The following is a 288,358-nucleotide window of genomic DNA, read 5'->3' as shown; positions in this document are numbered from 1 at the left end:
TAAGTCCTGCTGCATATAGCAAGATCACAGCAACCAATCGCCAGCAACATCTTCAGCTATCTAATGTGCCTCATTGGCACATTAGATAGCAGCTATTCATACAAAAGATTTGCTAACTTGCTTCTGCTTTCTCATACTGTATTGATATCATATTGTACAAGCAGCCAAGTGGGGGGGGGGAATAAAACATTCAAACATCCAATTAATTTAGCTATTCAGAAAGGAGGCTAAACTACTCCAAAATAGCTCCAAATATGTAACATCATTTCAAAAAATGGCTAATTTAGGGTTAAAAGACAGTCATTATTAAATTATTAAATATTAAAATAATGCATTAACAATCCCAAGTGCAAGTGACTTGTCATTTCCTCATTGAAACCCATCTGAAAGAGGTGGCATAAATGCAGCACCGCAGCTCCAATCGACAAAATTTGTGGGAACCTCCTCGTCCAGACTCAACGAAAGCCTAAACCTAAAAAGGTTAACTAAGGTCACTGTATACTTATTGTTACTTTACTTACACATTTAATTTTTTGTTTATATGATTTATTAAAACATATTCCCCAAACAGCTGAGACACTTATAAGAAATCACTTGTAACAGTTTTGTGTCCCATGACCAGAGATGAGGACAAGATCTGTGAAGAATCACTGTGCACACAGGCATGCTGGACCAAGCTGCTTCTCATTAGCGAACACAAAGACACCCGCCACTTGAACTCATCCAGTACATGCATGAATCTTGATGAAAAGCATTCCACCAAAGGAACCCAGTCTGAGAAATATTTCACAGATGAACATACTAGATCACAAAGTTGTCAACAGTCTGTCTATCAGGTGTGTGTGCATGTATGTGAGGATGGACGATATGCTGTGCAGGATTCTTCACTCCAAACGTTCTCCTCAGGCCATAGGCTGGTCCTACAGTACAGTGCTGTACCTTATAACAATGCGCTATAAAGATGGCTGCCATGTAATTAGCATGCACTGGATGTAAGACAGTCAGAATAAATGAATAATTTAACTCCATGGGGACAGGGGCTGTCACATGCGTGCCAACACTGACATGTTGATAATATTTGTCACCACAAAGACGGTGGAATTTAATGGTGTTGTTTATTTACTCACTGTGAATGTTTGAATACTAAGGAAATCTAATCCAGGTGAAAATCTGCCAATTTGGCTCAGGCGGATGTCATATCAAGATACTTTATTGCTAATCAGATGGAGTCAATATAGATGAACAACAAGATGGAGGAATAACTTAATTTTGCTTTACATCTTGGCTTCTTTTATTGAGAAATACTGGGATGTTTTATATTTAAAAACTATGCAAATGACTCTCTGAATGAAACATCAGTTTTTGGTTAAACTGTCACTGACAAGTAGGTATTGCTTCACCACAGTGGGTCACAAGGGATGAAGGCTACAAACCAGTGACTTAGAGAATAAGTTCCATAATCAGCACCTCATTTACATTTTCCTTTCTTATAATTTATACAGTGGAAATATTTTCCAGACAGAGTTTGTTGCAAGATGATAAAATTCCATGTGACAAAGACTAAATCACAAAAGAAGAAAGAAAGCTCACCATCATTGGACAGAACTGCCACAATGTCATGCCCTTGAGAGACGTAAATGATTACTGCATGTGGCCCCCGCATCATCGGCTGGCATTTGCTGACAATAGCAGGAACAATGACCTCGCGGACAGCAGGAGCGGGCTTTGACTCTACTATTCCATTACCGCATGGCAGCGGTCCAATCCCCCAACGCAGTACAGGGCCGTCCACATAGGCAGGAGTCTGTTTACAATGCAGGGATATGTAGCAAACAAGGATGTGTGCAGTAGCTGTGGGAAGCAATTATGACCAAAAGCTTGTGTGTGATTACATCTTGGTGTTTGGTCAAAGTGCAGAAAAGAGTAGGAGTGTATCATCTTTCTCCGCTTGGCACAATCACACGAGGAGCCGGACACAACAAAGGGATGCCTTTCAACAGAGGAAAGAGCAAGGACCCACATGGAGACTCACACTGAGACACAAAACTGGATTATGGATAACACGCTGCATTAGATGTGGTATGTTTCTAAGCAGTCACTACGACTGCGCAGTATGAGTGTGACCCATTATATTCTAAATATTGACATAAGACAAAAACAGTAAAATAATCCTCCCCACAGGGTGGCCTTGTTAGAGAAACTACAGTCTGCCTCCAAAGTTTTAAAGATACTGCATTCCCATTTGGCTCAAACTCTGTTAATGTGGTGAAAAAAATGTTAAAAAGATACTTCATTACCAGTTTTCAGGTCCTTAAATTGGGACAGTCTGCCTCACTCTCTTCTCCGACTGCGTGACACCCTTCATCCTGACCACACAGGTCCGGTTCAGAAAATATTCACTGTGTTACAAAGTGATATAAAACATTCATAAACAATCCCCAGCTGTCTGCGCCAAAGAAGGCTGCAGAGCAGTAGTTCATACTGATGAATTGGGGTTCTTTTGTCTTTGAACTCTTCTAGCAAAACTTACTGAGCATACTAATACACCTCATCAACATATTTGGTTACAGGGAGCAGAACATAGCGAGTTAGCCGTTAGTGCTCTTAAAGTCGAGAAGATTTAGTGCTGTTATAACCATGTAAGAGAGGGCATCGCCTTCTGGTTATCAAATGGAAAGCCGTCAGTTTTTGACACCTCAAGACTGCAGGCTAAACCAGATCAACTGATCGTTAGGAGATCATTAACTTCTCTGACCATCATTTAAAACCCTGGACGTTTTTTCTGCAAGGTCTGAACCCTTCAGCAGGTGTTCAGTGCTGTGACTTGCCACTGTGTATGTATAATGAGTTCAAACAAGAGAGAGTAAAAGAAATTCAACTAAACTGCTGTAAAGTAGATTATAAAAGGTGAAGCTCAGAAACTTTGATTTTTGTCATGGAGCTCAGTATTATCTTTAAATCATTAAAATTATTACCCACATCTGCCATTTCTGTTAACAATTTAAATATCCAGTATGAGATAGTCCTGATGACATGGTTCTTTCTCCAGGTCTACAGAAGTTACCCAATCACTAGAATAAGTGTTGGCACGGTAAGTTTCTGCAAACCAAAGATACATTGAAACTCAAACTTCACACTTCAGCTTTCAGATTTATGTTGTGACAATGCTGTACTTGAGGTCTGGTTAGGTTTAAACACACACATACACACACACCAAACAACAACAAGGAAAAGATCATTTTTTTGACCTAAAATACCTGGTTGTGTCACCACAAACATGGGAAATGTCTCTGGGAAATGTCTCTATGTTTGGCAGCCACCTCACTGAGGCCTCATGCCACCACTGTCCCATCTACCATACAACTGTTTTCACAGGCCGAGTTGTACTTAATGGATAAACTGATCTGTAGGTTTAAAACTGGTTCCCCTTTAAATTGCACAAAACCCTTAAGATTCAGTTTGTAGTTCTTAAGTTCCTATTGGTTCAGAATTGTTACTTTGGTTGACAGAACAATATGGTCTTATTATCACATCAAGATCCCACTTAAAGTCAGTACATGATAGTATTGGATTGCTGTCCAGCTTTAGCATGATTTAGACTCATGTTTATTTGAATAATTTTGTCACTGATAATGAATATTTGGACCAGTGTAGTACGTACTGAGATGGTGTAGAGACAACAGGAACTCGTAAACAGTGTGTAATAAGGCAGTGTGAAACAGCAGCGTAGTACACTGTATTTCACTCCTCATACAGTACACTCAGCAGTCTGAAGCTGTGGGTGATTTAGCGGCACATTGCAAGACAGAGCTGCAGGAGAAAGTGCAGTCAGTCACCAACAGAGAAGTAAGTGACCGAGCATATAATACAAAAGGTATACATTTAGCTTTTTGGACCAGTAGTTACATATACTGTGACTGAAGTGCTGCACTGCTTTAGTATATCACCAGTCAGTGCTCCACTAAGGGATATGAATGACACTGTGCTTTAGTCCTGCAACAAAAACTGGCTACCTCACTGCATAGGTCACTGTAAGTGCTAGTTCCAGGGCAGCCTGCAGGTGTCTATTATATTCATGAAACCTCAGTCAACAGAAACCACAGTTTCTAAATCAGTGCGAAAGCAATATTAAACGGCAGTTACCTTTAGAAACAGTACTTGCTACAAAGTGTTTCATTTTCAACCAAGATACATTTTCTGGGATTGAGAACTAAAGCCAAATGTGGACAAACCTTGAATGGCCACTTGAGGTTGGTGTGTGAGTCATTCCCCGCAAGACATCATGCGAAAATATTCAACTTTACTGCAGAAATGAAGTGCTTAGAGTCTGTCACAAAAAGAGGCTTTGCTCTCTTTAGCTAATTTCCCTTTTCATGGGGGTACATTTTTATATAACTCACTTGTTTAAATTGTAATAAGGATGAAAGTTATGCACAGTTAAGGGTGAGGCTGCTTTGAGTAGCAGGTAGCTAGACATTAGGTGTTTGCAAGACTCAAGACCTCAGCTGAACAAGTCGCTGAACTTGAACTTCTCAGCCATGTGTGTCGCGTTGGTGTCTTTTGGAGACTTTTTATACAAACACTGGACAAACAACATGGCTTGCAACAGAAAGAAACTTTAAGTACTGTACATCTTAAAGTCTATTCCCAGCTGTAGAGAAGGATGATTTAAAAAAGTTGGGGTAATTTCTGGGTTGATTTTACAAGAGCGTCTCCTTTTACTCCCATGACTGAGACTAGACAACAATAATGGAGAAGTACAGTAGAGCCTAGATTCCTGTGGTTGAAAGGTGTCAGATATTGCTCCAGTAAGCTGGGCTGTGCAGACATTGCAGCAGAGCTTGATCAGATCTTATAAAGCGCACAGAGCAGAGGGTACAGCACTCTGTTCAACACAGACCGCAGCACCTTGTGCAGCCCCAGAGACGCGGAGGACAAGCACTCAGCTGGTCTCCAAAGACCCAGCTAACTCGTGCCGACACCGACACTACAGCAGCCAGAGGGCCTTAACTTCAGTGGCTGACACAGGCTGCAGATCAGCCATTCTGCCTCAGGGGAACCTCCCCACCACCTACCAGCCTCAGTGTGGATAGTGGGGACATTAGTAAGTGTCAAGATGGGAAGCTGATCCGAGCACAGCAGCAAATGGAGTGAGAGGAAAATGATTCATGCTGACATGTGATGATGTGCCTGGCAAAGTGTCCTTTTCTGTGCAAGTGATATAAAGACTGGTGTCAAAGTCATTCATGTCACTTTCGTCGGCCAAGGATTAAGCCAGCAGTATGCGGTTGGAATGAATGGACTCACTCACTGTCATGAAATGTGAGTCTTTCCAAAATGTGTTCTAAACCTTTAAAACTGAACTGAAAATACACATGCGAGTACGCTGGTCTGATATATTGCTGAGCTCCAGTCCAGTCATTACCACCGAATAAATCTATATTTACAACATTCTTCTTCTGCTCAGAAATACACTGCACCATCAAGGCTCTGTTGTCCGCCTGCATGTGCATTAGGGTAATTAAAAAAACTCAAGGACTGAGCTCACCAGACAGATTATTTCCTGAGTCAGGGAGCTGCCTTCAATTTTTACAATGAGATTCTTCAGGATATTGAAAAAAAAAAACTGTTTCTTGTAGTTAATAATCTTAAATAACAGAATGTTTTATGGGCAATAGCTGTAATTCAGCAGTTAGAAGAGGAAATGTCTACAGTTAGATTTCTGAGCATTTTGATTTCAACAGCAATGTTAAGAGAGAGCAGCAGACAAATTAGTTTTGATTATTTGGTGTTTAGAAATATTAGGAACTTGTAATGATGCACTTACAGCTACAGCTAAATCAGTGCAGCAAAGCCTCATTCAATGTTAGCGGCACACCAACACAATTTTGACCTCTGTGACTGGATGTTGCTTAACAAGATCCTCACTGGGAGTCATAGTTCAAGTTTTTTCCTTAAGTTTTTTAATGTGCAGATTTGTACATAAGCCTTGTGATTAAAGAACCAAATATACTGTATAATTTGGCATTGATGATTTAACTGGGAGACTCTAATATACATTAAAGAAGCAATCTGTAGGATATTGCCAGATTTTTTTTGTTAAATGATGTGACGTTGCAGAGATACTTAGTGAAGTTAGCATGCTAACTACAATGAACAGTGTGAGCAAGGTGGTGGTTACTCTGGTGATACTGCCCAGCATATTTTTGGAACTACTTTCTATTTCTGGCCATATTTACTCCTGGATCCAACTAAGCCACAAATAACATCTTCCACTTTGCTACCTTATTATCTTTGCAGGTAGGAAAAAGCACTTGTCTTACTTCAGAACCTTTCATTAGAAGAGGCAGGCTAGAAATCTTCATAGTGCTGAGTTGTGATCAGCTCACATCAAACACTCATACAGCAGCGGGTTTTATTCACTATTCCACTGCCCTTGAAAATTCTATTATAGAAATCCATTTGGTGGACTGAAATGACTTATTCCCTGAAGCCTTTGAACCTCTGCAGTGCCGGTCAGACCAGCAGACGTGCAGCAGTTTCCCACTCAGACATAATGACAGACGCGTGGCGTAAAGTGACAGGTCTACACCTCGCATCCCCACAGAGAGGTCACGGAGAAGGTGGTGACGCTTCTCGTCTCTTCAGGCGTCGTCAGATGCTGGTTGCAGAGAGACACGCAATCAATACGGCTTGACAAACGATGGAGGTGTCAGGGCCACCTGAAAGACGTGCTGGCTTGAGGATAAAGTAATTTCTTAAGAAAGCGTGATTGCTTGTTTCATTTGGCTTCGACACTATCCTTTAAGTATAAAAATAAAGCTTCTAATTACACATATTGGATCTATTACAGTGATTTCCTTTATGGTTTGGCTTTAGTGAAAGGAACTGTGGATTTAAAGGTCCAGGAGCTCCGTGGCAAAAATTACTGCTGTTAAATTTACAGGGTCAAAGTCTGATCTGTGCTGCTTTTATTTGGTAAAACCACTTAAAGGTAATTACTAAACATCTTGTGGCCATCACTCAGGGTACCCATAATACATTCCAACAGCCCAGTAAGTTCCATTTGCTGAAAAGGAACAGAAGAAACCAGAAGAACAGAAGAACTTTGCTGAAAGATCACAGAGATCTGGTTTGATATGTTTAAAATGTAACAAGGCATCTTTTTACCTTGTTCCTTTAATCTGAGAAAACCAACTTGTATCCATCACTGATGTCACTGAACTGGCACACTCTTTTCCACACGTTCACTGATGGATAAGCATCACCGTCTGGCATTGAACAAATTATCTGCAGTAAGCAAAACTTGAGACAACCATACTCTTTGTTTGGCCCTTATTTTCATTGCAAGTACTTATATTATGCATGATTTCGAGCCAACATGAGCCAACTCATCTTCTCATTGATTGTCACGTAGATTTGACTGACGGTTCAGGGACCCAAGAGCTGTCATTCACGGTGTGTTAACCTGAGTCTGTAACTCTGTAGTATGAGATTTCATTCAAATTAGCACATACAGTATGGTTCCTCAGTAATCAGACTAGGGGTGGGGGGGTGGCGGGGGGTGCACTCTGATGGCAGCTACGTGGCTCCAGGAAGCAATCTTGTTACCTCGAATGTCATGCAGATAATAGTCGGAGAGAAAATGGCACAGGAAGTCACAGGTGATATTTCACCTGGTGGACATGGTTACTGAAGCTCGACATCCCCCTCACATACACAACCATATTAGTCCTGTATGTTTAACTTGTACTGTTATGTGACATGACAGCGTGTCAGTAATGACAGCATAGCCTAGTAGTGATGATTTTTTTGTGTGATGGAGAGTGGGACGAGTCACTGCAGTGACCATAAATCTGACATGGGTTTCTCTTCACGTGCAGCTGTGCAGATACTGGCCTGTAAAGAGCCACGAACTCTGAAGAGTAATGTATGGTGTGACACGCTGAGATTAATCAAGGGCAGCAGTGCTGTGATCTGGGTATCTGTTTCTAATCATGCAGTGTGTGCTTGCCACGAGTGTTTTCTGGATGGAAAGTATTTGGTGGCCTCACCCTGACAGACAGGGAAAGAATGCAATATTGATCTTTGTTTTTATCATTCCTGGCCTAATTACTTATTACATTTCACCTGTTTTATGATATTGGTTTACGTAAGTTTTATTTTTAATGCACTTTGGACTGCAATCTCTGTAAAAAAAAAAAAAAAGTTCAACAGACAGGCCGATATAATGTACAGTAGGTAGGTTAGTTGCTCATGTGGTCTTAATGTGTCTTCCCCTTTGATGCTGGTCTTTTTCTCTGGTTGTCAAGTGCTAAATTGGCTCTGAGCACCAGTTCCTCCACCACTTGTTGGCTACTGACTTTTTAAAGCAGTATGTGGCCTGCTCAGTGAAACGCTGTTCATGTGTGATGGTTGATGACGATGTGTTGTAATGGAACGATTCCAGTGAGCAATTTCGGGCTTGAATTGTTAGAGAAGGAAGACATGGTAATTGTAGGAAAAAGAATAGACTGAATGATTTCAGAGAAGAACAATTCTGTAATTAATTCTTACATGTAACTCAACACATTTATGGAAAGACTACAGTATAACTTAACATCTTATACAATATTTTATACCAAACAAAATTATAGAGAAGCTCAAAATGCAGACTAGCAAGGAAAATGATACAAACAGAAAAGCCAAAGCAAATGTTCACAGTGGTATTGACTATCCCCTCAGCGTTAGTGGACATTCCCTTCTTATTTTGCCTTTTTGCTGCTTCTCCTGAACCTGCACAGTTGGACAGGCAAAATTTATTTGTTCATATTGCTGACTGAAGGTTTCTCTTCATTTCTCAGTCTTTCCGCTGCACATACACCCCGTTGTCATTCTCCTCAGCGAGTGCAGCAGCTCATTTTACAGCCCTGACACCAGATTACATCGACCGAGCCCTGTCTTGAGGTGATAAAAAGCCAGGTCACTCAATTCACTGGAGACAAAAAAAAAAATTAAGTGAACTAAGGATGAACAAGCTGATTAACAAAACTCAGTGGTGCGAGCTTTTTCAGAAGCCAATATGATTACTACCAACAGGTTTTCCCTACAAAGAAACCATGACCTTGTGTTAATGAATTTCAGCCTGCCTGCTACTACCATCCTAAAGAGGCCATATTCAAAATGCACTGCTGATTGTAATGAGGCACTAAGTAAAGATTTAGTGGAGTCCTATCTCATTCAGTCTTGGGGAACACTTAATTATTTGACTGGGAGAGCAGCAGCACTGTGAGTCAGCCTTATTTTCCTCCTCTGCCTGTGTAATGGAATCAAACTGGGGTGAGATAATGCCTGAGTTGGCAGTCAGGCACTGCGCCCACATCCCTCAGTACAGGAAATTGACTGCACTCAGAGCAGTGCACTCCTGCCATCTGCTGGTTTGATGTGAACATGCAGCTCAGTGGCGTAGACAAATGGCAGACTGACAACTCTAGACCACTTAGCTGTAAGGAAATGTTACAGAAGGTCAAAACTTCTGGTTGGCTCAGCAGACTGACCTGCAGAGCAACACACACACACACACACACACTTGCAAAACCACCTGCTGTGCGCAAGCACAACCTTGTACTGCCAAAGGTCAAGTGCCTTACTCAAGAGGATATTGGCAGAATTTCTAGTTAAGTGATTCTGCAGCAGTCTGGGGGATTTAAACAGTAAATTCACCATTCTACCTCCTTATATCATCCTGGCATTTGAGCTCATGTATTACACCACCATGCAACAGTCTGCAGTATTACTGAGCAATTCTATAACACCTCCACACCGAAAACTGCTGTTTCTCTGTAATTTTATTCAACCTTGAAGTCGAGGCTACAGTCGTACTGAGTGACCTACAGAGGAAAAATACTCTGTATAGATTTCCAGTTCATCACAACTGGCACATAATCCATCTGACTTGTACTGTTTGGACTGTGGCTAAAGCACAAATTCCTTCATTCTAAAACTCCAAACTGCAAATACTGAAACATTTTAGATTCTGGCCATTAGAAAATGCCCTAACCTCTTACAGTGTCTTTTCTGTGGAAGATGAATCACGGTAACTACTGAGGAAAAGCTACTGCCCAACACTGCCCTCTGGCTCCTTCTTATGAAATCTTTTTGTCCTTTTTTATGTTCATGGCCTTTTTACTTTTGTTGCCAGCATACTGCAAATGTGCTCTCAAATATATATTTAAGACCCGGGAGGAAAAAGTCAAAATAGATTCTAATTTAAAATTCAGGCCTACTTAACTCCTTGGAAACAAACAGAAAACATCATTACATCACATTTATTGTTATTACATTTATTGTTTGTCAGTCGATTTAGCAGTGATAAGACTCCAGTCAGGTGTTGTATGGGGTGAAGGGTTGAACTACAATTTGTTGGCCTTTTGACATCAACTCAGGAGCTCAGAAACAACAAACACTCCCTATAATCCCATGTTTCTGTTTATGGCCTCCTGAATCACATAACATTTAATTGTGGCTAACAATACAGTTTGAGACAGTACTTAAATGTTTTGCATTACATTTTTTAGTCATAAAGTTTTTGTACAACTACTACCTACATAAAAAATTAAAATGTAGTCTAATGAAATAAAGTACCAAGCATTCAGGATGTTCACTTGATATGCAGTTGCTTTTCAGTGCAGCATTGCTACATTTCTTAAGTGAAGGATATGAAATGATGTGTGTTTCACTACTTTGAAAGGTCAGTACAGCCTTTCACTTTAAGAAAAATTTCATACCGCAACATAAAGACATCAACAGTGCTTCCCTGCAACAGAATAAAGGATCATCAGTAAGCTGGACAACATTCTGCTGTGGCACTTATTAGAATAAAATCTTAAAAAGTCAGTGGTGCAAGCAGAACTCCAAACTTTTACTTAAGTAAAAGAACAACAGAATTAACAACAAAATATACTTAAAGCACCAAAAGTACAAGTACTCATAATACCCATTTTAGAATAATATAATTTTTACTGGATTGTAATGAGCAATACATTTATCTGTAAGCATCACTCATTTAAAAAAGTACCTCAAAATTTGACTTAAGTATAGTATTTGAGTACTTAAGTTTAATGTAGTCACTTTCCAGTCCTTTACAGCTCTGGAGGGAGCCAGGGGATGACAGAAAAACACTGAGCTGCAAATACTGACATCTGTCAGTGAGTCCACCATGTTGGGATCAACATGGAAGGAGAAGGATGTCTGAGGAATGTGAAGAAGACACTGATCAAAGCTGAGGCGAAACCTGTCAACAGGAGACTAGTTTGTGTCTCTGGTCCAGCTTGATGCTCTCACAGATGAAGTCAGTATCGCATCTCCTTTTCCTTTTTTTTCAGTAGAGGTTCAAACAACTGACCTGGAAGCAAAATAAACATGTTGTTACTATAAAACTCTGTAGAAATTATACATCTGTACACTGTAAGACCTGTTAACAGGAGCAGTTTATTATTTCATATCTTAATGCTATGAAAAGTGGGATATAAAATGAAAAGAGATCTATAAAGACATTAGATCAGAAGAGGGCGCTGTTTCTGCTGAGCAGAGCTTAAAGTTGTGAAAAACTGATTTCCAGCTTGTGAATGAATGTGATAAATGTGGTTTTGTTGTTTAGAAACATAAGCATTAGGCGTCTGACTTCCTTCATTAGGCCTCAGGACTGTGAAGCTGTCTGAAAAGGTCAAATCAGTCCTCGGTTGAACTGCCTTCAGTCTGTCACAAAGAGTTGCTTTACTTTGAAGGGGCACAAGCCAAGAAGGTTGGACCAAGTCTTACAGGTTACATTAGCAAATAACTGGAAGCATACCAAGTAAACACTGTCAGTGTGTTAAAATTAGCACCAGTCGTTCTTTCCAGGAACCTTTGCAAGACATTACATTTTACTTCCTGTCTAGGAAATTATTGTGAAAATTTAGGAGCTGTTATATTGGGTATCACACGGCAAATTGCTGTGTTTGACACCTATCATTCACATATGGTTAAGCCTAAAAATCTGTGTTTGTGGCAACAAAACCAGGTAAGGCAAAATCAAATCTCTTCTTAACGCTAACTAACTGATTTCCATGCCTAAACCCAACCAGATTTTAGGCAATGTCACAGTACTAAATTGAACATAAAGAAATATAAAGCCACAACAATTATTTTACCCTATAGGAAGATTTTTTTTGCCATTTTGCACAGTATATCACTGATTGCAAAGAAGAAGAGGAGAAGCCTCCGTCCAACTCCCCGTCTTAGTCTCTGACTCTCTCAGATCACACACAGCAGACAGGTCACACATGGGAGTCTGGTCGCATTCTGCAGTTGAGACAGTTATTTCCTCCTGTCATTCTCCAGGGAGCAGCGGCCTCTGGGGCCCTGTGGGAGTGCTCTGTGGTGCTGGGGGCATGTCAGCGGGGTTTGAGGCTGGCTCCAGCTACCCCCCAGGGGAACTGCTTGATTAATTGAGCTGGCAGATTTATGATGGGGCTGGCAGCCACTCGGTGTGTGCGTATACTTTACTGTGTCTGTCTGCCTTCGTCAAAGTCTACGTGTGTGTCCCTGTGTGTTTGTCTTCGAGGTGCAGGTATGTCTGTGCAAAAGGAAATAATATAAAGAGTTGTGTGTTTGTGTGCATGTGTCTTTGTCCATGTCCGTGTGTTTGCTATCATATATGTGATTGTGTGTGTTTGTGCTTCTAAACACCAAAACTATTCAAGAGTGTGTATCTCTCTGCTCATTTATGTCAGGGTCTTTGTATGTGTGTGAATGTGAATGTGTGTGTCTGTATGTGTGTGTGTGTGTGTTTGTGTGGAAAGAGGCTCCCTTTCTCTTTCTGCCTCTCCATAATTACAGCTTCCAGACCTCGGAGCGGCATGGGGTAACCTGGATGTCAGGGCCGGCCAGACCCTCAGCATTCCCACCGGGGTGAGTCTGGGGTCTGCTGTCCAGTCAAAACTCTGCAGAGCCGCCTGCAGGATTGATGTGCAGTAACTTGGATAGTCTGCAGCCAAAACATCATCAGAACCTCTCTTTGACTTCACATTCTTCACCCAGCAGACAGTAGGCGGGTTCTTTTCAAATGAACTTGGATTAAAAAGCTTGAAGCTGTATTCACATGGCAAAATCAGAAACCATGCCTAATGTACTCACTAGAAACAGCTCCTGATATGCCGAGGACATTCATATCTGTGTCTCAGGATGCTGAGGTCCGAGGAGACTTGAAATTAGAGTTGTTCTTATACCGATAGCAGTACCAGAAATGCCTCCGATGCAGCCTAAAATGCTACATCGAGCACTAGTGAGTACACAAGTCTATGCACCAATCAGACACCATGTAACTTACCCCCAAAAAGGGCCACTGCAACCTCCCAGTAGCAGCCATTACACCTCTATGCTACAGATTTTTTATAGCACAAGTAGCCGGTATCCATAAACAGCCAGTCTCTGATGTAGCTTAAAGCACATGTCTGCTTGTTGATATTTGTGCAGCTTTTCAGTTACTGCTGACTGTCAAACTAGCTAATGAAAAAAAGTTCAATGGCTGTCATTCCCTGCGTGTAATGCTTTATAAAGCAAATGACTGATCAAACCAATCAGAGGCCGGCTTTCCCAATACTGATCGTACCCAAAAACCTTTGTTTTACAATTACAACAGCCCTGAGCTGGAGCTTTATGCATAGGAAAGAAGAGGTTGCGACTCTGCGAGGTGAGGGGTTGAGCGAGCACACCCACTTACACACACACACACACACACACACACACACACACACACACACACACATACTGAGCCCCTAGAGAAATTCCTCAGATTTTTGTTGGGATTTTTGAGAGTTATAACTACTACTAGAAAGCATAGTTGAACAGCGCGGTGCATAGAAGAATGCTAACCTCCACAGCTCAAGTGCTAATAGAATTACAGTACCTGAGATTTGAGGCTTTTTTTCTTTGGCAGGGTCTTATTGTTCATATAAAACATGAGTTGTCTCAGTTATGTCTGCTATGCTGCTGAGGAAAAACTACACATTCAGAGCGGGAACTGGAAGGCGTCATTCCAAGGCACAACATGGCCATTTTGGGAAAACCTTCTCCATGAAATTCATCAGTCACTGTTCCAAACCCAAATACGAGAAACAGCTATTTTGGAAGCATCTTAAGATGGCTCATAGCTTTAATAGTCTTCTGCAGCATGCTTGACTTGAATGTCAGATATCATCTTGTAAGAATACACAAGTGATTCAGTTTGAAAATCAAATCCTTAAATGGAAATTTACGCCATCTCACCAGTAAAATAATACAAGCGTCCGGAACAAGCCTGTAACACTCCACTCTTTACACAAATTCCACATAATAAATTTTAACGGCAGTACGTAAAACATTTAATTTCCTGTCCTTCATATCTGGACTTGGAGCTCTGAGGCAAACGCACTCCAAATTTCTTTTAATCTGTCTGGACAAACTGTATTTTCTTTTCACTTGAGGTTTGTTTCAAACCGTGTACCAATCACTGCAGCGGTCATTCAGTTCCACTTTGTTGACTAATTGATTTTTGATTACTCAGGCCTGTAAATGTCTTTGCATGGCCAAATTAATCTGTAATAGTATAAAAATTTGCTATCGGGGTCCTTATTGAGTCCTACTCCAAGTACCGTGTTGCCTTCAGGTTCCCATTAATTACAGAGAACAGCAGATTTCACAGCATTTCAGCAGCTTCATTATTTCCTCACGGATCGACCAGCATGCTGAAAAACTACAACCTGTCCAGTGCTCGCTTTGTCACCGTAAACTATGATGAAAAATATTAATATTAATAATATTGATAGCAACTTATAAAAAATAACTAATTACACTTTTCTCTGTCGCCCCAAAACATGTCTTTTTCAGAAGCTTTCAGATGCTTAGATTAGATTAGATTAGATTAGATTGATCTTTATTATCATGACATATACATATAGAGTTTGGCTTCCAGTGAAAAGTGCAGAAGCAGTACGTGATTGGATATGATGCACTATAACACTGAGGTGTTTTACACTATCCAGCCTGATGATTTAGATCTATACGGTATAGATCTAGTGGTTATAATAGGCTATGGCTCACATAAAAATTCCTTTCCATATTCCTTTCTATCTCTATCCATTGATTTTTTTTGTTCTGTTTTTTTGTGATTTTTTTTGTGAAGTAGCCTCTATAGATGTTAACATTTAAATGTGAACAGGAATTGTTTTATTATTCTGGGATTATATACAGTTATACTGTTATATCATGGTCTAAATAAGCTGTATATTTTGGTCATATTTAAAGAGCCTTTAGTATCTCATGTTAGTCATGAGTCTCAAAGGAAGAATAGTAACTTAGTTTGCTGAACTTGACTGCACATGTAAACTCAGTGAGCACCAGCAGAGGCCAGTATGCTGACAGTAAACGCAAACACGGACTTCCTTTACATGTGCTGGTTCATACACATGATCAGCGTTTGTCTCACACATTGTTTAGAGCAGTGAGAGTCAGCGGTTCCCCAGCCGAGCAGTGCCGTAAACAAAGGTGCTCCAAAGGTGGAGCAACGGCAGCCCAATCAGACAGCTACCCTGATCAGTGAGTTGTTTGATCAGTTCTAATTTGTTCAGTGGATTGCTGGATTGGAGGTTCGGTACATACGTTTTCAGTTTTAGAGCCGGTTTTATAATGTAAACACCCCTGAAAAACTTTTACAGAAATTGGTAAAACAAAGGTTTACATCACATCTCATTGCCCATAATAATAAATGTGTATCATCAGCTTCAGAATAAAATCTTTACCGACCTCCTCTTGGCAGAGTTCTGCTGTTCTTCCAGACACATGAGAGAAATCTGCGGGTGTAATGCAGAAAAGGCCCGTGTACCTTGGAGCATTGTTCTTTTCAACCTTGACATCAAAGCGCAGAGGTTCGGCAGGAGATGCGTTTTCCTTCCTTCAGCTGTGTTATCGTTTATGATCGATATCAAACAGACACACCACATAAATCAAACACAAGCAGTCCCAAATCTCTTTCAAGTACCAACAATCTGCACTGTTCTAAAACAATACACAAACTGTGGCTGTCTGTCTGTTTGCCAAGAGCAAGGAAGTCAGGAAGCACTGGCCAAACATACCCCTTCTCTAAATAGATAAGGCTTAATGCCCGCCACACAGACACATAATACAGACACAAAACACAGCCAGCTGCACCCACACGCAGACGGTGTCGCTTGTGTCCACACGCACAGGCAAGTAGCACACTTTCCCCCAGAAAGGATTCACACAGACACAAATGAGCTTGTCCCTGCATGCAAATGTGGGGCTATTCACTCATATTCACATAAAAACTGGAAAAAAAACCCCAACAAAACAACAAAAACGTTTGAGGCAAACAAACAAGCTGACACTGTACCAGTGATTAACAACATTAGGCCCAGTCACTTCACACAGGAGGAATGTCTGGGGTGCCCCCTAATGATGCTTTTAGCAAACTACAAGCAGGAGGGATGAAGCTCACACGGGAAAGTTACCTTTATAGACAAAGTAAGAGTACATTCACTCACTTCTTACACCACTGCTCTTCTGTAAATTATGTATTTGAACTGGTTCACTAAACTGCATCAGTCATTTCTGATCAATCCCACTATGTTTCATTTTTGAACACAGTTTTTCTGTGTTTTTTTTTTTAAAGCTTGAGCTTTTTATTTTATTTAAGAAGGGAAGTGCAGAGCAACAACAAAGCATGACTTGTTAAATGAAAATCAGAACTATCTGAAAAATTGTGTTGTTATAATTGTGTTTTTATAAGTACATTTAGTACGATGGAAGATATTTTAGTAGTTTGAGTCTGTCCAGAGCTTTTTGTTAGATGTCATCACCCACCTCTTCCACCCCCCCACCCCCAGCTTTCATTTTTCTGGTCTCTTAATGAGTGTTCATATTTTGACATTGCTATCACTGATGCATTCATGCAGCCACAGTAATATTGTAGCTTGTTTGAACCATGTTATTGTAGAGTATAATACAAGCGTTTATTATTGACCTTGGAAACAGTAACTTAACTTTCTTTTTTTTTTTTGGTCAGGAAAAATAATCAAGATTTAAAATAAGGGCATTAACTCATGTACATATTATACGTTACACAGCTTACATCTCATGTTGGTTCAAAAGTTCAAAAAATGTGAAGTCTGTGTTTGATCCATTAAACCCATTTGTAGGCTTTAAAGTGAAATCTGTGACCCGTCTCTATCCGTTTTGGGATTTGAGACCACCTCTGTATTTCCAGCATTGTACGTTCATTCCTCATGCTGTAAACTCCCATACATGTGGCCTGCTGATGAAACACTCCTGCGCTGTTCCCAGCAAAAAGGAAATGACATTTCCTCGGGACAACTCTCCGGATCCTTTCAAGGACATGGCAGCAAAGATGATTGCTTTGTTTCATGGAATTCTCTCAGATAGCCAAAAATTGTCTGCTTTGTTTATCTCCACTTCCCTGCACTGTTTGGTCACAACGCAGCTCCACACACGGCCTGGAGCTACCACCGTCCCCTACTGCCAGGACTGTTTGTTTTTTGAACCGCTATCTTTTGTTGGTTGTAGATTTTGTTTTTCAGACAGCTCTCAGAAAGGAAATTTGTTCACTTTGTATCTACAAAAGTGTGTTTGAGAGAGTCAGCTCTAATCTCTCGCTCTCCTGAGGGCAGGAAGTGTCTGGCTGGGAGGAAAAGCTACTGCTAATGTAATCTAATAGACATCCAAAAAAAGTGCAGGTGGCTGTGAATTCTTCACAAAGGATGGAATCAGGAAGCACAGGCTGACCCGTGGAAGTGCTGGGATGGACAACATTAGCAACAGGTCAAAGCCTGGATCTTACAGAAAATTGAAAGAACATTTTCTCTTTTTAAAATTTAAAAAAAAATTTTTTTTCAACTTGGATCTTATTTTCTTTATTTTCTGATGATGATTTACTATTCACTTGGCACCCCTCCACCTTTACTTACTGCTTTCAGACAAGGATTTTTTTTCTTACCTGTAGGACACAAAAAAGGTCCTATGTTAGCCTCAGATTTGAGGTGTAACATAACTCACAGCGTTCACGGCTTCCGCATGTTGAGAACTCTGAAGACCTTCTGTGCCCGGTAATGGTTGCTAAGCTATGAATGGGCAATTGTTCAGGTTAGAGGTCTAGTGAGCAGTCAGTTGCTGAAATCTGGGACATGGCAACATCGCCATGACTACAGATTCCAACAGCGCAAAGAACACAAGCAGGCTGTGAACACACCTCCAATTTAGTCATTATTTATACCACTTATTTGACAGTGAAACAGAACACACCTCTGATGTCCGCTATAATCCTCCATTACACAGAAAGAGTGATTATGGTAAATTAAAGTTGAAACAGGATTATGATGTTCACAAAGAACAGGTTGCACAACAGCTAACTTTTCATTTCCTTCATTTCCTCTAAATAAAGCACTCTTACAGGATTAGCTTGCTTGTTTGCTTTCTTGGTGATCAGTATCACTCAAGTTTGTACATTGAATGTACAACTGGAGCTGGCAGCCAGTTAGCTTAGCTTAGCATAAAGGATACAAAAGCTAAAACCTGAGCCTGAGTCAGCATGTTATATCTTTGTTGTTGACTCAAAACACCAAAAATCCACGCAAAAACTGAAGCATAAAAATGATGGTTCACCTTTTCATGGTGGGTTATGAGCCGGACTATGTTTTGACCAGGCCAAGTCAGTTTCTGGAGAAAAAGTTGTCTGACAAAACATTGTTGTTAGAATTTGGTTTTTGTCCTGTTTAAACTAAAAAGATGTTTATAGGTGTGTTTTTGAACATTGGCCAGAGCCAGGCAAGCCATTTTCTCCCCTGTCTCTAGTCTTTATGCTAAGCTAGGCTAACTGGCTGCTGACACCAGCCATATATCTACTTAGTGGATATGAGAGTGGTTTCAGTCCTCTCATCAAACTCTCAGCAAGACAGAGAATAAGTATATTTCCAAAAATGTCAAACTGTTTCTTGATTTAAATCTGAAAACATGCACAGCCCACTTTTACCTTTTCCCAAAGTCTTAATTTTTCTGCACTATATTGCTGAAAAAAGCTGTCACCTGCACTATAACCCTCAGACTAAAGCTGGCTCGTTCTGCTAAAAGGAGGTGCGTCTGTGCCACCTGAAAGGCTGCCCCTTTGGCTGCCGTTGATTGATAGTGACAGCTTTAATCCAGTGTCGATTCCTACAAGTCCACCATCAGCACCTCAGCTGCAGCATCCTGCTCTGAGTGTGCCACTGCCTCTTGATTAGTTCTCCACCACTCAGTTTTTTTCGGTTTCAGTTTAACTGGGTGCATGTTTGTATTCATAACAAGCAGGAAACATTTCCCTCTGAAGATGGAAGTGATTTGTTGAGGGATCTTTTTCACATCCAGAGGGCTGCAGGAGCAAATTCCTCTGTTGCTATGCTGTTTTTCAAACAACAAAATCCTTTGAAATTAACTGAAAGGAAATCAAAGTGTCTTTGACATTTCAGTATGAGTTTGGTGTTTTTGCTCATGCATTAAATACTCTGTGAAATACAACATCATACATATTGCATCCTCGGTTCAACACAAAAAATTTCTTAAGGGTTAACATGAGGGTTTGCACAATGTGACAATTAGTATTTATTTATTTTTTTCGGAAAAGCAATTCACCGCAGAGACAAGAGTTTGTTTGAAAAGGAGTATGAGAACATGGCAAAAAAAAGTTGTTTGCGTAACCACAATTTCAATTCAACCACGATGGCAATTATGCCAATTTGTTACATGACTAGAAGCAGCAATGTGGGGGATTTCCTATGTCTCTGCTCACAAATAATTACACTATGAGTGACTATAGTACAATACGTTTAAACAACACAGATCTGACTGAGTCAAGTAGTTAGAACTACTGGTGTGCAGTTGAATGCCCAATACCCAGTGCACCAATGCATCTTTCAATGGTTTCTAATTAAATCAGGACCAAATTTTAAAGCTGCAAAATCAATAGTTTTTATATCAGCACAACATCTAAACATTTATGTGAATGGAGTCATACCCATACCCAAGTTGGCAACTAGCTCCTGAACATAGTGGATCACACAAAAGAGTTAAAAAGCAAGTGAATACTGGACTTACAAAGCAACTACAGATGAATCTAATGTTGCTCTGCTGTTTGCTGGATGTGTAAAAAGGCCTCATGTGTGCTATATCAATGTTATCAATGTTGTGTTCATAGCTAGTTCTGATATGTTTATCATTACTAAAACATCAAACTTATTGTTTTACACTAGTCTCATGTCCTCTGGGCAAGATAGAGGTGTCGGCGAGGGCGGCACGGTGGTGCAGTGGTTAGCACTGTTGCCTCATAGCAAGAGGGTTCCAGGTTTGAATCCCGGTCTGGGCCCTTCTATGTGGAGTTTGCATGTTCTCCCTGTGTCTGCGTGGGTTTTCTCCGGGTACTCCGGCTTCCTCCCACAATACCAAAAACATGCACATTAGGTTAACTGGCTTCTCTACATTGTCCTGAGTGTGTGGTTGTCTGTCTTTGTGTGATTGACTGGCGACCAGTCCAGGGTGTACCCCGCCTCTCGCCCGTAGTCAGCTGGGATAGGCTGCAGCTCCCCCATTACCCTGATGAATAAGCGGTATAGAAGATGGATGGGTGTAGGCTAAACTTTTGTAAGTACAAAGGTGTAATTATAAAATGCACACCTGCAGTGAAAGAAAATGTCCTTGAAATACTAACCATAGCGTTGTTAGCATATGCGCTCAAACCAAATCTTCTCTACCTCCAAACGGCTTTCCGAGATTTTTATCCAGCAACTGGGAGAGTTGCAGTCAAAGATAAGCAGCTAATCTGAATCATCAAACAAAGAGGAGGACTTACGACTAAAGTGTGCATTTCTGTGCTGTTACCAACAAAATGTCCACTCTGGCTTTGAGAAACTGTTTTCAACTCTTTTCTCATCAGAGATTTCCTCACTTGTGACAAGCGAATACGTTAAAGCTGTTATGTTTTGAAAAATTATTTTGGCTTTCCGCTAATGCATTTGGCCATCAGAAAGGAGCATCTGGGAAATTACGAACCCATATGAGATCACCGTGCTCTCCCTACATATCTTTGTCAGACATCCAGCATTCAACATATGGCTTTTGTAAGCACATAGAATACTTTACCAAAGAAAAAATTAATTGTGCAGACATTCCCATGTGTAGAAAATGGCGCTTCCTGAGTTTGTTTTATTTAACCTTTATTTGGCCAGGAATGTTGACCACTAACACTTTCTTATAGACTGGGAGCTGTTACAGGGAATAGGAAGGATGCGTTCATACAGAAAAATCACACACTGCCTTGTATAGAAGCTGTTTGACTTATGGCCACAGAGCAACATACGAGTAGTTTATAATTAAGTTTATTTGACGTTAGCTGCTGAAAGAGAGCGACATATTTCTCAGTATCATCCTTCACTCAGATTCCCAAAAATTCAAAGTGGAGATCATCTTATTTTATTAGCCTTCATGCCTCCCTGCATTGCTTCTATTTTGAAGACTGAATAAGAATTAAAGTTTGTCAACATATTTTTATTCAAAGAAGCAGAAAGAAATTAATTAAATTCTAATTATAACAACCTGTCATGTTTGTCCTTTGTAATGTATGATGTTTATTGCATGTATGTTTCTCTCTCTCTTTCATCCTCTCTGTTCTGTCTACCTCTTCTTCCCCTCCTTCACCCAGCTGACTATCAGCAGGATGGTTCTCCCTTGTGAGTCGGGTCCTGCTCAAGGTTTCTTCCTGTTAAAAGGGAGTTTTTCCTTTCCACTGTCTGCTTGCTGGGGGGTCAGGCTCTGGGTCTCTGTAAAGCATCTAGAGACAATTTTGATTGTATGAGGTGCTATATAAATAAATTGAAATTGAAATTCACCTTAATTCCAACACCCACCAACTCATGCACCTCCTGTGTTCACCGTCTAATACGTTGTCGTTTTAACGTCTAGATTCTAAGTGTCTTTCTTGTTGGCTAAAATTGAAAGCAGCACAGTGACTTCAGTCTCCATCTCCACCTTCAGTTACAGCTCAGACGGTGGTTCAACGCCATTTGAATTGCTAGATTAATGTTGACTCAGTGAACAACTTAATTAATTAACATTAATTAATTAATTAATGGCACCCTGAATTAACACCACCAGCTGCTTATCTCTTTGTGCTCAACTTCTAATATTGACACATGCATGACATTACATTTTGTAGTGTAGATGTTTTGTTTGGGGCTTAAGTATAAAGTACTGTATATGCCATGGACACTACTTTTTTCATCTCATCATTATAATAAAATAATAAAAAAGTAAAAAAAAAAAAACAATACAAAAAAGTGTTCTATCTTGCTCTAATTTCATGAAAAAGAACTTTGGGGGCTGACCATGAAGGCAGGTGTGAGGTCTCTGTGTGTCTTTGAATGTAGCGGCTGGTTAATCAAGTTGAGAGGGAGCGGTCTTTATTGTCTGCTGGTCAGGAGGACGAGACTTTGTGTAGCCAAAAGCCTCTTGGCCCTGCGTATTGCAGCCCAAAGGATGAAGAATCCCGGGAGTTCCGCTGCGATTGGAAAACATTGTCGTGGTTCAAAGCAGGTGCCGAAGCCAAACCTTAAACAAGGACTTAAAAGGACAGCGGGGGGTGAGTCTGCTGGGCGGCTGTCATGGTCATTATCCTGGTGGTTCTGACTCCCCCCCCACCCTACAACACACACACACACACACACACACACACACCAAAACACACACATGGACGAACCCTTCAAATGCATACACACATCTGCAGCTAGCCCACCCAGTCCTCCCCATGCACCCCGGCTTTTTGAAGTTGAATTAGAAAATCTCCCTAATACACACAAATGTGTGCATCATGCCAACTTTGTTGCATAAGGGGATCTATTTGTGGAGGGAGAAATGAAAAAAGTGGCAAGGGATGGCAAGAGCGAGCTGGTGGATTAAAAGGTGAGAGAGAAAAGCATAGAGGCTCTTTAATTCAAGAAATCCTTGATCCCCTCCCTCCCCCCCTCTGCAGAGAGTGATACTTCATGAAACACACAGACAATAGCTCAGTGGAAGAAGTCACCCTTAATTCTCCTTTTGATCACCCAGAAGCTTTTGTGTCCCTGGGCTCTTTACACATTCTTTCCTTTTTGTGCCAATGCACTAAGTTGGGAATGATTAGTGTCTGTGGATAAATCCCCTTATTTCATTCTCCCTCTTTGGGGATGCTGCTTCTCAGGCGGTCAGCTTACCATAATGCCCAGTCGCCTCACTATAAATCCAAGTTACTTTTGATGGTGCATGGCCACAGCTTTCTTCTTTTATCAATCACTGATCATTTGTCAGCATGCTTAATCTAATTACTTAAACTTTAGGAGGTTTTTTTTGGCAAATAAAAAAGACAATTTTCTGACACATTTCTGTCTTGGAGGAGTTTGTGCAGTTGATTATTGCTCATTGATAAATAGATTTTCACCACATTAGTTCTGACCTCCAGTACACTAGCTAAAGGGGAGGAAACACACTGTTGAATGAGAAAAACTGGATGACAAGGTATTTTCCTTGCAACATCAGGGTACATAAATTGTCAGTGATCATTTCCTTCAGGTCTCTTCTTTAACTTTTGTATATTTACTGAATAAGAATTGTGCCCCACATTACTTTCTAAATTTGTATTGTTACTTTGCTTGTTAACAATGCTACAACAAGAGATCCTTACAAGATCTCCCACAATGTGTCTGTGGCTTCAGGGAAAAGACAAAGCCAATTTTAGAAGTGACGTGATTGCACATGCACAAATGAAACAAACCAGGGAAAAAATTGTTTCACCAAACTGCTCACAATGTAGACTTTCCCTTCAGGTGCTCGTGGCTTTCAAAATCTTGCAGGTATTGTTATTGTCTGAGATGCCATGGAAGGTGATACACATCCAGCACACCCACCTCTTCTCAGCAAATCATAAGGGCGGAAGCAGGTGGCCGTTGTGGGCAAAAGGGAAATCAGGTTTCAGATCTTTGCACGCACAAGAAACTGAGCAGCAAATCAGCATATTGTTCACTATCACTATGCTGAACCCCATGTTCTAAAGATAGACCATCAGAAAGAGCAGACCAAGTGTGTGTGATTTGCTCACTTTTACACGCGCATACCAACAACTGTGTGTGGTGGATTTCAAGGAGGAACGCAGTTGCCTTAGACCACTTTAACCACTTCCTGCTTTATCTATGACAGCTCCTCGGCGAGGTCGAGATAACAGCCTAGCTTGGCTTTGATGCTTTTCCCCTTCTAACAACACCAAACAAGGGGGAAGCCCACATGTTGTGCCCCCGAGCCTTCCGTCTCCAAACTTATCGTCAGCCGTGTGATGTGGGACCATCACTGAGATCAAATCATTAATTAACATCCTTTTGTTCATGCTGGAGAATTTACACACTGGTCGCTCTGGTGGAGAGAGACGCCTCCATAGTGTTCATAGTGCCTCCATTTAGCAAGTAAGCACCAGGGACTCACAAACACACAAATACCATCAAGAGATATCACAGCACACATTTGGGTTTTATCAGAAGCTGTAAGTGAAGTGAATATCTTTCACTTTGCTTGGATCTCATCACTTGGCTCTTGCATAATGCACATAGAAAGTTCATGGGACACATATACATGCCAAAGCATGTCCAGGCCTGCAGGGTGTAATCGAGTTCATGTCCAAAATGCCACCTACAGGAAAAAACTCAGAAAGGTGTTCACTCTAAGGCCCCCAGTTTAAAAGATGAAGTAATCCTTTCCTATAATTAAAGGATGAGAAAACATCAAAGAAAATGTGTTGCAGTCAAAAAAAGGATATCCATTAACTTCAGGACTTAACATCCCTCTCCCAGAAAGGTTCTAAAAGCAATAATCAGTGGCAGTGAAATCAAAAGAGATTAAATGTGATGAGATGGTCATTATTTTTAATTAACAGCAGTGTCTTTCTCAGAACTGGTATGTGATGATATTTTGGAAATTGATTATTAAAAACTGTGTGTAGTGTAGATCCCTAAGGCTGCTGTTCTTTCTGTTTCCTCTGTTTCTTTTAGCTGGGAAGAAATTTAGTTGTCCTTATAATAAACTATGCCTATAAACATTAACAAAACAATGTTTACAGGACTACAGAGTTTCATGATATCAACAATAAGTTTGATTGCTTTTATCTAGCTGCCCCAAAAGGCTTTTGTTTATGGAAGAATTACAATATTGCAATTGTATTGCAAGTTTAAGTAAGGGTAAAAGCTCACTGTTGAGCAGACAGATGGCCTGGGGGAAGAAGCTTTTCCTCATCCTCTCAGTGTTGGTTCTCAGGCAGCGGAACCGACGGCCTGATGGCAACAGGGAGAAGAGTGAGTGTCCGGGGTGATGGGGCTGCCTGAGGATCTTCTCAGCTCTCGACCTGCATCGTTTGGTGTAAATGTCCTGCAGGTCGGGTAGAGTTGTTCTGATCGTCCGCTCAGCTGAGCGGACTACCCTCCTAAAGGCCGAGAGGTCCTGCTTTGTGCAGCTGCCATTCATGTGGTGATGCTCCCACTCAAGATACTCTCAGTGGTGCAGGTGTAAAAGTTCCTGAGCACCTTGAGGGGGAGCTTGAAGTCTCTGAGGCGTCTGAAGTGGAACAGATGCTGCCTGGCCTTCTTAACAGTCCTGTGAATGTGCAGTGACCAGGACAGGTCCCGTGTGATGGTCACACCAAGGTATTTAAAACTGTTCACCCTCTCCACCTCAAACCCACCAATGCAGAGTGGACGGATGTCCTTCTGCTGCTTCTTCCTGTAGTCCACAATCAGCTCCTTAGTTTTGCTGACGTTCAGCAGGAGGTTATTCTCCTGGCACCAGCTCTCCAGGTGGGTGACCTCCTTCCTGTAGACCTCCTCCTTGTTGTGGGAGATTAACCCCACAATGGCTGTGTCGTCAGCAAACTTTATAATGGTGTTACTGTCTGATGTGGACACACAGTCATGTGTGTACAGGGAGTACAGCAGGGGACTCAGCACGCAGCCTTGATGGGATCCAGTGTTGAGGGTGTGGGGGGATGAGTTATAGGGGCCCACGCATACCACCTGTTGTCTGCCAGTAAGGAAGCTGTGGATCCACCTGCATTAATTTATTTAATCATAAATAAAACAAGCCTAAACCTTCTCATTTTGCAGAATGACTCATTTCAGTTGTTAACACATTTGTGAAAAGCCTTCAGTGCTGTCTCAAGATTTGTGCAGCTTCACAAAAGATGCAGTGCTAAAAACTTGGTGATATACACCCAATTTGTTCCCCGGACGCCTGACAATGGCAGCCCACTGCTCCTGTGTGTTTCACTGCATGTTGCATGTTGTATGTGTGTGTGTTTCAATCAGTGATGGATTAAATGCAGAGAAGTAATTTCCCAGTTTGGGATTAATAAAAGTTAATAAAATTAAAATTAAAAAAAAAAATACATGAGAAGGACAGCTCACGGGCTAGTTGGCGAGCTAAGGGCTAACAAGCTAACCAGCAGAGGACATGCTCATGCTAGTCACTCACAATAGCCATCTGAGCTGGCTAGAATGTAAACTATCAACATGTCATTGATACTCCTCCAATATTTTAAAATAGATTAAAACTGTTTTCACTGTCTGCAGTTTACATTAGCGTAGGTTCCAAAATATAATTTTAAGTGCTTATTTTTTTTATCATGAGTGAGGCCAGGCTAGCTGTTTCATGCTCCTTTGGCTTTTAAGGCTAGGCTAAGCTATGACTGTCTCCTGTTGAATCTGAAATCATTTCCTAAAATGTCAAACTATTAATTTTCAGGTATTATTTCTTATTTCCTTATTTTGATGACCTTATTAAATGTCCCCCTCAATACCTTTCCTTCTTTTAAAACTTAAGACAATTGTTGCGGTACTGAGATGGGCCCTCATAAACTCCTGTCAATCACGCACTAAGTAGCTACAGTAGGTTGGGGTATATCGACAGAAAGACAGACAGTAGCAGTGTGATGTAAAATAAACATTTGAAGCCAGAGAAAGAGAGAGATAGACAGGCAGTCAAAAGACAGAGTGAGAGCAGCTGGGAGGCTGGGTGGGACAGCTGTGTTCTTCTGGAATGTTCTGTTATTTCCAGATCAGGAGTTCTCTTTTGACCTAAACCAAACTCTGTACTTTCACGGAGAGCTGCCTGCACGCCCTTCTACCTCCACAGCAGTCTTTTGTGTGTGCCTGCCGTCCCCTGACCCTTTTATAGTCTTGCAATATTGGTTTAGGAACAAAAGCGGCTGGTTAATTCAATAGAGCACCTTTCCCAATAAACTGGCTGGGTGCTCTTGCTGTGTGTGGCAGGCTGCGCTGCATGTAGCTGTTTTCATTGTGTCACCACCGCTGAAGATAAATGAGAAGTTCCCACATAGGGAAACTGAACGTGAATATAGGAAATATTACACTCAGAGCAAAGCAATGAGGACTTCACCAACTGGAAGTGACTGAGGGTTTACCTTGGAATTATATGTCAATGGAATATGGTTAAATGTGAAGAATGTGGAAATGATAAGTGATGTGTCAAACACTGAAACAGCAAAATTTGACAAGACACACAACACAGTTCAAACTGGCATTTTAGGTAATTTTTGTTCCAATCTTCAGTTCTTTTGCCTCATTTTCTCCCTTATTACTTTTGTATGGATAAAAACACAAATGAGGCACCACATTCATAAATTTTTCAAAATAAGGGAAGGAAAATACCATACCATAGCAGTCAAGGTGACAAAATAAGCAATTCAAACACATCTAACAGTTTCTTTCGAGCATTTGGGCCTAATTACAACAATGAACAATCACCACCAATAACTAACTCATACTTTTGTCAGAGTTATCCGTGTATGTATACAGTATGCAGAATCCATGTGTGTTTACATATAGGGTGTGTGTGTACCGCTTGGTGTCATTGAGGTCATCAGCAGTGTGACAGTTCTGGGACACTGACGACTGAACTGTCAACAGCAGTTAGTTACCTGAGCTGCTGAGCTGCTCTTTTCACCCTTCATCATCAACCAAATTTACAAATGCTGCACTTCAATCACATCATTTGTTCTGCTGGTTAAAATGCACATAAACACTGATTTCAGTTTTGCAAAGTAGATGTGAGGAACTTTTAGTTGCAACTCTAATCGTCATCTTTAACAAGTCATGCAAACGGTTTGAACCACTGTTGATGGTTATCCTTCAACAATAATCCCAAAGCACCTTGGACATCTGACATCCAGATAAGCGGCTTGTTTTAAAATGCAAAGATTATTTGCACAGCTAATTCAAGTTAAGGATGTCACCCTGTTAGATGGGTGTATGTTTACCTTCGATCAACCTAAAGCCATAAAGGATAGAAGCTGATTGGGAAATATCAATTCAGTTTATTTCAATTCAGTTTATTTATATAGCGCCAGTTCACAACAAAAGTTATCTCATGACACTTTCCAATTAGAGCAGGTCCAGACTAAACTCTTTAATTAAATTGTAATACAGAGAACCCAACATTCCCCCTTGAGCAAGCACTTGGCGACAGTGGCGAGGAAGAACTGCCTTTTAGAAGGCAGAAACCTTGGAGCAGACCCCGGCTCAAGATGGGCGGCCATCTGCCTTGACTGGTTGGGTTGAGAGAGAGAGGGAGAGAGAGCAGGAGAGAGAGAGAGAGAGAGAGAGAGAGGGAGAGAGAGAGGGAGAGAGAGCAGGAGAGCAAGAGAGAGAGAGAGCAGGAGAGAGAGAGAGAGAGGGAGAGAGAGCAGGAGAGAGAGAGAGAGAGCCTAGGCCAGCCCTAACTATAAGCTTTATCAAAAAGGAAAGTTCTAAGACTACTCTTAAACGTAGAGAAGGTGTCCACCTCCTGGACCGAAATCGGAAGCTGAATCCACAGTAGAGGAGCTTGATAACTAAAGGCTCTGGTTCCCGATCTACTTTTCAGGACATCACATCCCAAAGGTTTCAGTTTTAGGATCAGTTCCCATATTGAAAAATATCTGAAGTCAGTAATTTGTGTTAAATGTGTTTTTTATCATTAACTTACTTTTTATAGGGATGGAGTGGACAAGTAACTACACTGTCACCAGAATCTAGTTTTAAAAAAAAAAAAAAAAAAAAACCCTGGCTGATAGGAACCTCTCCTCACTCTTGTCATATACAAACTAAAGCTATGAGGAAGAGGAGAAGAAAAGCGGCGCTGTGGCAAAAAAAAAGACTAATTCAGTTTTTTGTTTTCGCTTTGTTTTTGGTTTGTTTGTTTTTTTTGACCAGCTCTGAAAATGATGTACCTGAGGATACTGATACTGAATTAGTTTTTCTGCTATTTTATGACTCGGATGATTTAAAAGCAGAGCATGAGAATGGCACTGCTAGCTGAGATGATGTCAGCTCTGAATGGGACAATGGTCAAGACACCATCCAAGTACCAGTCCCAAGAGAAGTTACAAATGATGAGGGAACCTCATATAGTTGCCAAATTTCTAAACTGGGAATCCAGATCTTGGAAGCGTAGCAATTTCCTGGAAAATGTTGACCTTCAGCTGTTGTGGCCATTGCTGGAGAGAGACTATAACAACTTCTAAAATCTAATGCTCTAAAGATCTTTGGCTTAACCAAAAACAAAACCACTTCATCTGAGCAAAAAAATGCTGCTGATGCCACAACTGTTCATACACACTCACACACTAACTGATTCGTTAATGCTGTGCGGACAAATTTGGGTTTGGTAGTTGAGAGTCTGTGAGAAGTTACAGTAGCTTATGGGTGAGACAGTACACTGAATACATGAAATACAGCGGGCAACTATGAAATATAATAATGAATTCAAAAAAATTGTGACTTCTGTAAATTAATGTAATTACATCCATGCAAAATTTGGGCATAACTCAAGTAATCGCTGCTTAAATTTATGTTATATGTTAAATCAACAAACCACCTACCTGAACAAACTTAGTGTTTGTGTACATGTATGTTATATAAGTATCAGTGTGTTCTGGGGACACAAGTATCTCTGCAGGTATCTCTCCTCAGGTCTCCACTTCCCTTCTGCTGCTAAACTTGTTCCATCGCTCCAAGGTAACACATGTCATTGGCGGGAGCCAGTTTGACGAGCCCTGACACTCACAGTGCTTTGAGGATCAACATGACAGTTTCCCAACGAGAACTTTTGACTGGCGTGGGGAGTGAGAACATGAAAAAGAAGAAAGAAAAAAATGTGCTGCCGGCTGTCAGAGGCTGTAAATGGTGATTTTGTTTCACTTCCCCATGTTTTTTTTTTCCTTCAAAATCAAAGCCTTATTGAACCCCATCCAAAACCAGCATGTTTGGCCCTGCCATGAGGAAAGACAGCCATGTTATTTATTTCTTAGCTAAAGGTTGTACTTAGGGAGGTGTTGATAGTGCTTCACAAGCCACACTGCGGCTTTTCTGCAGTGACTGGCTCCTCTGTCGTGTACTGTGATCGGCCTCTGTTGCGGGCAGGGTTAATTAATGCAGCTGGAATGTAACGAGTGTTGCTTGTCAGCCAAGTTCATGCCCACTGGCGTTTTATCAGCTTGTCACATTAATGAAATACGGTGCATGTTGAGATTGCTCAATTTCCATTTCAACTTTTAAACTTTGTCTGGCTCCAGCTAATGATGTAAGAGTTAAATTGAGCATTAAAGTCATTGAGAGGCTGCAACAAAAACCACAAACACACTCCAACACTATTTTGAAGTTTCTTTGAATGCATGAACATATAAGGTTACGAACAGCTATTGCTTGCAAGGCAAGGATTAACACTACATTTGTCTTCTAAAATCTTGTGTTCTGTTGTGGAGAAAGCACTTCACATTCTGTCTTTTGCCATCAGGCTTTGGAAACTGCGATGAAGTCATACTTTCTGAGTGATTAAATGACAGCTTTTTCAAACTAATACAAAGCTTGAAATGTTTCATTTTATAAATTATGGTCCCATCGAGGGCAAAATAGACAATAAAGCAGATGATGTTTAAGGGTGAGCCCGCCTTGTGACAGACCAAACGCTATCTTAACATGTCCTCGAGTTGTCAGTGAGATCCAATCAGGATAAAGCCGTGGCAATGTTTATCCTCCCCAGCTCCACCATCTCACCCAAATATGGTCACTTCAGACAAAAAAAAACAACCCCCCACCCCCCCAAGAAAAAACAGATGGTGACATCCATAATGCCGGACATATTACATATATACATGCAAGTGTATTTATTTGCTCCTATGATGAAGTGTAGGCAGTAAAGCCACTGCTAACTATCATAATAACTATTATACCAGTGTAGCACTATTTATAACAGAATTGCAAAGCGCAACAGAGCACAATCTGCTTCTTTCTTCTCTGACCTGTGATGTTTGATCCAAACTAAAGCCTGTAGTTATCTGCCTACCTCCTCTTTCTCTGCCCTGAACATGTACAAGTCACGTCATGCCACTCATCCCATTATTACTCCTAAATAAAGAAGCCTATCGTGGATTGCCTCTGTGGGGCTGCTTGGTGTTCTGTTTCTCGCTCCGGGCTCTGCAGTTGTCAGAAGCATTTCCTGCTGTGCTGAGACAAACTCTTTCTACAGAGAAAACGCACGAGGAGTGCACTCCTCTCCATAAAAACAACAACAAAGAAGATTCTCTCCGACATGTCTCATCAGATGCTCTTATCAGCTCTCATCGCCCAAAGTTGAATACACCCTAAGGAACGCACCCATACAGACGGGTTAACAAATGTGTAGTGTGTGCTTACACTTTCTCCTGATGATTATACACAGCACACACAGACCCATTTACACTGTATTGTGACTTATTGCCTGGTAGTTTAAACAAAACACAAACACCACACGTACATATATATTAATACTGTCAGGACACAGAGGGTATACACACCTTCCATACCTTCAACATCTATTCAACATCTGCAACAATCAAAAAGAAAACACACTAAAACTATAAACAAACAATTTCTGTCTAAAAGGATTTTAGAGCAAACAAGGTGTTGCAGTGATGAATGCAGAATGCGCATAAGCTCAAAAACAAGGGACACAACAGCTTGTTTCTGATTCGGCAGGGGGACCAGAATAATTCATCACAGTGAATTGTTTGGATGCCAGTGAGGAACACCTGAAAGACACACATGGAAAAACATTTTTGTGTAAACTGCTATACAGCACCAGTGATGGTTACTATGTAAACCATGTACAGCAGGTTTCCAAAACGTGAGGCTGCCATCGATTAACATTCAAATAGCACAAAAAAAGAGAAATATTTATTCACATGGACATACTATTAGCACTTCAAATTCTATTTTACACCATATACGCTCTGTACTTGCTATTCCTTTTTAAAAGTAAAATATTTGCAATTTAATTTTTTTTTCCTGCTGTCAGATGCATGAAGTTGTCCAGTGACTTGATGGATGAGAGACTCTAAGTAGGAGCAGGCATTTAAACTGACAGTGTTATATGACATAGCAGAAATGACTGTACCAGTGGAGAATGAATGTACATGCCAAGAGCAATTGCAGAAAAACATGTGACACCAGTCTGCATCCTCATTGTCATGTTCACACATTCATTTTCAGGTATGTTGTTTGTCAAGGTCTCATGATCTTCTAAAATTTTTGTAAATAGGGTTGTTGACACAGAATTGCATCCAGATGTTTATTCAACATTAACCTTCAACAGACCAGCTCTTCGCTCAAGGGCATCTAGGCAGAGTGTAAAGAGATGTGGGATTTGAACCCTGTGATGTCAGTATGAGCTGTCTTTTAAATGAACTAAAGCCAAAACATACTTTTTTAACAAAACAAAAAAACAAAAAAACAAATTCTTACTGTTCAGATAAATTTAGATGCATATAAACCATCCAGAAATCTAATCAATAATTGGTAAAGATTACTCCTTTGTCAAGTTGTTCCAACCCTCAGAATATTCAAAAGAAAATATTATTTTATATTTCATCTTGTCTCATCTTCTACCTCTTTCCTGAGGCATTCTCAGGCCAGACAAGAGACATACTTTCTATACCGTGTCCTGGTCCTGCCCCTGCCCTGGGGCCTCCTCCCAGATGTACATGCCTGACACAACTCCCCAGGAAGATGTCTAGGAGGCATCCTAATCAGATGCCCGTACCACCTCAAAAAAAGAAATTCTGTTCATAAAGATTATGAACAGAACCGGTGACAAAGGGCAACCCTGGTGGAGTCCAACCCTAACTGGCAACAAGTTTGACTTATTGCCAGCAACACAAACCAGGCTTTCATTCCAGTAATACAGAGATGGGATGACCTGTAGCAACAGCCATGTGGACACATGTGGACTCGTTGGGCAAACTCCCATGACCCCTCCCGCACCCTTGAGAGGCTGTAGAGCTGGTCCAGTGTTCCACGGCCAGGGTGAAAACCGCATTGTTCCTCTTGAATCCGAGGTTCAACTAACAGACAGACTCTCCTTTCGAGCACCCTGGCATGGATTTTCTCAAGGAGGGAACACACTCTCTGGTTCCTCATTTTAAGAAAGGGGACCACCACCCCAGTCTGCCACTCTAAAGGCACTGTCCCCAGTGACCATGCAATGTTGCAGAGACATGTCAGCCATGACAGCCCCACAACATCCAGACCAAAGGTTGCTCTCCATGGTCTCACTGAACTCGTCCCACATTCGCGTTTTTGCATCTGCGACTGCCCAAGCCACATGTCGTTTAGCCTGCAGGTAGTTGTCAGCTGCCTCAGAAGTCACACAAACCAACCATGCCTTGCAGTACTCCTTCTTCAGCTTGACGGCACCCTTCACCCCCGATGTCCATCAGAGGCTTCCGAGCTAATTTTTAGACAACTTTTAATTTTTCAAGGCTGATTTATTCTGTTTCCCAGACTTTTTGTCCATAGCAACAAGTGCCACCATAGAGTCAATGGTTGGGTGAAGGCAGGAGGTTGAACGTTGTGGACACAATGGGGCTCTAACAGGCTCCTTTTTTCTGATGGCATCATGTACCTTGTCGGTTGTGATGTTGCCTGAATAAAGGAAAACAGAGGCACAGTTGAGCATGCTAATAGAGTAATTATGGCAGGATTTCAGACGAGAGTCGGAAACCTGCCAGCTCTTTTGGAAAAAAAAATCTTTCCACCCTCACCCCCTCTCACCATCCAACCTTCTCCTCCACAGACCAGCCTTTGCCAATAACTTTGCCATGGACTTGCAGAGTTATTTTAACCAGTTAATTTCTCAACAAAACAACCAACACAGCTCCACACCAATATGGGGGGCTTTGTATTAACAAGTCCAAAAGTGCAGACAAAACATGTCTATGAAGACAGCATAGCTTTCACACATTAAGAAATCTGTCCTCGGTCTGGAGGCATTTGATAGTTTCATTTCGGCATGGATCCCAGAGGAGCCTGAGTGCAGCTGCTTCTATTCTGCTCATCTATTTTCGAGAAAGAAAGGCAAGCAGGCAAGCATGCCTGTCACGGCAGCCATACGAAGTCTGTCACTTAATGACAAGCAGGAGTCTGAAGGGTACGTCTCCAGATCAGTGACCATGACCATTTTCTTTTGACCTCTGTATTTCACCCTGAATCTATCTTGGAGACAACACAGTTTAATCTTACAGTTTATCCACAGTGTGTCATACAGCTACCATGCACATCTTGACAGAATGTTTTTTGTTAGAAATCTGTATAATATGTACAGTACAATGTTGACAATTCAATATGTAGTTAGTGCAATGTTTAAAATTCAACATGAGGCTGATTACAGCTTTAAAAAGTTTCAATGTTCACTTTAAGATTTTCTTAAAGGTGACAGATGACTGGATTGTAAGGAAAATCTGTGTAAGAATATTTTCTTTCTTAGTAACAGGCTGGAATACCAACAGAGCAAAATAACATGAGCAATAAAACAATAAAAAATGAGCTTTGATACCTTCATTATTTGAGTTTATAACATGCTCACATGGTGCATATGTTTAATACATTAATCTATTTGTTTACTTCAGAATGATAGGATATGTACACAATGCACAGAGAAGAGTGATGGAAGGGGTCCACAGGTGTCCACAACAACACAAATCTGATTTAGCGTCAGCCATCCTCAGTGTGATACATGTAGAAAGACAAGACCAAACTTTTCTCTATGCCTTTTCTACTCCTTTTCAAATTGTTGTTGTGGACCTGTATGAAGAGTGTTGAATTTGCTGTTTTTCCATGTTGCTTGCTGAAAGAGTAACATTTCTTTATGTGAGCAAACAAACATCTCTAAATGTAGATGGTTCGGGGGGGGCTGGAGAGTCACGTGTGCAGCCCCTGTCCCAAATTGTTGACACAATCTGCTCTGTGCCACCTAATTCCCGGATGCTGGATCATCCTGTCCTCCAAATCTCTCCAAATCCCTTGGACAGTGGTTCCTGAGAGGCCCTGTTTACCCTGGGCCTGCCGGCCACAGCAGCCTCAGACCCCCTCCCCGTTTACTCCCGCACGAAACAGTCACGCACTCATCAGTTAATACTGAACATCTGGAGGGATTAGCAATGTCAGGCCAATCAGAGTTGAGCTGACAGATCCCAATGAAATGCCATTCTGCAGCTGCGCTCGGCATTCAAGTGCTTTCAGATTCCCATTTCTCCTCCTCCTTGCTTTCCTCTTTCCTCCTCTCCTTGTCTCGTCTTCTACTTTACTCCATTCCTCTTTCCCAACTTCTTTTTCCTCTTCTCATTCTGCTCTTTCACCCTTTCTTCTGTTCTTCTGTTGAAAAAAAAATCTTACATAAAGCAAATAATTCAACTTAAATCTCAACAGACAATATACATATATATGTATAAACAAGATGTTGACCCATTCCTATGCCATATTCTATGTTTACACATAATCTGCAGCTTCTGCAGTTTTCCTGATTGTGGATGAACAAGTTGGAAGTTACAAAGTCCTTATTATTAGATGGGAGGACAAGTGAAAATGTGAGATGCAGAAAAACACAGAAGAGGGGAGGTGAAAAGGGGTCCAGGCTGCACCAAATGTTTGCAGCTATAAATCTCTGTTGTGTACTAGTTGCATCATGCTGCTACAAAGATGGATAATCACTGAGTCAAAAGTGCAAAAGGAACTTACCTACACCACCTAAAAGCAAATGTGCATAGTTTTCATTGACCTTTGACAATTTTACAACAGTTAACTGCTGATTTGACTTGAAAGTGCAGAAATATAAAACTATATATATATATGTATGTAATATATATAATAATTGCACCTGTCAAGCTCACAAATGCCACTACCAATTCTTGGCAGAGCTTGAGAGGTCAAAAAGGTAAATTTAAAAGGTAAAAGATAAATTTGTGAATGCTCAGATTATTAATCAGAAAATCTTATTCTAAAGTTTGGAAGCAGTAGACTCAAAAATAAACTCACAGTTTTATTGATCCATATTATATCCAGAAAAGCCTTGACCAAACAAGTTTAGCTTTTTCTTTCTTTCTTTCTTTTTGAGTTAGTGAAAAGAGTTCTATGCTTAATAATATTAGCTGATGTTTAACTCACTGAGTTTATGTCTATTTCTACTTCACACTGACATTATTTAACTAATAAAAACTTCTATTCTATTCTATCTTTTGGTCTGCTCATTTAGTCTTAGCTTCCACCTTCACAAAATATCACCTGAAATTTCAGTCCGAGCTCAAACATGTTTAGCTCTTTTGCTTTAGTCTCATTTCATTTCCAAAGTGCCTAGTTCTAAACATCTGTCCATAAAACATCAGTTTATTAAACAAGGACTCAAGTTACCTGCTCTCATAGAAGTTATCTTATTTATTTTAAATTAATGCCAAAAGAGTTAGTTTACTTTGTGTATGTGTACAGTTATTACATTACCTAATGCATTATAGTGAGTCCTTTTAGGGCCCATTCAAGTTTGGCCATTAACATCTTGCAGTTGGGAAAGTCACTTTCAGCAGCACATTATATAAGCTCAAATGTTAAATGCTAAGACGGATAAACAATTGTATTTTTCCAGATGAGAACCTTCTGACGTACGTCTACCCCCGCTGGTGATGAAATCACATGAGATCAAATTGCTGGAATGCACCAGCAGTCTCGGTTCTACTGGGACTAATCGGTAGGGTTTGCAGAGCCTTGCATGGACACACAGGGCTCGCATCTGATCCCGAACAGCTGCTTAGTAGACAGGGCTTGCAACTGAGAATGCCCAGTCCAAGCCCTTGCTCCAGTCCAGGCAGGCACATTTGAAAAACATTGCTGTGACCCTCAGAGGGTCATGACCCCGCAGTAAATGTATTTTGGCATATATGGTTGGGAATAGCACCTGTCATCTCGCTGAGTGCTTTTGGAGTGAGTTATTTTCAGCAAACAGGCAGTTGTTTGTATTTTCAGTAAACCTCTTCTGTATCTTCTGATACGTGGTAAAGGACAATGAAATCTTTGCAGACTTTAGCGCAACTTAAAGACCTTGAAAAAGATACAGGTGTGTCAAGTTTATTTGTTTAATTCATTTGTGTCTTGTATTTCAAACACAAGAATTTACAGACCTGAGTAATAGTAGCAATACTGGGTGCATCATATGTAGGCACATTTAATGCAATTAGTAGTCAGCTGTCCTGCTGGATCCTCTTGGAATTATTATCCCTACAAAGAAATTCGCCTTCCCATGCACAAAAATTAAACAAATTTTGCACAAAAGGTCCAGTGCCATTCCAAACTTCCACAACTAGCAATATTGGGCTAATAATCATGATGGTGGCACTACAGCAACTGTCAATGCAAAGCAGCTTTACGTGCAACAACTGTGAAATTTTTACTCAAATGTAGGGTATGTAGAGTCTTTCAGATGCTTTGAGCTGACGGGAATTATGGAATCCATCACTCTGTTTTTCATCACACTGTTAACTAATTATAGCACCTTATACAATCAAAATTGTCTCTAGATGCTTTACAGAGCCTGAACCCCCAAGCAAGCAGATTACCTTTTAACAGGAAGAAACCTTGAGCAGGACCCGGACATAAAATACATAAAATATGACATAAAATAATGAATCATATGTTGATCTGATGAGGGGAGAGGAAGAAGAGGAGAGGAGGTGGGGGAGTAGAGATGGTGGTGGTATTGGAGAGGTGGGGGAACTGCTCGGTGGATCATGTTCGTGTCCCCCGGCAGCATAGGCCTATAGCAGCATAGCTATGAGATTGAAGGTTAACAGTTAGTCAGACCTATTCTACCTGTGGCTGTAAATCCTCCATAAACAATCCAGACAGACTTTTTGAATAGGCAAAACTGAGCACACAGTGTATCAAAAATACTGGACTGTAAACACATACAGCAAATTCGCGTTTAATCTCTGATGTTCCTAAAAACAAGGCTAAAAAACCACTTTCATGATAGATGAAGTGTTCTTATGGTTCTACCTTAAAAATGCGTTTTTGATATTTTGATCTTGTAAACTATTACAGCCAGTGGAAAATAGAGCCTGTTTAAACATGAATCACACACATAAAGTGATCAGTTTTTGTGCTAGGAGACCGTACATGTTTTAGACATTGGTCTCTTTCAACACACCTGATTCAATGTCAGGTGTGTTGTAACAATGTGTGATGTCACCTCATAACTCCTGCCAGCTCAAAGCACTTCACTGTGTAGCGCAACGTGATCATGATGTGCCATTGGTCGCAAAGGTGGTTAGGTCGAGACTCAGATGATGCATTATGAACATCTTATTGTATCTATATTCACACAGCAGAATGCCTGATGTTCTCAATTGTCTTTCATCTTTGGAACATCTTCCATCTTCTTCCCCAAATGCCCAGTCCAGATTCACTGCTGTGTTTTAGATATAATGTTTAAGCTAGGTCAGTTACTACGGAGATAGTTAAACTGTATACTTGGAAATGATAATACTGTCATGAAAGTGTTGATTTCCTGTCACCTGGCAGCCATTTCTCATGAAGATAATTAGAGAAATTAGCCACCATGTGGAATGTTTTCTCCTAACAAAGTCAGACGGAAACCTTCCAGGAGTGCTTTCACTTTCTGATTCAAAGTTCCTGACTGGCCCCTTAACACACACACATATTGTACACATACTCCTTATCCCCCAGTTTTAAAACCTCTATCCTTCCCTCTTTGCTTGCCTTTTTTTCTCTTCTAGATCACATACTATGTGCATGTACACTAATGGACACACAAAACCCAGACCTGCCTCCAATCTGAGCCAGATGTTTTGCATTAAGAAGCTGCAAAGCTCTCTTCTGAAAGCCTCCAACGAAGAGTACAGTTAGTCTCATTACTCTTCTGTATGTCTATCTAGCTCTTCTTTGTTCATAACTGCTCCCCTCTGTGTTGAACTGGAATTCACTTACATCACTCCCCAATACAGGAGCAACCATCACTTGATCAACTTTTGATATCTTTTGAGAATTTTAACTAAAGCAGCAAAGTGCACTGTTAGTCCTGCCCTCATAGTTTTCTGCCTTGACATCTGTCACTCATGACTTTAAAACACCAAGTGCCAGAAAAAATGTTGGCACAGTACATTTCTGTAAACCATGGATATGATAAACCTTTACATTTCTTTACATTTCAATTTTATGTTGTGACATTGCTGTGCACACACTCTGGTTATGTTTTGGGACAAATAATATTTTGCTAGGATTAGGAAAAGATCATGCCTTAAAATACTTGATTTTTCTCTCCTAGATTTGTTGTTCAAAATATCCACAACAACAACCGTTAAAAAAAACGTCCCAGTGGCTGCTCAGTTGTTACACCTGTGAAAGAAATGTTGATGTGATACATATGAAAAGTACAAAACTAATACATCAGTGGGTTGTAGAAACGTACACTGCTAACACATTTCAGGTTTGACTGGCCCTTATTTAATAGCATCTTGTTACATCCTCCTCTTCCTCTTCATCCTTGTCAGATTGAAAAATTTCCACTACCAACTGACTATCTTGATGAACCTAGTTCTTAATCACATTAGGATAGTGAATGGAAATATGTCTCATTTCATTTCGTCTTCCTCCGCTTATCCGAACCTGGGTCGCAGGGGCAGCAGTTTCAGCAGGGAAGCCCAGACTGTCCCCGGCCACTTCCGCCAACTGTTCCTGGGGAATACCAAGGCCAGATGAGACATAATCCCTCCATCGTGTCCTTGTCTCCTCCTGGATGGACATGCCTGAAACAATTCCCCAGGGAATTGTTTAGGAGACATCCTAACCAGGTGCCCGAACCACCTTAACTGGCTCCTCTCGATGTGAAGGAGCAGCGGCTCTACTCTGCCCCTTCCGGTTTTCCGAGAGCTCCTCACCCTATCTCTAAGGCTGAGTCCAGCCACCCTGTGAAGGTAACTCATTTCAGCAGCTTGTATACACTATCTTGTTCTTTCAGTCACTACCCACAGCCTGTGACCATAGGTGACGGTTGGAATGTACATTGACTGAATTGACTAAATCGAGAGCTTCTCCTTCTGGCTGAACTCTCTCTTCAGCATGACAGACCGGTACAGTGTCCGCATCACAGCAGTGAACAAGACCCCAAGATACTTAAACTCTTCCATTTGGGGCAACAACTCTCCTCTGACCCAGAGTGGGCAATCTACCCTTTTCCGGTTGAGAACCATGGCCTTGGATTTACAGGTGCTGATCTTCATCCCGGCTGCTTCACACTCAGCTGCAAACCGCCCCAGTGCGAATTAAAGGTCACTGTTCCGACGACCCCTCCAGCACCCTTGCGAGGCTGTAGAGCTGGTCCAGTGTTTCACGACCGGGACAAAAAACACATTGTTCCTCTTGGATCTGGGTTTCGACTAACAGATGGACTCTCCTTTCCAGCACCCTGGCTTAGGGTTTCCCAGTGAGGCAGAGGAGTGTGATCCTTCTGTAGTTGTAACACACCCTCTGGTCCCCCTTTTAAACAGGACCACCTCCCCAGTTTGCCACTCCAAGGGCACTGTCCTTGATGACCACACAATGTTGCAGAGGCGTGTCAGCCATGACAGCCCCACGACATTCAGAGCCTTGAGGTATTCTGGATGGATCTCATCCAACCCCGGGGCACTACTGCTGTGGAGTTGTTTAACTACCTCAGCAACTTCTGCCCCAGTGATGGGAGAGCATGTTGGTGGAGATCCTCGAAGTACTCCCTCCACCACCCAACTATATCCTCAGTCGAGGTCAGAAGTTCTCCACTCCCACTGTAAACAGTGTGAACAAAGTTTCCCTTCCTGAGTCGCCAGACGGTTTGCCAGAATCAGGGCCGACCGAAAGTCTTTCTCCATGGTCTCACCGAAATCCCCCCCACAGGGTTTTTGCTTCCGTGACTGCCCAAGCTGCGCATCGTCTGGCCTGCCAGTAGCTGTTAGCTGACTCAGGAGTCCCACAAACCAGCCATGCCCTGTAGGACTCAGTTGACTGACCGGGTCCTTAGCCAGACATTCCCTGCAGTGCCTCACTCTTTGTTTAGGTTTGCCAGGCCTACCCAGCTTCCTCTCCCGCCACCTGATCCAACTCACCACCAGGTGCTGATCAGTTGACAGCTCTATTCCTTTCTTCATTCACTCGAGTGTCCAGAACATGTGGCTGCAGATCTGCTGATATGACTACAAAGTCAATCATCAACCTGCGACCTGGGGTGTCTTGGTGCCAGGTGCAGTTGTGGACACCCTTATGTTCAAACATGATGTTAGTTATGGACAAACTATGACTAGCACAGATGTCCAATAACTGAAAACCAATCGGGTTCAGATGAGGCAGGTCACACTGCCATTGCCCACGTGAGCATTGAAGTCCCTTAGTAGAACAATAGAATCCCCGGAAGGGGCATCTTCCAGCACCTGTCCGAGGGACTCCAAAAAGGGTGGGTACTCTGAACTGTCATTTGATGCATAAGTACAAACAACAGTCATGACCCGTTTCCCAACCCAAAGGCATAGGGAAGCAACTCTTTCGTTCACTCGGATAAACCCCAACATACAGGCAGAGAGACGTGGGGCTTTAAGTAAGCCCACTACTGCCCTCCGCCTCTCAACCAAGGCAACTCCAGAGAAGAGTCCAACCCTTCTCAAAGAGAATGGTTCGAGAGCCCAAGCTGTGCATAGAGGTGGGCCCAACTATATCTAGCCCGTATCTCTCAATCTCTCGCGCAAGCTCTGACTCCTTCCCCGCCAGTGAGGTGACATTCCATGTCCCAATAGCTAGCTACACCAACCGGGGCTCAGACCACCAAGGTCTCCGCTTTTGTCTGCTGTACAAACCACACTGCACTGAACCTCTCTGACTCCTTCTGCAGGTGTCCTTGCTTCCTGGGGCCAGGCCCCATGGGCGAATGCCCGACCACCAGGCACCCACCCACGGGCCCCTGCCCTAGGCCTGGCTCCAGGGTGGGGCTCCGGTAACCTTCCGGGCAAACTTGTCCTTGATTTTGCCTTTCATCGAGGTCTCTTATGTATTAATTTGCATTTCCTTTTGCAAATTGCCTAAAAATATGGTTACAATTTGCATTACATTTGGGTGGAAACCTTGCAATTGTTATGATAAACTGGAAACAGGCAGCGGGACAGGTGGTGCCTTAATTGCAAGACTAGTAAAGTAAATTTCAAGGGAGAAAAAAAATGACATAAAGCTGAACTGGCTAAAATGCAGTTATTGCAGTTTGGATGAACCTTCCTACTGCTATTTTTGTCAGAGGTAAACCACACTATTATGCCCCAAAAGATGGAAATTTTAGTTGTGTGAAGAGAAAAACATATTCTGATTTGAATTGGTGTGTCAGTTCTTGAGAGACCTGTAAGATTTGAGCTCCCCTCAGAGTTGGTACCGTCAACATACTAACCACTGGGTGATAAAACTGAAACAGAAGAGTTCCTAATGTACTGCCATCTCTGCCCCTCCTCCCCTCCTGACTCCTACAGCTCTCCCCCCAGCACTTTACTCCCACTTCCTGACGATGACAGCCAGGTTCCTCTCCTGACATTCCAACTCTGCCTTACACTCACCACCACCATCTCCCATATCCCATCTCATCTCATTGGACTCCTCCCAGCATACCTTTTTTTCTGCTTCTTGACAGAGCTCTATTTTAAATGCAACTTGGATTCCTCCTCGTAGGAATCCTGCCATTTAATGCTCACTGGCTGGGATGAAGGGGTATGTACCATGGGGTTCCAAAGTGAAGTGTATATCCTCATTATCTTTTTTACTCCAGGCTAAGCCTTAAATTGAAAGGATAATAGTTCATGGTTTGGCTTCAGTTGAAGGTAAAAGTTTAAAATAGGACATGTTAAAAAAGAATGTTCCAACATGATCTCCTGTGGAATAAAACATAAGATCAGACTAACTTTATTGATCCCACAGTGGTGAAATTCACTTGCCGTGGCAGCTCACAAGTACAGAAAAGAGTGCAAAAAGAGTGCGAAACAGTTTCAAAAAAATATAAACAGTTAATAAATTTTCACAGTTTTCACACAAACAGTAACAGGTTAAGTAAACACACCGTAAAAAAGTGAGCAAACCAAAAAAGTTCATGTAATATGTTATGAGTATTTAAGTAAGTTAAATTTCATAGTTGATGCAAGGAATTAACAGAAGGCTGGATGTAGATAACTATGGTATCAGGTTTAATTCAGGTTTCACCCACTGATATCACCACCACGACACTAGATGCGTGTTTGTTCAGGATCACGTATCCTGCTTTAAAGTGAGATTACAGCGTCCAGTCTCCTTCCCAGGGAATCAAACACTACTGTTCTGACACATCCCTCTAAGTCTCATCCAGATGTAGCCTTGTGTGTCTGGATGAGACACACCTCAAATTCAAACACATCCATGTCAGTTTGAGACAATTACTGCAACTGCACTACATGACATATATTACAAAGCAAAAAAATCTCAAAAAGGGGTGAGACAGACATCGTTCACCCAGGACACCCAGTTAATAGAGCTTTAAAGGTGGTCACTAAGAGTTCTGGGAGGTTAATATAGATATATAGATATATAGATATACTTTATTGATCCCAGGCTGGGAAATTGAAGTGCAGCAGCAGCAATACACACAACAAGCTAAACAAAATGTTAAAAATAGCAAAATAAAAAGTGGCATATATAAAATGTATATACAAGGCAATATAAAAAAAAGTATATATACAACAGTAAACAGTGTAATGTAGTGCAAAAATAAAGTAGAGGTATTTATTATTAGTACTTATTTGTTGATTCCAACAGTCTTTCTGGTGTCCTCTAATACACAAAAATTCATGCTGCTGTTTTTGTTTCTGTTACAGAATAGCATAATCTTTGCAGCATCTCTGGTGTCACTTTGTGTTTGCTAGGATTGAGACCTGGGTCCCTGGCAGAGTAATGTCATTAAGTGGCTTCACAACAGCAAATAAATATAGTACATTCAGCACTGCTGTTGTTATGGAATGAAAGCTGTCACTTACTTCTGTGTAATGTTTGTTTTCTTGCTTGCTTTTATTCCTGTATAAAGTTTTTCTCTTGTAGCTACAGGATCATTCGAGGGACCCAGAGTGTTATATTGTTACCACTACCGAAATAATATAATACTACTCCTTGCTTGTTATGATAGTGGTGAGGGAATTAATCATTCTCCTATTGCTGCACACACTGTAAGTGTGGCTAAAAGTGTTATCTAAACAGGCAAAATGTAAAATTATGATAATAAAAGTATAAAATAATAAATAAAATAAAAGGATCTTTGGTAATTGGACTCAGAGGTGGAGGTTAATGGGAATGGTTAGAAATAGAAGGAGAATGCTTTATGGGGCTTTCAGTCTCTGAATGTTATAGCAATGTCACATTTGCTCTGAAGACAAATTGCACTGGAAATATATGGCCCATAAAGTCTGTCAAACCTTGGTGCATGTGTGGCAAAGCATGAAAAAGTACCATAAAAGGAAACCAAAGAAAATAATAATGATAATAATAAAAGAACTGAAAATTTGGTTGATGTCTGGTTGTGTGTGCCACGTGTCAGTGAGAAGGAGACAGAGTGGGGGGGGGCTGTACCATATGTGCATTTATAATGTATATATTACGTGGTTTAACAGGTATCATAAGTGGCAGCAGCTCACCACCAAGCTCATAGCTCCTTAAATAGCTTGCTGCTGTTGTAAAAAAAAAAAAAAAAAACCTTAAAAGTGACTTTTTCTTAAATTTATTTAGCCTTTGCTTCATCGTTTTATGTTTTATGACCCATGACCCACTGGAACTTCTAACAAAGCTAATTCTTTCAAGCGTAATGTGTCTGCCACCAAGCAAATAGGCCTTACTTTCCTCATCATGAAAAAGGTAATTTTGTGGATACACTGTAACAGAGACATGCTCCGTAGCCTTTTAATAACACTGATGCCTTGGTCATAAGAGGGCCATTCCCATGCTGTACTGCAGGTGTTCTCTTTCCCTTAGTCACTGCAAGGTACAAAAGTGAAGCCAACCATGAAATGGTGCCCTGTGACCTCTTTATTATGTCCCATTAAGACACCGTTGTCCTGCAGCTATAACTGTGGCTCCATGTTAAATTCTCATGATTCATGTAATCTAAGGTGGATTTCTGATTTTCTGTCTGTAAAGTCTGTAAAGTCTGACTAATTAACTTTCTCATCACCTCATCTGATGACCAAAAATGTCTATCCTAATACCATTTATTCAATAAGGTAACCAGCACCTATCTGAGTTCACATGCATCACATCATAGGTAGTGTTCTTATGATCAACAACCCTGTACTTTTTCTTTTGTTTCTTGAGGACGCAGAAATATTGACATTACTTTGGCCTTACTTTCTCTTTGTTTATGTAGCTTCTTTAGGAATTGACCTGGAACAATTGGCTTAAAATCAACAAGACTTAACACAGATACTTGGAAGTGCTTTACAAAGACACCTGGGAAGAAAATGCTTTAAGGCATTATTTCAGCCGGAAAACTGAGATCCTTTTAGACAAAAACACATCACCTGAATTTGTCAAACAGAAAGGTTAGGAAAATTACATATACTATAACATTTTGTTCCTATAAAAGATTAAATGATAGAAAGCGGTCATAAAGCTATAAAATATTGTGATGCTACTGTGAATGTCTTAAATATATTTCTTGTCATAAGAAAAATATATGGAGATTACATTGACTTCCATCTGACTCTGAATGTCTTAACAATATAGGTATTTTGTGGTGGGTCAGTGGATTAGTTAGCACTAAGGGAGGGGGAGAAGGTTACAGAGCAGACATGAATGCGAAGCTTGAAAATTGTATTGAAGGATGCCGGTGTTGGGTTTCCCATCAGCCCTGGCCTGCTGGCGTAAGCCTCTCCCTTTCCAGTTTGTGGGTCAGAGTTCATGCAACAGGGCCTGGGGCCTCCAAAACGAGCTGGCTTGAGGGAGGTGAGGACGACGGTCTCAGCATAAAGTGCATGAAAAGGTCACAGAGGAAATAGATTGTAATAATTTATCCTTTCAAAACTGCTTGTTTTCTAGCGGTTAAATTGGATGGTTACTCGACCCATTAAATCTTTGGATGTTGTGACATTAGCATGGGAAAAGTTCCAAATGATACACATTTACTGTTAGAAAAAGGACCAGAAATGCCCAAGAATCAGCCTGTATGTAAAAATGTCAATTAAAGGCCTAAATTTTGTAGCGTCAAACTTATCCTTTGAGAACTTATGCATCATTGAGAGTAGCTTTAACCTCTGAAGCAGTTGTGTGTTCTTAGACATTACAAAACTGGATAAAAACCTTTGCCTTTCTGGTATCCGACCATTTGGATGACTTAAGGATGTCATGGGGGTATGTAACCTCTGGTGAAGGGGTTAACAGGCATTATGGTCATTACTGGTGGAGAAGTAGCAGCAGTCCCCCTCCTTGAAAACTACCTTTAAATTATAGAGCTGATGCATATCAATTTTCAGGGCTCAGCTAAGTACCACCTAAAGGCAAGCCAATCTGTGGTGTATGGGAGACTGAATATGGGCTTAAGGTTCTGGGTGTGTTCGCTCTGAGATAAGGAGAGACACTTTCTGTTCATGACCATGTGACAAAAACAGGGGTCAAAAGTTTCCACTACATACAACAGTGGTGACTGCATGTCATTTTGTCAGCACCAAGTTTGGTGAAACTACAGACACATGTGCAGTTGTTTCAATGTAAAGCTTTGTGCATGTTTTTCCTACTTTCATTCTCTTATCTTCTTTCTTCTGTCAATTGTAGCTTCTGCTTTGGATTGTGCAAAATATTTGGCTGCCATTTTGGCCAGGACAGTCTCAAAATAAGGGATGCAAACAGTCAAAATAAATCTACTGTAAGAAGAGGTTGTGCATAAGGAAAATGAAATAAACCAAAAGGTTACTCATGCTTCCAACTATTGCTTCACATGACAGCAAGGAGAATGAAATTATTTGAAATTTAATCCCCAGATTGTTAATCATGACATGGTTGGTGATGCTTTGTGCTTTGAGGCAATATTATGTTAGTGAGGCCTACTCTCTTTATTAATGTTTATTATCTGGCCTTTTGAACACTAAAATGAGAATTAAACTTAAACAGAATATACACAAGACTTTTCCAGCCACTTTTAGCCTTACATGAGATTTACATGTTTTTTTGAGGTTGGTTGTCCTACTACTTGTGCTTCATACACACAATGTTGGTGGCCTGTTTAACTGCAAGCTTTATGACCATCCCAACAAATGTATAATTTGTACCAGGCATTTGATGTTTCCTGACCATCACAAATTTCCACACCAGTTGACAGGAAGTCAGGAAGCTACTCTTTCCGTCCACATACACTGTAAAAATTTACATTGTCACAAGACCTTTCATCTTATATTCACTCTTAAAATCTTTTTTTGTCTTATTAAAGTCTCATAAAAAATCTGCATTTAGGAAGAATTGCTGTCATCTGTTTTAAATGAGACAGATCTCTCCACTTATCTCAGGATAATGACTCCTGATGTCATCACTTTGAGTATGATGTAGTCATGTAGTCATGTAACAGACAAATACAAATACACCGCATAGTATGATTCAAATAGTAATAGTACAGGATATGTCAGTATATTGTATATCCAATACATAATAGTGGACAATTTAAGGTAGGGAGGCAGAGATGGATATGAGAGAACCTTTACTTAAGTATCAGTGGTAATACCAGTATTGCTACAAGTAAAATTCTGGCGTGAAAAATTCTACTTAAGCACTACAAGTATTATTAGTGAACTGTAATGTATTGAAAGTAAAAGTACATGACAGCAAATGTCTTTAATCTTTTGAACATAAGACCTGTCTACATGGACTGTGTGTAGCTACACCCAAACCCCCTGCTGCCACACTGGTCGCCCTCAATGTGTGACTGACTGTTTTTCCCATGACACACAGTAAGAGGCGAACAGTAACGGCAAGCAATTAAAAAGGGTTCAGTCAAAGTTGTAGTCGAAGAGGCAGCACCTCCATCTCTGCTGGAGCAGACCTGAAAAATTACAAAGTTGGGAGATGCAGTGACAAAAATATGCAATGCTGACTAAATAAATGGGTATACACCCTATTGCTGCATATACCCTGCACAACACCACTCAGTGACACGTTCACACCAACTCTCCCAGAGTTTCCAGAATGTCTCCCAAATTTCCTCGCTAACACCTCTCATCTGCAGAGTAAGATCCCTGCTCTTCTTCGTTCCATCCATCCCCTTTCATTCACGACACCCCCGGCTCCTATCAACAAACCCCCTGAGCAATGTGGAATGGGTCATATAAAGGAAACTGGGAGTCTTTTTATATCTGTTTACTGTTAGTGTTAGCAGCAATTTATGACTCCACTGGCTCCAGTGACGTGGGATACAGGGCAAAGGGAGAGCAGGCCGTCTCCTCCAAAGCTATTCAGCGTCTCGTAACCTTGAAGCCTTTTCCTTTTTACTGCCATTAAACTGCGTCTGGGAGTAACCCCCCCACCCCGCCCCCCTGGCCCTGGCAGTAATGAGGCTCCTTCTCTACGACTTCAAATGATCCAGGGTGTCAGAGTTTGGAAAAAGCTCTAACACACATCCTGGCGGGTTCATTTAACTGATGGTGAAGCTCTGTGTTGACTGTATCAGTAATTAAGCCACTTGAGAGTGAACTGTTTCTACATTTGGATGTAGACGGCAAGGTTTTTGAAGTGGGCGATAAGGATAAAATATTCTATGGCATGTTAGATTATGCATGTTAGATTAACATGTTAGAAATGTAATTTCTTCTTCTTCTTCTTACAAAAACATACCAGAAGGTGATTAGCACTCGCTGAACTATGGTAATATACTATATTACTATAAAACAAATATTTTAGTGTCAGAATATGATAAGATCATGTGGAGATCCGTGCTGGCCCTCTTGAAATAACTGGTAATGTAAATGATTCACTGTTGATTTAATTGAGCTAAAAAACTGAAGTAAACTCAGAATTTCCAATCACATAACTTTGATCCTAAAATCTTGCAGAAGATAATGTTTTATATAAAACCCTAAAATACAGTAAAACCATATTCCGGACAATGTTAGATATAGGTAAGTATAGGTATAGTATAGGACCAGCCCTAGAGTGTCCTTAAATGCTACATGTTGCAAACTTGTGAATCATTCCCTGGATGATAATAATAATAATAATAAGAAGAAGAAGCAGAAGAAGAAGAAGAATTTCTTCTTCTTTTAAAAACCAGTGTACCAGGGAATGTGTGGAATAGTTGTTAGAATGTAAGTCGTATACTGTGTATGTCACAGCATCCCTGGTTTGATTTGACCTCTGTTACATGTCATACTCTCTCTCACTTTCTTTCACCATTTCTTGTCTGAATCTCTACTGTAAACTAGATAATTTTCTGGTGTGTCACATTGGAGTGACAAAACAGTCGAAACAGTAAAAAGCAGCAGGGAGGCCAGCAGTGACAATGTTACAGTGGTTAGTTTTTTATATCTTTCACCTAAGTCTCTCTTAAACTCAGCAGAGGATGAAATGATGTCTGAGTGCTACTTGAACAGAGACAGATGGAAAACTATTTATGCACAAACATCCGGGACATCAACACACATTTAACCCTGGAATGAATGCTGACTGCACCCTTTTCCCACTGAAGACCAAAGCCAAATGTCAGTGACTATTAGTGGGTTTTTTTGTCCAGTTTCAAAGGAACTCAAGACATATTTGTGTCTAAACCAAACCAAACCTTAACTACAACATTCCCACATCATAAAAATGATTTCTCTTTCAACAGTAATTACTAAGTCACAAACTCCAATAAAGGTGTTGCATCAAAAAAAATGCTTCTGAGTATTAAGGGATGGACAAGCAACGACAAACGTTCACTGTGAGACTGAAATGCTGCTCTATTAAATTTGTTGCTACAGTGTGCAGATTTATTGTGTGATTTTTAGTCCAGCAAATGTGAAAGTTTACGCTCTCGATTCCGGTATCCTGAGAAAGAATTCCTGAAATGTTTTCTGCCATCGTACTTTATGTCAGTTCTGCAGGGAAACATCTGGTCATGGTAACAACATCTGCTGTGTGTGTGGTCAGTAAAATGAGAAAACAAGGAAATATCATATAAACATGTATAGATCAGCGGCAGACAATCCAGTGTTTCCACAAGAACAACAACTGACAGTGCCACTGCGATCATTGACAGGAATTGCAATTTTCCACGTTTATTACTCAACCTTAAGTATCAAGAAATATCTAAAAAGCAGCAGTCTCGGCAAAACACCCATACAAAACCCAAAACTAATATTCTGCTTCCACCACTGTGAAACAGAAGAAATGCTTCAATCTAAAACTGTGTACTTTGGAGAACTTGTAAATTCAAAAGCTGTCTCAGAAAGTGAGGTTAAATTCAGTGATTGGACAGCTTGAGTGCACTCTTAATGCAAAAGCAAGCAATAAAGTACAACATGCAGTTCTAGGCTTGTCAGACTCTTGATCACCCTCGCAACTTTTCCGTGATGCATCTTTTGAATGTTCTCTAATTTGGTTCTCTGACTGGAGAGTTTAAAATCGGTTAAGCAAACACTCTCCTCAACAAAAACATCCCTGACTATTACCACATGAATCAATGAACTTTTATTTATTTATTTCGAAGATTCTCAACCATGAACAGAAATACTGTTTCAGTCATTAGATTTACTGAACTCATTATTACATTTGCTTTTTTGCTTCATCCTGGCTGAACTCGCGGCCTTCAAACTGAAGTCACAACCAACACAAGCAGCCCATATTGAGTTCCTGTGTGCTGATTCGCACGGCTGCTCACGACTACCTTAAAACTGTACTATCACAGGAGTAATGTTTAACCAGCATGTAGCAATTTTGCACGGACAAAGAGGCTAGATAGGGAGGTTGTTCATTAAAAGCACTAAATTGATTATTTCCTTCCTGTTGTTTGCCTGTCATACAGGGCTTTCAGGTTTACTTCCGAACCTGAGCTCACACAATGACCATATCTAGTAAGGGAGCTGATTGTGTAACCATTGCCCTCCAGTTATCGCTGTAGCATGGCCAAAGTTAATAGTCGCTTCCCTTCGTTTTTTTTTTTGTTTTTTTTTTCCTGGAATCAGCACTTGCTGTGGGGCATTTTTGTCACAGAGTACTGGAACCAGCGGCCTGTTTGTGAAATGAGATATTGATTCAAAGGAGTAGGTATTCCTCTGAGAAAGCTACAGCAGAAGTAACTCTGAACGACTTGTTTGGACACGATTGTAAGCTGAGCGTGCTAGATGCTGAAGCTAAGCTAGGGAATTCTGTGGTGAAGACAATTTAAATAACTGCCAAACTGAACTACTGCAGTAGAATTTACTTAAGCTGACTTATTTATTTCACCTGTCTGTCATATTTCCTCTGAAGGAGGCTTTTGTCATAGTGGAGACAAGTGTATTGTATAGCTCACCATACATTACTGCTGAGAGTATCAAAGCTAACAACCACACCTTTTGTGCAGGTCATTTAGCCGCGTTAATCATACGTGGATACCACTCACAAGTAACTGTTCACCTGTCTTGCTGCTCTCATGGTGTGTGTGTGTGTGTGTGGTGTGTGTGTCTGTGTGTGTGAGTATGTGCTGTCCTGATCCTTCCTCTGCCTGCATAATGCAGATTAAGAGCTAGTGTGTCATATCTGGCAGAGAGTGCTGTGAAGTGCTGAAGCATTCAGGAGAGGTGAAATCACCCGTGGTAGGTATTCTGTAGTGTTTTATAGGCCAAAGGGTGATTAATATCTGTCACAGTCTTAGGTTTCACAGGTAGTCTGTGTGATCGCGCACATGTGTTTGTGTTGGAGAGGAATTCAATGCTACGAAAGCAAACAGTATCTAAATTTGTAAAGATAAGACAGGAAAAAAAGGATTATCTGAAAAAGTAAATGGTGGAAGGTGTAGGATTTGTATTATGAGTAGTTTAATAAGATACATTTTAAGCTGTTTCAAAGGCAGTGTTGATTGAAAAGATATTTAATGTTTCAACTGAAAACATCCTGCAGTCTGTGACCATATTTAATTAATTTACAGAGATAAGCAGCAAGTTTCACAATGAGTCTAAAGGTGAACAGTAGCCTACAGTCTGGTGTATGTTGTAAACTGTCTAGAACAAACATGTATGGTGATGGTTTTTAAGTGTTTGTAATAGTGAAAATACAATACCTGAAAAACAGTGCAGTGATCACATTTTCACAAATAAAACAAGGCAGAGGATTACTTTAAATTCAGGTCGAGCACCGCATTGGTGTCTGTCACATTGTCATTCTTATTATTACAACCAGATGGCGCCTGAATAAGAAATACTTAAACCCTACACAGAACAGTTTAACGACAGTTAAGCATCAAAAATTCTTTTTATTTTGTGAAAAATGGTGAATCACATCTTTCTCTCCTCTACTGTTCGCAATTACTTAAAAAAAAAAAGTTCAAACAAATTTGAAAGAACACATAATTCATTTGAATTAATTTGAGAACAACCCATGTGGCCCATCTTAAAGTATGTTGTAGTACTGGCTGTTCATTCCTGCAGGGCTCACTTGGGTGACAAGCTAACATTAATGTAAGACATTTGGAAACACATCTGAAAGCACATTCAGCATATCAAAGTGCAGTTTTACTGTGACTCCATAGCCAACAAACAGTCAATACTTAAACAACCTCTGCCATATAAATTCTCATGTACAAATCTCATTACAGATACATGCACTGCTTGTGCTACTCAAGAGCTGAAAACTTCCAATATGGCTGCATGATATCAATGCCTGAAAAGCATCTTTGGATTGATGTAGACTTTTAATGTTCATGGGTTAAAAACACAACATCTGGAAGTATAATTTTAAAGAAAAATTCTGTGATGAATGGTGTGATTTATTTGAAGAGGTTTTGAAAAGTCATGATTTGCTCTCCTCTCTTAAAGATGGTCCAACTTGATCTGGACATTTCTTACTTTAGTTGAACTGAAATCATAGGAATGATTTCTCTCTACATGTAGTGTTTTAAAACATTTTTCTCTATTGACTGCAGTGTGAATAACAAAGTTGATGCTTTTCCAGTGTGTGTCATTTCAACAAGTTATGACTTTGTGAGGCAGAAACACAAACCATATTCACATTTTATTTTACTTGGCAAACTTTTATTTTAGATCTTCCCCATTTATGCACAAGGTGCTGTCAGGGGAGAGTGTTTTTGTTAGTCACACATCCAAAGTGTTCTGCAGTGGTTAGTTCATGACTCATATGAATTCATTTGTCCATGGGATGAGAAAAATGATCAATTTAAAGGCTCTCCAAAAACAAAGAGTTACACAGACTTTCAACACTTATTTCCATGAGTTCTGGTGAGTAACGCTGGTGCCAAGCAACGCTGAGTCAACTTCCTTGGCAACATATGCAACTCCTAAAATGAGCATGTGTAAAAGCACTTGGTTGTTTACATGACTCTGTTCTTTTACTCATGAGAAATCCTGACCTCAAGTTATATTAAATGCAAATGATTTGCATGTGTGACTCAGGCAGGAAATATGCTGAGCTGTTTCTGTTGTTATAGGTTATACTGATTTTTGTTTTTTAGCTGTGTGATGGGGACATATAATGTCTGTTTGGCTGGTTTCTGTTTTTTCCAACTCTTTCCAGCTTTCCTGTTCAGTCCCTCCCACTTCAGGTGACTGTGGTGGATGATGGTTCCCACCTGTTGTGAGCTTATAGAAGCTCCCAAAGCAAGATGGCTCTCGCTCTCATCCTCCTGGAAGCCTGGTGCCTTCCAAGCACCACAGCTTGGTTTAGCTTGTGTTTCTTTGTGTTTGATTCAACCTTGGTTTGTTTCCCAAATAGTTGATTTGGCAGCACATGTTCCATGCACCCAACACCCACACTACACCACTGACTACTGAAAAACTACACTATTGTTTGATTATGTTGTGTTAACTGTGATAAATTTAATGCTTATTTTTCCATGCTTGCTGTGAGGACCTCCCCTCTTTGTTATGCTCTTGAACAAGCTGGACATAACAGCTGTTTTCTACAAGTTTGTTCTGCCATTCATGATCATGTTAAAGTTACAGGAACATGTGAGCGTGGAGGCACTTTGACCCTTAACATTGCTCGTATTGCAGTTAATCTGTAGTTTATCTATTGTGATCATGCTGATTAACTTTGGATTAAAAAAAGTACTAAAGTAAGAATTAATGAGTATGTACAACATCTGCAATAAGTACAAAGTAATCATGGTCATGTTCATGGAGATTTCGTTCATGTGCCAAATGATGACTAATTTTAAGCATCATGCATTTGCGGCAAATAAGCGCCTTGTTAATATTTGTCACATGTGTCTCAAAGAAATTATGTCAGCACATCTTGAGTGCAAATGCATGGGAGCTTGTAAATCTCGTGCTTTTCGAGACTAATAATAACAAATTTATCTCTGGGGATTGCGTTTCATGGGTCCGTGTGATGTAAACCACACCAAAAGCTGTCATTAATGCTGTTTTTTTCATGCCAGATACAAAGTGGAGAAGTTGAAAGCGGCTCATTATTCAATATTTACACATGGTGCTTTGTAGTGCACTCCACAGAAGCTTTCCATTTAAACTTGAAATTCATCAGAAAGTTCCCCCAAGCCTCTCATCTTATGGGAACTGCTGTAATAATGAATCTTGCACTATTGGTAATGGCTTTTGTTGCGATTGGTAGTTTCTTTCGAAACTCTGGGCGGGATGGAAGTGCTCTTGGTCATTAACACATTTTAAGGTCTGCATACCAAGTCTACAAACATGTTTTCACTCTAGCTGATGTTTCAAAGGAAAATATGCACAATTCATTCAATTTGTTGCAGATTTGGACCTCCAGTGACAATGTGGACTTATTCAATTAAATTAACTCAATATGTGACTATTTTGACCACTAGTTTTGGGGCTCTTGGGATGGCAATGTCAGTCTATTGTTTGGTCCAGACTAAAATCAGAATAATTTGGTGCTCCACTAACTTTTCCTCTAGCACCACCCTGAGGTTGGCATTTGTTATGAAATTAGGTGATCTTTCATTTTAACCTCAAGATGAATTATAACTTTGGTGATCTGTTAAATCTGATGTGACAATTAGGTCAAAATAATCATAAAATAATAATTCGTTCAGGTCAATAAACAAATAACTGCAAAGCTGAAGAGATACCTGTTGCCTCGTGTTTACGTCTAATTAGCAAATGTTAGCATGCTAACATGCTAAAGCAAGATGGTGAACACGGCATACAATATTCTGTGCCTGCTAAACACCATCATGTTAGCATTGTCAATGCAAGAATGTTAGCACGCTAACGTTTGCCTTCATCTCAAAGCACCAGTGTGACTAACAGCATAGAGCTGCTAGCGTAGCTGCAGGCTCATTAGGGTTTTGTTAGGAATTTTGCCTTGGTGTAAACACACGTCTTTATGTTTGAATGGAAGAAGGGAAGTCAAAGGCCATGCCCAAGCTAACGTGTACAGAAGATTAAATTCATTTACCAAACACCCCAACACTGACAACACCTAATAGTTGTTTTCCTGTCTATAAAACTGTTTTTCAGCCCGGTCTGTCATACACGTTAAAAATAATGAGTGCTTTCAATCCTATAAATGCACTCAAGATATTTTGCATGCTGAGTGCACATCCTGTGAAAAAGAATATTATGTCTGGTGCTAAATTTTCATTAGCACAATAGTAACTGGCAGCACAGCACCAATATAATAACACAGTAAGGGGGCAACATAAACCTGTCACACCAGCTAAAATGGATGGGTCCTGGCCAGAGGGGGCTAAACGGGTCCTAAATCAATTTGAGTGAGGATGCTAGGGGAGTGGAGGAGGGCTCGCAGGGGGTTGTACTTGTGTATTCCCTCGGACATGAGGAAGGAGGGGGAAAGGAGTGTTTGTGTCTGTCTGCGAGGGTGTCAGTGAGGGTGTCAGTGAGGCCCAGGGAAGGCTCCAGGCTCTGCCTCCCTCTCCCTCCCTTCCACAGATCCTCTCCTGGCTCCAGTCGGGCTCTGGCTCTGATTAATAGCCACCGGAGGTGTCCAACGATGGCTGATAAGGGACCCCAATCCCCCCCTCCTCCTTCCTCTGGAACAGAGGGGCTCGTAACAAGCTAGCTCTCTCGCTTTCCCCTCCTCAGGCACTCAGGGAAGCCAATTAAGCACATCTTAAAACTCGGGAGCGGTGACAACTGGTCTGGGCCTCTGGCTGAGGGCCGCAATGTGACAGTGGTGTTCACTCAGAGGACACTGCAGCACATTTAACCTTGAATCTAAAGCCTTGTATCAAAGGTTAGAACTTTTTATGTGTCTTGAGGACACACTGCTGCATTTCTAAGCTAATTAGTTAATCAATGTGTTTACCATGAAGACTCCTCATTAATGCAGCCAAAGCATAATCATTTCCCAAACAATTCAACAACCGCAGCTGCCCCCCCGCGTTGCTGAGATTTTGTTCCCAGGCTCATCGAGAAAGCAGAGACAAGAAAGGAAGGAACTGCTGAAAAGGAGAGGAGGGGGGAATCCTCAGTTCCAGACAAGAACACAAGCTTATCCCAGCAGCCAGTTTCTCTATTTTTTAACTTGATGGCCAACGTTACAGGTGATCAAAGGACTGAACCCTAGGAGGGGGCTTAGGGCACAGCAGTGCGGCCAAGGGGATTGCTTCCCGGTGATTTGTAAGCAGGAAAAGACTTTTGACATGAAAGACAGCTTAAACAGCAGAGAAATAACAATAAACCAGCTGTAAAATGCTTCTTGTTGCAGTTGAATTGATGCAGAGGGTGGCTCCCACAACTATTTTTCTCTTGCTGTTTTTTTTTTTTTTTTTTCTTTTTTTTGTGGGTGTCTGGCATTTCCTACCGAGCCATTTCTACAGTCACATGCACACAACAAAAGGCTACATCTGAGGGGGTGGGGTGCCTGGGGTCTTAGGGGTAAAGAGATGCTTTGTGCTTGGGATATTGTGAAATCCGACGACTCCCATCTCTTTTCACTTGAACTATGTTCGAAATTTGGTCTTATTCTTTACTGTGACAAAAATTAGGTTTTCCTATTGAAGGATTAGTCCTGAAATGTAGTTTTAATACATCAGTTCATTATAAGTCAAAAAAAAGAGATGCCTTAAATGTAACAGATGTTCTCCAGGTGGACTTAGTTTATCAGTTATTTTTTGTAACAGAAGAAACATATGAAAACACAATAAAACACAGAAAATCACTTATTTTCCTTTTGATGCTTTTGGGATTATCACACCCAAAGATACATGTATAGTGGAGGATTGAAACACCGACTTTCTGATTAGTGAATGACCAGCTCTACCTCCTGAGCCACAACAACAAAACACATATTTTGTAGAAAGTCTTCCCTTTGTTTCTTGTCGTTGCTGTTGCTGTTACCTTAAACATAAAATGCATCTCTCCCTGTACACCGGACGATTACTGCCAGAAAGCCTTACGTTACACTTTGATTTTATTATTGTATTATTAAAGAAGATAAAGTAATCAAATGGATCTGATATGTATGTGGAAACAGAGCTGGAAAGATTTCACCCTGTTAGTTCTGGAAAGCCTCACGTTCTGGCTGCAGTGACACATGTGACATGTTAGTGTATTTCAAGATGGAGATTTAGGCTGATGCGTAAGCCACTGGCCATGTTCAAAAGCACTGTCAGGACAGGGAGGAGGTTAAAAAAAAAGAAACTGAGTAAGGATAAACTTCCTGTGGGAGGAATGTGGCTGCTACCCATCACAGCTGGAATCTGTGGGGTCACATACCAGGGGAATGGTAAATATTTAACATTTAATTTCCTTGCTGTAAGGTAGAGCAGACACAGAGCACAGCCAGCAACTCCATATTATGGAAGGCCTGAAAGGCCTGTAGGTGCGGACTTGTGGAGGGAAATAGGTATAAATTGAAGAGAGGCTGTTAAAATATTTAGGCAAAATTCCCAGCCTCTCTGGACTTTAAGCTTACAGTGTCAATATTGATGGTATTTTTAATAATGCATGGTGGGAAAAGGCTAACTGCTGTGGAAAAGCATACTTTTTTCTATCTCGTGTATTAATACTGAAAAACTGTGGTCATTATCAGTGCTGACATAAAACTGCTCGTCTGACTTACTCTGCAGGGATTTTATTGCTTATGTCTATTTATTCTTTCTGTAAAAGGGCTTTTTAAAAATGACAGAGCAAAGAGCAAAACAAACTGAGCCCTTATCCAGAATTTCCTCAGACTTTAATTCCAAGATGGCCGCTGTGCATATGTTCTCTCCTACTTTACTACCTGGACTTATGAAGAGCCTATTGTGCTCTAACCTAGTTTCTTAAAACATGATTCATAGTCTGTCAGACCCAGATCTGAAGTGTACACAGCAGAGGGAGACGGTCAAATGACAGACTTGTCCGTATCGTCGCTCAGACAAAAGGAAAGCTAAGAACTCAGCCCTGAAGGCACAGTAGAGTGAGAGCAACTTGACAAGTATTTTTTTTTCTTTTTTTCAGTCATCTGGCAGGGATCCTTTTAATATCAGGTACTGCAGTGTTGGGATATTGATATCAGCCAGGCTGGCTTCAAAGCTTGTATTTGGCTTTGTGCATATTTACATTAACCTGTTCCAATGAGGAATGTCTATGTTTAGTCTGTGTGGAGGAATACACAGGTAGAGAGGGACATCTTTTCCTTCTGTCAAAGTTTTAACGTTAAGATGAAAATTACAGTTACCACTATGATACAAATGGGACTTTCCCCAACAACATAAAAAAAACCCATTCATCTTTTTTTTTTTTTTTTTTTATTCATCAGTGCTTTGCAGATTCTCTCAGATTGCCCACTGTCATCAGTTATTTCATCTATCCCTAAAGCATTTTTCAGACATGAATTAAGTAACATTTCTGGAATGATTTATGTGTAAAAGTATGAAGTCATGCATTCAAACAAGGGTCTTCTTTATATAAATGTTCAGTGTGGTATTATCCAGACAAGACAGAACAGTTAGAGAAATGACCATATGTCTTTCGCATTGTTTTCACACCTGGTGTACAAGAGACACACCGGTGGCACTACTGGAGAACAGCAGCAGCAGCTCTATGGACAACCTGTCCACTCCCTATTAATCCCATTGTATTGAAAGGTGGCTGCAATTCACCTAGGGGGCACTCACGAGGTAGTCCTCTCTCTCTCTCTCTCTCTCTCTCTCTCTCTCTCTCAGCCCAACCGGTCAAGGCAGATGGCCGCCCATCTTGAGCCGGGGTCTGCTCCGAGGTTTCTGCCTTCTAAAAGGCAGTTTTTCCTCACCACTGTCACCAAGTGCTTGCTCAAGGGGGAATGTTGGGTTCTCTGTATTACAATTTAATTAAAGAGTTTGGTCTGACCTGCTCTAATTGGAAAGTGTCATGAGATAACTTTTGTTGTGAATTGGCGCTATATAAATAAACTGAATTGAATTGAACGGGAGTCAGTGGAGCTAAGTGGCTAAAATAACTATTTACACCTACTTCTGGACAAAAAGGTCAAAGTTTTGTTTAAGTTTTTGCAAATATTGTATGGATTATATATCAGAATTTAATAAAAAAAAAAAAATACATTAAAGCCCGTTTGTTTTTCTTAGAGGGTAGACAGTCTAGCCACACACCCACTGTCTGTCTGTCACAGGCAGTGATGTGTTTTTATGTTGCAGCTGCAACAGAAACACACAATTATAACCAAATTATTAAAGAACAAAGTGAATCTACTGCCATTGTAGGAGCTTTGTCTCTGGTAGTTACAGTGATACTTTAAGCTAAATGTTATTATCAGTAAGCTAACATGCTCACAACGACAATGTTAACATACTAATGTTTAGCAGGTAGCCTACATTGTTTACCATGTTCACCTTCCTAGTTTCCATTGTTAGCATGCTAACATTTGCTAATTAGTGTCAAACACAATGTACAGCTAAAGATAATGGAACTATTATTAGTTTTCTAGGTATTTTGTCACCAAAGTAGAGCTATAACAATAGAACAAAACAGTGGATAAGCCAAATAAAATTTCTTGAAGATTATGATGCCACAATAAAATAACACGAAGAGATTGCCAGAATTGTTACAATTAATCCTGAGCAGGGCTGAGTATCAGTACTCAATCCTCTTAAAAGGTACAGATTGAAATATTCTAGTACCAAGTAAGGCTTGGACTCCATTAACTCGTTACTATTGCGTATGCGATAGAAAAAACAATTAATTATCGCGTTGACCTGCCCGGCCCTAATGCGTTAATGTGTTAACATAGTTCCAGCCCTAGTACCAAGTCATATGAGAACTCCACCAGGTAAAATGTGCATGCATTCAATCCTTTTCATGCCCATATCTAGAAAACAGTTGACCATTTGTGTGGTTTTGCTTACAGTCAGTCACCGCAAATGTTATTCAGTACACCCACACAGGAAGGTGAACTTGAGTGAGTTGGCATTTCAGTGTGTTTGGATATCACATTAAGTACTGGTTCTGGTATCACTGGTAAGGGAACTGGTATTAGTGCTGGTTTCATAATTTGTGAGTGAGGCATGAATCTTTACCAAATTTGAAGGCAATCCATCTAATAGTTAATGATAATGTTTACCCAAAATCCTAAATGTGAACTTGATGCTGGTGCCAGAGGGAAAGTCAGGTCATAAGTCATCACAAAATCATTAAGCTTCATGTTGTGGAAAACGCATATGTCTGCACGAGATTTCACAGAAATCCATCCAATAGCTCTCGAGATTGTTAAGCGAGGGCCAAATTGCTGGACTAAATGAATCCTTGTGGCCTTGTAGCTCAGGTTTTTTTTTGGTAAAAGAGGAATTTAATCAGAGAGACTGACCTGGATAATGCTACTCCAAATCCTAGGACTTACCCTACATTAAAATACTGTACTATAACAAACCAGAAAGGATAATGTTCTGTTCGTGTGACAAATCCAGTAACAACAGAATGTGCTGTTCCACTGAGAAATACAGTAACAAGAGGATGTTCTGTTCATCTGACAAGTCCAGTAACATGCTGAAAACGAACTTGAGTAGTACAAATTCTTTTGGACCTAGTGTACTGCCAGTGAGTAAACTAAACAGTAATGAAAGTGAGAGGAAGGAGGAATGACTGAGTCTGGACTCTGTCACAGATATCCCTACAGACTGTTTAGTTGACTCACTGGGTGACGCAGGCTCCGACATAGTTTTGTTTTACTTCCTGGAAGTTGAGCGTTGGGGTTGCCTTGAAATTACTAAGACGACGATCATCGTACTCCCAGTCATGGAAACAGTGAAAACACATGCTGACTCCTCACAGCCATATGCATCGTGCACCAAAAACGTGTAACATCTGGACCTTATTTTCAAATAGGGCTTATTTAGAAAATGTGGTGGGTTACTTTGGCACCGTGACTATACTATAAATATTTAGCTGTTATGAGCATTCAGAAAAAGATATTTTAAGAGAGAAGGGTTTTTGAATGTGCCAGTGTTGCAGGTGCTTTGAAATAGTCTCCAAATTTTAAAAACACACCGATGACAGACTGAATATAGTTAGAACTAGTCAAATAGCTGTATAAAGTTACAGAAATACATTGTCAAAATCATACCAAGATAAATATCTTAATTGACATTGTTTTGCTAAAGAAAATAAAACATCCTGGAGGTATTTGGTAATGGCATTAGATTGATTTTCTGGTCATCACTTTGGAAGCAATAATAGCTTTAGCATGTGAGCTCTTCCTCCTAGAATGTCTGTTAAATTGCTTGAGTGAGTTCTGTTAAAGTGTTTCCCCCCCACTTAGCACATAATGAGACACAGCTTGCTTTGCATCTTGCCTGTCTGACTCCTCATGTGAAAATGTGTCAAAGAGACAAGCAGAGAAAAGTCAGATGAACACTGCACGAGGACTGAGGGCCTGAGGAACGAGGTTGTGGTGTGGGTTCAGGACGGCTGAGTGAGGCAGGTGCACCTCTCACTCCGTTTTGGCATTTCGGGGGGATCTGTGCAGGAATATGGTACGCCTGAAGTTGTTTTGTATGAGAGCAGTGTGTTAAGTTGTTGCTTTTTCAATATATTCATTGTCTGTATGTATTTCAGTCCTGTTTTCCTGTGGTGGTAGTCGGTAAGAAGCTAGATCGACGTACCAGGTATTTTAAAGTTCAGTCTTGTAACTTTTAAAGTACAGTGGGATGTATTTTTATATTTTGTAATAAAGTGTGTTTTTAAGATTGTTAATATTTGTTTCCCTGAAGAGCATCAGTGGTCCACTCGCTGTTTTTGCCATGGGACAATTTTGTTTTGTTATTTTGGGGTTTTCATTTGGCTAATCTGCCCTGGCAAGTGAGCCAGTAGTGGGCAAAAATACATGGGTGATGCCTTTGTATACACTCTCTTAATGCTCAGGACCTATTGATCACTGTGTGCCCTGAAGTTAGTAAAATTTTGTCACTACTGGAAACTTACCAGTGAGGGAAGTGGTTGAAGATGAATTTTAAAGTTAAACTTCTGTAATAAAGATTATTTTTCACTAGACTTTTCACTAGTCATGCTAATCTCCTTCTGATGATGTAACACCCCCCTTGAATTGTAACAGAATGAATTGTAACAACTTTGGTGAGCTTCTGACTAGCACCGTCATCCGGTCAGTTTAATGTGTCCATCCATCCATCCATTTTCTATACCGCTTAGCCGTCAGGGTCGCGGGGGAGCTGGAGCCTATCCCAGCTGACTACGGGCAAGAGGCGGAGTTCACCCTGGACTGGTCGCCAGTCAATCGCAACACAAAGACAAACAACCACACACTCTCACACTCACACCTAGGGACAATGTAGAGTAGCCAATTAACCTAATGTGCATGTTTTGGGGATTGTGGGAGGAAGCCGGAGTACCCGGAGAAAACCCACGCAGGCACAGGCACAGACGCAGGCACTTGTGCTAATTAGCAAATGCTAACATACCAAACTAAGATGCTAATTGTAAACACATTATATAATACACACCATTCACACAAATACAAATGAAATTTGACATTTTTATGTTAGCATTCTAACATTACCTTAAATTGTCTCACAGAACTGCCAACATGCCTATAGACCAGAGTCTTAGCTATTGGGAGCCTATATGTGGCTTTTTTACAAGTTAAGATTGAAAAACCTTCAAAGCAAAAAATATTTTCATAATCTAGTACCCTTTGAGCCTACATTTGAGCCCACAAACAAAAGCAAAGAAAAAATGAAACTACAACTGTGGAAAGATGTGTATGATGGATATGAAACCTTACTTATAAGAAAATAATAAGCATTGGACTAGAATTTGTCTCCCACACTTGTGCAATTGTAAATGGAGGCATCCTGTTTATGTGGTCATGGTTGCTCTGGGGGGGATTGGCTCAGGCCACATCACGGTGCTGCAGCCCAACAGCTGGAATGGCCTCTCAGTCTGACAAGACATGCCGTTCCTCTGACAAATACCCGTAGAGCAACAGTAACATGTGTCTCCCACCCCTGCGAGTGGACCCCCCCCACCACCACCATCTCATCCCATTCCCCCCCCCCCCCAGCACACACACACACACACACACACACACACAAAGCTGCACAGTGTACTTAATGAATAGCACACTTGGGGCTGCAGGGGTTTTTGCCGGAACCGTGAGGGGAAAAAAATGGCCCCTGGTGACCTCAGAGGGCCATCTGAGATAATAAATCCATGACCCTAAGTTCCGGAGTGCTTTGGGCAAGGTCGGGGTGGCAAATTTCCCACTTCCACAATATCAGATGTTAACGGTAATTCCTTTTAGCCAATGTGTAATGGCGCAGGAATGTCTTCTCCCCAGCCTCGTCTAGGGCTGGTGGAATCTGTTGAAAATGTGTGACAGCTGTGAAAGTTGGCCAGTCCCAGCCTGTGAATGTATATGTTTTGGATGCAATTCAGCACCAAGGGGTGAGTTGTGGGGAGGGGGTGGACAGGCAGTGGACTTGTGTTGTTGTGGTGAAGTTTGGTCACTTACTCCTTGTCTCAGTAGTCTGCTCCTTCTGTCTTCCACTGCCCTCTGCTCCGGTGTGACCCCACTCTCAACTTTTTATCCCCCTTTTTTTCCCTCAAGTAGGAGGAGGAGTGGCCAACTTTCCAATTCTGTAAGGAGGAGGAGTAAATGAATGAGGTCAATGAGAATTTGGGGGGAATTAGTGGAACTAGTAGATGTACATACAACAGATATTGTTTTCATGACTTATTTGCCTATATACTTTATTAGTTCTGTAACGTGTTTTTGTATGTTTGTTTTTGAAATTGGCTTGCTGAATATTAAAAATTCACCCTTTCACCATTCGCAGGCTCCAGAGGCTTATGTGTGGTCACTGTCAGACTAATTCTACACATGCTAATCTGCCAAAGCCCAGGAACAGCTTTAGGCTGGGAGGCCATTTTGGCACAGTGGCTACACTCAGTAGTGCAATATCATGTAACGCAGAAGGCATTTTTCCCCATACACAGTTATTGGAAAAGGAGCAGCTGGAAAAGGGAGAATGATTTTTTCTGAGCAAGAAAAATAACCCAAAAGGACTCATTGTATTATCAGAATTTGATCCATTAAGTCCAATAATATTTTTCAAAGTCTAGAAGAGCTGTATCAGTAAATTATTTCACCTTATTCATGTGGAACAGGAAGTCAGCTTGCTTTACCATAGAAAGTCTCTAGGCCACATGCCATCAACCAGCAGAATCTTTGTCCAGCCATGGACAAAGATTCTAGCTGACAAGTAAGCAACTTTTATAAAATTGACTGCATTTAGAAGCTTTGGAGAACATGTCAGACGTCACCTTACATAGCAGAGATTAAAATGCTTTTCCAGTTGCTGTAATTTCTCAGGCTCCTCAACAGACAGCTGTTGCCATCTGCACATGTGGAATAAGGAATAGCTTGTGGATGAAGTGTGGGGGTGGGGTGGGGGGTGTTTGCTGGATATTTACAGATTCCACAGCGATTAGGAGCGCCTTCTCTTCTCGTCTCGTCTCTTCACGTAATGACTTTGAAAGTGAAGTTGAGGATTACTAATTGGATTAAACAGAACCAGTGACGTATACTGCACTTCTCACCAGTCAGTACAGAGCATGTATCCTAACCGTTTACTGAGGTTTTTTCCTCAATGATGTCCCAAAAAATATGATCACCTATTGCTTAAACAATGTGGGCGCCAAAGTGATGTCCTTTTCTACATTTTTTTTTCTTGGTGAAGTTTAAGGGGGTGTGGAATTGATCACTGCCATGGCTTCCTCTGATGGCCGTGGTAATCATGATGTGAGTAAAGGTGATGTATTATAAACGGCGACAAAGTCCACGTAGGGAGAGACTTCTCATCAACCAAGTTTCTTCTTTTCTGCATCACAAAATGATGCAGCTTCATGTTCATGCACAAACGCCATAAAGATTTTTGTCACAGCTACTTTTGTTTCTTCACGTCCTCTTCATGTAAATGGAAGAAGCCAACTGCAACAATTGTCAATGGAGCTGTGGGACGTGGCAGTGGTGCGGCACTCTGCCCACCCTGCCCCACTGTCGTAATCAGCCCAAGAGGCAGGATGGGGGCTGTGGCAGCAGATAGTATTTCTCCTTGGCCAAAAGGCGCTGCCCAGACAGAGAGCTCTTTGTTGCCCCCCTCTAAGAACAGCTTTCACTTTGCAATTGTGGAGGTAATTCCAGAGCTGTGCCCCAAGAGTTTTTTTGCCTGCCCCGACTGCCAAAATCGTGACCTGCAATCGGAAAGACCTTTCAGCCATGGTGGCCTGATCGCCAGTTCTCAGTGACTGCACAGCGTAATGATAACGTTACTAAACAAAGGCATTGAATTTACAATGCAGTGAACTTGTTAAATTCAGGTGTAGTTGCCAGAATAAACACCAGACACCTGATTGGTTATTTAAGTGGAGATTAAATAAAAAATAAAAAAAAATCACAAATCCAACATGTAATCTGAGAAAATCATCACAAGCAAGTCTAGGCCCTGCTGCAGGATGGATGTGAAAATGTCAGCATTAGCATTAACACATTGCTATTTCCTGTGATATGGGTACAACATGCCCTCGGGTGATAGTTCCACCTAATGTTGCACAAATCAAAGTACCGGTAGCTTCAGTAAAGAGGACTGTGTCATCCTACATGAAGATCTGTGTGTTCTGTTTACAAAAGTGAAATGTTGATTTCTGGTATACACTGTCAATCTTCTTGAAGAATTATCCCAGTAACTGGGATTTATGTGCATCACCAGATCAACACAAACCAACATGGCATTGTTTATGTCTAAAGATCAAGCAGTATGCTGATGTCAAGTTACATTATCTCAGGATTTTCAAGTCCCCTTGCTATCATTTGGGCTGTGTAGTATTATGTGTAACACTACCTGGTTCATTTTCAGTTTGGCAAGCTGACTTTAACAGTTGACTTTGTATAGTCAGAAGCATACTGAAGCATACTTTCATGACCAGGCCAAAAATATCAAAGTCCTCAGATATGGAGCACATTTTTAAACTCTTAAGTATGTATAATTTGTGTCACATACTGTAGATTTGTAGTAGAAATTTGATTACTTAAATCAAATGAAATGAAATTCTTATTGTTTTATCTCTCTTCTCTGTTTAGTATTTTATTGATTTTAATGTTGTGTGTTTACGTTACTACTGTATAGAGTGTTAGGGGAGATGAGACAAGATAGTGGACTGGCAAGAAACATAACCCACCAAATTTCCCACCACCATTATCGCCCCATATGCCGCTCCCTTACACCTCGCCTCGGTATATTCCCCTCTTTCCTATTGAAGATGAATTCCTGGCACACCACACCCAAGATCGTTGTAATGAAAATTCCTGTGCCTGTGCCAAAAGGATCCAGTTGCCACTAATCCTTCTGCAGAGCATCACCTGATCCCGAGGCCAGCAGAGGTTAGGACTGCAGTCTTGCCAATGGCTGGAGGTGCTTAAAACATGGACAGAGTGGGTGGGGTCAGTGACAATCAGTAGTGGCTTAGAACCACCTGTTCACCAAATTTTTCATGACACCCTCATCCCCTTGATTCGTATCCTCTTCATGTTCCCAATGTCTCCCCTGGAATTGCTCCTATTCAATCCCATGGATATACGAGTCCACTGGATTCATAAAATATGAAAACTCAAAATATCAGCAACTCTTCAGATACGCACTTCACGCTTAAGTAATACATCTCACTGTCTTCCAGAAGGACTAATGATTCAAATGGCTAAACATACCAGAAAACACAGTTTAATCATTTAATCCTGAAATGTCTCGATGCATTATGATCAAACCACAAAGGAAAGATGTGTTCTAACCCACTAAGAAAGCAGAATAACTTGTGTATTTTTTGTATCTGCTAAGCTAAGCTGCTCCTATTACAAGTCTTTTTGAGCCATAACTTGGCGAGGGAACCTGATCTGGCTATGCAGGCCCATCATTGAACAGTCTACTGATACAGGGATCGGTGTGGAGGAGAAAAGAAGCAATGAAGAAATGATATTTGCTCTTTTTCAGCTTCTATTTCATCTCTGGGAACTCCCCACAGCCATGATAGGACTTCTGGCCTTTAGAACACGGGTGGGGGTGTTAATGCCTTGCTCAAGGGAATCTGAGCTTTAAGAGATGGAAAGTCTTACTCGTCCACTGTACATGCTTCAGTTTTCATTACTGGGGCCTAAGAAATGTGTGGCTGACATTTTAGTCTAACATAACAGTTTCATCTCAGCAAGTGGTGTATAAATAACACAGCAGTGTCTTAAGTCATTTTGCGTGTTATCAAAACATATTTTTTGCTTTTCATGTGGTATTAAATGGCATATGAAAAGCAAAAAATATGTTTCGCATTCAGCATGTTTTTGTGTCACTTAGGCACAAATTTCATACAGAAAAAAATGTCAGGGGATATAGTATAAGAGCGAGTCCACACATGGAGGACGTTTTAACCTCTGCAGTCCTTTCCAGCATCAGTTTAAATGACACAGTTTCACAACATTTTTGTTGCCTGACAAAATGAGATAAAAAAAAAATGTCTTCTCATGCCTTTCGTGTTCTTGAACAGAAAAGATGAATATGCTGAAGGATCCTTTTGTCTCCTTGTTATTTCATGCAGTGCTGTTGATGTCCAAACACTTCCAACCAAAGGAACATAAAAGACGTTGTCGCTGAAAAGATTAATGTATATGTTTAAAAGTTTATAATTTATATCAGAGGGTTAAATGTCAAAATAGATCCATTTATTCTCTTTTCTGTGCAAAACCAGGGATATCTCATCTTAACTAGACAAACTTGATGGCCTAACCAGTCATTGCAAAGGTTTGATAGCAGAAAAATCAATGATAAATACTGTAGATATGGTACCATTATTTTTCCTTCCCATAGTAGCAGGGTCCCATGTCTGATTAATACATTAGATTGTATTGGTACTCATGCACTTGCCAATCTTTTATTTTCAGCAGTATTGGAGTCATTTCTGATATTGGTATGGGTATACCAGCTCAGCGTTGACAGCAATATAAAATCAAGGAGGAGAGGCTCCTGACTGTAAATACAAGGCATAAACATCAGTTCCTTCATAAAACAATAGCCTCAACAGTCCTGAATGCAATGCAGCCACAAGGCAGGTTGCAGTTAAACTGTGAGTAACTTATAACTCACAGCTGGATACAACAGGTTCAGACCTGTCCTAGACAAAACCATTCTGGAGAAAGCAGGAGTAAGTTATATTAGTATACTGTATGTATAGAAAGGTAAAAGTATGGGGTGGTGGTGGGGTACTTTAAGTGCCACGAATCTTGGTTAGACAAACATAAAATTTTTAAGGTTCTTCTGTCTTGCTGGGTATATACCAACACACATTTTTTTCATCTTCTGTCTTCCTCTTGTCTGAGAGGGTTAAGTAAATGACACTTTCATCACAGTATGGTGGTGAATGTACTTGCTCGGAAATATAGCATATCTGATTTCTGCTTACAGATCCCGATGAGCCAAAGCGCATGTTCCAAACCTTGCTTTTAAACAAGTGCACTGCTAAAAGCTTGGAGGAAATCACTAATGAAAACTTGGCAGAAGCTAACCACCTATATATCACTCTCGGATGAATGTTACATGAGCTTTTAATTTACAGCATTAAAACATGCTACGGCTGCATTACTATTTACCTTTCCATATCCAATAGCCCCGACCGGTTGCCATGGGGTTTCAGTCATATCCAATCCCAGCCCCTTTGGCACACACTCTTATCTCTGTTTAAATATCCTGTTACTTCCTCCTCTGGTCCATGCACACAGAGACATGTCATTAAGAGCAGTATCTCTCTCCAGCCCAGGCTTCCTTCCTGTGCGCTTGGTGACGGATTGATTTTCTCCGGTAGGGATCCACTGCAAGAAATATTAATCTAAACAGGTTATTTAATCTAGTGTTGAGTTTTAAAATGGCTAACAACTAACAGAAAAGAGAGATGATTTCACTTTTCTACAATTGCTTCCAGAAAATTTTTCAGCCAAGTGACATCACCTTAAAATAAGTGGCATGATCAACCTTGTTATCACTTTTTCCAATAGTTTTGTGTTTCTTTTACTAAGTGAACTGGTGCTGGAAAAAAATTATGTCACGCTACCAAACGTTTTCATTTTACAACAATTAAATTCAACAATTAAAAAGTGGAATTAAGTTGTCTATAACTTTTATCGACCACAAATGGCAATCTAACTAATTTAAAGTTGGGGTCAGCATTCTACTGTTCTGTTGTTTTTGCTTAATATGTTATCATAACCATCTGGAGTCTAGTGAAACACTAAAAAAGGGCATTGCTCTCTGTATGCTGCTACTTAGAGCTTTTGAGATTAATGACACCACCATTTAATGTTCATCTTGACTCATTTGAACACGCAATGTTATTATTTATGATTAAAAGCTCCAAAGGAGCTACCACATGGAAAACAGAAACAGTTTTGTCAAGCAGTATTTCCAAGGTCAGGAATTAACTTTCACTATCAGTTTTTAAAGTATGAAGTTGTAAAGTTGATGTTAATGGTGCTGAAGAAACACTTTGGTGTTCCAACCTGTTTGGCTGACACAAAACTGAAACTAAACTGAACTTAGAGCATAACCCCACCTGAGGTTGGGCCATTAGTCTAAATTGTGCTCATACAGGCCTAGTCTTGCATGAAACTGACCAAAACAATTAGAGCCAGCAACAGACGTGTTGTTGTAAACACTACAGCTGAAAATAACAAATCCATGTTTAAGTTGAATCCGAAAATGACTACAACAATCAGCTGCAGTGAAACTCTCAGTCCTGTGGCACTTACAAGCAAACTGAAGAGACTTGTTAAAATGAACACTTTTTACAGTGGAGTCTGGGGTCTGTGGCTTGGCGTCTGCTCTCCGGAGGAGCCCTTGGTACCCACAGGGGTCAAATCTCCCTCCTCTGTTTCTGGAAGAACAGAGGCTGTTAAGAGAGGCCTACGCTCCAGTATCTTTGCAAATCAATGGAAGCACTTCCTCTCTCCTTGTCCCCCACATGCACTGAAGGACATATCGATTACAGCAATATACGTAATACATTCCCATGTTTTTTGACTGCTTGTAAATATGCTGCTTGACGAGAGATCTCTGGTTTGGTGTTAAGAGGAGAGGTCTTGTCTGCGAGGGTCAAAACCACATTTTAAGAGTTCATTTTTCATGCTCTACCAAAACCCCCAGTCATGGCTATAGAGCAGTCTTAGCTGCGTAGGGATAAATGCACAAGGGTTACTCTTAAAGCCATCCACTGTACAGCTGTGGGGAGTAAACACCCCAAAACGACATATTTATCTTGAGGTATAAAATTTTCTTTCAGCACTCCTGCTCTCCCACAGGTTTCGTCATGATCACGTTACACGTCCCGGCCATAAAAGCTCAGGGGGGTCAACTTTTGCACGTCTTTATCGTTAAAATGTTTGTCCATTGTACAGATGCCCTGGAGTTGAACTCTTAGGCAGAGTAAACGGGGGGCACTATGCAGGCCTTTCTTTCTCTTTCAGCTGCACTAATGATGTTGTGCCGGACCACAGCTGTTTTTTTGTGGCAGGTGTGCAAGTGGGAGCCACAGCAGACTGCACTCGGCCTGGATCGGAGGAATGCCAAAAACAAGACGGAAGGAGAGGAGACGGGGCGCATAGCAAGGCAGAGAAACGAATATCCACACAAGATACAGCTCCCAGAGCTCCTAGAAAGCTGGATACAATATTCAATTGAGAATTTCCCCTCAACACCTGGCCACCGGCATAAGTAGGATATTGATGTGGGTCCTGTGCCAGAGCCCCACAGCTTGACTCATTTCAAATCCTCAGGCGATTTCATGCGGTATTTAGCTGAAATGCTTGGACAAGAACTCGTCTGGAGTTCTTTCCTGAGACGGGGGACATAGCCAGTATTGAATATGCACTCTGCTGGTCTGGGCCATGAGGATACAAACGGCCCCAAGATCATTTCCTGTTTGGAACTCGGATCAGGAACAGAGAAGGGAAAATATGCACAGAATATTTGCTGTGTGGATTGGAGGAGATCACTGTGGAATTAATGACAAGGCTATTGTTGGACTGTATGTACTGTACAAAAGAAATGTGTTTTTTCATCATTTGAGTGCTGCATTTAAACTGCCATGAAAAGCTTAGCTCTGCCATCACGTGCTAAAACTAAGATATTATGTAACTATGGAAATTTAATCTGGTTGAGATCCCTGTGATTTTCCTGTAATGGGGATACTATAATTGGCACCTTGGGTCATTTGGTCATTGAACAGATATCTAAATATCAATGTAGAGTCTGTTGGCAAGGGATTTTGGTATCTAAAGGGTTTTGGTTTTTGTTTGCAGTCCGTTTGTAGTCCAAGTAGTGCTGACTAATCACGTTTGAGCTAGCTTTGGTTGCATGCCGTTAAACAGTCTGTGTGGAGAGTGAAAGAAGTGGTACACATTTGCTACATCCCATCGGCTATCATCTGATAGCAACTGAGCTTTTTATCAGCTTTACCTGCATTCATATGCAAATTGAAAAGATTATGCCGTCTCTCATCCATTCTCATGTCTCAAGTAATCAGACTGTAAACAATAACTGGAGCACAGAACAGGATGTCATGGAGAAATCCATTATCTCCCAGAAGAGCTGTCGGCCAAAATAATAAAGTTAGATGATAAAGCTGTTTACCACACTGATTCAGTTGAGTTCCTCAGTTTATGTGCATCCATGACCACAAGCAGGTACTATTTTGTGTATAGTGAAGTAGTCTTCCTATTATTGTTGAAAGTTGTTAGTCCCATTTCTGAGGTTCTGGACTTCTTGGTTGGCAGAACTGCACATGCTGGGAGACATTTGTCCCTCCAACCCCCACCCCATCCTTTCTTTTCCAATCTGTTACTTTCTACTCTATCTTGTCTAATAAAACAGTAAAGTTGTGTTTTGTTTGTTTGTTTTTTTGGTTTTTTTTGGATATTGCATTTGGGTAGGAAGTGAGACCAGAGTGGGACCTCTGTTCTCCCTCCACTATCGCCTCTAGCTAATATTAAAGCTGAAGCCATACGTGGTAAATATTAGCTTTTCTCTCCCGTGTTGACAGTGTGTGCTTTTCCACACACACATGGAACAAAGGTCTGCCATATTGTTCACCCACCTGGGAACTCCTGGGACAGAGTCGAGGTAGATGTTCATTGCTTAACAGTGGTGGCTTTTCATTGTGTGACTTATGATTATGCAGTTGAAAAGCCTCTTCAGACCGGATGTGTTATGTTGATAATGCGAACAGGAGGAACATTTTGCTGCTGCTGTGGATAAAACAGCCCGATAAATCAATGCAAGTCAGCAAGATTTGCATTATTTATATGTTCAGCGTTCCTTGGTGTGGCATCTTTGCTCTGCCCTTCCCAGAAATAATTTGTCAAAAACTGTTTGTTGGTTGATAATTTAAATTTCTCTAGGTTGTGCTGTGTTTTATTTGTTTGAGTGATCACATTTATTCAGTTCTTCTTAATTAAACCATTAAATGTCAGGTATAATCATGCTAGGCTTTGGAAAACTGAACACACAACCATGGTAGTGTATGAAAGTCTGTCCATGAGTGTTACCTCCTCACCTCGGCACAGCTAATCAGATGCTGCGTGGCGTGGACATGCTTGGTCACATTAGTCAGTGTCAGAAAGTTCCAAAAAGTGCTGGACTCCCCTCCCCCAAGTTCCTGTATTATTATAGATCTCGCTGTGATGGTGACATTAAATTCAACTGGGTATATCAGGGTAAGCCGGTCACAGGCACAGGACATGGTATCAGTGAATCAGAGGCAGAGAAGGGAAGGTCTTTTCAAGAAAAGCAATGGGATCCATAATAGCTGAAAGGTGTCAGAGGAGGGTTTCAGGAGCTGTTCAGTGATTCCACAAGCATTTCAGATGGGGCATTTTGATGGCTGTGGTGTATCACACATTTTCACAACAGTTGGGAGTGACAAAAATCCTTCCTTGAATGTAAAAATGCAACGTTTAACTATACCTGTACGGTAAAATTAGAAGTGCTTGGCTGACATTAGCTCCAGCCCAGTTAGTTTCATCCCTTAATCCAACTCTTGCCACATATACACAAAAACAGCATTCCCTGTCTATTAAGGTGTTTTACTTACCTACCTGAAACACTTTGGCTTGGAAAACAGGGGCGGCTCAGTGAGAGCCCCCCTCCCCACCATCAAATCTAAAAGAGAGACACTTTCCTTAACCAAAGACTCTTTACATTAAGCAAACGCACCCAGAATATGCAGGGTGAGCATTCATTGCTCAGGTGTTAGCAAACAAGCTGTCCCAGCATGCTCCTTGGCTCAGAACACACGCAAGGTCACAAGTCGGCTCCTAAAAAGAGCCAAATACCAGCAGAGGAGGCCCTATATCACTGGCAGTGCCTCCCCCTACTCCTCCTCCTTCCCCAACCACCTTCTTTTAACCCAGCCCCCCCGCCCCACTTCCTCCCCATCTCCTTCTCTTCCCTCTTTGGCCTGCCAGTGTGGTTTGCCTTGGCTGACTGATAATAAGAGACACAAAAATCCTCTTATCCCCCCCACCTTTTCTCTCCACTGAAATGAGTCACTTCCTTGCCAGGGCCTCGGTCTCTGGACTGCCGCCAGGAGATACCCTGCTATTTATTGCCCGTTTCCACCCCACAAGAGGGTAGTCTGGGAAGGCATTTTCAGTGCATACACACTGAAACCCTCAGCGTGCACACAAATAGAAATGTACCAACAAGTCCACACAAAGACACACACACACACAAAAAGAGAAAGGCCAAGCATGCTCAGGCACACGCACGCACACACACACTTCCTGGCCTGGTGTTAAGCATCCTACAGGACCCAGGACACGTTCTCCTTGGATTGATGTTTGCGTTCCTCCCCCGAGCTGCTGGTCTGCCTGCCTTTAAGGTCTCTGTTTTCCGTGACGTCCCACCGGGAGCTGGGGAGATTTATGTCCCTTTCCCAACATTTTTCAAACAGAAACGGCCTTGCTTTTTCTGACCATACATACGATACACAAACACAAGTTTGTGAGGAAGTAAACAAACAGTCTCTCATGATAAAAGCAGATTTAGAACAGATATAGAGTTATACAACGGCTGTAGCTGGCTGAAAGTACTTTTACACAGAGGACATCTTCAGTGACCATATCAAACATGCGTAAAGTTGATGATACTGCAGTGGAAGCAATCTGCAGCTGTGCATAAAGTCAAATTGAACTTTCTAACGTGAGAATTCTGCAAAGTGTTAAATTCCTGCGCGTATGTGAAACATGCTAACCTGGGGTCAATTCATCTATTCACGCTGAGCTTTGCAGCACACTCATGCACTCAGACACTCATGCACTTCACCCTCATAGTTACATAGAAGCACGCATGCACACACACATACTCACAAACACACACACACATAGACACACACAAAGTCTCACACACAGGATCCTTGTGAATCCAAAACATTCCTTTCAGCTCAAGTTCAGGCACATCCCCCTAATAGAGGGGTTTGCACTTTTATTCATGGGCCCTTCTTTGGAATATGGCTGCTTTATAACTATCAGCCTAGTACTTGTTGGGCCTTTTTTTTCCACTACACAACATTGTCCTTCCAGCATTGCTTTGGAACTCAGAGGATTGTGATTTAAATGGCTTTTGAGTACTCCTAATCCACCGGAGGCACATAAGTCACACAAAGGTAGCTCCGAAAGACCGGGTGAATTCCACCAAGGAGAGAGGAAGTCTTAAATCCCAAGCTTCACTTAAATACCTCGGAGGTGACTTATTAATGGAATGATTTTGACTTATGTGTCCAGATGGGACTTGATCGAGTGTGATGGGCTCAGGTGGCTGGAAATAATACAGCGTGACAAAGGATGTGGACAAACAGACATTCTTAGGTCCTGTTTGCTATTGTGCAGGGTGAAAGAAGAGGAAAGGTGTTTCCAGCCTACTGGCAGAAAAGGCCACTTCGGAAGGACAAAGAAACACAGACGTGTGCACACATCCAGACTTCCAGACTAAATATTAATCAAATTAATCTGACGTGTGTATCCATTTTAAACAGATGGCTGACTGAAACGTAGTAGAAAGTTGAAGAGACTTTTAAAATCATGTATATCTTTATCTATTTCTTAATCTTTGAAATCATTTCTGTCAAATTCAGCCAAGCTCGTTATGCTTTTTGCAGTCAAACACCTTCATAGACATGAAATGCACACACTGATAAAGCATGTGTGCACGGAAACACAAAGAGACAACTATTTCACACTGAGTGAGGTTTATCTATAATTACAGTGACTTTCAAAACAGTTGCCTGCAGCTTTCTAAAACTCCAAAGCCAAAAATGATTGTCAAAAATATTCCAATATGAAAAAATTACAAAAACATCCATTTTAGAAGTTTCAAAATTTTGCAACACAAATTAGGAGGAAGCAAAGCGTGACCCCTAATGGCAGTAAAGAGATTTTCTTCAGAGAAATGCAGTAAGTGAACGTCAGGTTGTGCTTTGAAAACACTGAGCAGAATGTGATGTTGCTTCCAACCACTTGTCAGTAAGCTCTTTTGTGCTGCACTGCACAGACCTGTTTCAGAAAGCTTTCGTAAAAAACTTTTCTATCCGGCTTGCTTTAACTTCATCCCAGTTGGGTGGAGACAATGCACCAACTGTCAGGAAGTTTTTACAATCAAACGAAAGCATTTGAAACCGAATGAGTAATTTTAGTGATTGACAGATTAGCCAACAATACATCAGCCATCTTCTATCTACTATAAATCCCACTAAAAGAAAGGATCAAACCTCCTTTCCTCTCTGTCCTCCTAGATGCAAAATATCTCTAACTAAGAAAAGCTTTGAGTAGTATCTGTGAAGGAAACAAGCTTTTGCAGCTTCCCGATGCATTGTCAGAAGGGTGGTACTGCTAAACTATCCTGTGGGGTCTCATTTTTTATCCATGTTGACCCTTTCTGGGGGCTGCAGGCTGGCACACTACACAGAAATTTATAAGAATTTTTATTGATTGAATGCAAATCAACCACAATAATGACAGAGACAGAGAAAACAAGGCCTCTTGTACAGGACCGATTCAGGGTTTATCAATGTGGGATCACTGTCATACATTTTTTAATGGATGAACAAAGTGCACTGAGAACAGCTCTTGATCTTTTAATTGTTGAAATACCAGTCCTGCCTGCACACAACAAATGACATGGACTGCACTTGGGGTAACCAGGCAAAGGTTTTTTGTCCCTCCATGTGAGGGAGTTAAGTATTTTTAGGTATCATTTCTAAATTAGTTAGTTATTAGTTAATTAGTTATTACATAAAAAACAAACAAACAAACAAAAAAAACAACTTACACCCCCCTTGGTTCCACTGTATTTGACTTAAGTGTGATGAATGATTTCTTCTAGAAGAATAACTGCCAGACAGGTTTTGCGTTCATTCATTTTCATATGCACGTCTAATATTTTATTTTGTTCTTATTGTTTAAGTAATCTACATTTTGGAATTATTACTAGACTCCCAAGTAGGACTTGTGTGCTGCATGTGAATGTGTTGCACTGGGGAATTTCATCAGCAACACGCTCTATCAGGCAGCCACGCCACTCCTGTGAAGCAGCATCGGGACCACTCGTGGTCATTTAGTAGCTCAAAGGACATTTAACGTCACGTAAGCTAAGAAGTTTATTCCAAGTTTTGCCTACTCCCTTTGTTTGTGCGGCCAATCAGGTAGGTGTAAGAAATGTCATTTAAGTTCCTACCAAGATTATGTGTGTCTCTGTATAGTATGCAAATTTGTTTGTTTTATGTCTTTTAGTTCTCATGGCAAACTGCAATTGGGACATTATGGATACTTCTGTAAAGTGTTAGTTAAAAGAGTTTTCAAGTCGTCATTGAACCGGGGGGAGTAACAATAACAAAACATGTCCATAAAATACTTTGTACTCCATCTGCCTAGTTCAAAAATCAGACTTGTTTGTAATGTCATCATGCATTAATTTGCTCTTTGCAATATAATGATACCTAAGAGCAGAAGTATATGGATAATGAGGAAGATAAAGGAAAGAAAAAATGAGGAGAAAGAGGAAGAAGAAGGGAGGATTGGGAAGGTGGGGGTGACAGCAGGGATGGTGGAGATAGAGACTGGAGGTTAAAAGGACAGAAGATGAAATTTATTCTGCTCTTTCTTTCACTTAGGGAGTCATCAAAGTCAACTTCCTTCTGAATGAATGAATGAATGAATGGAGACCAATGAATATACAGAATTTAAAAACACATATAACAGTGTAGCCTGTGTTTGGAAGTGATAAGTACAGATAGATTTTTGAGTTTCTGTTCCCTCTTTCCTGGGGTGTTTGCGATGTTGAGCGTGACACACCGCAAAACAAACATTGTTGACCATAGCGACGGAGGCAATCAGCTAATGCAGGGATCGGGAAGCTTTTTGGCTGCGAGAGCCATGAACGCCACATATTTTAAAATGTATTTCCGTCAGAGCCATACAATATGTTTAAAACTAAATACAAGTAAATGTTCTGTAAGACCAACACTTTGAAAGTACAATAAGTCTCTGAATTCTTTTTAATAATGTTGTTATGCTGTTGCTAACCAGTGATAAAGTGAATAAAGTACTTCTTATCATTAATGCGACTTCTGGAGCTGCATGGTTTTGCTGATGAAAAGAAAAGAAAGTGACATATTTTTGTCATTGGAGGGAACTCACTCCAATGAAATTTGTGCTCTGCATTTAACCCACCCAAGTGACGTGCACACACACACAGCAAACCCGGGGCAGTGGGCGACCGCGTGCAGCGCCCGGGGAGCAGTGGGGGTTAGGTACCTTGCTCAAGGGTACCTCAGCCATGGACACCGGTACGGGGAATCGAACCAGCGATCCACCGGTTACGGGTCCGACACCCTAACCACTGATAGTCTGCTTGATACGTGCTGAGGTTAAGCTTCATGCAGGCGTTGAGACTTCCATCCGTTAAACGTGATCATAGGTTGGCCTTAATGTTCTTTAGATGTGATAAAGACTGCTCACATGCATACATAGCAATTAGCTAGCTGATTACTTGATTAAAAAAAGGGAATTTTACTGCCTGACCTCACGACGACCACCACCTTGGACAGCAAAATAGAAAGATAGATAGATAGACTTGGACCGGACTGTAGATCCACCGTAGCGTGCAACGGTGACTGTTTACCGTTGCCATGGTGACTAGAAAGCCGGTTCACTATAAGGGCTATCTGCGAGCTGGACACAGCCATCAAAAGAGCCACATCTGGCTTGCGAGCCATGGGTTCCCGACCCCTGACCTAATGTTAGCAGGTTTATACATGTTTGAAAAAAACTGACTAATTTTGGTATAAAAGTGGCTGTAGTGAAGCTAAAAGCACTTTGCCATCTGCTCAACCTCTGGGACTCCATACATACATTTCCCAGTGTTGGTGTAGGTCGTTGTACCACTGATGATCCAACATTCACACGCACTTCACACTGTGATTAGCCAGCTGTGCACAGGTGATTGAATTTCTCCCTCTACTTCTCTCTTTTAATTCTCTACACAACTTCTTCTTCCAGGTTTCATGTGACGAATTGAGAGCAAGATTATCTTAGGAGAGACTGGACCCCTAATGGAAAATACATAAATATTTTCTTGCTAAACTCATGTATTGTGTAGATCAGGCATGTCAAACCGGTCCACAGGAGGGCCGGTGTGGCTGCAGGTTTTCTTTCCAACCAAGTAGCAGCACACCAGACTTGACTCATTTAATCAACTGATCAACGTCTTCAGACAGTTGATTGGTCAAACGGTGTGCTCTTGGTTGGTTGGCACAAAAACCTGCAGCCACACTGGCCCTCCTGTGGACCGGTTTGACATATGAATCAGAATCAGAATCAGAATCAGAATCAGAATCAGAATCAGCTTTATTTGCCAAGTATGTGTGACCATACAAGGAATTTGACTCCGGATTTTTCTCTGTCCTGTGCACCATACAAAATACAAAATACCAATAATAATAATAAAAAGAAGAATAAAATATTTACAAGAGAAAAATATATATATATATATATACATGTAGTGCAAACAGTGGTGTAGATGCACAGTAAATAATCTGCAGTTCAGTAATAAACAGGTCACACACACTAATGTGCTACATCACTGGGTGCAGGATCTGCTGTAGGGGTCAGTCCCCCTATAGAGACCTCAGAAACAGAGCAGCAAGCGTAAACATTCAGTGAGCCTCTGTGATGTTTTTCAAGTGCTTAACGGCTCAATCTCTCTCAAAATAATTACACCTGAAAGGCAGAGATTCATCACAACTGCCCCGGTCTGGAAATTGCCCTCAGATGGGCACACAGAAAGAGACAGAGAGAGAGGGGGCTGACATTTGTAAGCTATTATGACTACCCTTTCTTCTTCTTCTCTCCTTCCTGCTCTGTCTTTTCTTTTTCTTTATAAACCTTTACTCTGTGGATGATGACGATGATGATGCATGATATGGCTGGGAGGCTCAGGAAAGACTACTCTGAAAGTGAATGTCAAAAAGGAATGTTCGCAAGGTTGTCATTTGAATTTACCTGCAACCTCAGCACTGACAATGGTTCATAGTTTGAGCATTTGAATTTGCATCAGTATTAGCGTCAACAATATTAGTAATTACACGAATACGGAGTGGTGAAAATGGTGCATCCTGTTAATTTGCTGCACAGGCATTAAATAATTGGAAGTTGGAGGATGAACCACACCTGACTGAATGTTCTGTAGATATCTGCTTCAGTAATAAGTCAGTCAGGAATCAGTCAAGAGGTACAAGCTTCTGAACTTGAGGAAAGAAGATAGCTATGAGTTTAAAATTGGGACGATTCATGGTTTACATGATCACAAGAGTTCATGTGATTTAAATTGTCACCTGTAACACCTAGGCAGATGTTTAATTGCACCCTAAAACTGTTACCATGCCAACTGTCTGCACTGCAAGCTTACCAACTGTGCATGTGTTAGAAAAGCAGACTGGAAGCTTGTTTCATGCACTGTGTGTATGTTGTGTATTCATTGGCCCTACTCTCATTAAGCGGTTGTACAGAGCATTTTCTTATATTCTTCTATAATTCTGTCATGTTGCGTTATTCTTGATGTGAGGAGCTCTGCTCCATAGCTCTCCCAAGTGTCTGTACTGAAGTGTGATCAAATTTTGAATCAGTCTGAGTTCAAATTCCTCAGTCAGTGCTAATTGTTTTGTTCCTAATTGCCACCATCCACAGCTCTAAATATGATCAGGCTCTTCATACGTCTAGCTGGTGTCTTCAGTGTAGCAGTAGCTGCTGAGGTCAGTGGGTATTGTAGGTTTTGGAAACGTTCAACCTGCCAAGCTGACAGAAAACACCACCTAAAATCACAGTATTAAAAACAAGTGGCTAGAACATAAAACTATACAATCCTTAAATTGTTCAGATGACAGTGGAACAAAACAGAAATTATTATTAAAAGAAGCATGTTTTTAAATATTAATTTACAATGGATAAACCAGCTGGAGTACGGTATTTTTAGCATTATTTTAATACTGTCCTGTAATCCTATGAGTTGTAAGTTTTCTGGGTTAAACCATAACACTGTCAAGATATCCTCAGTTGGAATGAACAGCTTTAGATTACTAGTTTGATTAAATGAAGTGGACTGCTGCATTCGACTTCTTTTGTGGCAACAGTTCTAGTAAAAGTGAATCATACAAGTGTTCACTCCAGGCCTAAGCATGCTGCAGTCCAAGCTGCTGCTGTTGTGAAGGCCTGTGATACAGAACTAGTTAATGTTTACCCAGAAAATATGTAATTGCAGACTTCCCCCTAATAAACTGTTCCAGAATGCAGACCACAATCCTCCTCCTGTAACATTATTATTATCTACAGGCCTCTGACTCCCTCCCTTCTTTTGCTCTGCCTCTCTCTCTCTCTCTCTCTCTCTCTCTCTCTCACACACACACACACACACACACACACACAAACACACGTTCATACAGACAACTTTAAATATAGAGATGATACAACCAGACTAAAAACATGTTTAACCAAAGGTTGGATAGTCAGGCCAGCTTGATGCAGAGCTGATTTATAATGAAAAAACATTTAGACCAATAGCTGTACACAAAACCACACTTCTAGGTTAAGCCATTTTAAGCTCCTCATTATGAAGATAAAACAGGCTCTGGCAACAGGCTGAGCAAAGTGTTGCAGTGGTTCATCAAAGTAAATTACTCAGAGAAACAGAGGGAATTCGTGCTGTTTTAAAAGTTAAGATTTCTTAAACTACTGAATGATACACAGTTCTTTGCATCAATAGTACTTTTTGACATTCAGACTCTGCACTTCTTGCTGTACTGCACTTTGACAGCTACCAAATAATGACATCTAATGAAGTCTCATCTGAAGCCATTCATCATATATGCTCTTTGAACTGCATGATGAAACGTCACTGCATTGCAGCAGCAGAGTGCAGAGTGCTGCCACAGTATTGCTGCCAGTAAAACTTGCAATGGTTCCTCTTTAACCTCTTTAACCTTTCAGGCCCATACAAAATGCCAGCAACATAAGTAATACATTTCTTGCTTCTGTTGTTTTCGTAGCTTTATGGATCCATCAGCCACACCCATAGAAAAGGAGGAAGTCTAATAATGATATATAAACAACGATTGCAAAAAACATGTCCGACATACATAAGGACATTGGTAAAAATACAAAGAGTGTATAAAAGTCTAAGTATCAAAATATTAATAGTTGGAATAAGTTGGTATCTATTAGGGATCAACCAATGTGTTTTTCCTCTCAGGGCCAACACAGGTACCAGTTATTAGTAATGAAGGAGACTGATAATCAATATTTGGATCCTAAATATATTTACAGTAAAAAGGGAAAATCATATTGTCAAAATTAAGAACCAACAGTAAGGGAATGTATCTATGTACATTTACTGACATAACTGGGCTAGCTTAGCATGATGCAGGGAGAACAGTTTGTCTGACACTCTTCCAAGTTCAACAATAAATCTATCAACAACTCCAATGTTGCTTTTCTTGTTTGTTTAGCACAAATTATTAAAAACAAAAAATGTAAAAAAAATAATAATAATAATAATAAAAAGACACGCATACATACAATTTGTGGTTTTAGAGGGAGTTTGTGCTGTAACTACTGCTCAACAAACAACAGTCTGAACTAGTAAACCACAAACTGTTGCACATATGTTAATTATTCAGCTTTAGATCTGAACTTTGGACAGAGCCAGGCTAGCTGTTTCTCTCTGCTTTCAATGATTAGGCTAAGCTAAGCTAATCACCTCTCGGCTCTGGCTCTGTTTGAAGTTGTTTTAGCTGTTGTGAGGAAAAAGCGTACCATTTCTTTCTGATGCTCACAGCAAAGAGGACGTCATATGGATCAGCTAAACCACAACAGGTGAAGAGCTTGTTTCCAGAGGAATAAATCAGGCCTTTCAGGCTTTCATACATGAAATTACCAGGTGACAACCGTAGCAGGGAAACTTTATTTGTCTTACTTAGACTGAAGGTTGAGGAACATATTGAAGGTTTGTACCTTTTCTGTTTGTGCTGCCTGGAGAAAATCCCATTGTGTGATAGGGAAATTACAATAATAAGCACTTTTCTTCATTCCCAAAAAAAAACACATTTTGTCAATATATGAGTTTTTCCATAACAGCACTGATATTTCTTAAACACAGGCTTTTGGTTTCACCCAGCAGCTCCATAAGAATGTTAATATTCAGGTCAGATAAAAAAGTAACTCCCTGTTTCCGGCCACGGCTGTAATTTTTACGCCACAATGTAACGCTGGATGTCCCAGATGAGGCTGAGGTTGACTGACGTCACTTGCATTCATGATTACCGCCTGTAACATGTCTTTAAAAGACCATTTGGGATGGAATTATTTTATGCTAGATTATTTTTACATTCTACATGGGCTTTTTGTCATGTTGGAGCACAAACTGTAGCTGGCCCCTTCATTTTCCTCTTTTTACACAAAGACTCCTGCTCTGCTTTTACTGTAGTCTGCCCAGTTTAATATATGGAGACAAACTGCATTACCTCAGTACTGAAAACTGTGTAAACAGCCAAGATGACCACCATGTGCTTCCTGGGATTTTGCTTTGTGCAACTAAATTGCAGTACAACTATAAAAAGTCAGAACAAGTGTGGTTTGAACAGCATGAACACTACTTCCTCCTTCCGAAATAAGATCAATAAAAGCACCTCATTTTGTCCTCTCACACAAACCTTTCCATTTTAAAGTACAATGTGAAACCACTCATCATGTTAATAGACATTACATGCTGGGTAAAAATTAAATAAGAATTTAAATTTTATGTGGAAATAAATGCCCTTTTCCTGTTAAGTATAACTGATTTCATGACCATCAGTTAATGAAAATTTTCACATTTCCTTTGCTTTCATTTCCTTTGCATGAGTATACACAATAACTATCCATATGCAATTTCCAATACAGGCCTCCAGTATTTGTCAGAAACAGATTTTATACCCCTAATTTAATGGGAAAAATTGCCAAGTCAAAGGAATCCCAAGGCACAAAACAACTGCATCACTAAACAGATAAAGCCAACAAGTAAAGAAAACACTTGACCCAGAAGTCTTAAGTAACTATAGACCAATACATAATCTTCCATTTCTTTCCAAGATCCTTGAGAGAACAGTCGCCAATCAGCTACATGACTTTATACATAGTAATAGTTTAATTGAGGTTTATTTTCAATCTGGCTTTAGAGCGTATCGTAGCACAGGGACATTATTGGTCAAAGTCACAAATGACCTTCTACTTGCATCAGATGAGGGACTTATCTCTGTCCTTGTACTGTTAGACCTTCGTGCTGCATTTGACACTATTGATCATTCTATCTTATTACACAGATTGGAACATTTAATTGGCATTACAGGAACTGCATTAGCCTGGTTTCAGTCCTGTTTATCAGATAAATCTCAATTTGTTCATGTTAGTGATGCATTGTCCACACTCACAAAAGTTAGTCATGGAGTTCCCCAAGGTTCTGTGCTTGAGCCAGTGCTATTCACTATTCGCTATTATTAGGAAACACTCCATACATTTTCACTGTTATGCAGATGACACACAATTATATTTGTTAATGAAACCAAATGAAACAAATCAGCGAGCCAAACTTCAGGAATGTCTTGTAAAATCCTGGATGACTTGCAATTTCCGAATTCTGAATTCAGACAAAACTGAAGTTATTGTTCTGGGCCTTAAACACCTTAGAAACAAATTATTCAATGATATTGCAACTCTAGATGTGTTAACCTTGGCCTCAAGCTCCAATGTAAGGAATCTAGGAGTTATTTTCGATCAGGACATGTCCTTTAACTCACACATAACACACATTTCAAAGACTGCATTCTTTCACCTCCACAATATTGCAAAAATTAGGCACATTTTGAGTCACAAAGATACAGAAAAATTAGTCCATGCATGTATTGCTTCCAGGTTGGATTATTGTGAATCCCTTTAATCAGGTTGCCCCTGTAAGTCTCTAAAGACTTTCCAGCTCATCCAGAATGCTGCTGTACGATTAATCACAAGAACCAGCGTTAGAGATCATATTTCTTCCATACTGGCTTCTCTACATTGGCTGCCTGTAAATCCAGGATAGAGTTTAAAATTCTTCTCCTCACATATAAAGCCCTCAACGGCCAGGCACCATCAAGTCTTAAAGAGTTGATAGTATCCTATTATCCCACTCTATGTTTAAGAGTAGACTAAAAACTTTCCTTTTTGATAAAGCTTATAGTTAGGGCTGGCCTAGGTCGGCCCCTAGTTATGCTGCTATAGACTTAGACTGCCGGGGGTCCTCCCATGATGCACTGAGCTCTTTCTTCCTCTCCCTCTCCTTCTGCACACATTTATGTCCCATTAATGGATATCACTAACTCAAGTTCTTCCCTGGAGTCCTTGTGCTTTCTCGTCTCGCAGGTTGCCATGGATCATGGTTGGACCTCCTGCTGAGGTCCTGCCTGAAACCTATTGTGATTACTACTGTTTAGTCATAATCTGTTTTAATTCTATTACTACTATGATTACAGCTACTACCATTATTGTTAATACTATTGTTATCATAATCACCATAGTACCTTCTGTATACTTAATCATTATCATTATCTATAGTCAATACTTCTGGTATTACTGCTGTTGCCATGCATCTCTGCTTGTGTGCTTACCCCCCACCCCATCCCACCCCTCTCTCCCTCTCCTGCTCTCTCTCTCTCAATCTCTCAACCCAACCAGTCAAAGCAGATGGCCGCCCACATAGAGTCAGGGTCTGCTGTGTCTTGGGTTCTCTGCATTACAAAATTTAATTAAATAGTTTGGTGTAAACCTGCTCTAATTGGAAAGTGTCATGAGATAACTTTTGTTGTGAATTGACGCTATATAAATAAACTGAACTGGAATTGAATTGAAGACTAAGCACCTGCAGCCATGCCAGAGACTAAAAGAGATTGTAATGGTCAACTTAAAGAACACCAAGCTGTTCAAAAATAATACTATTCAGGTACTATACAAGTCTTGACACCTATCTGCGCCAAAAAATGACACAGAAGAGTGCAGAAGGTGAGGATAAAAATAAACCTGAACAAGTTCAACCAAATGGCTTGTGATGCCAAAGTCAAATTCAGTCACTGAAGCACAGAGAAGGGAGGTGGGGTCGATGAAGAGGAGTGTTTTTCTTCTGCTCCCCCTGTGGGAAAAAGGGGGCTTGGGACATGCTGGCATCCCACGAAACACTGAAAAGGGGCGGATGATGGTGGGGGACAGAGGTGGTGGGGTGCTTTTTCTTTCTTTATTCCCCCCTTCCTCTAACTCCGCACTGCCTCGCTGCCCTCAACTCCACCCCTTCCGTGAGCTGGGAGGTGGTTGAGGAGTGTGTGTATCTGTGTGTGAAAAGTGTTGGGGGGGGGGGGGGGGGGTTCTTATTGAAGCTGAACAGAGTGGAACCTCTCGCATTGTCTCCCTTCCTGCACTGCACCACCCTCACTTGCCTCACCCCCTGTCTCCCTCCTCCTTTCTCCAGGGACAAAGAATGCCCTGAATGCCTGGCGTCTCCTGCAGTGTCAAATAGCTAAAGGATAGGTGGAATGGTGCAAGAGCCCAGGACGAAGAAGAAGAAAAAGACAAGTCATAGGAAGTTATTGGTTACTTGATTGTGTGTATGCTGGTCTTTTTATGTAAACTATCAATCCAGCTGTCCAACCAAATGTCATTTCTTTAACACACCTCATGTGAGTATTTTTTGATCTGCCACCTTTATCATTAATATTGGCTAAAGCAGTTAGGGATCTAAACTGTTAGTTCATGGTTAGTGAATGGGGTTGTGGCCAAAGGAAACCAATGTGACTGCTGCCAAGAGACAAAATACAAACGTGTCAAAGTCTAACACTTTTTTTTTTTCCACCCATCATGTCATCCATCCTGACGTTCTTTCTGTGATGTTTTGCAGCATTATAACAATGTTTTGGGAAGAGAAGAATCATTATTCATGCAGTTAACCAGAGGATGTTTGACATGCTATTAATCATAAGTACTAAAACAGAATACTTGGTCTCACAAGTCCTCCCGATCAAATGGCAAAAATGAACTATCAGTGCTTTCCAAAATGACTTATATGAATATTTCTTGGCCTTTTGCAGCAGGATGACATGACAAAGACACACTGCAAGTGAATTTGGGCAACTAAATGTTCAGACATACTCAAACAACACAATTTTATCAGAGCAAGCTGTAAAGAGGTTAAACAACATAACTGTTGACCTGACTCTGTTGTTTTCCTGGACACAGAAACAGGTTAGCACGACAGGACAGGAACGATTTGGTCTGAATGAGACCTAAGAGTCTACGGCCATGCTTTTGTGCCAGGGAAGCAAAGAAATCTTCATTACAGCTGACCTGTTTCATAGTCATCTTAGTAACCTTAGAAAGAGTTCAGATATGATCAAACAAATCCATGAAACAAATACAGTATAACCCTCCTTCAACTGAATAAAGATTCTTTTGTTTTCTTTGAAAAGTATCAACTTCAAAAACTTTTTTAGCCTGCTATACAACTACATACTCAATGAGAAAAAAACTTTCACTACTTAAATAGCCTTGCAGACTCATGGATGTCACAAGCCAGCAACTCATGAATATGCCAGTGCAAAACTGATGCAACACAACTGATAACATCAAACATCATCAAAACATCATCCACTGCTATTAGTGCATGTCATCTTTTTTGCAACCCATAGCAGTCAGGAAGGAGAATGTTTGGCCAATAATAATCCTTAATCGTTGGTATTGTTTGTGCCTCATGATGATCACATAATTCATTGTTTTATCCTTTCTCCCACATCTTATTTTTGAATGAGTTGCACTGCAGTAATTTTCTTTTAGTTTGATTGATTATGGGAGCCGATAGTTCCATTTCTTAATTTCATGCAGCAAAATGAAATCCAATAATTCTTGGGACGCTGTTTAGTTTCCTGCACTGAGCAGCTCTTAACTGTTTACTGGCAAAGCTTAAACACGTATTTCACTTGTCACTGCAAACATTTGCCAAAGTAGTCCTATGAAACTACAACTGTGGTTTTTAAATTATGTCCCATGAGGTTAAACATTCACATCTACAAACACACACATACTGTAACTCTCTATTTCACATGTACACACCCACTTAGACACACTGCAGCCCTATCATACAGTGAATGTAATGGCTGACTGTACTAATTGCTGGAGCACTCCAAAGCAAAAGGAACACTGCGGCCTCACAACCACATGAAATCATCTTATTCCGCAAGTAGTGTGCACAAAAAAGACCATCCATCAAGCTGTCATACTAACCTCATTCTCTTCCAAAGGTAGGAAGTTAAACTCCCTCTCACACTGTGAGAAGCATGATATCATCCTCACAAAACACCATCCATTACAGGGCCACAGTTCAAGATGACACAAGGTCAGGTTCGAATTAAATAATTTGCTTTGTGCATCAGATGGGTGGCTGTGACAGGATAACTTGAATTGCTTCAAAAATGCTGTCAGCCACAAGAAAGAACAATGATATATTATATATCAGATATTCAGACTGGGCTAAAGTTGCAGATACTCTTTGTGAAAATTATTATCTGAACCGGCACTGGTTCAAATTCTTTTGATTTCATGCTAGTCAGATATATCAGAGGATATCCATGAGATTTTCACACAGTATTTGTACATTAATCTGAAAATGAAAAGTCATATGATTAGTTATGTGTGCTATCAGCAGACATCATAATGCCAAGTTTCAAGAATGCTTCAAGAAATAAGAAAAACAGCTCAAAGGCAGCTTTGTCCAGGAGTCTATTTAAACAAGAGAGCACAGAACTGAGTTGTGAACAGAATTCAGACACATTTTTGCCACAATCATGACTAAAATTTAGAACATCTCTGCCTCCGCTGCATCAGTTTTCTCTCACAAGTTTACAGAAATGCCATATAAAGTACCTTCTTAATGGCATCACTGATAAATTGATATGTGGTGTCTAACAATGGGAATTTCTGTAAAACACTTTTGTTCTTTACAACACAGTACAAATACATATACTTTTTGAAATTTTACAGAAGCATTTAATAATTATCAAATGTGATGTATGTACAAAGACAATCAGATTCTAATACAATAATTAAAGCGATGACAGGTTTGTCATGTGGAAAGCACTGCAGTTTTGGTGCTCTAAAAGATCCAAAACTCTCAAACAAACAAAAGAAACAAAGCTTTTGAAAACATGTTATGGAGTACCACAGATGTCTTTTTCCTTATCAGAAGCTACTTTTGAAAAACAGTTATTACCTCAAGCTTGCTTGTTTCAAGCAATGAATGATGGTCATTTTCTGGTCAAGTTCTTGCAACAGCTTCAAACCAGTCCTGGACCACTAGGTGGCGTTGTGCAGATTCTCCTGATTTTGGTGCCATTTGGCAGAATACCACCAGCAGTGGCTTACCAGCAGAGATAGGATGAAAGTTTGGCTTAGTCCAGATCGCTGGCAAGATACACAACTGCTTAGCAAATGGCCCGTTCTACAGAGGGAAACTACAGTAACTGCCACAGCATGAAGCTGCAACTTTTTTTAGTCAACCAAATGTCTTTCATCTGTTGATCAAAACCATTGTGGGTTTGTGATATGAAAAGGCTGTGTTTAAACAAAAAAATAAAAAACTTGGTTTGGTTTCAAAGGGTTTTGTGGATAAAGTTGGACTTCTGTGCAAACTCACTCTCTAACCGATGAGGTGAAATTGTTGAGTGGATAGAGACATTGTGCATAGCAGAGTTCATAAGCAAAACAAAATGACATGTCTTCTAAAACATGAACCTGAATCAGATTGCAGAAACTAAATAAATGTTTGATAAACACTCATTATATGGAATTGTTATCATATGAAAACAATCTCTTTTTGTCAAAAGAAAAATAATGCATGATAAGTGAAGCAAAATGCAGCTGGAGTGAGAGACACAGCGACTGACATATGGATGCAGCAGACACATGGTGTTAGTACTGAGAAATAATCAGGCTGCACTTTTTTTTCCTGCTCTCACTGACATGAGATATGATCTGCAGGATGGAGAGGAAAAGCAGAGTTAGAGCTTGGGAGCCAGAAATTAAATGTTCATGTGTGTGTGTGCATGTGCAAGTGTGTACAAAAAGAGACACAGTCCCACAGTTTACGAGGTTTTGTCCCATTTTCCCCTCAGACTGAAAATCAGGGAATATTGCTTCAGGTCCTGTGCTTCACTGCCGGCCTATCAAATACACAAAGTAGTTAAATCAAATGACTGGAAAGTGCACTTTGAACTCAGCCCCTGGCAGAGGTCCCATTCAAGGAGAAATGTAAAAGTTCCTGTCCTCAGTGAGGCCCCCTGTTCAGTATGTCCCCATAAAGAGACTTATAGCTGGTAACAGCAGCTTGGAAAGAAGCCCATGGATGGCCCAACAAGCCTCCACCAGCATTATTTCCTACTGGCTTCTTTGTTTGGTGAAGCCTTTTTCTGGCAGGGAACCTACTGCAGCGCTCGACTTCCCATTGAGAGAACAACACCCCCCCCCCCCCCCCCCCCCCCCCCCCCACACACACACACACACAAACAAACACATGCACACACACACACCACCTCACAGCAATCACTGAACATAGCACTCGCAATTCAGCTCTGAGCTGCAAACCCCAGGCTTTTGGCCTTCTTGTTTTCTTAAACAAATTAGTCAAAGCTCATTTATTCAGGTCGTGTTTGTTTCATTTTTTAAAGCATCGCTGCATATAAACCACATACTTTTATTATAGGTCTTGCCCCCCTGCAGGAGTCATTGGTGTAAATTAAATAGCACCTCCTGGTTATTGTTTTCACTGGCTTTTTATGAATGGGCCATGCAATCAAAGTTCACTATTGTTTTATTACGGGGGTAATTTATCAGTGTTCCAAGAGTTAATGGTTTCCTTGCCTGTCTCAAAAGCTTGTAAAGAACAGGAGATCTTAATGAAGCTTGAGCACAAGTTATAGTTAACTGATGTAATATAAAGTTACACTCTTAATACCATACAAATTATCTGAAAAAGATTCTGTAAACAATTATATTCAATCAGCTTTATTCATCCCTCATGAACGTTTCTGAGCACAAATGACTCTTGGACATTCGACTGAGTCATTTGAAGTAAATGAGCCGCGGGGTTAAAACAGGTTGGCATGGTTTAGCATGTCAGTCACAGTCCACAAGCAGAGCACAGTAGCACCTTTCCATGTTGCCCGGCTGCCTGTCAGCAGCTACATTAAGCCATTACACAAGTGTGGAAACCGCCCCCGTGGCTGGCCCACACGGCACACATCCGCTCAGGGATACATACCATAATTATCCCCCCACTTCATACTCATCTCCCCTGGCAACTGCAATCATACAGTCCAAATAGCTTGTGCTAATTCATTACTTTGGTGGAGGGAAGTTGGCTGCCTGTAATGACACCAATTGCCCTGACCTAAACGCTGTAATAGGACCTCTCTGTGCACTGGCGAGGAAATGGCTGCAATTGAGGCTCTTCCACTTCCTAGCAACCAAGGCTCGGACCTACAATTTGAAGGAGGAAATGCTTTGCATTACCTGTGCCCCGCAGCTTGAAATGCAGCCTAATGAAGGTAAAATTGTATGAATTAAGCAGACTTCAGGGCGGGGGAGGCAACAAACAGAAAAGTGGAAGCATGTGTGTCAAATGGGCTTTCTCGTTAATTCAGTGGCTGTCTTACAGCTAGATTAGAGCCAACCGGAATTTGCCTGGTCGCGCAATCAGGAAACACCAGAGGGGAAACAAACATGGGCTGTATGTTTAGTCCCTACCGGACAAAGAGAGAGAGAGAGAGAGAGAGAGAGAGAGAGACAGAAACGAGGAGAAGGAGGAGGAGTAGAAGGTGGAAGGTGTTGAAGTCAGGAAAGGGGGGACTCTTATTACATTTCCATAGAGTCCAATATTTAACAACAAACTGCAAGGCCTGGACTGACCTGGGTCAAATAATATTAGCAAAGAGTTTTTATGATGTGTTTTATACTGCTTAGGTGCCAGATGGTGAAGGTGCACCAGGCTGGATAATACCACGAGTCTAAGAGAGTTCAGACAAGCACAGGAAAATGAAAGTTTCTAAAACTGACAAGATAAAATATACCAAGGGAAGGTTAAACTATGCCAAAAGGACTAAAATAAACTTTTGCAAATATAAGATCATCTGCACAGAGTGAAGTTTCCTTTTGAAAAGGATAATAATGTTATAAAGGCATGCTTCACCTAAATCACCAAAATAACATATTTTTCTCATTTGCCCGTAGTGGGATCTAGATATTCAACTTCAACACAATACAGTGGAAGTAAAGGGTGTTCTCTTTGTGGTGCTTTCCAGAAACGGTGCGCAGTGAGTTTTATTTTGGTGAAGACAGCCTTCAACCATCTAATCCATTCTCACTCCCTACCTTCAGACTTTTCAAAAAGTTGAGATGAGTTTAATTATGCTGTTGGAAAACATTATTGCCCATTCATCTTTGCGAGCATCAACACCATCTATAAACTGAGAACTTTGAAATAAGCAGATACAACAGAAGTGCTAAACATTATCTGTTCAGCTGGAACACCAGCAGCTGAAAATTTAACTCATCTCAGCAGTTATGTGCACACTGAGCACTGACATACTATGTTCACTTAGCATTACCTCAACAAACCCCACAAAACACGGCTTGGTCCTGTTTTAGAGTTGGATCACATCTCTGTGCTTCCATTGGTTGGCTCTCAATAAAAGCAGTGCTCTTTCTACAGGCCAGTGTGTTGGAAAGTCCACCCATGGGATGAGGTATGGATCTAGGCATCTGATTGTTCAGTTTTTATCTGGCTGATCTTCAGTCAAGGAGAATGAGGCCAAGAGCTTGACGGGACCAGAAGAGCGTTCCAAAGGTGGACTGTTGAGCAGATGGAGACCATAAGAGTTCACCTTCCTCCCTGTTAGTCCAGGTGAACTGTCTCACCCTCTCAAAACCGGCAGTGGAAAGACAGTCAGAACTAACAGGCGCAGGGTTTTATTCTTATTTCTGTTTAATGATTGTTTCTCTTCTTTAATCTGCTTTTTGTTTTTTGTCAGAAAACAAATAACCAATCAATAACCAATCAAGCATATGGAAACATAACAGACTCACATTAAAACTTTAGCAACAAAAAATAAACAAAATAAAATCCATCACACATATCTCACAACATTACTAAAATGGCTGTGGAGCTTACTTGCAATTCCACAGGTGAATCTCTCTCCAAACTGTCTCTGAGATGTTGGAAGTTGCAAAGAACTTGGAAGCTTTAAATGTCTGGAATTAATTTCTTGAAATCATCAACAGGTGTAAAAAAAAAACCACATTTTACACGAGGCAAAATGAAGCTCCCTAAATCAAATCAGCCCCTGAAGGATAAAAAACACTGAGTGAAGTAATTTCACATCAACTACTCATGTGAATTTTTCCAGTGTGGGACTAATAAAGGCCTATCTTTCTTGCAGTGTGTTTGATGAAAATTAAAGTTCCTGTGAGGTCTCAGTTTTGGAAAACTCTTACTTCCTGTGATGTGACATAATTCCTGATTAAACTTGCTGGACATGGGACATCATCATTGTAAACCAATGGGATATCACTTTGAGACTTATAAGCTGTTTGATTTGTTAGGAGATGCAAAGGGGCGGGACTTCTTAATCATTTGTGATACTTAATTGGTTGTTCATGTCTAGTTGACAGTTTTCCATGAATGTGAATCTTCATGTGGTTTTAAAGGCTAATATAAAAATACTCATTGGTCTATTTAACAGGGAAGAGCCACTTTAATACTTTGAGTTTTTATTTTCTCCCTACTCCCATCTGTAATGTAAATAAGTAAGTAAAAGTAAAAGAAAGTACTGTTTTGAAGAAACAGTAGCAGTGAATTTATGTTTCATGTATCCAAGGTGTGCAAGGTTAACATATGCTAACAAATGCTGAAAATCAACACATACTTTTTCATTTGTAGGCCTAACTGTAACCACACAGTAGACATAAGACAGGAGCCTCGGGTCACATGAAGTTGTTGCAAAATGAAGTTGCAATGTTCATAAAAAATTAAACATTTTTAGAAAACATATGCATTATTTATGAGTGAGGAAGAATTTTACATTATGTAAAAAAGAAAAAAAAGAATTGGCACAATGCACTGTGGTGTACAGTACTCTCTAAATATCTATGGACCTGTACAATTGGAAACATTTTGTTCAGTCCTGTGGGAAAACTACATGTGGTGGCTTTACCCAACCACCCAACTCTGGATCAGAGTTTGTATTCAACTATTTGAAAAGAAAAAAACTGTGTTCCTCTTTTGCATTTTCCATCTTTCAGGCTGAGCATTCTGTGCCACTCTGAGAAGTGGGTCAGAGCAGCAGAGCAGCCCACCACCAGTCACTTTTGGCTGCTTCAAGTCACGTCACGTAAACAATGGCACTTCATGGGGAGAGTCTCGTCTTCCTTCCTGCCTGGCTTCCTGTCGATCGTTCTGCCTGACTTGGCAAACTCAATGTGTGTCCTCCTCCCCCTCCTTCAGCCCTCCACCCCCTCTCCCAGAAGACCTCCCTCCTTCTTGAATCAGACAACCAACTTGGTCAAAACTGAGGAAGTGAAGGAAAAATTGGGATGACAAAGAAGAAATGATAAATGACAACGAAGCTACAATAGGCCCCTGTGGAAGTGGAACATACCAAGTCAACAAGTAGCATCCATTGACATGTAGATGGTGGTGGTGGGGTGTGAATGTATTGAATGTACTGTTTGGCACCTACGGTGCACTAAACTTTTAACCCCGCCCACGACCTCCAGCTCCTTTCTCATACAGGCCCTTCGGACCAGATTGATGATAGTGGTGCACTTCCTCTGCAGGGAGCACGACCTTTACTCGAATAATAGCTGACCGTTGATTAGCCTGTCTCATTAACATTCAAGGCTAGTTTTCTTTTTCTTTCGTTGTGACCCCAGTCTGCAAAATGATCAATTGTAAAATTATTAAATTCAGTATGAGGTAATTTTGTAGATAAAGAAATCACGTCCCTTAAAAAGAAATGGGTGCCCTTCTCTTGTAGTGAATGATTTATCTTTATCTTTTTGAGGCAGGTATAAAGATATAACTGTATTCCCTTTGTTCGTTTATTACACAATGAGCTCTTTAGAAAGAGGAATATTTGCACTGGTGAAAGCTTCACACTGAAACATGTCCACAAATTTCTCAGTTCATTCACAGTGAAGAGAGTTTATCAAGACATGAGATGACTTGTTCATTCATTTGGACTTTTTATAACACTGTATTTCTCAAAACAAGGAAATCAGTTGAAAATAAATTGATTAAAAGGAGCATTTCTGGTGTCCTTTACAAAAATATTTTTCCTTATCCTGGCACTCATGAGGGTAATTTAAAGATATATATATATATATATATACATCTGTATATGCATATTCACTTTTAGGGTCTGTAAACATAGTCTTTATGGGGTGTTCTTAGTCCGGATGCAAGATATCCTTATCTGTTTTATAGACCTATTTGGGTCAATACTAAATTAACTCGTGTCGTACAGAGTGGGAGAAGAGTAGCAACCTTTAGCATGATGAGTTACAATTTCACCTAATCAGGATGATTTATTGCCATTTTAATAGCACCATGACAATTCTGCTGTTATCTGCGACTGTGTTGTAGATAGCAGACACAATGTCACAAAGTCCAAAGAATACCGCATACTTGAGAAGAAGAAAGAAGACAGCCTTTTGTGAAGCAAAATGTTCTCTGTCTGCCCTTCTGTCTCTGCCATTGTCTGTCTATCACTTTGTTTCTGTGTCCCTCTGTTCTCATTTTAACTCCATGTTAGTGAGTCTATTCATGTGTGAAGGCCGTTGATGACATTTTACATTTTTGGCCATTTAAATTTGTGCTCTTGAAAGACTTGACGTCAACTGGTGCATGTCTAGCATAATTTCCTGTTGGCACAATACAAAATTATGTACTTTGATAAACCAATTTTCTGCTTTCTATGATTTACAGAAAATCTCTATGCTTCTGCATACACAGAGCTTAATTCCTCAGCAATCATCATGACAGGCAACTGATAGTGCAGGTTGCAAAAGCCTGAGTCATTGTGCTTTGGCATCAGATGAAAAAAAAAAAAAACCCTGAACATAAATTGATTGATTGATTAGAACAAAGCATACCGGGAAAATATATGGAAAAAGCATGAGGGGAGCAGTGTAGACGGGATATTTTTTTCTAACTGCAGGCATCCAGCCCGCCTTCAGTGAGAGCTCTCTTAAAGTTACACCTGCACAGCATGGTGGGGGTAAGTCTGGAGGCTTGATGTGGGCGCAGTGTGTTCTCTATCCCCTCGGGAAAGGAAAGAATTACAGGGGGGGCCTTTGTTGTCTGCACTAGCTACACCTCGTATATATTTTAAAGGCACAAATACAGGAGGACAGCCTAACTTGACCCCCCCACCAAAAAAAAAATCGACCTTGGCGGAACATCGCTGATATTCCTGTAAAGACAAATTGAGCGTTTGATTGTGGCCAAACTTGAACGAGGTTATGAGCATGCGCCAGTGCACCGCTGTAAAGAGGAGGCACTTCCAGACAGCTGGTTTCACTTTTTCGTTCACTCTCTCTTCCTGTCTCACTTTCCTTTTGTTTGACCAAATTGTTCCTCTTTTGATTCATCCTGAGTAATGGTGTGAGATTCGCAGGGCAGCTGAAGTTTCCTTTCAACTTCTCACATGGCCTCCACAGCTGGCCGTCTCCCGAGCAGGACCGTGGAACAGATGCAGACGAAAAAGCTATAGGCCCTTGGGTGACGACTATTTTTTCCATCTGCTCTCCAGTGCTGTCAGGTCTGTTGGAGCTGAATCTACGACCGCAAACCGACATCTTTATAAATTCAGATATTAACAATAGTTTGAGAAATCATTTTAACACAGGGTCACAATCAAGAACCAAATTGGATAACTTTGTCTGTGGTTAATAATATCTCATCTGACATGCTGGTTGAAAACTTTAGAAGACAGCAAAAAAAAAAACAAACACGTCCATGGTCTGCAATTTTGGCCTTGTCTCAAAGTTTGTCCCTGACTTCCTGTTTTATTTCCCCACAGCAAGCGGTAGCATCCAAATTCAGTTTCTTTGCAAGTTGGATGCTTGATTAGGCTGTTGCAGTTTTGAAGTCCATTGTCATTTATCAACACAAAATGTATGTGTTGATGTTTTTAACACAATACAACTAATATCATCCATATAGCATGCTGTGTTCCCAAATCAATTAGCTAGACCTACTAGAAACTGGTATCAACCTCCTACACCACCTGAGAGCAAAAAATACTTGGGAAATAAAGCATCCAACATCTCAAAAGTGCAGGCCAGATGTGTCCTGGCAATGTTCTGAGTTAAAAGTTTAATATAAAAAGTTTAAATTGTTTCCTTGATGCTGCCAAACGAGGTCCTGCTCTGTCAGGAAGGCTGAATGAAACTTTTTATCTGCTGCTGATTTACTCCTCCAAAACCTGGAAAGATTAGATCGGCTTGCACGGTAGTCTACAACAATTTTGGGTTGCAAGGAAAATTACTTTGGAAATTTGGGTCCAGTGAAAGAGTTTGGAAACCACTGAAGCGTTGTATCTGTTCCGCAGGATGGTGTGCAGGATTGCGTATCTGCATACTGCGACCCTGAATATAAAATGGTCAACATGTAGCCTTACTCCTCTACACTGAAACTGCTTTGTGCGGCAAATAGCAGCCTTCAGACCTCAGCAACTTAACACATGCACACACAACACTCTTGGCTGAGCAGTAATGTGGAAAAGAATTTCTCTCTGTGGTACACCAGCATTTCTGTATACTCCCTGAGAGCCAGCACACATCCTACGAGGTGCCAATCATACCTTAGTCAACCACGTCAAAGCCTTACCAGCAGCTCAGATTGACAGGTCTGTAAGGGGTGTGGTCCTGGAGAGTCAAGCTGGGTTGTATTATGGAGGGACATACTTAATAAGATCTACAGCAGGGAAAGTGCCTGCCCTTAAGGTCCAGTTTCCCCTTTGGCATAATACTGCCATTGAAGGAGATGGAGATAGAATCGTACCTCTTGCAGAGTTTGAAATTGAAATGTTAAAGACCAAGCAGAGTGGGAAGAGAAATTAATTAAATCTACTGGGGTTTTACAGGAGCAAGAAGGCAAACTTGTAAAAGAGCGAGAAATGACAGTCCTGGTTGCCAGTTTTGGACCGATTTTCTCTGTCCCTCTGTCACACAACGTGTTTGTTATTATTTTGCCCTTTAATCAGATCTTCCTTCTCACTTTCACTTTAAAGAACACCCTCAAAACTGTACAAGAACACTGCCAGTGTTCAAAAACCTGGAAGAATAAATACATTAAAGGAAAAGATGAAAAGGGAGAGATTCAATGATCCAACCCTGTAATTCCTTAACACATTTCTAGAACAGTGTGCTCGAACATAAGCCTAAAACCAACAACAGATAAGCCTTTTCTGTGTCCTTTCTCTTTGATCTAGAGGTTCGCCCCCTTCCAATGAATGTGTGTGTGTTGGGGGGTACTCCTAAGCTTCCTGTTCGGGATCCGCCCCCCCCACCCCACCACCCGCTTTGGATTTGGGGCTGGAGACCCTGGAGGGAGGAGAGTGGGATTGCAGGGTCCCTGCTATGCAGATGCCCTCAAATTTTCCACTGAGCCTGATTCATTCACTATAATAAACAAACTGTAGACAACCAGTAACATGATTATTAAAAGTACTTTAGAGTAACATGACACTCAACTGTCATAATCTGTTCTGAATGGCATTTGAGCTGCCAGGCAAGACTTGAATCTGTTTTGATATGATCGTCCACAGGCAGTTTTTATTTGGAAGGAAGGTCTCATATTTGCAGACAAAACACTTCTATACAACGACTTGCTTATTCGTGCTTGAAATACATTTTATACAAGAATCTTTTGTCTTATTTTTTCTTTGATATCCTCACAGTTACTTTGACACTAGCATTTATGATCCTAAAATCATGCCGCACAAATTTATATAAGTCTAAAAATGGTAAACATGTCACACTTTTTCACATTTTCTATTTGAGTCAAAGGGCTCAAGTGTAAAATGCAAATGCTGTGAAAGGCATAGAAGAAGAAGAAGAAGAAGAAGAAGAAGAAGAAGAAGAAGAAGAAGAAGAAGAGGGAGCGACATGAGGTCAGCTCCTTTATGGAGGTAATCAGAGTTGTCTTCCTGTCTATTCTCCCCTTGTTCACAGAGCCTGGCCCTCATTCCCAAAGTGAAACTGGACACCAAGGGTTTTGTTATGGGTTTACAGCTCCAGAGAACAAGGAGACAAACAAGAAGGTGCAGAAAAACAAGGTGGCGTTTCCCCTGGAGTTGTAGCACAGCTGTAAAACTGACACTAAGTTGGAAAAATAGTTTACATAAAAGCAAACTAAAAACTTTTTTTTCCTGAGTGTTGTTTCTTTGATCAAGTAGTTTGATTGAGTCTTGTGTGAAAACTAATTAAACTAATTTGTAAGGTTACACAACTGATGACCACAACCACAGCAGGAAAAAGAGCCAAGGTTGTGGTCAGATGTCATGTCTCATACTCCATGTCATATACTTAATTTGTACCCTGTGGGAAGATTGTCAGTACTTTTAAAGCAAGTCAACTGATTCGGAATCAGTTAAATTAGGAGAGTTTAGGAGTGCAAAAATCTAAGAACTGGGTTTATATAGGAAGTGACCTTGTGTTGCTCAAGAGAAATCATCACTTCATCACTAAAACTCTAATTATCTGATCATTTATGGGCAGACTCAAATAATATTTAGATGAAAATAAGTTTCTCAGTGTTGGCCCCAAAATGGATCTCAGACTCAGACAAAAAAAGGGTATCTGCACCTCTCACAGTACAGACCTGAGTGTGCAGGGTACATGGGTTTAACAGGATCATAACCAGCCTGATCAAAAACCCTCTAAAAGACAAAATATCTCAGCAAGCCCACCTGTTGGTTGACCACACAGTAGACTCAAAGATCCACTGATAGCATAGGAGACTAAAGCTGATCTATCTGTGTCTGGGGGGGCTCTTAAGGGTTGGGAGGGTGAACCAGGAAATGAGGAAGGAGGAGGAGGGTTTAGAGGTTCGAAGGGTGATCAAACCAGCAACTGGGAGGTTAACCATCGTACTGGGGATGGGATAGATGCTTTTGGGGGGGGGGGGGGGGGGGGGGGGGGGGGGGTCATGGAGGGAGGGAGAGTTGCAACTTCCACCCAGTGACTGGCTGACTGATGTAAAAAAAAAAAAAAAAAAAAAAGATCCTGATGACCCCCACCCTGTTGCCCCCCAGCCGAGAAGAGCCGGACGGGACTAAAGCCTCCCATTGTTGTCCCCTCACACAGGATCACTAAGGCCCCGGCTGTGAGAGAGAGACTGGGGGTTGGAAAAAGGATGGGGCTGTTGTGGGAGGGGGTGAGTATGCTGTGTGTGTGTGTGTGTGTGTGTGTGTGTGTGGTGTGGGGTGGGGGGTGGGGGGGTGTTGCCCGCCAGCTCAAACACAATCGTGTGATAGGACTTGGCCCTATCTAATCAAGGGCAGGAGGTCACTTCCGAACAACTGGGCAATAAAAGATTATTTCTAGCCACATAACAGGGGAGCCGTTGGAGGGGGGAGGGAGGAGAAAAAGAGGGAGAGGGGAAGAAGGGAGGGAGGGAAGGAGAGAGAGAGAGAGAGAGAGAGAGAGAGAGGAGGGGGAAGGGTGGCTGTCTGTGAGGAGAGGAAGTGAATTGAAAAAAGCCAGCAGACGGGAACCATCTGTCTGGATGCATAGTCTAATCTCAAAAAAAAGAGGGAATGAAGGGGGGGGGGGGGTGGATAAAGAAAGAGCAACTTCCTTTTCTTCTTCACAAACAAACATACAAAAATCTATCAATCAGTCCACATATATTTAACGTTCTTGTTATCAATCTAATGTGCATATGTGATACTTTTTGTTGTCTTTGGTTGAGATATCAAAGGGAAAACACAGAACAAAAGTGGTTGCAGGGGTCCTGGAATGCTGTAAACACACAAAACTGTCCCCTGGGGCTGTTAAAAGAGGAACAAGGACGTGATCTTGTCAGGGTTAGGCTATGTAGGAAAAAGTTAAAGCAGTTTTGTGTTTCCAGAAGACCAGGCACTATGTACCAGAAATGTTCTTTGACGTGGAAGCCGGATTCTTATAAACTTATCAGACAAGTTTTTTTTCTTTTAATTTGAGGAGGTGGTTTTCATGTCAGACAGGCTCTGTTTTTCGTCATTCTCTAGCGGTGTTGTCATTTTGAAATATCCTCTACTTTAAATAATAGTCTTTTGGTATCTCTTCCGTGCATATTTGGGGATCAAATCTGAGTCTTAACAACTGGCTGTTTTGAGCAACAGTCTCCACTATGAGCAACACTGAAACAAACACCCCGCTGATTTAATTAGAAAGCAGAATACAAAATCACAAGCTAGTCTACTGGGGCCTGTGAGAGCTGGCAAAGGCTTTTGCGCTAACTTTGCAGGAAGGAAGTGACACTTTGAATACTGATGAGTCAACTGCACTGATGAAACAGGAGCCATTGATCAAGAGTGAATCTTAAGCCAAAATAACATCTGGCCATTAATTACAAAAGGAGCCAGCTGAATGATTACCAAGGGTCGTGGATTGTATTGATCAGTGGGCCTCCCCCTCCTCCTCTTCCTCCTCCTCATCATCATCCCCTCCAACTGGCCTTTGTTCATAAAATGGCAGACAAAGACAAGAGAAAAGCTTGGAGAAGAACATGGCATCTGATAAGCTAGCAATGCTACAGAGACACATAGTAGGTTAGGAGGGAGGGGTGTGGGTGAAAGTTTGACACTATCGGTGGGTGGGCAGGTGTGTATCCAGGAGCTAATGCTCAAGATGCTCAAGCCCCAATGAAACACCTCCATTTTGAATAGCCCTCAACACCTGATAAAACACAGTTGTCCCTACAGGCTCTTTATGGCTCCTGAGGAGGAAAGAGGCCACTAAATCACTGTCTGTCTGCTGACACACCACTCATCTGACAAACAGGAAGCAGCCAGAATCATCTAAATGTTATTTTCTCCAGAATAAGTTCATCCTACTTACATACACCAAAAAAAAACAAAACAAAACAATCTTTGCTCTTACCATCTATATGATTTATTTTGGTTTAAAGATAAAGTTCACTGAGATTTCTGTCTTCATGTGAGGAGATCAATTTCAAATTTGTTTGTGCTGCTCAAATCACTTTAAATTACATTTCAAAACCCAGCAACAACATATCTTTCCAGAAACAATGTTCCATTTACGCTGGATAATCCACAGACTCACTGCTGACAGTTTTATGGGGATCTTAAAAAAAGAGGGCAGTTCCACAAGAAGAGGTGACAGTGAGGTCTGTGGAATATTCATAGTAACCCAGACATCATTTTTGCAAAGACACTGGACTCTGCTGCAGTCACGTTAATTTGCATTTGTCAGGAATGACAAATTCTGGTCGTGGCCCAGAGGTTGGAGAAGCGGCTTGTGATGGAAAGGTTGCTGGTTCGATTCCCCCAGGAATGGGCAGGAAAAATTTTAATGTGCTGGGGTGATAATGTCCCCACCCCCCATTAGCTGGCTGATGTGCCCTTGAGCAAGGCACTTAACCTCCAATATGCTCCCTGGGCGCTTGATGCAGCCCACTGCTCCTGTGTGTTTCACTGCATGTTGCATGTGTGTGTGTTTCAATCAGTGATGGGTTAAATGCAGAGAAGTAATTTCCCATCTTGGGATTAATAAAGTAACTAAAATTAAATTAAAAATCTAATTTTTCAAGAAAATCCCTTCAGGAGATTTTCCAGATTTTGTACAAACCAGGACCGTAGCAGTATGGAGTCAAGCAGAGGAACCACGTTTCCGGCCATGTTTACGTTCTTCAGTCAACAGCTACTTTAACCTCTCTGAGATCCACAAAATCTGTTGGCCTTTTTTGTTGTCAAGTGTATATGCACGGTGGTCAAAGCAAACACAGGGCTGCTTTTCTTATTTACGCAAATGTTTACATTTTGGATATACCGGGTTTTCACCAGACAACAGCAGTTTGCTGAAGTTTTCCAGTATATTGGATGCAGTGAATTATAGCAGTGACTTTACCAGGTCCTGTACGCCAGTGTTTTATGGCTATCTAATATTTTCTTAATGTCACTTTAATCCTGTGGAGGCTGTGTGTAGATGTTGGAGCGGTTTCTACACGCATCAACTCTCACATGTTGCTCCAGCACACAGAGGTCATCCAACACCAAATATCTGAGGAGATAACTTCCATAAACTCTGGTCATCATGCTAAAGTCCAAAAAAGCCGCCTTCCTATCCAAAATCCACCACCCCCACGTTTCCCCTGATTGCTAATTTCTATTTATATGCCATGAGGGGAAATAATGAAAACCAGATGAGGAGGCGGAGGAAAGCTGAGGCAGGCCTTTTGGTGATGAATGCTGTGGAGGAGGATGACTGTTTATAGAGTATCCTGATCCACCGCGGCTGTGCCGACAGCGTTGCCCCGGCTAAGAAAAGGACTGCCCCGGTAGGATGTGTGGGATGGAGGTTCCACCATGACTCACTTGGTAGTCATGCGATTTTGCACTTGTATGGCCCTAAAAACCCCAAAGCTGCAGAAAGGGACCGCCAAGCCTGACAACTCCAAATAGCATTACGTGGGTGTGTGGAGCAGCTAAATTTACTCTGAAACAAGTGCAAAAGGGGGGTGGGGGCTGGTAGTGACCATTTATGCCTTGAATTACTTAATACTGACTTTTTTTTTTATAGTGGTGTGGTAGTCTACTGATGAGTAACATGTGACGCAGTCACAAAGCAGTTCACGTGGCAGGGTGACTGAAAGTGAAAGAAACTATTCACAGGACTTAAAATGTTATTTTAGACACCTCTGCTGATTAGATCAGAGATTTAAGAGACAAGTTAAGGACTTTACAGAGCCAAGTTCTGGAAATGGTGGGAGTAGGATCTGTTTCCTTATTTGGCTTAGGCTGGAAAATATCAAGTAAACACTGTCTTCCTGTTCACCGCCTTCTGAATACAGTTTAGATCTCTTTCACCCCCCCTCATTCGTACAGGGGAACTATAGTGAAACCTGTAAGAAGGCCTCCTATTGTTTGTTATCATCCAGGAGCCAGGAGCAAATGGGGTTCAAATTGCAGCTCTGAAAGGTAACAGGAAATTGACAAATCACTAATCCACTCTTAACTATTTGGGGCAACAAAAGGTGCATTCCACCAAAAAGGGAAAGGAAAGCACATTAAGTACAGAAGGTCCATTTGGAGGGATGCTTCATTTAATACAGACTGCTGACAAACTGGAACAAGACTACATGGTAGTCAGTCTTAGTGAAAGCTTGGCCAGCTACATGACAAAAGCAACAAGACACTTCCATTGTGCTTACCATTAGTTTCTTATCTGTGGCGTATTTAAACCAAACCTTTAACTCCGCAAGACTAATGCAGCTTTTTTTTCATGTTAAATAAAAACTCTGTATCCAAAGATCCCAGGCCTGTTGTACACAGCACCTGAGGGCACCGCCAGCACATGTGCCTGATTATTGACACGGTTGTGTTGTTTTCTTGCCAGTGCTGCAGTTTCCCAAACCTAAGCCACAGTATATTTTTCCCCTTTGTCCCAGATAAATTCTTGGTCACAGTTTGTGTTTCTGCAACTGTTGGTATTTGTGGCTGACCAACCAAGTTTCAAAGTGATGATCTCATCCCCTGGGGGCCCGGAGGTGTGTGTGTGTGTGTGCGCGTGCGTGTGTGTGTGTAGGGGGGGGTGTCATTGGACTTCCCAAGTGATAAATTCACTGACAAAAAGAGACGGCCAAATGGGGGAGTGTGGGTCAGGGTGGAGGCTGGATTTGCCCCTGTTGTTGCCTTTAGTGCAGGAACCCTGCCATAAAAGCTCAGCATTGATAGCCCCAGTTTATTATCTTTAAACAGGTGGCCCCGGCTACTCGTAATGGTCGCTCTCATTTCTCGAGGCATACACTGTTGGGCTTCACAATATGGAGACCATTTGGGAGTTAGGGAACATCCTGATCTAGCCACGTTAAAGCCCAGGGAGTAAACTACAGTGCATAGTTTTGCGGTGACTTGTTGGCTGGTGAGTGGAGTTGGGGGTTTAGAGGGAGACTTACTTCCTGTGAGCATAACTCATGGAAACGTGGAGGCTGTGTTGATGCTAGCAGCTTTGGAGCTAATCGTGTCAATGACCTGTATTGTTTAGCTTTCAAGGTTACCGAGGAGAATCGCAGCAAAGAAGCCTCCCGAGAATGTAAACAGTCCCATTTCAGGCTACAAGCTGTTTCTACTCACTGCTGATTTTTTTTAACCAGGAATTCCACACCCAGCATGAACACACACACACACACACAGACACACACATGCACACAGAAAACAGTGGTTTGGTGTTCACCAGTGAACTCATGAAAATAGATCTGCACCCACGTAAAATCAGCCATCAGTCAGATCTTTCATTCCTCATGCCAGTTACTGTTTCTCAACAAGTCAATCAAGACACCAGACAGTGCTGTTTTTTCATTAATTAATATATTTTCTGCATTAAAGTTAACATAGTCTTCTTTTGTGCCACCCTTTAATTTTTCAGTAAGTATTTGATATTTTGTTATATTCAGACATGAGTAAATTTAAGACTGTCTCTTGCAATAAATATCATAAAATAATAGAGCTTCACATAATAAATATTTTTTACAACAAAAAAAAATGTTTTAACAGACATTTTTTTCTTTTAAAAAATAGCCAGAATTCCTCTTATGGATTTTGAGCATACAATTTACACGGAATTTAAAAAAAAAACCAAACAAAACAAAATAACAAAAAAAAAAAAACATGGGAGAATGCCACAGAATGTGTATGAAGAGTTCAGATGGGTGGAAGGAGAGAAACATATCCGAGTGGAGAAAAAAAATACTATGAGATGGATGTGCTTTCATTAATGCAACGCGAGCATAGGAACCACAGTTTTAGTGTGGCAGCAACCAATAAAGTCAAACATACCTGCTTGCTATGAATACCAGGTAACAGCTACATAATTGCCCTATAGTAGATCGTCCTTCACAGATTTGGTGAGAGGCAGCTCCCAGCGGGCCACACAGACCCAGAGGAAAATGCCTACCTAAAACGGAAGAAAAACTTTCTCATATATATAAAAAAATAGTGTTAATGAGGAGCTGAGGATAGACATAGAAACAGTTAAGGCAAACACTGGTCTGTAAAAACATGGTCCTGATCCAGAGAAAATAAAAAATAAAAATAATTGAGTGGTTTTCGTTACTCCTTTGCTTAGCTCCTTAAGGTTCCACAGCGAGGAGGAGAGGCGGGTGGGAGGTGCTTAGAATGTTTGATAAACATTAATTTGTGACTATCATCATCATTATCATTGTCATCATAAGATCCACAACAAAAGTCTCCCGCGCACACGCAATCACATACACACAGGGGCGATCAGGAAGGTTTTTCCGGGGTCTGTGGGGCCCAGCTCTCCAGTTTGCAATAGACAGTGTTGGAGTTCTTGCAGCGACAGCCGGGCCTGTTAACCCGGTCGTAGCAGCCCTGGCACGCCTTCAGACACCCCTTGACAGGTGGGTAGCATAGCAGACAAGGGAAGAGTACCGACATTAATCCCATGCACAGGAAACGAGAGCAGCAGTGGGAACGTGACAGCGAGCAGGGGTGGTCAGCACACGAGTCCCCTTCATCGTCATTGGAGCAGTGGTAGAAGATGCCTTTAACCAGGCACATGCACGTGCCGTGCTCCAGCGCACTCTCAGCTGAGCAAAGGCACTGGCCATTGCACGCCAGACATGAAGGCAGGCTCCTGGGAGTCGTGCAGTCACTGCATTTGCACTTCCCACAGCGCTCACAGATGAACTGGTGCCCGGCAGCAGCCACCACCCCGTTGCCAGAGCCAGAAAAGTCCGATTTCCCTTTGACCTGGGGCTTGAGTGGAGCCTCTAGTGGAGGCTGGTGGAAGTGAGGTCCCTGCTGGGGCTGTACAAGGCCCTTGGGCTTGGGCTGAGTCCGAACAGGCCGCTCCACTCTGTGGTGGTGCTGTAAGCTCATGCCAGGCCTGGTGGGGGGCGAGCGTGCCAAGAGTCCCTGCTCAGAGGAGGCACTGCTGTTGCTCCCTGAACTGGCGGCACTTCCTGTGCTAGTAGAGCGACTGAGCACTGGCGCCCGGGACCCGCCATACTGCTGTCCCCCAGCCACAACCACCATGCCGCCACCAACATGGTGGTGGTGTTGACCTGATGGCCGGTGCTCATAATTGTTGTTCACATTGACGAGAATGACCTCGTGAGTCCTTTCCTGCTTGTCGTGGGGCCTGGGGGGCATGCGAGGTGCAGGGGGCCTCCGCACCACCGAGGGCCCCTCGGTATACTCGTTGTTGGAGCGGATGGCCTTGATTTGGTCCAGGGAGAGAATGGCGGCATGCTGGAGCTCCCGCTCGTAATCTGACCTCTGCCGGCTCTCTAGGGAAGGCTGCTGGATCACCACTAATGAACCGCCGGGGCCATGTTGACTTTGGAGCTCCATCTGGGGGGATCACCACTTCCGACATTCACCGTGGACTTGGCATGCATCGGAAAACCTGCCAGAGGGGGGAAGAGAGGCCGAAAGAGACAAAAGAGAAGAAGGGAGGGAGGGAGGGGACATCATCAGAGGGAGCCAAAACATGGCATGACTGGCAGACACTGTCCTGATGGAAGGCTGAACATTATTCCCAGGTCATTTGTTACAAAACCAAGTGAAACCCAATCAGTATCGTATCATCAGCGCTCCTAAACAGTAACATAATAAATTCTGGGCAGCAGCAAAAGTAGCAGGATATATTTATTGTCATTTTAAAGTGAAATAAGTAATCATTGTTAATATTTGATGGTGTATTTAAAGTTACAGTATGTCACTTTTGATTCCGTCAAGTGAGGCAACCAGGGGGAAAAGTTGACTATTAACAAGACTTTTTGTACCTTCCTCCCCAATACGCACAAACTTCAGCAGGCCCTACAAATACTTCCCCTCCTCATTTACATTTGTATAACTAGTTAACATTTAAATGCACCGCGGCGACGAAATGAGGACGCGATCCAAGGGAACTAAATGAGCTGCCTCACTTAGTATTCTATTACAACACCAAAAAGGATTTCAGGGAAATAGGGACAAAAGTAGAGAGAGGAAAAAAAAAATCTAAAGGTCAGACCAAGTTCTGACAAAATAAGAGTTAAGTTTAAAGCCTAACCGAGCGCTTCAAAGTTGTCGGATTAAAACTTTACCTTACGATACAGCAAGACACAATTATTTTGAACTTCACTTGAAGCAAATCATTGGCCTAATATCCGCTGTGCACGATATAAACACATGACGAATTTGGGTTTGAGACTTCATGGATGTTATGAAGCAACGCCGACCTGCACGAGGCCGAAACCTCCTCAGTTTCCAAAAACCAAGAAACACCCCAGCCAAAGCCAGAACTGAACCAAAACTGAACATCTTTTGCGCTTTGCGAATAACAAACTGTTATTATCATTATTATTAATAATAATAATAATCTACACTTCAAAAGGCGCACTGTAGCTTAAATATGACTGTCTGCACAGAGCGCGTCCAGGGGAGAAGGCGACGTGCGCAGAAACACAAGCAGAGTCCCGTAAAACACACACACGGTGATCAACAGACATTAGAGGACGCAACCAAATAGACGGGGAAAAAACTTATGAATGAAAACAACCGCCGTGGGGGGAAGGGTGTTTGTTACAGCAGAACCACGGAAGGCACACAGCCATGGAAACCCATCAACTTCTGCAGCTAATCGCGATGAGTTTTAACCCGCTGCGGGTATATCTTTTTTTCCCGTACCAAACACACAGAAAATGACACGGGAAAGAGTCAACTGGTGCAGCGGTGTGACACAGTGGCGCGTACCAGGACGCTCCGTGCCGTGACAATAAGCAGACCCGCCGTAAAAGCAACATAATACGCGTGAAACAAGTGTAAAACAGTGAGGATGATACGTACCTATATGCAACCATCCATAACGTCGAATCCATCAACCAAGTAGCCTACCAAAACTCACTCCAAGAGGAAAAGGGCAATGTCCAATCGCAGACTATAAAATATAATGCATACATTAACAGCCTGTTAATCCAAGTGCGAGTGTATCCCTTTGCGTTATTCCCCTTTCTTGGTTAGTTTTACAGGAGTTCAGCACGAGTTACGCATGCATTCGTCCCAGGGAGAAAACAAAGTAAATCCACGGTGGAGCTCTGATGGAAGAGGGAGGGAAGGCGCCCGGAGAACTGCTGCGCACTTGGGGAGGCCGATCTTCAGGCGAGACAACCCAGTTACAGAAGTCCCGCAGGAATTGTTGTCAAATACACAACAACGTATAACGTCTCGGAGAAACACGACCGAGCACGAGAGAGCTTATATCCAAGAGCTTCTCCTCTTCGGGCGGCGCGGAGAGCGGAGTTTGGACTTCTGGATGTTACTGATTATTGCGGGGAATCTGCGCTCGCAAAAAGCGTCGTCGGCTCGCGGACAGCGGCGCGCTCTCTCCAGCTCTGCGGGCCTGTTCAACACTGAATGAATGGGAACGCAGGGCTCAGTGTTTGCTCGACAAGCCAACTCCCATTGGCCATTCACTCCACTGAAAAAGGATACATCGCATCCGCTCCTGATTCATTGGGCAGATGTGGAAGGCCGGGCGACAGAGATGTGTGCACTAGTTAAGGTGGAACGGGCTTTTTATTCCGCGTGGGCTCGACGAGGGGGCTCAGGGAAGAAAAAACTACGAGTTTCCGTTGTTGCGGGTTATGAATAATGGTGTGATTAAGGTTAATGTGACTAATAGTGATGTAATAAACGCGCCATTTATTATATTCTCGCTGATTTGTCATATTCGGTACACGTGCCTTAGACACACACAATTAAAAGAAAAGTCCTTCTGTACATCTACCCTCATTTGAAGTGAAGTATCATATAATATAAGAGAGCTATTAAAGACATTTCCTACTTCTACTAACAGGCCTAAAAGCTAATATTCCTGTACAGAGGCGTTCTGAAAGTCTCTGGCACAGAAAAAGAAATCATATGTAAGCTATAAGCCAAATACAGAAGTAAATAGACGTCAAACCTATAAATTATACCTGATTGTTACTGAAATTTTGTGACTCAGATGAGTTTAAATGCGGATTTCAATCGATTTTCAACTTGTCAAGGAACTTGAAACGACTGAAATTACATGATAAAATCAAAGATCGATAAAATTTATTAAAAATGCTCTGTAAGCAGGGATTGCCAAGAGTGGTTAACAGGCTAATGCATTTTTAGGTAAAAAAAAATCTCTCCATTATTCACTGCCTGACGGAGACGCACACATTACCGTATTAAGATGAGTACTATTAACCTGGACTCAAGTGCTGATGCTGGAGCCATCTGCACAGACAACTGTGGGATGTTTTAGAAAACATCAACAGGATGTCTTCTCTCCTCTCTGGAATGTCCCCATTACGCATTTAAACGTGTCATCAGAGGAAATAAAACGTGTGGCGATGAACCTACAGCTTGCATAACTCCCTGATGTGGACATTTTCCCATCATTTGAAGTTTCGTGCGTGGGGGGTGGGGGGTACTGCTGGTTGAGGTTTTTGGCGGGGGTGGGGGGGGTTAGTCCAGGACCACCTTAAGAAAAAAGCAGCCCTGCAGTCAGGGGAAACACTCCCCCCCTCCCCCCTCACTCCTGCCACCCCCCCCTCCTCCTCCTCTCTGTTCCTGACTGTCTGGTTTGATTGGTGTCGCGGATGCGCTACATCCGGATCCATGAGAAAAGGAAGTTCAATACAAAGTCAATTTATCCTATTCAAATGGAAAAATCAATAGATGAATGACCTCCAGTGCCATTTCGGGTCAGCAAATGCTTAAAAAAGATTAAGGAAAAAACCGTGCTAGAGTTAACAGACTGCTGAAGCAACTGTGTGGCGCAGCAGACTGAGATATTTTCGAGGCTGGATGTTAAAATCCTACTTCTTGGTGATAAAGCAAATCCTGGTAGACCAACAGATGGCCGCCTGGATCGCTGCTCTTAGTGGTCGGAAGTGCGGACGGAAATCTCACGATTACAGCAATTAGCTGATTTTCCATGCATGTATGTGATGAATATACCAGCCGTGGCTGTGTTTTTCGCCCCGTGGATATTGAGCTGCGGTTCCCCAAACTAGAGGTTAGCAACCATCAGGGGCCCAGAAGGCCCCCAGATAAAATGTCTAATTCTGCTATCTAATTCCACAGTGCAAGAGAGCCTGTGATGTTCTGATTAGATGGATCATGCTCTCCACCATCAGTGTGATCACTTCTATCAAAAGTGGATTCACTCCCCTCTTACAGCACTTTGTGAAAACATTTAAAAACATGTGATCTGAGTGTGCAGATGTTCAAAGTCCCACGTGGGGACATGTGTTTCAGAGGAGCCACAAATATTTAAACTTACAAATGATACAAAGCAGCATTGAAAACAGTGGAAAAGACGGGTAGGCAAAAGCTGAGCTAAAGCAGACGAGTTCATGGGATGTCTTAAAATCCAGTCAAAACTTGCATCCCAGCAAGCCACATTTTTTGCCCTGAGAAAGAATGCCTTTGACATTATGTTGGCTGGGAACTACACGGCTTTGACATAATTTGTGTATTTTACAGACTTTTCTAAGCAGGCTAATCCTGCTGTAAACTCAGTGTTGGACTTCTTCAGTTCACCAGTGCTTGTTAGCCTATCTGTGACTTTTCCTGTAATGTTCCTTGTGCTGTTAAAAAGACAAAGGCAATGGATATACAAATAATGCATTTATTACATTATCAGAGATGAGGGACAGGACAGGACACTCACTGATCAAAACCAAAAAATAAAAGAGTATTGTCCTGTTGAGGTGTCAGCTGGTGACTGTTGTGAGTTTCTTGTGCACACACAGAACATCTTTTCAATTAAAATAATACTATAGTTGCACGGAAAAATACACAGCAGCGTGGTCAGAAGAAGCACAGGCCGCTGTGCTGTTGCTGATAGCTGATATACGACTGGATGAGAGAGTCAGGGATCCGGGGCTTCACAGCGTTCAGGGCATTTTCAAAGTGTCTGGCCTCGATGTGCTGAGCTTTGATGTCCTCTTGTAGGGCCAGGAGGGCAGCCTCTCTGCATACTGCCGTTATCTGGGACAGGAAACAGACACAGATATTCGGCTGTCAGGCAGAGAGCTCCATCCACTGAACACCGCTGAGTCACGTGAGCGCAGACTGATCGACCTCAGCGACAGGCCATTGAGGGTAAATGTGTTATGGCAATGGAGAAGCACTTTATTTATCTCTCCCTCTGGGACACGCATTTATCTCATAAACATCAAAAGACTTGCAGCTCAGGACAAACACAAGCAAAACATACACAAATCAAACCACATGCACATGTCCTACTAAACACAACCGAGTGACAAAAATTCCTAATGATGGGATCCTTTCACTCCTTTGACTCCTTGACGACCACCACGATGAATGTCAGGACTCTGAACTGCTAATATTCCTTTGGTCATTTAAAAATAGTAGACTGTAATTAAAATTAAAGATACTGTGAGAAGTACAAGTCCTTTATTTAAAAACGAGGTAAAATAAATTCAAAACCGGCTGCAGGAGGATTAACTGCATGCGCTGGGATTAGCTACATGACGTGCAACACGAACATATTTCAAGCTGCAAGAAGAGTTTATGTGAGTCTTAAAATCATCTCAGTCACAAGAACTGAGCTCTTATCCATTATGTTTTTGGAACATGAGATAACTACCAAACTTAATAAGGAACTCTCATGGACATTTAAATAACAACTAGGGACTAAGTACTTACTTTGGGTGTTTGCCTCCCCCTCCTCTATTACCTTAACTGCACTTGAATCTGCAATGTGACAACATACAGGCAAAAACCAGGGGTTTTTGAGATTTAATTCAACTAAAAGGATTATTTCTGCATCCAGACAAACATGGCTTAAGTGTAAAGACAGTACACCTCCCGCAGCCTCCCTGCTGCAATACTGATGGAATTATGTAACGGTTGACACGGAGGAGTGCTGCAGTTGGTACGGGTGACCTTTGGGAGAGATTGTGCACACAGCAGAGCAGTGACTCATTTCCGAATTGGTGGCGATGGCTGATGAAGGCCAGGCACCTTTCCCAGCAGTGCCACCCTCCTCCTGCTCTAGAAGCCCGGCTTTGTTCCGAGCCAGGGCAGCTTACACAACTCCCTCCTATAACAGCGTCGCAGGAAACTATTCGCCTGCACAACCACTGATAACGTCTGGTGGGAGGTTAGTGGGACAGGCAGTCATGTGATGCAACTGAGCTGTGGAATACTGAGCAGTGAAAGTATGCATGTAGAGCAATGTGGGTGCACTGAAATTGTTCACTGGACCGAAGCACTGCTGGTCGCTGCCCTTTCCTCTCCAGCTGCACGGGCACACTGTGTGTATCACTGTCAGTGTGTGTCAGTGAATAAATACATGAAGCTACCTGCAAGCGAAAGGCTCAACAGACTGAGAAACTGTGCATTTCAGTTTTTATTTAAAAAACTCGTTTGATTGAAAAAAATGATACGCAGGTTAGGAGAGGAGAGAGGAGCTAACAATAGTAGCTGTTAATTAATGTAGTTAGCTACTGTCTTCATTTGCCTGTGTCTCCTAATATTGCACAGCAAATTCAATTTTCTCTGATTAAAATAAAGATATCAAAATATGACCAAGTTGGCCCTGAATGATGATGCTATTCTCTACTGGCTGTTTGTGTTAAACAAGGTGTCAGGTGGTATACATAGGAACAAGTAACAAAGTGACATCATCTCATTCTTCATACAATGAATGCATAGACGCGGAGACAGGAAAAAATAACAGCGGAGGTTGTCGACTGATAAAGCATATGGCACTCATGGCGTTTTTCAAGGCTACAGAACAAAATGAGGGGAGATAGCTGTTTGGATGTGCTCTGGCCCAGCTAGCATGCACAGCTCAGGACAGGTGCTTTGCAGATGTCAGGATGTGAGGCCCACCCCCCCAAGCCCTATCCCCCTTCTTCTACTGTTTCAAGCCAATGAGCAACATGATTTAGGCAGGGTAAACACACAGGGCTGGGTTAATTTTGCATGAGGGTTTCCCATCATTCAAGTCATTTAGGCCTGTCAGTAATAATGATGCAAAACAATGAGGCCATGTATCCCAGTTCCCTGTTTACAAACGGAGAGCGTAATTTAAGGAGTCAAGAGAGAAGGCCAGGGGGATGCAATATGTTGAACCATGTGATTTACTGTTGTTTCCAAGCAACATCCACAAACAGCAACAGACAAAGTTTGCAGCACAATCAAGCCGTGATTTCTTATTTACGTTGAAACTTCACTTACAGGATATGTTAACCTCCTTGTGCCTCAATCTCATGATTCAACAGTTAATAATTATTTGGTGCTTACTTGCATAACACCCTTTGGGTTTATTAAAAAAGGGGGTAAAAGAAAATGTCCGGAGCTGCTCTGAAGTACACAAACCACACACACACACACACACACACACACACAGAGGCCCCCACATTCATGCTTGCTGGGTTTATGAGTTGGTCTGTGAAGGCGATCAACAAGCCAGTGTTTCCCACTGTGTGTTTGCCTGTACAGGCCTTGAAAAAAAAATAAAGCCACAAAGGCAAACAGGGCGAGCGAAAGAGCCAGTTTGTTTGTAAACGTGAAGGCATTCCAAGACCGGAGCCAAAAGTCCAGCCCCCCCCTCAAGAATCACCTTGATACACCTAACCTCCCCCTTCACCCACTACCACCCCCAAAAAGCAACCTACTACCCCCTAAAGATGGGCCCCCCGCACTCCTGAAAAGGAAAAGGAGGAGGAAGGAGAAAACTGCTAATGCACAGAAATGAGATGTGTGTGTGTGTGTGTGTGTGTGTGTGTGTGGGGGGGGGGGGGGTCCGTGGCGAAGAGTGCTGACTTGTGGCAGGACAAATAAATTATAGATCTCTCTCTTTTTTTCTAAAAAATTTTATTGCATTGCAGACTTTATTTTTCATTCCCTCCATAAATTATGTCAGCAATCACTTAAATATATGGAGAGGGCTGAGCTGATGCATTGCAGTGGCTGCTCTCTGGTGATGTGGGCGAGCTCACAGTTCCTGGAGGTGGAACGTAGCCAGCTGTAAAGCAGCAAAGCAAATGAAAAAAAAATCAAGAGCCTCACAGTTTGGAGACGGGTTAAAACTTGCTGACTCAAGATGACCCCAAAGTCGTTCTGATAGTGAGTCAAAGAAAGAGGTTTTGATGACGAAGCAAAAAGTGTCTAAAGTAACATTTTGTACTGTAAGCTCTTCCACTCCAGTGGGTTCATGTTAAATGTAATGCCAGTGACTAATTCCTATTAGCGTTCACTGACTCATTTACCTCTCTTTATTTATTTAGCTAGCAAACATTTGGCGATGATAAAATGGTCCTCTGTGACACCCGGCTCTTTATACTTGTCCATTCCTAGCATGAGAGACCCCCTGAGTCGGGGCTGGGCCTAGACTATGTCCAGCATAATGAGGTTGGTAACGGTCTCATGCATCATCAACATGTATGGCTGCTTTTTTAAAATGGTGCTACCAGCATTGGTAGCACCATTTTTTTTTGTCTTTTTGTCTGTTCTGGTCTACTGTATTTTGGGTCAGGGATGATTATTGCGTATTCGGGTCTGAAGTTCCTTGGAGACTCTCCTCCAAGGAAAAACGATCCAAATGAGATGGGCGTCCCCTGTTCCTTACTCATTTCATTCCAACAGTCACTGATGGTTTTGTTAAACCATGACGGCCACAAAGCTTCATAAAGTAGTTACCTAAACCAAAGTAAAAATGTTTTCCTAAACTCACTCATGTTTTTTTTTTTTTGCCTGAACCCATACCAAACTATCAATAGCAGTGTCATATCCGAAAAATGTTACTTTTTGCAGCAGCAATCGTCAGTCTGGTCACCAGAATAAAGTGTTGGCATTGTGCATTTCGCCAAATTATGGATACGTTAAGTTTCACATTACACTTCACATTTCTTACAATATGTGTGATATTACATTCAGATTATATGTATGTGGGCTGACTTTCTCATCAGGAGGAGGACACAGTGGTGGCCTGAAACCAAGGCGAGACTGCTACCAAACGAGAGACCACAGCTAGAGACTACTTTAACCGACAATTTCCAGCCATCTTTGTGGCAACAAAACAGGATATTTTCAACACAACAGCTGCCAAGTGAGAGACCACTGTTTGAGACTACTCCAACCAACATTTTCCAGCTGATTTTGTTGCAAAAAAAAAAAAAAAAAAAAGGATATGGTTAATGAGACGGCTGCCAAACAAGAGACCACTGTTCGAGGCAATTTAAACCAAAATTTTCCCACTGTCTTTGAGGCAACAAATGGGATGTTGTTATCAAGATGGTTGCAAACGAGAGATCATAAGCACAGAGTTGTCACAACATAAAATCAAAAGCTGAAATGTATAGAAAGATTAAGTATAAACATATCAAACGTTTATTCAACATAGCGTACGGCACCAACATTTGTTCTGGCGATTGAGACTGTGTTTGTAATGGTTCTGAAAGATAATGACAACGTATTTTGTTGTTTAATTTGGACTTGATGGTCCTAAAATGCTTTTTGGTTTAATTTCTGTATTTATTAATTATTGTATGAGTTTTGTCTGTTTTGGATTTGGGGAAGGCATGGCATGTAATATGTAGAGTATGGAGAGAACAGACAGAAGTAGAAGTTATGAAATAACAAGAGGGAGAAAATAAAAAGAAATGTATAATAAAGTATAAGAATCATTTCATCACATCTTGTCCTGACCAGAAGCACAAAGTTTAAGCTTAAAGTTCCTTCCTACACAACCGCCACCACCAGCAGAAATGTCCAGAATCCATGTTTCAGTCATTTCAGCCTATTAAACCACAAAACCTTTAAATGGGTCACTGGAAAAGTGATAGATACTCAATTGGAGCGCCCACCACATCCTTGTTTCCACATATTCCTCTAATGACAAGTTTTCCCCGGTGGTTTTCAAACCCCTCTTTAAAGCAAGCCTCCCTCGCATGAACATAGAAGCACACTAAAATCTATGAAAAGACATACATTGCTGTTGTTACCATTGCTCTTCAGAATTGCTGTCAATAAGAGCCAAATGCAGACCACCATAATAACAGGTTTTCTGGAGGTTGACTGTCACATTTACCTCCACTGTCTGTTGGTCATCTAATACAGAAAGGAAAAGTAATTTAGACACCTTTGATCTTCAAGTGGACTAAAGGTTTGTCTCCCCAAAAAAAGACACAAAGTGATATGCAGAAGTCATTAAGAACATCTGAAATGTTCAAAAACACTTTAAACAAGCCTAAATTAATTTCCAGCATATCGGCATCAGGGGGCAGACACGTCGGGCGGAACATTTCAGATCTCAAGACGAAGAAGAAGAAGAAGTAGAAAACCATCTGGAAAAGATGGAGGGATGGTCGAGTTCTTCATACAGATGTTGGTTCTTTCTGTGGCAGTACCTCACTGTGTCTGTTGCTCGTCTTGGTTTTATAGTATAAAAAAACAAACCTCAGTTGTGATACCTCCATCAGTTGCTAATATTTGCTGATAGCTTGTTAGAAAATTAGAATCTCATAATTATAAATGAACTTATGACCCATTTGAAGCTACAAAACTGCTCATCAGAAAGTTGGACCCAATATCATTTATTAAGTTAGTTTCTTTTTCAAACTGCAGTATGTCTCAAGATGTTTTCATGAGAAGCAACGGGCAACGGTCTAGCATTGTTTCAAGGAGTTCTCAATTTTTTTGTGAATTTGTTTAAAAAAACAACAACATAAGTTTATTGTACGTACTGTAAATAATTATTAATTACAGAAACTGAGTACACTAATACAGAAACTGATATTAGTGTGTATTAGTGATTTAAAATTCTTGTGTTGTGGCAGATGGATTTCGGTCAGCCAAGCCGTTTTAATGGTTATGACATTAGGACAGGCACGTGCTCAAGGCTGTAGGCCCTTGCTCGCCTCCCATGCTCCCAGCCATTAGGGTGCCACAACATGAGACCCTGGTTACAACAGTGGCCTTTATGCTCCATTGGTCACTGTACTGCACTTTCCCCTTTAGCCACAACTACATCATCATGCTGCTTGAGCGCACACAAGCGATACCACGTTGGAAGTATATACTGTATGTAGAGTGATATACTACAGCACATCCAGCGCTATATGTGAGGTCCTGTTGTCCTTGTAAGATAAGGCAACATGAAACTTTAACGACCCCAGAGAGGAAATTAGGCCACTGCAGCAGCAAATGGTAACAAGATATAGCAAAGAATAACAGAATATAACTTAGAACATAGCAAAGTGGGGGTTACATAAACACACCCGACACTTTTTAGCACTTGAACATGGCAAGCAGAAATATATGAGTGGAATAAAAAGTTAGATGTATCAACATTTACATGGGAGTGCAGAATAGTGACAATAAAAATCTTGGGCCCCTTTGAGGTCAAGAACAAATATGAGAATAAAACAAAAGAAATTTGCGTACATGCTGTGTGAAAAAGGGAACAATTCTAAAATTCCCAGAAATGTACAATGTCTATAAAAAACCCCCAGACAAAATAAAGGCATAACATGCATAAAGAATGTAAAAATCATACACCTGAGTTCATAATAAGGGCCTACAGAAGGACGCGTCTCAGTGCACACAGGCGTTTTATAAAGGGAAATATAGAGCGATACATGGGACCTCTGAACTCAAAACTGCATGTTCATTTACTATGCATTCCAAAAACACACATTTACACACAAGGATGCACACTGATATATTAAAGCAAAAGCATGCAGTGACACTCAAAGAACCCGTACGTACATCCTACACTTTCACTGCAAAATAACAGTTTCTTTCCCGCAGTATTTCCCCAGAGGAGGTGAGAAGTGGTGCGTGCCATGAGACAACCTGTTCAGCACGACGAAAATAAACCCTTCTCGAGAAGTGGAGAGGGTGAAAAAAAAAAGAGCCTGCGACTGCTGGCAGTGCATTCCAGCGTTCTCAGGTCAAATCTGTCTGGTGTACTTTTTGCTTCCTACTTCAACAAAGGCGCTCAGTGAGTGTATCAGACGGCCTTAATGAAGGGCTTGTTAGCCCGGCTACCGGCAGCAGATCTACTAGAGCCGGAGTGTGTGTGTTTACTATCAATCCGCCCTTGTGTCTACAGCAGGCTACATCCAGCACTCCCTTCCTCCCTCCGGCCTCACAGACAAACGGCCACATTTACAGGAGTGAGCCCTGACCCCCCCCCCCAACACCCACTCCCAGCTTCCCACAAAACCTCTCCTCCATCACTCCACAAGTCCTGCACACATACGCTGTGCACACACATTCTCAACACACTGCACTTGCTCACATACAGTTGCACTGAACATGCATGTGTAATACACTGGACTTGCAGGACCACATAGGCAAAGTGTGGGCCAGCGCACTGATTCATACTGTGCAAACAACAAACAAACAAAAACATGGTACACTGCAATATGCAAACACACATTCATGCATGGGTACAAATGCATTTGCACACACACATAAGTGCAGTAATGTGTACACGCCTGCATGCAAACGTGTCTTTCATGGGGACATCTTGTGCAGCAGACACATGAATATTTGCTTGATGAACAGTTACAGCACTCATTCAACGTTCACATCTGACAGCTAGAAGAAACAGCTTATTCTCTTATTTTATATGATTTACTCATCAGTCGTAAAAATAGAGTACACAACTCACCTCAAGTTCAAGTTCTAACAAGTCAGTCAAATCAATATGGTGTTTCATTGCATGGCGGCAAATAGCAAATAGCAAGTACAGCACAGTGCAAGCAACTATTATTGCTGAAATTATAATGATGAATCGGGAGCAGGAGCAAAATCGTTCAGAACAGAGCACGATTATCAAACCCAGATGATATATTCAGTTTATTATTACATAAGACAAGAAGAAACACATTTGGGAAGCTAGATCTGGTGAAGGTGTTGCTCGTTTGCTTGAAAATGTGCAGAAAAGGGAAGAATTTAAATAGCACATAGCTGATATTGCGGTTATGGAAAATGATGACATTCATGAATATGTACAAATACAACACTAAAGACTCCATAACCTTAACTAAATAAAGAGATGTATAACAGATGATGCCACGCACATAAATTGTAAGAAAGCTGACATCCAATGCCAGCCATAATATTGGCTCCAAGTGGGCTCTCAGGCAAATAACGAAAATATTACCTCCCACCTCTTAAATTGCCCCAACCACACCACAGTATCACCACCATCACCCTAACCCCCCGGAAAAAAAAACAAAAAACGTAACAAGCCACGCTTCATCCAATTTTCTGGGAGGAAATTCAATAATATATAAATCAAACGATGTCGGGTGTGCAGAGCCCAAACTCAACCAGAAATAAAATGTTTCATCCTCCAAAAAGGCAAAGAGGAAGTGTCTGCAGTGACATGAGAAACAAGGCCTGACCACAGCTCCATGTGAAACCTATTTAAGATTACAAGGCGCAAGAGAGGGAGAGAGAGAGACAGACAGAGAGAGAGAGAGAGAGGGTTAAAGAGAGGGGGAGAGGTTAAGCACGAAGGGAGGAGAGTCACGTGGACAGAACGGAAACATGGCACATGATCATAAATAGCAGAGTGGAATGAGTGTGTGTGTGAAAGCTCTGCTCTGAGCACAGGAATTCAGATTCCATAGAAAACTGTGATGATGAAAGCGTGCTCATGTGGGCTTTTCCTCACCACATGTTACAGCTGAGACAATAGAGACGAAGGGAAGATACTACACATGACTGCTGCAACAGAGAGAAACCTTCATATGCAATGGGAGAAATGTGGAGACCCAAGAAAAACATCTCCAGCTTCAGTATTACTACACTGTACTATAAGATTCAAGTTACTGTTTGCATATGTTACTTCTCTGATTAGTCAAGTAAGCTTCAGAGTAAAATCAGATTTTTGTCTCCTAGAAAACGAGTTAGGTTATAACTTAAACTATTATAATGATAAAGATGAAATATAAATTCAAGAGCACACCTCCCCCAAGCAGGTGTGAGTTATTAATTGTTTTCAGGTTGGAAAGGTTTGCAAGACAGGAATGTCATTTTTTAAAAATCTAAATCGGGAGCACATCTCCTGTGATAGAGTGCATTTCAATTCATTAGACCAAGTCGTGATAAACAGATGATTGACTTTTCGTACATATCTTACTGACTTATCGATATGTGGACATGACTCAATGGAAAGTGGCAAAGAAAGTGGCACCTCATGTGTTTAATATTTATTTAAGTTTACAGAGCTAGAGATTCTTCTATTCATTGTTTGGTTTGTAGACATCTTAATATTTTTATTCAGATCTCAAATTCAGCATATAAATACTATTAGGAAGTAAAAGTTCATTGCTCTGTGAAAGGGCGTACTTGGCATTATTAAGCTATTATATTATCATTATATCACATGAACATAAAATGTTGGCATAAAATGGTCACAGGTTTTATCCTGCATTCGCCTGAGATGAATTCACTGCAGGCACCACTTTTAACTGTTAAGATGGTTTTCATAAACTTTTGTTGATGTTGCTATTATCCATATGGTCACAAAAGATAGCATACATAACATATATGTGACTCACTGACAATAATGCAAGTGAAGTGATTTTCAAATGGAAACCTCCTTCAAAAGCTACCAAATAACTTCCACTTGAATGTGATCATCTCAGGCTCCTCCAAATACCTCATGTTTTGGAAAGACCCATGTGGGATAGCACTTGTGTTGGGGCTACACAACGTTAAGGTTGTCAGTGTGTGTGTGTGTGTGTGTGTGTGTGGTGGTGGTGGTCCTGGTGGTGGGGGGTATAACTGGGCCTTGCCTTTAAGGGTATATTTGTCCTTGCCCCTTAATCAGACGAATGAAAGCTCCACATTCTCCCTGGACTCGGGAAGGCAGGGATGGTATATTTACCAAACACACCCACACCGAAGTGACCTGGAAACTCAACCCTCTCTGTGTGTGTGTGTGTGTGTGTGTGTGCAGACGTGTATTCCTGTGGTTGTGGGGACAAAAACCTGTTTACACAGTTACATTGTGAGGATCTGCCATACTTATGGGGACAAAACTCAAGTCCCCACAATGCATTAAATATTAGAGAGCAGAGTTGTTTTAAGGTTAGTCTGAGGTTAGAATTAGGTTAAAGTAAGGGTTGGGATTAGGCAAGTAATGTTTATTGTTATGGTTACATGGTGGTTAAGCCTCCAGGAAATGAATGTAAGTCTATGTAATGTCCCCAGAAGGGATGGAAACAAAATATTATGTATGTGTGTGTGTGTGTGTGTGTGTGCATGCATGTGGTAATGTCAAGGTAGGTAAAACTCCACCTGTGTGATTTGCTCAACTGAACATTTTCTTTTTCCAGTTTGCTCCAGTAGCATGCAGTGAATATTCACATACACCAGTTATTCAGGTACAGTAACCCGACTGCATACTGTTTGCTAAACAGCACCAACTGTGGCCATCTGTTGTAATCACAAGACAATGGCACAATGAATGTAAGAAGACATCATCTTGTCTAGAGGGCACCACGGTGGTGCAGCGGTTAGCACTGTGGTTAGCACTTCCAGGTTCGAATCCCGGTCTGGGCCCGTCTGTGTGGAGTTTGCATGTTCTCCCTGTGCCTGCGTGGGTTTTCTCCGAGTACGCCGGTTTCTTTCCACAGTCCCAAAAACATGCACATTAGGCTAACTGGCTACTCTACATTGCCCCTAGGCGCAGGTGTGTGTGTGGTTGTCTGTCTTTGTGTGTCAGCCCTGGCACACTGGCGACCAGCCCAGGTTGTACCCTGCCTCTCGCCCGTAGTCAGCTGGGATAGGCTGCAGCGACTCTAACGGATAAGCGGTATAGAAAATGGATGGATGGAACATCATGTCTGTCTGTTAGAAAACAAAGATAAACTCAGTGAATTCTGTGTAAAATTTGCTAATATAAGCTAACATCAGTCACCATATCTGACCAAGCAAGCCAACACACCAACAAACAACAAAAATACACTCCACAGGATTGATTGAATAAGAATTAAACTTTTTAAACTTAAAAAATGGTATCATTTATCCACTGAAAAGTTTCATAACCTCACTTAAAAAAGTCAATAGTTATTGAGTAAAGAGTTTTTGACATCTGAGCTGAACTGTTTGTTTTCATTTAACCTTTCAAAAGTGATTTAAGACAATTTACATAAAAATTCCTTCAGATAAAACAGAATTAATGGTATGTGATTGACACTGTGCATTTCCTTCTTGGCTGTCACCGTTTTCATACTATTTTTAAGCTGATCTACCTTCCTCTCCACATTTTGGTTTCCACCTCCCACCTTTCCTCCTCTGTGTTTCCTACAGTTCTACTCCCCCTCACTGTTTTTTGGTGTTTTGCTGCCCACGTTCTGTCTTCCTGTCTGTGGAAACAGCACAACCAGTACACTTGAGGGCTCATATTTCCCAGGAATATTTCAATTTGTGCTCACCATGGACTTGCACATAAACCACAGTGAAGGCTTTATATATAAAATGTAAAATTAGGGCCTATTGGAGTCATTTCCCTCTCAGTGATTGCTGGCCTGTTGCAAGCCGCAAGCAGCCCTTTGGCTGAAGTGTTGAGGGACGTGTTTTCTTTTTTTAACCTGCAGTGTCAACTAGGAACAACATATTCACAATGCCAACAGGCAAAAGGCTTGAAGGAGAGGAAGTGGGAGGTGTTTCATGGTGACACAGAGCTACAGAGGTGTGAAAGGCTTCTTCCTTGCAGCCTTTGTTGAACTCTTGACTCTGTTTTCCATGTTGACTATGTTTTTCTGAGTGGCAGCATGACTGGTTTTGTGGTCACACGCAGACACACACACACACAAGTAAAGATTCAACCATATTTTGGAAAATCATCAACTTCTGACCTTGTCAAAATGCATTCCACCAAAGCTGTTATGGTTATTTGATGATGATTATAGATCTTTTCTTTTCTTAGAGAGTCCTGGATTGACGGCATATAGCAGCTTCGTACATTTGGTACATTGGGTAACGTTGCTGTTATTCAAACAGAAACATGTTTTGTTGATGCATTTCTTGTGCCTGTGTCCTTGGTGATAAAAATCTTTGCAACAACAAATACCAGGTCATAAATCAGACACGCAGAGCCAAAGGAGGAACAGCCACAACCACAACAGGTGTTAAGAGGAAACCATTTGTCTTCCTGTGAGGGTGGTTTAGCTGTATGTGTTTGTGTGTGTGTGTGTGTGTGTGTGTGTGTGTGTGTGTGAACATACAAGACCTTACTTCTGATCAAATTCTTTTTATGGCTTGCTATTGTTGAAAACAAGCTTAAGCAAACTCAGTGCAGGCATCCAGACTCATGTTTTTATTAAGTGAAAGGGTTTAACAAAAAACTAATCAGTCTTTCAAAACTACTTTTAAGTTCTTTAACTGATTCAAAAATGCAGCCCAGGTTCATCAAGTTGTAAGTTAACATACTGATTTTGCCAGTGAGCTGCACAGGTAACCAGTAATCGAGGAAAGGAGAGTATTAAGCCATGCAGGCAGCTCATTGACGTCAAGGCAGACTGTTGATCTGCCTGATTTGTACATCAGAATAGACTTGGTCTTGCCAGCATGAAAAGAAAAAAAAAGAAAAGAAAAACAAAGCTATGAAAACAATTGCGTCAGTGAGTTTGAATGGCTGTCAGCCAAGCATCTCAGACACCTGGGCTCGAACCAAACAGCTCTGCCCCTCTTGGAGGGAAAAGACCCACCGCTATGAAGGTCGCAGTTGGTCAAAGGCATCTGTGACCGAACACAAAGATATTCAGATATGGCTGAATGCTGATGCCTGAGGTTTTATTAAAATGCCTGGACAACCCAGCCCCTCTTCAAGGGAAATGGAGGTTATAACACTGCGAGATCTCGAGGGAGGGCGGGCAGCAGGGTTGGCACTGCCTGTCAGCAGTCATCTTCTCTGCGTGTTCTGCATCCAAACAACAAATTCCAGCTCTGTTTTACCTTGTTTATGCACAGAAATTCTGATTTCTTTTTCTTTTCTCAGCAACTTGTCAACATCTGCTCAGTGCTCATTACTGTGCTGTTTTTGCAGTTCATCTCCTGTGGGTCACCTGCCAATCACACGGCACAGGGAGGTCTCTGACACTCTGTTAATGTAGTTTGAGTTTCTGTTCATTGTGCCCTGTTAAGTCTGCCATTAATAGTTTCCTGTTTATTCCAAACAAACCTCAGTAAGGAAAACACATCCATGATGAGCATCTGAGGATTTTTCCAGAGAAATAAGACTCAGCATTACAAAAGTAAACAGAAAAGCTTAACTCTAAAGTTACCAGAATGGGTGCGAATAAGGCCTGGATGATACTCCCACAAGGAAGGATACACAGTTCTGGGTACCACGGACACAGCCATTCCGTGTATACTACTTTTTGGTGTCCACTTGGAGGATGTGTTCCACACATGTGCAACAGATCAATGTCTACAGGAGGTGTATACCTTGCAAGTGAAGTTTGAAGTCAATTTGACATTGTGATCAAACCATGTAACTACATGACATGATGCATAAGGACCCAGAAATACTTCAATACCCAAGAGCTTATGTTGTGAAAGACGCCGCTGTAGTGGATACATGTGGTATATCTTGACAATTTTACAAACATTTTAGGCTTCACGCAACACCAACCAATTTTCATAGGAATGAATGGACCCATGCCTACAGATTTTCCCTGAACAGATCAACAATTCATGTCATGGGCACAAATTGAATTAAAATGGCAATATTCTTGCAAGAAGAGCTGTTTTGTCTGTTGGATTCAAATTCAGCGGCCATTTAGCTTTTCTACACATTTGCTACCCTTGTTGCGTAGTACCCGCCTGGACTTTCATACCCAATCCTGATATTATCACCTCTTTCCAGTGAACCTGTTTACCTGTGGAATGTGCCAAAAATGATTTGGTGTGCATTATTTGCATCCTTTGTTTCATAATTTGTATGTTTTTTTTTTTCAACTTGCATATTGATTCACTCCTACATCCTGCAATATCAAGTCTTAGTCAACTTTTAATAAACCCCATCCAAGCAAGTCAGTGGACTCGGCTGAGTCACACGACAGCAAGCTTGTAAGTCCTGCTGAGTTTTTGGTTTCATAAGAGGATTCATAATGACAGTAGATTTAAATGACACAATGGGCATTTTGCACTGATTTAAAATTTTTCCAGTGTGTGTGCTCACTGGCAATAACTTAACTTAAACAATACATTTGTTAATTTAATGAGTGTATGTATGATCAAGTATTTCTGCTCTCCTTTTTACAGAAATCGAAAACATCCTCATCCATGTGAGGAAGAATCCTTAGTTCGGAACTAAATTACTTTGAAAACGTATTTTAAAAGGTATAGAAATCCGAGAGGGCTTCGTCTTTTCAACAAGGCTGCAAACAAGGCCTGGAACTGACTCAGTGTATGTGACAGGGTGCAATAAATCCTCCAGGTCTTTTCCTGTCAGGGCTTGATCATGAATAGAAAAAAAAGAGAGAAGTGGAGTAGCATCACACCTTTCTTCCAGGAGCAAGTTAAGCCCTTCTTCTTCTTTGAGACAACGCTACAATTACAGTATCAAATGTTGCTTCTGTTTAGGAAAGTGATGGCAGAGGTGAGGAAGGAGAGGTGGCAACAATTTTCTTTGCTGAATGTGAGTTAAAGGTGTGTGTGTGTGTGTGTGTGTGTGTGTGTGTGTGTGTGTGAGAGAGAGAGAGAGAGAGAGAGAGAGAAACCAGATGTCACTCCAGGTAGGTAGGAAGACAGGTGATTTTAACAAGCTTCTAGCTCCGAGCTGCATCCTCCTGCATGACCCTCCCACATCCTACTCCTTTCGACCAAGCCTCCCCCTCTTCTCAGACTAGCCTGAAATCCCAGGAATGTAATTAAAGTCAAAGCTTCAGGTGGTCAAATTGCCAAGACTTGAGACTGAAACGCATTAAATGCACCCATTCGTCCATTACTTCTACAACTTGATTAATCAATTGTAAAGTGATATTAAAAAAATTGCGATAAATTCCTGTAAAGTTTTGGGACAGAGATGGCTAATGGTTGGAGAAGCAAACTTAAAACCACATTGTGTAGGTGTTAAAGTTATATGTCATGGTATATTGGATGATTCCATCTGTTGTACAATCTCTACATGTGTCACATGGAATTCTGTTCAACGGTACAAAACACCTGATCAGTTTAACGTCAAAAACATTTAATGAGAAGTAAACACTGTTTAATTACAGCTCTTCTTGTTTCTAGTGTTGTGTCTTTTGGCTGAAGGCGCACAGCCTGCATCATTAATATGTCACATCAACAGACGTGGTGTGACGTAAAACATAGATGTTTTAATTTCAAGAAGCATTTCCATGTTTGGTTCCGCCCTGCAGACCCACAAGCTGCCGTGTGTCAACAATTAAAAAAATGTAGTAGCCTACAGCGAATACTTTGAATAATATATAACACCAGAAAGAGGAAGAATTTAGTTTGTTAATATGGCAGGTTCCAAAGGAAACATTTGTCCTCAATCTCAACAAAGTGTCGAAATGTTCATTGTGGCCTGTTTGCACCTGACAGCGTCACCTGCAACTTGTCAACAATATCGTGTGACCAGTTGCAGGCCGAGAACCACTGAGGTTGCTTTACTCAGGAAAACGGGCAACGCAGCCTTCACACAACCAGTCGACGGATAGAGAAAAATAAGAATGCAATGCAACCAAGTGAGAACAGGAAAGGGAGAGATGGAACGAGTCGGTGACAATGTGCATGATATGAACTCATCACAACCACAATGTTCAGACATTTACTTATTTATTTACTTGTTGATTTGTTGCATTTGTTCTGCAGTGCTCTTTTCCTTGTAAACACAGAATTATCTTCAGTACTACGTCGCTCTGTTATCTGTATCCTGTTTTCTCTCAAACTTCCCCTCAGCGATCACCAGAGTTTAAGGTTTCATCTAATCTAACTTGATCTATAGTGTTGGCATGTAAAATACAATACGTGCACAGGTGAGACCCGGCTTTTTTCCCACCTGTGTGCTCTTATCAGCTTGACTGTGGCATGTCTTTGAATTTTTGTGAGGTTTCAAGAACTCAGTGGCAAGTGACTGCAAACTTCCATTCCACAGATGAGACACTACACCAGAAACCCCGATGTCAAACACAACACCTGATAGCGGGGGATTGGTTTCTTGTTGCATACCTCCACCAGGTGTACGCCTGCTTTAGGCTGCTCTTTGGGTGGGGGCGGCCGAGTCAGGAATTGGGGAGAGAGCATGTACTTTCAGGATATGAGGAGGCCCTATTGATAACCTCAGACTGCCATCAAGAAGGGTCATAATTTCAAAAGGCAAGACGGAAACACTCCAACACCTCTCTGTCCCGATCAGAGTAGATCTAGGAGTTGATGAACAGTTTTCTGGGCTTGCTGGAAGAAAGGCTGAAATGTACACATCTCTTTATAAATGTTAAACCAGGTATCATGTCTTGAGGAACTCTCTGCAGATGTAAATGTACAGTAATCTTTATACATATTTGAATGTAAAATAATCAATGTGAAATCAATAATTATAAACAAATGAAAGTTTAATACTGAAAATTTCAAATAATCCACTTCCAGAACTATGGTTGGTTTCGTTTTTGTTTGATCAGACTGAATATTGGTTGAGTCTATTATATGTTAAAAAAAAAACAAATTCTCACATTTGCAAAGGTTTACCCAACAAATGTTTGCCATTTTTGACTGATACGTGTCAGTGACAAAGAGAGGTCTTGTTTACTTTCCTGCTGAATGACTAATAAATCAATTTAGTCCTGAAAGTTGTTTCAGGACTAAAGGCAAACACACATCATAGGATTCTGATTTTTCTTCTTTACCTTTAATTCTTTTTGGCACGTGGAAATCTCTTTTTCCCACCCAAATGAAAGGGTAGTTGACTCTCTGGGCTCAAATGATGCACAGCTCTGATGATATGATGCATTATTATCAATGCATATTTGACCCTGGTTGCTCATTAAGTGATTGTGCATTATGTTGTTGCAAATATTTATGTGTCTCTCTGTTTAGGTGTGTTGAGGTCAGATGGATTCTGGATCAAGTATATTTATCCTAGAGACTGTCTGGATGAAGTTTGACTTGCCTTGGGTTGATTTTGGATCTGGTCTCTTGTTAATTCATTTAAGCATGACTGGTTCACATGGGGTCACGTGAGTCTGTGTAGAAGTTTTCACACAGGCCCATTGCTTACAACAAGAAGTTGATTAAGACAATTGCTTCAAGATCAAAACCACTCCTGCATGATCTCAGGGAGTCAAATGAAAGAAAGAATTCATCACAGATTCTTCTGGCACCGGACTCACAAACATGTCACACAGAAAGCATTACTAGGATGACAAAGAAACTTGTGTTTTAACAGCCTAACAAGGCACGCAAGTGTCCAAATTGTTTAAGAACGGTTGTTTACCAGGTCTGTCAGAAGACCAGTGTGACATTTCTATCATGTCCATGATCCTTGAAGTCTAAATATACAGCAGGGATTTACACTGGGGGGGGGGGGTATTATGTACATCTTATTATATGGGATTTTTTTTTCTGTTGAATGGCATATAAACTGAAGGTCTCCAACAAAGAAGAAGAGTGAACCAGACAATGAACAACTTAAAAAAAAAACAACTCAAATATAGAGAAATCTATATTTCTCTATATGTTCTCAATCATAATGGAATAAATAAAAAACAAGCTAAAGCCTAGAAAACTATAAGGCGGTGAATAAGTTTATCTGGCCAAACAACGATGTATTCTCTTTAAACTGTGCCATATTTCTGAAATTTTATTATTATTTGCAGCAGTGGTTCTGCTCATGACAATGTGAATCACGTGGCAGACGAATGAGAGAGACGAATCTGTCGCACAAAGGAACGTTTGTATGATCACTACCATTCTGCTGTGAGATCACGAGGGCTGACAGAGTACAGACACGACACGGACAACACGGAAAAGCACAAAAACATCCCACTGCAATGCAGGCAACGATCACAATTTCTTATCTGGTGGTCAGTAATAGCCAAAAGGTAAAATTGTAGACCTGTGAATGCTGGGAAACCTATTTGCACTGGATTATTAACCTTTTTCAACCAGAAACTGTTCTTTAGAACAAACTGACAAGATAAAAGTTGCATGGCTGTCAAACTAATATCCAAAATCTGTTAGAGGAAACTAGAGTGAAAAAAACACTGCAAATGTGTTAGTTGGAGGCACAGATTAGAAGTTATATTGACTTGGACTTGTGGCAGAGAAGCTGCATGAGCATTCAGAAAAATGGCACTTGAGTGAAGAAAAATTTCATTTAATTAATTTTTAAAATTTTATTGACATTATAAATCCCAAGATGGGAAATTACTTCTCTGCATTTAACCCATCGCTGATTGAAACACACACACATGCAACATGCAATGAAACACACAGGAGCAGTGGGCCTTCATGAGTTGCACTCAATGTCCAAAATTAAACAAATAGATAGATAGACAGCAGTGTTGTAGTCGAGTCCGAGTAAAGTACAAGTTGTTAAAGAAAAATCCGATTCAAGTCCAAGTCAAGTCCAATCCAAATATTATTATTGTATAATTATTATATAGTATTGAACTTAATGTAGATATTATCTTATGCCAAATTGATATTACATAAAATAAAAATCTGTGAAATAATCTCTGATTTACAAGTCCAAGTCCAAGTACAAGTCCTTAAAATTAAAAAATCTCGAGTCTGAGTCCTGGACTTGAATACTACAAACCTAATTATTTATTACTTTTAAATGGCTTTAGTATTTAAAAATACCGCAGTAAAACAACTTGCAAATTATCACAGAGGTACACAGACCAGGATCAGGACCATTTGCACAAGAATATTATTGTTGATAATAATATGATTTGAATTTTATAGGATTTTAAAAATCTGCCTGTAGAAATGAATGGGATGCTAACATGATTTTAGCATCTAATTTTCAAAAACACTATAGTAAAAGAAGAAAAAGGTAATCACAGTAAAGACAGAATTGGCCTGTGTATTTAAACAAAAACAGAATTTTACCCTTTTCAAACAGCCCTTGCAGCCATTGGAATATTGCTTTTTGACTTTATGAGGTGCACTTGAATACACCATGAAATTCCCATTGGTGCCCACATATTTTACCATACAACACCATGCAAATTGGACCATGTAAACACCTTGTGTGTGTGTGTGTGTGTGTGGGTGGGTGTGAACTCCAGCCACTAGCAACACCAAAATGCAGAGACAAACATTTACCTGACAACCTTGCAAAGTTTACTTGCCAAACAGAAAATCTACTTGAATTTGTTGCTTGGACAGTTTTAATTTCAGACCCTGGTTGCATGGACAAGTTTATTGGTTTGTAGAGATCTGATTTTTTGCATGTTTCAGGGAGCCTTATGCTTATCCCAGCACAAAAGCTAATGTTGACATGCCTGGTTAACGTGGATGTGATGACAAAAGGCAGAGCCTTGTCTGCATGCTCTTTTTATGATTTAGACTATTTTCCTAAAGAAGCCAAACAGTTATCTTTGACTTTATAAATCTCCTTCTGGGAACACTTCGCCAGTATTCACCTCAAATTTTCTGCTTCCGTGGCAATCACTACTCCTTCAGTGTTGTGTTGCTTTTCTTTTTCCGTTGCACTCAACATAAATGAATCAACAAAATCTAACTCACCTCTGCTCCGGAATATCTGTTGGTCCGAGTCACCAAGTCATCAAGAGACACACTTTGTGCCACAGGCATGTTGCGGAACTGGAGAGAAAATATCTCACGTCGAGTTGGAGCATCTGGGAGAGGCACAAAGATGATTCGGTCAAGGCGACCTGGACGCATCAGAGCCTGTGGGGCGGAATAAAACACAATCAGCTTCTGGATTGTCTTCATATCTCATAAACTGTAGCACACAAGTCTGTCAAGGTAAGGTTTACATATCATTTCTGACCATCAGGGAAATCTTATTTGACTTGTCGAGGATAACACATGTTCAGTTCAACAGAGATCTAATTATGGTAACTTCTTCTGGCACATATTTGTACAAGATCACTTTGATGTCACAAAAATACTGTCAGGACACTATGGCTCTGACCTTTGACCTTACTGCACGCTTGTTAGGTGGAGATCTAGGAACTAAAGCTTCCTCTACTCTAATGCATTGATTGCACGCCTCTTTAAACAGGGCCTTGAACCAAATGCCTAAAATGCAAACTGTGAAATCTAAGTTTACCACTTCTTGCAGTCGGCATGGAGACAATGTTGACGTTATCTGATAAACCCTCCACTTCCTATAGATCACATCTCTGTGACCCCAAAACAGTCCTTGAGTACCCAAAGCTGCCGCTGTCTCGCTTGTCAGACGCCATTAAGTGGCAGGCGCCTCTCAAACACAGACATGCAGACGGACTGACAAATATGCCCTGTCTCCATTCACTCTCTTTAGCCAGGCTGTGACAAACTGTGGGATGGTATGGTGTTGTTTGATTTGAGCTGAGTATCCATTTGACCAGCCACCAAAGAACACTTGGAGTCGAAAATAACAAAATACATTTTACTAGCTATGAATTATCATTTATTTGCAGCAACGGTGTGAAGAATCAACAGAAAAACAAACATCGACTGGAACTGACAGTTTCATTGTTGTTCTCCTCCCAAGACTCAGCGAGGCCTGGTTGTAGAGACAGTGGAGCCCCTGGCTTTGGGCCAGGCGGGCCACAGCGGGACTAAACCCCAGCCAGCAAAGACGAGGCAGGAGACACACAGAGACGTAAGCCATGCAGGAGGTCATGTCAGGAGTGATCAGTGAAGGTTGGAAGGACTGGACCAGCAGCCTTTGAACTTTTGTTTACACAGTCATCACACTGCTATTCCTGATTCTCTGCATGCACCATATATCTCCCAAGCCTGGCAGGCTTCTTGTTTCTTTTATATACAAAAACTATTAAATAGACAAACGATAGATATAATAGAAATTTGTCGTATGTCATCCTGTTTGCTCAATGGTGAAAACGGGACAATCTGCATGGGATGCATATGTGAAGGGCGACAATTTTGATAAACAAAGGTATTTATCAAGCAAAAATGTGAAACGGCTGCTCCAGCCTATACCAGCTTAGAAAAGATTCACAGCTCAGATATTTGTAAACTGAGTTGCTTTGAGTTTTGGACCCGATGGATCAGACAAGCCACCTGACATTCTATACATTAAATGCTAAATTAATTAGTCTGAAAAGAATTTCACAGCGACAAAAAGATAAGACATCAAATGGACCTGTAGGTATGACTGACTGGATCTTCAAGTGTGCACCAGAAATCCTGGAAGTGCTTAGAAAAAACATAGAAATGTGGACATTCACGAATCCATTCCTATCAATGATTATGGGATAAAATCGAAAACTCCAGACCATGTATCAAACGGATTGTGTGACGACACTGTTTCGTCACCTGCTGTTTCCTTGGCTGAGAATGAACTTTAAATCAACAATGAAAAACTATACAATGACAAAAACCACCTAATGGTCTTTACAGTGTTACAATTTAAGTCCATCTGCTTGCAAAGCGTGCTGGATGCAATTTTAGAAGTTTTGTTTTATGGTTTTCTTAACTTCCTCTCTGGATAACCAATTCTCATTTATTGGGGCAACGGACAGATTTCCTGTCTTTTATCTGTTGCTTTTTTGTGTTCCTGTGCATGTGTATGGAACATGAGAGGATGGAAACTGGAGACAAACATTAGTAGCTACCCTTAGGTAACCACAACAGAGTCATGGCTGACAAAAGAGCAATGGATCATGAGAGGAAATGTTCTTGTTTTTCAGGTCTCTGGATTCTTCCACTCGTTTGAGGAGACAGTCTGGCTGTGGGTGACGATGAGCCATCAACATAAAATAGATTGAGAGGAATAACGTCACTGTGATTCAAAGCGGGGAAAGGGCGGCTGTTGGGAAGACCTGCTGGGTGATGGATGGATGGATAGCAGGTTTGAGAGCTGCATCATTAAATTAAAATCATAAGGTCTTGAGACCTAGGGAACTTGATAAGATGTGTCTGGCAAAACAACCATAAAACAACACATGTGAGAGTTTGATGTCACGGTTCTTCCCACAGGTTAGTGGGAATGGTAGGTTTGTGTCTGTCTGTGTGCAGGAGGTGAGACGGGTGCAATAGGGAATACAGTCTGTGGTTGTTTGTCACAGCAGGTCTAGCCAGTCGCGTCAGTGGTATTGCACTATGCAGAGGACGTGCCAGGGACACTTCCTGAGTTGCTCTCCCTGGAAGTATCTCAGGGCTGCATGCCAACACAAACCTGCTGACCCCCACTGGCTAAACGACTCACACAGACACTCCCTTTCACACTGACAAACTAATGCACATACACAAAACACACAGTTCCTGTAAATGCTCTTTGGCTTAGTGATTTTAATTTTGGATCCACTTTTATAGTGCAAAGAAGCTGCGTGTTATCAGCCGTTAATTCTCTAAGCACACATAATGGAGAAGTAACCGTGGCTTCCAGGCGCTCGGGCTCCAAGGGTTCCATGGCGCTCCCAAAAAGCTGAGCCGACCCTCAGCTTTGAGACTGCTAAACTCATCTGACTGCCCTGGAGGGAAAGAAAGTCCCCCCCCCCCCCTTCCTCTCAGCAAGAGCAGGGGGCCCATCCATCACTTAACAAGATACACTTCCTGTTCTCAAGGACCCAGGGGTGGGGGTGGGAGCAGGAGAGGAGGAGGAGGAGGAGGAGGTGGTGCTGGTGGTGGGGCCTCAGAGACAAATACTTGGCTTGGCATGTTGGGCAAGAGTTGACGGGCTCTTTTCATAACGCCATCATTCCACCTGAAGTCTTGGCTCGACTGGCAGAAGGCAAGAAAAGAAGGAGGGAGGGAAGGAGAAAAGGCAGGACAAAAATGTCTAGATCAAGGGACACAGATGAGGACTACAGAACCAAAACCCTCCAAACAAACACAGATAAGTGGAGTGGGACACAGAAAAACACCAACGAGCAACTACTGCAGCTGTGAAAATTCTCTCTTCCTAACACAAGTCTGCATGACGGATAGCATCCACCTTGCTGCACCACTGACATGATAGGCATCATTACACATGAGCCATTAGTAATTAGAAATGCCCCTAGGTAAGAAATACCAACTAGCTTTAAGTCAACATTGAAGCATTTACACATCACTAACTCTCAGTGAGTGTGCATGGAGGACTGCCCTGCAGAGCAAAATCAAGCACAGTTCGATGGTGAGGAACTTTTGAAAAACAAATGGGGCCTATGCTGAATCAGTCAAACAGAGAGACCGAAAAGAAAAAAACACTCATCCGCTCCCTCTGCGCCAAGTTTCACTGCTGATAACAACAGTAATCATTCCAGGCATTGCAATCCTCCACAAGAAGTGATTACCCCCTAATGAAAGATGACTTCCTATCTGTGAAGGCCGGTACCTCTCCCTAAGCAGCGGGGAATGCTGGGAATCTTCTCCTTGGAACGTAGTAGCTGAGCACATTCTTGGCCAGCTTCAATCTGACCTGCTCTGAGCTATGTCTACAAACTGTTTACAAACCGACGCCCCCGCGATTCAGGCGTCTTATTCTTAGTTAGAAGCTTAGACACAATGTGGCTAAATCAAGATCAGATCCGCTTTGCTGCTCACAATCAGACTTCAGATCAAATGAAAAATGAGAGGAAACACTCTGTCCTTGATACTGAACATGATGATTAAATTCTTGCCCGCACATCTGGTGAAACATCACTTTTCTTTAAAAAGAAAATAACTCTTTCTGTTGGTGCTTTTTTCCAGCATGCAGGGTGATAGCAGGCTGTCTGGCTGAATAAATGACTTGCCTGAGGAGACATCAGTTGACTTTGTTCCCTGCCTTAAGGCATTTGCTGTGTGCGGTATCCTAACCTGTCAGTCCACAATCCTCAGAGGCCTTGATGAGTCATACTGACTCGCAGATGGGCCTCTCTGGATTTATACAGAACACACACCAAACAAAAAAAAAATGCAGAGAGCGTGATGGGAACCAACTGCTGGCAGAGAGGTCACAGAGGTCACAGAGGTCTATTTCGACAGTTCACTTTCGGGAAATTAATCCTAAAGAATATTTTAGGAATTAGTACTGACTAAATGGCGGCAAATGTTGGTTATTATGTCAACTGCAATTGTTCAATAAGTGAAAATAGCTGCTAAACTTTGGGTTGTGGCAGTCAGTACATTTAAAGATCGGGCCTTGATACATTTCACATTTGCTTTAGTTAGAAATTCAATTTCAGAACCAAAATCTTAAGGCGTTTTCAGGATAGGTCCATGTACTTGAATGTGGGCCCAGGTTTGTTTCTTCTTGTTTCTTCTTGAGAGTAAGTTTGTTTTCATAGATGAGAATCCTTTCAAAACCCTACATTGATTGTGCAACACACAATCCATGGCACCTACGTCACTTGTGTGAAATGAGCTAATTTGGCATAACATGAAAGGTGCCTATCATTACTTCAGTTCTTTTACTTTTGCCTAGTCATGCCTGAGTGTGTGGCGTGAATTAATGCAGCAGAACCTTCAAATGAAGCACACACTCAACAATTAACCAAACAGGTGTTTTGCTTTGGTCTCCATGCACAAATTCACACCGTAAAGATCTGTTGCAAAGATTAATTTAATATGATGTGCATACTGTTGTTCAGCTTCCCGCACGTGAAGTGACTGACTTTCATATTTGGTGTGATCTCCAGGAGTGTTTTGGAGACTCTTGTACGACATTTTGAGGTGAAGCAGAATTTGATTTTGTAAACAGCACTTGAATTCAACAGCAGCTTTCAACCTTCAAAATTACCGGTCTCTTGAAGAACATGGCCTGGGTGGCACAAAAAGCTCTCAAAATGTGTGAAAATACCCCAGAGCTTCATTTCCTCCCTCTGCTGTACAACCCTGATTCTAAAGAAGGTGGGACGCTATGTAAAAGAACTAAAAACAGAATGCAAATACACTGGCTGATGGTTTCACAGTCGGTCAGGTGTTCCCGAGCTAACGCAGTGTTAGTTAGCAAGTGGTGAACCTTGGCTCATCCTTGCTTGTGAAAGACTGAGCCTTTCAGGGATGCACCTCTCATACCCAATCTTCATCACTTGTTACCAATGAACTTGTTTACCTGTGGACTCTTCCAAACAGTTTCTCAGTCTTTTTGTTGTCCTGTACCATCTGGTTTCACATGTGTTGCTGGCATCAAACTCAGGAAAAAAAATACATTCACAAAATCAATGATAAGATTTCCCACAAAAATCCCACATACAATGACTTGTAGCTAAAGCAGATTTATAATAGCTACTGAACAGTTCTGCATGTCACATCTTTCTAAAATGATGACATAATTTTGGATGAGACCATGCTGTGTTCAGAGGGACACTGGACCTGCTCTATGTCAGCTCTGATTCTGATATGGGAGAGGATCAGAGGAGGAACAGAGCAATGAGAGAAAGTAAATCAGAGAGACAGCTAGAGAAAGGAGGGGACAGCCGAGTGGGGAGACAGGGATGAGAATGACTGGGGGAGAGATTTAGTGAGCAGAGAATAGAGAAAGAGAAGAGAGGGGGTGGGGGGGGAGTTGGCAACCAGTCAAAACATGAGAGGCTTTCACTCTGGATTTTGCCCTTGAGTCAAACTTGCATCCGGCAGGCAAGGCCACCGTGTCCAAGAACCAAATAACTCTGGTACTGTTAACCCCCTACTGTCCCACATGCTCACAGCCAGGAGGAAATTAAGATTTGTACTTTAAAAATGAAGTACAAACCCCTACTTCAGGTGATATTTGTCCCAAGCAAAATGACTAAACAATCTTTAAACTGATTTCAACCTTTGTCATACTTTACAGCTACAATGATATATGTATATTTTCACTAAACTATACAGGAATGCTGATGTCAGAGGAGACTATGTTGTCCTCATCAAAACAAAGGCCAAGATATGGATGATTACTGAACAACAACAAAGTCTGACAGGGCAAGAAACACAGTTTTAAACAATCCCTTACCAGACTACGTGAAACACTCTATTTACATGTACAACTTGAAATGAGGGCAACACTCTTATTTAACTATACTTATTTAATAGTCACAGTGTACCTACTGTTTTTATTTTTATTATTGTTTATATAACTACTATAATTATTTTCAGTCTTATTTTTTTCCATCAATGCGCCTTGACTTGACTTTTTTGTCCAAGTACTATGTTTGTTGCAACACATTCCCCAACAACTTGACAAATACAGTAGCTTGGTCAGTAACATGAGCCGGGTTTGCTGTGTGTGTGTGCACGTCACTTGGGTGGGTTAAATGCAGAGCACGAATTTCGTTGGAGTGAGTTCCCTCCAATGACAAAATATGTCACTTTCATCTTTTCATCTTAAAAACAAAGCAACTGACATTCGGTCGCATACAGGAATCGAATACTGATCTCCCAGAAGAGAGTCTTGTGTTTGACCATCCGACCACCTTATCCAAGAACCTTATCACCTTATGGAGTTCACTCCTGAAAGGCTTCTGGTCCAGACAACATTCCTGGCAGAGTGCTCAGGGGATATACAGATCAGCTGGCAGATGTCTTCACTTACATCTTCAACATCTCCCTGAGCAGTGCCATTGTTCCAACATGCTTCAAGTCAACTACCATTGTCCCCATGCTGTAGAAGTCTCCAGCATCATACCTAAATGACTATGAAGTGCATTGAGAGGCTCATCATGAGGCACATGATGACCCTGCTGCCACCCTCTCTGGACCCCGTGGTGTTTGCTATCATCCCAACTGCTCTACAGATGATGCCATTGCCAACACCCTCCACCTGCCCCTTACCTACCTGGACAATAAAGACACTTATGTGCGAATGCTGTTCATAGACCTCAGTTCAGCATTTGACACAATCATTCCCCAACATCTGACTGAAAAGCTGAGCTGCCTGGGCCTGAACACCTCCCTCTGCAACTGGATCCTCGACTTCCTGACTGGGAGATCTCAGGAAGTCTGGATTGGAAACCACATCTCCAGCACCACCACACTGAGCACTACGGTCCCACAGGGCTGGGTGCTCAGTCCACTACTGTTTGCTAATGACTGTGGTGGGTCTCATCAGCAATTACAATGAGTCAGCATTACAGAGAGGAGGTAGAACTGCTAACAGCCTGGTGCAGAGCCAACAACCTCTCCCTGAACACAGACAAAACTAAAGACATGGCATGGTCCGCTGACCACTGACAGCACCTCTGTTGAGATCGTCAAGAGCACCAAGTTCCTCAAGGTGTTCACCTGGTGGAGAACCTCGCCTTGTCTCTCATCACCAGCCCCATCACCAGAAGAGCTGGTCAGCACCTCTACTTTCTGAGAAGGGGCTGAGGAAAGCCCATCGTCCACCCCCTGTCTTGACCACGTTTTACAGAGGGACTGTCGAGGGGGTTCTGAGCAGCTGCATCACTGCCTGGTTTGGGAACTGCACTGTCCTGGACCACAGCTCCCTGCAGCGGGTAGTGAAGACAGCTGAGAGGATCATCGGAGTCCCTCTGCCCTCCATGACAGACATTGACACCACGCGGTGCATCCGCAAAGCAAACAGAATTGTGGATGACACCACACGCCCAGCACACACGCTCTTCAACCTCCTGCTGTCTGGCAGGAGGACCTGGAGCATTCCGACCCTAACATCCAGACTGCAACAGTTTCTTTCCCCAAGCCATCAGAATCCACAACTCTCACACTCACATGCACACAACACATACACACACTCATATAACTTACCAACACACCACTACACTCACTTGAACTCCCATACTGTCACTTTAATTCCACACTGTCACTTTATGACCCATACTGTAATTTTAAATGTCATACAGTCCACTCTGCGCTGTCTATTGTGCATATTGTAATGTATTGTACTACAATACTTTATACTACCTATGTGTAAACCTTTAATGTAGGACCATGTAGTGTCCTGGAGGAACGCTGATTAATTTCTTAAGGTACTACACATACATGGCTGTAATGACGACAAAACTCCTTGAACCTTGAAAATCAGTAGTTTTATTGCTATGCTCCAAGGCACCAAAGCAAATTTCTTATATGTGAAAAAGTACTTGGAAATAAGTACGATTCTGATTCTGACATGACAGTAGTAGTCTCTTATTGTTCAAAAAAATGAATAAATTGTCTGTAAAGTGTGTTAAATATTTCACAAAAAGTTTGGCATTATAACTTTTCATTTCTTCCAAATAAGAGGGGCTAATCTGGGCCTTTCTGTAAAATCTGCACTGTCTTTTGATTGTTTATGTTTCTTCTCTTGCGTGATAGTGATTTTGTTCCCAGATCTCAGCACTTCACATAGTGAGTAGAGTGCAATCAATACTGCCAGGAATAATCCCAAAAATAAGACCTAAGCTGCAATAAACTGGAATATTCCTTCAGTGCACTGACAGCTTGGTGTTTGTTTTCCTCCCACAAGCATCGCGTCATTTTAATTTTTAGTATGTGTAACCCCAGCAGGAGTCAGACTCTAATTTTGGCTAGACCAAAGGTGTGTGTGTTTGTGTGTGTCATATGGTGTATTCATAGTGTTGGTTCATTACAGAATTAGATGTCACACCTCTGATACCTTTTATGGTGCGTTGCGTGTGTGTGTTTGAGGGTCACAGTCATATGGAGACCAGGTGAAGAGGCTGAGATGAGGGGAGGGAAGGGGAGAAAAAGTAGCAACAGCTGGGTTGCTCTCCTTTTGGGTCTAGGTTGGAGGTGGGGGTTGGGGGCACTTACACAGCTACAGCTGCCCTGGGGGCCACGATAAAGTCCCTGAATCTGTCAAAACAACGTTGACTGACTGGCTCTCACACCTCCACGAAAATAAAAATGGCCATTGCCAAAAAAGCAGTCTTATTTTGAAGGAAAAGGTGAGCAGAGAATGTGCATGTGTGAGAAGGGTTGCCCAGCAGGGAGGAAAAAGGGTGAAGAAAAGCAGAGGAAATTAGACTGAGGCCATGTTGAAATGTCGACTCATTGGAGCCCAAAATAAAAAAAGCTGCTGCCATAAAATATATGTATGTTTGCTTTACAAAGAGGCGTTTCCTGTGAGCTGTCCACAGTTTGCAGTTTAATTCTACGGGGCCTTTCGTTTGGTGTAAACTCGCCAGGTCTGGTTTCCATAATCCGCCCCAGGGCCCATGAGCAACCACCAAAGTCCCTGGTCGAGTTGCTGATGGCTGATGTTTTCCTCCATTTTTTTCATTTGTTAAGCACTTGTATTCTTCTGGTATGTGTTTGGATGTGTAGAGGCGTGAGAGGATGAAGGGCCCTGAATGAGTCGTTGGACTGTGTCTGAAACAGTCCAACGACAACAAGCAGAATCAATCAGTGTGTGTGTGTGTATGTGTGTGTGAATTTTACAGGACAAGACATAAGACTTCACAGCTGTATGTTCTTATAGATTTTGTCTCCAGCTCTAGCACAGAAACACTGATTAAGTACGCAGAGCTGTAACTAATGATTATGTCCGTTATTTTATCTACCGATCAGGAAACTGTCTTCAAATACATTGTTTTGTCCCACCAACAGTCCAAAGCCCAAAGATATTTGTTAACAATAATCAAAGAAAAGATAAGAGCCAAAAAGCCAAAGAAAAGATGCAAATAATTGCATTTGAGATGCTAGAAATAGTTGGTGGTTAACTGTCAATGGGTTGACTAAATGATTACTCCAGCTCCAGCTAATGCACTTTATTCCTGTAAAGATGAAGTATAAGGTCTGTGTTTGCATTAACCTGATCTGCACATGTTTTAGATCATAGAGGTTGGAAAGCCTAAAAACTCTTAAAACAGTAATTCAACTGCATATATGAGGAAACACTCAACTCCTTTGATTATAGATTGATTCCTCACAAATTTTCTTGGCACACGATTGCTCAAAAAAGTTTGCAGTAAACAATAAATATTTTATGTGTCAACAATCGATCATCACCAGTCTGTCTGACACGTTAAAGTTTGGGCTCTGGACTGTGACATCCTTGCTGCACCTCCTGCCTGGATACATACATGTAAAACTTCATATGCTGGCTTGTGTGCAGTCTCTGTTGACAGCACACACAAAACTCACATGCCCTTCCTCCATACACCCACGCACACAGAGCCCCCACTTCCCCCCAGAGACAGACTGCAGGTGCCAGGCCCACCTCGGGGTCCCTGCCGTGCTCTCGTTAGGCCTGGTGCCATTCAGGCGGCTCCTAACACGCAACCCTGAGTGCTTTGTGTTTCTCTGACAGCCCTTGTCATCCTCTTCATGTAGTGGTGGGGGGAAAAAAAAAGAAAGAAAAGAGGAGGACTTCAGGGATTATTACTGTGATGAATCTGACAGAACCAAAAGCCTGAGATTCACCTAGCCATTTTTAAAGGCGATTTTAAAGGACTATATCAGCGTTTCTGCATATTTTTGTCCATTTGTCCCAATCACACTCTTCTTCTCTCCTTTTACCAAGGCTTATGCTAGTAATTTATTTTATTTCTCTTTGAAGACAGCCACTGGTTTTCATTCCATTCCGTATGGTCTTAAAATCCACTCGTAAAGACTTGAAAGTCACTTGAGATGAGAAAATCCATCAAATTGAAGATCAGACGATAATGTAGAATTCACATCAGATACAGAGTTTCACTGTGATAAATCACCTTCAAACAGATCTCTGCAAATTCACTTGTATACTGTGGTGAAACGAGTGGAAACGAACAACTGCTTGGAGAAACAGGTTTAAACGTTAAGAAAATCTGAAACACTATAATATGCTTTGGAAAATGGTTGGTAGTAAAGTTATGTGATTTGTAGGAGACTGGCAAAACTCGCAAAAGCACTCATAAGGCCTTTCAAAAAAATGTTGGAAAAAAGTAAACGGTCCACCAATCAGTTCACACACAGTGTCCCGCCCTTCCTTTAACATATAAGGTGTTTTTTTAATGCTACATCTCTCCCAAACATTGTCTTGAGGACAGTGTCTTTTCAAAATCATGAAAAATTATAGATTTCTGATTGATAACTGTGTACCATAAAATCAAATTCTCAATATCATGTCAAAATATTTGAAGTATCATTTCACTGTGTAGCATTATTAGCATTGTATGTGTATTCTAAAGATCAGTTCAAGTACAGCCCTCTTGATTGCAGCAGGATACCAGTGCAGCACTAAAGAATCTTAAAACAAAATCAACACCAGCATTGCCAGCTTCACCACCATATTCACCTGTACTGTTATCAACACCTCCATCATCATCATCATCACAAGGCCCCGCTCAGTGTTGGTGAAGGCTGCCAGCAACCTGTTTGCAACTCAAACTTGTGTTGCGTACACACAAAAGCTTCATATTAGGGAATGTATTTGTATGTGTGTGTGTGTGTGTGTGTCTTGAACGCTCACATATGCTCTCTCGCCACTCATAGATACTTACCAAAGAGACAAACATAAACAGGCGCGTTGCTGAGTGACAGAACCGATTCGCCCGGATCAGTTTCCACTTCCGTGAAATCCAAACATTAGCTTGTTTACCTTCATCCTGAGCTGAGGCTGGGCCAGGATGAGAGAGGGGATTGTGTGTCTCTACATATAGGTGTGTGTGTGTGTGTGTGTGTGTGTGTGTGTATGTGCTGGAGTAAGACTTAGAGAGGAAAAAGGCAGTACAGATGCTCTCTTTCCTCTCTTTCACCTGCTAATCCTTCCACCATGTGGTCAGCCATGACACCTTTTATATAGCTGTGAGCATAGAACATACTGTAGAGTAAGTAGATATTGGTCTATCAGCTGATTAACAGAGATAAATGAAAACTCACTTTGGCCCTGTTATGAAATTCCAAGAGTTTTGTCACTGTAGACAGTTACGACATCTTGTATTCTCTGACCCTTTAAAATGAAAAACCATGGTGGTCAAACTGTCTGTCTCTAGGAGCCTTGAACAGAGTTCAACTGTATCTGCTTTTATGTCTGACTGCAATGCACACACACACAATAGGCACTGAATACTAAATGTAATCTACAACATCAGAGCAATTAGCCACCTACTGCAGGAGATAACAAGACAGAGAACGAGAGAGGGAGTGAGGAGGAAAAAAAAAAAAAAAAGGAAAAAAAATCCCCCACCCAGCATGTGAAAACCTGTGTCAGATTTCGCCACAGACAAGGTCACCCTCTCTTGATCTCGCCTCAGTGCCCTGGCTTGGTAACCAGATCTGGCGCAGGATGGCGACAAACCTGTTCTTGTCACAGCAGAAGTGCCCACTTGGTTTACATGCCCTTTGTGTTTATAGCACCTCCACATTTTTATTCTTCCTCTTGTTTTCTTTCACAGTGAGCCTTTAATTTACCTGTGCAGGGATTTAAGGAGTTGAGTGTAACTATTCACAGCTGTGAACACCTCTTCAAACACTCCACACACACACACACACAAACTTGTGCATACAAACACCAAAAAATAAAAACTAAAAAGTTTTGTCACAATTCCAGAGCCAAAGCATCATTGGTGTTATGCTGCACAGCCAAGTTAATACTTGGTATGTTTGTAATTGTGCTGCCTATGAAACTGCACAGTAATCCCTTCCAGCTGCCTCCCTCACTCACCCTTCCACCCTCCTCTTCCTCGTGCTCTCAGAGAAACTGTAACTGCAGCTCTGAGTATGTTTTCCATGGGCCCTGGTGGATTCATCCTGTTGACAGCGCCAAGCCTTTTATGCATCGAAAACACAGTATTCTCTTTCAGGTGGAGAGACGATGGAAGGGAGAAGGGGAGCTGGGTTGTGGGTGGTGACAGTGGGGGAAAGCCAAGGACGGTCCCCCGCAACAGACTTCAAACTTCAAAATCTTTGGCCTCATCTCTTCACAAAAAAGGAGAGTGAGAGACAGATAGTGAGAAGGGAGGGGATGAGGGATCAAGAGAAGTAGAAGGGAAGGCAGGAGAGAAGGAGCGAAGGAAGAAAAAAAAAACAACGGCACAAAGGAGTGCGTAATTAAGACAGGAAATGGGAGAAGAGAGGAGGGCTCTGGAGGCTTTCAGAAAGAGGCTGGCCGGGGTCGCTTTTCCAGAGAGCGGAGGAGTGGGGCCGATACCCGAGCCGTCTGAATGGAAATCAGATAATCTGTTAACACAAGGCATGGCCCAGATCCTGCCTGCAGACTGACATGGATAGGCCAGTTCCTGTTCCAATCCGCTGCGGTGGCACAAAGTGTTGCCAAGGCAACCAGCTGTTCCAGCCAAACTTTGCCTCTTTTTCGAGCCGGCAGCAAAAAAAAAAACGACAGGTGGGGCTGCGATGCGGGTAGAAGCAGCACTGAGATGCTTGTGAAAACACAAAGCTAGCTCAGTGTGGAGATAACACACAGGTGGTGGCATCAGCCGCCATGCAAACAAAATGCTGCTAACCAATAAAGTGGTCTCTTTCTTCACCCAGTTCTTCCAGTAAAAGTTAACAGATGTGTCTTTCTTGGAAAGGCGATACTATATTTCCCCACTTAACCTCGAGTGGTGGCATAGCTTTACTTTTTCTTAGCCATGTTTTGAAATAATGGAGGTGAATAAAATTTTGCTCCTAGTACTGAAAAAACAGTTACTGAATACACCCAAGATCTTTTGCTGACTGGAACTACTTTCCACAAAAGAAAATAGACCCTATGACTAATGATAGAGGAGTGTGTTTGGAGAAATGTATTGATGTTGTTAGACCCATTGCACTGGGGTATTTATTTATTTATATATTTTATTTTGGATTATTTGGCTGCACTGGCTCTTTAACTCGTGAATTTGTATCGGTGCCAATACTGACCTTATTAAGCGCATCTGATGTTGGCCAAAATGTGACTAGTCCAGATACATACAGGACATACATGAAAAAAAATGCATTAGCTCTGCCATCACTTACATTTATTCAGTCATGACAAGCTGCCAACTGACATTTTTATGCCACAGCAGTACTTGACCTAATGTTACTTTACATATATATGATTTCAATTAAACAAACAGTAAAATATATAGGTATTTTAAATGCGGAAAAAAGAGAGCACAGTCAGTCAGTAAATACCCCAAGTTAAGCTACTGGAATCAGTGTTGTGAGAGAAGAAGTTGGCTCAGTGCATTCCTATATTTGACCACTCAAACCAATGGAAAACAAGTTGGCTTCTGCCCTCAACATATAATAAAGTGCTTCTCTGATCAATGCAGGCTGATATTGCTGCTAGCTAGCCACATTATCACATCTGGCTAAGCAATCAACTTTTTAACACGTCTTCTATGATCTAACTTAAACACTTTCTACATTTACACAGCCTGAAACACTAAAAACAGCTTCTTCAGCCAAATTCAACAGTCTCGCCTTTCCACACTTCCCCAAATAGCAGATTTTACAACATTATGCTCATTTACATTTTTGCGTGCTTTGTCACAGTATAATTTGCTGCTGCACTTAAAAAAGAAAGGAAGGATAAAAAAAAAAATGGAGAAGCCAAAATCCGATTGATCTACCTGACAGCGGTGTTGGTCCCAATGAGGTGTTAGGAACAAACTCTCCCCACCGTCATAAAAGTGTTATTTACAATGGCCTGAACCACTTCGTAGATTCCCCATGGAGGTGAACAGGAGGCCACGGCTCTAAATCAAGTCTGTGTAAAAAAACATATTTCGACCCTTTTTAATTTAAACTGCATTCATATTTTAAGAGTGGTGACTTAACAACAAGAAGGAACATATCTTTGGTAATAAAGCCCCACCACTTGACCCACAATGTTTATCCAGCCTACTCTTTGATTATCAAATATCTCAGCAAGGGTAGATGAGGGGAAAAAATAAAAATTAAGAAAAAAATACACCTCCTACAGGACCTCCACCTTTGCTCCCACTTCAAGAGCAAGGCGGTGCGACATGCAGCGGCGTACCGCAGCTCAAACTTCCCCTTCCTCTTGAGGGGAAGCCATTTTATTGTGTTCCACTGAGATAATTGCCAATCCTTTAAATGAAAGGGTTTTCTCAGTGCTCTGGTAATTACTAGATACGCAGCAAGGGTCTGGTGAAGGAGGGGGGAGGTAGAGAAAAAAAAAGAGAAGAAAACATGACAGGCAGGTATTAAAATTCAATGGGTGGGGCAGGAAGGAAGTCGAGTGAGGGATGTGTTGAAACAGAGTATGAGGGAGGGCTGGAGGGAGGGTGGGAGGCACGCTGTGCTGCATGCTGTAGCCTCCGTTTGGGTTTGGGAAGGACATGTTTATGGTCTGAGGGCTGGGCCTTTTTTTTTTTTTCTCTTTTTTTCCTTTCTTTTTTTTGATCTGGTAGAGCAATTCTGTGCCAAGTGCCAAAGACACATCTGCTCCTGGGCAATCGTTTGCCGTGGTAAGGTGATTTATGTGGTGATCACTGACCTCTTTTCCTAAATCACTGGTCTTTTTTTAGGAACTTCCCGTCAAATTTGGAGCAGCTGAGCTGAGTTGAATAATTCTTTCAGACAGCGCAAATTACATACTGCGCTTCCTACTCAGTGTGTTGAGGAATGTCTCTCAGTGATGATGGAGAGATTGAAAACCAAAGCAAACTGTAGCTGCACATGCAGTTACACACCTCAAAGGTTCTGGATACACTGGCACAGTTTCACAGCACAACTTTGTGAATCACCTCAGGTAAACAAACACAGGCCAGCAGAATAATTGTGGGGTACAGCTGTTAGGATTACACACTTTTTTAACTATTGCTGTTTCACTGTTTGTTGAAAATGGATAAAGCCAAGCTTTGGTGTCGTTGACATGGTAGCATAGATTAACAACAAACAAAGATTCAAAAAGTTGGTTGTATACTAATCTAAAAAAGGAAATGAGTATCTTAAAGGTGTTGAATAAGTGCATTTATTATTATATTTTTATCATGCTGAGACCAATATGATGTACTAAATGTTTTGAAAATGTAGTGTGACAAATCTCTTTCTCTCCCTCAGAAAAGAGGACTGGACAAAATCCTGGATTAAATTTAGTGCCACTGTTTAAAAATGATACATTTCTAAAACATCTACATCTGAAAACTATGGTACCTTACGGTTAATTCACCATTACGTAATGATTTTACCTTAAAACAGGCTCAAAACCATTCTTCTCGTACACTGAATTGTAGTAAGGTGAACCGTGCCTCCGTCATTTCCACTGTGTGCCCCAAATGCCTGTTCTTGCGCATTGTAAATTGGGTCAGCAGATATGATCTTCCGCAAGAAGTGAGTAACACTGAACACCATATCACACACCACCAACTATCATAGGACCAAATCTGGATTACCACCTGGGAAAAGAGTGGAACTCACCTGGGGCCCCAGACCACCACAGGTCTCAAAGATTTTGGCCAGGCCTTGCATTGTAAGTTTATGCAATGGCTGTGTCTTGTAAAGGAAAAAAAGTGTACATTAGTAAAGTTGATATCAACCACTGTGCTCGTCCTACAGTTCTCCAAGTTAATTTTGCCCCTACCATTCACTCAAGTTGTCCTCCAATGTTTACAAGTACCCTATATAGACAAAAAATAGAAACACCTGACCATTATATCGACAGGGACTTTAAAGACATAAATACACAGACACCTTTGCTGCTATAACAACTTCCACTCTTCTTGGAATTCTTTCCACAAGAGTTTGGAGTGTTTCTGTGGGATTTTTTGCCCATTACATGCAGTAGAGCATTTGAGAGGTCAGACACTGACGTTGTCATCACCTCCATTGCCGTTCATCCCAAAGGTGTTGGACAGGGTTGAGGTCAGGGCTCTGTATGGGCCAGTCAAGTTCTTGCACATCAAACTGATCCAACCATGTCTTTATCTATACTTTGCTTTGTGCACTGGGGCACAGTCATGCTGGAATAGAAAAGTTCCTTCCCTAAACTTGTGCCAAAGCTGGAAGCATAGCATTGTGTAAAACGTCTTGGTATGCTGGAGCATGAAAATTTTCCTTGACTGGAAACAACGGCCTGAGTCAAACCCCTGAAAAACAGACCCATCATGAGGTGTGTCTGGATACTTTTGTCTACATAGTGTATCTCTGTCTATCTAGACCTACCCAATGAACTTTTTACATGCCATCATGTATCATTTACACACTTTCCCCTGTGGTCTCTAACCATGGAGAATGGCCCCTCAGATGCCCAAAGAGGCCCCAGGCTTGTCAAAGGATCGTCTGTTGAGGGGCTGCTGGTTTGGTGGAAAAAGGTGTGCTCTTAGCTTGTTAAGTGACACAGAGGGGAGACAGGCCAGAGGAAGGTGAGGGAGGAGCGTGGGGTTGGAGGGTCAAGGTGCACAACAATGGCCCCTCTCAAGTCAGGAGGGCCCATCAGTTAAGTGTGTGTTCCTGCAATTTGAGAAAGTGGAATCTGGTCAAATTGGTGTCCTCTTGAGTTCCGATTGCATGAGTTATGTGACTGTGGGAGAGAGATGAGGTGAGATTGGGGGGAGTGTGTGAGGGGGCTGGTACTGCCTTAATTGACACTTTCAGCTCTTCCAAAAGAGGAGTGAAGGCCTCAGTAGTGCTGAACAGCGGCATTCCAGGTCAGACTGGCCGTCGCCATGGAGACGGCCAGGGGGGAGGGCGAGCTCTACCATTCGTGGACAAGATTGGATGCTGGAAATGGATACGGAGTGACAGGTCAGCGCCATGGGCCACATAACACACTGCAACCACAAGCTTAGACATCCTTCACTCAGGCAGGGAGATTCGATAGGGAGGTTTATCCAGAGGGTCAAGGGCCATCACAGCCACAGACGTACTGCATATACTGAAAGCCAACATGGTGGACAGTTACAGTTAATCAGTGCTGTGGTGCTGCAGTTGGCCGAGACAACCCATTGGCTAGACTGGCTATTTTTTTTACTGAATGATAAGACCTTAAATGTGAACAAAGTTTCATGCTTGTAGACGAATACATATTTTATCTGTACAGCCCAGGAATAACTGAGTTCTTTGTGAAGTACCAAAGGATTGCAAGGAAATATTGCAATATGATGTGTAGATGTTTTGTAGACTTATGTGGGCTGGGCACCAAGAGCACATGATGCTAACATAAAATCCTTCAACTAAACAGAGCTGATCCATCGACAGGACGCATTTAGAGATCTCAGAGTAATAACTGCATTATATGCAGTCCTATTTCTTCAGTCAACTCAGAAACGCCCTGTTTGCAGAGACATATATCCTTCCTTTTACAAGGGGATATTATTTTACAGTCTCCTGACCTTGGGTACACTGAGTGAAACACAACACCGCCCACCAGTCTATTTCTGTATTTGTCTTACAGTAAACTGCCGGTAATTGAATCGTGCTCTCTATGACTGCTAAACGTGAATGGCGCAGTGGACACATTCAGACTTAGTCACAGTGGTTAAGAACAAGGCATAATCTTGCGGCTACTAAGTTTAGGTTCTGTGACTTCAATTATGTTTGTTTTTCCTTCGCTTTGTTTTTATTACTCGGACGGAAAGGCTTTACTGCCGACTTAAGTTCTTCTACACTGAAAATCAGGTGATCTGTATTGAAACTTTGTCTTGAGCTATTGCAGCTCATTCATAAATAAGCTCTTTGAATTTGTCTCTTTATACTCATAATCCCAAAAGATAAACATAATATAGAGTCTTTAATAGCAACAGAAGTGTGTTGCTTCTTTAAAAATACCACAGAAATAATACAGAGAAAGTCCATCTTAGCGAGTGTATTTGGCACCAAGGTAAATTTTGCATGACTCACATCTTCAGTAGGCAGTGTTTTTTGACAGAATACACCCAAGAGGTGTGATGTTAAACAAAGAGAGAGGAGATACAACAAAAAGTCAGCCGTCAAGAGTAAAGGGGAACATTTCTCAGTTCACCTGTGCAGTGAACGGATGCAATAAAGTTGGTGAATAAAGAAAAAACTTGCCTACCTCGATTTCTGCCATGTCTGCTCTGTATGAAATCCACAAAAATTAACCGCACCTCTGGTTGTGTAACAACTCCGGATCTAGGTGATTCCCTTTGGCAAGAAAACAACAACCCTCAGTTTCTAAAGATAGATAAACTGGTCTATTCGCATGCTGTCAACTGCTTAATCTCAAAACTAACAAACCACAAACTGAAAGTCACCGGCTTTCCAACAACAAGCCTCTGCTTCTCCACCTAAGGTCAGGCCGGAGCTACTAATTCACCTGAGTGTGTATTCAGAATAACTTAATGAACACTCCGGCTGAACTCCATGGGCATGAAAATGAAAGCATTCATTCAGTTGGAATGATAATAGGTTGGCAAATAAAATTAGACTTAATCATCTTTGTTATTACCTGTGGAAGTTATGTTATTAGTCTCAGTTTGTATGCTTGCCTGTCAGAAGGATTCTTCAAGAACCTATACACAATTCCATGGAATTCGAAAGAACTTTGGGTCAAGAAAATCAGGTTGGAGAATCAAGCAGAACAAAAAACAGAACTTTCCCCAGCCAAGACACCTTAAAGTGCCATTTAGGAGACCCTCAGTTTGGACAACGTGGTCCCATTGTTCCTGGAACTATGCAGCATTACTGCTTCAAGACTGCACATAGAATTCCTCCTGAGGGTGGTGAGAACAGTACTGCAGCAGTGAATCAATCACAAAAAAGCAGAACTTCTTTTCTGGCTGCCATCTGCTTGCAATTTCATGTAAAATCCAATCTAAGAGCAAAGGTCCTCTGAGATAGGCATCTTTTGGGTAAAACTTTCTCAGATGAGGGTCCCTGGTCTAATTTGCTACCATTATCTATATTTACGTCCTCTGTAGTGTAGTTAAGTAGTTTGTGAAAAGCCTGTTTGGTAACAGCATTTACAGTAATACATAAATTTTGAGCTGGCTTGACTTGGGGGGTCCTCAGGATGTGAAGGACTGAAAAGCGACGCTATCACGTCGTCAGTGTGCGTTCAGGTTTAGCAGGCTGTTGCAGTCAGGGTTGTGATTAGGGCTTTGATAAGGCATTGTTGATGGGCTGTGGAAAAGCGTTTTATCACTGGAGCATAATAGCGTGCATAAAAGCCATGAACCTGCGCTGAATAAATATGAGGCAGCACACACCCACAGAAAGACAAATGAGCGTGCACAAGAGCATGCGCACGCACGCACACACACGCATACACACACCTTGTGTGTGCAGCACCTTTCCTGCAGATTATCTCTGTGAAAGAATGGCGGGATCTAGGGGCTTTTTCCCCTCCCTGCCTCTCTTTCTTTCTGTGTGTGTGTGTGTGTGTTGTATCGCCATGCCTCCCTACACACTCTTTTGCTTATGCTCTCATTCTTCTCCCCCCTTCCCTCTCTCTTTCCACCTTTCTCTTAGTATATTCCTTCCTCTCTGTTTCACCCTCCATGCCTGAGTGCAAGGTGAGGATCACAAAAGGAACACCTGGCAAACACGGACGTGGTCCTCCTCTTCTCATTGTCACACACCCCTTCCCTCGCTCCTCCACTCCCCCCAACCCCCACCCCCCTCCTTCCCTCGTTGATTCCCCTTTCAGACGGGTGTTCACAAGAATGGCAAACAAGGCTTTCAGCAGTAGGAGGAAAGAGGAAGAGGAGGAGAAGGAGGAGGTCCCATCACCACCACCACCACCACCTCCACTCACTCCCTTCATCCCTCCCCTCCCTCCCCCCTCAGCTCGCCTTTCACACGCCAGGAAGTGCTATTCAGACCAGGAGCTGCATGTACATGTCCCTCTGAACCAGCAACACCTCACTTCTTTCTCTTTCTCTCACTGAGTGCACATATAGGTGTGTGTGTGTGTGTGTGTGAGAGAGAGAGAGAGAGAGAGAGAGAGAGAGAAAATAGGAGAGGAAAGGGAGAAATGGGATAGATAGAAAGAGAGGAAAGGTAAGGCAGAAAATAGAGAAAAGGTAGAGTTTGTGGCGTGTCTCAATAAAGCATTATAAAAACGCATGGCCTATGTGCACCTTTCTGAAGACTCAACCTTTTTTTTGACATGTAGAAAACTAGAATACACTTCATGACCTCTGGGGTCACAACTTACTCAACACAAGCAGAGGTAGGAAAACTTTCCATTGTGATAAATATTGAATTATAAGTTCTTTCACTTCTGTCTGTTCTGACAGTTTATTAACTTAACAAAAAGAGAAACCTTCACACTGAATTCACCTCTATTTATCTTATTATGACTGTCGTATATCTGACAAAAGACATACACAAGACATACACAAAGAGCTTTATACTTCTTCTTTATGTTTAGGCTGGGTTCCACATAACCTTAAACCAGTAAACCATTAAACAGACCCATTAAGAGGCAAAAGCTTTTGTAGTGATTCCAAACTGCCACATTTAGAGGCGAGGTTAAAAGCCTCCTTCATCATCAGGGATAAGGTACGATGAATAAAACTAACTGGGATAAAGGTGAACACTTTTGGATGGTCTCAACTCAAGGCATTCGTGGTGTTACACTCAGGAAGTAACCAAGGTACTTGTGTAAAGACTGAGGAACTGAGGCACAATTCAGATAATGTTGGCAATCCCACACACACTTCATGTGAGACACACTAATCTACCAATCATGTGAGTGATTGGTAATCAATTAGTCTATCAGAAAAAAATGCTTTGGTTTATATTACAGTATAAACAATGAAATGTCATGGAAAAAAATGTTGGTGATAGTACCTTGATGAACATATTAACTGTTCGCTGTAGGTTTCGTTTCATGAGAATCTCACAGATCCACAGTCTAGTTGAGATAAAACCTTCAGGAGGGTGGTACCTCGTTAGCACCCTTTCTCCTGCCCTACCACCTTTTGTAAAATCATAACAATAAATTAAGAACAAAAAAAAAAAAAACATGAAAAACCACTCTAAAGACAGAGAGCACTTGTACCTGAGCTTTCAAAGGGAAAAGAATCAGGGTCCAAACATCAGCAGCAAAGTGAGCTGTGCTCAACATGATTGAACTCCTTTCACACTTCAATGCAGGTGCTGCTATGTTATAGATTAGAGAGAAAAGGGTCTTTGGCTTCCTCTGAGAGTCTTTGTTAGGGTCAGGATGTTGTTGTAAGTCCACCTCTTCTGTCCATTGACAGATATTAAAGTTATCAAAGCAAGGCATCAGCAGCAGCCAACCTGCATGTACATCTGGGTAGAGGGCCATGCAGGCCAACTGTGTGTGCATGTGTGCATGTGTATCAGGTAAGGGGAGTGGTCTGCGTATTATCATGGATTGTGTGTGAGTGTGCATATATATGTGTGTGTGTAGACCTGTATACCTGTGGTCGTGGAGACAAAAATCTGTTTACACAGTCACATTGTGAGGACCCGCCTTACTTATCAGGACAAAATGCAAGTACCCACAGTGTAAATCATTAAATGTTAGGGTGAAGAGTTGTTTTAAGGTTAGGCTGAGGTTAGGGTTAGGTTAAGGTAAAGGTTAGGATTAGGCAAGTAATGTTTATTGTTATGGTTTGGTGGTGGTTAAGTCTCCCGGAAATTAATGCAAGTCTGTGTAATGTCCCCAGAAGTGATGGAAACACAACTGTGTTTGTGTGTGTGTGTGTGTGTGTGTGTGGGTGTGTGTGTGTGTGTGCGCGTGCGTGAGTGTTTTTCCGCCTCACTCTACGGCAACCGTCTTGAGACAATCTTTGTGAATTTTCATTTTTCCTTGCTAAAGTACTTGTTCAGTCTGTCTTTTGACCACAGACAGCAAATAAAGATAAAATTTCTCTGAATTCTAAAGCTTTCACAGTCACAGATTTTAACCCAATTAACCGCCTATGAAACACATTCCAAGTGAGGAACATCTTTAAAAGTTCAAGTAAAGTTCCACTTACTCTAGACACAATGTGTGTTATCCATATTTTTGACCCATATGTAACCATTTCATACTATTCAGTTGCATCAAGTGCAACAAGGGTGGAGTCCTGTTCATTGGAGAGCTGACAACAACCAACAGAAGTCACAACTAACTCAATGGCATTTTAACAGCAAATGTCCGATTCATCTGTGAAACTAATGCCATTCCATAGCATGCATACACACACCTAGAGCAAATACAATAAAGCCTGCTATACAGTGTCACAGAGTGCCGCCCAGACGTCCACTCTGCCATCCAACTTCCTGTTTACACAGGAAGTAAACCTCTGCTTGGAAAATAGGCTAATAGGGAGGGACACAAGACACAAAAGACGGAGGCTGGGCCTGAGGATGGGTTGAGTGTGTTCATATGTGAGTGTATGTTTACTTCAGGAAGACTGTGACAGCTTTACTGCACTTTCAAGTATTTATAACCTACAACCTTTTCAGAGTCCCTACCCAGGACCTAGCCTGCCTGAGGCCCCCACCACAGGGGGCCCCTGCTGTACTGTAACTCCACGGCACTTCAGGCCCTGTAAATCTCTCCATGAGGGGACTACAATGTGTGTGTACGTGAGCGTATGAGTTTCCTACTCCGGCAATGACAACAGATGAGCCATCATAGTCTATAGGGCAGCTATTTGCCTGTCAAACTTAATCTTGGTTCGCAGTTCGACTGGAGGTAGCTTTTACTGTCTGTCAAGAAAGAGAGAAAGAGAAAAAAAAGGAGCAGAGCAGATATTTCAGGGGTGGAAAGTGGTGCATACCATAAATAGCTTGACTTTCACAGCTAGGAATCCCATTTTCAGTGGGAGGCATGTTATTTTTTTTCTTTTTCTTTTCTGGTCTGTGCACGGAAATGACTATTTATGTACCAAACACTGTGATGTGTAATTTGGGAGCTCTTGTTTCAAGCCTTGCATTCTTGCAATTTAGATAATATAATATTTACTGTCTTATATCCTGTGGGTTGTTCAGCTTCACTGACACCCTCAAACATGCCATCTGCTCTTTTTAATACCTCCCTCCTTCTTTCCACGAAGGCCACAAGGTGCCCCAAGTGCCTCAAATATCTTCATCTAACAAATCACTGGTGTTCATGAAAGCATTTCTGCCCTGTAGTGTCAGCATAGTGAGTATATTTCACGCAATATTTTGACACCTCAAAGTGCCTGCTCAGTTTTAAGAGCTCTATATATACTGACCATGCACGTCCAAGTCTCCCTATTCATGAGAGAAACAGTATTTCCTCAGTGGAATATCCTGAGTAAGAATATTTCATTAAAATGATGACCATGTGCTGCTCAAGACATTTTCTCCTGTATCTATGTAGCAGATTTGAAAGTCTTTCCTGTATTGCCTCTGTCCACTCACACTCTCTCTCTCACACACACACAAACAGGTTCCAGAGCAAAATAACTTACTACTTATGTTTTTTCATCCTACGACAAAAAAAAGAGTTGTCAGTCAATGTGTAAAGGGGAGCATGCAAAGTGCTTTTCCAGTTATCTTCTGCGTCTCAGTACTTCTCAGAGGGACTGCTCACAGTAATTCATGCACATTGACAGACATATGGTATACTGCTCTGTTCCACAAACACTCTTAAAATGCGGAGCCACCAACCAGGGAAAAGGGAGAAAAAAGAAAACATATCCTGACAGGGCCTCCTTCCTGCTATCTCAATAAGAATGCAAACATTTTCAGACATGCTGGCAGCGACACACGTCGATATTAAAATCCTGATTGAAGTACAGCCTCACAAACGTTTCCCCCCCAAAAAACTGAAAGTTGTCCACAAATCTATAATTTGACCATACATCTATAATTTGTACCTATCGGGTAACATTTGTTTATCTAACCATTGGTTCTAACTGTGTTTGGGCATACAGGGATGGTAATTGCACCATTGGTTAAGTGACTGTTTCAGGGAAATGGAGCAGCATGTGCTGTCACTGACAGAGGTGGAATGCAGAGTACATATTTGCCAGTTGAAATAACTGTAATATTGTAAGGGGGGGGTAGCTCAGTCAATCAAATTACTGAGTTTAGTCAGAGAGAGGACAGACAAGAGAAGTGCTGCTTTAATTCATTTTGGATGGCATACTGTCTCAGTGGATTGCACGACGACAACAACAACAAAAATAAAAAATACTGTAAGATTCTGGACGTCTCCTGTAGATTTCACAGTGTAAATATCAGTGCAGAACAGTGCCCTGCCAAGGACCTATTCACAATGATGATCTTGTTCTTCTAAAAGCCAAATTTACTTTGACCTTAATGCAAAAAACTCTCAAGTCATTATTTTCTATGTCATTAAAACTTGTTTTTCTCAAAAACTGTGGAGACCTCTGCCAGTTTAGTAGGAATTCTTAAATGTTCGACAAGCAACTGTCTGTATCATAAAACAAGATACAGGAATCCAGCAAGTCACTGTACTATCAAGCATTACACTTCGCAAAAATCTCCCAGTACATAAGTGAGCTTCATTTATTTTAGACAAGTGAGAAACACTAGGGCGCTAACAAGCAAATAAAAGTTGTTTCAAGGATTTGGGTGATGTAGGGCAGCAGACTGCCTAAATTGTGTCTTGTTTTGTAATACTCATATTCAAATAGGTGATTCAAACAAGGTGAAACTTACTTAGAAATTATTTCGTAATGAGAATTTTAGTAATGCGCTTACCAGTATCATTTGCACACTAAGGTTTTATTGACCTGTGCATACTGTACTGTGCATTAACATATGCAACAAAATTCTCTTTACTATCCAATACTTACACCATACCATACTGTACACTTCACACAAACACACACCCAAAACTTGTGCATCTCACATACATAGCTATCATGACAAATAGCACTCCTTGAATCCTTGATTCTCGCACTTACACCTTCCCTAGTAGTCGAAGACATTTTGAGTCTAAATCTGCTACTTGTCGAGCTTTCACATGCTAAACAGATTCAATGGTTTTTATTTTGGGTTCATGGGAGTGTCATATGTCAAACTAAGTGCTTCCTGAGGTTAGCCATGTGCACACACCGAGTCAGTGTCACCTGTAAATCACACTTGACTAAATGCCAAAAAGCATTCCACTGCAGCCCAAGGAGAGGATGAGCAAATATAATGTGTTATACTACTGTACATTTCAGTCTTGTATTATACCCTGAAACTGCACAGTCACAAACATCAGAAACAAGCAGGAGGTTTGGTTTCCTAAAAATGTGACAACAAGAGAAACAGTTTTATGCATCTCCAAAATAATCATATGTGATACAAACGTGCCAAATAGAAAATGTCTGAAAATTAACCAATTATCAAAAATGATCAAGAAACTCTTAGTCAAATGAAAACTACTACAACAAAACATGACAAGAGATTAACTACAAAATATGTGGTTTGAGTTGATCATAAAAATGCCTAATTAAGAGTACTATTTGCAGATCAAGATTTCCTGCCCTGAGGCTACGACGTCAACAGTCTGCACAAGTCAATGTGCAGATAGTTTAAACCACAAATATGTGTACCGTGTCACTTAGGGCAAACAAGATGCTACTGCTACTATTGCATCAAACATGCTGCTCTTAATTAGTCCCGACCGACATGAAAGAAACTGGAGTGACTGTCACAAAGCTGAGCATGATGTGCATTGTCATTTACATTGTGCCAGAAAATTTCATTATTCATTTATTTGTTGGTCTTCCTTGTGCAACCCCCTCCTCCAACCTCCTCTCCATCCATCACAGAGCCCCGGCTTCGCCCCCTCTTTTTGCCGGCAGAGTACTGGCATAGACGCAGGGGGCGGGAGTTGCCCAACCCCTCCTCCCGATCTCCTCCATGGTGTTTATCCACTAATTGGGCCACTTCCTGAGACAGAGGCCAAACAGGGAAGGGAGGAATGCATGGAAAAAGGCCACTCAGACAAGCTAGCGTCAGGGTTAGAGGAGGGACGGTGATGAGAAAGAAGAGGGGGTTGAGAGGGGTGTACAGAGATAGAAGGGGGCAAAAGATAAAACAGATAGACAAATGTCGTTTCTATATCTCCTTTATTGGGAGGAGCCAAGTCTGTGCTCATGATATTTCATATTCCACATGAGCACATCCTCACAGCACAGATCAGCAGCTTTTGCAGCCAATGATGTGTGCCAGCAACGCTCACTATTAAATGTAATGCACAAAAGCCTTTGCGTTTTGATCGCCACCCCAGCACTCCCTCGACAAAATGCTGGGTTTAATGGAGAGAAAATGCGCATAAGTCATTGGACTGACAAATGGGAGGGTTTGTGCTCATTTTTATCCCTGCTGACCATCTATGTGCTCGGTTTCGTTTGATGTGCTGGCTCTTTGAAGTTGGCCTACAGGGTCTATTGGTGTTTTCCTGGGGTTAGAAGTTGAGCCCCCACAGCATTTAGGACTTTTCAGGCCAGCTAAGGGATGCCAGATGAGTATCCCACAGCCGCATGATACCACTATGTTTGTTTGTAATATATGTGAGAGAATGTATGCCTGAGCCACCAAAGTGTACTTCATTTACCACAAAAATAACATAATATATAAAAATATAACTGGGGAAACTTTATGACATGACATGAGTTTTATCTAAAAATATTTGAAATACTGATATGATATTTCATGAAGAGATTGATGAATATCAATCACTAGATGTAGAACCTGAGTAGTTATCAGTGACCAAAGAGAGTTCTGAAAACTCTGTCCAGACACAAGAAAAAGTCCTGGTGATAGCGCATAGGCTGGATAAAAGGTCACACAGTGGCCATTTGGACAGGGGAGCCTAAAATGCAGCTGGACTGGTGAGAATGACTCTGAATAAACAGACCAGACCAATCAAGGAAGGAGGAGGCAGGGTTGGTTAAGACAGACACAAACCCTTTCCTGTTGTCCTAAATAGCAACAACCAAGGGAGCACTATCTCCACCGAACTTCCTGCCCTATCGGCTCCTGGGGACTCAGCGAGCCAGGCTAGTCAGACAGCGAACACTGTGTTACAACACTGGATAATCCATGACAAGATTCAGAATAGTTTTGGTTACATAATTATGAGACAAAAATTGGGTCAACTTTTTGGGGAATTCTATCTCCAAGAAGAATCCCAAGAAATGGTGATTGTTGGAATAGCAGGTCCAATTATAACAATTACAGTACCATGTATAAAATAAATATCAAATTGCATTTATAAACAAGTAACTACACAGAAATCTATTGTCCTGTTAGATTTTTGAAAACTAATTCCTAAACTAAACTAAAAGAAATAACAAGACTCATTCCTTCAAAACCGTTTTTCTGGGTGAAATGAAGGCCAGTCAAAAATAAGGAGAAATAAAAAGGCGAGAAGGGAAAAGGACCTCATAGAGGAGAGAAGTGTTAATAATAAATTTTCAGTTGTTTTATCTACATTTCATTTGTTTTACCCCAGATTAAAAAAAAATGGGGTTATTTGTTTGGAAAGAGCATTTGAAAAAAAAATCAGAGTGGGAGGTAGTGAGACAAGGAGTCCTTATAAGCCAAACTGCAGGAGGTTTGTGACGTTCAGCTGCTGTCCCCGATATATTGGCAGATGTGATCCTATAGTCTGCAGGTGGCGTGCAACAGCCCTGTTCCTGGCCAATGGCACTCCAAAACAGGATGTCTGAAACTCCCCAGGCTTGGGACTTCCTCTCCCGGAGCGCCACAGCCCAGAGTTCAGCCAGCTTCCAGCCCAGAGGAACGCATTACAGATCTGGCACGTGAAACAGTCTGCTGCTCACAACTGAACACCAGTCCCCTCCCTTTTTCTGGCCCAATCCCCTCTTTAACAATTTGAAACTACAGAAATAGTCCCCCTGGTGCTTTTCCAGAGGAAAGGGCTCTTTTTCTACTTGTTTGGATTTGCGTCAGTGAGGGCATTAAGAGTGCACCCTCTGCACCGTTACTGAAACTAGTCCTCAGCAGCCAACGTGCCAAATTAAATCCAATGCGCCTTTCCAAAATAGCAAGAGCAAAGAGAGACACAACCTTGACATGAGCCACAAACGACTGTAAAGTTCATGAAGAGGATGTGCGTATCTTTTATGAGAGAACAGAACAGACAGAGCTCCCCAAACACAAAGCCATTGATGATTCACGTTTATCTGCATCACAGAGTGTTCTGGGTCACAAAAAGACACACTGAAGCATGGGGTTTTATGATCTTGCCAAGCGGTCAAAACTTCCTGTTTGTTAATAACGCTGGGCTTGTAAAACACTATTTGGCAAAAATTTGGGAAAAATAAATACCCCTCCCTGTTCCTATACAGAAAAAAAAACATGTTCAGCTAGCATTTCTTATGTGAAGCTGTTTAAGGCCTTGCAGCTGTGGAGGCTGTGTTCACAAGCATGAGCTGCTTTAATACAATTAGCAAAGATAGATGAAAGATAAATTTGCCTTTGAAGGAGTGGATGAAGCGCGGAGGAGGGGATTCAAGAATAAAAGTGGCCACATTAGAGAGAAACAGCAGTCTGCTGGGGGCTAAAGGGCAGGCTGAGAGGGTTGGCAGCATTCTCTGGCCTGTTACAGGGAGGCACAGCTTCTCCAGTTATACCCCTCCGTACCACCCACCCATTTGGATCACAGTGACTTCATTAAGATGGCACGCTCGTTTGCCAATGTGGTTCCAATCGGGCCTAAACTGTACATAAACCCCGCAGGAAATGCAGCTGGGTGACAGACCATCCAAAAATAAAGAAAAAGGCAGGAGAACATCGAGTAAGGGTGTGTATGCGGGGTGAGGGCTGAAGAAAATAAAACACATGTGAGGCGACGCAGAAGGGGTGGGGGCATGATTAACGATGCCGACACTTTGAAGACATGAAGACACCTGGCGACCATCTTGTCTCTGTGGGCCCTGGACAGACGGTAATGCTTTAGTGTGTAGAAATTAGGCCCTACGCATCACCCAGCTTTAGCACGGAACCACTGGCCAGATGGGAATTAAGCTGAGGGGATTGCAGAGGACTTAAGGAATGAGAAAGTACTGTCGCTTCGACCCAACTACATCGAAGTCTCGGTTGACTTGGCAGCATGCTTAGAGAATGATGGATAGTATACTGGTCTGTGAGCTAGTTCACTTCCCTTATTGACTATGATTGTGTTAAATCCCTCCCATACGCCTGTGCTTGGGAAGACTAATGAAGTGACTGGGCTATGTGTATTTTCCAGAAAGGATACTGTACACTTCCTGTCTTTGCCGATCCACAAACAGCCATTGTTTCAAAGTGCCTTGCAAACAAACATCAGGCGCCTAAAAAGTCTCCTGTCTGCATGACCTTAAATATACAAGTCCAGACTGGTGCATGGCACACTGACAGTTATTATGAGTTTTGTGCTAAACATCCGTGTTTAACAGCCCAATCATTCGAGAAAACATGTGTAGGATGTTTAAGTGTCATTAACGGAACCATTTTGCATCTGTGAAGTATTGCCTTCCCTTGAGCTTTTGAGTCCAAACTGTACAGGATACATACAATGATTTCCTCTCATTTTTCCCATGAAACAAACACAGAAAAAAGACACGAAAACTATATTAGTCTTCCCTTCCCTCCGCATCCACACACACACACACACCGCACAAGCAACACTGTAAAATGTCAGCTTCCCAAGCCAAAGATGGCAATAACAAAGTCTTGACAGGAAAAGTGGCGACACTAGATTTGGGCTGAGAATGGCCTGAGGGCTTCAGCCAACAGTGAATCAGGGTGTAGGTTAGAGCTATTAGACCAAATGGGTGGGTGGATGTGGGGGAGCCGAGATTGTTCCTATGGCACCAGCATCGAGTGTCTCATCCTCAGGTTGTCTTTGTAAGTAATTGGTCTGGTAGTTAGCCAGTTAAGCATCTCCACAGTGGACCCTGAGGGCTAAACCACTAGCAACGCTGCCATTAGCAGGCTCTCTTTGAAGAACCCAAAGATTGAGTCTGACCATTTGCTTCACTCTTAATGCTGTTTCTACAGAGGCCCAGGACAATTGCTGGTGACAGACCTCTAATAATAAATACTCTCTTTGGCATGATTGAAACATGATGATCTAATTTCACTTGGAAAATGCCTTTTATGTAAAGTACCAAAACTGTGATTAGGTAGCAGATGTGACCTAAGCACTGTATATATCTTTAGAACATCTCTGACAAATAAATAATAGTACTTTACAAATAAAGTAAAAATGCAACTCAGGAAAGGTAAAGCAAATATCCCTCTGGAACAGACAGATTGAAACAGACATTACATTGACAAAAGAAACAATGAAAAATAATGGAGGTGTGAAGCTACAAAGCTAAATTAATATGAAATGCTTAAAGTAACTGTTTAGCTGTTGCAAATAGTTTTAATGATTATTTTTAAAAGGTCTCTTCTGAAATTAAGTGGCAGTTATGCAGTATTCCAGTGGCTTATGACCTAAATAATAATATAATTGCATTAAAAGTCAAGTATTTATAGTTAAACATAAATAGCTGAGAATGTGATTAGAATTTGTTGTACACTGCTTTCAGTATCTACTGTATTACACAGAGTGTGTGTCTTCCTTCCCAGGATAGCTAGCAGCTAATCTGTGACAAAGAAACTGTTCTTACTGGTCCTGTACAAACAGGATATTGTACAGAGTTCCTGACAAATTTAATTTAAACAAATAAAGGTTTAGCACCCTGAAAATGAATTATGTTACATTAAAATGTCTAAGCTCACACTTACAAAAACAGTGAACACTGGTTAAGTGACTGCCTCGTGTCCTTAAGAAAGAATAAGTAGTCCATGTACATGTTTCATGACCCGTTCTCCATAAATATACACATGGTGGGCCAATACCCACAAAACATGCCACAATAAAGAATGGTCCTTTGCCGCGAGTGCAGTGGAGAAGGCAGCAGCCCTGGAGCTCTGCTTCAAGCAGGTCTCAAATCAGCGCTTGGGGAGAGCAAAACATATGTTAGCTATGTTATGGTTAGAATTAGCATCCCTGGTTTTCAACGGATGTGGGTTTGATCCCTTTGGCCTCCAGGCTCAATCAAGTCAATCTAAAATTAGTGGGCTGCCCCTTTCTTTCCGGAAGACAGATAATTCCCCCTTGATTGTGGACAAGGAAAATACTGGGAAAAGAAAACATGGCAAGGAACGTGCAGAGTGGGCGAGTCCAGAGTATGGACTTGACACGGTTATGGTTTCGACAAAAATAGTGACAGGTGCAGTGACCAGCAGTTGCCAATAAACAAATTCATTCTAAAAATACACTGAGGACAGGAATGGGAAAGCTGCGTCAGCTTTTAAAGCTGTAAGTGTTTATCACTGTGGGCATACGGTTTGTAATACCAGGGAACTCGATGCTTGAACTGGATATGACTGAGTCACTATGTCTCTTTGTTAGACAGAGTCAAGCTAATAAAAAACTGGAGGGGTATTCTTTTTTTTGAGTGGTGTGTGACATTTGATGGATATGTAGGAAAACAGGCAACAGTAGAAACCAACATGGAGGCCAGTGACAACATTTCAGTGGTTACATACTTTTACTTTTTAAAACTCAACACTGAGTGAATGATGTTCAAGTGCTGCTTTTAAGTAGATGGAGGCAAAAGTATTTATACACAAATGCCCAGAACTTCAGAACTGCCATATAGCCAGAAATGCTGGTGCAATTAGTGACTTTTAATAATAACTTTATTTATATAGTAGATTAAAAAACAGAGATTACTAAGTGCTTTGACAGACAAAACAAAAACAGTATACCCAGAAATATAAGAACAGAGAGCCAGACAGCAAGGGCAAACAGAAAAAAAGAAAATTAGATAAAAAGAATACATTATATAAGAAGAAATAAATATAGATAGATAGATATAGATAAAGAACAGGAGCAACAAAAGCAGCAAAAAGGATAAAAAGGAGTAAGAAAATACATCACATGAAAGCCAGTCCACAAATAAGGGTTTTGAGAGGTGATCTAAAGGAAGCCAAGTGATAGCTTCCTTTGGATCAGCGATAATGTGAGCCTTATCTTTTAAGGCAGGTTGTTCCAACTTTGCAGGGCAAATACATGATGACTTTCAGATTTAAACCTTGACTTTGGAGCGGTCAGAAGGATCCCACCTGAGAATCTAAGGCTGCGAACTGGCTCATATTTACAGCTTTAAAAGTCATCAGTAAAATCTTCAACAATTCTAAACAGGTAAGAGAGCGAATGAAAAGAAGCCAGGATCAGGCTAATGTGATGTGAAACCGAGGTGCTGCATTCGGAAGTAGTTGGCGTTTTGGTTTATGCCAGAAAGGAAGGAGTTTTCTCATGTGAGGCATCAGTAAAATGATAAGAGAGGGGATTATTGCTCAGTCTATAAATTTAAAGAAAATTCAGGACTTAGAATCTTTGTTCAAATGAAATCAGAATTTCCCCTCTGTGGGACTAATAAAGGCCTATCTTATCTTATCTTATCTTAAAACAGGATGTTTTTGCTTCTTTAACTACCTTTTCGTAGTTGCATCTTTAGGGATCACATAAGATATATGCAAACCATTTTGTTTTCTTTCCCTGTCACTCTTTTATTCTTGGGTGGATTTGTTTACTCCAAGGCTGGATGCTACAGGGGGGAAACTGCCAAAAATGTATCTTGAACTGGGCAACTCATCAATGGGCTACTGTGACTATGACCAAGGCAAAAGACACAGTCACCTCTGTGTCAGCAGCATTCAACAAGGCCCCTTCCATGAACAATGAGGCAAAGCTCATACTGGCCTGAAAGGCAAATGGGGACTCCAATAATTAGAGAGGGGCTCAGGAACCGTTAGGCCTGACCATTTCAACATGCAAATCACATCCGACTTGGGGACGGTTGGCTCCTTAGGAAACAACTGTAATACGAAGCCTGCTTACATGGTTTGGGTTTGTTTGTACCCTTGCTTTTCTGAAGGTGAGTAAGCAGTGACTGTGAATTCAAACAAAAATAATAATTGAAGCAGACCCTGAGTACAGTGTGGGTCATTTTCGAAAAGATACTGTAGACTTGAATACCATGCAGACAAGACTACAGAACAAAAAAAGGAAAAACACAGCAGCCTTGGCTGCTGATGTCACCGAATTCTCAAGTGTTTTTGTCTCAAAAAAAAAAAAAGAGGAAAACTAACACAAGAAATATATTGTGCTGTGCTATCCTGTTTTGTACATTTCCTGAAATCCAAGGTGTAGGATACAGGACAAATCCAGTTCGAGAGGGAAGGTCAGCCTTCAGAGTTCGAGGTCTGGAAAAAACATTAGGTGGAATGGAAGGCAAGGGAAGAGACAAGGTCTAAGTTATTTCCTCTCTTTTTCTTTTCTCTCCATCATTTGAGAAAAGTTTTTTTTCTTTCTTCTTTATCCTCCTTGGAGCTTCCCAGCCAACATTGCTGGGAAGGAAGCAATGACAAGAGGACTCAGGATGCACTTGTGTACTGCTTGTGCATCTGGTGCCCCCGAGTCACAGGGGTCAGGCAAAAAGTGTACGCCTGCTGTGTATCTATCTGTCTGTGGGTGTGTTTGTGCATTTCCTAGCTTTGATTCTTTTCAAACATTGGAATAAATCCTCAAGAGCAAAAAAAACAAAAAAAAAAAATCAATATAACTAGATGAAATTCAATTTGTTCCGAAAATAGATCTTATCAAATGTGTATGTGTGTGTGGTTAACATGAGGCTTCATGTACACCAGTTACACAACAGCTTGAGGTGAAAAGTTGCCAAGAGGTGTTAGGTAATCACCTGTAAAACAATAAGTAAGAAATAAAATCAGGAAGTTGAGCTTTACATAAAAAGTAAAAGCCCTTTTACTTCAAAGCCTATCCAGATAAGATTTTATTTCACACTGACTTCATTTTCTCACTCAGGAATAAATAAAGAAAGCTTTCAGGTTCTTCATGTGGGAAACAATATCTACAGAGTTGCTTTAATCACACAGGAACATTGCCAGGGAAATATTTGAATAGTTTTGTGATTCTTTGGCTCACTTTGCTGCCTATTTCTGGGAGTGCTGCCTAACCAGTTTGACCACAAAAAATAACAATAATAATAATAAACGAAAAAAAAAATCTGAAAATGTCTTGTGTATGCTCATTTTGCAATGAGAGCACAAAGACAAGTGCTCTGGGTCACTCTGCCAAATGAACACCATTACTCTGGAAGTGTTTCATGAATACAAGACTCAGTCTTTTGTGAGGCCACTGTTGAGAGGAACCCTGTGGCTTTCCTCAGGTGCTCAACGTTTCCCTGAAGCCTTCCAAAGCAAGCGTATTGGTTAACCACCCAAACCACTCAAGCATAATGCAATCTCCGATTCACAACACACAAAATGTATTGGCAGCAGTCCATGGAACCTAATCCAGGAAGGGGAAACATTTCTGCAAACAGACTCTTGCTGAAAACGTCTAATGAATGGTTTTCGTCTATTCTGAATGATGTGGAGTCTCCAGGATTTTTCCAAATTTCCCTAGTTTGTGTTTTTTTGTTTTCCTCATTCCAAACTACCAACAAGGGAGCGGGCTAAACAGACAGTGCTGCCTCTATGCACGAGGACTTTCTGAACACAGAAGGCAGCTGTCCTGGAATGTGCACTGGCATACAAGCAAGCTCTGAAATTACGGCCCTGGCCATTGCTAAAGAAAATAAAATTGATGCAATCTGTAGAGCATGCAGCTTTTAATTAGTGGCTTCCGTCTCCTAATTGGTTTCTCTCCGCTTCCCTCCGCCTTAATTCGGGATTGGACCAATTGGCCGTGCTGCATTTAGTATGCTTTGTTTGTCTTGAGAGAAACCGTACTCCGTAATCAAGGCGCAAAATGAACGTTTTCAAGGGCAGCACAGGCAAAGAGCACAGTGAACAGCCTCATTCTTTTTTTAGTTTTCATCAAATAAATCTGTACAGATTGTGGGACCAACCAGAGGAAAAGTCTCATGTTGTACGCATAAGTTGTTCTGACAATGTAGAAGAATGAGGAAATAGTTTAGGGTAAGACCATACATACACTGTGCATCCAACCCAAGACAAGTTTAAATTGCTTGATTACAAACACTACTGACGACGTGAAGCATTATAAGCAACTCACAGCTTCTTGTCCTGAGACAACCTTATACTTGGGCAGAACGTGTATTTAACACCCTTGCGAGAATGTATAATGCCCCATTCATGCAGAAGCTGAGTTTTACCTTTGCTATAAGAGCTCTGCATAATGGCTTGTGGAAGACGCATTATCTGAACGCAAATGTTTACCCATGACCTAACAACTCAGTCATGTTTATTGCACGCAACAAAAGCTAACTGCGAGTGAAAACACACAGGAGATGACAAAGCTAAAGCTTACTGTGGTATGTTTATAGCTGGGTATGTGGTCTTTTAGTGGGTTCGTGTCAGAGCGTAGATGAGTAAACACTCCCATGTAGCTTTCCATTCAAGGTGTGCGAGCATGGTATGGAACGCAGGTAAGCCAACGACGGACATCTCTCAGAAGTGTTGACCTGGCTTTTAATGAGAACAAAAAAGTGGAAGCAAAACTGCTGGAAAGTAGCTCCAAAATTGTTAAAGCAGGCAAGAGAGGATCAACTGCCGGTTGCAAAACACGCTTGGTTTGATAACACCAATGAAATCTCTTCCCTAACAACCACTGCTGGACTTTGAGTATGCTGGAGAGATAAGTGTGGGAAAGGAAAAGAAAAAATACAGAATCAGAAAACAAGGGCAGAGGAAAAGAAGATAAAAGGAACACCAAGCAACTAGCTGGCGGCTGACGGCTTACAGCACAGACTTCGAGGAGCTATCATTTGAGGTCAGGGACAGGTCTGGTTGCCCAGCACTACTGGATTCTCACTCAGACACACACTTTTCCTGTGTCATCCTCTCTCATGTTTACTGTTATAAGCCAACGGCCACATTTCACTGTTACTGTGGCAACTTGAAGAAATTTACTCCTGCATAGAAATCACATTCTCCACACAGCAGCGAAGAGGCCAGGCCTGAGCTGCAAACAGCATTAAAATGCATTGCATTAAAATACTAAGATTACTCAAATGTAATATGTTGATTTTTGACATTTTAAAGTTGAATTTTACAGGACTACTTAAGGCATATAGGAATAGTTTTACCTTTGCCGTTAGGTGTTCTTTGTTCCATCCTTCATTACTGCTGATTATTGATAGGTTACTGGCAAAGTAAAACCCTTCTGCTCTTGCAGTTGTGGCCAAGACAACTGTGTGAACTATGGACTTAAAATACAAACTGATGGCACAGACATGCCTTCTGTGTAAATGCCCTGAAAGTCGAGTTAGCTTAACTTTTCCTCCAAAGAGTTTATATTAAAATGCCGCATTTCACCTAGAGATGCTTTACTTAAACTTACAACAAGTTTACTGGAAACTGCGAAAAACATGGGTGCCTATAACCAAGATAAGAGTCTGTTTTGAAGTATCTTAAATCAAATCAAATCAGCGTCAAGGGGTCTGTATTTGTTTGTATCTGCCTGGAGCTAAATTAGATGCAAAATGCAAAAATGTAACTTCATTTTAGATAAGCCAAACAACATAGCAAGCGTGTAGCTGGGGTCTATTAAGCAATTTAGGGCGTAACATAATTCCATGCAACATTTAGCGATGAAACAAGACACAGATCGCCCATGGATGTAAGTAGTCCCTGAATTATGAGGGGCAGAAAATAAGAGAGGCGGAGGAAGGAGGAAAGGTTGGGAGGGGAGGGGGGGAACCGGATAAGTAATAAAGATGATGGAGATATAAGAGAGAGAAGAAAAGGGGGACGGAGACTGTGAAGGATTCCAGAAAAGAAACAGAGCTGAGAGTTCCTCCATTCTGATTTCGGTCTGTGACCAGTAGGTTTATTGCTCAAACGTCCCTCTCTCGCTCTCTCTGTCTGTTTACAATTACCGTGCCGCGAATGAATCTTCCACGAATGACCGCTCAACTGGCAGCCCTGACTAGTCAGGAACAAGGGAGCTATTAGTGGAGGAACTGAGGAAGGAAGGAAGAGGGGAAAGCCAAAGGGAAGGCAGTCCAGCTCAGGGGCCCAGAGAGGGAGAGGAGGGGAAGGGAAGGAGGGAGGGAGCAAGCAAGGCAGGGAGGCTTAGTGGAGGGATGGATGTGGGGAAGCAGTGCAGAGGGATCAGTTGAGTTATACAGCAAAGAGAGAAGGGCGATAGAGAAGGAGGGCACTTTGCATCTCCCTGAGGCGATCTGCTCTACAGGAGTAAAAATCCCAGAGGAGGTGGAAGAGGAGGAAAAGGCCGTAGCATCTCCTCATACAGGCCTGCCTCCCCCTCTTCGGCCAGCAAGGAGAGGAGATAAAAGAGATTAGTTCTGCGGTCTGGCCCGAAGGACAGTGGACCAGGCAACCTCTGAAATTCTTTCATTTCTGAGGCAACAGGATTTAGGATGGGACCTCCCCATGGCCCTTTGACACAAGAAATACATGAGAGCATTTCATGGGTGTGACACTCTCTCAACCCCCTCCATCCCCAAACCCACCCATGTCAAAGGTTTTTTTTGTTTTTTTTTGCTTTTTGTGCATGAGAGTGCTTCTGGGGACTTCCTGACATCCATTAATTACACTGACTTCAGACATGACATGTGGAATAAAAAAGAAAAGAAATGTTGGTTGATTACCCTTTTCTGAGACACCAACACACATACGTGCAAAAACACATACACACAAAGGTACAATCTCAAACCTATGAAACAGCTGCCTTTCACACGGTCATTTATCAAGCTGAGCCTGTGAGAGAGGAAATGAAGTGACACTGCGTCGTCATCCTCTTTCCGATGCATCTGCCAAGTTCCTGCAGCAGGGCCGTTGGGCCTCAAAGACCTCAGACATGTTCTGTCTCACTTTACTGTTATATCTCTATCTGACCTCAAGGGTCCAGCTGTAACTATCATAAATGCTTCTGTTTAATATAATCTAATTCATTTGCAGTTTTTGAAGGAGACAGGCCGGTCCACTCATCTTTTAATGCTGCATTTTTGAATGATGGAAGCAAAGACGAAAGGGAAGTAGAGAAAACAGAAGCCAGAAGGACTTAAAAGAACTGAATCTTGTGCCAACAAGCATTGGTATGGTTTTCCTGATAGTGATTTATAAGCCTAAATCAAAGTTAAGATGCAACAAAGTCAAAGATTTTCTGTTAAGCCAAATGACATTATGATGTTGGGTATGGGTACTGACACCGTGCTCACATAATAAAATGGTCCCAACATCCCAAACCAACAGTGGCTTACCATCTTTACAATGATCACGTTGTCACACTGCCGACATTTGGGTTCAACAATGTCCAAAGTTGCCAGCTAAAGTTTAATCAGCACATATGGATTGACTTAATACTTAATTAATTACTTAACTTAATAATTTTAAAACCTCACTGAGTTCAAGTAATCGGCTTAGAGGCCTGCGACAACAGATCCTGACATAACTTTAGCACTCTCATTCAATACAGGACTGTCTCCTTTTTCTGGCACAGCATACAGTAATAAAACAAAGCATCCTGAATGTGATCTTTTTTCTGTCCTCAGCCTGTCACTGTATCAAGGGGCAATTTCTATTGTGCAGTGCGTTCAATATTGTCAAAAATAATTCTGAACTCAAACTTTATCCAACATTATTGCTTCCATTGATAAAGACCATTTCATATTCTTGTAAAATCATTAGCTGCAACACTAATACTAATGTTAATTGTTCCTCTATAGCAAAAAAAAAAAAAAAGACAGCTCAGCTCATATATCCAAAGGAATTTACTTAACCATATGCTTAACCAACACTGATACATACATACAGCTCCAGTACATGGAAACACAACTCCAACTCTGACAGCCAAATGGCCCCCCTCACAGAAGGCACTGGTGGGATTGATTTCATTTCAACTACAATGGGTAACTTAAATCTTGATGAAGATGACTGAAGCCGGCAGAGGATATACATTGGGATACCGTTACTCCCCCGGCCTGTCCAGTGTGCCTCTGAAATGACTGCAGTAAATAATAGACCATTTGTTTAGCCATTCTCCAAACACAAGACTGGACCTTGTAGAAGAGAGCAAAAAAAAAAAAGCACAAACCTGCTTTTTATCACAGGAAAAAAGGAGACACACTGTAGCTGCTTTTGTGACATCACAACCAGCCCCCCCACACACACACACACCCACTCCCCACCTTCCAACTCCCATTTCAAATCCCCCCAAAACTTACACCTTATCCACTTGTAAGCAGCTCTTAATGTGGTGTTGAGATCCCCAGAGCAGAGAGACAGGCTCAGGGAGCTTCAGCAGGGGATATTTGGAACATACAAAGGGGGTATTATTTGTTGCACCCCTCCAGCTGGCCCCCTACCAGCTTCTATTCTGTATGTGGGTCTGACTGTATCCCGACGGTGGCGAATGATGACTCCTTTTTACTCCCTGGTTTTTACACAGACCAGACAAAGACCAAGCGGGTTGTAAGTCCCTTCAGACAGAGATGGGGACTCTACTTGAGCCGTCATTACTTGGCAGTCCCACTTTAATTACAGAACACAGTTGTACTCTGTCATTAAAAAATAGGTTACAATTATTACGTCCTGCCTAATAACATTACCAATATTTTCCTGTTAACCTGAGTAACTTTAGTCCTTATCCCACCACCCTCTCTATATTTAGAAAAAAAGATTAACACAGCCTGCAACATTAGAATCTGAACCACTGGAACCGCAGAATTGCTCAAAACCATGATGTTCATGTTGGACGTTACTACACATAAAAAATGTCAGCTATGTTATGATTAGATAGGCAAGTTCTTTTTTCTTTAAGTAGAACCTCAGTACTTGGTCTATACTGTAGCTGTACGTTCATGCTACAAGGCAAAATACACTTATTGACTTTAAAGTAAAACTTTCACAGTTTTTCATATTGCATTGCAATATTCTGTTTACTATGATCATGTAACAAGCAACCAACCAATGTACCAACTGTATGCTAAAAAATAAAGGAGTGATAATGCGGTACATGTTGTTCCTTATGGATATGCCGTGTTCTAAGCATGCAGCGGGTGAGAGACTTGAGACTCGACCTGGTCTTCAGCTGGTACACATATTGCACTAATGTCTAAATGTAATATCTGTGCTGTAAAGATTATATTACATTGATGTCACAGTATTCTAGAACAACTTTTAGGCAATTGAGTTACTGAAGGTTTTTGGGTTACTCAAAACTTGGACACATTTCCCTCAAGCCTTATTGTCTTCGCTGTATTTTGCAAGTGTGTTTAAATGGAGGCATGATGCTTCTGGTATTGGTGAGACATGAAATACAATCCAGGAAGGGACAGGATTTTACAACTTTGGACAGTCATTATGTTGGCAGTTGTCTTGTTGTTCGTCATGAGGAAAACAGAAGTAATGCAGAACTAATTCATGTTTGAGTTATGTAACTGACTTGGAAACGCGTATTAGTATGTATTTAATTGTCACTGCAGCAGTCTCTGCAGTTCAGCAAAACATAAAAAATACCTTTGCACAGGTACACTACCTGCATCAACAGACTGATCGTATTCAGATAAATCGGGCCAAAATCAGCGTGAACAATTGAATTTTCGTAAATTACCAAGAAATCAAAAAATGGATCTAAGCATCTGGCAGCACCTCTGCCTCCACAGCCCACTAGACAGCACTCTGAGGCCCACAGGTTAAGAACAGCTGGTATAAAGAGCATAGAAGGATCTTTGTCATTTCATAAAGTCGGAACAACAGAAAGATGATAAGAGAAATACAGAGAAAGACAGAGACGTTGATATAAAAAGAGTAAAATATACTAGCTCTGCAGCAGTATTGCAGGAGGGGGTTAGAAGCAGCATTTATGAGAATAAACGAGATTTCCTGAACTGAGAGCATTCCAAGGGCGCCGGTGGTCTCGGCTTGCCAAGAGGCAAGACGACACATGCTGGAGATGTCTGCCAGGTAGCAGAGCACAAAGAGCCCTCATTTCCTCCCTATCCCTTGCTCCCTCCTCCCCCACCCCCCCTCACCCCCTAACACACACACACAGACATACACCCCTCCCTCCACCAACCCTGTGTCTTCCTCTCTTTAGCTCACCAAAACAGAGGAGTAGCTGACGGAAATGCAGGGTGTCTTTTGATTTATAAGTGGCATATCTTATGCTTCATATTGTCACCTCAACACAGAGTGTACACTGAAAAGAAATGGAAAAGAAAGAGTAAAAATAAAAAAAAATGGATCACCAGCTAAACTAACACAAAAGTTTCTGTCAAGATCTGCACATTTTCTTTGACTTCCATTTTCTGAAGGCGTCTGTGAGCATAATAGGTTACGTCTGGCTCCTTCTTGATGGCCTTTCTACTGTGTACCGTACATGCCAGAATAGAAGTTTCTGTGACACTGTATGAAATTGTTTTTTAATTTAATGAAGTTCACTTGCTGTTGCACTTTCCACCACTGAGAGAAATCTGTTTGTGGCTGAATCACCACAGTTAGTCCGGTCTTGCAGGGTTTTTTTTCTGTTTGGTCGGATTGGAGGCTTTTTGTGGTGGTATTCTTGTATGCACACATGTGTAAGCTGATACTAATACGGCCCTTGAAGTTTGATACTTGCCTGGGGATCCTGCTCCCCCAATGCTCACAAACACACACACACACACAAACACAGAGCTTCCCAGAGCTCATCCATCCCTAGCTGGTATCCAATTACCTGCTTGCAAAGATACACGCATACTTTTTGTTTTCGTATGCCACTGTTGCTTCACTAAGCCACAAGCCAAAACTCTCACTCTGCCCTCTCATTACTGCATCTTAGAAACACAACCGGAGCAGGAAATACTTTGAATACTCTCAAAACAGGATGGTGTCGAAGCAAAAAGAGTAACACCAGTACTGCATTTGGTGGTTAATGCAGAGAACTGTGGGTGAAAACAGTAAAAAAGAAAAGAGCATTTAGGCAGACACACACACGCGCACACACACACACACACACACACACAGCCACAGTGTGGATAATATCGACAGCTCAGCTCGGCTCAGCTTCAGCAGGACACCCTGTACTGTGGCAGTGGGGCCCTATTCAGAACTGTGCAGTCAGGAAAAAACAGTGAATAAGCTCTAATCCTTTAAGACAGCACCAATAGAGATTCCATCATGCTTGGCTCGTCACGAGAGGAGAGCAAAGCTTGGGAGATGATAATGTCAGTCCAACACAAAATAAAATATGGCCTGTTTTGACTGGCTGGCTTATAGCCGCTCTTTTAGCCAGGAGTTGTTTCCTGTTGAGTGGAGGCATGGCTCAGGTGGAGGTTTCTGCCAAAGAAAAGGCAAAACAAAAGGTATTCACAAAGCAAAAGTCTGAGGATCCTCCGATGCCCTCTTGTGAGGCCGAACAACAAAGACAGAAATGTTTTGAGTGTTCATGGGAGGCTTTTCTCACTTAAGTTATAATGTATAGTCTTTAAGGAGGTAGGAATTAGAAGGTTTTCATACTGCCAACACACTCACACACTCAAAAGCATAACATGCATTAGACACACACATGCTGCTTTAGGTTACCTTGGAGTTACATATGGCTACCACTGGTGAAAGTATGATTAGTTAAATAACTGATTAGTCAAATCAAAGAAAACTAATCAGTAACAGTTTTTGATCAGCTGTTGTTTCCAAAGTCAAGAATGAACTTCATTCATCACTTAAAAAATGTATAAAACATTTGCTGCATTTCTCCATTTTACATCTTTGTTAGGGATGCATGATAGCATCAGCATGTCATCAGCATCAGATGATAAAGGCTTTAAAAATAAATATCATCAGAATCAGCTCAGAATGAGCATTTTGAATTAATTAAGTGCATATCGAAAAGCATTGCACATCTGAGTCTGCCTGTGGGCCTTCGTGATAAAAGTTTTCTTAATAATATGTACATTCCACTACAACTGAGACTAGATGTTCAAAATCATGTGGATAACATCATTCATCAAGTATTACGCTGTGAGAATAAGGAAGAGTTTAAATGGATAGTTAACACATTGCACACAGAAATGAGCTCCAATCACAACTCAGCCAAGAGAGAGTCGAGATCATTTTCTTTGTTACGGGTTTATAACTTATTTGACACTTTATCTGCAGTCATGAGGAGGAAAACCCCACTATTCTGCTTCACCAGGCAGGTGACAACAAAAGCATGAGACATTTGCAAAACACTGATTAGGATCTGGGACACCAGCATGTACGAATAGAAAGCCACAAACACGCGGGTGCAAGTGCGCACACACACACACACACTCAGTAAGGTTGTAGTTATAATATAAAAATGCTATGCTACTGTATGACAAGCAACCACTCACCACCATCCAAAATAATCATTAGCAAATAAAACGTTGCCATTATTATTACAACTGGTTCCAGCATTACGGTGGTTTATCAACATTATGCTGTCACATTTCATGTTGAGAGACAATTATGTTCATTCACACACCTTTATTTTGAAAATCATGGGTCTGTCTCCGCTTCCTTCCCTTTTCTTCTCTTTCTGCACCCCCTCTGCATCATCTTTGCCTTCCCGGTCAGTCTCAGACTGGTTACAAGACACTGCGATCTTTCTTGGTTAATATAGTACATTAGTAAGTCTTATGAACTAACAGTACCTGTACGTCCATATGACTGGCTAATGAAGCATAGTACGCTCCAACTGCTACTCACACCGGCAGATATTTTATGCATCAATATGACGGTAGTAGATCTGTGTGTGTGCCTATGTGTGTGAGACAATCATAATGGATTTAGGCTTTCACAAAGCGTCTGCAGCATTTTATTCTCTTCATTGTCTTGTGCAAATATTTTTCAGTTACTTATAGCCACCATGAGGATTTACTTTCTTCACTACTCATTACATATAGCCATTGTTAACACACTTGTCTTCATCTCAATCAGCAGTCATACTGATTTACATGTTAAATGCTAATGTTAATGTTCTTTGTCTTGGGCCTCTTTGCGTGGACTGAATGCTTCCTGCTGAGATGCTGTAAGTAGAACATATGCACTTAAACTCTTACTACTACTGCAAATATAGAATTAGCATTTTGTTTCTGTGTCATATGATCCAAAAGGGAAAGGGGGGGGGGGGGGGATCAAAGCTACAGTTAGCCAATGTCTGAATATTTATAAAGTGGTCCACTAATTACAGTCTGGTGGAATTAGCTTGTGATTACAATTAGTAACACGCAGACTGGGTTGGAAAACACTGGCAGACGATCAGGCAGCTCAAACGGGCCTGATGTTGGGTATTTACTTTATATGACTCGTGCTAAAGCCCAGTAGGCCAGAGAGGGACTTTGTGAATTAATGCAACCATATCAACACAAACCTGCTTGTTAGGAAGAAGACACAGAGCCAGACTGACTGTACAAAACACAGAATGGAGAGGTCCAGTTAATGGATTTAAATGGTGAATATTGTATAGCCTTCTGTGCGAACGTGAAGACTTACAATTATAAATAGCAACCATGAAATAGTCACATGTTGCACTATTACAATGCTGGCTTGTGTTGCTGGAAGTATGTATTAGACCACAGGACCATGAAGGCTCACAAAGTATCTCACAAGGCCTCGGCTTTCAGTGCCATACATCACACTGCAGAGCTATTTCTCAGTAAGTGGAAAAAAAGGGATAGAATAACTAAATAACTGGTAAATCCAGAAGCTGGAGCGGCTCTATAGTGTAGGTTGAACAAAGCATCATAATTTAACATGACAGAATAATAAATAACGCCCATCCGCTCAGCTTTCAGCCTGTTTAATGTTGGTAAAATTTATTTAGTGTGACATGTTTCCTTCTGTTGCCAGCCAAAAAAAGGTCAGCTACATCTGACATTTAGTCATCACCTTTATCTCAGAAAGGGGACCTTGTTTCATTATCAGTACATACTTTTTCCTCTGTGGGAATTGAACCTCTAACTGCAGATCTTTTATAGTTTATCCATTAAGCAACATATGGGCGGGGTTAAACTATTATTTTTTTTTTTTTGTATTTTTTATGTATATCTAAGATTGTGTTTTCTGTTAAGTTTTTAATCTGTAGGAGTTCTCAGTGTTGAACATGTATGTCAAAAGGGCTGACTCATGTCAAGTTTGGCACCATCTCCTGTTCAGAAGCCAAACTACAACACTAATGACTCCCAGAGCCACAAGTCTTGAATGTAAAGAGGGGAGAAAACCTAATACAGCATGTGAGTGGACAAAAAAGACAATATGCTCTGAACCACTGGTTAACCAACTACACTGCTGGAAGGTGAGACAACCCATGGCAGGCCAGCAAAGAAAGGGCTTGCTGATTTTTTCATCACTTGTCATTTGCAGTCAGAAATAATCTTGATTTGCAGCAAAAGCCACCTGGCACTGTATCATTTTGCGATTTGGGTGTCATATATTTGGAGAAAAGCTAATTTTAGTGTATTATGGCAAAATCTGGCAAACAGTAGGTCTGTTCTCAGGAAGGAAAGTATTACGACCATTTATTTGTTGTCATTCTTCCAACATAGTAACATGCCTGAGGAGCTGTTAGGTGACTCAAACAGCATTTTGGCACAGTTTCACCCATAACACAGAGAGTGAAACTGGGAAAGAGGAAATCTGTTAGCAGTTGTGCAACTGTGCATGTTGTGATTTGTCAGTAAAATTATAGCTTAATATATTATATATAAATATATTTATATTATAAAATATAAATATTGAAAGTACCTTTTCAGTACCTGGTATGGATGGATGGATCTTGTGTCCTCAGGAGGACATTTGTGAATCCTCAAGAAAATCAATTTGGTTGACTGTGAGGTTATTGGACAAGGTGCTGGATGACAAAGGGTTAGCCTTATCAGTCAACATGGTGGTTCAAAATAAATGCTGACTCAGTCAATTGCTTGTAATTTTTCCACTTTGAGATTGAAATAGTATTCTCTATGTTATCTTGAACAGCTACATAACCCGCAAGAAAGACCCAAAATGCAGTTGACAGTTCCAGAAAGTGGAGCATTCTCTGGTTCAATCCAAAGCTTCAATGGATTTTCTGCTTTTGTCTTTTCGCACGCGGAATATATTTGGACTGTCTGCCAGACATCAGGATGGACGAACTGTCCTATGAATTCCAAATCTACTGCCTCTGTTTTGTTTTCGCCCCACGATCTGATAAGAGCCCAGTTGGTAACTTCTGGTCCCAAACAAAGACCCATCTGCTAGTAATCTTCTCCACTGTAAGCACTCCTGCTTGCTGATAAAATGGATGAAGCCCAGCCGTCATTAGGGTCAACAAATAGGCTATTCAGTGAAACAACAAACCAACACTATCTTTCCTGAGGATTAAGCCACCAGTGGATTCACAACACTAATAAACTGAGGGAGGAAAAAAAAAAGTGGTTTGTCACAAACTGCAGATGGTAAAATGGACATTTTGTTAGAATGTGCATATTTGTGTGTATGATCAACTACGTGGAGAGCTGCTCGACAAGCATGATGACAGGCGGTCCTTCCTACCGCACGGGCTGGATAAATATTCCTGGTGGTGCTAATCAATCACCAGAGCAGGTGTCGGCAGGTCAGAGGTGGGCTTGGCAGATTGATGCTACCACTGTTAGACTACTTCAATTACAACTACTGCAATTAGAAATGCAGTGGCAGATGATGTGAAGTCAAAAAAGGGCACAAGAATAGAAGAGATATTTCTGGCTAGTTTGCAGTTATGAATCATGTGCATTACATTTATCACTGCTGTGATATAAAGGCGAGAGGAAGCCCTGGAACTTTGTGTGCTCGTGTGAAAACAGTTTGCTATCTTTTGTTATCCGTTTGTTAGGATGTGATTCAGCCGCGTTAGTCACATTATGTGCGCATGTTGCTGCATACCTGCTCATGTTTGTCCCTCATGTAATACAAAGGCCAGAGGAAGTTGGAGGACTTTGTGTATGTGCAAAAGAACGGATGTCTTTGTTACAAAAGTTAAGCTTTGGTATTATTACAACTTTGGGCTTCGTTAGTTTGTATTTAAACAGTACTGCAGAAACTATGTCCAAGAGAAAAGACCCTCATTTTTCATCTAGAGCAAATACAAAGAAACTATCAGCTTTGCCGTCATGGATGTAGAGAAAATATTTTTTTTTTTAAAACTGCAACACAACAGAATCATTTTCACAATAATAAAACAGAGAGTTGATTGACAGCAAAGCTAAATTCAGGCTCAGCTCTAGAGGTGTTGTTAATTTTAAGGTGAGGTATATGAATTTTAATTATTGTCTCATGGATTAGAACAAAAATGTTTACATTTAATATTTAATGTAAACATTCACATTCCGGCTAAAAGACCATAACATAAAACATACTGCAGGCCTAACACTCATTACTTGTATCATTTATGCTTTATACCATTTAACTTTATTCAAGATATCGAATTAAAGGCATTGTGACTGTGGAGCCACATGGGAAAGAGCTTCCTAAGAGACCCTGTTTAAACTTGAAATCCACTCTGTCCTGTGCCCCTGTTTCAAAGATGGACAAACACAGTCTGCTCCTTTCAAACTAAAGTAAACGTCACTTTCTACCCTCTCTTCCTCCCGCCATCCCTCCCCCTCTGTCCATCAAACAGCTGAGACCCCCAGGAGCCTCCTCTGCTTAACCAAGAGTCGACAATGACTTCATTGACACCCAAGCGTCCCATTAATCTTCATTTGTCCCATCATATCCTGCCATTGGTATGGAAATGCTCACCCATCTCTGGTGAGAACTGACAGTCAGCCTCAGTGGTGGCAAAGGGGCGGTGAAGGTGGATAGGGGTGGCCTATCAGTCCATTTGCCAGCTTCGTTTCCTAATGTACACACACACACACACACACACACTCACACACGGTGGGGGGTACAGGAAGGAGGAGGTAATCTGATTTCTCAGCTGCCCAGGAGACCACTTCCTGAGAGGGAGGCCAGCTTGTGGAAGGACACCTGGGGTTTCCCATCTGTCCACCCAGGGGCTTGACCCCCTCTACCTACTGTTATACAACTTTCTTTCTCTCTCTTTTTCGTCAGACACACACACACACAGTCTCAGACTGTTTCTTCGCCTCCACACCACTAATGGAGTTTGAAATGAGACAGCAACCAGTTGCAGGGGTGGAGGAAGTTTCTGTCAGTCCCCCACTACAGCAATGGATCAATTCTCCACAAGTGGGCTGGTAATGTGGTAGGGAGTGTTTGAGGAGGGGGTTACACAAAATTTGTATGTGGGGGATTTCTCTCCATGGAGTATCTCCATGTGCTGCTGGATTAACAATAAGCAGTTAACAGTTTACAGAAAACAACTGCAGATGTGCCTGTGCTTGTCACTCTTTTGTTGGCTGTGATATTTGAGTATTATGTATGAAAATGAAGTTTTAAATAAAAGGATGTTTGCATGGGAATGGAAATGGCAGATGTATGGAGATGCACAACTAAGTCAGTGCACTGACATGGGTATGAGTAAATTTCGGCAGTAATATGATGTCTCAATCAACATGTAAATTAAAAACCTGTTTTCTGTAGACTTCTAGAAGTGAAATTATGACTTCTTCACTTTTACTCCTACATGTAAACTTATGAATAAAAAATATGAGAGATTTCTTCTGACTTTATTAGGGTAATCAGTTGGGACAAAGAGCACAGGCCTCTGAAAGAATTCCCTGAAACTCAAAAAATTTAACATGAGACATGATCCCAAATGCTTGTCTTTCATCAAAAGTTACACAGACGGTATTTTCCCCTGGAAAGAGAACTTTGTTTTTGCCAGCATTTGTGCTTCCTGAAGGTCTTCTGTAGAGGTGATGAGTAAAAAGTTTGTGCGACTGATGTCATGATGGACAAAAATATCACCACAAGAAACAAGAAGCTGACAAATTCCTAGAATTGTTGAATAGCTGTAAAAATATTACGATAATGACATATGAGGCAATCATTTCATGTGTTTAAGTGCTGTTAATATTGTCACATTTTAATGATGGATATGCTATTTTATAATCACCACTTCCTGAGAGGATCTTAAATAATAAAGTATACTTAAAGTGAGTTTGGGAGGAGACCCAAAGATAGAAACGTGGAAGAAAGGCAGAGACAGACGGCAGCCTGAGCAGGCGCTGAAGCACTGCAACATTCTCCTTTCCTGTGTTCTTTTTGACAAGGCACAGACTCCAGCTTTGATCAGCACTCAGGAAATTTCATTAGGACGGAGATGGGCGGATAAGAGTCCAAAAAAAGCTTTTGTAGATGGGAAGAGGAAAGGAAGGAGATAAAAGGGTAGAAAATAGAAAATGGATGGGTGGAGGGGTAGAGAAATAAAAAGACTGATCGGAGCATCTTCAATTTCTCAAATTGTCATGGAGAGAAAGAAGACAGAAAGAAGAGATAAGTATTTGACTTCCACCTGGAAGTCAAATTGATTGTGTCAAAACTGAAATGAATTACAGCTGTGGCTCATTAACCAAAGTATTGAGCAAAGTGAAATTTTGACTAAATGATTTCATAGCAATCAATCCCATAGTTGTTACAATATTTCAGTCTGGCCCAAAGCAAAGGACCAACTGGCAGAGAGAGAGAGACACGCACATGGCTACAAAAGATGGAGGAGAGATAAAACATGTAGATAAGAGCCTGTCAGAGCCGGGAAAGAGATCCAGAATCAAAGCAGCCGAAATTATTCAAGTCAAGCACTGTTTGTTATTTGGGATTTCAGCCATATTTTACTGCTGGTGTTCTGCATGAAAACTAATTCATGTAGTCTGGATTGCATCTCAAATGTTAACATCTATGTCTTTATACCCATAAACCGTCAGACTTTTGGAACTATTTTTCCTTCCACCATGTCACCATTAGCCACCATTTGAACTCTTCGAGGAGGACAGAAAGCTATTTGGTGCCATTAGGCCAAGCAAACAACATGAGCAGCATCTCTAGGTAGACTAAGTCATTCCAAATATGATCAAAACAAATGCACCCAACACCAAACATGGTGAAAAGATGCTGTAGCACCTAATTCAACCGCACCACAACAACGCAGTGACAGCATCCAAAGAGAGAGTTGAGGAAGAAAAACTAGAGCAAGCGACCTTTAACCTTATCAATCATGTAAAACAGAAGAAGGGAGGGAAAGGAGGAGGCAAGAGAGGCAAACACACAACATCCCCTCAACCTTATCAATCACAGACCAAAGAGGTGGAAAGAGAGATAAAGACAGAGAGCCGGCATCTGTTTACCTTATCGATCATGTCAGGGCGGTTGGTGGCGGCCAGCACTGTGACATCTCGGAGCTGCTCAATACCGTCCATCTCTGTCAGGAGCTGAGCCAGGACCCGGTCGCCTACACCGCCGGAGCCCGAGGAGCTGAAGGAGTGGATGAGAACGTAAGATAAAAAAATCAAGAGAGAGGGAAACAGATGATGGGCGATTGAATGGATGGATGGATAATGGAGGGGGGAAATGGATTGATGTAAATTGGTCAGAAAGTTGGAAAAAAAAAGGAAATTAGTGATGATGTGAAGTGATGAATTACAGACAGATGATGGATGGTTGATTTGGAGGGAGGACAGGCAGTGTGCATTGTAAAGAAATGAAAGGAACAAGGCTGAAAAGAAGAAATATGTATAGAAAAATAAAATGGATAAATGGAACAAAGGAAGGAAAGAGACAAACTGGAAAATGAATGTGTGATGGATGAATGAATGCATGGAAGATACAAATATGTGGCAGCATCAAAGTTCTTGCTCACAGGATTCCAATACAACACTTGCCTAAAGCTTCTCTCATTTATTTCTAATGTGTGCTGTATTACGTAACGAGGAAAATCATCCAGCTCTTGAATAGTCCTAGGGAACTTTTCAAATGTTTCACTGACACTCTCATAGCAGCTTATTTCATTAGAACAATTAAAAAAAACCCAAAAAACAGGATCTGGCAACAAAAATGAGCTTTTCTGCCAATGACGTCCTACTGAACTGCAACTCAAAACAAGGCACCAGAAAATACGTCATCCCACTCAAATAAAGAAGCCTTCCTTCAGACAAAGTTAACAAATATGTCACCTTGTTTGGACTTGCACCGCTGGAGTTTATCCCACCCAAGTTTCAATACTCTAAAATCAGTTTAAGATGTTGCAAGTGCAATATATAATCAATTTGTCAGATTTTCATGAAATTATATGCACTCAAACTAGCCCGAGCCAGCTAAAAGCCACCTTCAAAACTTTCTGTTCATTGTTCCACTTCTGTGGAGAATAACATGTAAAAGCTTGTTTCCCAATCTCTGGATTAGTATGATGGTTTTCGATGACCAAATCTCAGAATCTAGTGCTGTGTGTACTTGAGCTAATGTGAAAAGATTAAGTAATATATCCAGGTAGATATATAACACACACTGCTGTTCTCTCCCAGCTCTCTCATAATGCGTTCTAAAGGCCGGAGGCCAGAGAGACTGCACTGAGAGGTTTAAGAGTGGAGTGCAGATAAATCATATCAGCACAGGCCATAAAGGATAAAAATGCTGATGGGACAGTTTGGACCAATACAGGCCTTATTTCTATAAAGGAAAATACCAGTTTTCCTTTGAAAGACTGAAAAGCACAGCTTGACATTTAGAAAGAAAGCTATCCATAACAGGATGCTCAATCAATTTGAGTCCCAGTAAGAGTGGTCATATTCATTTCACTGGAATTGTTTTTCAGCTTGTCAACACAGCAGGTCTTTATCGGAGTTCAAAAGTAATTCAGATCAATTAAAGTTTGCTGTACAGAAACAAAATCCGAATGTAAATTTTGAAATTCCTGGTGTGAAGATTTAGACAGAAGCTGATGTGTTTTCACGTTTTGTGGAGCTGAGACGGGCGCAGAGGTAGAAGTTATATCAGGCTTTGAATGCATCATTAATATTTTAAATAAGATGTGCTGACAGTAAGACAAATATAATACAGAATATTAACGGTTTATCCTTTGAAAAATATCAATTCATCAATGTATTAGTCTCTGCATTACATGGTGGTTATTTTCCATAACGCAGTGCAGACAGCCAACCTTCTCAGCTCAAACGCACACACACACACACACAGTCTCTGTTGACAGAGCCAGCGGAAGTGCCAGACGTCATTAGCAGAGACAAGGCTGCAGAGGAGCACAAAGGAGCTCTGTCATGACATATGAGGGGAGAGAAAGAGAGACGGGGAGTGAGTGAGAGAGAGAGGGGGAGAGAGTTTGGGTGGTGATAGTGGGGAGAAAAGGAAGGAGGGAAGAGGATTAAGGAAAGGAGGACAGAGCAGTGAACTGGAGAGAGCAGGAGTATGAGAAAGATAGAGAGAGAGTATGAGGTGAAAAATATGGGAGAGAGGACAAATGAAGGTGGTGAGAGAAAGTGGGGCAATGCGGGGGTGAGAGGAGATGTCAGAAAAAGACAAAGAGCCACTACAGAAAGGGGGGAGAAAAATGAGAGGAGAGACAATGTGGAAAGAAACAGAGAAATGTAAGGAGAGAGCGCTTTGAACTTTCTCGTGATTATCTTCTGTTTTCTTTTCTAGGTCCTCTGTCAGGAATGCACTTCACTTTGATTTCTGCTGCAGTCAATCAATTTTCTCTTTTCTCTGTCTCCATCTAACATTCATTCTCGGTTTTCGACTATCCTACTTTGCACACACTCTTCCTGTCTTTTTTTCTGTCTTCTTCATTTCATTGCACCAGTTTGGACTCGTGGCAGGTAGGCTGACAGATTTACAGGTGCTTCTCATCTCCTGCCTCGAGAGGAAGAAAAAAAAGAAAGACACACACGTACACTACACAGCAGAGCCGTCTGGTTGTGTCAACACTTTTGAATTCTTGCTGGCGTTTGTGACTTCACTTCACTTCATTGATTAAACATGGCAGGAAGTGAAGACCAGTAAATAACCTTTATAGATCGACGCTAAGCGCATTTTTTAAAATTGCGAGTGGCCTCAAGGCGCAGGTCCAAGCCTCGCGCCCATCGCAGCCAGCTGACGAACTCTCACGCTGTACTGAATTAGTGGTGAAAGCTGGCTGCAACAGGGTGAAGAATCAGAGCGCATTCGAAAAACTGAACGATAAGGAAAGAGAAGCTCAAACATACTGAAAAAAGAAAAGCCTAGAGAACTTGTCACCGGCAGGAAACTGATTAATGAAGACAATTGTTGCAATTGTATCCTGTACACTGGAAATGAGTCAAGACTGAATTAAAGTAAACTAAAAGTACCAAAAGTTCCTTTGGAAAATGCATTTATTGAGAGGCTGTCTTGGCTTGCTTTCAGTAGCTTAGGCAAGCAACATTAATTGAGTTATTGAAATAAACAAAACCTTTTTTTTTTTTTTCTTCAATGAGAAATAAAATTTTTCTGCTGAGAAAATGTGCACTGAGAAAGACTAATGACTGCTGGTGATTCCATTGAGAGTAGATAAGATGGAATATTTCTGTTTAACATAAATTGTCAAGATATAATTCTGCATATCATGATGAGAGGGCCTTTAACAAAACGACAAAACATGTTATATCTTAGAAGCTCTATGGCATTTGAAGCAACTGACCCACTCAGAAAAGTTACAGGGCTGGTCTGCTGGCCTTTCTGTGCTCCTTCCTACAACATCTAGTTTCTCTGACGGGTTTACCAGGAAGTATGCTGCATATTTGGCCTTCCCCATCTGCCGTGGACGGGCACAATGAAGTGTTTGTGCGCCTCCGGTCTGTGTCCTCTATCCGCCCCTGGTCCTCTTCCCTTTAAGCCACAGATGTTCCCAGTGCCATCCCACTAAAGTGCCTCTGGACAAGACTATTTTCTGTGTTCTCTGGCAGCGAAAAGCCACAAAAGGCTAGGAGGACACCATGGGAACCAAGTGGCTGGTTTTGATGGAGCAGTCATGCAGACTTTTTGGGATGTTTGCTCTATCCATTCATAAGTGAATCTTTGTGAGACAAGGCGGGACCACAGACGAGTAATGGTAAGTTAATGAAGGCCGCAGCAATGACTATGCACTTGTCATCGCTGGACAATGAATGACCACAGTGCTGAAAATAGCAAACGGCGGACAGTAGCTGTGCTCAACACAGGACAGCTACTGTCCGCTGTTTGCTATTCATCAAGTGTTGAAAATTCATTAAGTATTTTTCACATGAATTTTCCCCTAACTCTGTCTACGGTGCCAAGAAAAGTACTGAACTGTACCTTCCTCTTTCACTGGCGAGAGCGTCAATCTCATCAAAGAAGACGATGGAGGGAGCAACGGCCCTTGCCTTCCGAAACACCTGCAAGTGTTGGCAACAATAGAAGAGAGGAAAACAGGCTGAATCTTTAATGGGACCAATGAATCACTCTCAGTACAAACAGGAAATACAGCAGTCATTAATGTCACAAGTTAACCCTCAGGTCATCCGTTCATTACATCACCAACTAAAAATATTTACAGAAGCAGGTATGGGAAATAAAATGTACGTACCTCTCTGACGGCTCTTTCAGACTCTCCAACATACTTGCTCAGTAATTCTGGACCCTAAAAGTCAAGTTTAAACAGTAGGCAACAGATAAGATTTGGTGACCAACAACATGACAAAATGTTGACAATAGGTTTGGCATCATAACTTCTTATGAAAAGGACAAAGAAAAGAGGTCAAGTTTAAAGTATCTGATTTGAAGAGGTAGTGAATAATTGGCATAACTTCAGGACACTCACAGCTCACCCCACCCCCACCCCAAAAAATAAATAAAGAACTTTTCGACTATGGTAACAGGAATGGAAAATACACCTTTCAATAAACCCTGAGCATTTCAAAAAATGTGAAGAATTCTGCACAGACATCTTCAGGTGTTGTGCAGAAGAAAAGAACTTTCTGCCTTTTATGTTTATTTTGACAGATGCATTCTTGAGCATAAAGGAGGGATTATGGTTTGATGGGTTGAGCCTGTATCACATCACGTGTTTAGTTATCTGACAACAGAAAGGGAAAAACATGCCAAGGACAACAAATAAATAGCAGATCTGGGTGTTTTGAAATACGTGATTGAGGGGAGCCGGGTCTTATAATAACCAGTCTGTCTGTCTGTCTGTCCTACCAGATAATTAAGAGAAGGAAGAAGAGATTAAGTCATTCTACACCTGTGCAGGTATTTAACTGAGGACAAGAACTGTTCAGAAGACACAGCTTTTCTCAGAGTACGACTACCACCACTAATTTTACTCTGACACAAACTCCTATGTGACTACTAACCCATGTCTCCTGCTCTCTTCTTCCTCTCTTTCGCCTTCTTCTCTCCCTCGCTCACTAGCAGATAAACATCCACTCAGCCCTCACAAGAACTTCCTCCCCTTCAATCCACCCTTTCAACACCTCCGGGCTGACGGAGGAGACGACACTTAACTCCCAGCCCTTTTGTCTCCTGCTGTAAGTGTTGAGGTTGACTCATTAATCCCAGGCTCCTCTCTGTGGCAGAGCCAAGGGCTGGACATGGTGAGTTTAAAACCATTGACACTGTAGAGATATGAGCTGCCTGTGAGTGTGTGTTTGCGTGCACGTTCGCGTCGGCGGATGTGAGTGTGTCTGAGTGGCTGCAGTGGGAGGAAACTGAAATTGACAAGATGATAATAGGGCTTTTTTCACACAGAGGAAACAGGCAGAGCCTTAAAGTATCCACATTTAAATCTGGATAACGTATCTATGTCAAAGCAACCGCTGCACTGGAAAAACCTGATACTGTTATTGCAGATGCTGGAGAGCAGCTTTCAGCAGGAGGGACAGGATGTTTTTTATCCTTTTCATGAAGCAGATATTCTTCCTGATGACTGGAGATAGTAATGCAAGTCTTTTTTTATCAGCTTTGTGTCAAACACAAAACATAATCCAGCAACAATGACTAGACTGAAGGTGAAACCATTCTGAGCTTCAGCTATTGTACATAAAATATAACATTTTGAAAAGAGATGATGTTTCCAGTTAAAAAAAAAAACAACTGACTGTCAATACAATGTAATTGCATGAAAATGCAAATGTTAATACTGTACATTTATCCAAATATACACCCTCTTTCCATTATGTGATGTGTTGCATAATTAATAAAATCCAAATAAATGAAATAAAACTCAACAAACACAGCCTGAAAATGAGAAAATGACATCCGCATTTGCAGAAGGCTTAATGACCCTAGTTGAGAGATTCTGTCGAAGTTTTGCATCTCACACGGCAACAGCTTTGCAAATATTCACTGATCAAAAATCAGTGATCAATCAGTCACTGTCAGCCAGGCCTTGGCGGGCTGAGGTGAGGGCCACAGGGCGGGTGGTGGCGAGGATGGAGTGATTAATGACAGGGGACAAACACAGGGTCAGAGGTCAAACAGGGAAGCTTTCTGCAGAGGAAGTCGGGCAGTCAACACTACCTCCAGGTCGTCAGGGAAACATCTACTTTGGCTCACTCAGTTTACTATGTATGTCATATGTGGATGAGTCATGACAAAACCTGAAGAGATGTAATGATTTTCTTTTTCTTCAGGTTTTATTTAACCGACTACACTTTGGAACATCAAGAATACTAAACAACATCACATACAGTTAGGTCCATATATATTGGAAGTTTTTTGGCATTTGGCTTCTGTACACCACCACACTGAGTTTGAAATGAAACACTCAAGATGTAAGCGAAGTAAAGACATTTAGCTTTAATTCAAGGGGTTTGACGAAAGTGCGGCATTAACTATTTAGGAATTACAGTCATTTTTATACACCCATCCCCATTTTAGGTGGCTCATGAATGATAAATACAAATATAAGGATTGTTTTTAATACTTGGATGAAAATCCCTTGCAGTCAATGTCTGAAGTCTAGAAGCCATGGACATGACCAAAGGTTTCCTCTGAGATGCTTTGCCAGTCCCTTACTGCAGCTGCCTTCAGCTGTTGCTTGTTTGTTGTTCTTTCTACCTTCAGTCTTGCCTTCAATAAGCAAAAATCATGCTCTGTTGGGTTAGGCGACTGACTTGGCAAGTGAAGAACATCCCATTTCGTTGCCTTGAGAAACTCTTGGGTTGCCTTTGCTGTATGTTTTGGGTTATTATCCATCTGCATTATGAAGCAGCATCCTATCAGTTTTGAGCATTTGGCAGAATGTGAGCAGGCAGTATAGCTCTAAACACTTCAGAATTCATCCTGCTACAACCACTTGAATCAAAGATGAAGGTTTTCTCTTCGTCTACATCTTGAGTGTTTCATTTCAAATTCAATTTGGTGGTGTACAGGGGCCAAATGTCAAAAAACTTATGTTGTTCCAACACATATGGACATAACTGTAAGTTAACCAAGTAAGCTAATGAATAAAAAGCCATAATGCAGAAAAAGTTGGTTGTGAATTGAATGCAACATAGCTTTTGAAATTTACATGCTGCCCCAGAATGCACCACGTAAAGTACAGTCAGTCAACAGAAGCAGGCAGCTGTTTATCGCAAGGAAGCTAAAGAAACAAAAAGGGAGTTTTGAGTGGGCAATGTCAAGTTTTTAACCTTTTAGGGACTGAGGATAAACAGCAGTTAATTAAAAGTTTTCTGACTTGTATATATTTAAAATGAGATATTTAAAATTGGGATTTTGGATTACTTTAGATACATTGAGTATTTTTATATTTAGTGATTTACATGTGTTATAGAGCTAACTGTGAAATAAAAATGTGTTTTATTACTTTAGTAATGCAATGTACTGCTCCTATAGCGGGTGGCAGCAGGTTGGGTCTGACAGAAATTATTGCTGGGGAAGAAAATGACACACAAGACTGTGGAGCCAAATCAGGGCCAAAAGTTTCATTAATTTGAAAAAAAAGATTTGAAATTGAAAGTTGAAATTTTGATTTTGAACTTTGAAAAATACAACATTGTACTCAAACTAAAAATAAGGAATTTTTTGTTTTCAGTTTAAATATAAACTTAATTCAAATGTGAAATTCTTTTGAATAAATTATCTATTTTCAAGTTTCACTTTCATATATCCTTTAATATTTGAGGTCTGATTTTCTTCAGTCGCAGATATTGTGTTTTCTGATTCACCTTCTTTTTTACAGTTTCAAATCTTACTTTCAAACTCCTTTCCAGTTAGGGTTACCCTTTGTCACCGGGTCCATTCATAATCTTTATGGAAAAAATTTCTAGCTGCAGCCAAGTGGCAGAGGGAGTCACATTTGGTGGCCTTAGGATTCCGTCTCTGCTTTTTGCAGATGATGTTGTCCTATTGGCGTCATCGAGCTGTGACCTCCAGCTCACACTGGGAAGGTTTGCAGTCGAGTGTGAAGCGGCTGGTATAAGGATCAGCATCTCTAAATCTGAGGCCATGGTTCTCAGCTGGAAAAGGATGGATTGCCCACTCCAGGTCGGAGAAGAGTTGCTGCCCCAAGTGGAGGAGTTAGAATATCTAGGGGTCTTGTTCACAAGTGTGGGCAAAATGGAGCGGGATATTGACAGGTGGATAGGAGCGTCTGCTGTGATGCGGATGCTGTACCGGTCTGATGTGGTGAAGAGCTCTTAATTTACCAGTCAGTCTACTTTCCAACCCTCACCTATGGTCATGAGCTGTGGGTAGTGACCAAAAGAACAAGATCGTGGATACAAGTGGCCGAAATGAGTTTCCTCCCCAGGGGGGGACAGGCTCAGCATTTGAGATAGGGTGATGAGCTCAGATATCTGGGAGGGGCTCAGAGTAAAGCTGCTGCTTCTTCATATTGAGAGGACCCAGTTGAGGTTTTTCAGGCACCTTGCTAGGATGCCTCCCAGATGTCTCCCTGGGGAGTTGTTTGGGGCATCCATGTGGGAGGAGACCCTGCAGCTTTCTTTGGTTATATGGATGTTTGTAAGGATTGGAGGAAAGGCAATTGCACAGATTTTGTTAATAAATTAAATGCAAGGGTTGAGCTAAAAAGGCCCGAATGTGAGACAAGATTCAATCAAAAAATCATAAGTCACCAAGCTAATGACTTCACCTCTGAAAACCTGCTAACAACTCGCTGGTTGTCGCTTAACCTGTGTCATAACTGAGCTGAAGTCTTGTCATATTTTCTTTGAGTGACTTTTTGGATTAAGTCCATTTACATTGTTGCATTTTGGCAAATCACCTAACCAAAATGTGATACAAGGGCACGCATCTGGAATATATTACATTTGTTCCTATTTATGAACAAAAATTGAACTCATCATGCACATCAGTTTTTCTAGACATAGAAAATAAAAGATACCAAGATAACGACTATGATTATGACGACTTGATGAAAACTCACTTTAATAGCCAAGAAGTTGAGGCCACTTTCATTTGCCAGGGCCTTGGCTATCATGGTCTTGGAGCAGCCTGGGGGCCCATAGAGCAGGACTCCTTTAGGTGGCTGGATCCCCATGCGGGTGAAGGCTTCAGGGTGTCTCAGAGGCCACTCCACTGCCTGCTTCAGTTTCAGTTTCACCTCCTCCATCCCACCTACATCCGACCAGTGGACCTGGAAGGAAGAGACAAGGTACGGTCAGGAGACTTAGAAGTTAGTTTTTAAATAAGTTGAAGGACAGAAATGTTTGCTTACATTCACACCGTGGTAAGCCACAAGAGATGAGATGTTCAATACAGATTCTTTAGTCTTGTTTTTTTTTTTAACATAGACAGATATCTCAATGAACATAGTACTTCATGTAACATAAAGGTTATATGAGTTTGACCTGCAGTACTTCAGGATTTAACCTTGATTTTAAGGTTCATGTGTTTTTTGACAGACAAGCTTTTAACAGACAAACAAAATGAAAATGTCAAGAATTTGTTTCTGAGATTCACCGTGATCCAAAAGCACATTTTGACCAGGATGTGCATAGGAGGGTTAAAAATAAAAAATAAATAATAAAAGGTACATATCAAAAAGAAAAAAAAAGAAAATGAGGAAGACAGAGAAAAGGAAGATACAGCAGTAGCATGAGAAAGATTTTTTGTGGAATAACACAAGAACACAAGTTAGTCTTAGAAAAGGAATACCGTAATATAATTCACAGAGCAAGTAAAAGAGGAAGTAGCAGTAGAAAAGGAAGAAGATATGGTGTATGAAGACAAACTGCATTATGTTCAAACACACAATAACATGAAGTCAAACATAGAGGTGGACAACAATGTGTGTCCAAGTACTAATTAATGATCAACTATGGTCTAACACAGTTCTAATCTGTGGCAGCTCAAACACAAACACCTTGCCAGCAACAAATGCAACAGACCAAACAAGCTCTGATTGCACACTGACCTCTCGGAGTTTCTTATGTAACCCGTGTAACTTTCTGATCTTCTGCTTCAATCACAGAGAACTGCAAGTTCTTCCAGGCTGCTGACGGCGTCAGTGGGGAGAGGGGAGGAGGAGGGAAGTGAAATATAAAAGCATATTTGGAAGGAAATGGAGGGATGGAGGTCTCGGGTTGAACTGAGGAGACTCTGGACGGAGAGAACAACAACAGCTGTTTGTGTGACAGATGGAAGGAGGGAGGACGGGAGGGAGAGAGTCCGGCAGTGAACAACCGGAGGAGATAAAGCAGATAAGAAGAGAAGCCATCATCCTCTCAGACCTCTCTCTCATCCTTCATTAACCATCTCCACCATCTTTCTCTCCCTCCTCCTCCTCGTTCTATCCCTTTTGTGATCTGCCTTCATACCTTTTCTTTCTGTCTCTTATCTTCAGCACTCCTTTTCTTTCTCCCCACTCTGATGATGTTTGAAATACTGTATATCTTTTAGTTTTGGACTGTAAAAATCTGAGACAGCTGAGGCATAAAACCTAAACTAAACTATTAATCAAAAAATGTCTACAGATTAACCAATAGTGGCTGCCCTCTTTAGATAACTGCATAAAACCAACAGCCACCATGTTACCTGTGGTGAATGGGTGTAAAAAATGTAAATGTTCATCATGTATCCCCCCCCCCCCCACATCTTTCTAGTCTTTACTGCACTCTACTTTCTCACTTGACCCTCACTATCACGCCATCTCGTTCTTAAATACTGCTGCTTACTCTGATCTCATTTCTCCTCCTTTTCCCTTCTTCCTCTCTCTCTCTCTCACCCAATCTCTTGTGCTCATTCCTCTCACCCTCCTCCTGCATGCTCTCCATCCTGAGGTAACACATCCCAGGCCACCGGCGCCGTCTCCGGGGAACGAAGCACCTAATGGAAACCTGGCGTCTGGCCACATACTGTAAATACCAAACAATTTATGGACTGCACCAAGCAAGAGAGGGGAAAGGATGGATGGAGGAAGGGAAAGAGAAAAGGAGGGGGGGCTGCAGAGAGGGGGAGATAGGCCAGACGCAGGCAAGCGAACCAGAACACTCATTTGAAGGCCCAGACAGCAATGAAATGAAATAAAAAGTGCAGAGAGATAAAAGCAACAGTGAAAAGGGCCCATAGACAGTGAAATAGAGGAAACAGGAGAGGAGGATGAGGACAGGGAGACAGATGAAGAATGACTTAGTTTTGCAGCTGCACCTACAGTAGAAACCATTTATGCACTGAGCTTCTCTCTCCCCCTCTAATTATGCTTCCACACACATTCATGTCCCATCAGTGCATGTCACTAACTTGACTTCTTCTCCAGAGTCTTTGTGCTTTCCCATCTTGCAGGTTCCCATGGATCCATGACACTGACTGCTGTTATCATCAACCGTCACATTTCTACATCACAGTTACTACTACTACTATCATTATTCTTATTGTTAATATTGTTTTTTATTGTTCCAACACTAATTTGCTTGCTTGCCAGAGCTCCATTGTTGTGATCCGTGGAGTGAATTCATGCTTATCAAACTCTTATGTTACTTTCATCCCAGCTCTTCTCTATACATTCAAGCATGTTTCAAGGCTCTGCAGGTGGATTTTCATTGTGAATACTTTGTAATCAGTGAGCTAAAATTGCAAAGACAACTGATAATCTACTTCCTGATGGGAAAAAAAAGGTCTTGTACAAAGGCTGCCACATGTCACACTTGAGTAAATATTTTGATGATTTGTGACATGACAGCTTGCCCGGTGTTATAGGAACTCACCTCTTTCCACCAAGGAGGCAGATGTGTGACACGACACTGTAAAGTTTCATCTCCCCCTTTTTCTTGCATTTGTTTTGGTTAAGTCTTTGCAGATTAATGGAGTCATTGTGGGAAATAACAATATAAAGTAACATTAATTGCAAGGTGCTCTTTGTCATGAATGTAGCATCTGTGGAATTAGAGGGCAATGTTTTGGCTCACACCTCGCTGTGCTGCGTTTCCCCCCCCTTCTTCCTTCCCTTCCTTTTTGTACAAGACCCAGTTATTATCTTTTACTGTTGTTTTCTGAACTTTACAAGGGGCCTCTCAAGCTCTGGCCCTTTGATGGGGTTGAAGGGAGGGTGCGAGGGGGACTTCTCAGACAAAAAAAAAAAATAAATAAATAAAAAGAAGTAAGTTTAAAAGAGGAATTGTTATACGGCTGCCAAATGAAAATATTAAAGCCAGACTGCACAGTGGAAGATCATTATTAAAAAAAAATGCAATACTGGGCAAACAAGAAGGTTGTCAAAAAGAAGAAGAATGTCTTGTCACAAAACAAACAAAGGATTAAGAACCAACTTTCAATTTATTTACATATAACTACAACATAAATCAAGAGGCATAATTTGTAAAAGTCTCTAGATACGTGATCTGAGAAGGTTTCAGAGGAACTCCAGGCATGTATTCATCCGGCACCACTGGAAGTTTCTTATATAAAATGGATTAGAAACAAATGTTTGCACTCATGTGGATATAATCAAGTCCGGAGCTCTGCGGCCGGCCTTTCAGCTGAGCTGCGCTAGGGGGATAGAAAAAAACCCCAAACTCACTCCTCTCTCTCCGTTTCCAGGAACTGGCCACAAGGACTGAATGTCTCTGGGTGAGCTCAGTGCAAAGTGTTGCAGAGAGAGGAGGGGAGACCGGTGGGGGGAGGGGGGTGCAAGGATAGGAAGGACGTTTCTTCTTCTCCTTCTCCTCTCTTTTTCTTTTTTTGGTTGCTGGCAGGAACCGCCAGCGACCTGATCTGCTTTCAATTACCGGTGGAGGATGATGTTAGCCCTCTTCCTGTCCGTTATGTCTTGCACATGCAAACTCCAAAACATCCTGGAGTCTCACCACTGTCCCCTCATCTCTACTTCCTCTCCCTCCCTCCATCCGCTGAGAGCAAAGAGATTCATCTTCATTGCAGGGGAGGGTGAAAAGGCCGTGGGGTCAGTTCCACTCCTTCTCAGCCTGACCTCAGCTTTTAAGTGCTGATGATTCAGTAGTCAGTGGTCCAGACAGTAGTTTAAGGATTTTCTGAATGTGCATGAGATGGAAAGGGGAGGTATGCTGCTGCTGATGAGCTTTTATTTTGTCCTATGGCAATAAGCGATGACGCTGTTTGGCTAAGAAATTTATTTTGTGCTTTACGTGCAGCAAAGATTCTGTGATGCAAACCAGTCTGCTTCCTCGCAGGGCCGTTCCAAAGCTGAATGCAACAGAGACACAACTAGTGCTGCTCACAAGTCATTCAGGATGATTGCAGGCATATGAACTACATTTATGATTGCCTTTTATCACCAGTAGATCTCAAAGGTCTTCTGGCTCATTGTAGCTCAGCCCAAGATAAAAAGTTCAGACTAAAGCTTTGCAGGTGTGGCTCTTAGACCTTAAACCCTCACTTTGTTGGACTTAAGATTTGTGTATACCTATAATAAAATAAAATAAAATAAAATAAAACGAGCTAAAGATCTGCCAGTTTACACTTTTTTGTTTCATTTTTCAATTTACTTATATTTCTTTTAGTCTTGATGTGTCCATATTTCATATCTGCTGCTTTTGTCTTTCACCGTGAGGCGGTTTGGGATGCCTGCTCCAGAAAGGAGCTGATGAACTTAGCCTGACTGGCTGCATTTCTTCCCTCTTCCTCTCGGTTAAATTAACACAAAACACGGACGCATTCTGACAACATTTAAGGGTTATATCTGTCATTTCATGTGTATGTCTGGAAAGCATCAGTTTTACAATTTTATGTCTTCTCTTTAATTATCTGACCACAATAACACCCAATTTCCCCCAGGGATCAATACAGTATTGAGATAACTACAGCGAGCCCTTCATTCACACTTAAAAACTGTTTGCACCACAGGAACTTCTTGAAGGGACCAGAAACCAAGTCAAGGACTCAGGAACCTTTCCTGTGCTGCGACCAGAGGAACCAGGCACAAAAATTCAAACCTTCCATTGTAGTTTCTGGTGCAAAAATGTTAGGATTGTGGAAATTTCCATGTCTTTTTCCCCCTCCTCTCTGTTCTCCTTGTGTGTGTGTGTATGTGTGGGTGTGTGCTAACTGGAGCCAATCCGAAGCAGAGAGGGGCTGTCCTTGTCTCCCACCTGTTCTCCATGACCCAACACTGTTCCTGATTTGGCCAATCATCCCCACCCTACTCCTGCTGTATTTAAAGACCGGTCCTACCTCATCATCCTCACCAGATGATCCTCAACAGCTTTGTGGTAACACTTCAGGCCAGTCTGTGTTCTTTAATGTTGTGGGAAGATTTCCAGTATGCTAACCCTTGTCTCCCTGTGTTCAGGTTCACGTGCCTGCTCTCCTTGCTCTGCCCTGCTCTGCTCCAGTGTTCCTAAGTTTTGAAACACTCCCCTGCCAGATTCAAGAAAGACACTTCTGTCTTGTTTGCTGAGTTCTAAAGTAAAGCAATGCTGCTGGCCTCTGAACTAGCCTAAAAACAAAAAGAGACCGTGTGTTCATGTGACAGAAAGGGCGACAGACAGACAGGGAGCAGTGATAAACTGTACCTTTGGGACATCAACAGCAACCTCCCTCATGGCACTCGGTTTCACAGCAGACATGGCCCACTGGAGGTCCTGCAGAGTGACGGTCACCGCACCCTTCAGCTGCTGGTCTGACAGTTGGTAGGAACCTCCCAGTGCTCGCCTCAGTGCATGCAAACCTGCAGAAAGAGGGTTTACACACTTCAAATCTCTCACTGGATCGTCTCATCAGAACTAGCTCAGTCTGAAGTTTTCTCAACAGAGTCACGTTGTACAAAGAGAAAAAAATACAGCAATAAACTGACAGGCCTGACACAGGAGCGAGCAAAAGTTCGGAAATTGAACTCCAAAAACCAAGACAATAATGACATGGCTTAAAGAGACGAAAGAGGTCATCAGTCTTCACCGAGAAAAACAATTTCAGTTTACATTCAGGTCCACATATTCCAACAGAAAAGTTGGATCCGCTAAGAACATAAAAGACTGTGATTTGAGGCATAAAAAGGGATATGAAACGGGTGTTTGTTTGCCTAAAGATGAAAAGCTAGTGTCGCTGTAGCTCGAGGGTTTTCATTCCAAACCCACATGCAACCAGTCCAAAACAGTCAGGCTTGTACATGCTGTGATGATACACGCCTAGCGAATGCAAATCTCAAAATGAACAATAATTCTGCTTTTGACCACAAAAATAATTGGGCATGTATTACTGGGGAAAAAAGAAAGTAGGCCCAAGGGAAAGGAAGTGTAATTGAAGTGCTTAAGCTTTGAATATCCTCAGTTCCAGAGATTTCAGCATCTGAACAAAAAGACGACAGCGAGGCAAACACTGATGCATCAATGAGAAGAATGAGCTTTTGTTTCATCTTGCAAAAGAGTTTATAGCATGTTGGTCCGAATGAGAACGGTCTGGGAACAAGACAGTGCTGCAGAACGCAGAGGTGATGAGTGAGGACAGACATACAACACATACTTAGCAGAAAGAAAAGCAGGAGTCAAAAAACAGATTGTGTTTACCCGAAGGAAGGGTTATTAAATGTGCATGGTCTTCCTGCACGACGTGAGAAAAAGCTGTGAAGTGCTTCCAAAAATAAAAGTCCTACTCGTGTTCTTCAAAGATAAATTGAGGTGCCTGTCATTTGGGGGAACTTGAAGAGTTTTATGGACATGAAACTCTCCTTGTTGAGTTGCCTGTACAAAAGATGGATGGAACCAAAGAGCCGCGTCTGACACAGCGGCTCTTTGGTTTAAAAATAAAGAAATAATTAATGTAATTTAAGACAAAAAAATGAGAAAAATGTAGTTGTGTTTTCTATGATACCACGCAGAAGGATATAATTAAAAGTAAACTCTGACTATCCATGTTCATTCAGCTATTGTTCCCTCTAATCTGCCTGGAATAACTTCTCGGGTTTGTTTTGTTGGACAGGCAGTTGTGGTCAAGTGCCTTGCTCAAAGGAAGCTGTGTAAGCATCGCTACAGGAACTTCCTTTTCTCTTTCGAGTCTTTTACAGTCACTAAGAAGATTTAAATCAATGGCCTTCCTGCTACAGGAAATCTTTTTCAACAAGCACTCGAGATGTTATCTCTGTCAGAGAGGGAAATGAAGACTGATTGAGGGCCTTTTTCTGCAGCTTGTCCTCAGCAGAGGATGTTATTTCATGTTTGAGGCGAATTTATGGTATCCCCCAAACGAACATCCAAAACAATAGCAAAATCTCAATATGCTGCTAGTGACAGAAGTCTGCAACAGCACACAAACATTTGTGATTTTGCTGAACGAATCAATCAAGTACAGAGGGAATCTTTAGGGTGTGCTTCTGCTTGTAATTTCCTGCAATTCTCATTACAGAAAAACAAGGTGTGCAGGTAGGTCTGCTTGCAATATTGCAATCATTACTAAATAGAACAGAGAAGAAAGTGTGAGGAAGGCAAAAAATTAGAACTTCAGTTATGCAGAAAACAGCATTTGTGCATCAGCTTGCATCCAGCTGTGCAGATTTAACCTCTACAGGTGGGAGGACAGGTCTCCTCTGAGAGAATTACACACTAAATGTGGACAGTGATTACTGGTTACAAAACCAACCCACAACCACGTTTCCAGCCCCAGAGCTGGGTAACAGTATATTAGACACACAACCATTCTCAGTCCACATGTGCACACATCACACAGACACACACACAACTCTTGGCCTCATCTTCTGAGCTAAAGGGGAGTCTGGGCGGGAGTTGGGGTGGCGAGGGCCAGAGGGGAACGGACGTGGTCCAGGGCTGGGGGCCAGGGAGCAGACGAGAGGGGATTTACAAACAGACATGGCTGCATCCTGTTTATATTTTCCAGGACCCTTCCAACTAGGCGAGTGACAGACAGACAGATAGACAGCGAGGAAGAGAAGAAGAGGAGGAGGAGGAGGAGGAGAAACACAGTTTATTCAAGCAGCTTTGTCTTCCATGAGCATGCCAAACTCAGGTCAATGTGTTCCCCAGTCCTGGCTCCCTTGTGTATGATGTCTTTCTTTCACTCTTTCACTCTCAATCCTCATCCACCCACCCTCCTCCTCCTCCTCACTCTTGATCCCCAGAGGTCTGAACATCCCATCATTCCACCTGGCTGCTGCTTCAGCTCTTCGTCTGCATTAATGCTTCAGACCAGCGCTGCTTAGACTGCACAAAAACATCTGGTCCGAGTGGAAGGGACAAGGCAAGGAAGGACAGGATGTGGAAGGAAGTTGGGGCAAGGAGGAGATGAGAAACACCAGCCACAACACCATATGCCCTAACCCCAAACCATCAGCTGCCTGTCCAGTGAAGGGTGGAGGGCCTCAGCCTCCTCTGATTCTGAATGGATGATTGAACATGAGAGAAAGCGTGTGATAAGGCTGTGTTATGATAATGTTCTAAAAGATAAAAGATGCTTTGTGGATTGCTGAAGAAGGGAAGAAACCTTTGTTCCTCATGGACACATCATATCAATCCATACACTGTATCATGTGCTTGCACGCTCTACGTTTCTGCAAAGGTTATATCTCTAGAATTTAGTCCCCCAATCCAGCACATAAAGTTAGAATCAGTATCAGATTTAGTTTCAAGTAGATTTTCACAGATAAGGAATTTGTCTTGGTGTTAGATGATCATTTAAAGCAGTAAGCATACACCTGACAGCTAGTTTTAAGGGTCTGGTCAACAGTATGGCTGCATAAAAGCCCTAGTGGCTGAAAAATGCAGCTGAGAAATGTTTAATAAATGTTTCAGCCACAGTGAATCGAGCACTTTGCCAGTAGTAATGAGAAGCCTTGCAGAGAAACAGCCCGACCAGAGGGGAAACAGGGTTCACAAGCCACAGAGCTCTGACTCCAGTCTGGACGCCCAAAGGGCAGCGGAAACTTGATTCAACGATGTGACTTGAACATTTTGCTTAAGGGATTCTCTCTCTCCTGACTGCTCTTGGCTGGCTCCAAGCACACATTTGGTTTAGTTATGAAAACATCCGATGTGAAGGGAGGAGGGGGGAAGAAAAGAGGCAACGCAACACAATTTAATCGGAACCTTATGTGGACTCATTTTCTTCTTCTTTTTTCGCACTCTTCTCCAAAATGCTTCGAATTCACCAGAGACCCCATGGAAATTGGGAGAAAAAGAGGCCCCAAATGTACAAGAATGCACATTTGCAAAACATCACACCAGGGCCCAAACTACGTATAGAAGAGACGGAAGAACTCATTATACAGAGTTGAAGCTGGCCAAGGAGAAGAGAGGAGAACGGTTATTTGCGGTTTTTCAACAAGGATGGTCTTAATTATGTGGGACCAAAACAAACCTTCCCACAAATCAAGGCCTTCTCTTCAGGGGTCACCTCCACTGACCCTTGCACCAAATTGGCCTGTCTTACAAAAGAATCAAACCCCTGAATACAAAACATCATGCTCAGAGATCCTAAAACTTGTGATGACACCACAAGTACCTTCAAGACAAGACATGAATCTTCATAGGCTTACAGGCTTTGATGCAGGCACCATTAAGATTAAGTTCCAACAAGCATCAAATGATCCATAAATCAACTTCTGTCAGTGACCAGGATTTGGGAGAACCTTAATCACAACAGGACACATACCATACAATGCAATGGGTATTGCCCCAAGTTGCCCCAAATCTTCCAGTTCAACCTATTTTGGAACAAAATATTAGAATACACATAATGATTTCTCAAACACCGACATCAATCACAAAATTCCAGTATCAGTCTGGGTATAGTTCACCCTATGGCTTCTCTTTCCATGGTATGAAAAATACTATGAGGCCCTGTACTCCATTATGTGCACTATTATGTGCAGTCGTATCATGCAGGGAAATGGAACAGATATTTGTTTGGTTCATGCAACTGCAAGTACATTAAGCATATTAGACTTGCCCTCAACCTCCAGGGGGGCAGAACAAAAATGAGGTAGGAAGCGTATGGAGATTAAGTTCCAGCAGAAGACTTCAAAAGCGAAACCTCACAGAGCTCCATTGTCAAAGAGAGCAAATCATCACCCAGTGCATGAAGGTGTGTCAAAAGAAGTCCATCTGCACTTCGACAGTGCATTCCACATTTCAACAGAGAAGAATCAGCGCTGTGTGCAGCGGTGCATCGAACACCCATGAGCTCGAGCCACAGTTCTCCAGCGACGTTGTCCTCATATTAATTGTGAAATACTTTGGGCATTACACAATTACAAAACCGCAGGAACGTTTTCATTACTCTCCAGGGCTTCCGGAACACTCTTTGCACCTGTATTTACAATACCCAACATCTGTTCCCGGGGCTGAAACACCACAATAATATGTGCTCTTAAACTACACACACACACACACTCACAAACAGATGACAAAGACAAATACACATGCTCACACACTCCAAACATGCGGAAGATCTGCACAGGCATACACACGCATGCATGCACACACACACACACACACACACACACACACACACACACACACACACACACACAGCTGTCACTGAGTAAAGGTAAGTGGCGGGGTTAAGGAGTGCAAGGAGCACATTTCCGGATTTTATAAACAGAGGCCTCAAATAAACTTAACATGCTGATCCGACTGATATTTATGTGACCCATCCTGAAATTCCTCAAGTGTCTTTAAAAGGACAGACAAGTCGGGAATAACACTTTATAAGGCAAGGCTGCTGCTGTAAACATCAGCGAGCATTTAAGCAGTGTTTGGCCCATTTAGTCTTGCACTGCAGAACTGATGTCAAACACACAAAACTCAGTTCATTTTCGACATTGTTTTTCTTCCTTGTTTCTACACAGAGTAGTGAGTATTTAGGTTTGAAGGACCGCAGTGCCAAATCACTTCACACCATTACCGAGTAGATCTTTCGGGCCGCTTCCTCTAAGTTGGAGAAGTGGGTGTTAAATATTGAGCCTGATCTTCGCCATCAAATAAGAGGTTGTAACTGAAAAGGTTTGAGCTGACAAAGCGCACAGTTGTGTGTTTATTATTCCGCATAATCAATTTTACTGGCCCTTTTTGTTCCGGTGGGCTTCCCCTGTTTAGAGAGGCTTGTAAACAGTGAGTCCGGATGTGGCACAAACCAAACAAGCACACACACAAACACACACTTGAACAAACGTGCGCCCTCACACACACAATTTGAACTGTTTAGACTGTGGAAATGAGTCATCTGCTAGCACCGGGATCAGATGAACGCCAACAGGACGACAGAGAGACGCCCAGAGTCTGTGAGGCTCCACGAGACCACATGATAGCTTCCAATACCACACAAAACACCTAGAGGGATTCATTATGAAGGGCTGTTTTGTATGATCTCTGCTGAGCTGGGAATAAGGTCAATGTAACGTTTGGGGAAGTAAGATCAGAAGAAATTTGGTGCCTCTGTGGTCATATCTGAGCAAAACTTTTCAGGGATGCAGCAAAAACATTCATACGAAATGGCTGTCTTGTTTGAATCAGCACATCACCTAACGCACCCATTTCTTCTTCTTCTTTAACGTCTACACATAACAGAGTCATGGTTGCTTATCTTTATGAAAAGTTGTAGACTGATCCAAATCTTTTTGTGCTTGTGAGCTTGTGAGACCTAAAATGAACCTCAGTCAACTTACGACTCCCTGTCACAGAGAGTTATTCTCCCTTATCCCTTTAACAATCTCAAATATATTTTGGGAGCCACTGTCTTAACACAAAACTGTATTGTTTCTGCTCCTACTTCTATTATTTTTATATAGTTAATCTTATCTCTTACTCTTATACTCTTATTAAATCGCTCTATTACTGTGCTATGATTTCCTTCCTGCAATTTCCTTGATTGTAGGCTTTTCCTGCTACAAGTTTTTTGGAGGACTTTTTCCTTACTCGAATTGAGTGTCTGAGAAGAGAGGGTGTTGTACAAAATGTCAAGGCCCCCTGAGGTGATTTGTGACTTGTAAAATTGTCTTGACTTGATGGACATTCAGTGTAATGGTGATCGATGTGCTGTGCCAAAATGTCTGCCTTGATTAGCTTTTATTCTCATTTTGGTTTGTAAGATTTAACAATAAATTATTATTGTATATCAATTATCTTTGTGGATGTGCAGTCCACTCTGGATTAATGGTTAATCTATGTTATATATAGTCTCAGAGTATTTAATACCCTTTTGGTGTATCATTAGACACTCAATTTCTATAAGAAAAAAATGCCCAAGCTGTAATGCTGAGTAAATATTAAGTGTAGTAATTTACCAGATATCAGACTGTCTTTGCACCTCCAAACAGCAGAAAGGCAACAGAATTCCAGCTGCGTGACTCAGACGTGAAGCTGAGATAAAACATGGGCCTTCTATGTTAACAGCGTGTGTGCTGACACACGTCTGACACAAAGTCCAGTCAGAGTGGCATGTCAACTGTGTCAAGTAGACACAAAAAACGTTTAGAAACAGAGTTACTGGAGTGCAGGCTGTACATTTTTCTGCCGTAACTAACAAAGCGCAGCAAAATCATCATGATGTGTACGTTAATCTGTCAGCCTGCGAGAAACCACGATGAAAGCCATGTCTACTTCAAACACTGGAACTGAGACGGGTTCAGAGGACAAGAAGTGGAGGAGTAAGTCTGACAGAAGACCAGTATCAACAGCTGGAAAGATATTTCCAGATATATGTGGTTTAATTGCTGTGAGGAGCTTGACTTAAACGCATTGAATTATTATTATTATACTCTGAATCTTTGTAGAGCACAGCTGAATAGACCCCATGTGTTCAAAGGGGCTGAATGCATATCAGAATTCAAATCAGTCTGTGTGGCCTCTGACCACCAGAGGTCCTTGTTTAGGGTTACTGCAGTTCAGCCTTTGCTCCTTCAGCAAAGAGCAGTGAAGCAGCGACGGAAAGTACGTTTCAAGATACTGCACTTAACTTTTTGATTGTTCAGCTGCAAACACTGTCACCTATAGCAGCAATACCTTCATTTAACTTTGACATTTACTTAAATTTTGAGGTTATCTCAAGCAGTGGTTCCCAGCCAACGGATAGGGGGGTTCTCTATAGAAAGATGCCTGACTGTCTTTGACAAAAGAGCTAGAAAGAATAAAAAGTTGTGCTCCACAAAGTGAGTTTTATTTGTCCTCTGACTTTTCACAAACAGCAGAGAATTACCGCTTCAGGATATCAGAAATATCAGAAAAAGAACCGCCTTTTGGTTGCTTACAGCCCTGATGCATGCAGTTACAAGCAGACAGTGTTTGACTGTCAGGAGTCACAAGACACTGAGCTAAATGAGCAGTCCCCAGCCTGGGGGCTCCAAACCCTCATCAGGGGGTCACAGGATGAACCGAGTGTGTCACAAGACTATAAGACTATATCTTCATGTTCTAGATTTCTTCTTTTATCTGAAATACTACACTATTTGAACTTTGAAAAAAAGAAAAGTCATCATGAAGTGTGTATGTTGCTCCTCAAATTAATATGTGAAACAACCGTAAATGTCACATTCCCATCACGTTTTCTACTTGAGGTTTAACTGGCGCTCTTTAAACTACATCAGCCGGTTTGCAACCTTTTAGCCTGCAATGACACTCGACTGGTGCAATAGCGCCACCCATCACTTATCTTGATGAACAAACCCCTACTTTTCATAGAAAAGTAGTGGATGGAAAAAATAATAATTGGAATTTGAAATTTGCATGACATATGGTTAACGTCAAGAAGTGTTTCAAGTCTGCTGTTTTTCCCTTTTGTCACTCATGTTTATGTCTTTAAGGGAAAAAAAAGACAACATCCGGTCAATGGAGACTGACCTCTGACCTTCAAGTGGATTTGATCTTTTTCAAAAATAAGTAATTTTAGTTTTACAGCACATAAATATTATTGTATTTTGCACACAGCATGTAAAAGTGATGCCTCCTCTGAGCCGAATTCCAGTTTTTTTCTCTCCACATTTAAAAATCCTACCTTTCATTGAGGGATTCATGGCGTTCAACCTGGATTCCCTCGGTCAGTGCACATAATGTAAAGAGCAGATTTTTAAAATTTGTGTGCTCAGTGGAGGCTTAAAAGGGATTTGAGGTGACCTCAACAGAACAGACTTATACAGATCTGGTATGAGTGCACTCTTGCATTACATTAAATTCAAAACTGGCTGATCCGTGATCAACTGTAATTAAGTGCTGATTATATAACACATCTGTCATCAAGAAGTTGTTTCTGGGGCTCAGTGCAATTCAGACTGGACAAACAAAGCCTTCCCTAATGACATCAAGATTTCCATCCATTCTTAGGCACACGCAAGCATGTTCCCAAAAACAAGACAAAAAAAACAAAACGCATATTAAACAGCCACTTGGCCTTGTCATCCTTCCCTCTGCCTCTCTCCAGAGATGACGAACTGATCTACAAGCACGCTGACATTGTACTAACAGGCAGGATGTGAAACACACACCACAACCCGGTTCTTGCATGTGCATGCTTCTTTGCAGCTGCGCAAGGTGGGGATCTCATGCGTGACCCTAGCGTGTTGGTGTTGCACCAGTCGTCCTCCGTCCCTCCCCCATTTTCATATTTCAGGAAGTGATGCGTCGGATCGTACGTTCCTCCAGCAGCTCACTGTTACCTGTGCAGCAGAAGGAAACAACTGTGGTTCCTACTTGATGTGCTTTTCTGCCTCTTTGGCCTTCGTTCCTCTCAATAAAAGCAGAGAAGGAAAACACAGACTTGTGGGTAAATGTGTGTGTTTCAGTGTGTGCTGTGTGGCTTTATGTGGATCCAAGCAATGTGTGGCGGTATGGGGACTTGGTGAGGGTCGGTCTTTACTCTTAAGTCAAACTCACACAAAAGCATCCACGTAAGCAGTGCAGCAAAGCAACACTGGATCAAATTACTAAGGGAGGGTGACAAGGGTTGTTTTGTAGTGTGTTATTGATTACATGAATAATTGATTCTGATTGGCTGCAGGGTCTCAGTTAATTCCTGTTAATAAAAGACCAAAAATAAAAATTATTCCAATTAAATTGTCAGAGTATTCATTTGCTTTTGACCACTCCTAATATGCTGTTGAGACTCTCTGCATTTTGCTCAATGATGTTTTTATTTTTGATTGTTTATATGAATGAACGCTAAAGCCTAGATATAACTAAGATGGATAGATACAACAAACAGATACATGTTAAACTGCTTGTTAAGTGCCAGCATTTGCATGAGGCCAAACACCAAGGGAACCTCTAGTATTAGATGCCAGGAGATGCCAGAACACACAGCTCCCAAGCTTTTACAGCTGCGCCGTATTTGAATCCTATTTCACCTCATTTTGCATTTTGTTTGGATTTTAGTTCATCACTGAAGGAAGCAACAAAAAGAGCAAAGTATTAAATGCTTCTGACTGTGTCGGTTATATTGTGGCGTACTTGCGAGGGCCCGTGTTTGTCTAGTGACTGGAGTTTAGAGATTTAGATGGAAGCAGAGACAAACAGGGTTATGGAAGTTGTTGTCTCCCTCCGGGGCGTGAGGAGGTTTTTCAGAAAACACTGCCAGTCACGTCTGGTCCTCTGCGGAAAGTAAATCACGCTCTTCACCAAAGTGCTTCCGCACAGCAGCCCCAGCTCTCTCCTCAGCTGGAAATGCAATACGCCACGTACCTCAGGCGATGGGACCACCCAGGAGGCATGTGGGGTCACACACAGAAAAACAAATGTGCATCTGCTCGTACAATCACACCCACAATCATGCACATTCAGACACACATATTGCGTATGAGCCAACAGTCCTAGGGATGTGAGGTGGATTGGTTTGTGGCATCAGGGGTGAGGGGGCAAAGTGGTGGTTTCAGCGGTTTCTCTCACTGGGATCTGAATGCCACAGAAACTCCCAACTTCCTCTTTGGCAAATATCAAAGGCTGGTTGACCCTGTGTGTTCAAAGGGGCTGAAGGCATGTAAGGCACGCCAGACAAAACATCCCAAAAAAATGTTAAAAAGTAATTTAGGAAGAAATAAATCACTAGGAAATGTGGTTTGGACAGGGTATTACGAGCAGAGGTGGGGTCAAAAGTACCCTAAAACTCAATAACACACTGTTGTTCGTACGTTGTTTGTTTGTTGGCCAAATGCCTGAGCCCACGAGGCAAACCAAACTGCTATTAGATGGTGAGCATTTCTGGGCCAGTGGTCATGTGTGACTTTGTTTTGGTTTCCCAAATTATACTGGGAAGTGCAAAGAAGAAATCAAATTAAAAGAGCTGCACAACTGGCCTGAGTAGTTGTGGATTTTCTGTGTTTTAGTGGCGTTTTTATGACACACAGCGGATTTATGGATTTAGGAATGTCTTTACAGACTGTCATGACATTCAGTCTTGTAGTTAAGCCTTATGAAGGGATAAACTCCCTTTCAAAGCACGTTCATAATATCCACATGATGTATATATCACTTACTTTCTGAGCTGGCTTGATTGAAGCTCTAGGTTTGGGTTACAGCAGGACAAACGAGTGAATGAATGAAGAAGAGAAGATGTAGGCTGAAGTAACCAGATTTAACGCATGTGCATCCAACATAATCCTAATTGGCTATGGGTGCACAGGCATCGCATCATTTTAATTCAAACTGTGACGCCTCGTAGTTCTTTAACAAAACAAGACAAGTAGTACCGCCATCATGCCATGACGTTTCTGCAACTAGAAAACAATTCTTTTAATTCCAGAACATTCCGGCTGCCTACGGGACAGCAGGACAGCGTTAACTGACCTGCTTCTTTGCAAACAGCTGCGAGGTCAGCTCCTACGTATCCATGAGCAGCGTCTGCCAGCTGCATCAGCTCCTCGGCGGTGGCGCTGCACGGCACAAAACTCAGCTGCTTCTGCAAAATATCTGCACGCTCGACAGCGCCGGGAACTCCTACCTGCCATCATGAAATCAACAGAACAACAGGCTGCAGAACATTTCATTTCCACTCACAAGTAGCCTTATTTTCCCTTAAAGGAACCTTGAAGAGCCTCAATCCACACAGATTCAAGTGACTTTTCTATCAGTGTGGTCATTATTATCAATATCCTCAGCATTCGAAGCTCAAGGTTAATAATTTCTACCAGACTGATTCACAATAAGCAAACAGGAGGTTGCTGAGTTAATGAACAAACATGGATGATGGTGGGTTATAGCAGAAGAATAAGTGTCTCTGATGCAGAACACTAGTTTTATCACCCACTTCTGCTACCGTGTGTGACAGTACGCACCTCCAACTCCTTGTCAAAGCGCCCTGGCCGGCGCAGGGCAGGGTCAAGAGCATGGGGTCGGTTTGTGGCTCCCAGGACCAACAGCTGACCTGAGTGACCCTCCTGGAAAGACAGGAAAAGATGATAGCTCAGTCATGTCCCAGTAACCACGGTTAAATGTAGTTTCATGGTTTTGTACTACACAATTAACATACAGCACAGGATCATGAGTCACTCATCTATCACATGATAATAATCGAGCGGTGCTAATGTTACTCCAGGGAACACCGTAGCTTTTCTACAGTGTAAAATTTTTTTAATTGACTGTTAATTCATAGAAAATTAATGGCTACTAGTTGCATTATTTTCACAGTAATTTACCTGAGCTACTGAAGGGTAAATTACAATGAATCTACCAACTACATACTTTACTGCCATTCCCATAAAATTACTGTATTAGAATTACAGTATCATAAGTCACAATAAATACCTGTACATATACATCGATCTATACCCACTTTATCTGTGCAGGAGCCTATCCCAGCTCACTACGGGCGAGAGGCGGGGTACACCCTGGACTGGATTTTACAATAAGAAGCTGTGATGAAGGATGTATCAGGATGTACCGAAGGATGCACCGATTTTAAAGTAAAATTGTGAGTAGAGTATTTTACTGTGATATATTGCTGTTAAATTTTGTGAAATCACAACAATTAACAGTGTAGAGTTACTAAGTGTTCATTTTTCAGTGGAAACTACTGAAGTTGAGTTGTGTTTGTACATTCACACAGCTGTGGCAGCTGAGGGGCAGCTTTTCCAAACTGAGTGTCAAAATAACAGATGTTGGATAAGGACTGGTACATTTCAAACTACCCATTGCCGAATCTGCTGAGCTGGCTAACATATAAACTAGGAATCAGGCAAACTGTTGCTTTGTGTCAACAATACCAAACTCTCTAGGAGCTCAGCTCAACGGCCTTGTATTTAACTTCACCAGCATGCAATTGTAACTCTATCCATTTGGTTTTCATAAGCAGAGCCTCAGAGAGTATTTGACCCCTGTGTGATGCTAAACTTGTGTCGGTCCTGTGTTTCTCGGGACGGTCTGCCTGCAAGATGAGAAATTTCTTTTTCCACCTTTCTTTCAATACTCCAGGGAAAACTGAAACATAAATAAATTATACTGCGAGCAAGAATGCCAAGGAGCAGGAAGTGCTTTCTCCACATTCCACAAACCAATCAGTGCTGATGACCTTGGATCATCTGGTCTGGATAACAGACAAGGAGCGGGAAGCAGGCAGGGAGTTGGTGCATCTGTGTAGTATCTCCAACTCAAATGAGGGCTCTTTTATGCTTGGGCACATGGAGATGTACTTTGCTGATAAAGTCATGCCAAATTGGCAGGTCATGGCAACCTTAGGTAATTTGTTTCCCAGGCCCCCATTGGGTGTGTACTGGGGAAATCATCTTTTTTCTCATCAAGCACTGAGAGAGCGCTCAGAGGAGAAGCAACACCCCAGAGATACAACCCACAGTGTCTGAAGGGCGTCCAGCATGCAGGGATGGTTTCTGCATGACAATCTGAATTTGCAATGAGGACATTTCCTGACAGAGCCACGTTCTGCTGCAGAAAATCACTTTATTAAGTCATGCGTGTGCTCAACAAGCATTTGCTGATCAGCGTAAAGCAGACCTTTCATATAATAATCCTACTGATGCATAAACAGCGTTGGTTCATGGAATAAGGAGAGGATATGTAGCTGTCCATTTCAGGCTGCAAGTGTTGGACAAGTAATGAAAAAAAGGACACACATATGCTTTTATCAGCTGACAGTGTACAACAAAGAGGAGCAGACACAATCAGAGCTGTGAAGTCACAGATGCCAGTACCGTAATTTGATCGGTGAGTCAATGCACCCATCCAGTACCAGGTCATTTATTTGCTCCGAAATCCGTACGCAGTTCAAGAGATTTTCACTGCCCAAGTAGCCAATGCAAATGGCAAGTGACTTGTGTAATTTCAAACACATGTCAGCAAACTTACATTTGTCCTTCGATTACTTGTTGAGTGACAGGGGAAATACACCGAGTGAAAAGTGCCAAAAAAAATCAACTTTAAAGTACTGTCACCTGGATAAACAGCCGTTTTCTCTTTTCCCAGCACTGATACGACATCTATGCAGAGTCAGCAGCTTTTACAAAAAATAATATGTGGTTTTTAAACTCACTGGTACTGGATTGGTACCGTGTATTGGCCAGTACCCAAAGTATTCTGAAGTTACTGTTCGTATAATTTACAAGCTCAAATGTGGATTTTGTGTGAAGCTAGATTTAGAGAAATCACATGGCCCATGGGACAGAGCAGTGTCAACTGAAGTAGTGGTCAATTGCAAGTACTAAGAAAGTACTAATAAAGTAAACTGTTACTTTAACTGAAGAATCTAAGTGTAAAAAAGGAAACTTACTGAACCTATCCCATCCATCAGAGTGAGGAGAGAGGCAACAACCCGTTTCTCCACCTCATTCTGCGCTCCCTCTCGCTTCGGGCACAAAGCATCCAGCTCGTCAATAAAGATGATCGCAGGCTGTCTGCAAATCAAGTGAAAGAGTGAGAAATACATACAAAAAATAATAAGATGAAGGCTCTATTTAAAGGGACAGAGTTAAATTCAAAATCAGACTTAGTTCTGATCTATGCGATGTGCTTGAGTTTTGATTTAGGTTGGAGAAGTGATCTGATCCCTCTGATCGGAGGGTCGCCTGTTCGATTCCCCCACCGGACGGGCACAAAAAAATGAAAAATTTGGGTGTGGTGGAGTGATTAATGAGAAAAAATGCTTTCTCCCTCCATTAGCTGGCTGATCTACCCTTGAGCAAGGCACTTAACACCCAATATGCTCCCTGGGTGCCTGACATTGGCAGCCCACTGCTCCTGTGTGTTTCACTGCATGTAATTTGCTGGGTGTCGCATGTGTGTTCAACTAAGAATGGGTTAAACGCAGAAGAAAAATTACGGTACTGGCAATAAAGCTGATTCTTCTTCTAAATTTTAGCCTGTAAGCACTTCAATTTTTTACATTTATTTATTACTCCTGACTGTTTGTACTGTTCGTTTGATGGCTTCATGTGTATCTTGAACATAATTCAATTCACCTTTATTACAATTAAATGGCCAATGGCCAGCAAAAGGAAAACGTCCTTTGTTTTACATATACAGCTGTATGAGCGCCATGATGATGGTGCTAATTTGGCAACTTGATTAATTCAAACGTTCACCTCTGAGATGCTTCAGTGAAGATCTGCCTCAGTCTTGCTTCTGTTTCACCATAGAATCTGCAAAGACATAAAACCAGTCAATTACAAGTACTCTACTTCTGAATATGCATTACAACCCCCTCACCCCCCCACCCCCCCTTATATAATGCAGGAAACCATACTTGCTCATGATCTCTGGGCCGTTGATCACTGTCATGTGAGCTCCAACTTCATTGGCTATGGCCCGTCCAATCATAGTCTTCCCCGTGCCTGGTGGCCCATACAGAAGTACTCCTCGGGGAGGTGGGATCCCTGCGTGGAAAATGATCACATCTTTGATTTTTAATGCAAAATCGACTCCTAGCTTACAAAAAAAATAGAACCATACATCACAGTGAGACCATCATGGGCATCTGTTTTAAATTATGCATGTGGAATAACATACTATCTGACCTACCGTAGTTGGAGAACAACTCGGGGTGCTTCAGAGGAAGCTCAATGGTCTCTCTGATGACATCCAACTGACTGCTGAGCCCACCAATCATGTTGTATGTGACCTTTGACCTTTGAGCATCTGCATCTGGATCCTCCTGTCCTGCTCTGTCCCTGAAAATGACTTTAGTGGAGCGGGACAGGCAGTAGAAGGTGTCAGTGTTCTGTGCACCACCAGGGGGAGCTATGTGGCTTTTCTCTGCCCGCTCAGAGCTCAATGAGCTCTCCAGACTGACAGCATCCTCTGTTGACCCTGCAGGAGGATTTGGGGAGTTGTAGGAGGGAGTGCAGGGAGCAGTGGGTGAGGAGAGACAAGGGAGGTTGGCTGGTCGGCAAGGGGTGCTGGCTGCAGGCCCGGGCTCTCCGGGCGTGCTCGGTGCCCCATCACTGTTGTTGTCATCCACAGTGAGCAAGCTGAGCTGCAGGGAGAGGTCAGCTGACGTGGAGTCCAGCATGGAGGACTCCTCCATGTCGGGGCCCAGTCCTTGGGGAGGGGCTGGTCTGTGGAGGGTGACACCATCCTCCCCTCTTATGGCCTCGATGCGGAGGCCGCATGACCGGCCAAAGTAAGTCAAGGAAATGACATTTCCTGGCACTATGATGTTCCCAGCTGGTACAAGACAGACAAAGTGGTAGAGTTATATCACTAAACAGGGCAGTCTGCACAGTAATGAGCATAAAAAAGAAAACAGGAGCTTATATTTACTGCAAAAGAACAGTGCAATATAAACCAAAACAGCGGTGTATACTTCAATTCAATTCAGTTTATTTATATAGCGCCAATTCACAACAAAAGTTATCTCATGACACTTTCCAATTTGAGCAGGTCTAGACCAAACTCTTTAATTAAATTGTAAATAGAGAGAGCCCAACATTCCCCATACTTGTCACATACAATGTCAAATTACCGGAAATATTCAGCAAATTACTGTAAATGAATCAATTCACAAATGCCACTGATCTATTTTTGCGTGTTGTTAACAAAGGTTACAGTTGACGGAACTTAAAGAATACAAGCATCAACTTGTGTATTTGTTACAGACAGACTCATAAAGACAGAACACTGTGACAAGCTTCCATACGAATGCAGTGTCTAACTAGCAAAAGACTCACATTTTTCTTTAAATACTGAACCAAATCAAAGGATTTTCAGAGATTTCCACTACTACTCTAAAGCTGCTCTCTACTGACGTGCCAATAAACATGCAACAACGTGAGGAAGCAAACGACTTACCCAGAGAGCTCAGAAAGAAGTTCTTGAACTCATCTGTCTCCAGTGTGTCATCTTTTGACCTGAATGAAGGTCACATGGACATGGGAATCAACCACGTTTTGTACAGGTTTTAGCCTATTATATAAAGATATACAGTATAATGTGTGTAATACACAACTTAATTTAACCAGGATAGTGTCATACTGATATTAAAGCTATGTTTTAAAGAGGCATCAGCACATAGAACATTTTTACCAATAATGAGCAAGAGAGTATTTATCTCTTTTGATTTTCTGCCAACTTGCTACTTCTCCTCTACATGTCAGGAGAAAAAAATGCTGTTGATAAAGGTTATAACAAATGCATCATAGGGATAAATAAAATCTAGCCTAATATTAATTACTGATAATTAGAATTTTAGAATTTGAGCTGCAGTTGTGAGATGTGACCAGCAGATGGCAGCAGTGACACAACATTAAGGAGCCCGGGCTTCAGAGGTGGTGTGTGTGTGTGTCTGACAGGTCTAAACCTATTGTTATACAACCACCAGGTATTTGTATTAGGATGTAAAAACTCAGCTAAAGATGTTCATTAATAAAATTATTTGTTTATTTTACCAACAGAGCAGTTAGATATTCCTAAACAAAGCAAAGGTATTATAAATCTTTATGAAATATGTGGTAAATGCATATTTAGTCTCCCTTGTTGATACAAAGGGATGAAAAGTATTAGTTACACCTCTCTGTACGACGCAGTATAATTGAACAGAGCCACATACATACAGCCTTCAAATAAAGTATCAGTATAGTCAGATAATGAAGCTATTTTTTCTGCACCAGCAGTGTGTGGAGGTTGCTGCTTAAAAATAAAAATGGTCCCAAGTTCCAAAGAGGTATCAAATATCATTTTCTTTCATACTGGTATTGTATCAAAGTTCAATATTCTGGTATCATGGCAACCTGAAGTATAACACAAAGTACAATGTGAATACGACAATTTACTATGTATAATGAGTACCCTTGGCTTTTGGCCAGTGACAATAAGGTGAAGTTACCTGTTAGAGAGAACCACCTCCTCAGCCTGAAGCACAGGACCTGTCAGCGGGCACAGCATCACCTCGTCCCCCGACTTCACTCTGAGGTTATTCTGAGCACATTTCTGAAGACCCACTTTCCCACCAGGAAAGGAGGCAACTGGCCATCCTAAACACACCTGTGAGACAGCGAAACTGAAGGTCAGGAAGGTGGCATCCTGAGACCATCCAATACGACTAAAGATCACAGATCCAAACTGAGGAGAAGAGAAGAAGACACCTCTTGTTGTCCCGTGGGACTCGTCAGTAGGACTGGTCTCCCAATGCAAACGCCGGCTGACTTCATGGAATTGAGGCTCAGTTGGGCTAAAGTTGATCTGCAGCTTTTAGGTGTTTTGTCATCAGCTGTGAGGAAAATATGATGTGAAAAAACAATGCAAATGACACCAATAAAACTTGAGTAAAAGTATTGGCAGTAAATGTTCTTAGGAATCAGTCCTTTGTATATTACAAGTTAAGCTACTTTCCCATTTTTGAAAAACCAACGTCATTACAATATTTCAATGAAATTAAACAACTGAGCTCTCCGTAATGGCAGGGAGAATTTTCCATCCTGGAAAGAGTCTGATCGTGAGAAAAGTGTTTGAGAGAAAAGTGTTGTCGCGTACACATAATCTGCTTTTTGCTTGCTGTAATCATTCCTCCTGTTCATACTAGCAATTAAAAGATCATTTCTCTGCGTGCTTCATGGGAGGAAAATGCATTTTAAAGTCAGTTAAAGCTAAACTGGGGCTTCTGAGAAGTCTGAATTTGCTAAAGAAGGCAGATGTCCTCCAAAGCTACAGTCTTTCTGGTAAAATAAAATAAAATAAAATAAAAAATCTCCTTTTTGTGTCCTCCCCTGATAGTGCAGTAACAATAAGGAGGAGTTTTATCTTTGAAAGACTGTTTGTCTGATGGTATGGATGGACATCTTCGAATAGCCTCAAGACTAAAAGACTCTTTGGCTTCTGTCAGTGTCTCATTTTAAATCCAATCAGCTTCGGTGCAGAGACAAAACAGGGAGGAAAGTGTCTCTGTCGTCGCCTACAGACAGAGCAGGACAGGCAGGGCAGTCAGGACAGCATCCTGTCCATCTCAGCATCCAACAACATCAGTAAGCGCAACCCCGAGCGTTAGCGTTTGTAGCTACAACAACAAACTTTTAATAAACTTCTGGCGGTTTGTTGCGAAGTCTTACCTTTGTCAACAAAATCGATAACAGTGAATGAGTTGTTGTTTAAACTTTTGCAGTTTCCTCCCTCATGGTTGGACGTTTGCAGATTGGAGCCCTCCTTCAGTAAAAGTGAACTATCCCCTTCACTGGCTTTTTTCGATTTGCTTTTACTTTTCTTTGAAGACATTGTATTAGTGCAAATGTTCTCCACATGAACGTGCTAACATGTGTAAACATGGAGCGGCACCGTAAACTTCCTGGTTAAAGTTTAGTCCCGCCTCCTTTTACCGTAAAGCTTCTGAAATTTTACGGCGGGTGATAACCATTTTGTAGTTATTCATTTTTACATTTGCATTGGATTTGATGACAAAATAAGACCAGCAATTTATAAATGTTGGGGTTAATTGGGAAAACTTAAAAGCTGTGAAAGCCGGTAACTAATTTGGTCTTCGGAAAACGTGCAAATTTCATAGGCAAATCGTTTCATTTTAGGTTTTCTTTGTTACCAGCAAACGGAAAGGTGTCATTCAATACAGTTAATGGTATATCAATCATATTAAAACAGTTTCAAATTCGGCATATATCCAATATGTCAGGCTGCATTATTTTTTTTCAAATTTCATAGTTTTTATCATCATTATTTGTTTAACCACGGTAAACCACAGCACTTAATCCTCTGTAAATTGTTTATATTTAACTGGATTAAATGGTTAATTGGCAGATTTTTTTGGCCGAATTTAATATCAGATTCTTAGTTATTACTTTTATCCAAGGGGGACAATTTACCGTTTAAGTCTTAACTAGTTAGTGTAAGATAGAGTTTGTCATAGCACCACAAGAGACCATAGAGTTTTGTGGCTAGCTAGTACTCGGGCCATTTTACCAAAGCATTACGGTATTTACGCAACTTTCAGGGCGGACGTTTACGTAACCGTACTGCTGTACACACAAATTCCGGATGAACGGTACCTTTAAACGGTTGTTAATGGTAGCATACTATATGTATTACTGTAATATGGCTGCTAGTGCCTTTGCTTTCAAGCTTATGCCGCTGGTGAGAGGACGGTTTTGCAGCAGGGCGTCCTGTCCCCTGCGCTCAACTGTCCGTGCGTTTTCGTGCAATGGAACTGGTTACCAGCTACACAAAGTGGAGGGGACAAGTGCACTGACAGGCAACGTGGACCGATTCGGTGGAGTGACAGTGAACCTGGCGGAGACCGGTTTACCTGGGGACATCAGCGAAAGCTCGTTCAGCAGACTGCTGCAAGGTCGGTTGTCCTACAGTCTGTACTGCACCACACTGAGACAATCTAGAGTGAGAATAATGGACAGGTCAGCTCTGCTCATCGATTTAAAAATCATTAACCTCAACCGCTGGCCGCAAACGTAACACTGGGTTATAATGTGTGTGCACAGTGAGACGGGAAACATTTATGTTTTTTAAAAATTCAGTTTAGAGTTTAGAGTGATATAAACGATGAAAGAGCAGCAGCTCCTCATATACTGTACTGCATGCACTTTGAAGATCTGCTTCTTTAACCTTCGGGCTTCCTCCACCAGTCTCTGCTGCTTGTCATCTTATCTCCAAAATTAGATTAAACATAAACAATCTTTTTATGTTTCCTGTCTGATTCTGCACTTATTTAACTTATTTAATAAAGAAGCAACACCAGCAATAAGATATGTTTTAAACCAAGTTTCCAAAGATCCCTGTGAACTTTTGACTCATGTACTCTGCAGATTCTTTAATGCGATGGAAAGCAGAAGGGAAAGTCGCAGTGTGGCTCAGAGTTCCCATCTCACTAAGTCGATGTGCTGCCGCCGCCTCAACTCACGGATTCACCTTCCATCACGCCAGAGACAACCATGCTGTGTTGGCCCTCTGGCTGGGAGAAGGAGAGAGCAGGCTGCCGGGGTTTGCAACTCATCAAGTCGGAGTGGCAGGTAGAGATTTTTAGCCTGGAGTTCAGCTGTTTGGCACTTTAATCTCCCCAAAGTGTCCACTTATGAGCTGTTCACTGACCCTTCCTTCATCACATATTCTTTACTGGCAGATGGAGTTTGCCCAGTTGTCATAAAATTCAGCTGAAAACTCCACAAAAAAAACTATAAAGAGCTGTCTTGAGTTAAGATAATCTTCTCACACACTGAGGGGGAAGTTATGCTGCACGAATATAGACGCAGTTTGGCAAAACCTGAAGACGTTATGTGGATTTAGCCTTTCCAGTATGAGGATTTGTTGCTTTATTCTCTTCTCCTTGAATCCATGAATCCTTGAACTGTGTGGGGCACTGACTGAGAAAATAATCATCGGCTTATTTCAGTCCTAAAAAACATCTCAGTTCACCGACACATTAATATTTCTGCACGAATGATGATGTATTTTATGTTTTGACTCGGAACTGAACTAGAGACGAGTATCAGCGGCATCCACCACATTTTGTGTGGACTTTTATTTTGAAATTTTGAATATCAAGTTAGAAATCATAAATCTAATGTGTGTGTGTGTGTGTGTGTGTGTGCACTTCAGATATTTATCAAGGCTGCCCTCCACAGTAAAGACTAAAGTGCTTCTGTGCTTCGCCTGGTGTTTGAGCGAGCTGACTGTAAGCTAATGGGACCCACAATCCCACACTATTATTGATGTGGAAGTAAAGTTTGTATTATTCCGGCAGTGAGGAAAACTGGCCTCAGACTGCACCAGACAGAGAGGACAATCATTTCTTAATGCAAATCAGTGCTTCAGGCTTTGTAAATGATTGCACAATAGACAATAAACACAAATGCAGACATGAAAGCAGCTTCACAGATATTTTAGACAATATAGAGGTGCAAAAATCTATTGCTACTTTAAAATCATTTCTAAGTAGTGGTGAGAAAATAGAATTAAAACTGAGGTCACATTAAGGTGTCAGAATCAGAATTCCTTTATTTATCCCCAAAGGGAAATTCTTAAACAATTACCAACTTCCTTTCCTTTTCTGTTTTTAAAGGTTGTTTTCTTGTTGTGCATTTTTGAACTCAGGCCTGTTTATCCCGTGTTAACGGAAATTCACTCATCAGCGAATGTGAAGGGAAGAGCAACAAAAGGAGGAATTACTGACCTGAAGTGTACAAAGTTTCTGGTTGACCAGCAGAGGGCAGAGTGTCATTTAATATACCCACCCTTTACCAAAGAGTGGATGCACTTGGTGCATGTCAGAACATGTCCAGAGCATCCCTCAGAATGGCATGGGGTCCAGAAATTCCCCATTTTTTTGTTTCCAGAACAACCGGACACAAACACTGATGATACTACAGTCAGGAATCTGAAATATGCTGCTGTTTAGATGAGCTGACAGTTGTTTGCGAGGGTTCTTGCTGCTCAAAACCAATTAGTTTTAACTTTACCACAATATAGTTTACCTTAATGACTGCTTTAAGAAAATGTTTGGTACTTCAGAATTTCTTATTGTTGTAGTTGTGGCCAGTAAACCTGTAACAGAGCTTAGCATGATACTCCCTACTATCATTTTAGGTGCAGTGGATAGAAGAAGATTCAGGAAGGTGTGCAGCAGTGGTGGAGGAAGTATTCAGATTCTTCACTTAAGTAAAATTACTTGTTGAAAATAGTGGACAACATGTAAAAGTCCTGCATTCAAACCCTCACTCAAATGAAAGTATTGTCAGTTAATTTATTTAGAGTTGAGCTCATTTTGATTGGTTTAATCTACAACATATCATGTTCTATAAGACCATCGTTTGTTTGTGGCCTGGCCATCCTGTGAGAACCACGTGTCCCTAAAAAAGTTTCCTGAGCTCTGAAAAACAACATGTTTTCAGTTTTGTGACAGCACATTTTATAGCCAATCCAAGAGGCTTTTTAAAAAATGTATTTGTCTTGAGAAAGAGGAGAATTTCACATAAAGGAAAAACTTCATCCTTCACTTTATCACAAACATTCACATTCAAAATCAGCAGTTTTCAATGTTTTTCATTGGGCAAGATATGAAACACTAACCTGAAAAGTAACTTGCACAGAATAATAACACTTGATTATAATACAAATATAATAAAACTTGTAGCATTGGAGTCTTTTAACTGCCCCACCTGAGGCCAAATGTTAAAAGTAAGAGGTCTGAGGTCATTGTGACCACCACTGACTTAAACCCAGAGCTTAAAAAGATCGTTATCGAATTGCGGCGCTAACGTAACATGGTGAACAACCTACAAAAAGAAATCTTACATCAGTATCCACATACTAGCCTTTCACGGAGCTTCCGCCAACATCTGTTAGTCTTTTTTGATTTATTAGATGGCGGTTGTTTAGTTGCCATCACATGTTGGTGGTCCTTGTTTAGACCTACAACGAAGCTAACATGGATTTTAACAAGATGGTAAATGAAAAAAACGAATAAAACATGGGAGTGATACACTTCAATTCAGTCTGTTATCTGTCTTCACTTGGTGTGAAACTCCAGTGACGTTGTGATCAGATCAGTCCAATCAGCAGCAGCACGCAGCCAATGACTCACATCCAGCAAAGAGGCATGTTTGCCTGTGAAAAGACCTCCATGAAGGCTACTCCTCACTGCATCCTCACTCATGGCTCCTCAGAGCTCCTCCGAGCAGAAACATAAGAGCTTCGGGATGGCATGCAACACATGGCCCACCAGAACGAGTTACAGCTCAATCGAGGAGCGATGAGTGAGGAAATACCAAACGAGGGACTTGAGATGTATGCCGATGCTTTGACCCATTTTGGTTTGGTGTATAAAGACAGGATGTTGTCAAATCAAGACCTTGGACATCACATCACAGGAGTGGTCTGGCTGGTAATGAAATTCAGCTCCATTGTCAAGTAGATGTTCTCAATCAGAGCAGATTTCTACATTAGTATCATTAAAAGCAAGTCAGGTCTGTAGGGTCAGACCCATTGTGACCTCACAGTATACTGTAGATATCGCTGTGAACCTGTAATTAATGTAAAACCAAAAAGTAGTAACAGTTTTTACTACAAAACCCACAGTTCCCCTGCGATTGCTTCTGGGCTTTTTGTCTCATAATTCCTATTCCCCATTTTTTCCCTTCTTTTCCTTGTGAGCATTTTGTTTCCTAGACATAATGATAGCCTCCCTTAGCAGCAACCAGGCCTCCTCCTGTGAATCGCCATTTGGCACAGCCATCGGTTGACATCAGTTTCCACATGGAAGTCCAAGCCAGGCCTTTAAGTCGACCCATCCCTCTTTACACATCTGTGACATTCATTTAAGGAGGCCCGTCCTGGTCAGACGGAGCAACCGGAAAAGAAAGTGGCCCGCTTTGCCTCCTCCTCTTCCTGAGTTGTCAGTGGCAGCACACAGCCTCTCTTAGTCACTACCTGCTCAGAAATTTAAAAAAAATTCTGGTGAACTGGAAGCTACATGGTGAAGTAGGTTGTCCACATCATTTGCAAGTACAGCAGAGTCACTCAGACCAGACACTGACATGCTCTTTTCACTCAGTGGATTTAAGAGTTCATGCATTACTCATCTGAAACACTTTTTTAAAGAACAGTTGCTTACAAAGTCTGTATTTTAAGGAGAGATAGGTAGGTAGGTATACCCACCTACCTGCCTTGGAAGAGAGAGACTGTCTGAAAGCGTCCGCCGATGTCCTAAATTGTACCAAACATCCTTCATCCTTCCTTATGACTTTTCGTTCCACCTTCAAGTGTGGCTGCTGGGAGCGAGTAGAAACAGATTGGCCTCTGAAGATGTTGTGACACATCGTGCAACATTCTTTGAAGCATAATGAGGCCTTGCAGGAAAAGGGCTCAGGGGCCTCTAAAGCTGTAATACTCATTTGTTAATGTATTTGGATACAAGTCATTTGGAACTTATTTGCAGTTTTATTTTTGGTATATTTATAGATGGTATTCCCATCTAAATTATGAGCGACAAGCCCTGCAGTGCTATTGTCATTTATTTGACTGGTTTGTCTGTGGACTTCATTGATATTCAACAGCAATGACATGTGAGAAAATATAAATTGGACAAGGCAGCTATTGTGTCGTCTGAGGCCTGACAGACTCAGCGCCGGGCTTTTTCCTCCACGTGGCACAGGTTTTATGTTTTGGCCAACCTAATAATTAACTTTGAGTTAAACTGCCAACAGGTCTCTCTTTAAATTGTTCCTAAAGTCACTGCTTCAGAGCAAAATATGGACATCTTGTGTACCAGAGACTTTCAAAGTATTTGAAATAAATGGCTGATTTTATTCATTCTTTTTTTTTTTCTTTCCAGGTGCAGTTGTTGATGAATCCAATGGAAAAGTTCTTGTTGTCCAGGACAGAAATAAGGTATATCATAATAAACTCCACTCCACACAAATATATTCACGTGTGGACTATAACAATGGATATAAAAAGCGTACAGACAAATGTACAAAATGTAGAAAAAGGATGAATGAAAATTCAGTTATTGTCAGAAATTCTAAAGAGCTAAAAGCACAGTGATTAAGTTCACTAGTTACAGTTTACAGAGTGACATGTTTCCTAAAAAGAACAATTATGACATATTTTGGCTGGTTGAAAGTTATTTCTGGAAGGTAGTTCACCAGCTCTTCCCTGGCCGAGCCAAAAAAGCTAATAGTGGACACCGATCCTTCCATCCGCAGTGAAGAAATGTAACGAAGTGGCAGATTTCTTGGTGCTGCCTAAAATGTCTGTGATTAGTTCTGTTTATTTAGTGAGTTGTATGTTGCCTCTGTCGATCCAAACGTGGGTGGAAATCCTCTCGGTCCTTCAGCTCAGTCACACTTAAGATAGCTGCACACAACACGAGCTGACCTCAAGCAAACACACTGTTTACATGAGCTGAATGCACTCAAACAACTCTGCGAGCGCGTGCCTCCGTCAGCTCTCACAGAGCCCCGCTGTACTTCTCAAGTCGTTATGAGGTTGACTTACAACAGGCCTCTTTTAAAAACTGTTTCTACACAGATTTGTTTACATTCTCAGCAGGCCAATTTTAGCTTATTAAAGAGAAGTGATTGCACACGATGCTGCAATTTGGAAAGCAGTTATGTTTTAAGATAAAGCAGCTAACTGGACTCTAAATGAGACTGTGCAGTTCATAACCTGAACAGACAAACTTCTCTGGTGAAGGCAGGACCTTCTGTGCATGGCACCCCTCCTGCTAAAGCTGCCAGAAGCCCCATACGGCACAGAGTCCTGGCATTGTGCACACACATGTACCACACTATACACCAGCACAGATGTAGCAGCTTCAGTAAAATGTTGTCACAATATCAGAATTTTAAACTTTGATACAATGTTAGAAAAAAAACTTCATAGATAACGATACTAATCCTCAGCCACAACTCTCTCTGTGTAGCAGAGAGCTGAGTCTGAGATTGTTCAACGCACGTCCAGCAACACAAGCACACACTCCATCATTCACTGTCAGAGAGCCATAAACTGGCAACAGGCTGAAGCTCCAGAGGAAGAAAACATTTTAGGGTTCAAATTTCTGCTGGAAAGAAAAGAAACAATCTCTTAAGCAAAACAGAAACTTATGGGATTCTGCTACAGTTTCGATAAGACACAGTTCCACTAGTTTTCATCAGTTATTTGTCCCCCTGATTAGTGACACTTACATTGTATTGGTGTGGAGTCAGAAATCTTAAACATTTTAAAACCAGGTCAGCTCACACTATATGACAATATTGTGCGTGTCATTCGTGCTAAGCAGCTCCCTAAAATCTGTACAAAATCAGGCTTTTTGGATATAAATCGTTGAAATCATTCTGTAACTTTAAATTTGAACAACAATGTGCCCTGCTGATTTTCCATCTTTATCATAGTTTCTCTTCAGTCTCTCAGCAGTGCCTGTAGAAGCAGTCCGAGAAGAGGCATATGGTTACTGTAAAATCTGGATCACATGGCAAATATATTCATATTATAACTGACAGAATTTTGATTGTACACAACATGTAACGTGTCCCAGCCAGGCATCTTAAAGAATATAATGTATCTTATTGGCTTTTGTCCAGAAGCAGAGAGAAACAGTTAGTGGCCTGGAAGTGAGGGGAGTGTTTTATCTCTTCCTTGCCTCCTCCTCCTCCTCCTCCTCCTCCTCCTCCTCCCCAACAAGCTGTTTACTGGAAATGGGCTCTATAACAGTCTGGCCCTTGGCAGCAGTGTCTCTGGCAGACCAAGACAGTTCAGAACTCACGGGTTACGAACTTCCTGAAAAGAAACCACAACATTATCGCTCTCACATCAGTACAAAAGACATCTGCAGATCCCCAGTGGACTCCAGATAATTTCATCCATCAGGGGAGTCCAGTCATGGCATGAGTATGAGGTTGTGATTTAATTGTCATTACAATGACACTTACACATCATTTCCTAGTAAGTGTAGTGGGAAAAGTTCATGCGTGTTTGGCATCGTTCCAGTAAGTGTTTCTGGGATTTTCACGTTTAGCAAGCATGAGACATTTTACACTGAAAAACCACACCGATGAGAGTTACACAAAATCTCTTTATTTCTTCCCACCAGCACACTTCAGAAACCTGTTCCAAAAATATAACATTTTCTTGACCATACATGAAAATAACTGATATAGTGCATTCGTGTTTCTCACAAAGAGGATTTGCAAAACAAGATGATAATCTATGAGGAAATTTCTAAAAACAAGCGCTGCGTACAAAATTATTTAAGTAACTACAAAAATATTCTACACAACACTGACAATATAATTTAACCAGCAGCATACTGTTATTAAATATCAAGGAAAAGTGGTGAAACAGTTTTGAAAGACACACTTCACTGCATCAAATGTGAAAGTCTCCAGACCAAGGCCCTAAATATAAAACATAAAATGAAAGGATGCTCAGATGAGAGCATTAATTATTAGTTAAGACTACTTACTCTTATTTTTTCAAAGTAAAAGAAAAAAAGAACTCCTACCATACTTTTCTGATTTTCTGACTGACATGGACATATTTTTTTTTGGAGTATACATGACTCTAAGATACATTTACAGCAGTGCCTCTGTCACAATTGATTCTAAATTTTAAGCTTTGCTCCTGCTTTTCAGACAAAGAATGCTTGGAAGTTTCCTGGTGGCTTGTCTGATCCAGGAGAAAATATTGGTGAGTGTCACGCTCAACAGAGCAAAACAAAGAGAAAAAACTAATACAGTACATCTAGCTAAATCCTTTGATTTTAGTATTAAGCTTAAAGGTGAAACATATACATTCATTTGAACTGTACAAAATAAGGCGCATGATGTATGCGCAAAAAACGATCTGTCTCTCCAAATTCACCTTTGTTAAAACTTTTTAAAAGCAGCTTTAATTTTATATACATGACCCACCCCAAAAGCAGCGTGTTTGTCTTTACAAAAAAATATATGTATTTTCCCTTTTTTCCTCTCTTCATCTGAACATCACTCTGAAAGGTGACTGATAAAGGAACTTATTCCTTTCTGTGAGGATCTTTGAAATGCCTCCATATACTTTGATTTGTATCACACTGATTCTTTCTCAGGTGCCACCGCCATCCGTGAAGTCTTTGAGGAAACTGGCGTTCGCTCTGAGTTCAGGTCTCTGCTCAGCATCCGGCAGCAGCACAACCATCCTGGGGCCTTTGGCATGTCAGACATGTACGTCATCTGCCGTCTCAGCCCACTCACGTATGACATCGACTTCTGCACTCAGGAGTGCCTGCGGTGCGAGTGGCTGGACCTCGCCGTGCTGGCCGAGACCAACGACACGACGCCCATCACCTCTCGCGTGGCCAGGCTCCTGCTGCATGGCCTAGAGCAGGGCTTCCACAAAATTGACCTGACCATGGAGGAGCTCCCTGCTGTCTACTCTGGGAAGTTTTATCAGCTGTACCACCGGCAGCTTCCTACGACACTGCAATCCCAGTGAGCCATCATCAGCCTGATGTGGTTAGCGTATCATGGCTAGCTATGATGACACACTATTACTCATATCTGAAGTGTATTTATGGATGAATTATGTTTGCAGCGTGTGTCACACACTAACTGTTACTGGTGAAGAAATATGGTGCAATACTGTGAATTACAACATTCACTTTGCGGTTTTTAAAGAATTTTGCCACTGCGATACGTGCCAGACTGCAGAGTTTTATACGGTTTATTTAACAACTTTTGGCGGCCATGTTGGAAGTCTGCAGCTGCTGGGCAGAAGTGGCTGTGAGCAGCTAATTTTAAAGGTGCAGTTCTAAATTCTGCTGTGTTTTTAACTGGAACCAGTAAAGAGACTTGTTAACAAGACAACCACCAGTGTTAACTGACTTTATACTGGCAGAGGCTGGTATTGCTGGTTAGTAGCTAAAATATTAATACTGACTGCCTTGTTAAATTAGCCTATTGACTAGTCAGAAAAGTCCAAATTATATTTTGTTACTAACTTGCTTTTCTGTTGAATCACTCAATCACAACTGGCTTGAATTTGTAAGTTACACTGCACTGCCGTGCAATGTGAGGGCTTTTTTGCACAAATCTCAAATTATACAGCTACCAAAGGGGAACACAGTTATCTCAATAAACAAAGACAAGCTCAGGAAACCTGTTCTGAAATAATTTCGTGTCCCACGATACTGGGTAGTGGGGAAAAAAAAAAAAAAGTAACTAGTGCTTGAATTTTGATTTTAGTGTGCTTACTTTTGATTTTGTGAACCAAAATTTAGTTTTTGAATTTAAAATCAAAAAACAAAATTTTGTTTCCCAAGATCAGATCTTCTAAAATTCAGTTATGTAGTTCAATCCCATCTCCTCTCTCCACTTCAGCTTACTATAATGTTAGATTTGAGTGCATTTCCTTTATCTAGGACACACGTTTAAACAGAATAGTTTTCTATATGCCCTGAACAAATGTCGAAAGCTAGAAAAAGACTTGTGACTGAAAGGTTGCTGCTTTAAATCCCTCAGCCACAGAGGGAAGCTCTGAATAGCTAGAATGAACAAATAATGCTGTACTGTAGAGGTGCACTTGAGCAAGGCACCTGGCTCCAATGTGGCTGTTGGTCACCAGTAAAACGTCACTAGTAAAAGCCCAGTTTTACTACAAAGCAGCCGAGTGTGAATGTGTACCTCTGTTTGAAAGTGAAGCTGAATAAGAGCAGACATGTTCAGGATAAAAAGTAATTCTCAGGATATAACAGTCAGAAAGCGTCACAGCTATTTTGGGCAATGTTGATGGAACACTTCGTCTTCATTGCCGTCACATCTTGTTCTTCGTCACTGCCGTTAAGACGTTAATATTTCTCAATCGGATCCCAGATTAGCACTTGGCAGACATTGGAAGAAAAAGAATGGCCTTTTGACCTGGTCCAGTTTTGCTTCCAGACTTGTACTGGCCAGTCCGCTTCAGTGCCACATACATGTTTGGGTACTTCCTGGAGCGGTAGGTGTTGTAGTTGTTGCTCTCGAGCCGCTCTAGGAAGTGGCATTCATCTGTTGCTCGTTTCTGGAAAGAAAGACACAAAAGCACAACAGATAGCTCCCATGAGGAACAGTTCAGTCTTCAGGAGGCTTAAGCAGGAGAGTTAGCTGCTGGATTATTAAATCTGCGGCATTTCTTTCACTGGGAGGAAGAAAACTGTGAGACCTGTCTATAATATGGTGGATATCCTGAATGGCAGTACTGTCATCATTGTTTACTGTAATTCAACAAATGGAAAATGACATTAGGTCATTGAGTCTGTATGTTCAAAATGCTAATAATCCTCTGATTTTTCACATAATTTCTGTATAAACTCAACCTGAAGGACATTCGGTTACCCATAGCAGCATTTCATCTAATATGTTATTTTATTTGGACAATATTCAATTGACTTTGTTGTAATGTTGTTGAAAAGTGCGATATTTTTTTTTCTTTATGCTGACATTTTATGACATTAAATTGCCACATAAACACCCAGCACTAAATGCCATGCTTGTTCTGAAGGAGACTGTTGGTTGGTTTAGAATTATTTCTGCTCGGATTTTCATACTTCTACAGTTGAGACATTTGTTTAAATGAACCAGGCCCGACCAGAGATATTATTACATCTCCAGTTAGTTTTTCTCTTAGTCCAGCCTCACTGAATCACAATTAAACATGGAGTTAAATCTAGTTAATTATTGTTTTGGAATTTGATAGAAATATAAGGGACGAGGTTTAAAAAGGGTCAAAGATAAAGATCAGAAACAACAAACTAAATGATTTGTCTCTTATGGTTGTGTTAATCATATCTACGTTTAGTGCTCACACAGTCACCTCTTGTGACTTTCTTCTTTGTAGAAAACATGAAGAAATCATTAATTTCTGAATGTCTGGCCAAAATCTTGCTGGGCGTTAGCTGCTCTACACACTGACCAACAAGAGGCTTTTGTTTTAGTTGCCGTTCTTAGTCGGCCATGACTGCACAGCTATGAAGCTGTTAGCCAGGAGACCTTTTCTTTCATCTGAAACGACCACATTGTTCAAGTCATTACGCCAAAGCAGCAGCTTCCAACCAACAATAATCCTACTGAAATTATGCAACAACAACTAACAGCAACAGAGGTGTTCATGTTTGACGTCGTCTTATGTATGTGTTTATTTATTAATGTATTAGTGGGAAGACCGCTGATCTGTTGGTTTATTACAAATATATCTAATGTTAAAATATTTTATTAAAAGTTTGGGGCTGGAATACATCTTAAAAAATACATCTTGTACCGAGCAAATGTCTGCATAAACTTGTGTGTAAACATTCATTATCTGTCTGCCTCGAGATAAAACGTGCAAGTCTAGACTAGGGACACAACTCCAGAATGAACAAAATATAGTTTATTTGATAACAACAATGTTAATCTTCATATCAGTCAACAACCGGTAATAAGACAGTTAATATCTTGTGGGGTTTTTTGAAACGATTTTCTACACACGAGCAGCAGCAGAACAGAGACGCTTTGGGTGGCAGCTGCTGCAGCATCTGAGCAGAAGAAAATTCCTCTTGCCAGTTACATGAGCTGTGGACAAGCCATCACAACCACCAAACCACATCAGTCACCAACACTTCACACTTCCACTTCAGCTGTGAGCAACAACGTTATGGCGACAGGCCAGCAGCACTGACAAACTGGTGTTGGCAATTTCTCACAGGCATTCAGAAAGTGGTTTCAGATCAGTTTCATTTGTGTCAGTACGGAGTGTAATGAGGAGTTGCTCCAGTGCACAACACAAAAGGTAGTTTGTGTAAACCTAATTTTTACCCTGTACACCAAGGTGCTGTTTTTCTTCTTCTGATCACAGAGCAGCCAAAAACAGCACCCAGAATGAAGTCAGTTTGTGTGTTGGTCAGTCAGACAATCCGTCACGAAGACCTGTTCTCTAACTATTTACTTTACTCCTTTACTGGTGTCTCTGTGTGTAAATCTTCATTCATACACAAGCCTTGCCATCATTTCTGCCTTCTCAAACTCTCAAAACTCCTCTCATTCATAAATTTCACCTTGTTCAGTCAATAAACTGGCTCCCCATGTTTTATGAACTCATCAATTCTTGGATGCAGCTACTTAAATATCTTTGTTTTATTTATTGCTCAATTCTTCACCTTCTGTTTCGCCAAGATGGCTGTGAGGTTGTCCCCGATGATCCCCAAATGATCAAATATTAGAGGTCCCATCACTCGCCTATTTGTTTTTTTCCCCTGGCAACATCTCACATCTAGAATGGAGGAATGCTGTCCTGTATCCTGTTTTTATCTGTTTATCCTTGGTCCTGACTTTTACGAAGATGATACACATAATTGGAGTCTGATCATTAAAATATTTACGCCATTGCTACTGCATAAACATACTGATTATCATAGCAGTATGATTTGATTAGCATTTCCACCCGATGTCTCCTCACTGAATCGGGAGAGGGAGTATACTCACTGTGTTTGGCTTTACACAGCCAAAGAAATCTTTTTGCTCACTGTATGCTTGTTTCAGTGTCAAATCAAATCCCGAGTCATGTAACATAATGTGACTTTTAACACTCAAAGCCAGAGGTTATGTTACCATGACAAGTGCCCACAGCTGCTTGGCTGAGGTAGTGTTAACACGACAGTCGAGGCTTAAGAACGGAAAGAAAGACAAACTGATTGGATATGGGAGAAGCCTCAGTTGGTTCCGAATTATGAACAAAAACAGGACAACCGTTGATAGAAACTCTAGATCTGAACCACATACATCAACAACACAATTTTGATTTGGCCCAGTCCTGTTGCATACCTTTATAATACCTGTTATGGTGTAATACAGGCTTCTGAAAAGGACAGTCCATGAAAAGCTCTTTGAACCCTTTCAGGAAGTGCTGTTTGATGATTTCAGTGGACTGCACTTAATCTCAAAACGGAAATGATCTATGTTTTATCAAAGGAAAGCTGATAATCCCAGTCACTCACCGCTCCAAACAGTCGTCCGTCTCTGTTCATGGCCAGATAGCGGTTAGCACAAACTCCTTTAATGACCACCTCTCCCACCGAGGTTGCCTGGAGTTGAAGCTTAACTGAGAGAAAACAGAGACAAGTTTATTTGAAACAAAAATGACCTAAGACAGAAATTATTTGTAGTTTGCATGTAGGATATTTCAAAAGGAAAATATTAATTGCTGTGTGACAGGCAGCAAATTCTTCATCAATGGCTCCATCAATGGCTCTTGTAACTGTGTTGGGTATATAGAAGTTCAAGAAACAAATCACAGTAAAGATGCTGCTAGGTGTTTTAAGATTAAACCCTTCTGACAGCAGTAAACACTAGTAACAACCAAGATAACATTGGTCAAAAAGAATGGCAGCTTGTGCTAACTTCTTTTTCACTACGGGGCATTTAAAGTAGTGTAGTTTTTGAGGGGAAGATCAGTGATAGCAAAAACAAGGAGGTACAGATTCCTAAAGAACAGAAAAAAGATATTCCAAAATAATGATATAATGATGCTTAAAGCTGCATTAATCAAGTCAAGGTCACTAGGGGGCAGGGCAACACACCACACCATGTCACTGGTTTATGAAGTTGTTCAGGCTAGTATGCAAAAGTAATTGCCCGGTTGCTCTGTTTAGGTCTCCACCAGTGCCTGAGAACAGTATCTGGCTCTTCAGTTTTCTAACTTGCTAGCTGCTTACTTTGCTGTTTGGTACATGTAGTGTGCAGCTGGTTGAAAATGGCTGCCTGCAGTGGATGAACACAACACTGATGAGAGCAGTGAGAGCGAACTATACAGTAAATGTGCCTTAAACCAAAACAACAGCTCCATAAAACTGCAGCGTTAGTGAAAAAACATGATAAATGTAACTTTAAATGTGTTTACAGATCATTATTTTTGGTTTCAAAAATTAGGGGGATTTATTTGGTATTCTGTGCTGCACAAACTCTACCTCATTAGCATTTTCTGTCAAAGTTTTCTCTTAAATTTATACAACCAAAAGTTTTCTCTGAGCTGCACAAGAGGAGCAGCAACTGTATTCTCTTATAGCAGGAAATACATCAACCTGTAGCTGGGCAGGGACATAACGTTTAGGCAAGAATCTGGTAAAAGTAAAAACAAACAAACAAAAACTGAGCTGTAATAAGTTACATTTGACATTTCATGTCATTATCCACCTGCTGTTCATTTGCACTGTTTACCTCACCTACTTGCACTATACTTCCACCCTGCACTACCTCACTTTTGGACAACCTCCAGAACCATATTTATTTTACTTATTTTATTTTGTTTTACCTTATTCTATTTTATTTTATTTTATTCTACTATTATATGTTACTTGTTCTTACGTTCTATGTATGCACCAATCACCAAGACAAATGTCTAGTAATGTGAAACCTCTTCACTTACATGGTAATAAAGACGATTCTGATTCTGATTTAAATTTATTCTTCTTGTTTGCACAATCACCTCCTAGCCATTTCTTTGTTGATGTTTTCTTCCATGTGTCGACCAACACTTTATGTGCAGTAAATGAATGAAACACCAGTGACGTCACTGATAACAATAAGCTAACTCACATGGCTGTTATATAGGAGCATCACACTGTGACTGATAGCACGCATTGCCTGTTGGCCACGTGAGAGCCTGACAGCCTCCTTACAGATGTATCACAATCATTTCAACATTTTTTTCGTAGAGACAACACAGCTTGCCAACAGAGCAAAACCAAACCACAGAAAAGGAAGCAGGGGCCCCTTAAGGTAAGTTAAGGGATCTGTCTAGAATTATTCCATATTAAGACTTCAGATAGACAAACATCTGTCTGCAGTTAAGCTTTCTGCCTGGATGATCCACGTCCCAGATCAAAGAGGTGTTCTTCCTTCAAAGAAATGCATAATTTGTCTGTGTGCTGTGGTGTGTTCAATGTTTACTGGGAATATTACATCTCACAGCTTTTGTGAATACAGAAAAAACTTTCCCTCAGCTGTTCTGCGGTTCCAATTTTGGCAAAATGCACAAGAAGTAGTGTCCTAAGGAACGCCTGGGATCACTTCCCAACTTTCAGCAAATACAAATGTGATGGAGAAGCTCACCATCAAAAAGCACAAAAATCCCATTTGAGGATCCTTGGATATACTGGGTAACGTTTTTGGACTAGCAGTTCCAATTCTAACTGGCAGGTTTGTTTGGTTGTTCAGAGGGTTGGCAGGACTATTGCAGCCTTAACAAAAGCACCATTGATGAAATGCACTTTAGGTCACATTAACTCTATGAAACCATGATGGCAAGTAGCTAAATGATTCCTGTTTTATGACTCATTGTATATATCCCTCTGCAAATTCAAGATATTGACTGTTAGATATCCAGAAAGCAACTAAATAGCAACTTGTTCACAAGGTAACTCTGCTGGTTTATCTCACAAATTTGTCTAACTGAAGAGTAACTCATTTATTGTGATATTAACTCTCCTCCCCCTGAACTGGTTCCACATCAGACATTTGTTTGGGCGCACCTCCTTGAAATGTCACCCTTCCTAACATGTGCTATCCTTGGAAAAAATTCATGTTTCCGCTCCCTCCCTATCATGTAATCGATGCAACATAAGTAATCGGTAATACAGCGGTCCCAACTCGTATCACAGTTGTCCATGCCAAACAACAATCCTAATGTTTCCACTTAAAGTAGAAAACATTAGGAACCTCAGAAGGCCCTTAAACCTCTTTCATTTTCTGTAAAAATATTGACTGACTGGTGATACAGATTGGTGGTTGAGAGTATATTTTATTATATTTTGTAGTAATAATGTCGTTGTCACATATATTTTGGCCCTACCTTCATTGACCTGAAACACTGACAGGGACAGGAATTTACTTATTCTGGCTTTTAACTCCTTGTTGTGCTCCCTTGTGTGACGTAAACCACACAATGAGCAGAGTGAATGGCTGTGACTCAGAATGGTGATCCATATTTACTAAAAACATCAAGGATATTCCAACAAAGTTCCCACTGATTACGAAAGTCTAAGGTGTACTTCTCTTGAACTGGGGTGATTATACTTTCCAGAAGTGGAGCTACGCACTTTTTACAAGTGGAGAGTCAAGATTAGTAAGCTGGAAAAATCGCAATGTTCCTCCATGATTTCTTTGCTTCACTCTTACTTCCCATATTAAAAAGAACATAAGGACATTTTGTGTGCTCTGCAAAGCAAAGAAGAAGGGGGACTGGAAGTACTTACTGTGGGGGTCGTTCTTCTCCCGGATTCCATCCACTCCCCCATCGGACTTTATCCTCAAGAAGAAGCCCCCGTTTTTACAATACAGCCTTTTGGGATCCTTGAAGCTCCCGGGAGGAAAGCCGCCGCTGCCGCCGTCTTCAGGTGTGGAGGGCAGTGTTGTGATTTCTCCAGTGGCCATCTCCTCCTCTTACCCTGCTTCCCGGCGACTGCTTCGTCTCCTTCTTCAGCAGTGCAGGAGCCCCACTGTGGCCTCCCACCTCCCACTAACTGTTGCCTGTTCTCTCCTCCCCTCCTCCACACAGAGCTTCACTCAAACTGATACTGCTTAACCTCAGAGGTCAGTTTCCTTAAACACCCCTATCTCAGGGCAGCAAGTGCCCTCTGAGTCCCAAGAATGTGAGGCAGAAGCACTACTAAATGCTTCTACTTAACAGCAAATGTCCAAATCTACCAGTTGTAGCTGCTCGTCCGTTGTTTGTGGAGCTGGCAGCTGCTTTTTTTCAGCGTACTTTGAGCACACTGGTGGGTGGGGGGGGATGCACGCGGGTTCCCACTCTCTTCCACTCTTCTTGAAATGAAGTGTTTAAATCAGGGCAGCTGGCTTCGATCTGTGTGGAAGGCTCTCCCCTTCGGGCCTCAGTTCGCATGCGCCCTAGGAGCACCAACACACACATACTCACGCCCACTAATGCTCACGGATTTAACCAGCCAACCCCGCAGAAGTCAAGAAAGGGGAGGAGGGCAAGGAGGGGGACGTGAAGCTTGGCCTGTGTCACTCAGACTCTTTAGAGCGACCAAGAGCAGCAGCAAGCACGTGAACACAGCCAGTGTTTTCATTCATCCAGTCTGCTCCAAAGCAAGAAATGTAAAAAGAAAGCCAGCAGAGCCAGCTTTTTAATGAATCACTCAGTGCTATTCCCGGGTAAACACAGTGAACCAGCAATGTCAGCAGACTTGCAGATGAAAAAGCCTACAACACAAATGAACGAATTTGATTGCTATTCTCAACTGGAGTGGAGGATCTGTGATGGGAGTTATTCGTGCAAGATTTGTTTCTTTTTTTGATTTTAGGAGCAATAATGCACTCCATTTGTCAGAATAGGCACTCACTGGTCAGGGCTTCTGGGTAAAGGTAACCACATCTGAAACTCGTGCTGGATCAGTAGAAGCTCGGTTGACGTCAAGTTGGTGAAACCCCTGACACTGGTCAGTGAAACATCTGACATCCAACCACCCCGTTCAAGTGACTAAGTCTGGAGACTTGAATAGTTGTAAGAGGGCAACAAAACAGGACTCCACAACCACAGGAGAGGTTTCAAATGGTTCTGGACATCCTTAGGATGCACTTCCTGGGACTGTGTCAATCTCTCCAAAAAGACACGTCACTTTATCCAGTATTTATGCTGAGTGGGATTGCTGAACAAATATATTCTTTCTGGGCACAATGTTGTTTCGCATCACAAAGGAACAGTGCAAAGCATACTGAGTCCCATTTACACCTGCACAGTACAATAGAAATGCAGAGGGCCCTGCAACAAAAATTTGTTATTGATACACCTTCCATTGCAAGGCTTTACCAAACAGCCTAATCTTTAGCAGTTCACATCTCACTTCAGTCATCTTTGGAAAAATTTGTTCTAAGACCAAAACATTTAGCAGAGAAAACTTGCCATGCTCAGAATTCCCCTTTTCTGTGATGTCAGTTCCTAAAGAAATGGAGGATATGAATGTTCAAGGCCTTTTCAATTAGAGTTTGACTGACAATAACCGATAACATTCCACAACTATGCATGAGTACACTAAGTAGGATCAGGTTCCCTTGGTCTAAATGCTCTTTTTTGAGGTGTAACACTGATGGATTAGACATTTTTTCACTCTCCTTTTCAGCTACTGTGTAATTTACTTAGTATCAGAATCTGAATCATAATCCTTTACTGATTCCTGGGGGGAATTTGTAATGTCCATACAGCATGCTTACTCCAAGGCTGCAATGAGGAGCTCGTGATAAAATACCAAGGAAGACGCAAAAAAAGAGGCAACTGCTACATGACCTGTCGTGAACTGGGGGTCTTTTCTACTCCAATTACTATCTAGTGAACAACATATACAGTGAGTGTTGCATTACCCAGTGCAGTACTACTACTGCTCCTAGTTGGCTATAGAGAATTCTGAAGCATTATCTGAAACAGAAGAGGAAACAAAGCAAACATTGATCACTGCCTTGAAATTGGTGAATTGATGTGATTCTCAATCTAAATTTTATATCAATCATGAAGAAAACTGGTTTGCAAATGGGCTGTCAGTTACATGGATATACCGTGAATTGACTGACCAACTGTAACAGTAAGATTTATTGATCAGAAGTTCTAGCATGCTTTTACTAATATTGATCTTTACAACGGAGTTTCCTCAGTTGAAAAGATCAAAAAATAAAAAAAATCTTCATCATTCATGGTCTGACAGAAGATTCTTTCTAGTTTCTAAAAATAAATTCCAGAGATATATTCCAGAGATATCAATATGGCACCTGTCCCCATACCCATGGTTTTATTTTTAAACCTCGTACAACTGCAGTTCTTTGAATATCTGCATACTTTAGATTTTTATTTTGAAGTACAAATAAAAAAAAAAGCTTTAATTTTCCATCATTATGCAAACATGTTTTAGTATCACACATAAATGTAATGAATCTAACCCTAAAAGTACAACTTCAAATGCCTTCAGTCCTTGATGAAGTATGGGGCAGCCATTAAAGCGTGGACTCTATGTGAACTCTAAGACGTTTCACCAGTTAAGCAATATTCAGTGTTGTGTTTATGTTAATCTCATACCCACGCTCTCCGGGCACTCACAGATGAGTGATGCCTGAGTCAAGGTTATTATGGTCTTTGTAACGTTTTTAGTTGACTGGACTATTTTTAGAAGAAGGAGCTCTCTCTCCGATCTCAGAGGAAATGGTAGGTGTCACGTGTTGTTGCAATTGACACCTCTGAAGAACAGTGTGCACAATAGGAAAATGTCTAAAGATAACCAACCGTGTACTTTCATATGAACGATGGTTGTTTTTGGGTAGTTTCTGGTTTTTCAAAGTTTCCAAGTAGACATTTAATTTTTTAGACTATAATGAAGGTTTTCAATTAACATCCTTTAATATTTTAATTAAATGAAACGAATTTAATTAAATTAATTCCTGGACAGTGGATTACTGGACCCAAACAGTGATCGTATAGTTAGCTAACAAAAGATTTCTAGAATTCAAACAACCAAAATAACTTCCAGAAGTTCACTTTTTAAAATGGACAGGGACTAATAAGACTTAACCAAAAACATTTACTCAGTCTGGAGGTGTTCCTTCTCCATCAACCATTCCAGGTCATGAAACCACAACGGTTGGCATGAAAGCAGCGTGAACATTGCTGGACAGCCAGCAGACACATAATGAAGCTTGGCAAATATCGGAACAGAAGTGTACCAAGATTAAAAAATATACTGGTACCTCAAAATTCCTCCCGTACTTCCGGAAGAGGAAAATTTAATTGTAGTTTTGGTATTACTGTTTGTTTTCCCTGGCTGAGCTGAGTACAAAGGTGTGTGCAAGGTCATGTTAGTGCGTCAGCTAAGTCAGGCTTGGTTAATAATAAAAAATAAAGAACTTCAAGATAAAAATCACTCAATAAAATATAGAAATACCTAATTAGTTCTGGAAGTATTTCATGTATATTTTTAGGACACCAATTTGCCTCAGTTGTCACAGCTTTCCAATACCTGGAGGTCTGGGTGGCAGAGCATAAACTGGTGTTTTACCTTGCATTGATGCTTCATTCAGTAAATACGTTCATATTCACCAAATCTGCACTCCCTCTATCAGTTAAGTCAGAATTCAGTCCATGCATCACCTTGAATGAAAGAGTCACACATATTAGTGTCGTACAGTCACTTGTCTCCCCCAAGTGGTGGCAAATAGGTAGCTTCACTAAAATGAATTTTTGGAATATTGTCTTGTGACTCTCTATTGATGACACAAAAATAAAGAATATAAACACATTTTATTCTACTTTTACTTTGTACCAGTTATAAAACACTGTCATTTCTTATTTTAAGCACAATTTCAAAACACAGTCAATTAATTCCCCAAGATGCTGGGTCATAACAGCATCAAATTTTCCTGTGCACAATCAATTTTTTGCTCAGTGCCTGTGATGACCTCTGCATCAGCCAGCAACACCAGAAAAACCAGATCTAAGGCTCTTCTCCATGCCTCCTGCTTCACACTCAGATTATCGTAGATCTTTACTGTCAGTGCATCACTGGACTTCAGGGGTGAGGAAACTGCACTATCATTTCGTTCACCTTCCAAGTAAAGTTGTGAAAATTTTACAGCAATGCCTAAGCTTTCGTCACAGCCCTGCAGCTGTTGGCTCACCACAGTCCTGGCTCTGACTTTCGAAAACCTTCCAGTATTAACCATTACAGTGGATATGTAATCTATTAAGCCATCTGCCATGAGGTGCAACACTACACCCCTGTATGGATTAGGTGCTGTTCCACTTTTGGTTTGCTGGACAGAGTCCCCATTTCTCTCTCTGTGATGCTTGACATAGCGCTCTGCTTGCTTTTGAAGGTGATGAATACAAAGCATTTCTGTCACTCCAGCACCAGGCAGAAGGGATTTGTCTTTCAGCGCATGGTGTAAACGATAAGCACATGCCCAAAATTGGTCTTCCAGTGCCTGCAGCTTGCCATATACACAGCTTGTGAGAATCACTGTGACCAACTCGCTGTTCCCACCTGTGGAAATATTCACAGTTGTTGAAGGCTTCCCATCACTGTTGCTGAGGTCCCTCCATATCACAACCTTCCCCCCTGTGCCAACACAGTGCTTACTCAGCTGCGTAGCATAAGTGACTGGAAAGGCTCCTGTTGCATTAGCAAATGACTTCAAAACGGAAGCCTTCACTTTTTCCACCACAAGTATATGGTGTCTACAACAGCGTAGAATCACTTTCTCACTAACAAGCCCAGTGACTAGAATCAGGTTTACTTCCAGCTTCAGCAGAAGTGCTGCAACCTTTTCCATCCACCCTTCTTCTTTGTGTGACTTTGACAAAGCTGACTGGTCACGCACACTTTTTAAACCTGTTGGCTTAGTAAAACCAAGATGGTGATAGGTATCTGATAAATCTCCATTAATTAGAGCAACCTTCAAGTGCTGTTCTTGTAAGTGACAAGCAACTAAAGCCTGTTCAGCAGATAAGCAAACAATACAGCCTGGTAAAACACATGCATGCTCCTCTGGTAACCCAGGTAGCACACAAGTCACCACTTTAGTGATGTCAAAAGTGGAACAGCCGACATCTCGCTGATTATTTTTTGACAGTATTCGGCTTGCTTCGACTACTAAATTCATTGCATCAGCACACCCATGACTCAGTCCCTTAGCAATGTCTGCAATGTCAGGATGCTTTGGCTCATGAGATTGCAGTACTTTAGAGATTTTTTCAGATCCATCTCCACAGAAATGTCTGCTGAGCTTTATTTTCCTTTGTCCACTGGCATTTAGAGTCTTGTGACTAAGTCTTGTTGTCCCTTGCAGGTGGCACGATGTTTGTGAAACCTCTGCACTGGGTTTCTTTGGGAGGTGAGGTCCCATGGAAGGTGCAATACAGCTCTCTGCTTGCTCCACACCAAGTCCTTCAGTTGAGATGCTGCTTTTACTGCAAACATCCAAACATATATCCATTCCCTCAGACATAACTGAAATGATGTGTGTTACTGAAATCCCTCTCTGAAGGCACTCCAGAGCAGCGCGACTCCATGCTCCTGCAAGAAACAGAAGACATCCTGACCCTGTGTGATAGACCCTGTGGTGGGTTCGAATCGTCTCATAAACTAGCTGACCCACTGCGCAGGTCAGCTCCAGGTTCTCAAAGATGCGCAGGCATGAGCACACAAGAGTTGATTCTCCAGTCGTGTCATCTTGGATAAACTTGTACGTTTTATTGGGGCCCACCGAGGAATGCATGATTCCTGCCAATGCTGAGAGTTTCTGCAGTCCAACATGTTGTCGATGGTTTATAATCCTACCTCTCAGCATTTCTTGAGGAGCCTGAATTTTAAAAAAGACGGGAAATTGTTTACTTTCACTGGTAATAAACAATGTAACAGTAATTAAATTTGGCAGTACGAGCTGCTTACATATTCAAGCAATCAAGAAGGATAAAATGCATAAAACAATCTAAGAGTCACTCTGCGTGATGTGTAACTTTGAGCTGGCATAAGTAAAGTCTGAAGGCAGGACACTCACATTCAATACAATGTTGTAGCTTTTTTCTAACTTCATTTCAACCTAACAGAAGGACGTGACTACTCACTCCAAAGCTGCTGACAAGTTTGGCCAACAACATACACGCAACGGCAGCTAGAACAGCATTATAACTCAATAGTTCACAACACACAGACATCCAAATTAGTGACACTGAAAGATAAATTCGACAGAATTACAATTAGCCTACAGACCATACAAGCAGCACTTTGCTGGCTAAGCTAACAAGCTAATGTGTTATGAAAGTGACTTTAATTCTAAACTCTATCAGTCCATAACAAGGCTGAAGTGAGCTAGAAACCCACGGGTATGTCTGAAATGTGCTTCTGCGAAACAGACGTTATGTGTCCATAAACAAAGTAATGTTACCTTAATTCAACAACAGCTGATGATACTGAATCTGCTCCTTTCAGTTCCCAATCGTCCAAGCGCAAACGATTAAGCACTGCGCACGCGCTGTGTGTTTCGGTTGCTGGGAGACAAGAAGCTGTCTCAACCATTGGCGGACAAAATCATAACCCGCCTATTTCATTTTGCAATTGGCTAATACGCTCCACTCACGGTGCGTTCCTGGTTTGTATTGGCTATCTCCCATGTCATTTGAATATAGCCGTTGCTGTCTGTTTGTTGACGTCCGACTTTCAAGCGGCCGTGGAGATTTCTTTGTTAAATCATTAATTTAAATGGTAAATTTTCATATAAATGTCTAGTATGAATTGTACGATGTATTAACTTTTTTGGAAGTTGCGAGATTTATCGGGAAAAATTGGCAGTCAGTTGCATAAAGTTTGTGTTTGTTGTCGTGGTGTAGCACTGATGCTAAACTTGGCTAACTAGCATGATAGCAAGGTTGGATTAAAACTTAAACACATCACCTGTTTGTTGCTCGGCTGCACCTAATAACTGAGTATCAAACATGAAATGGCAACCACCTCTTAATGTTTGCTTTTTCAGGCTTCAAGTTACCGAAAACCAGTTCCTTCAGCAAGCCAAAGGAAAAAGGCAGGTCCCAAAATCGAACTGACTGAGGAGCAAAAGCAAGAAATTAAGGAGGCCTTTGATCTCTTTGACACAGATGGAACTGGAACCATAGACGTGAAGGAGCTAAAGGTTAGTTTATCCTTTTTGTTTTGGTACACCTTAGATGTTAGCTGAAGTGCATGTATAGATTCACAAATGCTTCGGTGACAGTGCTACAGCAGCTTGAGATTTGTTGCATACCTGTGCCACAGGTTGCTATGAGAGCTCTTGGGTTTGAACCAAAGAAAGAAGAAATCAAGAAAATGATTGCAGACGTTGATAAAGAAGGCTCTGGAACAATTGACTTCGGTGACTTTCTCAGTATGATGACACTGAAAATGGTGAGTGTAGTACAGATGCTTGTCAAAACATGGGAGATTGCACATTGTCAATCAGTTGTCAGTTGGTAATTTGTGTATGTTTTTCATAACTTCTGGTTGCCAGTTGCTCACAAAGCAAAGCAAACTTCCTGTAAATCCTTTGCAAAAATGTATAATTAAAGAATTTCCCCTCTGGGATAAATAAAGGAATTCTGATTCTGATAATATAGTTTTGAAACATGGACAAATATCATTCGTGCAAATCTCACTCACAGTCACAGAAAATGCACAGTGTTGTAGTTGCTAGATGTCAAGTGAAAAAGTGTAAACTGAAGCTCTAATGTGTTATTCATTGTGTTTGCCATGCTGCCATTGTTAATAGGGTGAAAAGGACTCCAAGGAGGAAATATTGAAGGCTTTTCGGTTGTTTGATGATGACTGCACAGGAAAAATTTCATTCAAAAATCTCAAGAGAGTTGCTAAGGAGCTGGGTGAAAACCTTACAGACGAGGAATTGCAGGTATTGTAGTCTTTATTGACATGCAGGTTTCCAAAGTACTTGTATGTATAATTTTGTCCATCCAGAGACTCCCCATGACGATGTTTTGTTTTTTTGTATTTATTATTTTGTGCTTTCAAGCAATGACCTCCTATTAATAAGAACGATCTTAAAACACTTATTCAGAGTGATGGGCATGCGTTTGTTGATTGACTGCTGCATTCATGAACAATTCATTAGCTTTGACAGAGTTGCTGTTTTTTTTTTTGTTTTTTTTTAATCTTCACTGAAACAATTGATATAAAGGCTCTGTTTCTGAATCCTCAGTGCAGGCTCTTGAGGCTCACACTGCACCTGTTAGCAGCTTTGTACCTCTCCTACTTTTTGTCAAACCATACCTTTGCATAGAATATGTGCACTAGCTATCTGTGATGTTAAATGTTAAACTCTTTATATGGAATAAGCATTCTGTTTGTTCACATTTATTTTGTGGTGGATTGTTTCAACAATTTATTTTAAGTAGGAAACACCAAACATTAGTTACTCAAAGAATTGAAGTAGTCACAGAACTATACACTTGTTTCTCTTCTCTCATCTCGTAGTTCCTGTTATGTTTTTACATTCTTACACACGGCATTAAAATAGCCGGTTATTTACGAGGAACTCGGCACTGAGATGCCCCACACATGTCACTCCATTTGAGTTGCAGGTGTTTCCCATGTCTGTCACATGGATGAAGCAAAGCTTTCAGTGCTTGATTCAGTTGTCGCTTTTTCAATATGAACATACAGCATTGGATTTTGTTTCTTACCTTTTTAGGAAATGATTGACGAGGCAGACAGAGACGGAGATGGTGAGGTCAACGAGCAGGAGTTCTTGAGGATAATGAAGAAGACCAATCTTTACTGAGCCTGTTGAGTGTTCTGGAAACTTTTAAAGATTCTATGTTTATTCTGTCACAAGTTTATACAGTGTTTTTTTTTTCTTTTCTTCTTTTTGTGGGCGTTAGGCAGATCTGTTTAGTGTGTACATAAATATTTTAACATTCTGTATCTTTGCACGAATTTTTTCTATAAGACAAATAAATCTATTTCATCATAGTTCATTTGTCTGTGTATTTAACCCTGGGCAGTGCCTGTAGGTTGCTGCTGTTGTGGTTTTGAAAATCAGTACAGTTTTCAATACTCTGTGTATGCTGCAGTACATTCAGCAAAGCAGTGCATGTCAATACTGGTCAGATGTCAGGGAACAGACAGTGAAAGTCATATGACTAAGTTGATGTCGACTACCCAGAATTATGTTACTGTAGATTGAAATGACAAGCATGAACTTGAGATGAGTAACTAAGTAAAAGTCACTCTCACTTCAGGTTTTGAGTTTCTAAATCAAGTCATTGTCTGAAGATACATTGCAACCCTGTCTTACTGATATGCTCTGATCATCTTGTAGGAAAGATGCTCCTACTGATTAATTGTAATATACGGCGGAAGTCTGGTTTTGCCCAAAACGCAATACCTTGTTAAAATAAACAGGATATTGTAGTGACGTGTTTTTCCGAGCCGTCAGACGGCTGTCTATTATTTTGAGGATGCTTGCCACTGATAGTGAAAGTTCTGTTAACCTGTTCTAGACGAAGCAAACGAACATCTGGTGGAAAATATGATGGTCCGTATTTTTTTTTTTTTTTTTTAACATTCCACATTTCCACATACAGAATGTTTAGCACTGCAAAAAGTTAAAAAGTTAAACGTGAGCACTTTTCAAAGATTCCTAGATTTCCAAAATGTCAATTTTGACAGATTAGGTCCTCAAAATGTTAATGGTACTCGATAAGCAATCAGTTGTGTGTGTGTGAAAGAGACTCTTGAAGTAATTAATTTCTCTCGAAATTTACAGGCTGGCTGCATGCCTTTATTTATTTATTTTATGCAGTTATGTTTGCTTTATACCAAATTTAAGTACCAGAATGTGGAAATTATATAGACTGCTTTCATTTTGCTCATCTGTTGTAGCTGAAACTTGGAATTGACAGACATGAGCGGAATCAAAAGGCCAGTATTTCAGAGGTTCATTTTATGTTACCCCCTATGACTCAAATTGATCCACCTTCTCTGCTATTCAAAGTACTCCACACACCAGGTGAGAGTTGAAAAACGGTGCAGAAACCTATTCTGAGTGGACACAAACAAATAATTAACTGACACGAAATGTGTCCTGATATTGTGGAAGATCCTTTCAAAGCTCTTAACATCTTAACTCAGTCGGCTCTTCAGCACCTAAGAAATGCTATTTTCAAACTGTTTTCACGAGTTTCAGAAGATGTGCAGCACAAAATCCACTATATAATCCACCATTCAAAAACACAAGTATTAGTTTGAGAAGATGCTACTAAATTCGCCAACATTTTAAAACCTTAAATATAAAATTTGTGTATTATTATTCTTTATCAAGTAATTAATTAATTTTACACAGGCCCTTCAGTAAACACTTAAGTGCATGGAGCAGTCATTTAGGAAGAGTAGGCGTTGTTCAGACGGTCGATGGTGTTTGATTTTAGAACAAAACTTTCCAATTGGAGTTGGATGTTTTTGTGCAGTGGCAGTTTCACGGCCTTTAATATCTTCACAGCCCCTCAGCTGAGTGTTATTCCCCTACTGTTGTGGTTAAACACCATTCACATCACAGTCTGTTCAATACTCCCACTGCTCCGCTGCTGTTCTTTTTTTCCCATAAAATGAATAATTTCCAAAACAACCAAGTGCTGCAAGTTTGATCGTTGCTGGTAAAAGGTCATTATATTATTAACTCTTAAATGTCAAGAATGTGTCACCATTATGTGGGAATTTTACAAGCCCCCTTTTAGTAAGGCAACTCGAGACAAATAGGCATCATTGCGAAGAAGCAAGAGTGACTGCATCAGTGGTATGTTTGCTTTTTAATCTCAGTCATATTTGTGAAATAGCTTTTATGCATATTTTCAGAATTATTACACATCTAACAGATCACTGTTTCATTTTACCATTTAGCAATGTTCTCTCTTTCAATGTTGGACAGTTTGATGGGGAAGCTGGTTCCCATCTTATTCACTGGTCTATTGTTTTAATGTGCCGGATGTGACAATGACAAGCTAGCTAGCATGCTTTGTTAGCATCTCCTTTTTTTTATTCCTGAATATATAATAATAATAATAATAATTGTTAAATGAACCTTTGAAACCACAACACTAAGAGCCAGAATGATTTAAAGATGCTGTCCTGTGAATATGCGATGCTTTGTTGTTCATAGATTACACCCAACTGATTTGCGTGTCCTACGTGTATTGCACAATCTGTTTCCATCCCTCAACCAGTGACCTTTAAACAAATGAGTAGATCAGGTGCGCTACGGAAAAAAGAAAAAGGTTGGTTAACGAGGAGCAGTTATGAACAACATCTTGTTTTATCTCCACCTCTCAGATTTTGGTGGCACAACTCAAATGAGATGTTACAATTTAAGGAGAAAACATCCAACATAACAGCAAATACTTTCAAACAACCATGTGTATTTCAGTTGACTGCTTTTATCCATCTTGTGCTACAGTATCAGAGTTAACTCAGCTACAGAGCTGATGAGAAAAGGACCCGTTCTGTCGACGCGACAACACCATGCATTTGAATGTGAAGGCTCATACTCATATCTGCAAACCAAGTGGAGCAGCTCTCTGTGTCTCAGTTACATACAGGCTTCGGTTTTCGGTGTTCTGCACCCTTTAATTCAGTTCATTTGGGCTAATGAGAACAAATGACTGAGTCTCAGTCCTCTTCCAGGTAACTATAAGTGTGGTTGTTCATCAGGACTTAAATCAGTCAGTCAGCAAGTGCAGCCGCATCTGATAGCTATTTCCACTACACATAATTCTGAATTAATAAAGTCTTTTTTTTTTTTTCTTGTTGTAGCTCTTGAGTGTATTATATATCATCAGTGGGACATCACGGGCCATTATGGAAGTATGGACTGTGTTTTCTTTCTTTTGTTGTGTGGTCTTATATTTTTAAATAGACTGAAATAAAATCAATCAGCAAATCACAGTTTACCACAGGGCAACGTTTCCTCTGAATATTTCTTACTTCGTCCTATGAGCAACCCCTGAAAAAGAGGTAAATTATTTTCAAATGAGCTGTGGCCTAGAGGTTGGAGAAGTGGCTTGTGACTGGAGGGTCACCGGTTCGATTCCTTTCCTCCACCGGAGGACAAATTTGGCCAGCTGATGCCCCCATGAGCAAGGCACTTAACCCCCAATATGCTCCCTGGGCACCTGACAGTGGCAGCCCACTGCTCCTGTGTGTGTGTGTGTTTCACTGCATGTAATTTGCTGGGTGTTCCATGTGTGTTCAACCAAGGATGGGTTAAATGCAGAGGAAAAATTCAGTGTGTATAAAAATATATATAAAATATATATACAGGTCCTGCTCAAGGTTTCTTCCTGTTAAAAGGGAGTTTTTCCTTGCCACTGTCTGCTTGCTCGAGGGTTCAGGCTCTGGATTTCTGTAAAGCACCTAGAGACAATTTTGATTGTAAAAGGTGCTATATAAATAATTTTAATTGAATTTAATTGAAAATTGAATAAAAGTTGATTCTTCTTCTTCTTCTTTTAATGAAGAAGTACAAAGTCTTCAGATGAGAAATGAAAGATCAGGCATTATTTTTCAGGGCAGGGTCAGGTTGATAAGTCACTAAATAGTAAATGCCATTTATTCAGCACTTTTTTGTTTGTTCTGGCGATGATTAATTAAAGAATGACACTGCATAATTTGGAAAAATGAGGTCATAAATACAGCAAAATTTGTCCATTGACAGTCATGCTTGTTTGAGTTAAAATATCACCTGTCCTGCACTTTTTTGCAGAAAAGCTGATTTCAGAACACTGAACTCCACGGAATCGTGCCAGGCCATGGCTAATGTCACCAACTGATAAATTCCCACCCTGCAGGTTTCTCTTAACAGCCCCCAATATCATTTTTATCAATTCATTTAAGTTGGATTATGGGAAATAATTTGACAATGTCAAGTACCAGTGAATTCTACATTTCAATTTAAAACACCAAATCATAGATCTTTAAAGATAAGATCTTTAAATTCAGTAATGATGACAGTGAAAAATGAATCAATCATTATAAACAAGCTGTGTCATGACTGCTGCGGTGCTGGCGGAGAGGACCAGAAGAGGCGATCCCCCACCCACACCCTCTTCGTACTCTTCCTGTACACTTACGGTAATATCAAGCACACTTGCTTTTTCTTAATCACCGAAAATCATCTTCATTTGGCCTCCTTCCAGCTCTAAAATGGTTCTAAAATAACAGAGGACTTCACATTTATGTATACCAACCAGTATTTTTTAAAAGAAAAGTAAACAATGTTTTGCAAGATGCCAGTACGTATGAGTTGCATGCAAACTTTCAACCTCACACCCACTTGCCCTGGAAATGCAAACTGTTCGCGGAGCGGAGACCGCAGTGTAGGAAATCATACTACTGCAAGTGGGAGTAGGAAGTAAACTACATAATTAATGAATCTAAACAAATGTTCCTGATTGAGTAGTGGTCTGGAATGGTCATGCTATACTGTAGTGCACAAGTTCTGACCTTATCCTTTCACTTAACATTCTTAACAGTTACAAAAAGAAAACAAAGATGATGATATTCCTTTTTAATCACCCACACATAAACATACACACACACACATACATACACACCACAGGTGAATTAATTTCATAACCACAGTGCACTTTGAAATTTTTCAGATATGGATTTCATTAGGATTAGACAGTGCAATGACAGTACAAAAACAAAACAAAACAAAAATGACATCACTGCAATCTGACCAAGTGATGACTTCATGTCAAAACAAAACAAACAAACTGATGTTGATGAGCAACAACTGCAGCCCACAAGGCCGCACTGGTAACAGAAGCCTCATAATAGTGATATACAGCAGAGTGGAGAGCTAAACAACAACGTCAACATGCAAAGAGGAATACATTTAAATGACAGCACCAAGTGTTCTAAATAAAAGTTCACCCAGGTCAATTCTGGCCTTTTATTAAAACGTTAACAACAGGACTATGTGATTCATCATCTTTATGACGGAGATCTGTTCCTTCTAAAAAGTCTATTAAAACCTCAAATATAAAATTTATTTTGCTGTTCTTCATTTGTTTATTTATTTTTTTCAATTTAAAGACAGCAAAGTAACCATTCATTTTCTCTTGAGGGTGTCTTTATTCAGTTAAACATCGTTTGTAATTTCAGCTTCTCATATGTCATAGCGAAAACAAAAACTTTATTATTTTACTCACAGTCCGAACACTGGTTTATGAAAATAAAAATGTCCTTCTTTAACAAGACTTATACAGCCCACAGAACACACAGACACACACAGGGAAACACAAAGTTTATTCAAAATAAATAGAGTACATGGCGTAGAAAAACATATCATGTTTCTTATAAGTTGACAGTTTCAGGGCAGAAATGACATTATTCTTGTCCAAAAACCAAACTGCGTCCAACTCCAACTACAAAACACACTGAGCAAAGTTAAACATAAATCTGACTCATAGAGTTATTTTGTTTACAGATGTCCTTTAGATATTGTGATAATATCAATCCGTTTGGCTGTGTTATTACTCTTGTGGTGAAAATACAATGTGGCAGCCCTACTGCAAAGAAAACAAATCTGAAGGTGTGTCTCACTTCTCTAATTCTCAACTATAATTCATTACTATAGTGCAGGAGTGCCCAAATTTTTGCCCAAAATTGACACATGATGGTGGGTCACGGGCCAACAGCAAACACCTTTTGTATTATATTGTATCATATTGAACTGTATTGCAAAGTGACTTAAGTGACTGACTTCCTGCATCACTCTCTCCGCCACTGTCAGATTATGAAAAACAATAACTACATTATTACCACCTGGCCCATTTAAAAGGCTCACAAAACACCTCACTAAAAATAAAACAGCACAAAGAGTATTTTTTTTTTTATTTTTTATCTTGGGGGGGACTGAACCTCATGATAGACAAACAGGTCCACAGGCCTTGCTTTGAGCAGCAACCCTGCAATAGTGCAACTGAACCCACACAATTAAGTAAGAAATAATGAATAATGTATATGTTCACATTTCTTGATAAAAAGACAGGCACCTAATAAAGATAAGTAAAGAGCAAAAGGAAAAAAACCTCATCACACTAATGCTAATCAGAAGTAAACTTTTTTTTTTATTTTCACACCTGTTGCCCTTCATCCGTCAGTATTCTCTCATCTATAGCCTCACTTCAAGTCACACTTTTTGCACTGCGTTTAACACCCTGGCTGACCACAAAGAGCAACTCTCACTGAATGACATGTCTGTACCTCTGACCGAGAGCTTTAGTCATCACCAAAAACTTGCCTCGGTACAACACTGTAGCACGAAATTTAATGGAAAAAAGCACGAGCTCTAAGAGGCAGATGAGGCGTATGAGACGATTACATTTCTCCACCATGTAAGGCCTTTTTTTCTTAAACATGTGAGCTATATTTAGCCCAGTAAAACAGCTAAAGCACAGGGTTAATTCTTTAATGACTATTCTAAAAAACCAACATTCTCAAAAGGGTTTGGAAGTTCACAACAGTCAGTGTTGCAGCAAAATTATAAAGATTTACAAAGATTTACAGGTGTGCAGGGTATAAATACAAAAGGTCTTCTCAGTGCAGGTTATATGGTATGTGCAAGTTGTTTTCAAATCATGTACTTATTAGTTCAGCAGCTAAGGTAGTTCTGCACAATGTGCATGTGAAACATCCACTGAGAGCCTGCAGATGTTTCACAAGCGCTTTTTGCTTTGACTCACTTCAAGTATAGGTAGGAACTTTCACTCAGGAGACAGGTGATGCTAGACCGAGAAGCACAAATAGGTTTTTGAGTGGCACTCTAGGTGAATGCTGCGTAGATGTACTGGTGAAATGTTTAGACCTGAGACCTATGGACAATGGTAATGGAACATTAATGGTGAGCAGTACATATTCCATCAGATACAAGAAGCACATGTTGAACTGTAATTTCACTAGACACACTAGTGAACTGTTAAGAAGTGTTATTAACCACGAATGGCTTTTCTTTTGACATTATGTAATGCTTGTATTAAGCAAAGCATGTTCAGACTGCAATTCATGTACATTTCCTGAGTTACCATTAATAAACAATAATTGGGAAATAAATTAATTAGTACTTAGTAACTGAGGAAAAACTCTGTAGTAGTAGTTGTTGTAAAATATGTTCATTGTTAATAGACAGTACCTGTTTAGTTAAGCATTAGTAAATCGTACTTTAACAATTAATAAAGACATGCGTTAAAACATCGACTGTATATAAAGATGGATGTCATAAGAACTCCCAAAAAAATGTAGCCAAAACATCTGTAATGCCCTCTGGTGGCTGGCTGCAGTACAGGTCATAAGCCACTCCCCCTCCATGTTAGCAGACAGGACTTTGACCAAACTAAAAATGTACAAAAAAAGTACATGTCAAAAAAGTTTTTATCAAAGAAGGCTTCCATCATTTTAGGTAGGTTCAAGTGTTCAAGTTTGACCTTAAGTAGTTATTTGATGCTATACAGAGCAAGAAAAACAAGAAGCAGCTGAAACATTGTGACTGACTTTGAGCGCTGCTCCTGATTGGTTCAGATAGGTGTATGAGCAGGAACTCGATATCACTGCTCCCCTGCCCAATCACTACTGCACAGACTCTGGCTCCAAATGATGTCACGCAAGATGGCAGCTTTGGTGTCACTTTTGTACAGTAGAAACGTGTCAGTGGTGATTAACTAAAAAGTTGCTAAAACATCTTAAATCTCCACAACTTTAACTGTCACTGCACGACTTACACCAATCAGCCACAACATTAACACCACCGACAGGTGACGTGAATAACATTAATCATCGTTTTACTTTGCAGTGTTGTGTGGGGAAACCTTGGGTTCTGGATTGACCAGCTTGGGATCTTGGGTGTCTGCAGGCCGTTGTTGGGGTCCTGTTGTGGTGTCCGCAATGTGACTGGTGTGTGTCAAAGAACATTCACTCGACTGCCAGAACCCAAGCCAGAATCCCCACAGAACACTGCAGTGTAAACCGATGACTAATGTTATTCACGTCACCTGTCAGTGGTGTTAACGTTGTGGCTGATCAGCGTAAATGTCAAGTTTTGTCTTTTTTGAATCTCTCTGGCACTCTGAAATGTCTGTTTCAGACATTGGACAAATTTTGATAAAGCTGTTTGTAAGACTTGTGCACGTGCGTGCACACACACACACACACACACACACACACACACACACAGACAGACATACCCACACCACAGGTGGGAAATGGGGGGTTCCTTGATGGCAGCCAGTTGAGGAAAATTCTTCTGAATTTTAAATCCACCTGAGGACACATTTTCCTTTGTGTATGTGCATCACAGAAGGGACTCCTGATAAGACAGGAGCCTGAAGGTGATGCACCTCTCAGACCAGTCGAAGCCCCCACCCACCGTTTCCCTTACGCTGACAGAGAGAGAGAGAGAACAGACAAGAGGGGTTTTCTCTCTCAGTTTCACTCTCACTTCCTCCCCTCTGATGAAACAATAGATGTAAAGATTGTGTGCGGAGAGAATGTGTTAACGCACACTGACAGGGCAGAACGACTGCAAAATGTGGTAGCACGTTGTGTGTCATGCACATGAATGCATTGACAAACATATGATGCCTCCTGAATTTCCAAATATGTGTATCACTAATGCAGGTTAGAGCTGATGACCATTAGGAAAATTCAGTGATATTTCTGTTCTTATTTCCACTTTGTACATTTCTGAAACCTGAAGACACAATAGAAATTATGAAAGCTTCTATGTCCTATATCTGCTCTTCTGAAAACCTTGGGGCCACGCGTAGGAAAAGCGGGTGTACACGAAACGTCGAAACATTAAAGCCTTCAAAAAGTAGACTTAAAACGCATGATGCTTTCTTTTAAAACCTTTTTTTTGTTTCTTCCAGTTTGGAGTAGCCATTCAGACTTTTCCAAAGTTCCCAGTAATCCCCCTAGTTCAATATTCTTTAAAACTGGGGTTAGTTAAGCCGTAGAAACTAGCAAGATAAAATAGATATGAAGTGAAACAAATCAACGCTCACTGCCTGATTACACAGACTGCTCCACAGTTTAGCTGCAAATTCACCACATTCAGCAAGCTCTCTTAGCCTTTATAGTGTGATAAATACAGTCACAGAAACATAAGAAAGCTATCCCACAGTCTCAAAAGCCTTCCTGGCCTGGCCGTTACCACTCAGGGGTGGGTGTGTGCTTCGTTGTAAGTGGGGTAGCCGCTGAACTATCATATTGTCGCTACAGCTGGAACACTCGCTCTTCAGCCCAATAAAGTTGTTGATTACTGGGAAGCATGGGATGATTTTCAGATATGCAGTGCCTATAAATGTGCAACACACACATCGGACGGGTCGCATCATTGTACAAATTCAACTCACTCCTATCGTACACGTTGGACACACCAAATGTACAAAACAAATACATGTACAGAAGTCAGGAGGTGCTGATCTCACGAACAACTGTGAAAACTGCTGCTCTTCCGGTGAGTTGACACACATTGATGCTGGGAAATGGGACAGTGGAGCTGCACTTGCAGCTTACACAGAAAACAATGGGTCCGGGTGTCTTCTCAGCATCATGAGTCCTCAGCATGTGTTGCCCTTACTGTTCTTGTCCAATAAAGTACACTGACAATAATCACTTCGACTGCTCAGCAATGACAGCACCAAACCAGAGGGGATAACAAGTAATTTTACTGCTTCCTGCAAAATCAAACACATCCTCTGACTTCTAGTGTTAACTGAGAGACTGTGCAATCAATTTTAGAGACTGTGTTTTTTTTTTTTTTTTTACCACTAATAAAGCAAATTCTACAATGTGTGTGGCTTCTCATTTGTGGACCTTAATAAATGCGATTTCATTTGCAACAGAGATGCATCATTTCCTTGGTGGATCTCTTTAATTTGCATTACTGTGACATTGAAAGAAAGAAGAAATTGTTTTCATTGGCCTGCTAAAATATATTTAAATCAAAACAACTTTCTTTTTTAACATGAGTGCATAATGTAAAAGTAAATCTGACTAAACCTAACCCTGGACATCAGTTCACTCATTGAGACCTTTTTTTTTTTAAACCATATCTCTGTATGTTTTATATGTTTTACGTCTGTCCTCTGTGGCAAAGTTTTGAAAGGTTTAACAGCTTTTAGCTTCGGTGAACGCTTTTGTAGTGAAGTCTGTTTTGTACGTAGACAGTGCTGTCTTTAATGACTCTCATGTGACTGCTGAGTATCACCCACACAGCCTTGTGTGAAACTGTGTCTTAGCAAATGGACAGAAGGAAACGGTCTCGGGTTGATGAGTAACAGTGAGATAAACGGAGGAAAGCATCAACCTAAAAGCCAACTTACAGAGACACGAGGTCCTGAATATGGTCAGAATTTCTGTTGTGCAGACACAAATCTTATCTCCTTACTTTTAATTTGGTTCAACAATTATACCTAAAAAAGCCTTCCTGTTGTTGCAACATGCTCTGTGTGTTTGTGTAGGTGGCCATGATGCAATGCATGCATTCAGGTTGTCAATACCACACCTACGAACACTACCTATGACACGGTACAGCTACGGCTCCACTGATTCAGAATGAAAATGGGAAGTGCCGTCTTCCTGTAGCTTCCTGTTGGGTGCACTCAAACAAATTTACATTCACACACTTGCATCTATAGGCCCCACGCACGCGCGTCTTGACGCCACTCTCGGATCACGTAGTGGTGACTGCCAGTGGAAAAGAAAATTTCATTACTCACACACACCAGTTTATGCAGCTTTCCAACTCTCTGCAAGTGGTTTTCCTGTGTCCTCAGGGATATGTATAAAAAGGTAAGCGACACAACTGTCTGCATTTCCAGTAAATCTTTCGAAAAGCGTGTTTTGGTGATCTGGTACCTACTGACTCTGAGAATATGAAGCTGGTCGTGTTTTGCCTTTTTGCAGTCTGCTGCTGTTCTGTGGCCAGCAGGTCGACAGGCAGTATTGATAAAACTCAGCAGAGAAGAAAATTACAAGAAGTCCTCAGACAGCTGAAGGCTGTGAAAGACATCATCCCGGTAGGTTCACAGATGTTTACTTTTTCATAAATTTGCCCAGGTATGGTCAAAGTGATCATTACTGATTACAATGTTCTTGGCTTGTGTCTTGCAGCTCAGTGAGGGAATGCTGAATACTCCACCAAACAATATCGAGGTAAGCCAAACTAAGTTGTATACTAAATAACGTTGACAAGTATGGTCACCGTCAAGTTTAATATTTGAGGTTGCTTAGTCATTGTTGTTATTCTCCCACTTACTGTAGTTACTGATTGTCATGTGCCAGCTACTGTAGGAGGACATCAAATGATGTGTGAAATCACTAAATGTGTTGAGTAAAGTCCATATAATCAATCAGCTGTGAATGCGTAAAGGCTGACAAATTGATGTTTTTAAATATAATTCACATTTTTTTATATGAGATGTCAAAAATGTAATTGATTGTAGTAAGACATCAGTTAATGAAATTAATTGCACATAGCACACAGGTAAACCTAAAACATCTGTAGTAAACTGAAATGTGAGCACACATTTTTAAACAGTCACTTTTTCAATTTTATACAGCAAACATGGAATTTAATAAAGATAATAAATAAGTATTTGGAATAATTAATAATTATAAATTTTAATCTTCTAAATCTAAAGTTTCAAGGAAGAATATTGAAATTAAACAGCAACAGAACAAACTACCCACTGTGCAGTTGGCTTCTTTTAAAAGAATTTTTGTTTCCAGTAGTGTTAGAATTTGGCCCTAAGCCACAGAAAAACTCAAATTTGAATCTAAAAAATATTAAAAATGTTATCTTGACAATGACATTAATTAGAACTTGTAGAAAGGAAACAATATTTTTCAATCTTAAGCTATGCTCTTGTGCACTTGACTTAAAATAAATGGTCATTAAGATCAACTGCATTACTTGTAAATTCAGATCAGCCCTCTTTCTTGTCAGGCTTATGATCTTGAGTGAGTCAAGTCGAGAGCTTGCTCAGTGTATTTTCTCACAGCTTCCGTTGCACTCTCAAAAGAAATGTGATGAGTAATCAAGCGAGAGAGCAGACAAAACCATGATACTTCCTCACACCACCTCACAAACTCAAAATGCTCTCCAGCATGCTAGAAAACATCTGAGTCACCCGCTAGTTTAAAAACTGGCAAAATACAGCTTACCTTGAACCACAAATGATAAAGATTTCAGAGTGGGCGTGAAGCCACTATTCTGCTGAACAAGACGTAGTATTCAGAATGAAAATCACTACACTACAGAGCAAAATTGCACCAGAATTTGTGACTGTCAAAAGCAAAAACAGCATCTTAGAGAACTTCAATATTTGTAGCAGCAAGTACTAAGTTCTTCTTATCGTTTCTTATTGTTCAGTTCTCACCCTGAAGAAAAAAAATCTACCTATCTGACCTACTAACAGCACACATTCTGTGATGTAAAACTGTGATCTGACCCAGGCTAGCCAAGTTCACGGCCATCACTCACTACTGCTGTCTAAACAGAAACAAACTGTTTCACTTGGAAAAAGCGTGTCATATCATCAACAGTTTGATTACATTATGGAGGGAAACAACTTGACACACACAAAAAAAAAGTCCAAGAAAAGAAAGTTTAAAATCATGGAAACATTCTTAGGTTAAGTTTCAGTATAACTAAAAGTATTATGCATGTATCTGACAGGAAAGTCAACTGGAATGATCAAGTTGTGACATGAAACCAAAAACAACAGCGTTCTTGGAAATGATTTTGATGGCAGTGACGGGAGAACACATGTACAAACTGTATCATGAAAAAAATTTGCCATGTAAAAAGTAACTGTTGGTGAACTTGGCCTTTGGTAGGCAGAATGCAAAATATAAACCCCAAATGAAGTAAAAGTAACGCTGACGTGAATTAAGATGTGCTGAACAACCTGTTCAAATTTTATTGGAGTAATCTATTCTAAATATAAAACACTTACCATGGTACTGTCATTCAACAGGCCAAACTGGAGAAAGTGATATGTGTTGGTGTGGTACTGATGTTTTACTCACCGTTTTCTTCTTTCTTTGTGTAACAGGACTGCTGCTGTCTGTCGGCACTGCAGTGCTTTCGGGCTAATCTGCAGGTGCAATTCAACATGACAGAGAGACACCAAAGCAAGCTTTACAGGAGCCTCAGGAATCCCATTACTGTAAGTAAACAGATGGGGGTGCATAGATTTATTAAACGACATGTCTACAAGCATAGCTCAAAGTGTAATGTCCCGTTGGCAATTCTGCACAGTCCTAAAACCAACTAAAATATTACTCATTTTATCCTTTTCAGGAAAGCGGCCTGGACTTTTGTAATTCACAAGATGTTACGGTAAGAAAATTTTCTCAACATTTTCACCACATTTTCATCTTTTAGTTCATTATTTATTGAGTATACTTTCTGTTGGGTGTTGTACTCATAACAGATGGCCAATAGTAAGTTAATGTTCTTGTGTTTGCCTGTTTTCCCATAGTCCACCTGCCAAGATTGCACCTCACATCCAAAGGAAAATGCCAAGGAGTTTTTCAACAGACTGGAGTCTCTTATTCAAAGGGTAAGGCGAAGTCCTTCTTTGTTTTACTGCAGCATAAGGAAAAGATGGCTGTAAATCTGTAGCAATATATATCATTATGTTGTATAAATGTGAATATATGAGACGATGATTGATGAGAAAATTCAATCTAATTTTTTTCCCTACATTTTTTTTAGGCCATAAGCAGACTGAGCTGAGAAGGGGCAGAGATCTACTTGTGACCAAGGATTGAATGTAGAGAAGACACTACGCTGAGAAGATGCTAAACAAGTTATAGCCTCGTGAATATTTCACTGTACTTATTTAATATTTATTTAGACAGTAGTGGTGAAGCCACTGAAGCTATGAAGGTTTTATCAGAATAGCTGCTTTGCTGCCACCCAGTGGACTTGGCAGTTTTGATTTTTATTTTTCTCTATTTTTCACTGAAAGTGAAAGTTAATTTATTTGTTGTAGTTCTCAAAGAATATCAAGTATATAACAAGATTTATACTGTGTATGATGTGTCTTGGCACAGGAATTCTTTTATCATTGTACCATTTGAATATATATTAAATTTATTGCAGCACAGATGTTTTGGTTTGCCTGTTTTATTTGTAGGATAACATAAAAGCTTCCAGCAGAGGTGGATACACCACCACACAGAGTTTACTGTCATGTGTTTCAGTGCCTCAGTCCTGCCCATCATGTTTTAGTTGTTTCCCTGCTTCCCTGAGGCTTCTGCAGAGCTTCATGATCATGTGAATCATGTGTGCTGGTCCCCAGCACAATGACAGATTAGGTATGATTGTTCCTGCAACACCCATGGCTCAAACCCACAACCTCAGACACCAAGTCGTGATCCCGCTGAGCTACCTGCCGAGTGAGGAACCACAGCTGGCTTCACTCTGTGACGCTGCGACTCAGACAATCCCCTTTCAATTCAGTCAAGTCAAAATTCTCTAGACAACAGACGTGTGTAATTCAATCAATACAATCATCCCATACATGAGAAACTGATACTTAGAAATACTGTCAAAAATCTGTGTACCCCCAGCTTTGCTTTCTATTTCAGCTTAGCTGCTTTTCAGCACAACCATTTTTTGATTAATTAGCTTTCCTATATGACCAACACAAACGTTGCTATCTAATAAATAGACTATATAGACAAAATTACTGGGACACACTTGTTTATTATTGAATTCACATGTGGTACAGGGTAGTTCTTCAGGGGTTGGGCTCGCCTCCTTACTTCCAGTGAAGGGAAATCTCACACCAAGACATTTTGCAGAATGCTATGCTACCAGCTTTGTGGCAGTTTGTTGAAGGCCCTTTTCTATTCCAGCATGACTGAACCCCACTGCACAAAGCAAAGTCCATAAAGACATGGCTTGATGTGCAAGAACTTGACTGGCCCGCACAGAGTCCTGACCTCAACCCCATCCAACACCTTTGGGGTGAACTGGTACAGAGATTGTGAGCCATGCCTTTTCATCCAACATCAGAGCCTTCCCAGAAGAGTGGAGGCTGTACAGCTGCAAAGCTGTCCTTGTATTTAGAATGCGATATCAAGTTTTGCCTCTACAGCTTGTGCTTGAATAAAGCAAATAGTAGAAATAAAGATGTGGTGTACTCGTCACACTATATGATCCAATGATACTGCAACTCTACATGGGTTAGCCTTGGCCTCCACCGTTAGGAATATAGGAGTTATTTTTGATCAGGACATGTCCTTTAACTCACACATAACACACATTTCAAAGACTGCATTCTTTCACCTCCACAATATTGCAAAAATTAGGCACATTTTGAGTCACAAAGATACAGAAAAATTAGTCCATCAGTTTATTACTTCCTGGCTGGATTGTTGTAACTGCCTTTTATCAGGTTGCCCCAATAAATCTCTAAAGGCTCTCCAGCTAATCCAGAACGCTGTTGCACGATTACTCACAAGAACCAGCATTAGAGATCATATTTCTCATGTACTGGCTTCTCTACATTGGCTGCCCGTAAAATCCAGCATAGAGTTTAAAATTCTTCTCCTCACATATAAAGCCCTGAACAGTCAGGCACCATCCTATCTTAGTTAGCTGAAAGTACCCTATTATCCCACCAGAGCTTTATGTGGCCAAGATGCAGGGTTACTTGTGTTTTCAAAGATTCATCTTCAAGGACATTAAAATGTGAAATCTTACAACATGATCAGAACTCCAAACTGCAGGATTTCAGGGCAAAATGTGAATTAGCAGTCATATCTCATTTTCAAATCACTTTTCATGTCAAAACTTGAGTACAAACTCTGAATTGCCCTTAACCCCCACCAGAGGGCCCCATGTCTCAGGTAGTGTCACGTACTGGGAAATAAAAAATCAAACTCATCATAAACATGTTTTCTTAGTTGCTTTGACATCATTGTGCAAGGTGATAAAATCTCATGGGCTCTTGTGTTAATTTAACCACACAAAATCTATCTTGTGTTACATGTGGGAAAGAAATTGAACTTGGGCACTTGGAAAAAACTACCTTGGTGAGAAAACTACCACAAAAACATTTCACACAGCTCTCAAAATGACAGGTGCAAGCATGTTTTTAAGCAGGTGTCCTGTCGAATACCAACACTGTGGACTTCCCAGACGACAAAGGGGATTTCAACAACACAAACAAACTTTAGAGTTTTAGAAGAATGTTAGACGTTGTACCTCACATCTGTGAAAAAGACGTGTGCAGCTCAGAAACCTGTGTTGACCTTAACCCACTAGATAAACCTCAGCCTGTGCTTTAGTCAAGGAGGAAAAAAAAAAGTTAGTATTGAACCCTTCACCAATGGAAAAGGTTGAATGTCAAGGAACAATAATTTATTCTGCTTCTTTCACAGAATAGTCATCTCTCCAATGCAAAACATACTCAGCTTTCTGCCTGTTTCTTGCTTTCTCTCACTTTTTCCAAACTGTTATTTCACAGCCTACTGACACAAAGACACACTTCTCCAGAGATACTTTGCTGAGGTTTGCTTTGCTTCTGCTGGGGTAAAGCAACACCGCTTGGTCAAATCACACTCAAAACTGCAGTACAAGCTAATGCAAGGAGTTGTAATATTAATACGTAATAACAAAAATATATAGACTTATATGTAAACATCTTCCCAATTTGAATATCAGGGTGTTTCCTCCCCAGTATATATCATAATTACCTTGATGTATTTCAATATAAGATGCGACAAACAGAATTTCAGTGGTACACGTTACCTTTTTTTTTCCTAAAATAAAAGGGATGGAGGGAGGAAGCCCTCAAACCCCATTCAATACCTTTGAGATGAACTAGAACAGAGCTTGTGAGCCTGGCCTTTTCACCAAACATCCAGTGACGTTATGGAATAAAGATGAGAAAGTTAATGTCTAAATAACACACAAAAGATTGTTATATGTTTAAGGTTTAGTTTTAGTGAAACCTAAAGTGGTAACAGTACCAAATAGTTAAAAGAATAACATATTTAGATATCTCTAAAAGGGCTAATTTTATGCAGCGCAAGCACATCAAATCTGCTCTTACTTAATTTCCGGGTGAAAATGACTGGTGGGTATCATGTTCCACCCTCTTCATTTACTGACCATTTGGGCTGACTTCATGTAGCCCACGGGCCGATCGGTTCTGACCAATCAGCAGCGAGCTGGCACCGGTTAAATGATTGACAGGTGTCGTTTCACGTCCCGTGATTTACTTGTCATTTGTGCTGATTTCATTTAGCCCAAGAAGAAGAAGAAGAAGAAGAAGAAGAAGAAAAGAAGACAAAAAAATGGCGGGCGCTAACATGAATAAGGTGGATCATCTTCTTAACAATCCATTTTCTTCAATGTCCTATGAAGAAAAAATTTGTCAAAATGGTGCGTGTGTGTGTATACATGCGCGCATGTATATAAGTATATAAGTATACGTACATAAATATAATATAAATATATATTTTGAATGAGAATGTTACTTTTACTTTAACTTGCAATAATTTATTTTGTCAGCCCACCCAATCAATTTCAGCATCAACCGCCCAGTGTCTGACCTCACAAATGTCCTACTGCGCAAATGGCAAAAATTCCAACAGAAACATTTGAAATTGTTGTGCAAAGTCTTCCAGGAAGAGTGGAAGGTGTTAGAGCTGCAAAGCTGCCTGTGTACTTAGAATGCAATGCCAGCGAAGTGCCTGTTCTGTCTATATAATGTACTTGTACATGCATGTACAAGGCAGATAATCTCATTGAGATCAAGAGTAACTTTCATTTCCTCACAGCACTAACAGGCTTTATTAGACATGTAGCAGCTTATCCTATCCCCTCCAGGGTAATGCTGCAGTGAATACAACAGGGGGTTGCACTATGAGCAAAGTAACTTCAGGATTAATTCTTGGTTTTCAGAAAGTGATTCACTTATTCCAAGGTTACATCATCACTCTAAACTATGCTACACACTCAGCCAGCTCTGGAAATGACAGATGAAAATATGTCTATGGATTCCACAGTCCTGAGTGTGGGGAGACCATGAGAGCATATACATACGAGTATCATACGAATATGATCCTACATCAGAGGCCGATGACTTGAGCAATAACGCAAAGAGCGATATGTGATATGAAAGATATCTGAGATATGAAAGAGAGCCTTATCGCTTCAAATTGTTTTTATATTTACTTTTTCATTTGCTCTGTTGACACTGCTGAAAGAGTAAGTTTGGAAAAGCCATACACGTAAGCAACGTGACACCAACGTAAGCAACACCTTCATCAGATCTACTCTGCCCTAATGAGTGGGCAGTGAACTTGTTAACGAGCTATTCTTCCTACAGTGCTGTTTGCTTTTCGGTCTGTAATTTGTATTTAACTTTTTCATCTTATAATTGTCTCTTCATATGTAAAATATGCCAGTAGACATATACTGCATCACCTCAGACATCACAGACGGAGCTGGTGAGATAAAATGTGCAAGATAACATCTGGTTGACAATAAATAGGAAATCTATTTTCTAAATTTCTCCAGCACTGAGAGCAGAACCAAAATGTTGATTTTATTTATTGTGTTTTGTGAAATATTGCCCTATTTTGACCTTCAGGGCCACCGTTATCAAGTTAGGCAGAAATTTTCAGCTCTGTCTCCCGTCTTGTCTAATTTCATAGTGCAGATATGACAGATAGTGACTGCATCTGCATTTTAAAGAGCTGATACGCATGCATTCTACATCATTCTACATCAGTTTCATCAGCTGGAAACTGATGTGATTCAAATGGCTCAGCTCTAAATTGTTTGATAAGGGATTTACAAATCAATGCCTGTTGTGCTGTAACAATGAATGAAGTTGGTGGTTGCCTGCAATATTGGGTGGACTTTACAAAAATGTTTTTTTTGGTCATCATCTCCAAAGGTCTATCTGCAGACTTGCTACAAGACACACCTTACATGGCACCCCCAAAAACTGTCATTTTTAGTCTCCAAAAGTACTTGTTTATGGACAGGAAAGCTATCAAGGGTGTGTGTTATGTAGTAGTAATGGCAGTTAGACCCTGTTCAAGACAACACCTGCAGCTGAAAAACATCCATATCGTGACACACTTACGGGCCTGACCCCGACTCCCCACATGAAAGTAGGCTAATGAATGTTGTCTTTTATATTTTTAGAAATGAATTTAACCTGGGTGTATTGAAAAAGATGACTACCTTTGTGTGACTGCTTAGCGGAGCCAGATAAGGAAAAAATATCCTGGGTATGTTGAACTTGTTTTGCAGTCCAAACCTCTGCTCTACAGCATTTTGATTTTCTTCCTGATCTACAAAACAAAAGCATGCACAGCTTAACACCTGAAACCACACCTTGTTGAAAGCAAGCAGACCTGGCAGATGTCTGCTTCAGTCTTCTGTGAAAAGTCTCATCTTTTGGAAACCCTCTTGGTGTGTGTGGTGTGTAAGTAAGGCAAAGGTTTTTTCCATACTATCACAAAAGGTGTAATAAGTGCAAACTGATGTTGAGAAATGCAGGTCTGCAAAACAAAACTGACAGGTGTTTCAGCTTGTCAGTTAGGTGGCTGCTGGTTGCTCAACTCTGCTGGTTGCTCAACTCTGCTTCAGGTCATTATCCCAACTTTGGTGTTTTGGTGGCTACTAACTTGATGAAATGAATGATGGAAGAAATTTCTGTGTGACTTAACAGAAAGCATAATCGTGATTTTATCAATTTATTTTAACAGTTTTGGACATTTTGCGGTCCATTTAACGGCACTCTTAACAAGACTGTTTTAAGTGCAACTTGCCTTTTGAAGTGGCAAAATTTAGCCGTAATTTTTGTTCGTACAATAAATAAGCGATCACCTCTGAGGTCTAAAAAACTAACCTTGGATCACCTCTCCAAATCAAACTGTCTAAATGGATGATGATTAATGAATTCCCCAACAGATCAATGTGGCCGCACTGATCTAATGGATGTGCAAAATGATGTGCTTCTAGTGTGTTACTGGGAGCCCAGTCTGCTGTTCTGACTAAACCTCTGCTCAAATGAGTGAACGAAGTGAAAACATGTAAAACTTTCAGTGGTGGAAAATGTATAATGTGAACTTTTGTTTCCAACAAAATTCCCCCTTGACTAACATAAAAAAAAATAAACAAATGCATCCACTCCTTCAGTGACGCAGGCTTGTAGGCACCATCCTGTAGTAAATTAAAAAAAAAGAAAAAAAAGAAAATCATTAAGGCTGACTCACAAAAAACTCAGTAACTCAGCAAAGCCACTACCTGAGTGTGATACTATGCTGTGGTGGCCTGTGGTAACCAAGCCTCCACCTTCTCCACTGACATCACTACTATCAGGAAAACCAAAGTTTTTTTTTCCCTTTTTCTTTCTTTCTGATAAGTGAAATGTAGTGGTATTTAGTTTGTGGGACATGAAAAGTGTTTTCTGGTCAGTGTGTAATTTACATGACGTCATCCCCACACAAAGTGTCACAGGAAGTCAAGTATGGACTTAACTTGCAAAGGGCACAAAAGAACTTAACTTCTACAAGACATAGAATCTGATTCACTATGTCTACCAAACTTAGGATGTGTGTTATTTTTTTTTGGCAAACTTTTATTTTATATATTTTATTTATTTTTATTTAAGATACTGCACATATATTGGCATATTATCAGACAAGAGAATGAACCAAATTTCAACAGGCATCCCAATTTGTTACTGTCCCTCCAGCTTTGGGCCTAAAATATGATCCACCACTTGTTCTATCAATATTCAATACAGAAGCATTTAAAACACACATGGTTAGTTTAACATGCACCCGTTTAATCAAGAGAAAATTAATATCTATATGCTTTTTTTTCTTTAAGCTAAAATGCCAGAAATCCTCTGATTCTGACACTGATTCAGATTTTTTTTTTCTTCAGGCTGGATGGATGAAGATAGGACCTCTGACTAAAGCTGATGAAATGGTTTCCTACAGCTTAGAGTTTGGAAGATTTATGACACAATGTTAGAAGTGAAATTAACTTAACTACCTTACTGACGTAACAAAGACCCACAACATTAAAAGAAAAGTTTGACATTCTCTTAATCTGTAGCTTTCATTTAGATTAAAACATAGCAGAAAATACCCAAAGGAAAAAGTGAAGGATCAGGTGAAGGTTCCCAAAGATCCCAAAGTTGCATTAATGGAAAAAATGAATTAGCATCTGTAGACCCTTAGGCTATGCACAGAGGAGCCCACACGATTGCACCCATTGTTCAGCCATAACTATCAAAATTTACCTCATGGAACTATTTTTATCACAAAGACGACGTGCCAGAACAAGTCACTTGAGATACTGAAAGATCAACGATAACTAAGTGAGACATGGTAGGAGGAAAGGCAGGAAAGTAAGATTACTTGTGGGATGGTGAAGTTTTTCTAAGAATAAGCTGAGGCTGAATCACATTTAATTAATTTTAATAAATTGTTATCAATAAAGCGGATACAGGTTTATAAGTAGCCAATCCAAACGCAGACGGGGTCATTCCACAGCTGTTAGATTGCGCAACCACTTATAAAAACTTGTGTGTTGTAGTAAGTAGTATATTGTAGTAAGTAATATGGTATAATAATATTGCATATATAACAGTTAGTAACAACAAACAGGATGACAGTAAAATCAGCAATGGTAATGAAAAAATAAACAGAATATTTTTTTTCATTGTGGTTCCAAACTTCAAACAAATCTGCAGGTACAGAAAAACAGGAAATGTGCACAGGGTTGAATTTCAGTTGAACCCAGGACATTAAATGTTGTATCTGCAACAATGTATAAGTGAATTTGGGTTTGGTTTCTGACTTGGCTTTTGCCTCAGCTAGGAAGGTAAAAGTTAAATAAAAAAAGTAGATGGTTGCACCTTAAATAGGTTCTGCACACTTAAAAGTATTTTAAGCGATAAACTAAATGATGTAATCATAATGTAATAAAACATCAATGATGGTGATGATATTGACATATATAATATGGCTCAGCAAAGACTGCAGACAGCAGGGTGGTCCCTCCATTAAAAACACCACCGCTAAGCACATTTACACTGCCTGCAAGGAGGTTCATGCAAGTTTTGTGTCAATCCACTATCTTAGGTGTGAACTGAGTGTGCCATATGGTCGAAGCTATTAAAGCTGATGATAAAAACTAAATTAAATAGTTTGGTCTAGACCCGTTCTATTTGGAAAGTGGGAATTGAATAATGCAACAGTAATATAGCTAATGTAAAGTGCAAATACTTCACAGCGGTCCCTGCCAACAACAGTTGTGGTTCATATTTCTGTGCATCCTATTATGTTGGCATCGTCACAGTTTTACACTTCAGCAAACTTTATGCAAGAAAACACTGATCTGACCTTAGCTTAGCCATTACATTATCATACCTTCACCATGTGCAAAACGCCAGCATGTCGCCCATATCTTCAACATATGCAGTTTATAAAGAGATTGCATGTCAGACTGCCTGTGAGAAGAACCTCAGAGTCAAAGAAACAGTGTGACTGTGAGGAGTACCTACGCTGCTATTAGTGGAGTACAGTATAATGCTAATTTCCATTAATTTCCTTGATATTGCATTACTCCTGTCTCCACAGTTGGTTATTAGCTGCCTCTTCCTAAAGTCTGTTTGAAAAACCACTACTTTCTTGGAAATGTTGTGCAAGTGGCCTAGAGGTTGGAGAAGCAGCTTGTGGCTGTCGGTACGATTACCAAGGCACCCCTCAACTGCTCCCAGGGCTCCTGACATAGCAGCCCACCGCTCTTGTATGTGTGTTCAACCAGTGATAGGTTAAATGCAGAAAAGAATTTCAGTGTATGTAAAAAAATATACCGAAAATAAAGTTTGAAGTTTAAGTTTATACGGTTTGTATGGTGGGTTATTTCTAATAATTTCATGGGCGGATGCATTTTTCAATATTTTCATGTGTCCATGTTATGATATTCATTTTACTAGTCTATCGTTCACTTTTCCAGTATTGTTCAAACTTGCGCAGTGAGTTGAGTGGGCTCAGACGTGAGGGTGAAGTTAGTGTTATATCATATCAAAAACTAATTTTAAGTGTGGGCAATGGCTTTGCAGTAAGACATGGAAACACCAGGGATGGCCCCACGTAGTGACAAATTCCATGGATAGAAATTTCCCCACCCTCTTTACTCACGTCAAAAATCCTGTCACATTCATTATTTTTGGTGACTCCTGAAGAAACCTCAAAAGTAAAACCTGACCTGTGAAGCAACAGAGAATAACCAATAAGCTTCAATACACAGAGGCTGATAGCAGCTCTACCTTTGTTGTCTGGGATTCTTATGGGGACTCCCCATGAGCTCGTAGGCGTAAGAAAAACCCTTCATTCACTTGTACTGAGTGTGTGATGTCATTTTTTGCAGCCAATCACATCATGTCCATTTTTATCTGTTGCTCCAATCAATAATCAAAAACTTGATGCAACAAGAACTCAGTAAAGAACTCCCATCTCTAAAATATGCATTCCTACCAAAGACTTAACTTTATTTATTTTATTATTTATTTTTTGCATTTGTGCATCCGAGCATTCTGATGGATCTTTGCAGATTTCTGCCTTTTCACCTTCAAAAATGTACTTGCAGTTTCTATAGCCAATTCTTTAAAATTTAACACCGTCCATAGTTTGAAATCAACTGGTGCCCCAGCTAAATAAAAAACTCAAAGTATAAAACAAAACAAAACACACACACACACAAACAGGAACGAGGTTTGTGGTCTTGCAAACTTGACAATGAACCAAAAGAAATGCTGAGAAATTCTTTGAAGAAAGGAAATCAAACTTCTAACATGTGCCATTATGCTCACTTTGTTACAGATAACATCAATAAAACAACATTAAAGCACCTACAGTGCAGCATACTGCACTATGCATAGTAGTGTCCACCAAAAACCATTTACACAACGTTAAAAAAAAAACCAAATAAACAAATAAAAAAAAAACTATAGATAAGTGATATTAAAGAAACATATTTTCTTTTTGAACCTTATCTTTTCAGGTATTGAACAAACTTGTTAAGCTGTTCAGCGATCACCCTCAGAAAGAGTACACTGTGCCCACCTGATTTTTTTTTTTAACTTTGGGTTTTCACCATAAAGTCGCTGAGGGAAAATTTCTTATGATTAATGTAACGTGGAAAATGGAAAATTCTAACATGCTCCAACACACCTTTACTTGCCCACTCCTTTGTATCATCTGTGCCCTATAAATTAGCAAACTGCTCAAGAGGGAACCACAAGTCACTGATAAACAGCAGTGGTATACATCTTCCCAGGACAGCTGCAGTCGAGCTCTTCAAAAAGATTAACATGGAGCAGTGTTTCAGAGTTGCCTTTTGGATGTGTCTTCTTGTTGGATATCTTCAAGCAAAACCTGTCGACTCTCAGAAGGCAGAGCCCTTCATCTTTGATGAGGAAGACCTGAGCTTTGACCTTATAAGTGATGCCTCATGTGTAAGTTCTGACAGACATTTTAGCCTACATTTAGTTAGTTTAGGTTTTTTTTAGAAATAATTTTGGAAAGTCAACCAGGATCAGGTGCTCCAATAAATGAAAAGCTTCAGCTGAAACTGATTGATAAAATTTTTGTACTTTTCTCCAATTTATTGCAGGTGAACAACACAATGTTCTCTTCTCCAATACAAGTGCAGGTAAGAGATGACTGCAGAGCAGGTGTAGGCTCTCATGTGGGATGCTGATGTTGCTTTTGGAGATTGCAGCAACAAAACTAGTGAAGAGGCTTTTAGAATATCCACAACTGTGTCTACATCGCCACAATTTTTTATTTCTTCTGAGAAGTTGCCATCTCATTTGTTAGCAATGCAATTGTCAGCCACAGCAAATCTAACCATCAGAGCACCACCTGGAACATCACTTAGATTTGATTCCAGTTGTGACAACACTCACAACTTCACTGACCAAAATGTCTGCTCTGTCTTTGTCAGGGAAACTGCCTTAGTGGAGCTCTGGAGCTCTTCATGAAAGAGCTGATATATGCCACAAACAACTGCGATCAAAAGGAATACATTAGCCAGACTCTGGAGGCGTTCAAAAGGGCCTCTGTGCAAAAAGTGAGTATTAACAATGTTGTATCTCCTGATAAATTTGTCAGATTTAAGTTTTAATACATGACCAAATTCTAAAACCCGCCTTCTCTCCACAGACGAGCTGTAACTTTACCATCACGATCCACAGGGAGTTCGCGAGCTTTGTAAATGCCACCAAGGCATTTGTTCAGCTGTTCAACACCTATCAACTATCCCTGGGACAATGAATCCAAAGTGACCGCACAGCTGTTTGATCTACTTTATCGTTATTTATGATTATTTAATTTTACACACTGCACTAAAACGTGGTTTTAGTAACACTGCAAGAAGTTCTCAATTATTTATATATTTATTTATTATTTCAACTGATGTACTACATCTGAATTCAGCTGAACTCAATATGTAAAATTTTGTCAATAAAATGTGAACAATTACAGCTGCAAGTGACATTTTTTGACTTCAGGCATCTGCTCGTCTTAACTGGTAACTAAAGAAAAACAAAAGGTTGTCATAGTCTTAGAACAGGAAAAAAATGCCAGCTTGTCACACTAGAATCTGGCAGATCACGTGACTTGGTCACTTCTCAGTGTTTGTAAGGAAAGGATTACTTTTCATATGGATAAATCATGTAATATAGCAAACTTTGCAATAGCATCTTCCACCAGACCCAAATGAGACTCGACAATGGTTCAAATAAGGTACCTCTGGTACCACTGGCACAAATGCAAACCTGACAAAACTAAAGTTCAATTATATGAAAATATTGTAACATCCATTATTATATCCACTTTTGTCTGATGAATAGTTTAATAATATCCAGTTTTAAAATGAATTCAAATGAAATCATAAATGGTGGTATAGATGAAGGAGCACTTCAGAAACTGGGCTGTGGGGGGACAGGCACAACTCATTAAAATGACCCTAAAACACAAAATAATCTTATTAGCTTACTTACTGACTGAAAGCACACACTTCACTAATGTTATGTTAACTGCACTAATGTTAATGTGTTGCTTTCCTATCCCGTTTTAAGCCTTGGAGTTGCTGAGACAGTCCTGGACAAAAGCACTGGTAGTTTGTTCAAGCCCGTTAAAACTGGCCCGTTAAGTGTTCAAATCCAATAACAACAGTAGAAACAATGTGACATTTTCACATATTCTCGGTTTACCTTCTCAGTCCACACTTGAGACTGGTTTGCCCTAACTCCATTTCTTTCATTCTAACCAACTAGTTATAGTAGTCTAAACTAAACTGTACCACAACCAAAGGGGGAAGCGGATCAGAAGGACTTAAAGTGTCAGTCACAAAGGCCTGCTTTGCCTTTTAAAATAACAACTAGCCGCAATTAGATTTACATATGTAAATATAGTGTTTCTGTCTTATTATTTGAATTGAAGAGGCCAATTAGATGAATGAGTTGAGCCAACTGGTCCAGTGGTGTAAAGACAACAACCCCCAGTTCCTGGGGGTGCTCACCTCTGAGGACCTCTCCTGGTCTGCCAACACCACATCGCTGGCCAAGAAGTCCCAAACACGCCTCTACTTCCTCTGCAAACTGAGGAAAGCATGTGGATGATTTGGATTTTATATTGTAATTTATTTTCTACTGCTATATATTTTTATCTTTTCTCTTTTTTTGATTTAATTGCATAGCATTAGAACTAAGGTGAGAGAGAAACAGTATTTCGGTTCTCCTGTATGTCCAGCACATACAGCAAACTGACAATAAAAATCTTTGAATCTTGAAATCAGCTTTATCTATACAAATCTACTCTATCAGTACTGATACTGACATACAAAGGCCAATATAAGCACTGGCATATACAATCATACTTTTAGGGTAGGTATACAACTTCCTTGTTCCCAAGCCACAAGAAATCTATTTGTGCAGGGCACACAGTCATCTGTGACCAGCACAAGAGAACATAAAAATCACCACAAGGCTGTGTACTTTCACACTTTATATTGATGACTGTATTAGTGTGTTAGTCACCACAGTTAATAGACTATTTAACACACTCACACATGATGCTTTGATGATGAAATCTCCCTGATCAGATAATGAAGAAGAAAAAGAAAAAATCAAAAGTGACTCCTGAAAGTTAATATAAGCACTGACGATGTACAGTTTAAGATGCTGAGTAGTCTTTTGATCATAAAGGTGTCATCAATGGATTGATATTTAATGTGGATCTTTTATTCAGAGTGCAGTGTGCTGCGTTCAGCAGCAACAGGAATCCACCAACAGAGCGGAGGTGGTGGGAATACGACGACACAAATGGACCATGTGGAAATACCAAGTGGAAAGTTAACTAGCAGGAATGCCTGACGGTTACAATACGAAACTAAAGAACCCATTAAGTGTCAAAAAAAAAATCCATTACACCCTCTTTCATTTGAATTTGCACTTTGACCTTCAGGACGTACGGAAAACAGACCCACAAAGCAAACAGGCACATGCAGCATTCAGCTGCTCATTAAATCTCCCATATCAACACTGATACTTCTGTGTAACAATAAATTACATGCTTATACTACTAGATTATTTATTTATGTGATTACTTGTCCAAAAGGAGGTTCATCAATACTCTCTCTCACTGTGAAAATCCCCCTGTGGCCACAAATGGGGTTAGCATACCTTTTATTGTGAATATTATCCATAAATAGAAGTTGTATTAAATTTGTATTAAATGTGATGAAAGCAAAGATTTGAACAGATAAACTTAAAGTCACACAAAAACACCAACATCAAAACAAACTCATGTTGGGCACAAGGACCCAAATATTCAGTCATTACCTCTGAATGTCAAATTCTTTTTCTTCAGTGAGCTCTGCCTCATCTAACTGCGAAACACAGAAAGATGACTAGTTGAAGATGTAGCTAAAATATAATTTTTGTTTTAACACCTACAATGAAAGTGTAAAATGTAAGTTCATGACCAACATTTGCCCAACACCACAAGACATCCTGCACCACAAACTAGGGACGGCCAACCTACTTTCACAAGAGCTCGAAGCTGAATGCTGTGCTACAACAGGCCACTTGAGGGATTTTACCATGCTGTTGTAGCATCATGAAAAAAAAATTCCAAGAGTCATCTAAAGGAAAAACAGCGCTGTAATGCATTAGGTGATACACAACTAATTCTGCCCACCCTTTCCACCCCACAGCTATATAAATTGAATACAGCACAGTGGGTTAAGTAAAGCAATACAACACCTCTACTAATCAACTTGCCTACTGCACTGACAAGCCTTCAAGCTGAAAATGGAGCACTTTATAAGGACTGCCTTTTGGATTGTTACTCTCTCTGCCTGTCTTGAAGGAAAAGCTCTACCCCGAATTGACATAAGTGACACCAATATCAAGTTAATGCAGGAAGATGTCCAATGTGTAAGTCATTTCAATATTTTTCCCTGTTCAGTTTTGCTAAGTTCTTCCAGTAGCTAATGCAGTCCAATGTCTTCTTCCTGTCCAAACAGCCACCAGATTCAACATTCTACACACCAACAAATGTAGAGGTAAGTGTAAATTTTTATATTGTTAAATTTTAGTTGTACAGTTCTTTAAAATGGTGCATTATCAGAAACATCAAAGAGTCAAAAGCAGCAATGAAATAGAGCCTATGTACGTGTTCTGTGACGATGATGGACTGATGAGTTTGTGAAAATTAAGTCAGAACAAAAAAAGTCATGTCGGGTATGCCCCACCATCAAAGAAGCTCAAGCTTCAGGGTTAGATTAGCTTTTATAAACCACATGTGAAGGTTCTCTAGTACAGGAAATGAGTTTCCCAGGTGTTGATGCTTCACACAGCTGTGACAGCTTCTGTTTGCTGACTTCTCCACGTGCACCCACAAGTCTGCCTCAGTCATAGCAGTAGAGAGGCTAAAACATGTTGCTCTCTTACACACAGGACAAACACACCACTGCAGCGATAGAGTGCTTTTTGAAAGAACTTAATGGAACAGTCCGAGAGGAATGTGAAGACCCCAACAAATACATAAACAATGCCGTCAACTTCTGGGAATATTACATGAAGACGATGAACAGACAGTCGAGCAACACAGTAAGTGTTTCCCCATACCATGTTCCCAATTAAAATGCCAATTATAAAGAAAAGCTATAGTGGGAAATTTGTTCAAATGGTCTAAACTGATGTTCCACCTTCTCCACAGACACAGAGCAACCCCAGCAAATATGAATGTGAGAAATGGCCTCTACAGCCTTTCACTGAGTTTTTGAATAAGATGGAATCATTAACTGAGAAGATAAACAGTTTTAAACAGTAAGAGCAACAGCACAGGAAGTCTAAAGCAAGCTATCGACAGCCGCAGAGAATGGATAAATGAACGCCATCTAACCTGAGGTGACACAACCAACCACTACTCCTGCAGCAGGTGGACTTTTCAAGAAGATATGCGTGTGTTTGAAGGATTTTATGTAATCAAGTAACATCTACACAAGTTGAATGGAGTGGCATATCTGTTTTTAGTGATACTATGATTCAGAACACGGCTCGAAACTATTTGTAACCATGGCATTGCGATATCCAGTTCAACTTATTTATATAGCAGAAAATCACAACAACAGTTGTCTCATGACACTTTCCAATTAGAGCAGGTCCAGACCAGACTCTTTAACTTGGAGATAAGGCATACTGAATGTTTTTGATATTTTTTACTACATATTAATTTAATTGTATATGTCCACAATTATTTGTATCTTTATTTGTTTATAATATATACATATATATTTTTTTTCTCCCTATAAAAAGTGCTGTGAAGTGAATTTAAAAGTTCTCAACTTCCAACAATGAGAATCAACTGATGTAAGCTTGTGTAAGGCTCCGAATTTCTATTTATATATTTATTGTTTATTTAATATGCTGTATGTTGGTGCTAACTTAATAAACTATAACTTAATGAACATAACACATGTGAACAGTTTGTATCTTGCCATTAAGAACATATAGAAATTATGGAAAATAAACTGACAGGGAAAGTTTTGGACAATCTTCTCATTCAGATCTCAGTCAGATTTTTCTATTTAGTATTAGCAACAATGAAAACGGTGTGAAAGAGGAGAGTGTGTGGCCTCTGCAGGAAGCTGAATTTCCTCAGCGTTTAGGGCAATTTAACTCGTCAAGTTGTCCACAAGAGGTTTGAGTGTGGAAAATCAAGTCATAGTGAAGTCACATAAAGTCATTTCAGGAACAAATACAAATTCTGTGCATTCCCACGCAAGGATGAAATCTTCAGTGAGAAATGAGGGGGGCGAAAAGTAAATCTTAATATGTGCAATAGGTTGCATCTGTATCTAACTGCTCACACATCTGGTACACATTCTGTATGCAAGCACATTTTGTAAAAACAATGACAAGTTAAATGTTCAGTGAAACACACACCCTAGGCTACACATGGTGGTAAGGACTGTGTGCGTGTGTGCTTTTTGACATTTCTTTTTTTTTTTTTTTTTTTTTTACACTGACAGGACATTACACTGAAACACATTGGTCAATATTTATATTTATTTTATTTTTTGCCTGTTCAGTAGACCCGTGAGAGATCAATGGCACAATAACCAAAAATTCTGGTGAATGGCTGCTGTGTTCAGCGTTGCTGGTTGACACGTGAGCCAACATGAAGCAGGAGGGAACATCCAACATGTTTTGGAATCGCTTTAAGGGGAGACAGTATGCCTTCTTTTAGCTTTTACAGTCATTTGATTGGCCATTACAACAATTTGACTCCTATACCCCTGCAGCTATTACACTCTTGGTCCCACGGTGCTTAGCTAAATGCACAGAAAGTAGTCTACTTCACTGTTTGGCTACGTTGGATGGTTAGCCACTTGCTGATGTCTAAATCTAGTGACATAACAGCATTTTTAAGCGTTAGCTCAACTTATCAGTTGTCAGGGGCACTGTTTAAAAAAAAAGAAAAAAGAAAAAAAAAAACGAAAAAGAAAAAGAAAAAAAAAACATATTATGACAGAAAAATATATTTCTTATATGGAAAAAAGGTGGCAAAGTAATATGGTTTGATATAAAAATACACTTGCACTGGTGACAATCACCTCCCACTTATTTTTACTTCTTACTCTGTCTTTTCAATGGGATTTTTCCATATTTGAAAGTATCTGCACATCACCCATATCATGGAAGAAGCCATTTTGTGAACTGCCATGTCACTGTCTTGAATCCATGGGTACTATGACGTAACTGGCTCTACCTGTAATTTAAATACTTAACTCAGTAGATTTTAGAGACAAAAAGGCCCATGGATATCATAATCCAGCCACGATTTACAAGAATGCAGCACATATTACACATCCTCCCACACAGCACCTCAGCCTGGGGTGCTACAGTTTTGAAGAGCCCGGGTCTCAAAAGTTTTCACTGTGTAACCACATCAAGAGAGTTGCATATCCTGTTTATGTACTAGTATCACCTCAGTGACTGATGCCAAAAAAAAAGAATAGTAAGAATTTGTTTCTGTTAGGGAGAACTGAATCAGTAACTTAAATTTATATTCTCCAGACTCTAGCGACATTAGATAACACAAGCCCCTGACTCACCTATGTTAAAACTACATAAAACCATCAATTACCAATCAGTCAAACTGATGTCCACAAGGTGCACAACAGATTCCAGCCCAGCACAAAAATACAAGAGAAGGCAGCGTTTAATTAAACGTAGTACATTCAGAATCAGCTGCAATCACAAAACTAAAATACTGTGGGTTGGTGCCATTTTCCAGAAAAGTCAACTCTGAGTTTACTGCCCAATGTCATACACATATACATGCAACACAGCATTGACAAAATCTTAAAAATGGACGACTGAATGAGAAGATGTTCGGTTGACTTCTCACTCCTGTTTTACAGGGCAGATTTACCTGTCACAATTATCGACATATTTCTGCAGACTGAAAAGCAACCAAAGGAACCGAATAAAAATATTTACAGAATGCGCAGGATGCAGCAAAAGGTGAGCAATTTACATGCAGAAGCTTATACAGCATGGCCTTGCAGTCATCAGCTCTGGGGATCTGTACATCTGAGGGAGAGCCTAACCAGCCAAAAGTACTCCAATAAAGTAATCTGCATTTGACTATTTTACGACATTGCGGTACAGACATAAAATTATAAACAGCATAAGGTGTTATCAGGGCATTGCACACTGCAATCACACTCTGCCCTGCATACAATAACATATAAAACATGTAAGTACAAAACCTGGAGCTGTACATACAACTGAAAGGCGTGATCCCTGGAAACAAGTTCCATGAATTTACTGGTGATCGCTTCTGTTGGTCGAACCAGTAGGAAGTAAACACACTACTCCATTCACAAGACTGCTAAACACTTTGGACGAAATGATCCACTGCAATGCATATACAGGAAACCAAAGCATTTCCTGTATGCGTATGAGGCAAATCAACAGTTTGCATCAACCGGGGGGGGGGGGGGGTCAACAAGTTTAATTTAGGTGACAAGACGTCAGATCTCTGCATATTAAAGATTCAAAAAAGTCATCATCATTACTTGTGAAATGCTGGCAGATGGAGGATTGTGCAGTCCGTGAGCTACATCTACTCATTCAAAAGCAGTATTCCAAAATCAGACAGTTTTAACTTGAAAACACAATTTACAGCAGCAGAGTGTTGCACCAGATACAGTATGTGTAAGTTTAGACTTCAGTATGAACTTCAGTACAGTCAGTATGAATGGAGTGAGGGGGTTACACTATAACTTAATAAAGATGAGCAGAATAATTCAAGTCAGTAACAACCACGCAGGTCATTCAGACGGTCAGTTCTGCATAGCTTGGGTGTGTGCAGAATAGTATATACTTTATAACAGAGGTAAACGCACCCATTAAAGTGCTTTTGTATTTCTTTATTTTTGCAAAATAAACATCCACTGTAGTCCAGTATATGAGCTTGGGTTCATTTTTTTTATTTGTTTTTTAATCTAAATCCTTGCACTCGCCATGGCTTACCAAGGCTAAAGTCATGCATTGTTCAGCACATCACTTGTTTTACCAAATTGCTGAACTGTCCCCAAAAATGTAATTTTTTTTTTTGTCCCCCAAGAGATGCAAACACAAAATGTAACAATAATAACATAATCTACTTTTCATACCTCAGAACCCTGAGGATTTGAAAGGCAGAATGATAAAGCAGGAACTAAAAGTCATGACCACACACTCCACAGGGCCATTTGCATTACACACAGCAGCAGAAAGTATTATTTTGAACAGGGCAACAACGTAAACAGGGCATGCTCTCATCAACTGCAGGAAGTAGGATTATTACCCTAATAAAGGCCCTTCGTGCAATATAAGAAAATGGCTATTTCTTACAAATTTATAGTATTTGTATTCCTCTCTTGTAAACTGGACCCACCCCTGAGGGTCAAACTTCACAAACACAAAACTGCTCTTAAGCCGACTTCAGTGCCTTTAGAAACCTTGCCTTAGTTTTAATGTTTTACAATACAACTGCCTGCAGAATGTAGCATCTTCCAAAGGATACTGTGGTTCTGTTCACATGCTGAAGTTGTCACTAACTGAAAGCTTGACCAGCCAGGACCCAAAACCCTGTTGCAACAGGTATGCCTTCAGCACGTTCTTGGCCTCCTGGTACGGCTTTGCCATCATCTTCAATGACAAAACAATAATATTATTATGAATACCAACGACCCCTACACAGAACTTTTCAAAAACAACTATATGATGTTTTGACAAATCCATTTCAAACATGAAATGATGAAGTTAAAGTCGGGGGGAAAAGACTATTAGTACTTGTTAATTGAAGATACATCCAGACTACCAGTCAGGCAACACCAAAATTTAAAATTATCTTCAAGGACTAACAGCTACCTACTGACAAAAATATGTGTTCAGCTGTGTGACTGGAGCACACAACAAATCAACACACAATGGAAACTGGGAATTTTCACTACATGCAATTGTACTAATTAATTTTAAAAGACAGGTTCTGCTTCTGATTGCAATGCACACCATTCAACAGTCACAGGTCATCGAGATGTGCAGTTGAAAAAAATCTGCATCAACTGTGTGTTGCTACACTGCCAATATGGACCAGAATCTCTTAGGAATGTTTCTGAAACATCGCCGAATCTTTGTCATGAAGAATTAAGACAATTCTGAAGGTAAAATGAGCTCCAAGTAACAGCAAGGTGCACCTAATAAAGAGGCCAACGAGTTCAACTCTGGTAAACATTACACAGAGTTGTGGGGAGGAGATTACCTTGGCTTCTCTGTAGGACCTTGTAGCCAGCAGGTCGTGCCTCTGGGTCTCTTTGGCCACCAACTTGAAGCGATGCAGCATCGCTGCTTTACACAGACGACTTGCCAGAGCAGAGCCGCTCTTAAAGGGAGATCTACAACGAGAGAATCGGCGCATAGAAAAAGCTTTGTTCTAAACAAAGACAAAACTATCAAAGGGCTGCTTAAATTATTTAGGATTTATCAGTTACTGTTTACACACACAGCAGTAAGCAATTCTGAGGAAAGAGTTGAATTTGGAGTCATATTCCCAGGGTGTCAAATAGCCACAAAACCAAAACAGACTCAACAGTCGGCCGTCTTTCCCCAGAATATCTGACCTGGAAACATCCTGAACACAAATTAGGCAAGCCCATATGACATCATTCTGCCAGCTTTCTGTCATCTTTACCCCTCTGTGGTCTTGCCCTCCAGGCCATCCACAACCTCCAGGGAGCTGTCTCCTTCGCACCAGTTGATGCCATAGGTCACCTGGCCACTGCCTTCTGTGGTGGCAGCCACAGAAGGCACCAGGCTGATGTGGGGTCTCATCATACAGTAGAACATAGGCAGCTGAGGGGTGATCCCCTCCACACGCTGGCACACAGAGATCTCCATGCCACGGATGGCACTGCAGCCAGAGTCACCTGCAGGATTTAAGATTTTCAAAGTTCATATCTTTCAGGTATACGTGATTACCTGTGGAATATTATGACAGCAGCACCACTCATCTGATGATATGTCAACTTTTGTCATTTAACAGAAGAGCTATATCAGGCTGCAGAAACTCAACAAGTACCCAGCTCCTTATCTTAAGTTGACTGTGAAAATAAAATAAAAAAAAATTCAAAGAATGGCAACAAGTGAAAAACCATACAACTAAATCTTAAGAAAAGAACTTATTTGGAGCAAACAACCAGTTGGAAGTGCAACTCTTCTCAATTCAAGTTACCAAGAAGCCTATCATTCTGCTGCAATGTCTAACATCACCCCTGGAGTTGATTCTCTCGTCGCATATTACAGATCTAAGGCAATGCTCTGAAAACAGACTTTAATATTGCCACCATAGTCCAGTTTTGGAAAAGGTAGCACAAAATATGAAGAGGATGTCTCTCTTCCATTTGTAGCAGCAAAAAAAGCAAGCCTAAGACGAATGATTTGACTTGCTGACTTGCCTATGAGGATGCTTTGGGCATAGATGGGCTCGATAAAGTGGCTGAGCAAGGCTCCCTGGTATCCAAGCACCTGCCACTGAGTGAGTTTGTCTGTGGCGGACATGCTGACCACCTTGGAGGCTGAGTGACCAAACATTGACGAGAAAACTGAGAATACCTTTAAAAGAAACAAATTAATCTGTAGTCATGCTGCCTTAGTGCCTGTAACAGTAAAAAGTTTATGCATATGAAACTTAACATTTGTTGCATATACCGCGCAAGCAACATTAAAAATCACCTTGCCCTCCACTGACAAGTGGAGGCTGATCTCGTTGTTGACTTGCCATGCCGAAAGGGAGAGGGGGTTCAGGCGTCTGAAGACAGAGTACAGAGCTTAGGAAATTGCGAAATCTTTGACCCTGTGCCTGTGTGAGTAGTTCAGCACAGGCGAGGTTCAGACACATACGCAAACATTCATCAATAACCTACATCAGGTCATGTGGGGAAAAGTTTTTAGAAGGGCTAAGGAAACTTGCATCTTAACGCTAAAACAGCAGATAATCACTCACAGCTTGGAGGGGATCTGAGCGGCCCCCTTTGGCAGTTGGTTCACATAGAGGTGGAGGGTGATGCCGCTTTTCAGGCTGAGGAGACAGCTGCTGCTGCTCTGCTGGAAGATCGACTTCTCCATCAGACTGGCCGTTCTGCTATAGAACATCAGCAGGTGACGGTAAAGAAACCTGACAGCACAGTATGAGAACGGCTCATTAAGTAATGATATGTTCAAATATGTTCGGTACCAGCACCTAGAGGTGAAAACTCACAAAACTGTTGACACCAATGTTAAATAAAAGGTAATTAAAATATTACTTTTATTTATTTAAAAAAAAAATACATACATCAGTAACAAGATGAGATCTGTTAAATGATCATATACTTCGCTGAATCATATTCGCTGAGTCAAAGGCAATGTGTGAAATATAAGCATTTTGAAATGTATCTATATTCTGTATCGTTTCATAACATATGTGTGATCTCAGAGCTCTAAGGGACTGCTTAACAAAACAACAGGAAATGCAACCACACTGAGAGTCATTCTCAGAGACACTGGTAGGCTACTGTGGTCTGAGTGCATCTATGTACATTCACCCCATTGGCAAAAGGCAAACATTTAATAAACGTGTCATCTGCGTGACCACATTTTACAAACCACTTGACATTTGAAGGTGTTTACAGTGGAGTTAATGTTGATGAGAAAATTTTGTATTCATTCAACACTTACATCAGAGGGTAATCACACAGGCTCATGTTTGCATCTAACCTCATTAGTGATCTCCTTGCAGTGACCACAGCATGTGAATCATGCACAATCCGACCATTGGATGAGGAATTCTCTTTGGTACTGAAGTCCCCTGTGCCAAAAGCAACCACCTCACATCCGCCAGCTAGAGGGAGAGAAGAGTTTGCACTCAGACAGTGACAAGTCAACAGACAGTGACACACCTAAAGCATATTTGTATGCATTTCTGTTTTCGGAATGCTGCATCCGATTTGTATCCATAAGTCATTTTCTAAGTTGTTTTCTGACTTCCAAAGCCAGAAGTGACAAATAGAACGTGCCTGAAGTCAGAATTCCAACTCGTCAACTTGGTCAACCTCAGAAGACAGAGTTTGCAAACCAAGATGGCTGCCCAGCGCATCGACTGTAAATAAAAGCTGTGGTTTTGCATGTTTTTAACGCTTTTGTCTTTTCTGTGTCCAATTTAGTAAGCCGTATACCCAGTACTGCCTTACTGCTATGCATATAGTCTTGTTAGGTGTGAAATACAGCATAATGTGTTGTTTATCAACCCGTGCTGCTTGTAACCGGCTGAATAACATTATCAATCAGCTGTGTTTGTGTTGTGGCAAATAGAAGGCATTTAACTCAGTTTTTAATGGATGTGATGTCACTCCGAGTCCAAAGTTACAACTTACAATGTATAAATCAAACGCAGGGTTATTAGGTAGTTGTAAAAAGTGCAGTGTAATGTTTGAGGCCATGTAGCAGAATGTGGTGTGGATGTAGCTGATTTCATTTTAATTTTAAGGAACAAAAAGAACACATTTCAATATAAAAAAAAAGCCTATACTCACATAAACTCAAACCTTGTATGCCGTTCATTCAGTACAAAACCAAAAATCAATTCTGTTAGTTGTTTTCAGCTATCTGGTTATAACTTACAAGTCTGAATGACGAAAGCTGCTGTGGTGGCTGCACAGGCAGAGAACTCTGGGTGGCCGTTCATCAGTTTAGTGAGCCGATCATTGACAGCATGTGGAATCTGGAGGATGGTGGAATTCTTCTTTTCTGAACACCAAGAAAAACAAAAACACATAAAACACAGTGGTTTTAGCCAAGCTCATCACAGAAGCCCTGAATGAGAAAGGTACGCATGTTGTTGTGGTGGCCGTAGGTACTTAGAAATCTTGAAAGGAAAACACAGACTGTGAATTAAAAGTGCTGACTTTCTGCTTCATTCAATGCAACCATTCAAGACATCCAATACTGTGAAGTTCAGCATGCTTCTGTATTTCTGCACTGCCCTGCCGTCCAGAGAGTCAGTAAGTCATACAGAAACCTTGAATTACCGTGAATGGCTCTAGGAGGATCGAAGTCGGGACTGGAGGGCTGCTGCTTAACTGGCAGGGGCGGGGGGACATCTAAGGTGAAAAAATAGGTATGCATCATGTTTGTGTTATGTCTTATTCTGAAGGCAGTACCGATAACCAAGAGCAGAAAGCAAATCTGGACAAAATCACATTATACTTTGATCAGCATTAGACCCTAACCTGAACCTTGGGGGAGTGCAGAATTTAGATTTTCCAAAGTGGGGAGCAGATCCTGCAAAGCGAGCACCGCTGCTCTGTGCCGGGCCTCCTTCTTGCTTGTTCCCATTCCAACCTTGTACTCAATGCCATTGATAACCACACAAAAGGCAAAATAAAGCCACTGTACATTGCCTGAGAAAACAAGAAAAGCTGAGTGAGGACAAATCCTCAGCTCTGGTTGTGGATGAGTCAAAAATCAGCAACTATGTGGCATGAGCAGTCAAAGTTTGGAAATAATAAAAATCTGGTCAGTGCTCAAAAGTCTCACTAGTTGGCTTAATGAAAATTAATCCACAAATATACTGATCAAATTGACTGTCAAATAATTGTCAAAGTAATATTTCAAGTGAAAGCTTCACAACCAGGAGGATGTGCTTATCAACAATGGAAATAATTGTTAGCTGCAGTTCTAAAACAAATACATCTGAATCACTGAAATAATTATTTTGTAATTAGTGCTTTAGCTGTGACAGACATCATCAGGAATCAAAAGCCCCAGATCCAAATTTAAACACAGACAGCAATTAAATCTCATAAATTGTCAAGCGTAATTAATCAACAGGCTTCCTTAGACTGATAAAAGCAGCAGTGGTGTCTTCAGTGAATCTGAATGCATACAGACATGTGGAGGAGCTTCACCTGTGGTCACCGTCTCCTTAATTTCAAGGCGGAACTGCAAAGTGTGGGCAAGCTGATTGAGTAAAGCCACGGCGTTCATCTCGCCTTGCTTGAATCTTTCAATAAGCGTTTCAGGTAAGACTTTTGGCTTGCCAGCATGACCTAGTGTGGTAAAAAAGAAAAATTGTAGAAAGAGCAGGTTAATAATTTTAAAAGATTTCTCCATTCAGATGTAGCAGAGAAAACAAAATGTGAGCCCTGCAACAGAATGGCAGCATTAGCTATCAATGAATTAATACCGGTGACAGATATTTCTCATGGAGATCCGTGGTTTTAATGTACCTTTCCCTTTCTGGCCAATAACATTTTTGCCAGGACCATGCTGGGTAGGTGCAGGTTCATCGCAAGTTGCAGGCAAATTCTTCATCAGGATTTGTGCTAATGAGGCTTCTCTGGAACTTTGAAATGATGCATGCACTGGAAACATCCTGAAAAGCTTTCAAGAACACTGAAAAGAAGAGAACACCAAACTCCATGATTCAACTCAGCAACACACTTCAAAAAAGCTGAACCATATCAGGGCGCTTGAGTCACCAAAGTAAAGCCTGAAAACTTTCAGAAGTCCCTAAAGGGCTCAGGAACATTCACTGACCAACCTACTGTGACCATCTATAATCAGTTGGAAGAGCAAGTGGTGCACTTATTTCATACTCGAAAAATATGGTGACTATAGGGCTATTTTTCGATAGGTAGGGGATTTGCTGTAACGCTATGTAATCCCACTTTCTACAGTTTAGCAACACAATTAATTAGTAGCTAGCTAGCAGCCAGCTAGATTAACACGCAGCGTCGTTAAAAGTTCACTTCAGATGTGAAGTATTTTATCTCTACTCACAATTAGGCCGCTTTAGGTGTTGGGATAAACTAAACGTTTAGAATATGAAAAGAGAATTTTTTCAATCTCACCACGCAGCTGAATTGCTTCTATTTGACTGTGCTAGTGAACAGTAGCGTTTTCATTCAACAAGTCTTAATTTTCAAAATAGGTTTGGAGTCTCGCCGTTCACGTGACTGAAAGCCCTGCAGGCTGAGCACGTGTGAGCAGAGATCGTTTGTAAAGCAAGACAAACTACACCGTTTGGAAAATTGTCCACGCTATGTGTCGCAGCGATTTTGGCGTTGTCAACTATGCTGTAGTCATCGTTACAGAAAGCTGTAAAGCAGTTAGTCCGTCACTCGGTTGGTCCTAACACTTTACCGGTCCAGACTGAAATATTTCAACAAGTACTGGGACGATTACCTTAAAATTTTATCGAAAGATTCGTGGTTCTTAGAGGATGAAGCCATGGTGACTTTGCTGATCCCCTCACTTTTCCTCTACTGCCGCCATCATGTTGACATGCGTGGTTTTGAGTGAAATGTATGGAACTTAAGGTATCATGTGTTTTCAGTAATGTTCTCCATCATACAGCACTTTGTTTTTGTACCTGTCGTTTTAAGGACCATTACCTTCTCACTTCTCACTACACATTTAAGGTCATGGATAGTGGGCTCCCTCTCGCCCCACCCTTCACCTGCTGACGTAACGACAGTGCTCAAATCCAAAATTGGAAAACCATTCCTCATTCCTTGAGTCTTCAGTGTTAGCCTTGTTGTCGGATGCAAAGTAACTTAAACCATATAAAACAGACAAATGATAGCTTTGTTTCAGTTTATTCATTCCACTGGCATCTCTGAACAGACCTGAGCTGAATATTTAGAACCTCTCAGGCTTATCACCTCAGACCTGTCATCATGACTCACTTACAAACATTACATTTACATTTGGGTGGCTGCAACAGATTTTCCAAAAAAGGGCAACATTTAGAGGAGAGCCCGACTATATCTAAGCAGTATAAATCAAACTCACGCACAAGCCCAGGCTCCAACTCCACCAGTGATGTGACATTCCATGTACTAAAAGCTTGCTTCAACAACCGGATTGGACTGCCAAGGTCCCCGCCTTTGTCTGCCGCCCAAGCCACACTGCACCAGACCCCTCCGACTTCTCCTGAGAGCGATGTGCCCACTGGAGCATAGACCCATGTCCCTACTTTGGATTGGGCCCGAACAGGCCCCATGTGCAGACCAGCTGGTGGAAGTAGCAGTGGAGAAGACAGTCTGGACTTCACTGCTGAGACTGATAAGTCGTAGAAAATGAGACGAAACGAGGGCAACATTTTGTTCATCGTCTCATGCAAATGTATTATCAGCAGAGAGGAAATAACCCATAGTGTACGTGTAGGTCTGTAACCATAGCAACTGATTTTTTTCAGCAGTGTATTAGGATGAGCAAAACAAACTATTGGTGGGGTGCCAAACCTGTTTGCACCTTAGACCAAAGTTAAGCCACTTGACCCATGCATGTCTACCTCTGGTTTTGTTTCAGTTAAAGTCAGTTTAAAATTTAAGGTGTGAGGTCATTGAAAGGGGGGGCTTCCTCTCTCCCCCCCACCCCCACCTGCTGACGTTTTGACAGTTGTGGTATATTTGTACACACAGGCAGCTTCCTCTACCTCTCTGACATATGTTTGCTGATGGTATAGATCACAATCCTACGCTTGCTGTCTGCAACCTCATAAAAAATAAACTCACGTAAAAGAGCAGTCATTTTTATTTTAGTAGTTTGTACCTTAGGAATTTCCCTGCGTCTGGATCACTTAAAATACTTTTGTCATTTGGCTTATCATGTCACCTCACGCTGAAGTTTTTGGGGGATTTTACTTTTTCCTGTTTTGTTATTTATACAAAAGGCATAGCTTCAGACAGTTAAAAATTGACACGGCAGGTTATGGGAGACTTGGCCTTGTTTTTTTGCTGTAGTAACAGTAAACACAGTATCCAGGTGATGACAAATGTATTTTGTTTTGCTGACATCATAAATTAGATCAAGTCTAACCATCCTAAATGCTGAGCAGCATTTGCAGCCAGGAAGTGAGACAGTGAACTTGGAGCTACATCACTGATCTTGACCTTGTGCCCTGTTGACCTACTAAGAGTATAGTACAAAAATTTGTGCAGTTGCCCTGTGAAAAATATATTTTCAATTTTTTTGAATATTACAGACATGACAGAGGTATTGATCTTCTCATCCAACCAAGAAAAAACTAAGAAAACCAATAAGAATCATCAGTGTGGAAACATATGCTATCGAAAACCAGCACCCATTGGTCAGGCATTAGCACCTGATCTACTCACACGTATAGAAAGGATCAGGCAGAAGACACCGATCAGGTACATGGCTTTGTAATAGAAGTAGATATTGAACCCAAAAATCAGGCTTATTTACTCCAATGAGAATTGCTTGCCTGGTACAACATAATTTTTAAATCTCTTGAAGAAAGTTTTACAAATACAAAACATGTGACTTTTAATTCATCTTCTGGGCATGACTAAAACCAATTTATTTTAGAACCAATTCTTTGAGCTAAGTCCAGTGTTCAGATCGCTGTGAGTGGTATGTCTGGTGCTCAATATTTAGTCATATCTATAACACAGTAGTATAGCGATTGTATGGCTGAGTAGAGCTCATTGCAGTGAGGAAGAGGGGGCAGCTTCCTGTGGTTAGGGGTTCAACACGGCTTGTGCTCAGACAACTGCCATAATTGAAACTTCTTGTGTGTTTAGGGGTCATTATGAAAGGCTACTGGTATCATTGTTATCATTTCCCCTCTTCAAAGATGAAGTACCCTCACCGGGATTAATGATTAGCAATTATGAGAGTGTATAAGTAAAATGGAACAAGCAGCCCACAGTCAGTGAGAAGTGAAGGTCACCACAAGAACAAATATGGTTTTACACCCCCACACAGACAATAGGGACAAAGTTTGAACTGACTTCTCTCATCAGTCACATTTGAAAAGGGAAAGGACGCAGTCTGAAATGAGTTTGCATGCTTCATCCTCCTATTAATCTTCCCATAAGCAGCTAAGGCAAAGGAAAAAGATGAGTCACTTGGCTCTGAGTGTATGACTTTCACCACAGCTCAGTTTTCCCATTAATGAAGCTGGAGAAGAAGCATTTTGTGCCTTGTTATTTGAGAGCTCTTCAATTAATTTATGGTTTACATGTTTGCAGAAACAATTTTGTGAACGATAACTCAAGTGCTGTCATCGTTCATTTTTAAATCCATTTTAGGTATTTAGCTTATAATCTATTAGACTAATAATAGAGTGAAAGACGAGGGGCACATGTAAATGTCTGAAGCACTTTATCAACAGCTAAGATAATGATATAAAAAAGTTATATGGGTCAAGTAAACAAACAAAACAAATGCTACCAATGATGAAGGCATAATCTCCTCAGAGAAAGACTGAAATGTCTATCTAATAGCTATTGTGGGGTTGTTTGTTCAGCACGGAAAATCACAACTAGACTCAATCGGAAGTGAAACCTTCAACTCTGGAAATATTTGCTGTTATTAATAACTTGATGCACGTCTGCACCCTTTCACCAATTTTGGAAAAGCTAAACCCCAACTGAAAACCATTAAAGGCAGTGGAATTTCCCCCACTGAGTGAGATTTTCAGGACACAGCATCACTAGCAAACTCAGACAAAAGCTTTTTTATCTCTTTCATTTAACATTCATTTTGC

The 288,358-nt window shown here is 41.0% G+C and overlaps 8 protein-coding genes across 19 annotated transcripts; 3 read left to right on the top strand and 5 right to left on the bottom strand.

Moving 5' to 3' along the window:
• Window positions 1-106,365: 106,365 nt before the first annotated feature.
• spry1 (sprouty homolog 1, antagonist of FGF signaling (Drosophila)) lies at window positions 106,366-110,577 on the bottom strand. The gene is made up of 2 exons (XM_046406760.1): window positions 109,871-110,577; window positions 106,366-108,446 (listed from the first exon to the last, which is right to left on the bottom strand). The coding sequence occupies exon 2, from the start codon at window positions 108,389-108,391 to the stop codon at window positions 107,300-107,302; it is 1,092 nt and encodes a 363-aa protein (XP_046262716.1). The 5' UTR covers window positions 108,392-108,446; window positions 109,871-110,577; the 3' UTR covers window positions 106,366-107,299.
• Window positions 110,578-112,674: 2,097 nt separating this feature from the next.
• Window positions 112,675-217,931, bottom strand: spata5 (spermatogenesis associated 5). Of its 2 annotated transcripts, XM_046405846.1 has the most exons (17): window positions 217,683-217,930; window positions 216,723-216,847; window positions 216,464-216,621; window positions 215,431-215,489; window positions 214,162-214,806; window positions 213,887-214,016; window positions 213,726-213,782; window positions 212,915-213,038; window positions 210,471-210,572; window positions 209,983-210,136; window positions 198,781-198,935; window positions 193,221-193,430; window positions 188,415-188,468; window positions 188,144-188,223; window positions 184,189-184,315; window positions 132,767-132,931; window positions 112,675-113,050 (listed from the first exon to the last, which is right to left on the bottom strand). In XM_046405846.1, the coding sequence occupies exons 1-17, from the start codon at window positions 217,843-217,845 to the stop codon at window positions 112,871-112,873; spliced, it is 2,688 nt and encodes an 895-aa protein (XP_046261802.1). In that variant the 5' UTR covers window positions 217,846-217,930; the 3' UTR covers window positions 112,675-112,870. The 2 variants fall into 2 exon arrangements, with proteins under 2 accessions (XP_046261802.1, XP_046261803.1); XM_046405847.1 differs by lacking the exons at window positions 112,675-113,050; window positions 132,767-132,931 and adding an exon at window positions 181,989-182,752 and having other exon boundaries at window positions 217,683-217,931.
• Window positions 217,932-218,093: 162 nt separating this feature from the next.
• Window positions 218,094-227,559, top strand: nudt6 (nudix (nucleoside diphosphate linked moiety X)-type motif 6). Its single transcript, XM_046405859.1, has 5 exons — window positions 218,094-218,926; window positions 219,399-219,602; window positions 223,922-223,977; window positions 226,722-226,776; window positions 227,174-227,559. The coding sequence occupies exons 1-5, from the start codon at window positions 218,617-218,619 to the stop codon at window positions 227,557-227,559; spliced, it is 1,011 nt and encodes a 336-aa protein (XP_046261815.1). The 5' UTR covers window positions 218,094-218,616.
• On the bottom strand, window positions 226,143-237,810 carry fgf2 (fibroblast growth factor 2). Its single transcript, XM_046405864.1, has 3 exons — window positions 235,328-237,810; window positions 232,073-232,176; window positions 226,143-229,122 (listed from the first exon to the last, which is right to left on the bottom strand). Exons 1-3 carry the CDS (start codon window positions 235,503-235,505, stop codon window positions 228,937-228,939), a joined length of 468 nt encoding a protein of 155 aa, XP_046261820.1. The 5' UTR covers window positions 235,506-237,810; the 3' UTR covers window positions 226,143-228,936.
• Window positions 237,811-239,354: 1,544 nt separating this feature from the next.
• bbs12 (Bardet-Biedl syndrome 12) lies at window positions 239,355-242,160 on the bottom strand. 2 transcript variants are annotated; one of them, XM_046405850.1, is made up of 3 exons: window positions 242,019-242,160; window positions 241,226-241,433; window positions 239,355-241,147 (listed from the first exon to the last, which is right to left on the bottom strand). In XM_046405850.1, the coding sequence occupies exons 2-3, from the start codon at window positions 241,419-241,421 to the stop codon at window positions 239,472-239,474; spliced, it is 1,872 nt and encodes a 623-aa protein (XP_046261806.1). In that variant the 5' UTR covers window positions 241,422-241,433; window positions 242,019-242,160; the 3' UTR covers window positions 239,355-239,471. The 2 variants fall into 2 exon arrangements, with proteins under 2 accessions (XP_046261806.1, XP_046261805.1); XM_046405849.1 differs by having other exon boundaries at window positions 239,355-241,433.
• Window positions 242,161-242,181: 21 nt separating this feature from the next.
• On the top strand, window positions 242,182-244,588 carry cetn4 (centrin 4). Of its 2 annotated transcripts, none has more exons than XM_046405861.1 (5): window positions 242,182-242,335; window positions 242,604-242,759; window positions 242,882-243,010; window positions 243,372-243,509; window positions 244,308-244,588. In XM_046405861.1, the coding sequence occupies exons 1-5, from the start codon at window positions 242,333-242,335 to the stop codon at window positions 244,395-244,397; spliced, it is 516 nt and encodes a 171-aa protein (XP_046261817.1). In that variant the 5' UTR covers window positions 242,182-242,332; the 3' UTR covers window positions 244,398-244,588. The 2 variants fall into 2 exon arrangements, with proteins under 2 accessions (XP_046261817.1, XP_046261816.1); XM_046405860.1 differs by lacking the exon at window positions 242,182-242,335 and adding an exon at window positions 242,360-242,493.
• A 5,096-nt stretch (window positions 244,589-249,684) lies between these two features.
• Window positions 249,685-285,656, bottom strand: adad1 (adenosine deaminase domain containing 1 (testis-specific)). Of its 8 annotated transcripts, none has more exons than XM_046405854.1 (14): window positions 285,638-285,656; window positions 284,067-284,232; window positions 283,746-283,886; window positions 283,068-283,238; window positions 282,867-282,938; window positions 282,460-282,585; window positions 281,557-281,680; window positions 280,805-280,975; window positions 280,534-280,609; window positions 280,257-280,413; window positions 279,494-279,728; window positions 279,065-279,197; window positions 257,708-257,775; window positions 249,685-252,008 (listed from the first exon to the last, which is right to left on the bottom strand). In XM_046405854.1, the coding sequence occupies exons 2-14, from the start codon at window positions 284,209-284,211 to the stop codon at window positions 251,861-251,863; spliced, it is 1,767 nt and encodes a 588-aa protein (XP_046261810.1). In that variant the 5' UTR covers window positions 284,212-284,232; window positions 285,638-285,656; the 3' UTR covers window positions 249,685-251,860. The 8 variants fall into 8 exon arrangements, 7 of the variants coding, with proteins under 7 accessions (XP_046261810.1, XP_046261809.1, XP_046261808.1 ...); XM_046405853.1 differs by having other exon boundaries at window positions 285,634-285,652; XM_046405852.1 differs by lacking the exon at window positions 285,638-285,656 and adding an exon at window positions 285,025-285,157.
• Window positions 255,355-258,785, top strand: il21 (interleukin 21). Of its 2 annotated transcripts, XM_046405863.1 has the most exons (6): window positions 255,355-255,693; window positions 255,788-255,829; window positions 257,734-257,847; window positions 257,982-258,020; window positions 258,163-258,243; window positions 258,399-258,785. In XM_046405863.1, the coding sequence occupies exons 1-6, from the start codon at window positions 255,550-255,552 to the stop codon at window positions 258,417-258,419; spliced, it is 441 nt and encodes a 146-aa protein (XP_046261819.1). In that variant the 5' UTR covers window positions 255,355-255,549; the 3' UTR covers window positions 258,420-258,785. The 2 variants fall into 2 exon arrangements, with proteins under 2 accessions (XP_046261819.1, XP_046261818.1); XM_046405862.1 differs by having other exon boundaries at window positions 258,163-258,785.
• Window positions 285,657-288,358: the final 2,702 nt, after the last annotated feature.

This window comes from Scatophagus argus, chromosome 12 (assembly GCF_020382885.2).
Source record: "Scatophagus argus isolate fScaArg1 chromosome 12, fScaArg1.pri, whole genome shotgun sequence".
Classification (NCBI taxonomy): domain Eukaryota; kingdom Metazoa; phylum Chordata; class Actinopteri; family Scatophagidae; genus Scatophagus; species Scatophagus argus.
This window is presented reverse-complemented; position numbering and strand designations above follow the sequence as displayed.

Coding starts and splice junctions, on each gene's coding strand:
- adad1 (XM_046405854.1), bottom strand. CDS start 284,211: ATGTTTCCAGTGCATGCATCATTTCAAAGTTCCAGAGAAGCCTCATTA. Junction 282,586..282,866: donor TCCTCCTAGAGCCATTCACG/GTAATTCAAGGT, acceptor CTTGGTGTTCAG/AAAAGAAGAATTCCACCATC. Junction 280,414..280,533: donor ACTTGTCAGTGGAGGGCAAG/GTGATTTTTAAT, acceptor TTTCTTTTAAAG/GTATTCTCAGTTTTCTCGTC.
- nudt6 (XM_046405859.1), top strand. CDS start 218,617: ATGAACGGTACCTTTAAACGGTTGTTAATGGTAGCATACTATATGTAT. Junction 219,603..223,921: donor TCATCAAGTCGGAGTGGCAG/GTAGAGATTTTT, acceptor TTTTCTTTCCAG/GTGCAGTTGTTGATGAATCC. Junction 223,978..226,721: donor TTGTCCAGGACAGAAATAAG/GTATATCATAAT, acceptor CCTGCTTTTCAG/ACAAAGAATGCTTGGAAGTT.
- cetn4 (XM_046405860.1), top strand. Junction 243,011..243,371: donor GTATGATGACACTGAAAATG/GTGAGTGTAGTA, acceptor CATTGTTAATAG/GGTGAAAAGGACTCCAAGGA. Junction 243,510..244,307: donor TTACAGACGAGGAATTGCAG/GTATTGTAGTCT, acceptor TTACCTTTTTAG/GAAATGATTGACGAGGCAGA.
- spata5 (XM_046405846.1), bottom strand. CDS start 217,845: ATGTCTTCAAAGAAAAGTAAAAGCAAATCGAAAAAAGCCAGTGAAGGG. Junction 210,137..210,470: donor GCTTTGACAAGGAGTTGGAG/GTGCGTACTGTC, acceptor TCATGATGGCAG/GTAGGAGTTCCCGGCGCTGT. Junction 193,431..198,780: donor TTGCTGTTGATGTCCCAAAG/GTACAGTTTATC, acceptor TCTTCCTTCCAG/GTCCACTGGTCGGATGTAGG.
- bbs12 (XM_046405849.1), bottom strand. CDS start 241,421: ATGCTGAGAGGTAGGATTATAAACCATCGACAACATGTTGGACTGCAG.
- il21 (XM_046405862.1), top strand. CDS start 255,550: ATGAAGCTGGTCGTGTTTTGCCTTTTTGCAGTCTGCTGCTGTTCTGTG. Junction 255,694..255,787: donor CTGTGAAAGACATCATCCCG/GTAGGTTCACAG, acceptor TGTGTCTTGCAG/CTCAGTGAGGGAATGCTGAA. Junction 255,830..257,733: donor CTCCACCAAACAATATCGAG/GTAAGCCAAACT, acceptor TTTGTGTAACAG/GACTGCTGCTGTCTGTCGGC.
- spry1 (XM_046406760.1), bottom strand. CDS start 108,391: ATGGAGCTCCAAAGTCAACATGGCCCCGGCGGTTCATTAGTGGTGATC.
- fgf2 (XM_046405864.1), bottom strand. CDS start 235,505: ATGGCCACTGGAGAAATCACAACACTGCCCTCCACACCTGAAGACGGC. Junction 232,177..235,327: donor GGAGAAGAACGACCCCCACA/GTAAGTACTTCC, acceptor GTTTTCTCTCAG/TTAAGCTTCAACTCCAGGCA. Junction 229,123..232,072: donor ACGGACGACTGTTTGGAGCG/GTGAGTGACTGG, acceptor CTTTCTTTCCAG/AAACGAGCAACAGATGAATG.